The 239759-nt window shown below is 47.4% G+C and overlaps 1 protein-coding gene across 2 annotated transcripts; it reads left to right on the forward strand.

The window, feature by feature from the left end:
- The first annotated feature begins 14537 nt into the window (after window positions 1-14537).
- Window positions 14538-172912, forward strand: LOC138511200 (cyclic AMP-responsive element-binding protein 3-like protein 3). 2 transcript variants are annotated; one of them, XM_069626726.1, is made up of 10 exons: window positions 14538-14730; window positions 48979-49116; window positions 66062-66389; window positions 66504-66595; window positions 84969-85061; window positions 85346-85452; window positions 99439-99507; window positions 131452-131536; window positions 131689-131773; window positions 171361-172912. In XM_069626726.1, exons 2-10 carry the CDS (start codon window positions 48979-48981, stop codon window positions 171753-171755), a joined length of 1392 nt encoding a protein of 463 aa, XP_069482827.1. In that variant the 5' UTR covers window positions 14538-14730; the 3' UTR covers window positions 171756-172912. The 2 variants fall into 2 exon arrangements, with proteins under 2 accessions (XP_069482827.1, XP_069482828.1); XM_069626727.1 differs by lacking the exon at window positions 171361-172912 and adding an exon at window positions 146648-146769 and having other exon boundaries at window positions 14592-14730.
- Window positions 172913-239759: the final 66847 nt, after the last annotated feature.

Below are 239759 nucleotides of genomic sequence, written 5' to 3' on the forward strand. Positions count from 1 at the left end.
CAGGCAATCACGGTTTCTGGAGCTGAATCTGTACTCATTAGCAGATAAGGTTAAGATTGGTGTTGGGGTGTGGCAGACCCAGACTGAAGGAGGATAGGCTTTGTGATGGTTGTGAGTGTAGTTTTGGTATCTGCTTGTGGTTAGCAGGTGTTGCCTTCGTGTAAACAGATAGTGCTCGGGTGTGGCAGGCCTGAGGCCCAGGCGTAGCAGGCCAGGGCAGGAGGTGTCAAGTATTGTTTTGCATGTAAGTTCCCCTGTTGCGCTTTCTTGGTATGTTTAGTGTTTGTTCTTGAGTGGTTGTTTGGCGTGGTTGCTTGCCTGGTTGGTCAGGTGGTTCTTCGGTTTTGAAGAGGGGAAGGTGTGTGGTATCCTGAATGCTCTGATGGTTGTACTGTAATCTGTCCCTGGAATTTGTGAGGTAATGTAGAATGCTAGGGGTCTGGGAGTTCTGGGTTTGGCGATTGGAAGGGACTTCAGGGTAGGAGCTGGAACATGGAAGTATTTTAGAGCCTTCTCTCCTGTTAACTCCTACCTGTGACCTGTAACTAATAAAGTACATTCCTTTTGTACTTAACTTGTCCATGCCTGGTTCCAGCATCATGGCTGTCCTTCTTGTAGTGATCCCAGATGCTGCATTTTCGACCTTCCTTTACCCTTCTTCACATGCACCCATGTTGAAAGAGTTTTATCAAACACAATCTTCTCAAGAGCTTTGTGTGGAGGTGAAGATGGCACCAACCACTTCTTCTTGTGTTGCTTCTCCTCCGATAAAGGTCCATGTGCACATTGGTGCAAATGTTGGTTTTCTGTCCATGAGTGAACGTTGGAACAGTGGTGCATTAATGAGCGCCATTTTTCAAGTAGAATTTCCGCAGACCCATCACAGGTTTTGGAGCTCCACCAAAGATGGTGGCTGAAAGACTGAGGCCACTGTAAAATATTTTCCAAACCCTTTTTTTTACCAGCAGCTGTGATGTTTTTACTCACTGATTTGGCTACGTGCCATACATCAAATTGATGACGAATGTTTGGAAACTACTCTCACATGGCCTTGGTTATCAGGTCTATTTGCATTCCCCTCGATTGAAGATGTTCCAGGGATTTTATGAAACCATGTTCCTCCATGGCCACAGAGGATTTACATTGGGACACCTGCACGATCTCCAAACGCACCATTTTTTTTTGTTTCCATGTCTTGAAAGTGGTATGTGCAGTCATTTGCTGAAAATCCGGGGCTGTCACACAGTCCGCCGCCAGTTAGCCTGAACCGTTTGCCAGAGAATGTCCTTTCAATTGACATTTGTTCAATTTTCCAGGCTTGACTAATAGCGGTGAATAGGAATTCTCTTTGATATTTGTAGTACTGCGTTTTAGCAAGGAACTGAACTCCCACAAATTGACAGAAACTTATCGGTTGAGCGGACCATGAAAATGTATCATGGAGGTGGACACAGGAGGCTTGGATTTTCAGGTTAGTGCCTTGTAATACACGAGTTACATTCACCAATGGCTCCCCGCATATTTTACCCCTCACTGGATGGACACATTTCAGCATCATTATAATCTCTACCAGGCAGCTGTCGAATACAATGTATTTCTGCTCCTTTATTAGCCAATCGTCCTGCATGATTGTGGTTTGTGATTCAACTGTGGTGGACAAGTCAGGCAAACTAGACAAACTATAGTCGAGATCTTTGGCAAGTTCCTCGGTCAATTGCGTAGAAGCTTCAGTCTCTGTTAGTTCCGCTTGTGTTATTTGCACACAAATAGGGGAAACCATCAAAAGTTAATTGTTTATTGGGTGGACTTTTTTTTTCAGGTGTAGATTGTGTCAAGTGGTCTGCGAGGAATTCCAATGGATCTTCATTATATTCAGTTTGATCTTGTAGAGTTCTCAGATTGTAGCAATGGTCCAAGAGCACTTTGCTGGCTTTGCTGGTCATATTGCATTCAGTTTCAGGCCATTGGGCATAAGCATCACGAGTCTGCTTATTGAATGGACCACGCTGCGCCTCAAATAGTAGTTGCTCCATGGTGAAATGTGTTTGGCAAGCGACATCTTTGGTTTCATTTGTTATCTGTGTATACTTCTTTTCCTTCTGAGCCTCTGGGAGATGGGTTGTAAAACATGTTCAATGTATAGCACACATACAGAAGATAGCACTTTAAATACAAAAACATGTTATGAAGAAAACACCAGCCCAAAACACTTCTAGAAAACTAAATTGTTTGATAGTTACCCTTGTTTTCTTGATTTACTGTGAAATGGTGGTCTTCTCTGTAACTACTGCACCAGCAAGCTGATCCACCACCTCTGATCCATGTGCCTCCTCATCTAATTCCACACCATGTGTACATTCCTTGAATAGAATATTCATTAAAAAAAACAAAATTCAATTGTATTGGAAATTAAAATCTTTCATCGCACACATCGTTACACACATAACCTCACAAACAGTGCACGTCATTTAGTCAAAATATGCATTTTGAATTTCACCTGATTGATGGAAAGTGCAAAACATACTGATTGTAATGTTGCCCTCAAACATTTTGCAATGTATTCTGCATTAGGGAGGAGATGTAACGTTAGAACTGAAATGAGAAAAGTTTGAAACACTGAACGTTTATATGCATGTTCTCTGTCTAATAGTATGCTATGTAGGATTTACTTTCTTTCATTCAAGGGAACTGTCAGTACACATACCTCATACTTTGTACCAGCTTCAAGGGATGATGTAATTGTAGTCAAAGTACCAGCATCTCCCTGTAACACAGTACTTGTTTTAGTACGGATGAAAACAGTGAAATGGAACAGAGACAATGGGATGCAGACAATGGTACATATAAAGAGAAACCCATAAATGACACCTAGTGTAAACAACGGACAGGATACAAAAACTTTTTCATATTAATGGAAATTCCAAGCATGATACATTCTCGTAAAGGAAAAGTGAAATAAAATTACCTGATAAGTGTTTGAAGTTGTAGTTGACTTGTGAAAATAAATGGATGTCGAATCTTGCTCCTTCATTTTCAGTGCATTGTCATGAAGTGGTAAAAGGGAAAATATGTAGGTAAAATGCAACTGTCGAGAATATAAACTTGTGCAAGTTTGTAGGGCTCACCGTTGGTATACTGGATGTGTCAGTGGTTTTGACACTTGCGAGGGTCTGTGCTCCCGTCAGTATGCTTTCCTAAAAAAATGATCATGTCAAGCAACCGATTACGAAAACATTATGCTTCTTGTGAAGGGCACTATGGCATTGGTTTCCATGGTCATAATTACTTCATTTGAGGCTCCATAAATAAGGGACAGACGTGTAGTAAAATGTGGTATAGTTAAAATGTAATACAATCTGGTAAATATGCAAACTTTAGTAAGACACATTTACACCGAAAGCACCAATCCGTTCATGGAGTTATCTGTTCAGTACCCCACCACCTACAGCTAATTCATCACCCGGGAGTCACCTGAGGCAGCATGTGCATCAATAGAGTTGGAATTACATTTGGAAGCAATTTATGAAACATCTGGGTCAACCCTTTTTTGTGCTCGTCGATTGGTCCTACATATCCTGGCTAAAGTGCAGGCTGCAGATGCAGAATCGATTGGCCCTCAAGTCTCCAAAGACAGCCTGGGCTCTCCTTTCAATCTCGTCCAACGCAAAACCACAATGTCGAACCCATATTCTTATTAAATTAATATCCTTCGGGAATGTATGCAGGATTGTGCCCTGACTTTTGACATGGCTCCTAGAACTGCAAACCAAAACCATACAAGCAGGCATTCTTGAAAAGTCGATAAGATCTGTATAAAAAAAGTATAAACAATGACAAACATTTTTTACTGTATGCATGATATTGATGGAATTATATCACAGTTTTCTATTCCACATTTGTTTTGTTCAAAGAAGCAAAACCTGTGTAGAGTAGTCGAATACTACATACATACAGAATTGACATACATACAGAATTGATTGCTATGATGCATCAAAAAGAAACATGCTTATAGACACGGTCCGAGAAAGATGCGATTTTATTACAATTGACAATGATAAGATGTACTATATATCGAGATCAGAACACTTGAAACATTAGACAATGGTAAAGTCATTGAAATAAATGAACATTACACTACTGGGTACATTCGGTCGAAATAAATAGAAATTATGAGATCAGAAAGAGATGGATATAGTGAAGTTAAAAGGTGACCTGCCCTTACCATGACTAACAAACAATTAGATTCATTCAGCAAGCAGGGGTGTTAGTAGCATGAGAACAGGTAGCACGATCAAGAGTTGACTTCCAGTGCTCACAGATGTTCACAGGTAGCACGATCAAGAGTTGACTTCCAGTGCTCACAGATGTTCACAGGTAGCACGATCAAGAGTTGACTTCCAGTGCTCAGCGATGTTCTGCGGATACATTTCAAGGGGTTTATAAAGGATTAGAAAAGTGGGTGTGTATGTGAATGTGTGACATGTTTCTGATGCGGTCTGCTTCAGGGGAGCCTAGAGATACGGGGTCTTGGGAGGCCGTGTATATAATGGCCCCTGTGCAGAAGATACCTTTGAAGCGTACATGGTGTTTGACTCTCTGATCTCGGGACCAGGTCCCTCCCCTGCCAGTCGCGCACACCTGCACTGCCTACCTTGCAACCCCCGCACTTGGGGACTGTTTCTGTATCCCTACAGTCCCACTACCAGCACTTGACACCTGATTTCTGTACTTCACTTTGCACTTGCCACCTGCTGGCCGTTACCTTTACTTATTGTTATTATTCTATTCCCATGTACTGTACTCTCCCTTCCCCCATCCCATGCACTTGCGCGATCTGAATGACACTGGCCTAGTAGGCGCGCTGTCACTCCTCCCTTCATTCCCCCTTCCTTGCCTCGTCGCACTTTGAAACACTTTTGTATAGGCGCGTTATAAATGCCATATGATATGAAATCATATCATACCTTGGCCGTTCCCACCATGCCACCCCTTGGGAGGGCAGGGCCACAGGTGCAATCTGCCATTGATAGTGGAGGAGGGGATGGATGGGCAACAGGCATGCAGACAAGGCCTGGAACACTGCTGAAGGGAACACACTTATGTGGATTGCAGAGGCGCGGTCTGCAAGACGGGAGCCTGGAGACACGGGGTCTGGGGAGAGCATGTGTACAATGGCTCCTGTGTGAAATAGATACCTTTGAAGTGTGCATGCTGTTTGGCACCTTGACCGTTCCCACCCTGCCAGCCCCCTTGGGAGGGCAGGGCCACAGGTGCGAACTGCCATTGATAGTGGAGGGGGGGAAGGATGGGCAAGAGGCATGCAGCCAAGGCCCGGAACACTGCTGAAGGGAGACACACCTATGTGGATTGCACGGGTGCGGTCTGCAAGAGGGGAGCCTGGAGACACAGAGTTTGGCTCCTTGGCCGTCTATAATGGAGGGGGGATGGATTGTTGCAGAGGAGGTGAGCGTAAAAGGGCACCAACCATTGTTGCATGTCACTCATAGACAACTGAGTGTGTCCCTGATTCACAGAAAAATTGAAACAACTATTCGTAAAAGATCATTTGTATTTTATTTTGTTGCTGATGTTGATGGCACAAATGTACCACACATTGTATGCGTCGGGTTGCAGCACAGTGTGGGAAAATCCCCTGTACTGGCCGCTGTCACTGGGCAATTTGGTGCGAATGGCTCCAATGACACAATCGGGTATTACTCTGTCGAACGCGGTGTCCAAGCCTCCCATGAAGCCACCATGTAAACGAACGATAGGCCACCAGCCTGTACCACCTGTGGAAGAGAAACATACAAACTGTATTTAAATGAACAAGATAAGTGTACACACCTTAGTTGAAAATGCATCCTGTATCCTATGGCATAGTTGCCTGTACAAATATTACTTCATGGATCAATCAACTTGGGCTTTAAAGTGTAGACACATTACACAAGGGAACACCCATGCAATCCATAACGTATGGGGGACAGAAAAATATTGTTTCTTAGTTGAAAATGAAAGACACATAAAATGACCACTATGATTTCCCCAAAGCGCAAGAGATGTTTTGAATTGCCAGACTACATTCATTTGGCAGTGATAGATGAAAGTTACGACAATATAGAAGACAAACAAGAAATGTTATTGGCCTCAGTGGTCAAAGTGACATCACATCTAGAGTATACTTACTCATTACTTATATTGCGAGGGCGAATTGTTGCACGAAGTTCGTGCATAAGCACCATCATAATCCTCAACACGGTCCGTGTGAGGCAGCCTGCCCAGAAGTCATGCAGCTCGGTAACGCATAGCGGCAGTGTCTCTTCTTTTGATATGTAGGCCAAGCATCCAGAGTTTACTCTGCAGCAGCAGTTCTCCTCCTTGGTTGGCATGATCTTGCACCGACTGCCGGTATACCAGGTGGAAACGTCTTCCCTGCGACAAGGCTCTGGCTCAGGATACAGTGATTTGTCTTCCCAACTGTCGTCCGATGCCCCATTGTTTCCGCATCTTTCTCTATCAACTATTTCCGCCTCAAAATACTCTGGCTCGTACTGGTAGGGCTGTATTGTTGCCATTATACGACAAAATTTAAATCAATAGTAATGCTAGTACGAGTATCTGTACGCACAGGCTCCGAGCAATGAAGATAGCTGAACAGAGCAGAAACGAGTCACAGGCTATCCATAAAAAAAAAAAAAACAGTAAAATGATTGAAAAGCAACTGTGATGTTTTCTGTTGAGAATCGGTCTGTTTATACTTATTAAGGAAAGAGGCGTCCTGCCATTTCCATGGAGACACGTCATTACCTGGGGCACAGGGAACGTTGACACGAGAGGTGCATTTGCGTTGTGAAATGGGCCGTACGCGTCTAGTGATGTCAGCTTCCAGGGCGGGTGATATGATTTAGTGCCGCGCGGGCAGTCGAATTTAGGGCGATACAGCAACGGTTAAGATTTGCTCAAGATGACCATGCCCCGCTCGTTGATTTCACATGTGTAAAAGAGAGGAAAACTAAGGTAAGATACATAGGGAATGTTTTTATGATCGATCACAGTTTGCATAAAACCACATGCCCGAACGTTCGGTACAATAGCATTTTTGAGCACACTATTTCTTTAAGCTGTCCAAATGAGTATGTATGGTTTATGATTACAAACATTTTAATGTTGGGGTGAGTGTTGTGAACAATTATGTGAGCACTAAACCATGAATCTGTTATGTATTTTGGGATTCACACATACATTCCTTTTATCGCAGACTTTTTTATCCAATATAGAGATCTCTGATCACTGTTATAGTCCTGAAAGGCTCTGTGATTTAATGCAAAGCATATAGGAACCCTCACTGGTGCTATGTGTCCCTTTCCCACTCTCATCTTGGAATGATAACCTTCCATCAGAATATCATTCATATGGTTAGTCTAGTATTGCCCCTTGCGAAATACAAGTGAGGTGGTACGAACAGAACACCTGCAACACAGGGCCAGTGGTTAGTGGGGCCTCATACCCCGGTAGGCTGGTTACACCGCAGTGTGCCAGCACGGACAGTTTGAAACTGCATTCAGGCAAGGCCTTCCGTAAGAGCAGGTGACAGAAAACCCATTTACTAGGGCAGCAACAGCTGTATTTTCACATTAGAATTCTTCTGTAAAGTACTTGCATTACAATGTAATGAAACCATCTTCATTTATATAGCAATTATTTATTCATATTGAGGAGGGGTTTTGTCGCACGACACGTAGGTGTAGTTTGGGAGTGACAAGTGCCAGTTCGGGGAGGAGGGGGTACATTCTGGTGTTTCGCCCTGGGCAACAAGTTGGCTAGAAACTGCCCTGCCAGCACAATATACCTTCTGTAAATAATCGTTCCAGATTTGCTCATTAATGGGATTGGCCGATTTGTTTTGTCACAGCATGTGGTTACCCAAGCGGTCAAGCAGGAAACAAATGTTTGTGTTGCGATGAAACAAAATGGGAATTTTTTATGAATACAGTGAGCCTGCTTATCGTGATTAAGTTGATAGTTTTTGTAAATATGAAATACATTTCGGCAAAATATTTTCCACAAGAAAACAATTGAATTTTTGTGCATCAATTATTTCAAAATTGAATAGTTAAGTATATATGCAAGTCCCGGGATGAAGACTGCCCATGTTTTTGTGGATTTTTCATTTTTGATAAATTGTTTTAAGGTTTTAATGGTGCCATGTGTGGCGCTGGCCCTTTAAGGGCGCGCACGCGATGGAGTGACGTCTCACTCCGTCGCGTGCCTCTATAAATAAACAGGACGTTCCCGGTGGAGGCAGAGCCAGCGGGGAGCCCGCCCTGCCAACACTGTGTCTGTGTATCTGTGTTCGGGGAGTCGGGGGCTCACGGGGTGGCGGTCACGTGGAGACCGCTAACAGTGGCAACGAGCTGCGGATCATCACCCGGGAAAGGCGGTAACTTTCAGGTGTGCGCGAATGATCGATTGTGAAGCGCATTTCACAAAACATGCCGCGGAGAGGGGAATGATCCGCGCGGTCGGTGGCCATTTTGATCAATAGGCCCTGGGAGGTCACGGCTTCGTTTGAAGCGACGGTGAGCCATCCAGGCATACTTTTTGGATACTCTTGTGGCGGACAGCCACAGGATGCAGTGACTGTATTTTGGAAGTGAATTTTTGGGTGTGGAGCCAGAGAGGGCCTGCTGTTTTGTGTACACCCTGGCCCCACCCTGCTCAATTTTTGGGACCTCTACACTGCCTGGCATCTGCTCTGCAATATTCAGGAACATTGTGACTGTGGGGAAGCTATTGGCCACATCTGGTGCCTGTCTACTACCTAAGAACTACCTGTGAAGGGGTGGTGGTGAGTTGCAGCCCCTATTATTCTCATCACATCAGGGTTGCCTGTGCGCTCACCATCATGAGCCAAGGACAATCTGCAGCAGCTGCCCAACAACAAGCTGCCCCAGTAGTGGCCCAACAGCCGCCGCCAGAATTACCACCAAGACAACTGCTAAAACCACCTGGCGCCCTGCAGCCAATGTCTGAGTTTTATATCTCGGGCATACCATCGAGTCTGGGGCCAAGGTGGAAATTGTGGATGGAAAGATTAGAAATGCACTTTAGAGCCACCATGGAGACTAGTGATGACAGTAAGATGGCCACCCTTCTGTACTGTGCTGGCCCTGCGGTACATGAGGGGTTCCTGTCCCTCCAACCAACAGATGGGTCGTATGCGGCAGCCAAGGATGCTCTCCACAATCATTTTCTACCCATGGCAAATGCTGATTACGAATGATTCCTCATGGGTGTGGCACGCCAAAAGGACGATGAGACACTGGACGTGTTTTATGGGAGAATGCGCAGATTGGCAGTCCCCTGTGCCTGGAATGACCCCGATAACATGATAAGGAATCAACTCATCCAGGGTTGTGTGTCTGGCAAGCTGCGCCGTCAGATCCTGAGGGAGCCGGGCATCACCCTTCCCCGCATCCTGGAATTGGGCAGGTGCCATGAGGTCTCTGAGTTGCAGGTGACCAGAATGGAGGCAGGAGTGCGCCCCAGTAAGGGGGAGGACATCTGTGTATTGGCAGGGGCCGAGGGTCTCGACGCCCAGCAGGCAACCAAGGAATAAGAGGGCAGTCAGTAATCAACTTGTGTCTGAAGTGTGGATTCGACCTCCCACATCCGGCAGAGTGCCCAGCTATAGAAAGTCATGTGGTCACTGTGGAGGTGCTGATCACTACGCCCGGATGTGCAGGGTCGTAACACCAACAGTTGTTCCCAAAGGGCCCGTCCGGGCGGGCTTCTTCCGCCAACAGCGATCATCAAATGTGGCTCAGGTGGACCAGGGGGACGATGGAAACGGTCCAGAAGGCGAAGATGATGAAGAAGAAGAAGAAGAAGAAGAAGAAGAAGAAGAAGAAGAAGAAGAAGAAGAAGAAGAAGAAGAAGAAAACGTATTCTTCGCGTCCAGTGTGGGTGTCCTGAGATCCAACTCCAAGCGACAGCCCGGTGTAATGTCCTGGTGAGTGGGGATTCGGTGCTGATGCTTGTGGACACTGGGGAATCGGTCAACGTAATGGCCGCGGAACATTATGACACCATGCAATCCCCACCTGGCCTGTCCCCACCGAATGCGTGCATCTTCACGTTCAGGAGAGAACAGCCAATCCCTTTGGATGGTGCATTCGTCGCAAATGTGAAGTATGGCGAGGCTAAAATCCGGGCCAGTTTCTACGTCACATCAGTGAGTAATAACACCCTTCTATACTGTGTGGCAGCAGAGGCTCTTGGCATTGTGACCTTTGCGTACTCGGTGTACCTGGACAACATCCAGGTGTTATTAAGCAAACACTCACCTCTGTTTGAGGGCATAGGACAGATGGATGGTGAACCTGTCCGGCTACACATTGACGAGTCCATCCAGCCAGTGGTGCTCAAACATCGACGAGTGCCCTTCCACCTCAGAGACCTGGTGGATCAAGAACTAGATAACCTCGTCAAGCTGGATATATAAATAAATCAATCAATATCATTGAAAAGGTGGAGAGCCCTACACCATGGGTCTCTCCTATTGTGATTGCCCGGAAGCCCAAGCAGCCTGATTTGGTGAGAATCTGCGTGGACACGCGCCTGCCCAACAAGGTGATCAAGCGGGAGAGACACCTAACCCCCACTATTGACAACATCATAACTGAGTTGCAGGGTACGAGGTTCTTTTCCAAACTGGACTTCAGTGCTGGGTACCATCAGGTGGTGCTTCACCCCGAGTCATGCTACATCACCACCTTCACCACTCACTGGGGGCTGTATAGATACAAAAGGCTCAGGTCTGGGGACTCCTCAGCGGCAAAGGTGTTGCAAAACATCATCAGAGGGCCCTGCCCTTGCAGACCTGGAAGGGGTACTTAATATCAGCGATGATATTCTGGTATTTGCGAGGTCGGAGGCGGAACACCTGGCCCATCTAGCAAAGACGTTTGAGCGCCTATGCTCCTTGGGACTCACACTGCACAGAGACAAGGGCACATTTCTCAAGACCACCATAGAATTTTTCGGCTTCGTCTTCAAGGCGGATGGAGTGTCCCTGGATCCGTGCAAGGGGAGAGACATTAACAAGGCCAGGCCACCAGAGAATGTGGCGGAGGTGAGGAGCTTTTTCGGCATGGTTATGTACTGTGGCTGGTTCATCCGGAACCTAGCATCCCGCTCTGAGCCGCTGCGGACACTAACCAGGAAGGACGTAACCTGGCAGTGGGGGCCACTGGAGCAAGCTGCTTTCGATGACATCAAGGGCACCCTCACTGCTGAGGACACTATGGCGTTCTTCGACCCAGCATTACAGACAGAGATAATCATAGATGCCAGTCCCTACGGCCTTGGAGCAGTCCTCACACAAGTAGGGCTGACCAAGAAGTCCGCCCGATAGCATATGTCAGCGAGGCGCTCTCCGAGACTGAGCAGCGTTATTCGCAAATTGAGCGGGAGGCACTGGCAGTGCTGTGGGGCTGCAGACATTTCCAGCTCTATATCCTAGGAGAGGAAGGCCAGTCACGGTGGTCACTGACCATAAGCCCCTACTTCCTATACTGATGGGCTCATCTTCCAAACCTCCGGTGAGGATAGAACGATGGATGCTGGCGCTCCTGGAGTACGGTGTGTCGCTGATCTACCGCCCGGGCAGCAACAACGCTGCTGACTATCTCTCCAGGCACCCGAGAGGGGGTGATCAGCAATCTACGTGCGCAGAGGAGGCAGATGAGCATTTACGGCTAGTGGTCGAAGCAGCCAAGCCAAATTCTGTGCAGGTAGAGGAACTGGAACAGGCCTCACTGGCAGATGAGTGTTTCGGGATACTGAAGGCGGCCATGAAACAGGGAGCCTGGAAGACGGTGATGGAGTCCCTGGCCCGGAGAACACACGAGGCAAAGGTGGCCCTGGAACAGCTCTGGCAGGTTCGTGAGGAACTGGCATTCTCGGACTCAGGACTGTTGTTCAGAGGGGACAGAAATGTAATCCCACAGACCAAAATTCACCAAATCATCGCTCTGACTCACCAGGGACACCAAGGCGCGCCCAAAACGAAGGCTCGCCTCCGGCAGAAAGTATGGTTCCCCGAACTAGAGAGGAGAGTGGAGGAATTCGTGGTCTCCTGTGTGTGGTGTCAGGCAGCCTCAAAGGCGCAGCGTAATCCAACCATCGAGACCATGCATAGAGGAACAAGGCCGTGGGAGGTGGTCCACGCAGACCTTGGGTCCACAACCAGGGGCACCCACTTCCTAGTGGTTGTAGATGAGTGGTCCCGATACCCAGAGGTAGAATTTGTGGAGTCTGTGGCATTTTAAAGAGTGGTAGTAGCATTGGAGAAGATCTTTGCCACCCATGGGCTGCCTAGGGTACTATGCTCTGATAACGGGGCCCCATTCCAGGTCGAGAGTTTCGCTGACCTTATGAAAGAGTATGGCATCCACCACAGGAAGGTCACTCCGTTGTGGCCTCGTGCAAATGGAGAAGCGGAACGGATGATGCGCACGCTGAACAAGGTCTTCCGGATTGCACAAGGAAAAGGCAAGTGCTTACAAAGGGCACTATCTGTGTTCCTGCGAGGGTACAGGGCCAACCCGCACTTATCCACAGGAGTGGCGCCAGCGGAGGCACTGTTCCAGCGTTATCCAAGGGACACTGTACCGGAGGTGGGGGAGCGAAAACCGGCTGTCATCAACAATGAGCAGGTGGAAGAGGAGAGAAGAGCACGGGCAGAGATGGAAAACGCCCTGAGGGGTCTAAGACCACCAAGACTCACCCCCGGCGATAAGTGCTGGTGAGAAACCGTCACCCGCACGGGAAGCTATCCCTCACATATGAGCCGGCTCCATTAGACGTGGTGGCAGTCAAAGGGTCAATGGTGACCGCATCTGATGGAACAGCATCTGTCACCAGGAATGCCAGTTTCTTTAAGAGACTGGGTGAGCCAGGGGCAGAGACTATGGTGGATATGGACCTGGAGGAGGTGCCAGATGAAGGAGGGGGATAGTTGGTCCAGGTGGAGTGCCCGACCCGCGAGGTGCAGGGTGAAGGAACACCGGTCAGAGAGACAGGCAGGAGGTACCCCATGAGGACATGGCGAGGGATACGTGCCCGTCTTACGGATTATGTCATGGACTAAGGGAGGGCTGTTGTGTGATAAAGATTCCGGAGCCTGTCGAGTATAGTGCCACCTGGGGATCCAGGGTGGTTATCATTAAAAGGGGGTTCCAGGGATTTGTTGATATTCTGTGCTGTGATGTTTAATAGTTAGGTCCTCCTTTTCAGTTTGTTGTTATGGAGAAGGAGTAGTGTGGCGCTGGCCCTTTAAGAGCGCGCACGGGACGGAGTGACGTCTCTCTCTGTCGCGTGCCTCTATAAATAAACCACCTGTGGGCCTCATCACGAGTTGGGCGGTAACGCTGGCGGTATTACTGCCGGCGGTATTAGCCATACCGCCAAACCCCCGGCGCTATTAGCGCCGGATCACGGGTTTGGCGGTAATGGAATTCCCCACTGAGCCCATTCGGGAATGCCTATTCCCCATTGGGCTCAATGGGGAATTTTCGCGCCTTTCCGCTGGAGGATTTCCCGCCGCCGGTAATAGCGCGAATTTTCTGCAGATTTCCCCCCAGCTCAGAGCTGGGGCGAAATCCGCCGAAGCCCTGATTTGGCAGACCCTTAAATCCGGCGGTAATAGCGCAACCACCAGATTTAAGGGTTACCGCCAAACTCGTGATGAGGCCCTGTGTATCTGTGTTCGGAGAGTCGGGGGGGGTCACGCGGAGACCACTAACACTATGGGTTTGATTAAATGATAGAACAAACATGTGGTATTGTTTTATGATACTATGCTATGAATTGATTTGAATTTTTCCTGACCTTACACACTCTTTTCGACTAGTTTGAGTCTCCTATTGAATACACTCAAAATATGTACGGTGTGACATTACTCATAGTCTTTGCTCTAATATTTTCCCTGGTGAAGGGGACGCCCATCAGTAAAGTATAGTGACTGCCCATGGTAATGCAGCAGGGCATGCTGGGGCTATGGCGGGCTACACTGCCCGTTAACATCACTACCATGTTCGACCTGAAGGGGCAGTGTTGCTCATTTTGCGTTAGGCCGCCTCAGAATGGGACTGGGGGCTGGGGGAGCGTCCTCGAGTCCTGAAATGTCAATAAAGCTTGCGGGATTTTGAAGGCGAGTCTCGGCTGTCAGTGACGAGTTCTGAAATGTCAATAAAGCTTGCGGGATTTTGAAGGCGAGTCTCGGCTGTCAGTGACGAGTCCTGAAATGTCAATAAAGCTTGCGGGATTTTGAAGGCGAGTCTCGGCTGTCAGTGACAGGCTTGCGTCCCCATTTAGAACATGGGGCTTTCCAATGCTACGAATGATAATCCTGCATTGCTTGATGGGAGACATAGTTCTTTTCGCTTCCGGCTTTTGTCACCGCTTCCGTGGTATCCATGGTGATGGGCGGAGAGAGAACTACTGGGCCCGCTGTGCTTCGCGCGGCTGACGTCATTTGTGTGGTGTTGGAAGCAGGAGAGGCGGAAGAGAGCAACCTAGGACTGGGGATTTCGGGGTTCCTAGGAGTCGGGGTACCAGAGAGGCAGCGAGCAAGAGGAACGGGGATTAGGCCGAAGTCCTGCTAAGGGACAGAGGGTCGCCAGGAGCGGCCACCTCTGGAGCTGAGACACCGGGAGCGGCTGACAGGTGAGACCCGGAAGGTGCGCTGCTGGGGGCAGTGGCGGCCTCAAGGGCCGGGGAGAGATGGGGGCAGCCAGAGCCCTGCAATCAAAGCAAAGGGGGGGGACACGAAAAACAGAGGAGGCGGAAATAAAGGGAGGGCGGAGCCCAGGGTCTGAGGGAAGAGCCCACCTAATAGGGGCGAGGATTACACGTCGGTTGAACCCGAAAACCAGAGAGAAGGTCCCAGAACTTGCAAAAGGGCTTGACCAGGAATGAACCACGACCAGAGGGCAATAGACAATGGCTTGGCCGAGCACTGGGGTAGGGCGTGTTCTGGTCTCTCTGGTTCTCAGACTACAGCAGACCTGGCTAAAGATGCGTGGGGGCCCATTTCAACACAATGGTTGAGTGGGGGGTGGGGGAGTGCTTTGCTGAGAGAGGAAAGCAGTCTGGGGTACCCGTGGTGGGCATGTATTATATCACGTGCCAGCAGGGAGCTGAAACGCTGAATAGCTATGAATCCTTCTTTGTAAGCAAGTGGCTGACGGGGAGGAACTGGTGTTGAAAGGCAACGAGGTGCTAGGAGGTAACACTTCTGTTTTTCCCAATGGAGGTGACGGTGGTGGGACGGGCTCCAGCAAACGGGACGGGCTCCAGCAAACGCAGCTTGTAAGGCGCGTGCTGCAAAGCGCACACTGTAAGCCCCACAATGTAAGCACTATATTGCTGTGTTATTAGACTGCTGACTGGCAACATGTGGCAGTTGATGGGGGCTCTTTGAGGCTCAAGGCCCCTTTAATTTGAAAGGCCTGATGCCGTCCCTCGACTAGAACCATCATGAACCGTGGCGTGCGCAGGATTGGCCTGCACAGGATTTAAACTAGAAGCGAAACAACAATGATCCTGAATCACTGGAGAAACCAGGAGGGCGGTAGCCGAGGCGACTGGGGAGTGTTATCGGTTTTCAGGAAGCTAAACAATCCGGAGCGCTTTTAGGTGTCCAGTGACACTTCTCGTATCCATTGGCGAGGGCAGTTTTTGGTGCCTTGGGCGGGTAGCTCCTGAAGGGGCATCAGGATTCTAAATGATTCATGGGTGAACCCTCACTGATGGTGATTGCCTTCAGTGAAGGGACCAAAATATTTCCTCAAATTGGCATGAGCAATCGATTAAAGGGAAGTGGGGTGCTTCCGCCCTGATAAGTTTAAAAAAAAAAAAAAAACATGTGCTGAAATTATGTAATTTGTAATGCATTTTCTGATTTAAAAAAATGGGGTATAAAAGCTATACAATTTACAATTGGTTCTCTAGGGGGACCAACAAAATATCCAGTACATTTAATGATTCAGGGCCGGTCCTGTCTGCTGAATATGTTCAGAGGAGGGGCCTAAATGTTTCCTCAAATTAGTGTGGGTGCAAGTGCGTATTGAAGGTGCTTAAAATAAAGTTCATTGAGGGAGCGGGGAACTTTAAAAAAAAAAAATAACATGCTGAATTTATGTATTTTACAGCACCATTTTTTAGAAGAATATGGTAAAAAGACATACAATTTACAGTTTGATCACCAGGGTAACACGTGAGAGAATTCAGTAAATGCCATATTACCAAAGGTACATGGCATAGGAGCACTTTATACCATAATCGTGGGGCTGCTGCCAACAACTACCTGTCTATGCCAATGATGGTGTAAATTGCTAGAAGGTGTCTGATGATATCCATGACCTACCTATGCCAGTGATGGTCAATGTAAAGTCCTTGCATGAGGCTACTTCGACCCACGACCTACCTATGCCAGTGATGGTCAGTGTAAAGCCCTTGCATGAGGCTACTTCGACCCACGACCTACCTATACCAGTGATGGTCAGTGTAAAGCCCTTGCATGAGGCTGCTTCAACTCACGGCCTATCGATGCCAGTGATGGTCATTGTAAAGCCCTTGCATGAGGCTGCTTTGACCCACGACCTACCTATGCCAGTGATGGTCATTGTAAAGCCCTTGCATGAGGCTGCTTCTGCAATCTATCGAGGCCAGTGATGGTCAGTGTAAAGCCCTTGCATGAGGCTGCTTCAACTCACGGCCTATCGATGCCAGTGATGGTCATTGTAAAGCCCTTGCATGATGCTGCTTTGACCCACGACCTACCTATGCCAGTGATGGTCAGTGTAAAGCCCTTGCATGAGGCTGCTTTGACCCACGACCTAACTATGCCAGTGATGGTCAGTGTAAATTACTTGCATGAGGCTGCTTCAACCCACGGCCTAACTATGCCAGTGATGGTCACTAAATCACATGCATGAAAAAAACACCCCCACATCCACATCCACAATGCGCATTGAATTCAGCAGACGCATATACACATCACACAAAACACACTGGTGTTACGATTCTGTCATTCCATCACCAGGGGTTGTTTCACTGAAAAAACATAATTTTTTTTTTATTGGGGAGGTGGTGGTCCACGTTTTTTACTTCCTATGCACCACGCCCCCCATATTTATTGATGAGGCAAGAAACGCAGCTGGGAAACACCTTGCCGATGAATGAGCGCTGTACCGTTCTTACCTTTTTAGGCCGGCTTCTGTTCAGGCAGCAAACCCTAGCGAGCACCAGGCGGGAAGAACTCAGATGCGCAGTGCCGGCGCACCCTGGAAGCACTTGCATACCAGCGGCGCACCAGCAACGTGCTAGGTTGTTTGCTAACCACGTATAAGCGGCACACTGTGCTGAGCATGGCACTCGCACTGTCCTCTTCCGCGAGTGCCAAGTTCAACGGGGAGGCTTGGGGGTGAACTGGTCGCCAAGGGGGAGGCGACTATCCTCCTCCGCCCCCCCCCCCCCCCCCCCCCAGCTCCCCTACTCCTCATTTATCATGTTTGTACAGGCCTCGAAATAGAGGAAGACGGGAAAATTCTAAACAAATAGAATCATTTTTGTCTGAAAGAGTGGCAGTCTCCAAGTATGGGGGTTGGCAGGAGCTAAAAGTAGCGACTGGGTATAGGACATCACTCGTGAGCAGATGCTACTGTCATAGAACAAGGAGCTGCTAGTAATATATACACAGCAAATCTCACTTCAACATGAGTTTCAAGCCATGTAACCTTCTCCATTAAGTATAACTATTATAACCCTTACAACGTTCACTGGACGACGCCATTGGACAATTTGCAGTGATACGAGCTGGCATAGTCTGGAAATCTTGTACGACCGCGTCAGCCTCATCTTGTGCCGTTTCTTATTGTGCACCCCACCGTTCTCAGCCTCCCATTCACCCCAGCGTGACTTAGGTCCACAAAGACTGCATACTTACTTCATTGTGATTTTAACAAATCGGCAGTACCACAACACGGTACTGTCTATCCATGGCTACACTTGCTCTGTTACCAAAGCCATCATCAACCGCTCCCATAAAACTGGGGTTCACTTGAGGTTTTTGGTCATCCCTTTCTGCCTTCAGGCATATCTCTTGTTGGAACCTAATAGCTTTTTCATGCTCAGTATAACGTCAGATCCACTTCAAGCATGCTGCCGGATTCCTAGTTACCACAAGCCTGGGCCTTTGGCTTGATTGTCTGGTTTATCCCTAGGGCGGGCTCTATAACGGTTAATTATTTGCTAAATATGAGATCTCCTCTACTAAGAACAAACAAAACAAACCCACCTGCTCTATGGGAGCGGACTCTCTCAGAAGGAACTTTAGTCATGCTTTAACTTCCTGGGCCTTATCGGATGGGAAATATTCCATTGCATATCAGTCTGGTCCCGCCCACGATGACTGTCCAGCACCAAGACGCTCTGTAATTCTCATCTCAACAAGACTACCAACAGTCGCCCTATATGATGTGGCATTTGTAACGTGCCTATACACAAGTGTTTCAAGGCGTGACGAGGCAGGGAGGGGGGAACAAAGGGAAGACAGACAACGATCCTACTAGGCCAGTTGTCATTCAGATCGCGCAAGTGCATGGGTAGAAGGGAAGGGAAAATGCAAGGGGAAAGGGAGAGGGGAAAGTGCAGTACAGGGTTAGTAGAATACAAGATAAATAATAAGGGCCAGCTGGTTGCAAGTGCTGGGAAGGGGGCTGTAGGGATGCAGAGACAGTCCCGCAGTACAGGGGTTGCCAGGGAGGCAGTGCAAGGGGAGAGTGGCTGGGCCAAGGACCGAGATCTGTGAGTGGCCCAGTTGCAGATTCAGTGCAGTTTCAGTAATTTAGCAAGGGAGAGGGGGAGAGAAAGCAGAAGCAAAGAGGAAGGTTTTGAGGTGCTTCTGGAACCGGAGGTGGTTCTCCTCCAGTTTCAGGGAGGCAGGAAGGCTGTTCCAGAGGGAGGCCCCAGCCGTGGAGAGAGATCTACCCCCAACTCGTTGCTTGGAGAAGCGGCTGACCCTGAGGGAGTTGGAAGTGGATGAGCTCGAGAGGGAAGATATTTAGGAAAAGAGAGTTGAAGGTAATTTGGCCCCAGACCCCAGAAGGCCTTGTGGACAATGCAGAGGGTTTTGAACTTAATCCTCGCAGCCACTGGGAGCCAGTGTAGAGATTTCAGTCCTGGAGAGATACGGTCCCTGGGCTTGAGGCCAAGGACAAGTCTCGCAGTCCTGTTCTGGATGAGTTGCGGAGAGTAGAGGCAGGCAGATTTAGATAGAGGCTGTTAGAGTAGTCCAGCCTCGAGAGAACCAGGGCTCTGGAGAAAGCGAGCTTCTGGGGGAAGGAGAGGAAAGGAAGGATACCTCTGAGGAGGTGCAGCTGGTAGTGTGACTTCTTAGAGACGTCAGATATGTGTGGAGAGAAGGAGAGTGTGGAGTCGAAGATTACCCTGGTAGATGGCCACCAGTGATGTAAAGCTGGGTCTCTCTAGGCACAGAGAGCAAATGCCCCACATCTGGTTTCCATTTCATAACTTAGGGCGAAGCCCCAAGTCTTTCAAAAGGAGCCAAAACACGATTTAAGGAGGGCATGCAATAAAGTTTTAACTCCCCGAACCTTAATGGGTAGGACCTTTCTGGCCGTAACAAGAATGCTAGGCAAATCTCTTTTGAGCAAAAGTGTTAACAACACCCCAGACATGTTTGTTTTTGTTTTTTTATTTATAGCGCGTGCCAGACCCGAAGGTATCCGGGTGCGTGTGCAAGAATACTTTAAGCTTACAGGTTACAGTTACACATTCCAAGTAGATACAGGATACATTAACAACAGGCTAATGATTACCCTACACTTTTTTACAAGAGTTGTATACAGAGTTATATACACGGGTATTTGTACAGAGGTGTATACACAGTATACATTGGCAGTCAAAAAGCAAGGTGGAGTAAGTGGGGGAGATGAGCATGTAAGTATGCGTTCAGCTACAGGTTAACAGATGGTTAAGACGTAGGTAGTCCTGGTGTCGGTCAGTTATAGGCCATTTTCTTTGAGCCATTTAATACAGTTAAGTCTGAAGTGTGGATAGGATTGGTCAGACCTTAAAGAGGATGAGGGTGTTCCACAACTGGGCTGCTTTGACAGGGAAGCTGTTGCCTCCGGCAGTGCTCAGTTTAAATGGGGGCAAAACTAGCTGGTTGGTATATGCTTCTCTGGTAGGTCTATTGGAAGTTCTTCTTTTGAACCTTTCGGTTAGGTCTTTGGGGGCTAAATCATTAATACTTTTGAATGTTAGTGATACTGTTTAGAGTTTAATTTTGTCCACTGTAGAGAGCCAATTAAATTGTCTTCTGACATCTGAGATATGCTGTCTTCTTGGGATTCCTAAGGCGCTCTGAGGGCATTGTGTGTTTATTAGACCCTATGCATAATGCGTTACAGTAGTCCAATTTGGATAATTCCAGAGCTCTTGATAGGGTGAGGCAGCTGGTAGCGGACAGGTATGGTTTTGCTGCTCTAATCAACTTACAGGTGTATGCGGTACTAGAGGCCATCGCACTCACCTGCTTTGTTAGAGAGAGGCAAGAGTCGAGGTAAAAACCTAATGTTTTTACCTCTTTTGCCACTTTAATGGTGTTGCCTTCTATAACAAATGATGAATGGTCATTGTTCAGTCTTTTGATATTTTGTGTATTCCCCAGTATGATTTCCGTTTTGTCATCATTCAGGCATAGACCATGACGGGCCATCCATGCCTGGATGATGAGGTATATCTTATTCACTAAGGCCAAATCCTGTTCATAATCCCGCGAAAGTGGGATGAGAATCTGAGTGTCATCTGCATAGTTAGTGTAGGTGACACCCAGAAGGTCCAGATCATCAAACAGGGGCGTCGTGAAGATGTTATACATGGTAGGAGAGACGCAGGAGCCCTGGGGAATGCCACATGTGATAGGTACTGGGTTAGCCGCTGCCGAGGTAGAGAAAACCCTCATAGTTCTGTCACTTTAAGAACGACTTGATCCACGCAATGGCATGTGTGGAGAAGTGGGCCGCAGATTACAGTTGGGTACAGAGCACATCATGATCTACCAAGTCAAATGCCGCTGAGAGATCCAGTAGGAGGAGTAAGGCTGTTTTTCCAAGATCTCTCAGCTCATCGACCTGGGGTTTGAGATCGATGAGCGTGGTTTCGGTACCGTGCTGAGGCCTGAAGCCTGATTGTCTGGTACCTAATAGTTGATGCAGCTCCAAGTATTTTTGGATCTGTAAGTAAGCCACTCTGTCTAGTATTTTTAACAGAAATGGTACCATTGTAATTGGCCTGTAGTTAGTCGGGATGGACGGGTCCAAAGATTGCTATTTAAGGAGGGGAAGGACCCATGATTGTTTGAGGTTGTCTGGTATCGTGCCTGATGCAAAGGACGCATTAATGAGTTTAGAAATAAATGGGGATAGGTCTCTGGCCGCGTCTTTTATCCGTTGGGCTGGGCATATGTCGCCTCGACAGTTGGAAGGTTTGAGCGAGAGTATTATCTTTTCAATCTCTAAAATAGTTACTTTGGTGAAGTTGAATTTTTTGTTCTGGTTTGGTAGAAGTAGGTTGTTTACCTCTTTGGTTGAAGGAGGAATATTTTGTTTCTTTTTCTCAATTTTAGTTTGGAGTGTTGCTATTTTGTCGTTAAGCGCTTTTTGGATAGTGGAGCACCACGTTTTGTTTTTGTCGCAGTTGTCCGGCGCAGGGATGGGGTTTTCCAGTTCCTTTAGTATAATGAATAGCTCTTTGGTTCCAGATTTAGCCTGCAGTATTCTGTTGTTAAAGTTCTCTTTTTTAGCTCTCCTTATTTCATTCTTGTAAATCTTAGAGGCGTTGACGAGAACTGCTTTATTAGTCTCAGATGGAGTTAGTCGCCAGGTGGATTCACATTTGCGTTTTTCAATCCTTAGGGATTTGAAGTGAGGGGTAAACCAGGTGTTTAAGTGTGCTCTGGGCTTACTTTTTCTCACTTTCAAAGGGGCGATAGTATCCAAGGCTATGGCCATGGTTCAGTTGTATTCATTCACTAGAGCTGAGGGGTTTAGTGATTTAGGTAGGGAGTTTAGAGTTGGGAGGATAAGTGGTAGCAGTTTGTCCGTGGTTATTTTTTTTTAAAAAAAAAGTTTTTTTTTCATAACATTTTATTGGGTTTTCACAAATGAGAATTACATTGAGCATAACGACAGAAGATCAGCAATTGCTAAGTATAATAAGGTGATAATGTCTCTCGGTGGGAACAGTGGGGAGTCATATTGGTTGGCTTGGCGAACTTGTCCATGGCCCGATCTGTCCTTGGTGGCTAAGGGGCCTTTGGTGTGCTGGGTTGCTATGGCCGTGGGCCGAGGATCAGTGGAGCGGGTTGATTTGGAGCCATCTGGTTAGTGGAGGTCTTCTGGTGAGAGCCGGATATTTGGCAGCATAGTCCATGAATGGGTCTCGGATGTTAAAGTCTCTATTCAGATAGCCAGATCGGATTGCCGTGAGTTTTTCGGCGACCGCTATGTCCCAGCATTTAGCCCACCAAAGTGCCACTGAGGGTCCTTCTTTGTATTTCCATACCCGGGCCATTGCGATTTTCGCTGCTTGAAGTAGGTGGGTGCATAGTTGGGGGATTTGGCCTGAGAGAGAAACCGCCATCACCTGTGTCGCCCAGCAAGATCATTCCAGGGTCCCAGGGGATGGAGAGTCCCGAGATGTCCTAAATATGTTTAATTACCTCTCTCCAGTACAGTTCAGCCTTCGGGCACGCCCATACCATATGGAACAGTGAGCCTGGTGTCGGGCACCCGCGCCAGCATGATTCGGGAATGTTCGGGTTGGCCCTGTTGATTTGTGCGGGGATTACATAGTACCTATAGCAGAGTTTGTAGCCCCCTTCCCTGTTTGTGATACAAACATTGTGAGCTTTTATGCAGTCTAGTCCAAATTTCCCCCCAATTTTCAACATTGATTTCCTTGCCCAAGTCCTTTTCCCATTCGACCATATATCTCTTTTTATTTAGATGGGTCTGCCCTATCCAGGAGTCGGTAGAGGGTCGAGGTTCTGCCTTTGCTAGTAGGGGTCGTTGGGGATAGTTCCATCGCAGTTAATTCTCTGGATCATTTCTCTCTGGTCACCCTATGGGATAGCCAGTGTCGTATCTGGGCATAGTGGAATCTTTCTCGTTCATTTATCCCAAACTTTGCTTTGCATCTCTCGAATGAAATGGGTGCTCCTGCCTCTAGAAAATCACTGGTTATTTGCAGGCCTCCCTCCGTCCATGGTTGGAAGCTCTGTGGAGACATGCCTGGGGAGAATTCGGGGTTGTTCCAGATGGGGGTTCGAGGGCCTAGGGAACAGCGGATGCCCCATTTCCGGACTGCAGTCTTCCAGCTTGCGGACTGTTGTTCTTGTTGTTAGTAGGGGGCCGGAAGTTGCTTGTATGTTGGGTAGGTGCGGGAGTGCGGAGGGTGGTACTGGGCACCAAGCTTCCTCGAGATGTGTCCATTTCGGTGTGTCTGATTCTTGAACCCCTGATAATGCGTGGGACAGTTGCATCTGGCCAGATCTGGAACCCCCAACCCGCCCTGTGCTATCCCCCTCATTATTCGTTTGCTGATGTGAGGTTCCCCCCGCCCCCTCATACGAATTCTTGGATTTATTTCTGGTTGGTAAAGGGGGAGCCAATATAATTCCTTAGGTTGGGTAGTGCTTTCATTTATGAGGAAGGTTATTAGCGCATGATCTGTCCAGTTTTGTAGGCTGACATCAGTAATAGTTATATTACAGTTGTGGTTGGCTACCCAGTCGAGTGTTCGGCCTTTTTCATGGGTAGGTTGTGAAATTCTTTGGGTGAATCCTAGTTCTGAGATGACAGTGGCGATATTGGTTGCTTGCAAATCTTTATGGTCGTTGAAACCTAAGTTCAGGTCTCCCAGAAGGATGGCTTGTGATGAGTTTTTTTAGGTTATTTGAGAGGATCATAGGTATGTCCTCCTCAAAAGTTCCAATGCGACCTGGTGGCCTATAGATGAGGTGTATACTGATAGAGTGAGAGGATGATGTTGAAGTTTTTTTGGGTTTCATCAGTAGTGTGGTAAGAATCAGTACATCATATGTTCATCTCCCAGAACGGTCCTCTCTGGTGTCCATCCTTCTGAATGAATTATTGTTGTACTATTAAAATGGAAGACCCATGTTGGGAAGCTGAAGGCAGTTGGGAGGTTTTTATTACTATGGCCGGCACACCTGTCACTTATGGAAATGATCTGATAGGGAGAGAACTGTGTAAGAGACAACCGTAATAAATTTCCTGCCAAGAGCAATTTTAGCAATGGGTGTAGTAGAAGTCATCTTTGTCGCGGTTCTTTTTTGCCATCCTTTTACGCACTTTGATTTTAAATATTTTATGTACTCGTCAGTAGCTATGAGTGTTTTCAAGTGCTGATGGATGTCAAAACGACACAATGGTTTGATATACAGAGAACCTCCCAGTGTGTTCATCTAGCGGAGCACTCTTCCCGCACAATCATTCATATAATAGGTTTACTTTAGACATTCATGTTGTAAATATTGTTCCTTTGCGTGACAAGGAAGGGGATACGGCTGCAGTAGTTTGTGCATTGCTTCTCTTCATCAGTGATTCCATGTGTATGCTCTGCTTCCCCACTAGGGGCCGTCGGCGAGCTTGCTCATGCAGGGTTTGTCCTGACCGTCCCCTCAGGTAATTTCCTACTGAAGAGGGTTTGTACGACAGAACTTTCTTATGTGGGATCATTTATGAAACAAATAAAGAGGGTACACAGTGTTCATGTATGGAAGTTAAATTACATTACTAAGTAAACATCAATTGCTTTGATCTTTGTCACAAGCATAAGCAGCCATGGCTTTGTCACGCGTTATCTTTTCTCTTTTTTTTTTCTTCTTCAGATGGGTACTGTGATACATCCGCTCTGAAGTATACAAGGAGGAACCGGTTATCTTTATGCAGACTCATGTACCTTTGACCACGGTTCATACCGTGGTTAATGCATGGTCCAGATTGGTTCTTAGATTGGGCATTATGGTCCCTTATAGTACAGGGTTCCCATTATGGATGTTGCCCCGACACTACACTGGGAAACACATGCTGCATGGGATGGAGATTTAAATGTGGGGCCTCACCAGCAGACTGTATGCACATGTTATGCTTGTGCCCGCATATTGGTAGATTCTGGTCAGATGTAGCGGAAATAATTGCAGATATTCCATCTACACTATTAGTGGGTGTAGGTAAGCCCTCCATTATTACTCAAATGTTTCAATGTAGCTTGTATAGTGGCTAAGGAATGTATATTGAGGTATTGCAAGTCCAAGACTGCCTCCACACACGCTGATTGGTTGAGGGATTTGGTTTGCACTAATGATGGAGAGGAAAGTTGCATCTCTAGCATAATGCCTATATGTAGACCTAAAGACCTCTGGAGCCAGTTCCGGGCCTGTAGGGCCTCCACTAGGGGTTTGTAGGAATATGCTGATGGGAGAGCCTTATGTTATATCCGTTCATGTTAATGGTTTGTACAATGTGCACGCAATGGCATTCAGTGTTCTCTTTGGAATGTACCGCGCCCACATTGTTCTTCCAGGCTTTGTGTGGTGTGATATTGCACATGTTGAGACACATTCATGCAAAGGTTTATGTGGCTACTAAAGGGTACTGTCTTTTAGACTGGAAACGCCAAGGGAAACTATGGCTAGTGAAGGCAAGCGTCCCCAACCAGCACGATCCTCCCCGCAATGAGAGAAAATGAAGGACTCTCCCAAGTTGGGAATAAAGCCAAGACAGAGTGCGGGTGAGCTTAAATGGGAGTTTATCAATCAGAATAGGGCATGCAAAGAACTCTGCAAACTCCGAGAGCGCTCTGTCTGACAATAGCAAAGACAGGTGTATATATTTACAAAACACGTCATCAGAACCTACATACTATAAGGGGCACAAGTTCAATGGGATTGGGTGGTGATGACTAGCTATAGGCGTTGCTGCGATGTGGTTGGCCTTGGCTGGAGGACGTCACTGGTCAGCCTCGTGGGTTGGGCTGGGCCTGGCGGGTCGGCTGAGTTCAACTGGGCGGTGTTGTTGTGCCATTGTGGCCAGTGTCAGAGATGAATGTCTTTTCCTGACTTATTTGCCCTAGGCCATGCAGACCGCAGTCATTCAGTTATTGCAATATTATCTTCTTTAGTAAATCTTTCAGTAGGTTATTCTACAGGTTAATGCAACACAGGAGGAATGCACCTTGTGAGGGGTCTGATGGTCATTCATCAGTGCATGGTTACCAGTGTCCTGTTGACCGGTACCATAGGTCGAGGGGCTAAGTCTCAGGGCATGGGACGGGCGGTACATACCTCTGTCTTGTTAGAAGTCGTTATGAATGGGCTGCTGTATGTTGCCACAGTATTGGGTATCCTAATTGCACAGGGCCATAAGTCTAAGGTGATCCGGTGGGTTGTGGGGTTTACGAGGGGGCGCCTTTGGATTTGTGTATTCAGGCAGAGGTTTACTGCTATGCTGTAAATAATGCAGGTGGCGGGCCGTGGCCTTGGGTACTGCAGAGGGGACTACAAATCTTTGAAGCGGCTCCAGCCTGGTTGGGGGAGGTGGAGCAGCGCGGCGCGGGCCTCTGCTCTCTTGTTTGGCAGTCTTCGCAGGGTGGGAGGGGGAATGGCCTTGCACATATTCACAAAGGTATCTTCCTCGTGTGTTGCTGACTTTAGGTACGAACATTTGAACACTCTATAATACTCATTTGGATCACTCGAAAGCATACATTTCAACTTTGCTAAATGTCTCTCAAATATAGCCAGTCTGAGCACCTTATTTGTACACTATGTTTTAACAACTACAGCATTTAGTTATATGCATATACATTTGCAGTAAGTGAGGTAGTAGTGTGGTTGGTGGAGCACAAAGAAAGAGACCCGCCACTGTGCGTGGCGGTAGTGGCACATAAGGGCTTAGACATACACACATGACGGGTGCAATCACGCGCGTCCTTCACATGAGCCCTCTGTATGATTACACTTGTCTTCCCTTGTACTCTAGCAGCATTAATTCGGTTATGGCGCGGGACCGTGGAGTGTAAGCTTTTCAATGATACATATAACGAATAGTCCCCCCGAACGCTTTTTATTATTTGCACACAACTGCAGGGGTGTGGGTCCTTCATTGCTGGTGTCATGTGAACATGCGTTCTACCATTACAGGTTTCTTCAATAGAAGAAGTTTTGTGAAGAGAATGTGCGTATTACAAGTAGTTTTGGCATTAGTATTTGGGGACTTTTCTGCTTTCATCCGATGACCATTTTACAGTTCTCTCCATCACCCAGGCCTCGCTGGCCGGGTCATGCTGGGAGCAGTGATACACTGCGGAAGGTGAAATGTTACAGTGTTAGTATATTATGCTAGCTCATGTCCGTCTTGTTCGTGCGAACGGGCTCACAGCGGATCTGCCAGGGTGCTGCGGCAACAGGGATAATTGAAACTCTCCGAGGGTGGGGGCCGCGCTACAGTGCGCTGAGCTCACACTATCTTTATTAGACAAAATGGTTTCTGAGGCCTAGCTAAATTCAATACGTGTGGGCAATGTCTTCAGCAGGTGAGCCCTCCACCACCTGGGCCCTGGTGGTATGAGGGGACGCCGGATGAGCCCTGGCCCTCACCTGGGGAAGGGATGTAGGCAAGGGGGGTCTCTTGGACCAACCCTCCCCTACACTAGTGTTGCATCCTGGCAAGGAAAAGCAAGTACGCACAGTGGGGAGGAATGTACCTGAGAAGTTCAGTGGTGACTTGGGTAGTCCCACAATGTCCAGATGGCAGGTTCAGATCATGTGTAGACCTGCAGGATTTAAATAACAATAGTCTTGTTAACAGACACCCATTACCTAAAGTGAGCGGAATGGTTTTCTTCCATAGATTTATCCTCTGCAAACCACAAGGTGGACCTCCATGAATCTTCCAAAGCCCTCGCAACATTCATCACTCCCATGGGGGATTCTCAGTACAAGAGATTACCAAACTTCTGCTGCATCAGTTTTTCAAAAGACCATGGACGAGTTGTTTGAAGGCTTAGAGGCTTTCCGATGCTTCCAGGATGATATCTTGGTGGTGTAGAGAAGGCACAAAGTACCCCCACCTCCACCACTTCGCCCATGTTGCCTATATGTTGGGAACCAGAGTGTGACACGTGCGGTACCAGTGAAAATTACTGATACAGAGGAGAATCCTGGAAGCAAGGTACCCATTGAGAAAGCCATACCTGCATACGAGACCATATGATGGCCATTTGAATGAAATCCCAGAAGCAGAGCAAAATGAATGGAAGAGAAGAATGGTGACATCACTGTCACTCACGAAGCAAGCTGACGTACATAGAAGAGATGCAGAGACAAGAGAGTGAAGATATTCTATAAGGCATCAAGAAAGTATCAAAGATAAGTGACATCTTAAGATCAAGATGAAGAAACTTAAGCTACAGAACTGATGAAGATAGTAAGTCATTTTACACATGTACAGATGCAAAGAAACGCAAGTACTCTTGAGGCTAGTTTTATAGTGAATAAATTGCGGCATGTACCAACATACACACATATTGAAGTGAGTAAAGAATGGATGTTTTCACTACGTATTATAATAGAGCTGAACTAAAAAAGGAAGGCCTCTTTTTCAGTGTGTTGCAGTTAAAAAGCAAATTGAATAACAATTGGAGAGGCAAGGCTGGACGATTTCCCCCCCCCCCCCCAAGAAGCCAAGGCCGTATCAGGATGTGGTAAGCAGACATTGGATACAAATTGTGTGAAAGAATGAAACTCCCGTTCAGAAGACATAGACAAAAACAAGAAAGACGTCGGAGGTCTTTTAGACAATAGTATTTTAAATACACTAGAAACTTGATTTGTTGGTCTTCAGTCACGTGGAAGGATGACGTTTGTCGAACATGACGACCGCACCTATGCGTGAGTGCAGAGCGTGCCTTCACTCCCCTGAATTCTCCATAGCAAAGAACACTCCCAAGGACATGTTGAAAGCCTTAGTTGACAGCAGACCACTGAGGTGATGATAGATGAATATGCCAATTGGTGGGAAGCTATGGTTAAGACTAGCTCACCAGCACCTGGAAGACCAGCTGGCGTGCTACTAACATAGGTGGAAAAGTACTGACGGAGGTTACAGTGCCAACCAATTGTAGGGGGGGGCGTGATTAAGGGTCCTATAGTTTGTGTAACCAATGGGACATTGTGCATTTAGTGACATTCATTGTGACCTGTTTAAGGGGAGTGCTTAGTTGCCCCACCTGATAAGAAACCTATCACTTTTCTTCACTCTTAGACTAGTATGGATCGTATACTGTTCCTGTAGAGCCAATCTCAGTAGCTACTAGGTTTTGTAGTTTGCCACGTAGGATGACGATAGTAAATACGTAGGTTGACATCATCAATGACGATTTCTTTGTTATAAAAGAAAACTTTTTTTTATTAAATGCATTGAGAGACCATGCGCTTTGAAGTCCGTTGTACTCACTGTTTTAGATAATTGATATCTTTTTGACAACTACCTGAGTAGTTTCGATTATTGATATTTGAGTAACTTCTGCATCCCCATCCATCACAAGGGTATTGCTACCTCTTCTGAAAGGGCTGGGGGTCAACCAGTTGCGTGGGGGCAAAGAGTGAACTGGAACATGACGCCAAGGTGATGGAAGTTTTGAGGAGGCTGGAGAAGGCTGGTTTGACAATAAAAAAAAAAATAAAAAAAAAAAGAAAGTGTCAGTTTAAGGTGCAACAAATAAAGTTCTTGGGACACATGTTTACAAACAAGGGTGTTGAGACCCAGCTGGAAATGGTGTATGTTTTCTTGCACATCAGGTCTCCCACGAATACGGATGAGCTAATGTCTTTTCTATGGGTTGTTACATTTTTATTCCAAATTTGACAAGAATTTCTTTTTTGACTTTTAAGGTCGGAGAGCGTTTGTGTGGGGTAGGAGAGAAGAGAATACTTTTAAGCGGCTAAAAGCAGAGTTGGCTAATGCTTCCACTCTTTATATGTTTGATCCTGCTTATGAAACTACAATTACAGTGGATGGCTGTTCTAGGGTATTGGTGCAGTCCTATCTCAGTACAGGTGTGATGTTGAGGTGCCTGTGGCTTTTGCTTCACAGACTTTGTCCCTGGTGGAATCCAGTTATTCTACTATTGAGAGCGAGCTTGGCGTGTTATTGGGCATCTAACAATTTTTAAACATTTGTGTGGGGCATCCCAGGAGTGATCACAAACCATTAGTCCATTTGCTTACCTCTGGTGGATCGGGTTGGCTACTCCTTTTTTTAATTTAATGAATTTAGTTGAATTCAACTTTTTTCAATTTAATACAACAGTTTATCACAAGGTTTACATATAAAACACAATGAATGTATAACATGCAATCATAAAATCCTACAGATCGCACCAAATGGCAAACCATCAATTCTAATACTAATAGTTACATTTGGGTTTTGCATTATTTAACGATTGATAAGGCAATGAACGAGTATGACAATCACTGATTCAAATAATTTAGTAAATTTAAGGCTCGCAGAAAGTTAATTGTAGGCAGTCTTATACTCATACAGTTGGTAGTGGAAATAGCAAGCCATCTATGCTCATGTCTCATCTGGCTAAAGTAGGGCAAATGTTTACTAAAGTGACTTTGTCGTAAGTTCAGGACAGTCAACAATGACATGCTCCAAAGTTTCAATGGTTGTTGCATTATTGCAAAAACGGCATCCTGAAGATTCCCGCAGGATTTCTTTCCTACGGGCTTGAATTTCACGGGTAAGACATAAATTAAAACGCATGCGTAACAATGCATTCCTGACGGCAGGAGAAGGAGATTTGCATAAGTAGAAGGCCATGTCTCTAACGCTTTGGCGAAAAAACAGATGGATCAAAATCTTTATACTTCAAACACAGATCTCTAGTGTCAATCCAATCCATCATGTAGAGTTTTTTCTTGGCTCTATCCGGATCGGTAACAAGGGTTTCAATAGAAATGTCTGCATTTAGTAGTATGGTAAAGATGTTTTTAGACCATGTTTCCGGAAACAGATGAAAGGATGACATCAAGTAACTGGCAACTGTAGCTAAAGTTGATTTATCAAGAACAGATAATAGACATTTTCTGAGCAGGCTGCATAACCGCCAGTTATACATTGCCAAAAGTGAGGTCAAACCCACTTCATATCGAATGATCGGGCCTGGAATGCATTGTGGCAGATTTAGAATAGCACGCCAAAATCTTGCTTCCAAAGCATACAGGAATACCGGATCAATTGCACTGTATGTCTCTAAACCATATAAGATGGTAGGGATGACATTCTGTATCCAGAAGATCAGAGCAGGTTTAATGGAGAATTTCCCAAATTTATGCATAATGAGACGAGTCTGGCGGATTGCTGCGTGAATTTTAACTTCAATTTTCATTAACTGAGAATGAGTGTTTGACGATCCGTCAAATAGGATACCCAGATATGTGTAATTGGGAACCACCTCTAAACTTATGTGCTCTATTTTCCAAATCATTCGATGACTGCGCTTGCCTTTCGGAGTGTAGACTACGATTTGGGTTTTCTTGTCATTTACTACCAGCTCATTAACTCGAAAATATTGACATAATGCTGTTAAACGATTTTGCAGGCCTATGGGAGTTTTCGATATTAGGACTAAATCATCTGCGTACCTTAACGCTTTCACCTCGATGTTGTTCAATTTCGGTGCATCTGCATGTACTTCCTCAAGTGCACTTCTAACATCATTAATGAAAAAATTGAACAACGCTGAGGCGAGTATGCACCCTTGCTTAAGCCCCCGATAAGTGAGGACATCCGATGATAGAAGCCCCTCAAAGTTCAATCGTACCCGGATGGAGGTATTCGAGTGTAGTGCGAAGATGATGTCACTTAAAGTTGACGGACACCCAGCCTCTAACAATTTATCCATCAGTCGGGGTCTAGAAACTGAATCAAAGGCCGAGTGTAGGTCAACAAACACAAAGTACATGGGCTGTTTAACGGACTGTGCCTGATGTTTAATGGCGTGAAGAGTTGTTAAGTTTACTGAAGTACCCAGACCTGCAACGAAGCCTGTCTGCGCTGGATCACGCTGTTTTGCATTGGCGGTCCATTGGTTAAATTCCTTCAACACCAACCGAGAAAAAAAATTTCACGGCGCGTCTAGGAGGGCAATGGGGCGATAGCATTTTGGGTCTTTACGATCACCTTTCTTATAGATGGGAACTATTAGAGAAGTACTCCAAGATTTTGGAATTATCTTGGTGGATAAGATGTGATGAAAAGAATTAAACAAGATAGTAGCCCATTCTTCTGGGTTCTGTTTAAGCATATGATTCGTAAGACCATCCGGCCAGGCCACTCGTGAGGAGGATGACTTACTAATGAAATCCCGCACAGATTCCATCGAACATTCCAGGAACCAAGTATCAGAAGATCTCTGTGTATATTCATATTGAGACATGTTATGATCAGCGTATAGGTGGGTAAAATGTTCTACCCATTGAGTTTCTGCAACACCATTTATTTGGGATTCCAATTGGGAAGAGGTATGGCTACTCCTAGAATTGCCAGGTGGCTGTTGGCCCTAGGGCTTTAACCTTGTGGTTAAGTTTGTTCTGGGACATTGTAATCCGGCAACAGCATGTTTGTCTAGGTCTCCTAGTGAAAGTTTGTTGAAATTGGTGAGGAATGGGTAGCCTAGATTGGAAATGCAGTAAACGATGCATTTTCAAAGGATTTGTGAATGAAGGGCATTGAGGATTACGTTAACTTGATGGATACCATCACTGGGACTGTGCACGGGTGGCGTGTGAGTGGCTGGTTCCACTTTTACAAGATAAGGCAGAGTTCTGCAACTCGCAATGTGGTTTGACGAGTGGAGAGTGGTTAATTCAACCTTTGTCGCTACACAGTGAACTGATCAAGCACACACATGCAGGGTATTTGGGCAAGAGTCTAACCAAGAGGAGGTTAAGGGCAAACCTTTAGTGTCCAAGTATGGATTCTATGGTTGGGAGGGGAAGTGGGTAGTTGTGTTGCATATTCCTCCAGTGACAAGTCTTCAAAGACTCAGAAAATGGAGTCTGGTAGTGTGGAGGTTCCGGAACGGGCGGGGGGGGGGGGAAAGTAACCATTAACCTAATGGGTCATAGAAGTATCCGCAGCCCAGAATATAGATTTGCATTGTCATTGTAGACTATGCCTCAAGATGGTTCAAAGTTGAATTTGCCCCTACCGTTTCCACTAAGTGTGTCATAGATTACATGGAACTCTTTATTTATTTTTTTTGAGAGAGAGAGGGATACCGTAGGATTATTTCGGATAATGGGGTACAGTTAGTTTCTTCTGAAATGTGTAGTTACTTGAATAGCCATCACATAGAGAATCATCAAACGGCACTATCCTAGGGCAAATGCTTTAGTTGAAAGGGTGAACGGTATCGTCAAGGAGACGATTCATTTGGCATTTGCTAATGGCATGGAATGAAAGGGTTATGTACAGGAAACGTTGAAGGCGTATAGTGATACCCCCCCATGTACTAACTGTGTGTGAAGAACGGTCTGCTCCTTTGCATACACTTACTAGTAGTATGGGTTGGGTGCTGTTGGTGATCTAGTACGCATCAAGAAACCCTTAAGGCTTTCAAATGGTTGTGCAGTGTTTTTAATCCTATAAGCGTAGTCGAGGTTGGATGTAAACATATTGTGACGAGTGATGGTAGGTGGTGGAGTATGGACAGGGTTGCCTTATATCGTGGTGTGGACAATATGACATTAGAAATGAGTAAGGGGGTCCATACTACTGAAGGGGTAGTGGTTGTTGAATGGTTCTAGGCCCGCTAGTGGGGCGGCCTATACATTTCTGAGGTTGGCAGTGAAAGAAATCTGGATGATGTGGATGGTGGAGGGGAACTTTAGGATAGGAGTAGGTGGAGATTACAAGGTGTGGACAGGAAAAGAGAGCACCAAAGAGAGTGAGAGCGATTTACAATTATGTTTACTCAAATGGGAGCCGCAAATGTTAAGTCTTTTAGAACAGACAGGGCCATGAGCCCTTTACATGTTTTTTTCCATATGGATTAGTATAACTATACAGGTCCAAGATGGCTGCTAGCATTTCAGCTAGGTAGAGGATTACCTCCAAAATTAGCTACATGACTTTGATCGCGAGTTCACCAAAAGTGTACAATTCGAAGAAGGCTTGCGCTAAACAAATTGATTCACCTTGCCTGAAGAAGTCCCAGCATAGGGGGTGGAACGCATGGCGCAGACAGATGAAAATGCCAATTTTTTAAACCGTATGATGGTCAATATATCAATGATGGGGTTTTTAATATAATTCTTTTTGCACTGAAATAGTTGGAGTGCTTTGTAAGGTTGATTTTGCTAAGAAAGCTGTTTTTTGATAAAGTCTACAGTGGCAATAAGCATAACCCTTTCATGAATTTTGAAATGTTTAGATGTTTTAGCTGGTGTATGATTTACAATTTTATTGCCATGTTTATCATTTGTCAATGAAAGATGGTTGTTCTGTTATTTAGTTTACACCTGCAAAATATACGAAGGGGCATATGTTATTATCCATTCATGTTAATGGTTTGTACACTGTGCGCGCAATAGCTTTGTGTTCTATTTAGAATGTCATTGCGCGCGCACCAACAAAGGTTTACTATTCCGTTGGTTTGCCTGCAGCATGGAGCAGTGCTGGGGTCTTTCTATCGAATAAACCTGTGATGCAGTGATATAATGTACGGATGCCTCTTCATCATTTTATGGGTACAGCACCTTAGTGCTATATGGTGGATCTACGTGTCTGGATTGTATAGGGTTCAGAAAGCACCCTATAAAGTAATATTGCTTGTATGATGCCTACTGAGTACACCATGACTTGGGTATGTATGACCATTCTCTTTATCTTCTGCCCAGTTTAAATAACCTTTTTTAAAAAGTGTTTACAAGGAGTAGCCGAGCCAGCGGCTGTGTTACTCACTATCTGCATGTTCTCTTGATAAAGGTACACTATCCCTGCTGCTTGCAAATGCTTGCTTGGAAATGGTGTGGGCCGGCTTTGGGGTAGAAGGGAAAGGCTGAAAGAGACTGTCCTTCTGTCTGCCAAGCATTTTCTGCTCTCTTCTCCTGTTCTGGTGTCCCCACTTCTGATCAAACTTCATCTGGTCATTTCCTAAAACTCCATCCGCTGAAGTAAGTCTCTCCTCTTCATGACTCCTGTTGGTTGCTATTGTTGGAGTGCATAGTTCTTGTGTCTTGTAGTGTTTTACTGAGTCGTATATGGAGAGGGAACGTCTCTGTGAATTATTATTTTTTTTAAATTCTGTACGTTTTTTCCGGTTTTGCAGATTTCTCGTGACATTGTGAGTTGCATAACTCCTCCCTTATCTTGTAAAAAGGTGAACCAACCCCTCCTCACCAGAACACTACCCATGGATTACCACTGTTCCTTCTTCGCCTGTCCTCCATCCCTATATAGTTCTCGTACCCTCCTCTCTGTGGTCGTCTGTACTTGGAAAGCATGACCTGGTCTTTAGCTGGTGGTTTGATTGTCACTGTGTCACCTGCTTGTATAGGGGGTTGTTGTAACAGACGACACAGAGAGGTGAGTAGGGTCAAGTGGGTTTATTTGGGGACCGCAACCATCACTGGGCAGCAGCTCTTTCCCTCTCAACCACCTCTTCCAACAGTCTTCCTGAACCCCCGGCCGCCGCGTTTAGAGCTTCCAGAAGATGGATCACTCTTGAACCACGTCCACAACATCCCCCTTCCCCCAAATCCCCATATGAGTAAAGTGTAAGGGAGTAAAGAGACGGGAGAGGAGGGGAACAGTAGCTAAAAACAAAACCAATGACGCGTTGAAAACATGTGGCAAAGGATACAACCGAATATAGCAGTGAAAACGTGTGTATTTCAATAGTAAACATAGTGCTCTTTCTGACAAGGGACCACTGTTCTTGACCTTCTAGAATGGGGTATGTCACCGTTGGATGATCCTGGAGCATCATCACCAGAATTATTCTCTAAGAAAGTTCCATGCTCAGTGGGTGTAGACATAGTGGCATTATTAGGAGTAACCACAACAAGTGCATCATTTGAGGCGTGGACCACATCATCCACTGACCACTTCGTGCCATCCTTCAGCTTGACACATTTCCAAGAAGCATCCTCTGTTGTTGATCATAATATTTGGATAACCCTTTCAACACTCTGGGATTCCTGACTTGAACCCGCTCCCCTTTTTGGAATGACGTGCCATGAGTACACTTTATTCTGTCAGTGTTCTTTATACTAGTGTTGGGTTTTTGTTGCGCTCTCTATAGTATTTCCACTATGTCTACTCTCCTCGTGTGTATTTTCTCAGCCGAGAACGGGTTCAGTCTATTGTTTGGCTCTCTTCCTCTCATCATTACAAAAGGTTCCACCCCAGTGGCATAATTGGGAGTTGTTCTGTAGACATTGAGCATCTCTTTCAGTGCTTCTTTCCATGGTGAACTATTTCCTAACGCCAGTTGTATGGTATTCTTGATAACTCCATTCATCCTTTCCACAAGGCCATTCTCCATGGGACAATAGTGACGTGCGTTTGTGGTTGATGCATCTTTCTTTGAAAAATACCTGCATTTCTTCACCACTGTACACCATTGTTTGTTACCATCTCCTCAGGGTCCCCCTCTCTGTTGAACACTAATTCCAGGAATTCAATAACTTTCTTTGTGGTAATCCATTTGAATGTATATTCTATCAAGCATTAAAGATCTTGTAATTCCCCAGAGTTACAAACGGGCCGGTAATGCCCATTGCCAGTTTGCGCCATACAGTTTCAGGTATTCTCACAGATATGAGTGTAACTGTGTGTCCTTTCTTTGGTTTATCACTGTTGGCACACACTTGGCATGCTTTTACAATTCCTCAGCCTCTCTTAGCATGCTAGGCCACCAGTATCTCTCTCTCAGGCATCGCTTGGTAAGTTTCTCTCTCCAAATGCCCTTCATGAGCAAGATGTAATACTCTCTCACACAGGCACTCTGGTGGGATCAAGCATTCTCCCCTGAGTAAACATCCACCACTTTCACCTATTCCATCACACACTGCGCATAGCCCTGAAATCCTTCCTTTTTATTCTCCCATTCTAAGCTAAAACAGAACTGGATGACTTTCCGATCCATGACCATGAGGAACTTAAGTTCCTTGAATCTAAACCTTGGGGGAGAGTAATTCGATATGCATGACTTCACTGGCCGCCCTTTTAAAATAAATAAATAAATAAATCTATTAGCACAGCCAGAGCAATAGCTGTTGCAATGTGTGTTTGCTCAGTGCAGTAGGACCTTAACTTACTGAACTAATGGCACATGATGCCAGGCCAGGCTGAATCGATACATTTCTGCTCCTGCTGCCCGAGTGGTTGCTAAGCTGTGTGCTCCTGGCTCCACTGTTTTGCAAGTCACTGAACGTTTTATTACATTTGTTTACATATGAACAAAAGGAAAAATAAAATGCTCACTTTCAGTTCAGGCCCTCAGCTCACCCTCGTAACGGCCCTGTGGTCTTGCAAATTGGAAATCGGGAAAATCACCATAGAAGATTTGACCTGTAGCGCGGAGCAGCATGACTGTGTGAAAACGTTTAAAATCTGTGTGCTGCCTTTCAAATAAATAATGCCTGAAACAAAATAACTTTGTTCTAGTTTGACCATGAAATCCAGGTCTGGCGGAGTCTATGAACTGGAGTCTCCGGTATGCTTATAGAGCCAGTCAGTCAGCTCATCGTTACCAGCTATGCATGGGGAACACAAAGGTTCAAGCACTGTGCAGCTGTCAACACAATTTGGGAAAAGTCGGCTGATCTTTGACCCGACTCTACTGAACACAGAGAAAGAGCGGTCACAGCAGCAAAGCTGCATTTACTAATGTGGTCTCACTTTCCCTATGCTCTTGTATGCCAAACAAGGCCTCCTTGGTAGACGGCACATCTGACAGTGCAAGACCAAGATTGCGCAGCACTTGCTTACTGCAGCCTTTCCAAATCAGATTGAAAAGCATACTTAACGGTATAAACGGTATACCGGTATAGCCAACATGACGGTTATTATTGTTCAATTAAGTTGTTGACAGTATCTTTAACGGTATACCGTTATACCATTACATCCCTAACGTGGGGCATGCATGGTTGGTCTATCTGAAACTTCGTCTTTCTTGCCCTCATCCATTCAAGCAGGCGGCTCTCGTGGTAGAATTCAGTGTTAACCTGTGTGCTGCCGTGGCTCTGAATCCACTATCTTTCCTTCCATTTCTGATGCAGCTGCAAACTCTAAACTTTCTTTAATGAAGCAGTTTGTGTGTTCCACGTTGCTGTTTGCCTGTGAGCTATACGAAGGCATTTTGCTGTGCTTTATGCCATTCTTTTGTATGTAGGCAGTCATCTCCACCGATTACTGCTTTACCCTGTTGTAGGTAATCAGTTTGTGCATGGGTGCATCCCTTTAAAAGATGACTTCTGTTATCTGTCACTATGTCTGATGGTGGCAGTGGTGATATTATTGATAAAATGTAGTCCAATCAGTTGGGTTAGGTAATTCGCAATTTTGTATTTCCCATCTTCCTTCATCTTGTCTGAGGGACCTTCGATCTATAGTCCGGTTTCAACCAAACCTGGTCTGGATATGTACCCGAGTCAGTAGTGTTTTGTTTTGTAGGTCGTTTTTCATTGCAGGGACGCTGCATGATGTTTGAACCTTATTTCCATCTTTGATTCTTTTGCAGGCAACCAACATGTAACCCAAAGTCTCTTAGTCATAGTTGCCCCTTAATGATCTTGGTGTGCTTTATGTATCAGACTATTTCTTAATACCGTAGGTGGCACAAAACATTATTACAAACTGCAATGCCACCTTGTACGACAGCGGTCTGCAACCTTTAGATCTCTAGGACTCCCATGGTCCCTCAGCATTGACCAGAATAGCTAGGGGTGATGCAAGTTCTAGTCCAAACATCTGGCAAGCCAAAGGTTGTGGACCCCTTTTTATATGGTAAATTCATTTGCAAATTCCAGTGTTGCAGATGCACTGGTAGATTTCTCTCTGTAGAAGTGTACAATGTTGTGTGCTTGTGGAGCGCTTGGTGCTTCAGAGTGCATGAGCCTAATCTCTTTGCTTACAGTACCCTCTTCTCCTCTCATCTAAGTCATTGATGGTGTCTACAATACACACCTAATTTAGGAAGTCCTAAATTCATCCAACTCTCAAATTTGCTTTCACAAGCACTTTGTTTACCTAGTGCTCTAACCAGGACTTATTTCATCTTGAATGTAGGTTATTGCTACTTGGATGCTGGTCAGGCCAATCTTAGGGTGGAAGCTTTGTTCCGCCTGAACTCAAAAAATATAAATGAAGGGTTTATAAGCCATGCATTGCCTTGAGTCTCTGCTCTGTAAGTAAGATCTGTAGTTCGCTATCTCTCAGGATTAGTTTGTCTGAACTGGTGAATGTTTTGGAAGCATACGCAACGTTTGGCTCTGTAGACCCCTGTATTTTGGTGGGGGTTGCAAGCACTCACGTCCTCCATAACGAATGTGCTCATTCAAGAGCTGAAGATGTAAACACATGGTGCACTTAAAATCTCCTGTTTCATATCCAGAAACCGAGATGGCGTTGTCTCCTTCCAGTTACGTTCTTGGCTCCTCTTCAAGAGACATCTCATCAGCTTTGTTTTTTTTTTTTTTTGAGGAACCGAGGATCAATTTGCCTAAATATTCTGTAAACAATACAATGGTTTGTGTTGCTCTTGGTGTATCGATGATTGCATGTACTAGATGATGTATCCACAGTAGTCCAATTTCTCCAGGTTAAAAGGACATTAAACCTTTCTCAATTTGAGGTTTGCATGGTTCATACAGTACTAGGCCCAGTGGCACACAGGCTCTTCAACTGTTCCACCAAACTTTGTCCTGGAAACATACCTCATTTTGTACACTGTTCAGGAGATGGTGCTTCATCCATCAAAATATGGAAGCGGCCGATCAAAGGTGCTTTGTTTAACTGAAACCACCCCATCTGTGTAAAATATGAGGGGTTTGGCGAGTTTTGCTATTTGATTTAATGGTACAGTTTGCATGTTTCCAGCTTTGTAGTTGTATTTATTGAAGCGCTTTTGACCAACAACTGTACCATTTAGGTAGGACTGTACAAACGTTATACAATGAGAGGGGTGAGGATTAAAACATTTGATAGTCGAAAGAAGATGAGGTTTGTTACAAAAGAGATGCAGCAAGGAAATGAGATCTAAAGTTTTTAAGTGCAAGGAGTGAGAGATCGGAAGTGAGAGAAGGGGCACGAGGAGGGGGAGCAGTGAGGAGCAATTGAGATTGTGGCTGCAGAGTGTGTGAAGGAGTGCAAATAGAAATTAAAGAGCAAAGATGGCGAGGAACAAGACCATTGAAGGAAATATTTAAAGACAATGACATGAAAGAGGAACAGAAGATGAGTCAAAGGGAAGAAAGAAAATGGACAAGAGAAGTAATCGACCTGCACGGGCAAAGAAAGACGAACAGCGATGTTATTAATAGAACGCAGTGGTGTAAGATGGGAACTAGGAAGACCGACTAATAGGGCAGCACAATAATCTAAAAAAAAGTGAGACAATTAGGAGTTTAGTAGCACGACAGAGTTGCTAAAGATGAAAGCAGCAGACCATAGCTGTGTTAGAAATGTGAGCAGAAAAGGAGAGAGAACGTTCAACGATTACTGAGACTTTTAGCAGAGGACAATAAGGTAAGAGGAGTAGAGGGAAAGAGAACACGGTGGTCAAGTATTATCTGCAAAGAGGAGCTCAGTTTTAGTAGAATTAAGATGGGTAAAGTGAGGAGCCATCAAGATTGGATAGCATATTGACCTCTGGAAATGTTTGAATGAAGAGAGGAAAGGAGGAAAAGCAAAAGAAGATTTGAGTGTCATCTGCGTAAAAGTGACAGGACAGAGTAAAAGAAGAAATAAATATAATATTGCCAAATACGCCCAAAAAAGAAAAATATGGAGTACAAATATTCCCAACCAAAAAATAGGAAAAAGACCTGTTGAATCCTGTGCCCCTGCTTTCACCCTTACAGCTCCATGGACATGGTTTGGACCAGTAGTGCACGTAGCACCGCAGGAAGAAACTACTATTTAACTGCCTGATTGAAAAAAGTAAGTAAACTTGCGATTTTAAGAGGTAAACATGTATCCTTTAATGTGCATGAATAACTAGGTGCAAAGAAATGAATATGACAGAAACATTTCAGTTTTTCATTAAAAAAAATGTGTCTAATGTGAGGAGCCAGGAATGAGACTCGGACACAAGGGAGTCATGGTTTGGTTCAAAGACCTTTATTAAAATAAGTATGTGGGGAAATGCCTCTGTCATTGCTTTAAAGGGTATTTCCCTACCTAAAACCAAAACTGTCTGTCGATGTCAGAATGTCCATAGCAAAAACCATCCCATGTCCAAAGTACTATTCTGGCCCCCTATATTGGAGGGCTGGAAAAAGATGCTACAAACACAGGGAGGGATTCAGGAGACGAATGTCTTTGGATAGCATGGATGCATGTCTGTCCCGATAGGTCTACCATAGATCTGTATAAGGTAGCCAGATCTATCCTAAACTGTTGCGAGTTGCAGGGTTGCTCGAAGGCAGATTTGGTGAATTATAAATTAGTACACAATGTAATGTTTGCATGAGGGGCTGGAGTGTGTGCTTATGCAATTGCGTATATGCACTCGTGCACACAATTCTTTTGAAAATATTATTCTGTTTCTACATTAAGGCTTGTACTTGAAGTCTGTTATATATATCTGCCCTCAGGCCTTTACACATGTCTTACATATGTGCTTTTCGTCTTTGAACTAACTTTTGTCCATCTGCTTTCCCCATCTATTCATTTTTTAAAGCAAATCTCTGTCCGTTTTCCATCTTGAGTATTGCTCTTTACTTGTACATTTTTATAGCAGCACACACAGCCCATTGGCATTTAGGCGCCAGTTACTAGTAGAGCAAACGGAAGTCATTAGGCGCCGGCCAGGGGGAGGAGATTCTCTTCTTTGCCCATTAGTTATCCGATTTTGAATCCTAGTCCCACACCAGTCTCCTGGTTTTGTTCTTTTACTGCTCGGACGCCCTCACTTTTGTGTCGTTCTCTATATCCGTAAACTTGGCTGTGTTTCGGTTTGTGTACTTCTTTGTTTTGGCTGTTAGTTGAGCAAAATTGAATGGTATGTGTGTTGGTAGACAGCAAGTGTGTAGGAACACATGTCCTCCTACGAAATGTGTATTCCCCTATTATGTACGTTTCTGACATAGTAATTTGCTGGAAAGGGAACTTTGTGTGCCTCAGTTGCAATTGTTTGTCCCAGTTATCTTTTTTAATAGAAAGAGTTCCTGATATTACAGACTTGACCCAACAGCAAATGTTGCTTTTCTTTATTTTAAGTTTATGCCTGTGTTGCTTTAGGTCCTTATGTTATTGTGATCACATGTAGCGATGTAACCTACATTGCTGTCTTTTAGTCAATGCATTGAGGTTATTTTATGTCCGGACCGGAGGAAAGCATTATGCCTCCTCTTCTTTATTGCCACACTTCAGCAGATTTCAATCTTCACACTTGCTTAAATAAAATGTATTTTTTGTGTATTTGTTGTGAAAACAGAAACCACATGAACCCCAGTGTAGTCCCATGTCCGTATCCTATCCCATGAGGCACCTCCTGTCTAGGTCCTTTCCTCTTCTTTTCTGCTCTTTCCAAATATAAGTTACATGTCGGTGTGTCTCCCATAATTAAATGTTATAGATAGGATTTGCAGCGCTTATTAGCGTGTGGGATGCCCCTTTTGTTGGGACATGATATAGTAATGATGTTTTGACTCTATGTGGTGATTAGAATCTTCATTGCGCACTTTAATATTATAGCAGCATGCCGGACTGTGTGCGTCACCAACATATCACCTTGCTCACCTTCTCAGGCAAGCGTTTCTCCCTTTGTACGGATGTGCAGCTCCTCGCTCTCTGCAAAGTTGAGCTGCGCGCCCTTGTTTCGCTTTCACAGGCAAGCATTTCTCCCTTTACACGGAAGCGCAGTTCTGCTCTCTGCAAAGTCGAGTTGCGTGCTGTGAAGATATTACAGGTTCGCCGTCTGGCATAAGCACAGTTACACGGACGCGCAGCCGGACCCGTGAATATCGAACTCAGGCTAGGGGCCCCGGCTGCGATCCGTTTTAATATTTTGAGATTTGGTGTTTAGTCGCGACACTCGGTGAGCGCCAGGGGCATAGCCTCTCTCCACATGCGTGTACAGAAGGGCCGGCACACAGAGACACGGCACACAGTAGGTGCCTTCCTCTAAACTGCTAGAGAAAGATGCATGGGGGAATGAAGCCTGTTTTTCCAATAATACAACCATATTAGAGCATTGAGAACGTTCTTTCGTATATACTGCACCAAACAGGAAACAGATTGCTGCAGTAGCGCAGGAGGGGACAGCCACACCAACAAGGTCTCTTATTTTCTCACCAAAGGCTGAACATGAGCACCTTTCAGGATCTACAAGTCAGGTACTAGAAGCATATAAACCCAGCAGGAAGAGTGCTACGTCCAAGAATATGCCTACCCCTTTGCTACTCGGCCTGCACTGTATACATACACACATAAATATATAACACTGCCACCGCCACGCAAGTATTGTCAGAAGAAGAATCGGACCTAACTCTTAGTTTCAAAAGAGTCCTGGGATATTCTGCAAAGAAAATCATTTGCCGGAGCCCAAGGAAGAGTTAATGGATATGTTTTGACTCAGAGTCAGCAGTGCATCCAAGAACAAACGACACTCCGTCAGTCACCCATGGTGACCTCATATATGGTCCCAAAGGCTACGCAAGCTCATTGAAAAGGATGTGAGACTACGAATGCGCTGAGAATGTCCCAAGCCAGAGTTACCTGGGAAGGTAGAGGAGACTCAAGATATGGACCCAAAGATGACCCCATTCATCTCCAAAGCCTCCAGAGACTTGAGAAAGGGCATGGACCAAGCCTGCAAAGGCTGCCAGGAGAAAGTCCTGGACTTGGCCGGTCTAATAGCTATGATTATGGACTTGGCGGAGAGGACCAGGGACACCAGAGAGCTGGTAGACCCGGACGTTCTAGCCAACTGGGCACAAAGAGCCGTATGCCTCCTAGTTGATGAGACAGACGCACGCACAAGAGTAGCTAGACCGACCAGCAGGTCTGTGGTTACTTTAGCAACTATTGCTACACAGTGCCGCCTCCAAAGACATGGTTTCCTCTAGACAAGCCTGGTCACAATGCTTTCCAGTGGCAGCAGACTCTTCTTCATTTCTTCAACCTTCTTTGCTGGCTCTCCAGGCTCTTGCAGTATCTGTGAACTCTTAATTCACTGGAACTAACCCTGAAATTCAAAGGCCACAAAGCAGTTTCCCTCCAGTCACCCGAGACCTCTGAAGGGACAAACTGCAGTTGCAAAGTCCCCACAGGCCTTTGTTGCCCTTTTGTTACCGTTGATTGCATTGTATTGATGATGCTGTTGTCACAATGGTTCTGTGTCTAATGCTCGAATACTTGGTCGTCTGTTCTTTTGCTCAACCCCCTACGATGTTCCCTAGCCCCATGTTGGGGTGTTCAGGAAGGTCCCAAGGAGAAAGGGTACATGTTGCATGTGCCATATTTGTGACTGGGAGAGGGCGAAGTTGGCGTGATGTTGCAATTTCATATGTATCCAGCATAGTTAAGGGGAATAGGCTGTGTTACTTTAAAGTATTACTTTGTTTTTAACTTGATACATTTGCACGCAGCAAAACAAAGTGTCAATCGCCAATGAAAAATAAATACAATCTGGATATGGTATGTCACGAGGCGCCTGGATGGTGGGCAACAAGGAGCTTCACAATGCGAGAAAGGAGATTTGTTATGACGAAACCACTGTAAAAATAATTTGCAAATCTAAAATGCAGTGTGCTCTTTTCACACATTGGTTAAACTCTGCAGTCAGGTTTGCGAGGTAAAAGTGACTGGGAAAAACTGGATTTGCAGTGTTTGGAGGCCTAAGGAAAGGTAATGATTAGCTGTGACATTAAGCAGATAGACAGCCAACAGATCGGACCAAGGTTGTTCTGGCTTGGCAGTGTGGCAGAAGGAAGATGCAATCTTTTAAGTGCACAGGAGCTTGTTATTTATCGTTCAGGGGCATTAAGCCATTTTCTTTTCGATCAGCAATAAACCTGAAGGACACCTGAGACAAGAGTGGCCGATACTTTTGAGTTTCGATTGTTTTCTCAGGATCTAACAAGAGGCCATGGGTGTTGAATTGGGTGGCGTTTAGATTGGACGCCAGCAAGTCTGGGTTGGTGAGATGGTTATCACCAGTTCAAAGGGAACCTGTTCGAAGTACTCTTGCAAACCATGTGAAATTACATCCAGGGTTAGGAGGTTTCAGGCCAGCTGGGACTTCTAATAAATTATGTATGTGAATGTGTAACTATGTGATGTCATGGCATCCCACGGACAAATTCTAAAAGGGCTGTGCTATACACATGAGATGCAGATGGTAGTTAAGATAACTGTGACCAATGAGAAAGGGGGAATTGGAGAAAGATTGGATTTCTTTTGTACGTGTTTTGACCAGTCGTGTGGAGGTGGTTTGTAATGGAGGACATGGCAGTGTTTTAACTGTTGCAAAAATGTGTATGATGTGTTAACTTGTGTGGTTCAGGGACAACCAATTTAGTTTGACTCTATAGAATCATCTAGCCCCTCCCGGCTAATTGTACAATAGACTTGCTTCTTAAGTGTTGGGCCTGCTTTGGGTTAAGGTGATTAGAGGCCCATCCATTACAAACCCCTGTTTGATTTAATTGGGACCACCAAACCTTTGCCCTTCTGCCTGGCAATGTTCCATTCCTTCCCTCAGTTATCTCATTTTCATGGGGGTGCCCCCTGTGCACCCTCCTTCCCAGAAAACGCCTTCTCCCGCTACTTCACTTTTCTTTTACCTTCTCCATGGCCCATATTCCTTTCCACCACCACCACCTCACACTTCTATCCCCACCTCACTGTGTTCTCTTTTATAAGTCAGACTTAACTACTCAGTCTCACATTGTGTGCCCTCCCGCCCTGCTACTCCTTTCCTTTTCCCTTCAACCCAGTATTGCACCACCCTGTGCCACCTTGAACTCAACCCCCATTTTACACCTGATCTAGCCCTCCTCCTTTCCCCCGTTGTTGACCCCACCCCGCCTTAACCCTGCAAGTCTCGGGAGATTCATCTGGACAATGTGTTGCTAGGTTTGGACTGATGGAAGGGATTTGTCGGCTTTGGTTGTCGGTATTATGCTGTCATTTATTTGTTGGTGATGCTGTCCTGTCACTGTCTGTCCTCACCTGTACCCCAGGGAGCCAAGTTCCTTACTGGGCATGCATCTGAGTCTGTGACATCATCACTCCTTCATTTTATTATTATAAGATGACGGACTGGTTCCACATATATAAAAACAGGTGGTCAATGATTCCATGTCACACATAATCCACTAAATTCTTGTCTTATACACTCGTAGTTTCTCAAAAAATTATAATTGCATTATTCATATATCTAAAGTTAAAAAATGTAATGTACACATTTCCACAGACAACACATGGACATTTCAATATAGCTGTAGGTCTATTCAAATTTCCAGACACAAAAAACCTTGGTTTTAAACCTAAGACCCAAACCAACCGAGACCCAACATATGTAAAGAAAGACCCTTAAAATCTTGCTAGTCCTTGTCCCCTAAAACATGCCCTTTATTTGAAGCATCATCATTGCTTATTGGGAAGTCGACGCAGTGTGTTTCGGCCATCTATAGATCATTAACTGTTGCTCCTGTAATTCGCGGCCTTCATCAGGATGTAACCAATTGTATAAACAATCAAATGTATTTCTGTGTCTTGTGGTAGTAGTCGGACCACTACTGGGCTCTAGAGTGGCCCACTTGTCCAGTTCAGCGATGTGCCTCATACGCCAGTGCCTGCAGTTGCAGGAAGCTCTCTCCAAATGAATGGTAGTCCCTGGATTTTCCGGGAAGCCTTAGTTGAACAGTGATGCTCCCAAACTGCGTCTCACAGGGGTAGAGGAAAGCCTTCCAACCCAGGCGGTCCATTGTGGCCTTGATTAATTCTATATCCGTAACCACCAGCCAAAAGCCTGACACTGGTTCCACAGCAAGCAGTTGGCTGTTCTCCTTTTGTTTTGGCCAGTTAGGAACAATACAGACCAGCCGTTCCACAAAGAGGGTATCGGCTGAGAAGTACAGGAAGTGGACACACACGCCACGCATTCACCCATGGACCCCCACACAGGCACACCGCACGATGCCACAAATACAATCACACACCGCTCAGACCCGGTCATTTTAATAAACACACTGTAGTCTCCTGAACTTTCTCTGACAAACTGCTGCACTTCAATGTATAGGCATGTCTGACATTGGCTTGGCCTGATGGTTGGTTTTGTTATCTATCCATCTTCTGGATTGCCTGCTGTGAGGGAGTCCCCTCTTCTCTGCCCTCCTATTTGCCCATCTGCAAATTAACCCTTTGGCTACCTGTAGGACTAAAATGTACGTTCTAATTCTTTATTTTGCCATAGGCACCTTTGCAGTCCAGTGCAATCTTTGTGCATCACAGTGGCTGTAATGAAAATGTTCAGGCTAGCAGCAACACGCATGCTGGCAATGTGTGGGTTAAGGGCTCAGCCCATCTGTATCGCCTTCAGCAGGGGGCAAAGTTGCAAGCTCTTAGCCAGCTGCCTCAATTTTATACATACACAGAGCACACCATTTCTTACCCACTTGCGAGTGCACACTTTGCACCCTGACCTTCAGGGAGTGGTCCTTCTTTCCATTGCATCTTGTATGCATTTTTTACAGTTGGGTATTATCCTGCAACCTCTACTAAAATTAAGTTAATTTTCGAAGTCACCCCTGTGCAGAAAGATGCTACTTGTAGACCTCCACACCATGAAATAAGTGTTTAAACCGTGTTTTGCATGTGCTCCATCACTATTGAGCATTTGCCTTCAGCAGTCGCTTTGTTTCTTTCTATAGAATCAATGATTGAGCATGCATTTTCTCTATTTATTAAAAAGAAATGTTGGCTAGTTTTTAGAGTGACAGAATGTGAAGACCCCTGGGTCGGTCATGGTCGCCATTGTGTAGGTCAGCATCTTGGAAAGGTTTGCCATTTATTTGGGTGCAATGCAATTGTGACCTGCTTGGCACTGTAAGGGGTCTAGAATGGATGTGGTTCTTATTGACTTCAGGCAAAGAGCCCCTTATATTGAGTTCTCCAGGCATGAGTCCCCATGATACTACAAGATGATGCTGCCTTTTTCTGGGTGGAAAGATGCTTCAACATCTCAAATGTTGTGTTTTCAACCATTTGAGCACTATATAGGGCTGGCAAGATGGATTCATTATGGTGAGAGTGCAAGACCTGTTCAGAGGACCCTGTGCAATCTTTAATTGGGCATGTCCCACTATGGGGCAACATTACACTACTGCTGTTACGGTCTTGTTTTCTTTACTGAAGTTATATTGCCCTGTGAATTCTGTTATTTTTGCCTTTTGAGGGGCCATGTACCCCATTTACTTCAGATTCCATTCTCCTTTTAAGCAATCCTCGAAGACCTGGCGGTACACAACCCACTGTATAGCTCTTGATTACAGACGATTTCTCAAATTTTCCACCCTGCTTATTTTGTCTGATTTCTTTTTTTTTCCCTTTCCAGATGCATTGCTCTGAAGAGATGGCTGAGTTCGGGGACCAGGAACTCCTGGATTTCCTTCTTGGGGACAAGTTTTCCACAGCCGAGATCTTGGACAATGAGGGGAAAGTGACCGGGGACTGGACCTTACCAGAACCTGATGTGAGATTTATTTTTAAATAGGTTTTCTTTTTCTCTTTGATATCAGATTTCTCAGCAACCACTTTTGTGGGTTTTGGGTTCTCCTTGGAAGGCAAATGGTTTATTTCTTAGCTGACATCCTTCAATTAAAAATGCCTATATGCCAGAAAATAAATTAACATTTGATTTCAAAAGACTTCAGACCACCATTTGATATGGTCTTAATGCTTTGAATTGCGTGACTGAGATATATAATGTAATGTTTTAGATCTTATGGGGTATGTACTTCCTGATGAATTGAATAGATTTTTAGTTGTGTCTTTTAGAAACTAAGTGAATTAGATGTAGAATTGTGGTATATTGCTCTTTGTAATTGTTCGTAATGGTTTTTTTGTCTCTTCTGTGTGAGAAGTTTGTCTTAAACTGTAACACACAATGCATAGATAACAATTACATGTTTGCAATGCAGCAGGATTGCATCCTTGTAGTTCACTGGTAATTTGATGCACTGCTAATTTGATGCACTATTACATTTCCTTTGTATTTATTGATTTATCAGGAGCTTTCGCCAAAGAACCTTACAAAGTCAGTACAAATTACATCAATGGTTTGACATGAATAATTAGCATAAAAAACAAGAGAGAAAAACTAAGACAAATTAGAAAGTAGATGGTTTTTGAGTTGAGTGCTGAAAAAGTGAGTAGGTGGGGATGGATCTGATTTGGAGAGGAAGAGAATTCCGAGCTTGGGGACTAGGAGCAAGAACGAGTGAAAATGGGATTGAGCACAAGGTGGTTTAGGAACAGTTTGTAAAAAAAGTGATTGAGATCAAAGGGACCTACAAAGTAATAAGAGAGTAGAGATAAGGAGGAACAAGTCCATGAAACCATTTAAAAGTAATACAGAGGGAGACCACCAGGGGTTGGGCGGGTACGATGGCAGCATAGTCCACAAACTCCCCCCAAAACCCCCCCTCTTCCTCCCCTAGTATTTATGGCAATCGATCAGCTTGGTGAAAGATGGGAATATCTCTTGGGAACGTGCCCTGAACCATGAGGGCACAGTTGTTGGAGTAGCGAGAGGCCCGATCTTCATCATTGACAAGCACCATGTGAAGGGTGGCAAGGCTACTTCAGCAATGGGTGTAACCGGACTCTGTGATGGACCTAGCTGAATGCTGAAGGAATCGGAGGCTGCAATTTCGGCTAACAGGTGGTGTCCCCTCTTGGTGGCCAGAGCGCCCGCTGAGTAGATACTCAGAGCTACCAGTGAGAAGAGCGAGACCCGCTGAGTGGCTGTCTCTGAAGCGGGCGGGGCTGGTGAGCGAAAAGGGGCCCTCAGCGGTGGTGAGAGCGTGGCGGGGTGTGGCCCACCCGAAAAGCAACAAATCGTGCTTGAAGAGGGGAATCTTTGGGCTGGCTATAGGTGGGGGTCCACGCTGCGAACTGAGTGAGGTCAACTGGGTGGCTGCCTGGACACATCACTGAATTACACAGATGTCAGAGGGGATGGTAGGGGCATAATACAGGATTATGGAGCCACCCACCTAGAAGGAGCTTAAGGGTCCTACAAAATTAGACATTATGAATACCCTCCAGGAGATTAAACCGCTGAGGACTGATCTCCAGACCTCACTCGCTGCCCTCCAATTGAAGGTGGGCAAAATGGAAGATAAGTTGGAGGCCCTTGAAAATAATCATCAGTCGGCAGTTATTGTGGAAATGTGCCTGGAATCACTGCTCAAAGACCTGGAGAGTAGTGAGAAAGATCTTGCCCCCAGGAAGGATGACATGGAAGACTGGTAGAGGCACATAAGGACCTTGGGCCTTCCGCACGAAGACTGTGAGACCAGAGCTACCTTGTGCGCAAGATGAAGAAAATTCTACGACTCATTTCTGGCATCCTGGATGACAAGCCGCTCATCTTTGAGTGCACAGGGTGCTGGGGCAGTATTGTATGCAGTACCGTTTGGGTGCACTACAACAGCCCTGACCTCCTGGCAATAGGAACCCAACCTTTGGTGTAAATCTGTACTACACAGGTTGGTAGCGTGATGAGCAGCCAGGCTTATCTCAAGAGGGGACAATGTGAGCAGTAGGGGAGTTGCACAGAGATTCACAGAGGCAAGTTTTCAAATAAACACTTACACACAAGGTTTCTTGAATAAACATGTATTAATTTAACAGTCAGTTTCAGTAAGCAACACTTACACACAAGGTTTCTTGAATAAACATTTATTAATTTAACAGTCAGTTTCAGTAAGCCTTCTTCAGAAGGGGCAATATAAGTAGTTTCTGTAAATCAGAAAATAACCATTTGGGATGGCACACAGATAATTCCTACACCATTAGGTGACTTAAATAGCTGGGACACTGTGGACAATAATATATCACTGTTGCATTTAGAGCAATATTTAGGAATATATCAAAGAAAAAGGTTATTAGAATAAAACAAGAGATCTCACAAATATTATAAAGCAGGTTAAGTACTTTTGGTAACCCCCAATGCAAAGTAAATTAACCTCTTCCGGGAAGGAAGAGCAAAAACAAAGTCAGAGGGAAGAAGTCATTCAGGGAACCATGCCGGCCAAAGTCAATTGGACAAAAGTCTAGGTGAGCTGAAGCAATTCTTGCAGGTAGGTAAAAGTCTTGCACAATGTTTTAGAAGTCTTTGCAGAAAAGAAAACATGAAAGTAGGGCCACAAGCTGATCAGACTTGGGAGGTAAAGAAGCTGATAACTCTACAGAAGCAACCATGACAGGTCTCCACTATGAAAAAGTGAGGCAACACAACAAGGGGCATGTTCTCTTTAACTGTACAGTACCATTGGTTAGAAGAAATGGTTCCAGCTGGGTTCTGTTCCTGTGCTGCTCTGCAGATCCTGTGTTCCTGGGCCTCCGTGGCATGGACGTCTTTAGAACTCCTGCACTGCATCGAGACGGTCCGCGACAGTAAAGGACCAACTTCTATTCAGTGGCACTTCGCGGTTTCAGCTACTCACGTCTCAGCAAATAGTACCACTGCAGACTCTTGGCTGTTGCGATGGGCTTTCCTTGCATCTGTGGTCCAGCAATCTGTTTGAGGTGGCTCAGGCTCGGTCAGTCCTGCTTCCTGAGAGTCTGGAGGATCTTCCTGGAGCTCTTGGCCAACTTAAAAGCACACCATCTGGTCTTCCACTCACTGGCTCTTCAGTTCCAGCAGCAACTGCAGTGGAAATACAACCAGCTTCGAGAGGATTTTCAGGTTGCTTACTTTGGAGTTGATTGGTCCCACCAACTCAAGCAGAGAATTCATCCCTGCAGGGCTTCTCTAGTCAAGACGAGTTCAGAGCTTCAGAGCTTCAGCACAGCAGCAGGGCTTCACCGGGCAAACAAACGGTCCAGGAGTTGCAGCAGGTGTCTCTTCCAAGTTCTTCTTCGGATTCCTTCGTTCAGTGGTCGACTCTGCCTTCCAAGCCAAAAAGCCTCGCCTTTTATGCAGGTTTCTCCTATCCATTACAGGCTAGCTGCCAGTCAAACAGCAGGGTGGCTGTCCTTGCCGGACAGCCAGCAGGCCATTCACCTTTGGGTCATTCCTGTAACCACCGGGATTAAGCACAGGGAGTTTCGGGCACCTCCCTCACTTGCTGTCCCCGCCAGACATTCTGGAGCCAGAGTTGGGCTTCACTTGTGAATCCCGCCAAAGACAAAATGAACAAAGGGACCAAACATGGTTTGGCGCGCAGAGTAAATCTCAAGACAAACCTTTCCACAAAGAAAAGGTGAAAAAAGACCGGCCATTTTGAGAAAAATTGTACCCTTGGGTGCTTTACTGCAGCTACGAACGCATCCCGCAGTAAAAGCACACCACAGTAGTTCAAAGTAAACCACTGCCGCCTGCCATTCCTCGAGGAAAGGGTAACATAAAAATGCCACATGAGAAACTAGACAAAAGGGGATACTAAGTAACCCCTCCAGCACCCTATTGTAAGATAGTGTGTGCTGGGTCTAAAAAGTTACAATGTAAGTAAAGTAAATTTCACTTCACTGCTCTTGGAAACGGTAGCTTATCCAAGAGAAGGTATTCAAAACTTTTGGGAAATTTGAAAGACTTTCCTGTGCCACTGCACTGAAGGTGCTGTGTGGCACAATGTAAAAGATGATGCCTATGGAGTTTGCCAGACTCCTCAACGAAAAGAAAACCCAGTGCTCAAGTCATAGCAAAAATACATGAGAGAGTGGGGGGAAAAAGGGTCTCGCGCTCTCCAGGTAAAAAATGAAAGTCCTAAAATCCAGCAACGGGGCTGGGAGTCTCTAAGATAGAGAGGAAGTAGCACATTTCTCAGAATTCTCCCTAACACATGGCCAGGGAACGGGCCCAGGTCTATCCTGGCAAAGTGTTATTACCACAGGGGCAAAATGGATATATTGGAATATGGGGGAGCCAAGATTATGATTTGTTTAAGATCTGTCAGGGGTCACAATAGCCAGGTGTAAGGCATGTAAACTATTGACACTGGTCGGCTGAAAGACATCCAATATAGGTGGGGCTTCCCCTTCTCCCCCAACTGCGAGATTCCTACAGGATTACTGAGGTGGAACGCTCATTCGAACTGGCCACCATGCTCAAAGACGTGGAAAAATGAGAACAGTTTCTGAAGGCCTTTTGTGGGAAGCGAACCAGTATTAAAGCTGACTGGCACTTGCAAGTTTAGAAAAATGGCGGATGTCCGCCGTGGCCCCGTTGCAAGGCGGGGGCTCCACCTTTTAGGAGGGGGAAGTGATGTCTTATGGATCATGATGCAGTGGTGCATTGGATACAAGGGGACTGTAATCTAATGGGATTTGTTCTAGGCAGCACATTGAGTGAGTGTGTGAGAGTTGCCAAGGGGAGGGAGGAGACTGGAGTCCACAGCCTTGGTGGCCTGCAAGTATTCAGCCATCTCCATAGGGGGAGTTACGCCGATTTACCCTGTCAACCCTGTTTTGTTTCTGGTTTGGCTGCTGTTTCGATATTGTGTGGTAGGAGGGGGTTCGAGCTGCAGTGTGTCTGAGTTGACGTGCAATTGAGCTGTGGTGGAGTGGAGATTCTGTTGGGAGTGGTGGCTAAGAGAGATGTGGAGGGGTGACTCTTGATGGTCAAGGGTACCTTGGGGGGGGTTGCAAGTAACTGTGGCTGCTTTCCATGCCCACAACAGTAAGTGTGAGAGGGCTTTTACCTTAGTGGGATACTTGGGTGGAGGGTACTAGACTTCTTGGAGGGGACTTCAACATGGTGAGAAACCTGAGGCTAGATTGGAGGTCGAGCACGGGCAGGCATATGAGGCGAATTGGGGTGGATGAGCAGATGTTCGAGAGATGCCTGCAGGACTTGCCTGGAGGGTAGTCCATCCCGACCCAGCTGGTACACATTCTTCTCCAATCCCCACCGGTCCTTTATTTGGATTGATTATTTATTTGTGGGAGAGGAAAGGGAGCACCTGATGAGGGAACTGCAAGTAGGATGGTTGCATCACAACATGCTTCTGACGATGCTCGAATGAAGAAAAGAATTAAAGGGTATTGTTAGGTGCCACTGTAATTATATGATATTATATGGTTGGGTCGTCTTGCACATGATTTGAAACTCCCGGGTTCGTTGCGTGCTGAAGGAGAAGACTGCAAGACCTTATTCAGTTTCCTTTATATTTGGTAAGCTGCATGGCGTGATGTCCCCACCTCCAGTGGGAACTGTCAAGTCAATCTGTACTCCTCCTAGGGGCCATCTCGTCTCCGTGCTTGGGTCCGGAAAATTCCTAGGGCTCTTAAGCATCTTCTTGGTCCTAGTATCTTTAACTTCACAGGTGTTGCAGATGTTCATGGTTCTATCCTGACCACGGGAGATTGTGTTAGCAGAGGGGGTCTAAGGAATGCAAGTGTGTGTGTAGGGTGTGGGTGGATGGTGTGTATACTGCATACTTCCGAGATGTTCTCCCTTGTCCCCAGAGGGGAGGACTCTTTCCATCAGATCCTCCTGCCGAGTGCCACTCCCACAGGGACTACCGGGTAGCGGCCTTGCCGCCCTGGCCTCACAGGAAGGGGCTCCCCCTCGGGGAGATGTGATGGCATCTCGGGATTCATCACAATAGGAAGAACATCTGGGTCCATGCCCTATTCAAACTTGGGGGTGGCTGTCCAATGGCAACAGCCAGTCTTAACTTGTTTCAGCCAGACACACTGCAGGCCGAGAGGCAGGGGAGCTTCGGTAGACCTCCCCCACTTCCTGTCCTGGCAGACACTGAGGGAACCTTTGTGGGCTTTGCATGTGAAGTCTGGCGAAGACAGAGTGGTGTAGGAATGCCCCCTAGACACTCACACCAAGAGAAATACAAGCCGCTAGTGAAAAAGGCTCAATACACCTCGTACAAGTAGGTTTATTTCCACAAAAAAAGATGCGTCAACGAAGTACTCTGTAGCTGCTGAACCTTCTGCCAGAATCTGCATGAGCAGAACTTTATGAAGCTACAGGTCGTCATCAGTGACGTCATTACATACAGTAAGAACCTGCGCAGCTGGTTGTTAAGACCCTATACATGGGCGGCCTGCTCCAAAGGGGATGCCGGGCCATTGATTCCAGCCCTTTCCATCCGCCCATCTTCCTTCACGTGGGTGATCCTTCATCAGGGGGAAGCTGGGAAATTGGCACATATTCCCAAACTAAGCAATACATCTTTTATCTCTGTAACGAGGCACCTGGTATGAGCATACGGGGGCCCAGGGGGAATGCTGAGGTCACACTAGCTGCACACTTCACTCTCTCCCAACAAGGCACTTCTCCAAGGTCACCCGCCCTTGCTTTGAGCTATAATTTCATCCCTCCCTGCACACCGTAGCACAAATCACGTGATCCAGAAGGGAAGGCAAGGGAACCTTGCTTTCTGATCTTCCTTGATCGATTAGGGGGGAGGGGGGGCCCCTAATAGTTTTGGTACCTTGGAATTTAGGGGTCTTAAGGCTAGAACATTTGGGTGCTATAACTTACAATTGGGACTAGTGGGGTTCGGAGGCTCGTGCCCTCCTTCTCGTGGGATTGTGTTTTGTAGAGACATGCAGCCCTCCTCCCGTTGCCTTGCAAGACTCACTCTTCTTAGGGCACTAAGGTTGGCAGCATTATTGGACAATGAAGGGTTTTTTCTCATTGGTATGTGGTATGCAACCTATTCTCTTGCTAATGTTCGCGGCCTAGGCCTGGTGTTCTGACTGCTACGCTACGTTTAAGCTTTGTTCCACAATATGGCTACTAATATCTAAGATGGCTGCTATTCGCATGTGTTGAGCCTACAAAGCATGCAATAATGTTATCGCACAGAAGCCTTAAGGGCATCATCCTCCTCCCCCCCCACCCCCCACCCCCTGGTCTCTTACAGTGCCTGCGGCAGCCTTTGCCTCATCCTGAAGCGCCTGGGGGTGCGGGGAAGAAAATGTTCCCTTCCCAACATGGGCAAAGGGAGCCTCCCCCACCTAGCGTGGTAAAAAAGGGATGAGGAAGGACAAGCCATCTTGTTCAGGGCTTAAATAAAATGTTCAGGTATATGGTGGGCCTTATGTACTTAATCAAAGCTATAATCGCAGCCTCTGATAAAAGGTACAGAAAACATTGTGTAAAAGGTACACTGCCGCCAGCCTGAACCAATGGGCTTGTCACAGTGTTAAGGATTTTAGAGGCGTCACACTCCAGACCAGGTCTCTTTATACTGACCAGGGATGCAGCGCACAATCAAAATGCTTTTAAATTTATGAATTTGGATTCAGCTTTGAGAAGGCAGCCAACCCGTCTCACACCCACCTTGACGTACACCCCGTGTCGCAATGGACCATGAACCAGGCCGGTGTGTAATGATAGAATATTTATTTTATTTAATTTTGATTAACAATCAAACACATTCAATATAGGCCAGCAATCACCAGTGTGATACTTACACAGAAAAATGATAGAATACACTTAGTTTAACCTTCTACTATAAGATATACAATGCACAAATGAATGAAAGCAAAATCACTTTGAGTAGTGCTTGTAAATGGCACCACAATTAAGCATTCCCCTGCAACCCTCCTTCAAATGCCTGTTAACCAGATTTTGTGAGGGTGGAGAGGAGTAGCAAGGAGTCAGGTATACTGCGGGTTAATTGCCCTTGAATAATGAGCAAAATGGCACATGGAATTCCTGAACAGTTGTTTTACATGTGTGGTTGAATGAATAAGGCAAACATCTGTATGGCTGTATCAAAGAAGCAAGAAAACTCGCAGGCTACAAGGCAATGGACTAAACAACGGACATAAAGTGTAGAAAATCAACTATCGAAGGAAAAACCGTGCACCAAAATTGCACATGGTAGGATTGCAATTTCTTGACTTTTACAGGTTTAAAATAGCAAAACGGCTTGGAAAATGAGCTAAACAGACACAATGGGTAATCAGTTTTAATGCTAAGGTACGAAGGCACATAACTGGTATGATATGAAAGTGAAAGGGTGCTTTTTTGATGGGTTACAGTATGGGATTCTTTAAGGGAAAGGAAAAATTGGTTTTTAAAAAGGGAAACACTTTGACAGGCAACTTAGTTTTGTTAAAAAAAAAGGATTGATTCTACTGCAACTAAATTATTAATGTTTGTTTATTTATTTGGTAATGCGCACCAAACCCTTGGGTAGCCGGCCGCAGAAATACAATGTGCAACAAGAAGTCTTAAGCTTGGTTACAGTGCTTAGCACAGGTACATACAACAGATATGCAGGCATACAGAAGTACAAGGCATAGCTAGTGTGTCAGGGGACACTAACATGTTTAACTGTAGAGAACATATATACAAAACATATTTTTATGGCTAGATTGTTAAAGAAAGACATGGTACGCAAGGCGGTTACTTGCAAGGTCAACTATCCATGCCACGTTCAGCTCTATATGGGATTTCATTTTTTCCAAATAGTACGAAGGACTTGTATAGCTGACTGAAATGATTGGGAAAGAATGGCGCTAACACATGGAAATTATCACAGATTTTCCTAACGACAGGACACAGAGGATTCTGACAATTTTAAGGATTTTTGCTAGGGTATTTATAGGATTTCTAAGGGATTGGACATACTACCAGGTAACAAATCAAGGGATGCAGTTTTTGGTTACTGGGGAATGGAAATATTTACAACAAGCACTTGAATTAAATAGTTTGGACAGCCAGCCGGGCCTCGGGACACGGGACAAAGATCTGGTCACTTGGGCAACAGCGGTTCTTTCCTCTAGGGACACAGCGGGGCAACCAGAGTCTGGTCTCAGACAGCGGGGCTCATCAGCTGGGCAAAGCAGGTAGCTGGACAAAGCAGGATAATCCCAAAAGGGTTCATCAGCCTTCTCTCCCTTTTCCCTAAATTATTGGGATTTTTGTAAGGGTTTAATTCTGGATTAGAGGTTCAGCCGGGTAAGAGGTTCTGGCCTTGCTCTGGTGTCTGGAATCTTGCAGGGTGAAAGTTGGATGTCTGGATCTCTGGATGTTGAGTTGGATTTTTGAATCTTGGATTTTTTGAATGTCCTGACTGTCTGTATGTCTCCACCTTATAAAGACTGGATGACATCGGAGGATTTTTTTATTATGTGGCTAGAACTAAGCTAGACATACCTCTAAATCGGGTAGGTCAGCCTGTACTTGTCGCTGCCTCCCTGTAAGCAGATTGGACTGAAGGAAGAGACTCCGTTTTAGTGTGTGTTTTTTACAATGTGCTTTTTTCTACCAAAGTTACTTTTGACAAAATCAGTTATGACACAAAATGCTTATTTTTTATCAATGTCACCCTTATAAAAAAGCAGATGGGCAAATACCATATTTCACAAGGAACCTTTCTGTCCACACGCCAAGTTTGTGCGCTGCTGTTTAGTCATTCTGGCAATCTTTCGCCATTTCCATGGAAAACATTTCAACTAAAATTCTACAATTACCTACATATATACATAGTATCATTAATTTTCAAGACTGTACCATGTTCGCTTTCCCCAGAAATTACATTTTACTGGCGTTTGCGCCACAAAAACCTACAATGTCTTATTTTAATGGCACAAAAATGACATTTAAAACGGTCAGAATTTCATATTACTGTTTCTTTAGATTGCGTAAATAAATGTCTTCATAGAAAAGTGTTTTGAATCAAGTGGGCTGGCTTTGTTCCCAAAAGTGGGCAGTCTTTTCAATCCCCCAGCCACATGTCCTTCACTGGTCATCCTGACACATGGGGTTGCTATGACTCCCTTTTGATCCTAGGCAGTTTAGGCTGGGGAGAGGTGTCAGGGGATTTCACACCTCTGTGCCAGGGCAGACCGTTGTCTTAATGCTGCAGCAATTCCGCTTTGTCTGACGAAGTCGCCACATCCCACACCTCCGGGCCATTCATGTTGTAAAAAAACCTCCTTTCCTATGGGGCTGTTACATTTAGAAGTGCCTGCCTTGCAAGAACAGGTTTGGCAGCAATTTCAGGGCCTAGCCATGATGTTGAAGTTCTTTTTGTGGGGAAAAATACAGTACAATTTACTTATATTTTTGGCAGCCTTTCTTCCCAACATATGTAGTTTTGTTTCAGGGTATGTCACAGTATTATTTCTATTAAGCTGGTACAATTTCCACTCACTGCTTTGCAGAGCAGTACAACACAGGTTCATTTTTACATTCCCTGGTCATTTTTAAATGCAATTTTTTTTCCTTGCATCTTTATTCTAAACATTTCCATAGCTCTGGTCAATTCCTAACACACAGGAATCTGTTTTAAAAACAAGGTTTCTTTGAAACTGACATAAGCAAAAGGGAGGGAGATCGAAAGGGGGAGAGAGAGCTTCTTGTGAGGAATTTTACCAGTTTCACTTTGTAAGAGTAAACGCTTGCCGTATGGCCTGGAGGTAATTTGGTGAGAAACCAAGTGAGAAGGATGGTAAGAGCAACCACAGGCCCCAGAGACGTTCCCCTATGAGAATAGCTAGAATGGGTGGACCGGGAGGCCAAAAGGGTATCATTAAACAAGTGAAGAAACTTGTTCCAGTGAAAATGTTGAAACACAAACTATAAAGTTGATCAGAACCATAACAAAATTAGAGGAAACGTGCCAGTTAAACCTGAGGTAGAGACTATTAATCATTGGATGAAACTACCCTGGGAACAGGTGCCAAAATCCCAACTCTCAAGAGTTCTCAAACAGGATAGTGGAAGCAACAGAGTCTGAAATATGAACAATAGAAGTGGCTGTACGAATAAAGAACCAAAATAATACCAACCTAAGGGGGGTGCATTGTCATGAAGGAAAACCCCCACCACGAGAGGTTATCACCCATGGTCGTACCTGGCCAAAATATGTGGATTTAAGGATCAAACAAACGTCACGAAAGAACCCTTGGAAATGAATCCCAATATGAAGAGGGAAAACCAAAGTCCTTATCCAAGAATTGCAAGCCCTGGTACAGAAAGTGGCTAAAGACTATTTGAAAATATCCCAATAGAGTGCTGAAATAAAGCATAACCCTGCTTCACTAGGAGAAGGGAGTCCTTCTCCTGGCCTTAGTCTGTTTTGAATAGTGTTAAGGTCCTGTAGAATGCGTTTTTGGACAGCAGACTGTTTTGATGTGGACATTTCTGGATGACTGACAAGCACCTTATTTATTGAGATGGGTAGGGCAGAACCCTTTGCTATAGGGAGAGATGGGCCACCTCCTTATATAGTCAATCTTGTTGGAAATGTCTTCAGAGTGTGCATCCTTTGCATGTATGGCAAGAGACAAGATATTCAGGAATGACCGATGCAAGTAAGGCCACTGTGCCTTGTCTTAAACACAATGATCTTTCAAAGTCTAGTTTACAGGTCTTAACAAGAAAGAGGTGCCCAATCGCAAATGAAATGTGCAGATTTATTAACATCGTTTCCGTGTAAGAAAGATGCTCCACCCCAAGGAAGGGTCGTTGATTCACCAATTGCCCATTGACGAATCTAGCAATGTTGTTACTGCTTCACTGGAGGGAGACTTCCCTCAAGTGGCCAGGGAAAGATAGAAGCTACTCGAATTTGACCCTGGGGGTGGCTATCTGTGGCAGGACCATATGGGGAAGACAACCCTCATGGAGGCAGAGTAGACTTTCTAGGTGAAGGCAGGCATGTTACTGTTTCTCTAGCCTCTGGTAGCACCCACCTGCCTCCCTATTCCTGTATGTCATACGGTAGTGTGGCTGTAGAACCTCCAGTCATGACCAATCACCAACTGTATTTACATTCCCTTTTGCTTGATAACACTGCGACTAGGAAGAGGACATTTAAAAACACCACTCCTAGAGATGAGGCGAGACTCGCTTCTCCCAACGTCGGTCGGGACACCGAAGGAGAGCCAGCAGAGACATTGCTGGAGGTGCCGTCTGGGGGTAGTCTGGAAGCGGAAGATTTATTGTGCTTGTGCCACGGACAGCAGGAGCTTTTGGGTGAACAAGGCAAAGAAGGAACCAGAGAGCAGACGGGACGCCCTCCCAGCCAGCAAGCAAGCCGCAGTGAGGCGCGAAGGACACTGAAACAGTCGATGGAAACCGGTGAACTCTGAGAGCGAGGTTGGTACACTGGGGCGCTTCATGGCAGATGCTGTGTACTGTTGATGAACATGGTAAGCCCCAACAAGGGAGCTGGGTCAGTAGGGCGATTGAGCAAAGAGACTAAGACTAATGAAAAGGGGTCGCTGAATTAAGAAATTCCTGGCAGGAGAGTAAACCAGATAGACAGCGAGTCTGGGACCTGCACCCAATCAAGACTGTTAAACTTGGAAAAGCAGTTTCCCAAATCTAAAGTCGCCCTCCCCTTTTTGCTGTGGAAAAATCAAGAAAGCTCACGGAAAGACCCCTTGAGCCTGTGAACTGTGAAACTGTGAAGTCTGTAAACTCTGGAAAAGCTAAGAGCCCCGGGCCAGGGACATTCTCCTTGAGCCTGTGAATTGTGGAACTGAAAATATCAAGGGCAGGGTTCTAGCCCTTAAGATTATGGAATGGTTTAACCCAAAAGGAGATGCAGAGAAAAATCGTATATATCTTTTGTTGATCGACTGTAAACCGTAGGAAACCTCTGAAGAGTCATCCCCCTTGAGATCGTGGAGTATGCTAATGTGAAAGTGAATAACATTGAAACCATAGAGAAATCCAGGGGAATGGAAGAACCCCTTTAACTGGTACAACTTTGTTGGCTACTTTTACACTTTGGGAATGAGCTGCAGGTGATCAGCTCAAAGACTGTTTCCCCTTCACGTTATATTGTGTTTAGTGTTAGGATTTTGGCTACAGGACGGAGAACTTGTTGTTTTTGACATTCTGACACAGGCGGTACTTAGTTTTGTTGAGGCAAGGAACCCCCTCCAAGAGTTGGGGATAGGTGGGATTTCCCCAGCCCTCTTTGATTTTATCAATAAATCTCTTTAACGATCACTGTAATGCCCCGCCACTGGGTGCATCACTGTAATGCCCCGCCACTGGGCCCATCGCTGTAATGCCACACCACTGGGTGCATCACTGTAATGCCCCGCCACTGGGCCCATCGCTGTAATGCCACACTACTGCGTGCATCGCTGTAATGCCCCGCCACTGGGCCCATCGCTGTAATGCCCCGCCACTGGGCCCATCGCTAATGCCACGCCACTATGTGCACCGCTGTAATGCCACTGGGCCCATCTCTGTAATGCCACGCCACTGGGTGCATCGCTGTAATGCCACTGAGCCCATTGCTGTAATGCCACACCACTGGGTGCATCACTGTAATGCCCCGCCGCTGGGCCCATCGCTGTAATGCCCCTCCGCTGGGCCCATCGCTGTAATGCCCCTCCGCTGGGCCCATCGCTGTAATGCCCCGCCGCTGGGCCCATCGCTGTAATGCCCCGCCGCTGGGCCCATCGCTGTAATGCCCCGCCGCTGGGCCCATCGCTGTAATGCCCCGCCGCTGGGCCCATCGCTGTAATGCCCCGCCGCTGGGCCCATCGCTGTAATGCCACTGGGCCCATCGCTGTAATGCCACTGGGCCCATCGCTGTAATTCCATGCCACTGTGTGCATCGATGTAATGCCACTGGGCCCATTGCTGTAAAGCCACGCCACTGGGCGCATCACTGTAACACCACTGGGCGCATCGCTGTAATACCACACCACTGGGCGGATCGCTGTAATACCACGCCACTGGGCCCATCGCTGTAATACCACGCCACTGGGCGCATCGCTGTAATACCACGCCACTGGGCGCATCGCTGTAATGCCCCGCCACTGGGCCCATTGCTGCCCCGCCACTGGGCCCATCGCTGTAATGCCCCGCCACTGGGCCCATCACTAATGCCACGCCACTGGGTGCACCGCTGTAATGCCATTGGGCCCATCTCTGTAATGCCATGCCACTGGGTGCATCACTGTAATGCCCCGCCACTGGGCCCATCGCTGTAATGCTATGGCACTGGGTGCATCATTGTAATGCCACGGAGCCCATCGCTGTAATTCCACGCCACGGTGTGCATCGATGTAATGCCACTGGGCTCATTGCTGTAAAGCCACGCCACTGGGCGCATCGCTGTAATACCATTGGGTGCATCACTGTAATGCCACACCACTGGGTGCATCGCTGTAATGCCACGCCACTGGGGGCATCACTGTAATGCCACTGGGCCCATTGCTGTAATGCCACGCCACTGAGCCCATTGCTGTAATGCCACCCCACTGGGTGCATCTCTGTAATGCCACACCACTGGGCCTATCTCTGTAATACCACACCACTGGGCCCATCGCTGTAATGCCACTGGGCCCATCGCTGTAATGCCACTGGGCCCATCGCTGTAATGCCATGCCACTGAGCCCATCGCTGTAATGCCACGCCACTGGGTGCATCGCTGTAATGCCACTGGGCCCATTGCTGTAATGACACGCCACTGAGCCCATTGTTGTAATGCCACACAACTGGGTGCATCGCTGTAATTCCACACCACTGGGCCCATCTCTGTAATACCATGCCACTTGGCGCACCGCTGTAATGCCACTGGGTGCATCGCTATAATGCCACTGGGCTCATCGCTGTAATGCCACGCCACTGGGTGCATCACTGTAATGCCACTGGGCCCATCGCTGTAATGCCATGCCACTGGGCCCATCGCTGTAATGCCACGCCACTGGACCCATCGCTGTAATGCCATGCCACTGAGTGCATCGCTGTAATGCCATGCCACTGGGCCCATCGCTGTAATGCCATGCCACTGAGCCCATCGCTGTAATGCCACGCCACTGGGTGCATCGCTGTAATGCCACTGGGCCCATTGCTGTAATGCCACGCCACTGGGCCCATTGCTGTAATGCCACGCCACTGAGCCCACCGCTGTAATTCCACACCACTGGGTGCACCGCTGTAATGCCACGCCACTGGGTGCATCGCTATAATGCCACTGGGCCCATCGCTGTAATGCCACGCCACTGGGTGCATCACTGTAATGCCACTGGGCCCATCGCTGTAATGCCATGCCACTGGGCCCATCGCTGTAATGCCACGCCACTGGGCCCATCGCTGTAATTCCACACCACTGGGTGCATCGCTGTAATTCCACACCACTGGGTGCATCGCTGTAATTCCACACCACTGGGTGCATCACTGTAATGCCACTGGGCCCATCGCTGTAATGCCATGCCACTGGGTGCATCGCTGTAATGCCATGCCACTGGGTGCATCACTGTAATGCCACTGGGCCCATCGCTGTAATGCCATGCCACTGAGCCCATCGCTGTAATGCCACGCCACTGGGTGCATCGCTGTAATGCCACTGGGCCCATTGCTGTAATGCCATGCCACTGGGCCCATTGCTGTAATGCCACGCCACTGAGCCCATCGCTGTAATTCCACACCACTGGGTGCATCGCTGTAATTCCACACCACTGGGCCCATCTCTGTAATACCACGCCACTGGGTGCATCGCTGTAATGCCACTGGGCCCATTGCTGTAATGCCACGCCACTGGGCCCATCGCTGTAATGCCACTGGGCCCATCGCTGTAATGCCACGCCACTGGGTGCATCGCTGTAACGCCACTGGGTGCATCGCTGTAATGCCACGCCACTGGGTGCATCGCTGTAATGCCACACCACTGGGCCCATTGCTGTAATGCCACGCCACTGGGCCCATTGCTGTAATGCCACTGGGCCCATTGCTGTAATGCCACTGGGCCCATCGCTGTAATGCCACGCCACTGGGCCCATTGCTGTAATGCCACTGGGCCCATCGCTGTAATGCCACGCCACTGGGCCCATCACTGTAATGCCACTGGGCCCATCGCTGTAATGCTACGCCACTGGGTGACTCACTGTAATGCCACACCACTGGGCCCATCACTATAATGCCACTGGGTGCATCAAATGCCACTGGGTGCATCACTGTAACGCCACTGGGCGCATTGTTGTAATGCCACGCCACTGGGTGCATCACTATAATGCCACTGGGCCCGAGTCTTCCTCTTGATTCTTCACGGCTCGATGACCACATGGGAATGCTTTCTGCGAACCCTGCTTATTTTGTAAATTGACATCCCTGCCTTGTGGGTGAGCATCTTTTTTTTACACAAACAAGTCTGCAGCTAGTCTTCTTAATGTATTGGCATCTCTCGCCTTTACATTTGGATTGAAAAAAAATAATTTAATAATTTTAGAATTTGAACAATGTTTAGTTATTTATTCATCTCCAAAGTTTTCATAGTATTTTTATTCTTTTATTGAAAACGCTGAAGTAATATTTATGTCTGAAGCAAAAAGGCGACACCTTGGAACTGTGTTTTATAATTGATATCACTGTGCTACAATGCTTCATGGTGGAATCTCAGTGCGGTACATATGGTGGGCTCATCCCGTTAGTCTGTGATATTGTGCCTCTGTCTCTGCTTAGAATAGAGGCAATGCAGAAATCTGATGATGACTAACCTTTTTCTTGGCGTTTGTTGCAGAGTTTGGATCAGAATGATATGGAGGATTTCCTCAGCTCTATCTTGGGGCCGTTTGAAGATGACATTGGTTCCCTGCAAAGACATTCGCCACATGGAAGCGACAGCGGCATCTCTGATGACAACCAACCGTTCTCCAGCCCTTGCTCCTGGGATGTCTCGCCCTCTTCTAGTCCCAGGATCAGCAATACCCTAGAAAGCTCTAGAAACTCTGACATCATACAGTTTGATCATACCTATTCCCTACAGCACGACCTGCAGGTGGCCGGAGAGACCGTTCTTGAGAGCATCCGATCGGAGACATCCGAGGGAGATGTTTTCATCGACCTTGGTAAGGGTATTTCAGAAGTGGTTTAGTGGGCAGTAGTTGTTTGTTGTGCTTGTAGTTGAGTAACTGGATCCCTGGCTGGCATATTCTTAGTTTTTCTCGTCATCCTTTCAACAGAACCCTGGGTGTCGGATGTTGCAGAAGAGATGGACTCCAGCTCCCCTGGTACAGTTTGCTCAGATGACTTCACTCCCATGTATCCAAATCAGGTATGCACTAAACATGATAATGCAAATCTATGGCTGTGCTGTAGAGATGCAGCGTTCAGAGCGCAGTGTCATTCTCCCACTCAGCAATAGCCACGTTACCATGCTCCAGCTCGGTTTCTGGTTTAGGTCGATTTTTTTTTTTGCCACAAACGAATGGTCGTAATGACCAAAAGTTCTAAAAATGCTACCACCAAAGGTTCGAACACCAAAAGTTCGTACCTTTGGTGGTAGCAATGTAGGGAAGTATAATTTTCTTTTTAAAACTGCGGGGTGTCCCCCGCAACACCCCGCTCACTATACTGTGTGTTATAGTGAGCGGGTTGTTCCGAGGGACACCCACGCAGCACACCTGTAAAAAGAAAAAATTAAAATAAATGTAAAAAATAGGGCTGCAGGGGGGTTGTCTCGCAACACCCCGCTCACTATACTTCAGAGTATAGTGAGCGGGGTGTTGCGGGGGACCCCCCCCTGCAGCCCCCATAGTACGTGTGTTCGCATGAGAACTCCGGTTTCTCAGGTCTTTTTATAATAATTGGTTATTTATAACCTGCTTAATACCGAGAGGTTTCTAAGCACTGACCCGGGGATTGAACCTGTGTTACTCTGCATCGTCATGCTTCCAAGACAAGCATGTAGCCGCTGAGCTATCCTCCCAAGAATCTGAAGCTGCATGATGCTTCTCTGCCTGTCACCAATAAAAGAGCTATGGTTGGGTCAGTTATGAATACGTTATACCCACTGACCATCGTTTGACTCGCGTCTGCCGCTGGAAGCTTTGTAGGTCTGAGCCTTTGGGCGTGGGTGAAAGAATGTGCATGTCTGGATTGTGTCCTATGTGGATTACGTAATATGCCGCATGTGAAGCAATTTGATTTGGTCCTGGGGCTGTATTCTTGTTGCTGCATCTTAAATGTGCCAGTGTAACTGCCGATATCATTCATATATGTTAATAGTACGTTGACCTGGTAAGCATGTTTCTAGCTGGTTTGGCTATTGATCTCCTTAAGTGCTGTAAATTATTGCGTGCCAGCAATGGGTGGGGGTACGCAATTAAGATGCCCATGTTGGAGAACTACTATTAATTAAGCATTCTACACAGAGGAGGGTGGCTTTACATCCGGTTGATGCCCTTTCACTAGGGCCGTAACATGGCCCTGCACAGTCCCTGGCTGGTAATGCCCCAACCCCTGATGTATATAGAGCTTAAAACTTGAATGTCATTAGCACCCTGGATATGTTTGTGTGTGTGTGTTTTTATTTTTTTTAGGGAACAAAGATGAGCATAGGAGTCCCTTTTCTATTACCCAGGCTGCTGATGCAGACTGGTGGGCAGGCATGTAAGGACTCAGATGGAAAAGTAAGTGGTGGCTGGGGTTGGCGGTAAGGAGAGTGTCTGCTGGGGTGTTTGGGCATTGGGGTTGGTGAAGGAAAATAAAAATATCTTGCTGTGGCCTGCATGGTACGCGGGAGTTACCATAGACTGAAGGATGTGGGTGCTAATGGTTTGCAACTTGTCCATCTCCATCATCAGATCTTAAGCACTGCTCACTGTTTTCAGTCTTAACTGATTTTCACACATAAATGCAGACTGAAATCAATCTGCTTTCTGTCTATCTATTTGTAAAAAAAAAAAAAAAAAAAAAAAGTTTTTTTTTTTTGCTCGGTTTGTCATGCTGTCATTCAAGCACTGCACGCCAATGACCTTGCAGCATGGACAGTGTAAATGTTGTGTGAAAAATAGTTTTGAAGTTCTTCTAATTGCTGCAAACATAATTTTTTTATTTCATTGTTTTGATCAGAACAAAGAGTTCGATCTTTCAACAAATACATTAAAAAGACAAAAGTAACACTAAAACTAATAGTCATAACATATTGTATACACTTTGAACAACAATTAGAACAAAAATTAAAAGAACAAAGGAAGATCTTAGCATGTTGGCTGTGATACATATCCCATCATTAGATGGCTATTCTACTATCTAGCCAATATAAGTATACACGTTAGTGGCTATAACATGCTAATCACTTTCATACTATATACTCACACTGCTATAGCAGGAGTCTTTAGATTCAAGCTATTCAAAAATCCTAGTATTGCGTATCTTACACAGCTCCTATTCGTATGGAATAATTCAAACCACAAAGATTCTTCAGTCATGTACCTATTATCTAAAAAATGCCTTTTCAAATAAAAAAATTCTCTTCGTCAATAGCTTGGTACATGAAACAAATGTTTCAAAGTCACCGGGGACTGGTTACAAAATCGACATTTTAAAAATTGTGCAGGTATTTGACGCCATTTTATCATTATTTCCTTGGTTGGCCAAATGTTCAATCTAAAGCACAGATATTCAGTTCGTTGTTTTGGAGAAGGGAATCACTGTAGGTATGCTTCCACTTGACCATGCGATTTTAAACAAAAAGGATTCATTTGAAATTTCTGAAGTTGCATACATTTAGCTCGCGTCTTGATCCAGTCACACCTCCATAGTTTTTGTTTAGCTTTGTCTGGGTTTTGAATCAGCATGTTTTCTGTTATTCCGGCGCCTTGGAGGGATTTGGAAACACGGGTGCACCAACTTTTGACAAAAGCCTCCTTGCCCTGTAGTACTTGCTTAGCAATTATTTTTAACAGCCCATTCTCATTCTCTTTTATAATACATTTCCTGTACAGTTGACAGAGCTTCCATTTATACATGCCATACAAATAAATTAAACCCAATTCATGCCGAACTATGGCCCTTGATTCAGATGTTGGAAGTTTTAAAGCTTTGTTCCAGTAGTATCCTTCATAGTGTTGCCAATATTCATATGTTTGGCACTTTCTGGTTTCCACACCATATAACATGATTGGTACACATTTTTGTTTGTAGTATATTACTAACGGGGATATAGAAAATTTGCAATATTTGGCGCTTATTATAGAAATAGCAGTTTGTTGTTTGGTTAGCATGGAGTCCTCATAAGGCTGATCATTGGATCTATTATGAACACCCACCCCCAAATATTTGTAGGCCTTACCTGCTGATAGGGTGGTGTTTTGTAATTGCCACTGGTATGGTTTGTGATTTAACTTTACTAAACTGCATTGTTTCTGATTTGTTAATACTAATGCAGTTTGCTTTTGCATAATTGTCCAGGGCTAATAATAGGTTTCGAAGACCAGCTGGTGTTTTAGATATGAGGATCATGTCAACTGCGTATAAAAGCCAATTTATTGCAAAACCTTGTAATTTCGGGGGATCAGTTATCAGATTTTGAAAGCACTGGCCAATATCAGCTAAAAAGTAATTCAACAATGCGGAGGCTAGCAAACAGCCTTGTTTCAGGCCTCTAGATGTTTCAATGGCCTTGGACAACCATCCATCATTCCTCGGACGTACTTGTATAGATGTATTCGTATGTGAGGCTATAATCCACTTCAGTATAAACCATGGACATTTCTGATCACATTTTTTAAAGAGCAATTCCCTAGGTACTAAATCAAAAGCTGAATGAAAATCAATAAAAGCAAGATATAAAGCTTGACTGGACTCTCTATGATGTGATATTATAGCAGTTAGTGTTATCAAGTTTATTGCAGTTCCTAAGCCAGGTATAAATCCTGTTTGATACGGATCACGCAATTTTCTTGTTTCTAGCCAGATGTTAAATTAATTCAGTGCCAAACGGGCAAATAACTTGCACGGGCAGTCCAAAAGGGCTATAGGCCTGTATGATGCTGGATTACTTCGTGAACCCTTTTTGAAAATCGAAAGTATTATTGATGTTTTCCATGAGTAAGGTACAAGGCCTGTTTTCATCACATTTTTAAATATGATTTTTAATATTTTTCCGCCCACAGATTTGGAATCTTTTTCAGCATGGAATTGGGCAGTCCCTCTGGGCCAGTTGCCCTGGAGTTGCTCAAATTACCTATATAGTGCTGAATGTCTGTTGTATCGAAATCCATGTCGCTGTGATGCATAGCGTCATTAATTTCAATATTAAGGCCACCGAAGGGTGTTCGAAAAAGCATCACCATAATAGCTTTGCCATATTTCTTCAGCAAGTGGATTAGTTTGAACTGCTGATTGAGGCTGATAAACTGGGCCATTCAATAACGCCCATATGCCCCCCGTTGATTTAAGCATAAGTTGTTTCAGCATAGATTCACCATTATGTTGGTATTGAATGGCATGTCTACCTCTTTGCCAATTTGTATAGGCAGATTTGTTTTTTTTAATCTGATTAAAACTCATCCCTGCCTTTCTAGCATCCCGTATATTTTTTCTTAGTTCTCGGTTTTTGTCTTTTACTTCAATATCAAATGCATGTATGTGCTTTATTATTGATCTGCAAATTCGTCACCATCTTGGCCTTAAAGACTTGCATACAATCAACATAATTCATAGGACTGTGAATATTGTTGGATTGTGATGAAGTATACAACATTTCACCATGTCTGAGCAATTTTCCAGTATTCCATGCTACTCGGGTTTGGGCGTTGTTAACAGTTAATTCAGACATATAGTGATTGATCATGATCTCTTTATGGAATGCAGGCCACTCTCACACAATTGATTGTGATCACTCTTAGATGATTTTTTTTATGTTCAATGATCTTACTTTATCTAGGAACTGATGGTTCATATATATATATATATCCAGAATTGCACTCTGGCCTTTTCCATGCCATGTCATATTCGGTGGATCGTCGCCATGGATTGAGCCATTTAACCTAATGAAATGACGTTCCTTCATGGATTGAACCCATTTGTATTCCTCCATGGTTTTAATAGAGGATGTCTTGGGCATCAAGTGCATGTTTAAATCACCAATAATTCAGGTATGCATAATGGATTGATCTAATATTATACTATCCAAGATGAAATATAGTTCTTTAAAGAAAGCATCTACAGAGATGTTTTCTGCCCCAGTAGATAACAAAGGCCATCGTATAGCCCCCTCGTTGGACTTTTATAGCTTGAAAACATGGAGTTAGGGTGGGTAAATTAACTATTTTGAACTGTTTATCCTTTTTGAATGCCATGAGCAACCCCACCATCGGGCGCCCAAGAGGAGCTTCTATGGCGGGTATTGTATGAATATAATGGGAGTGGTGGAGAGCCAGGTTTCCTGGAATACTATAATGTCATAATTATAGAGCTCTTTGATTTTGGTATTGATAAAATGACTATGTCCCCTTGTATTCCAGGAAATAATCTTGATCATATCTCCTAACTGGGGCTGTTATGAATTAATCTCCTGGTTCGTCCACCTGCCATTTCCACTATCTTGGGTAGCCTGACCTCCTTGATTTTTATTAGCACCATATATGTGAAGGCTTTGCGGAAGGGGGGGGCTTTACCCATAAATAAATTGAGGGGCATCTCTTGGGTGATAACAAACCCTAAGTTATAAAACTCGGTACGCGCTGCCCATAAAGTATTCCAGATGAGCCCAGACTGTATATAAAGTCTTACATCCCCCGATCCTTCCAGTTTCGTAAATTCCACTAAGCTAATATCGGAAGAACTCAGGTTGGCCAGCATAGGTACATCCCTACAAATATTCAGGACACTTGTTCGGTTTAAATCGTATTGCGGAAAAGGATGGGGCCAGCATGATATAATTAAGCAGTAATGATGTTTATATGTGGCCCATCGCTTATCCATAAATTTTTGAGCCCGTCCTTGATTGATACATGTCATTCTTACCCAATTGGGGCACTTCAGATTGCAGTTCTCGATTCCTACCCCCTAAATCACCCCGATTTTTATTAGCACCATATATGTGAAGGCTTTGCGGAAGGGGGGGGCTTTACCCATAAATAAATTGAGGGGCATCTCTTGGGTGATAACAAACCCTAAGTTATAAAACTCGGTACGCGCTGCCCATAAAGTATTCCAGATGAGCCCAGACTGTATATAAAGTCTTACATCCCCCGATCCTTCCAGTTTCGTAAATTCCACTAAGCTAATATCGGAAGAACTCAGGTTGGCCAGCATAGGTACATCCCTACAAATATTCAGGACACTTGTTCGGTTTAAATCGTATTGCGGAAAAGGATGGGGAAAAGGATGGGGCCAGCATGATATAATTAAGCAGTAATGATGTTTATATGTGGCCCATCGCTTATCCATAAATTTTTGAGCCCGTCCTTGATTGATACATGTCATTCTTACCCAATTGGGGCACTTCAGATTGCAGTTCTCGATTCCTACCCCCTAAATCACCCCGATCTTGGGTTACACCCGGCCCTCTTAAGAGTCGAGTAACTTCCAGGAAGTTAAGAGGCAGTGATTGTTTACCACAGTTCTCTTGTGTTGTGGGCTGATTTGAACTTTGCCTCTCACTGTTGTATGAGGCTCATATTTCTTCTCGTAAATCATTGATGGTGTTATAAAGAGCTTGTAATATCACCGGCTGTGAATTATGCAGCATGGTATTCTTCGCCAAAGTTTCTTTTAGAGCCTCTTGGGTGGTCAAGCTCTCTAATTGGACCTTGCACACATTTTTAGATGTAGGTCCCAGGTCTACATCTAGCTTAGGTAATGTTATTAGTTTTTTCTCTGCATGAGTCAAAGCTGAATCAGATTGACCAGCCATCGATTCAGCTATCGCATCATCCAGATGTTGGTAACTCTTTGGGTGGTCTTTAAGCCGATTTGAAACCGCTATGGCCTTCATCAATCTTTTTTTTTTCTTGCCTCATTTGCTGCAAGTGTAGATTTTTTTTTTTGATCCCTGGAGCCTGGGGCGCAACACTTCTTTTCCTAACATGGGAACATCGGAGGTGTGTTTAGCAGTTAGCCAATTTGTATTATCAAGAGCTACAAAAATCACTGGAGTCATCGATATCTCCTGGGTACTAGCTCCAGATGGTATAGAGCATGCCAGTGGTACCTCATGTCCTATGGTTTCAGATTTGTTGCCATTGCTCAAGTGAGTCGTGCCTTTATTTGGCGAGTCATTTTGGGCTTCCGGTAGAGGCAAGGACTTTTTATCTGCAATCAACACCTGTCACCCTAGCATCGCCCTTCACTGCAGCTTTGATTTCTAAGTGGCTTTGAACCATGTCTGTACTTAAATTATTTACCAAGTTAGCTGACTCAGGGACCTTATTTATAGGCTTGTTTGCATACTGCTTATTCATTAAAGACGTTTGATCATGCAATTTTGTCATAATTTGTTGAAGCATGGTTGTATGGTTTGTTTATTTTTTCATCCAAAGCTTCATACAATTTAGCCATTGAAAAAAGGGCAGTGTTCATAGCTCCCAGGGTGTTATTCAAGGCCGGAGCTTCGGGGAATGAGAATCTAGTCCCTGTGGTTGTTTGTTGATTTCTAATGAAAAACAGTTGCTTCTCGATGGGAGCCTCAAAATGCGTTCGCCTCGGGGTGGGAGCAATGAAAGATAATGATCTACAGGAGCCACTCCTGTCTGACTTGTCAAACATGATGGAAGACTTTGAGAGATCATGTTCTTTTGTAAACGGAGACGTTGTGTTCATATTAATTACAACCTGATCCTTACTATTTTCACCTATTACAGTCTTTGTCAAATTGTATTAAGTCCCCCTTATTGGAACAGATATATTTTACCTCATGAGGTATTACGTTCTGTTCAATAGAACTATTCATGAAGTCCATGATCTCAGCATTGATTTCCCCAATTATAGTTAACCTTGTATATTCTTTTCTCAGATCATGCTGAGCTTGAACCGAACATATTCACGGCTTAACATGTGATAAATTACCCTCTTGAGTTTTGACTAGGTTAATTTTGGTAGCGCATAACTCACAAGGTACTTGGGTTGAGCATCTATCCCTGTTACACCCCGACCTTCGCCGCATCACACTCCCCGGTGTCTGCCCCGTGCCTCTTCAGTCTCCCGCGTTAACAAGGACAGTTGGGGAGCTCTATGTAAGGCCAGAAAGAGGGACAAGAAAGTGGTTGCTCTTCATAAGGGGCTACGGCGCAGTCATGCACCTTTTTTCTCACGGTGCAGCTGCCATGGAGAATAGCTGCAACAAACTACATTTCCCAGAAAACCTGCCATGGGTTGTAGTTCCCAGCATTAATACCGGAGCCTCGTTTTCGATTATGTCCCGCCTCCTTGTTGTATTTAAACCACAGCGGTTTTCAGAACGCCGCTTCTGTTTATAGGTACAACCGGCATTTTCTGAAGTGCTTCTTCTGTACCTTAATTCCGGAAGTCTCCGGTTTTCTCTGTGTACCGACCTTGCCTGCACACGGACTCCTACATCTTGATTCTACTTTGATATTGTTTGCTGTCCGCCCGTGTACCGATCTTGCCCGCTCCTGAACTCCTGGATTGTGATTTTGTTGTGTTTGCTGACCGACCGTGTACCAGACCTTTTGCCTGCTCCTGGACCCCTGGTTTAAGACTTTGCTACTGCTACTTCCTGTATGAATACCATCTCTCACTTGGCCACGGACTCTTGAATCAGTGTTTGCGTTCTTCTGGGGAATTATACTGGTAAGAATAATTCTTCATTTGGTATCCTGTCCTCATCGAACTGTTACTTCATCTTTGGATAACATTGCTTCATTTCTAAAGTGCATTTTGGAACGCTTTGCTGTGGTGCACCATCCCGAAACCAGTGCGACCCTCGTTCCGTCCGGGGATAGCTACCCTACTAACCGTCCTTTTTTTTGTTTTATACTTTCGTTGTTGCCCAGGATTCTTTTCACTACTCTTACCTCCACCAATGGTAAAGTATAATTCCTTGATTACCATCATTGGGCAGTCTTCACATTTATCTAGTATCTAAAGTCTCTCCTGCTTTATAGATTGTTCCAGGTCCCTTTTTGCTTAAGGGGAACTCACTCAGGTACTCTATTAAGGGTAATAGTCTTGGGGAAAGCCAGGGTTGAATCCGATAGAATATTCATCTCTTGTCTTTTCTTTACAGCTGGGTCCGTGGCGGTGTGTTCTCCCCGCTCTTTTGATTGATCGGTCCCCTTGTCTGTATAGTTCAGCAGGTGGTCATATCAGTTTAAAGAGTTCCCCTCACAGAGAGGAGACTCGGGTGGAGGCTCCAACCCAAGCTCTTCAAGCAAATTCCCAGCACAAGAGGACCGGTCTGTTTTTACACACCCTCCCTACCGATGAGTAACAATCCCCTGTCTGACGCACATTTTCAAGTGTTCTATCTGTTACTTTTATTTATTTATAGTGCACACCTAACCCGGGGCTAGCAGGGCGCAAAGGCATCAAGAGGTTTGTGAAGCTTGTTACATACAGAGAATGAAGTCCAGCTGAGGTTACATTGCTGGATCATCAAAAACACAGAACACCGGTGAGGCATGAATTTACAAGAAGATAAGTATACAAGATGAAGGTTATATCAAGAATTATAACTACACAGGTCAATTGACCACCAGAGTGATCAGATTTACAGCCATAGTAGTGTGGCGCAGCAGGCATTATATATCATGTTTCTTGAGCCACTGAATGGTCTTAGATCTGAATTGGCAATAAGGGAGGTCTTCCCTGCAGGGAGGTGGTAGGGAATTCCAAAATTGTGCTGCTTTAACGGGAAAGCTATTCCATCCAGCCATAGTGCCTTAAATCTAGGCACAAGGTGGAGATTGGAGTTAACCATTCTGGTGGGTTGGGAGAAAGGTAGTCTAGTGAATTTAGTTATAAGGCATTGAGGGGCAGCTTGGTGTAGGCATTTGTGGGTCAGAGAGACCGATTTAAGGAAAATGTTTGTCTTTGGTGGATAGCCAGTTGATGGATCTTCTGGTCTCGGAGATATGGGCTTTCTTAGGGCTACTAAGGGCTGCTCTTGCGTTATTCTGTAATATTTTAATTTTGTTCGTAATGTATTTGTTGCACCCTACATATAGCGCACTGCAATAGTCCAGTTTGGACAGGATTAGAGCCCTGGCTAGGGTGATGCAGTTAGAAGGTGAGAGGAATGGTTTGGTTGCTCTGATAAGTTTGCAGGTATAGGATGTGGCTGATGCCATAGCGTTGACTTGCTTTTTGAAGGTGAGAGTGGAATCCAGGTAGAAGCCAAGGGTTTTGACCTCCTTGGCTACAGTGATAATGTTATTATCGATTACAAAAGAGGAGTAGATTGGGTCTAGTTTGGTGATATTTTGGGAGGACCCTAGAATAAGGAGTTCTGTTTTGTCATCATTCAGGCATAGACCATGCAGGGCCATCCATGCCTGGATGATGAGGTAAATTTTGTTAACGAAGGCCAAATCCTTGTCATAATCCCCCGTCAGCGGGATGAGGATCTGGGTATCATCGGAGTAGTTAGTGTAGGTGATACCCAGATCATCATGATCATCAAAAAGGGGATTAGTGAAAATGTTGTATAAGGTCGGGGAGATGCACGATCCCTGGGGCACGCTACAGGTAATGGGCGAAGGGTCGGCTGCTGCTAGAGTGGAGAATACTCTCATCGTGCGGTTATTTAGGAAGGATTGGATCCAACCGGTTGCCTCTTGAGAGAAGTGGGCTGCTTTTTGAAGGTGGTTACATAAGATCTCCTGGTCGACCAGGTCGAAAGCGGATGAGAGGTCAAGTAGTAGTAGTGCAGTTTTACCCTTGTCTCTCAGCTCATCTATCTGTACCTTGAGATCTATGAGTGCGGTTTCAGTACCATGTTGAGGCCTGAAGCCTGATTGACGGACTCCAAGGAGGTGGAAGTGTTCAAGGTAATGTTGGATTTGTTGATAAGCTATTTTGTCGAGGATTTTAAGTAGGAATGCTACTGCAGTGATGGGGCGATAGTTTGTAGGGGTGTCGGGGTCTAAGTTAGGTTTTTTGAGAAGGGGGAGGACCAAGGATTGTTTCAGATTGTTAGGTACGGTGCCTGAAGTGAATGACGCGTTTATTAGTTTGGTAATAAACGGTGCGAGATCACGAGCTGCATCCTTTATCAGTTTGCACGGTATAGGTCCCTGTGGCAATTCGAGGGCTTGAGGGTGAAAATGATATTTTCAACCTCTTTAGTAGTTACTTTGTGGAAGTTGAAATGGGGATTGGGCGCAGGAGTGTGCGACCCAGTGGGGTGTGTCATTTTAGGGATCAGGCTACTGGGCGTGGTGGACGCGAGAAGGGAATCTTTTTTAATACTTATCTTGGTCTTGAGGGAGGTGATTTTGTTGGCTAAGGCGTTCTGTTTACCCGTGCACCAATTCTTATCCTTGAGGCATGCGTCCGGTACTTGGGTGGGTGATTCTACCTCTTTTAGTATTGTAAAGAGCTCTCTAGTGTTAGATTTAGCTTGTGAAATTCGAGTGCTGTAGGACATTTGTTTGGCCAAAATGATTTCTTTTTTGTATTGAAAGGCTAGTATACTCAGATTTTTCTTGTTGATCTCTGAGGGATGTGATCTCCAGGTTTTTTCACAGTGTCGTTTTTCCCTGTCTGAGGGCTTTGAGGCGAGGGGAGAACCAGGTGTTAATGTGTTTTCGGGGTTTGCTCTTTCTTAACTTCAATCCTCGATGGCAATTAAATGTTCTTTACACTTGTACTAGATTCGCATGTAATATTTACCGGTTGGTTGGACATTGGTTCCGAATCAGACATGTTTTTTACTGGAGTTTGCTGGACATGGTGCACCACAGGGTTCACCATGTCATTTGTTCTAGTTGACTCTAGTGAGCAGAAAGCTCGAATGTCACTTGTAAGGGAAATCGACCGTTGACTGGTCGCCATTTTCTTTTCCTTACACTTCTGTGCAAGGGTATTCTTTCTTAGTTGCAAGTTTGTGGCATACCAGTTTTTAAAGTAAACATGTTACAAATCCAATAAAAAAAAAAAAATGATTTCCAAGGGAAAGTTTCAAAACTTGGATTTTGCTCGTAGTAAATAGTTTACTATTACCAGACATGCGGCCCCGGCCCACGCTGTCCCGTTAGACAGCAAGACAGCCACACACTTGCAGCCACGCACTTCAGCAGACGCGCGGGTAGAATGTTTTTGAAGGCGTTTGGTCGCGGCAGGGGGCAGATCCAAGATCTGGGTAAAACAAAACGCAAGAGGAAGAGTATTAAAAGTACTGCCTCAAAGTCATCAGCGTTCGTCAATGCAGGTGCCGGCAGGAAGTCCATGCCAGAGATTCTTCTTACCATATGGTCCAGTCAGCACAAACGCAGCGCGGCTATGGCCGTTCGCAGCAAAGAAAAATCCACAAGAAGGCAGACAACGTTCCTCCACAGCAAGACAGCCACACACTTGTAGCCACGCACTTCAGCACACGCGCACATATGTTATGTCAGTAGCGATCACAGGAGCAGCCATTTGCTTTTCTAATGCTAATGAAGGTGACACTGATGTGTTTTTAACTAACGCATTTTTTCATGCAAATAAAAGCAGAAAATAACTGGTTGTAAAAGTATTATTTTGATAAATAAAATGTGGGTACATTCAGATAAAAAGGCTAAAAACAAATATGGATAAATACAGATGGAAATTGCAGAAAAAAAGTACCATAAAACCAGGTGCCTTATTCAGAAGGTAGCATTAACCCCCAGACAATGTTAGGAGTGTAGTGAAGAAAAAAAGTGCATGTCTTCATGAAACCGAGTCAGGTTTGGTTAAAACGACTGAGCTGCCCCGCTCTTGGTGACGTGTTTTCTCTTTGATCATAAACTATTAACTGACCAGGTGACAAAATGTGGGTTTGGTATTGCATTTTCTTTCCCAAGGTAACTTGGTTTTTATTAGCATCATTATTTCTTGTCCGATGTACTCTTACATGCAAGTTGTTAGGTTAGATTTTCATTTATATGCTAAATCCCCTTCACATGTGAGACCAACAGCACATTTTGATAGACTTTGTTCCAGAGTGAGTGGCAACCTTTTTCCCCACTCACCCTTTCGTTTACACTTTTATGGGTGTCATTTTTCGGACTCTCCACAGTTTATTGTGAGTATCTACGTTTTATTATTGCAACACAGAGCACTTTCTGTGCAGTGTTGCTGGGTTGCCATTTGGGCTTCCCTTTTTTTTTTCTCTTGGTTTACCTTGCAGAACTTACCTTGCAGAACACATATTCTCAAAGGTAGAGAGGGCTTTTCATCCCCTTTAAATTTTATATTGAGACCAGCACACCCCACCTTATGTGGAGTGCTGGTGTGTGGGGGGTTACTCTGTATCTCCTTTCTCACTGCTCCAGTAACATTTATGTTACCGTGACAAGCTTACTATTATGGATGCTGGCAGTGGACATTGTCTTTTTTTAAATTTTTTATCGCAGGTTGTCAAACCATCTGCGCTAATGCACAGAAGGGTCACCATTCTGCTAGAATGGTGGCTTCCTTCTTTTTTTGTTTTTTTTTTTGTGGCCATTTGTAGTGTGCTTGTACTTTTCTGGTCCTTCTTTTGCCGTCCTGGATGGTGGGTGTCTTTGTTGAACTTTTGTCTTCTGCAGGAACCCTTTGTGTAGCCCAGAGGCTCCAGCGTGTCTGTGAAGTCAGGAGTGAGGGAGGAGTCTGAAACTCTGCTGATCTTTGTCTTCTCGTGTGCCTGAGAGAATCCAGTCCGATGAAGGGAAGACTGTTGTAGCTACCTCCAGCGACCTAAGATGCCTGCTGTGTAATTGCTGCCTGTGAGGACTCCTTCTTTGAAGCGACAGATCAGTCCTGTAGATGACTCCAGCCTATAGATTTTTGGGACCCATAAGTATTGAGATGACCTGAATTTTGACCCATCCTACGGCGAGCTGTGACTTTCTTGGGTTTTAAACCGTAAATACCCTGGAACCTGAAGCCTGGGTACTGTGCAACGTCTTCTGAAGAACAGCTTGTGCTGAAGCTTTGGTGGGCTCCTGCTGGACCTCCAGAGACATGATTGCACTCCTTGAAGTCCCCTCACCAGAGTGCTGGACCGAAATGGCAAGGTGAATCTGTTCTTTAGAATGATACTATTATCATTCATAAACTGAATTTTTATAAAAACCAACACTATACTAATGGTATGCAAACCAAAGAATAAACCTTATTTAGAAAAGCAGTATGCAGTTCAAGGTGAGTAAAATCTATTGATACACGTTTGTAATGGCAGAATGCTATTCATGGGGAATAACACTACGTTAGTAGACGTTTAGAATAATAGTGTGTCATTCAAGGTTAGCATGTCCTATTGCTAATATGCTATGTTAGTTATTCTGTTTCAGGAATACTGTATAGCCCTACTAAAGAAGCTGAAGCCAAATTTGGACCTCTCAGTTCAAGGTAAATTTAGGTCCTTTCCCCAGCCCTCTCCTTGACGTTGTGTGTCGGAGGGCATGCCATCATACGCCTTCATTATTTAGCTGCCTCTCGACCAATGCTGGTGAATTTTCTCTCCAAATGTGTGAACTAGCTTAGCGAGCTCCACCAGCGTGGAAACCCTCTTTTTATTCCTCCCTCCTCCACAAGAATAATTTTTAAAAAGGGTTAATTGAACCGCTCAATATTCAGGTGAAACTAGGTTTGAATTGCAATTTACAAACTATTCTGTAGGGAAACGCGTGTAATATCCCAGATCACCTTTCCACCTGATTGGTCACGTCATTCTAATTCACCCAGATTCTCACATTTTATCTACCATTGCCCTAATAGGTCAAGCTATTTTGAGACGTCTAGTTCAGTATTCGCCCTTATCCCATCACTTTTACTTTTGTCTGTAGAGATTTTAATCCACGAAAGTCTGAGCAGAAAGATACTTTACTTGCCTGTTGTACTATAACTGCAGCTTTTGATGTTTCATAGAGTAACATCCTTGAGAGGGCTAGAGGATGGGCTTCACCTCTAAAAGCAACCTCTCCATTCATGTTTTTTGTGGACTGTCTGGCAGCATAAATTGACTCTGGTTAAAGACCTGCTTGCTGATGACATTGATGGTTGCCTATTTACATTTTCAGTGGATGTCAATCCAGGCAACGACATGCTTTTTTCTTTTCTTTTTTAAATTGCATGGTCCAGATGAATGAGATGATATCTTCTAGCTGCAAACTCGTTGGCATCTGGAGACGGACTGGCTCACAACACCTCAATTGCAGTCACACATTTCATATCCATTTAAAATGGCTGCGTACAATGAGGGGTCAGAAATGAGGCACAGTCCTTTGTTATTAAAATAAAAGGGGTAGGATGAAGGCCTTTCTGTCCCTATCCGAAAGAGAGTTTCTCTACTTAGTGTTCGGAAGGGGAGCAGCCCTGTGCCACCTTCCTGAGCGATTTAGAGTGAGGCGAGATGAACCTTCTCCCCCAGGGGAGAGGGGGGACGTTGAAAGGACCACCTCCCAATATAAAGGACCCCGCCTCAATATAATCAACCCACATAGTGACGTGCAGGGCGCAAGCAACATTGCTATTTTGCATAGATGTTAGTAATCATAGGTAAAAGACGAGGCATGTGCAGCAAATGCGGTATTGCATGCACTACGCAGTCTCCAGTCATGCCCAAGCTCCCATGAGGACAGCCCACACCCCCAACCGCCACAAAGCCTATTCATTTGTCGTGCATTGAAACACTTGTGTATAGGCGCGTTATACATGCCACATCATATCATATGTCATTGTTCTAACAGTGTTACAAAAATGTGATTTTTACTCGAGGAATGTACCCTATAAGGCTGTGATCAGACGGGTGGTGCCTGGTGTGCATGTTATCTCACACTGGCAAAAGCATGACCCGGCCCATCCCCAGGCGACCACGAGTTATATCCCATATAACTGACTAAACCTTAAGATCCTTGAATTCCATGGCACCAGTGGCCCTTTCACCACCAACCCCAAGGTAACAAGCCCCAAAGTGTTCAATGAGGACCGACGGTGCACGTCATTGAGTGGCAATCATATGCTTTGTAGTGCGAGGTGCTGGGAGAGATGCATTCTAGTTCAAAATGGGCATGGAGACCTTGGAGCCGGATGGCGCGGAAGAGAGTGAGTGAAATGTGTGTGACGGTTAGAGTACCCCAGAACCTCATTTGTGCCCGCCCTAAGGCCTGCCAGGTGTACACTACAGTGATAAAGTAGCAATGTGTCAGGAGTGTAGTTTATTTGTTCTTTGACCTTCGACGTGAGAAGATGGTCATTGCAGCACCCCTGAGATGGAGGACGGACTGGGCTGGAACCAATTACCTGCAATCTCTTATGGAGCAGGTGGATCATGTATAGGCGCACACCAACCAGCCACGTGGGTTTCTACTGTACATGTTGCGTCATCAATGACAATGTTTTTCTTTATAAGATTCTGCTTGTACTATTTTTCGGCAGAATGTTTTTGGCAGCAGTTATTTGCTGTTGCTCTCATCTGTGTATGAGATTAAAACTTGTTATCCTTACAAGATCGACTTGGGCCTTTCTTCCCTAGCGGGTTCTATTCTCTCTCGTGTGTCCATTCACGGACTCGCCTTCACTAGGAAACTAAAAAACTAAAGATCAAGCTGTGTCTTGCCGTCAAAATTATTCTAATTAACCTTGTGTCCAAAAGGTACCGGACCCTCTTTCTGTTTTGATTGAATAGAAAAAAAGTGTACAAAATATGAAAATCCAACAAATAGTCTCTGCTTCTAGGGTCTGGTTCCCTTCCCCTGGATTAATTCAGGTAGGATGGGGAGTCTCCTTCTCTCGGTCAATGAGCCTTTATGAATAAATGTGATGTCTTTCTTTACTAAGTCTTTCTTCAGGATAGAATGTCTCTTGCTTAATGAGTCTTTCTTCTGGACGGCAAACAGGGTAATTCCTCTTCTTTCAGATTCCATGGTGTACTCTTTTGACGGATATCTCTTCCCAAAAGGATTGTCTGCCTGATGGTTCCTTACACCAGGACTTCTTCGAACGTTCATTTTCCTTCTTGGTATAACAAGTTATTCCTCTTCACTGCTAACACCTCGGTAGCATGTGGCAATACTTGTTCCAATCTTCTCCAAACTGACCTCTCATGTAAGGAGACTTGTATAAACTTTGCCTTTCAACTTCCCCCTTAATGTTCATCATCTGCGCATAACATTTACTTCAGCTTTCCCCATATGGTGCTCTTTCCCATGATCATTTGTAGAAGTTTCCTCTTCAATTTACTTGCTCGATATTCAAAAGATACCTTTTTTTTTTTTCCACATGCCTGTTCAAGTGACCTGGGGAACCAGCACTTTTGGGCAGACTCACTGGTGTTGATTGGCGTCTTTACAAAGTGGCACGCTAGTGCGGTGAAGCGACAACTCCTGGAGCGCCTCCCCATCTTTGCTGACCCTCATTTGGTTCCAGTGTCTGCTCTGTATTTGTGTGTCATTGAAAGTGAAGGTTTTTCACCAGACAGCACTTTCACCGGCCCTGCCTTTGCTGTTGGACTCCTAGCGGTCCCTCTGCAGCATCTGCGGCACTTCTCCCGGTCTCGCGGATATTCGGGTAGGTGGGCTTCCAAGCAGAGGCTGGTAGGCGCCAGCTATGTCCCGCACAGTTCACCTCCTCACTTGTGCTTATGTTGCCTGTGCCGCTTCCTGCTCTGTTTGCCCTGCAGCTAGTTACTCCCAGATGTTTAGCCGGTTTAAATGTCCCCCATAGCTGAGTTCTCCCATGACAACTAGTACGCACGTTTGGATCAATATTTCTTTCATTCCTCATTAACTCCTTCATCTTCCTCGTCTCGGTACTTGAGGCTTTATGGGAGATGAAGTTCATAGGAGTTTTATGCTCTTTAAGGTTGCATGGTTTAAAAAGACCATTGGAAATGGGAGATAATGTGTTTCATGTACATATGAGGTGTGAATGATATCCTGCTTAGGGTGATGAACAAAAAGGGGTGTCAAGGCTTCATAGTTACAGCAATCTGTATAATGACAATATGCCATTGGGAACTGTGGAATTATAGAGTCCTCTTCACATAAAAGTAAAGAGTACCAAGTCTCTCCTAATGGAGTCGCCTCATCTCCCTGACGGCCGTCTCCTCCCATGTGATCCTCCCTCATAATACCACCCCAGAGTCGGGTAGCGGCTGCCTTCCCCTGGCCACATGGGAGGAGACTTTAGGCTGGGGATCAGTGATGTCTCGATAGGATTCATCATAGTGCAGGGATGAGTAATAGGGAATTTGGGAAATGCTAAAGAATGTGACCCCTCCTACATCAATGATCTATTAGAGGGGCTGATAGGTGCTCCGTAAGGAGTTGGCCATGTCTATTTTATATGTGTGACCTATGCGACTTGCAGGCTGGTCCCATGTTGGAGCTCCAGTTGTGAGCTAATCCCGCCGTCATATCAATGTTACTAAAGGGCAAAATCAAAATATTAAAGGTAGGTAATCGCCGTATTCTGCTGTTGTTACCCCTTCACTGATTAACTCTGTGCTCTATCTCTTTGATCTGTCTTGGCCCTCCTTTGAATGAACTCTCCTCTCCGATTCCTTCTCCTAGCTGGACTTCCAGGAGTTGATCCTTACTGAAGAGGAGAAACGGCTGTTAGGAAAGGAGGGAGTCACTCTACCCTCACATCTTCCGCTGACTAAGGTGAGGATGATCAATGAAGCACCCCTACGTAGGTTGGATGCCAATTACATTTTTGTTCTATTGCCTCAACATATTTTCCGAGCTGTATTTCAAGTAACTTGGCTACATTTTATATATAGAGGAATGACCACCATCCGTTTTACTAAAATTCATTGAATACATTTTATTCCTGGAAATCTTAATTATGCATTAGTGTGAAGACTATAACGGAAGACCAATGGTGCAGCGGCCCCGAAATCTCTTCATTCAATGGTCAATTGTAACCCAAATGTGTGTGTTTTCAGTCAGAAGAACGTGTTCTGAAGAAAGTCAGACGAAAGATTCGGAACAAGCAGTCTGCCCAGGAAAGCCGGCGCAAGAAGAAGGACTATGTGGGTGGACTGGAAAACAGGTAATGGCCTTATGGACACTGGCCTCCCATGTATCATATCGCACCACTCCTATCACTAACTAAATACTGTATGTTTGTTGAATAGCGGTCTCCCTTGCATATACCCACTATTAATCGGGACTGTCAATCTGTTAGCTAAGTAGGCAATCGCATTTTACTGACCCAAACATGCCCACACCTCAATCTACAGTTGTTAAAGGAAGGTGCCTCAGACGCCTGCTCTTCATCCCTTGAACCACTTCTCACAGCTATACCATAATCTAGCACCTTCAGAGGGCGTCTGTGTGCCTGTTCCATTATCTACGTCCTCTAGGTTTACCTCCACACAAGGCAGCAAAGGCTGACTATGTGTAGTAAGTCAGTTGTTGAGCAACCGCTGTTGAGGGCGGTTCAACTGCTAACTGTAGAGTTTTGGTCAAAGCACCCAACCAAAATACCAAGCTAAACCTCTTACAGGTTGGTACTGTGGAAGAACACTCAGGCTTAAGTCTTTCGAAGGGGTAGGTAGCTGTAACCAAAAATGTGATGGGTGGAAGGTTTTGTATTATCTGAACCACTGGCCTGATTTGCATATGGTCTTTCTCCTTTTGTAATGGCTTGGTAGGCGAAGAACAATGGTCTGGAGGGTTTTCCCAGAGCAATGCCAGAGGTTAGGATTCATTCCAAATCTTCTCGCCATCACCTCTTTTGTTTTGCATCGGGATAGCAGGCTGACGCAAAGGTACAATTGGTCCACACACCTATCCAAAGAAAAATACAGTACACTGACCTACTGAAAAATATGTACATTTTATTCTGTTACACATATGACATTTTTTTGATCTGTCCAAGTAAGTACTCCACCCAAAATACACAGTATATTGTGAAAAACTTAATGGTCTTCCCCTTCCTACTCCCTGGGGATCTTCCAAACAGATGGCCAGGGGAGGGCCATCGCTTTAGGAACCTGACCCTGAGGGAAAACTAGCGAGGGGGTGAGGGGGGGTAATCAACTGGATGGAGGGTTCCTTGGGATTGGGTAGGGATTACCTGACGGTGAGACATGGTATTCCCCCGGCCCCTTTTCAGATGACACCCCCCTTCCCAACATCCCCTCAGCTCAAATAACGTACTGTCAGCCAGACTCTATCATTTTTGTCAACACCTTCATTCTACCAACCAGACTGAACAATTGTATCCAAGGGAACTCTACTCTTTTTATGAAAGTGCCGATAACTAGGACGGGTGAAAATCATTACTGCCACCTGAAGTCTATTAAGGCTTGTGAAGAGTATAAAAGGAGAGACTGTACCAGAGGCAATGAGCGAGTTAGAGCTGCAACGGGATGCAGAGACCAAGCCAGCAGGCTAGTGAAAAGGCCTGTACATCCAGAGAGGCACTGGTGGGGAACAGTGTCGAGATGCAGAGAGACCGAGGTTTGAAGGGGCTATAGAGAGCGTAGCGAGGGAGACGCATGTCCAAGGACCTGGAAGAGGATGGTGTGAAAGGCTGGCCTCTGAAACCTGACTCTGTGAAGTTGCTTGTGTCAGCAGGTGTGTGGCCACCCAGAGGTGTCAGAGCATTGGAGGGGGAGCCAGGAGTCCCTGACCTCCACACTGAAGAACCGAAGGCAGCTACTCTGATCACAACTGGTGAGTTCAAAGCCAGAGGGAACCCGGTTGATGACAGATGCAAGCGCAAAAGATAATATGCAGCAAAGCGGGATCAGCATAGGATGAGAGACGCGCAGAAGATTGTCCGTTTGAACTGTAAATTGAATGAGCGCCAGAGGAAACAAAGTAGCAAGGCGAAAGCGTGTACACTGCCACGTTGTGAAAAGGATACACGTAAAATTGAGAAAGATGTCTCCGAAGTACAGGGCTCGAAGTGGAGTGAAGCACGCAAGGGGAGCTGCGCGAGCTGCAACCTCGAATTAATAAAGGAACTTTGTGACTAAAGGGTGCCTGGAGGTATCAGAGTGGTCATGCATAGAGGAAAGTAATATGCACATTCGAACGTCTCTGATAGCTTTTCAGTCTGAGTACCTGGGGCACGATCCTATGAGAACTAAAGGTGTTGGAATGGTTGCACATAGAGGAAAGTAATATATATACATTCGAAAGTTTCTGACTCGGAGTGTTGGGGAAGGGAACCCCTGTCAAAGTATAAAGTTAGAAAGTTTTCATAAGAACTGTACAAAATTGCGGTCTGGGACCAAACTAACATTGGAATTGTTTTGTGAACTTAAAGAGGGCTGTACATCTGGGAAAGAGGAAAACCGGCGAAGCCCAAAAGAACTGTGTACAACAAGAGAACATTTGCTGAACTTTTGTGAATCCCGAGTGAGTTAAACTTGGGGAAGGGAGCTGAGGGACAGCTCCTGCTTGAGTGCCTAAAAATTGAAGAACTGCGGTGTGGCTGCAGTGCTATCCTGAAATTATTTTCCTTTAACCTTTTTTTTAGGCTGTCCATACCCTTACACGGTTTCTATTTAAAAGTGAGGGCAAGTTTAGGCTAGACGCAGACATTTCCTTTATTTTGACTGACAGACTGTGGACTAGTTTTCTTTTCATGGTCTAGTTTACTCCCATGGTCTAGATTACTCGCATGTAGCATAGGGAAAGTTAGGACCATCCCCTTTCTTTGAAATGAATGTTTTCAAACTGTATCCAAGTCTCTTTGCACCATGCCTTTCTCACGATATGTATAAACACTGTAAACACTTTGAGGGCTCTCCTCACCCCTATATGTTAATGTGTGTCCTCTATCAAAAATGGGAGAGTGGGTCATGAGATATTCTAACATGCAGTTCTAAATCTGTAGTGCCTGCACAAGAACATATTGTCCAAAAGACACATCCCACTCTTGTTGTATTTTGTAGGTCCAATAGCTGGAGGTACGTACACAACAAATACACATATGGGGTGGGAAGGAAAGGGAACCAGACTACGGCATGAATTAGTTTTCAAAAATTGATTAGCAGAGTTTGCTAATTTTCTTGATTTAAAAACAAACTGATTTGATTATCAATAGTGTGCTAATATCTTTAATGTCACCAGAAGTTATTTGTACCCAAGACATATATTGGGCAACTACAGAGCATTTATGTGTGCCGTGAAGTAAGGCAGTGAGATCATTGTCTGGCAAATGTAAAGGTTAGCTGCATGAATGGACACAGATAATATGTATTATGTGATGAAAAGACACTCTAAACAGTTTTCATTGTAGGGCTCTGTGCAGCTGGCTGTTGCACAGGGCAGTGTCCCGTAGATTGCATGCATGACCCTTCGTTTGCTGTGTAAGGAGAAGTTCAGAAGTTTCATAAATAAAGTTCACAATGTTAAAGGAAAGTCATAGCCTGAGACCAAGTATGTGGTATTGTGGTGCAGCAGGCATGCTCATTGTAAACGTCCACTGCCTATTACTGATATCCAGTGTTTTCAAGATACTGTTAAATCCCACTTTCGGGGGGGAGGGCAGGGCCACAAACTGTCCTCAAGCCAGTGAGGCTCAAGCACCGCATTCCAGCCTTGTGCACCCATGAAAGCAGTATTTATCACTAACAGCACTTGGAGCCACCAACAGGGTACTGATACTGACCGATATGTCTGCTGTTGGAAATTACTATTTCCAGGAGCTGGAGGTGAGCTAGGAGGTGCATAGGTGAGGGGGCGGGTGAGGTCAAGGAGTCGCACTCAAGTGGAAACTGCCTCCCAGGACAAGGTGAAGGCTGAGCAGAGGCTCTGCGGCTGAGCATGAAATGCGGATGGCTGCTTGCAGATTCACCTTGCGTTCTCCCCTCTCAATCCGCCAGCTCTCTCCCGCAGGTGCTAATATATAATGCAATCATAATCCTATAGCAAAGCGAGCTCTGGAGACTAACTACAGTGTATGGTATTTCAACGGGTCTGTAGATGTACAGACCGGATGAAACTATTGATCACTACTTTGCATAAACATATAGTTAGCTTTGTGTATTGATCATGTAGGTATGGAAAAAGTAATTAACTAAGCAGAGTGGATGTATTAGGAAATATTTCTCTTTTGGCAACTTTCCCTCCGTAGTTTCTATGAACCCCCAATCTTTTTGCTTTTTTAAAATCTGTTCTAACTTTTTGAGGGGAAGTAAAGCCTTCTCCTGCCATTTTGTCCATTTGCTATGGGGAAACTGATCAGACTATCTGTACTCGGAAACTGTTTCCCTTTTTGTCTTTTACTTTTGTGTAACCTTATAACATTGCAAACAGCATCTTACAATGTAGTGCCCTGGGGGTGCTTTTGTATCACCCTAGTCTTTTACACTTTGGATTTTTGTTTTCTTTTTTGTGTCTAAAGACAAGCTGGTGGCAGCAATGATAATTTTATCATTTGTTTTTTTTCTAGTGTGCATCTTTTCCGTTTAGCGCGTATGGCTACTAAATGAGGGTAGTGCCTTTTTACAATTGCCACGCCACAAGAATTTTGCTTGTTCTTTGGTCATATTATTGTTTGGCCTTTTTCCTGCCTTATCAGTTCAGGAAATCTCATATAAGGTCATACACTTGCTGCACCATTTGTGGTCTAGTGATACCTTTGTTTGGCCTAGGAAGGTGTTTGGCTTGTCTGGTCCCATTCCACATTCCTGGAGTCAGTGAGTCTAGTTGTTGGACTTGAGTGAAACCAATAGTTGTCCCTGATTGGACAACTCGTGGCTGTTTGAATGGAGCAGATCCATGACATTGATGGACTTGGACTTGCTTCCAGGCTGGATTTTGACTACGAAGAGGACTCCTGAAGCCATTTCTTCAGATCAGCATTGGAGCCAAGAATCCCTTGAAGACAATCAGGCCACTGAAGATCTGAAGAAGACTACTGAAGAGTCCCAGCATCCCTTCCTGCGTCTGGTCATGTTGGACTACCTGATATGCGAAGGCCCTGTGCAGTGTTTCAACCCCTGGACTGGTTGGACCAACCGATCTCAACGTGTGCTCCAGCCATTCTAAGCCTTTGGAAGCATCCCTGGACCACCTGGTGGGACTGTCCATCTCTCCAGTCGGCTGCCTTGGTAGATCTGTTGATCCACTTTCGCAGCTGGAAATTAGGTGGCCGCCAGCTTGTGGTATTCCTGCTGAATTTCAACCTCCCAGTATCACCTGAAACAAGCTGGTGATATCACCTGCACGTTTCATTTTGTTTTTGTTTTTATGGCCTAGATTAAACACTGCATTTTTAGTTTGGGTTGTTAAGACACGCCTGGTTAAAGAACTCTGGTTTTAAACCCAATACTCATGCCTCTTATCAACAAACCAGTTGAGGACTCCAACCTTTTTGGAAAGGCTGTTGATGACGCCCTGGAGACTCTGGAAAAAAAAGAACACGAATTGCTAAAGTCGCTCAGCCAGATCACTGCTAAGCCCTTCCCCCAGTGTGGAGGCTCTAACTCATGCCGGTCCTTTCCTGTGCAATCTTTTTCCCGCTCTCCCCATGGACAATACGGCTCAGGGAGTAACCGTTGGTCCTCCAGCCAAGGCTCTTCTAGTTACAACCAATATTAACAAAGAGGCCGGAACTCTACTCCTGGATGCTCTGCCGCTTGCACCTCAAAGTGACTCGCCGGATTAGGTCCCCTCCCATGCTTCCCCAGTTGGGGGTCTCTTGTCAACATTCGTCCACGCCTGGGAGGAGAACACATCAGACCAGTGGATGTTAAAGACTATCACCCACCGACAAAGCAGATGCCTGTCGCCAGAACACCTGTGCATCCTGCTGGAAGAAGTTCTGGTCCTGCTGGAAAAGTGCGCCATAGAAGTCGTCCCCATTCTCCAGGTATTTATTCAGTGTACTTCGTTGTACCCAAAAAAGATCTCACCATGCGCCCTGTTTTAGACCTGCGCCCAGCCAACAAGTATGTCAAACCTCAAAAATTAAGGATGACAACACTGCAGGAGGTAATCCTACTGCTGCAGCAGGGGAATTACATGGCCACATTGAACATGAAAGGTGCACACTTTTATATTTCAATGTTGCCAGCGCACAGAAAGTACGTCAGGTTCATGATGGAGGACACCCACTGTCAGTTCAAGGTTCTCCCCTTCAGCATTGCCTCAGCCCCAAGGGTATTCACGAAGGTGCTGGCAGTAGTAGCTGCTCACCTTCCGCAGATGGACCATCCCAGTCTATCCTTACCGCAACGACTGGCTCATAACAGGGGATTCGTACGGAACATGCCCCAAAAATACCCGGAAGACTTTAGATCTTCTATTCAACCTAGGTTTCTCTATCAAATGAGAAAAAATCCATTCTAAACCCCAATCAAGTCAAACAGTTTCTGGGGCTCTAATTCGGACCAAAGGCGGCCTTATCTTTCCCTCCAACGAGAGGGTTCAGAATAAGCTGTTCCAGATCCCTCACTATGTAGCCAGTCACCAGGTGACTGTACGCAAAGCCATGCGATTGTTGGGGCTGATGGCTTCCTGTGTCTACCTAGTAATGGTGTCAGGCCGCGGCCAGTAGGACAATCTAGTGGTTGTCTCGACAGCCCTCGTTCAGTCTCTGCAGTGGTGGTCAAGGGAAAACCTTCTGCAGGGGAAAACCTTCACCACCTCCCACAGTAGAAGCCACACCCCACACAGACTCATCTCTGACTCGGTAGGAGGCTCACCTCCTTCAACAGACGGTGCATGGTTCACAGTGGTAGCATGGAATCACACCAACCTATTGGAACTGCTAGCAGTGCTCAAGCCCCTGAAGGCCTTCCGGGGGGGAAACCGTTCTAGTCCTCACGGACAGTGCTGTGGCCATGTGTTACTTACACAAGGGGGCACTCACTCTCTAGGGCTTTCCAAACTGTCCCAGAACATATAGAAGTGGGCTCTCAAACAGAAAATGTTCCTCCTTTCACAAAATGTTCCAGGGGAACTCGATCCTCTGGCGGACATACTCAGCAGATACTCTTTTGACCCTCCCCCCCCCCCCCACCAGCCGAGCATGAGTGGCAGCTACAGGAGGACATTGTACACAGCGTCTTCGCAGAATGGGGCTTACCAGAGAGAGACTTATTGGCCACTCTACAGAATGCCCAATGCCCAGATTACGCCTCCAGGTACCCACAGAAACGCTCCAAGGGGAACAGTCTTTGGTTAACGTGGTCCGTGAAATTTGTCTAAGCTCACCCCCAATTCCCCTGCTCAAAAGAATAGTGCACAAGATGCACCAAGAGCCAGTCATGATGATTCTCGTGGGCCCGCCAGCCTTGGTTCTCCCATCTCATGGCAATGTCTGTATCCCCTCCCTGGAAGCTGCCGTGCCCGTACAAGATGCTATCTCAATACCAGGGGGAAACATTACATCCATGCCCTCAAACTCTCAGCTTGGCTCCTGAGGTCATAGAGTTCGGGCACCTCCAGCTACCTCAAAGATTCATGGGCATACTCGGAGAAGCACGGAAACCTAACACCAGGCATTGCTACTCCAGCAAATGGAAGCGCTTTGTCATCTGATGTAATGATAATTGCATCAATCCTATTGAATGCTCACCTAAAGTTATCGTCCTCTACCTAACTCACCTTTTAGATACAGGACTGGTTTTCAATTCTCTTAGTCCCCTTAGCCGCGATTTTGCATACACCACGTCCCAGAGAAAGGTTTCATGGTGGACAATTCCTGTAATTAAGGCCTTTATGGAAGGGGTAAAGAGACTTCATCCCCCCCATTTCCAACCGAGCTCCCGGGTGGGACCTGAATGTTTTTACCAGACTAATGGGACCTTCCTTTGAACCCATGCACAAGGCTAACCTTAAAGCACTCACCTACAAGACCTCCTTCCTGGTGGCGATCACCTCTATGTGAGTTAGTGAACCGCAGGCCCTTTCAGTTCAGGACCCATTCGTCATGATGCACAAAGATCTTTAGTTTTGCGCACACACCCTCGTTTTGCGCCTAAATTAATCTCGAAGTTCCAGGTAAATACGTCCATAGAACTACCTATCTTTTTCCAGAACCCCACTAACTTGGCGGAAAGAAGCCTCCACACACTGGATGTAAGGAGAGTGGTTATATACTATTTGAAAGAGACAAAACCACTAAGAAAAACAAACCAGTTCTTCGTTTCAGTGGCAGCTGGCAGAGAAGGGGACCCTGTCTCTAAATCAGCTATCTCCAAGTGGATCGTAAACTGCATCACACTGTGTTTCTCGCTTGCCAAGAGAGATATACACTTCACGCCTATAGCACACGTGACTCGGGGCACAGGGGCTACCATAGCATTCATTGCAAATGTTCCTCTTGATTCCATTTGCAAAGCAGCAACCTGGCGTGCTGTACACACCTTTACACAACACTACTGCCTAGATACACACTCTAGGTCTGATTCTCAGGAATGTACCAGTGGTGTATCCATGTCGACCGTGTCCTAGTTATTGAAGTCACCTGAGGGTGCAGGAAGTGTCTGTGCCATCCCAAAAGGTTATCTACTGCTTTATTGAAACTGCAAGTGTGTATTTTGAAGTATATTTTTAAGAGTTACATATTTGCTCCCTTCTAAAGAAGGCTTATTTTAAAACTGACTGTTAAATTAATAAATAATTGTTTAATCAAAAAACCTTGAGTAAAAGTGTTATTTGGGTATTTGTCACTGTGAAACTCTGTTAACCTACAGCTCACATTGACTCTTCTTGAGATAAGCCTGGCTGCTCAGTCACCCTACCAATTTGTGTAGTACAGACTTATGCCAAAGGTTGGGTTAGCTATTGCCAAGAGGACAAGGCTGGTGCAGTCTCCCACAGGGTTACTGCATCCAATCCTGCCTAACACTTCACTATTGGGTTCCTGGACACTGCCTCCCTTCTCCTGGTATTTTGTTCTCGGTGTCTCTGCAGGGCCAGTGGAATGACTTCCTTCCCGGGCCTGTTCTGATTGGCCTCATGATACACAATCGTCCATGGCTTCATGGGGCAAAACACCAGGAGGTATTGATGCCTTCTGCGGATGTCTCTTGGTTTATTTTTACTTATTTATTGGAAATTTGTATGGTGCCTATACACAAGTGTTTCAAGGCGCCACAAGACGAAAGGGGGATGGAGAGGCAGAGGAGAAAACAAATGGTCCTACTAGGCCTTGTGATATTCGGACCATGCAAGTGCAGTGACACTACGTGCAGGGGGATGCGGCAGGTTGGGGTGGAAGGGCTGGGATAAGGGAAGTGGGGAGGGGAGAAGTGCTGAAATGCTGGGGCCCAGGGGCTGGGCAAGTGCTGAGGGGAGACCAGGAGGGCGAGTGCCAGGGGAAGCAGGGGTAAGGGTCAGCTAGTGCTAGGACGGAGGGTCGGGGGGCAGATTCAGGCTAGCTAGCGAAGGGTGCCAGAGGGCAAGTGCTGGTTAAGGGGTGCTGGGGTAGATTGGACGAGGAGGGCTTGGCCCCTGTAAGGCATATAGGGGACCATGCAACGGTCGTAGCAGCAGGAGGGACATTAGCAAGGGAGAGCGAACGAGGAAGAGAAAAGGAAAGTTGTGAGACGTTTCCGGAACATAAGAAGATCTGGCTCAAGTCTGAGGGGGGCAGAAAGGCCGTTCCAGAGGGAGGCTCCTACCAAAGAAAGAGAACTACCCTCTCCCCCCCAGCCCTCATTCTTTACTTGGAGAAATGTCTGATCTGCAGAGAGTTGGAGCTAGAGGACCGCAGGACTCTAGCTGGGAGGTATTTGGGTGATAAAGTCGGATGTAGCGGGGGCCCCGGGCCCCAGAAAGCCTTGTGGATGATGCAAAGGGTCTTGAATTTGATCCTTGCAGTCACTGGGAGCCAGTGGAGAGATTCTCTGGCTGTAGAGATGCAGCCCCTGGGCTTGATAAGTCTTGCAGCCCTATTCTGGATTAGTTGAAGAGGGCGAAGGGAGGAAAGAAGCAGATTGAGGAGTCTAGCCTAGAGGGAACCGGAGCTCTGAAGACATTAAGCTTCTGGGGAAAAGGTGAGTAAAGGGAGTATGTCTGAGGAGGTGGAGCTGAAAGCTGGACGACTTGTCAAGGTCCGTGATGTGAGGGGAAAAGGAGAAGGAGTCGAAGATGACCCCCAAGGTTTTGCCTCACAAGAGTGGGAAGGGAGAAGGCCCAGGGAGGGCGGCTAGAGAGTGGGAGTGAAACAGGGAGCAGGCGTCCCAATGAGGAGGATTCTGGTCTTACTGGCATGAAGGCAGAGATCATTAACAGAGCACCATGCCTGAATAGCAGCCAGGCAGTCTGGTATGAGAGAGGAAGAAGAGGAGGTGGTAGAGGATAGAAGTTTAAAGGAGAGCTGTGCGTCATCGGCATAACACGACTGTGGAGAGCAGGTGGAGATCACATGGGCCAGGGGGGCAAGGTAGATATTGAAAGGCCACAGCGATAGAGTAGAGCCCTGAGGGACACAGCAGGTAGAGAGTGAGGTGGCGGAGAGGAAAGGGCCCAGTTGCACTTGGGAAGGTCGGCTAGAAAGAAAGATGGTCAGCCAGGCCAGTACCTGGTCCGTGATGTTTAGGGTATCATAGAGACGATTTATGAGGATGACATTTTATTTTATTGGCCATTTGTAAGGGGAATATACATCAAGAAATTGTGTTTCAAAGTGCCCACAGGGCAGAGGGAAGGGACAGCAAGAGAATGGATTATGATAAGTGATGAGCAAAACACAATAGTGGTCCTATTAGGCCTTGGGAACATTCGGATCGTGCAAGTGCAGAGAGAGGGAATGGAACAGGTGAGGGGTTAAGTGCTAGAGGTTCCACAGAAGGGGGGGGGGGGTCGGGCGAGCATGCCAGTGAGGCAGAGGAAAGATGGAGAAGGATTGGAGCAGAGCAGAGTGAGAGTTGGGCAGGTGTTCTGGAGAGCAGCTTCCGTGCCACTGGATGCTCTGACGCCAGACTGGTGGTTGTTGTGAGGATATGTTTGGTGGGGTAGTTGGGGGGGATGACTAACTTCTCCAGGAGTTTGCCCAGGAAAGGGGTGATGGAGATAGGGTGCTAGTTTTCTGGGGAGAAAGGATCTGCAGATGGCTTGTTTAGGAGAGGGTGCACAAGGCAGTGCTTGCAGGGTTGTGGGAATGATCCAGGGGCAAAGGAATGGTTACAGAAGTAAGCCTAGGCAGTGGCGAGAGATTTTGTCCTTGATAGTTCTGGAAGAGAAGATGTTCATAGACCGGACTACTCTAGAGACTTCATCCAGTGCAATGGGAGAGATGGAAGAGAGAAAAGGGGAGGGCGAGAGGGGGGCCAAGGGATACAAGAGCGGAGCGGAGCGGAGTGGCTGTGGGGAGGGGAGTAGAGGAGAGAGCAGATAGGATATCCTGAGTTTTGGTGGAGAAGTGGGGGGCCAGTGCAGTGCAGAGGACCTGGTAGGGAAGAAGAGGAGACTGCAGTAGGATTGGCAAGTTCTTTACAGATTTTGAAAAGTTTGGCTGTGTTATTGGTGGCCCCAGAAATGTGGGCTTGGACATGAGCCCTCTTCTTAGAGCAGATGGAGAGTCAATATTGCCTTTGGAGCAAGTGGCAGGCCAGTTAGTCAGAGGATGTGCTCGAGGCATGCCACTCCCGCTCAGTAACTGTACTTGCGTTTCAGAGCGGCCAAGTCAGAGTCAAACCAAGAGGTTCACTTGGAGGCAGGCTTCATGCGGATCCTCATGACTGGTTCACAAAGGCTTGGCGGAATGACTCTCTTCCACCAAGCCCTTCTCAGACTTTAGTATGCAGTTCACATTGCCAGCGGGAGTGCCTCCTTTCTCCTGACTTGATGTGCACTTGACAAGTTCACATGAGATCCCAATTTTATGGCTGTGGGTCCCAGACCTGTGTATTTCTCTTGTCCTTTAGCGGTAGCTCTGGTTCACTATCCTGCCAGGTACTGCGAGTATCAAGATTACTTGGTTGGTTCTTCATAAAAGGGTGAGGGTTCCTGACCCGTATTCGCACACGTGTCAACCATTTTGAAGGCCTACCAACTGCCCTGTCAACCTGGGTACCTGAGAGGGGCTTTCCTGGGTTCTTTGGTCGGTCGCATGCTCTTCTGTGTCCTTTCGGACCTCTCGCAGCCCCTGCTAGGGTTTGGTTTGTTGTAGGCTGCGCGTCTCCTGTTGACCACACGTTAAAGCTGCTTCTCGGGTCTGAACGCCTGCTTCTCCGCGGCTCTGGTCGGTCTCTCCACGGCAGACCTGATGGGAACAGCTCCGCCAAGAGGGCAGCATCCCCAGCAACAACCTTCTCTGTTCTCTGCTCTGCTTACCATCTCACGGTTCCTCCAGGGAGTTCTTGGTGTCCCTCTTGAGTTTTGAATGGCCCTGCCCAATCAGGTTTCGGGAAAGACTAGACTGTTCATCCATCTTCTCATGAGTGCTCTCTATGCTTCTGCACTTCTTCCTCATTGCAGAACTGATCTTGAGTTCTTCCATTGAGTCAATTGGTCTCTCTCTCATCTCAGTACTTAAGGGATGCATGTCTCTTGAGGAATCCAAAATCTTCCTCGTCCCTGTACTGCCTATAGTGGTGATATGGCAAAAACATATAAGAACACTAGGGAAAGTGTTGGTGTAGGAAGGTATGTTCGAGTTAGGTGGGTGGGCTATGGGAATCCGTGTTCTCCCCAGTTCGTCCCTAATCCATAGGGAGCTCTCCATGAGATCCACCCGCTGAGTACCACCACTGTATTTCGTTTGGTTGTGGAGTCTGCCAAACTCCATAGGCATCATCTTTTACATTGTGTCACACAGCACCTTCAGTGCAGTGACACAGGGAAGTCTTTCAGATTTACCAAAGGTTTAAAAACCTTCTCTGGGATAAACGACTGTTTTCCAGAGCAGTAAAGTGAAATTGACTTTACTTATATTTGTAACTTTCTAGACCCAGCACACACTATCTTACAATAGGATGCTAGAGGGGTTACTTAGTATCCTCTTTGTATAGCTTTTCATGTAACATTTTTATGTTACCCTTTCTTCGATGAAGGGTTGGAAGTGGTTTACTTTTTACTTTTACTATTATGAGATTTTACCACGGGCTGCATTTGCAGCCACGTTAACGCACCCCGGGGTGCCATTTTTCGCCATTTATTTGTGGGAAGGTCCTTATTGAGATTTACTCTGCGAGCCAAACCAGGTTTGGTACCTTTGTTAATTTTGCCTTTGACGGGATTCACGAGTGAAGCCTGCCTCTGGCTCCAATGTGTCTGGCGGGGGCAGGAAGAAAGGGAGGTGCCCGAACTCCCTGTGCTTAGTCTCCTAGGAGACAGGAAGGCATTCTTATGTGATTGGCCGGCTGGCTGTCCGGCAAGGAAAGCCACCCTGCTGGGTGACTGACAGCTAGGCTGGAATGAATGGGAGCAAGCTGCTTTTTGGCTTGGAAGCCAGAGTCGACCACTGGAGAAAGGAATCCAAAGAAGAACTTGAAGAGGACAGCTGTGTTAAGGCGGTTTTTGGCCGATAGGTGCGGTTTTACTGCATTAATGATTTTCGTTGAGTGCTGCTGATGATGAGATGGCACTGACTGTTGCCATTCCCACATTCTACATGCCCAACACACATAACCTGACATTGCGGAGCTAGCTGTGTGCTTTTAATGGGATGCCAGTGTTATTAATAAGTAGTCTTCTGAAAGCTAATGGTTTGATTGTACACATAAACCAGCTCCTGGTGTAACACAAATGTTTTAACCATGTGTGGCTCAGCTGCTTTATTTAAAAGCAATAGGTGTATCCTTGCATCTGTTCCTTTAAACAAAATTACTGTTAAAAATAAATGGCAAACATTATTTTTGTTTTTCTATAGGCATTTGTCAGGCACTGCCATAATTTGCCATGGTGCAAACACCATTTGCCAACTGTTATCATGTTATGGCAGGGTGCACCATTATGGCAGCGCCTGAAGAATTCCCATCTATACCTACACAAAGTCAGAATTGTTGCCTTTGACAATGCTAGATTTGTGTGTGTTGTGTGTTTTTAAGACTGTCTCTGATCTGCACCCTATATAAACACCAATCAAATCGAACTTCTCTTATTTTTCTATTGTCTGTAGGGTTGCAGCCTGTACAGTACAGAACCAGGAACTACACAAAAAGGTGCAGCAGCTACAGAAGCAGAATATGTAAGTGTGAGGTCCTGGTACCTGAATATACAGTGCTCCCCTATCTCACCATCCCCTACCCCCTAAAGATAGTTACTCTTCCTTTGGGTCTGCTGCCTTTGTTTCTATGGAGATTATTATTCATTAGTCTGCCACACACTTGGCAGTCCTCTAGCCGTCCCTGTGTATGTGGCATTTATTATATATGAAGAGTGAATGATGGAGGGTGGGCCCTGGTATATGGATTTCGCCACCATGGCATTATCAATATATTCATAAATAGAGACTATATTTGACTAATTAAAAATCCTATATGGCTTGCATGTTACTTTTTTTAAAAAAAAAATGTTTATAAAAGTACAATTTTTCTGCTTTAGTATAAATCACCAACCGTAAGAACAAGTAGCCTTTGGGGTAGGAAAGCTGCTCTACGTTGCAATGACTTTGCAGTTCCCTTTATGCTATACGAACAAGGATCCCTGAATTTTGGGTTGATCCATTTTAGCTAGCTTTTCTCTAGCAACAATTAGAATTTAAAAATAATTGTTCCCTTACTTGAAGTTATGCATGTTTCCCACTACTTGGTCTATGGCTAGCGATGGGTACACGTTTAAGGGAAGGATAATCCTGCAGAGTGCGAAATCTGTCTTTCAGATAGCTCTATTTTTGTAGATCAGGCAATTTTGTGCGACAGTCACAGGCTGGAGGATAGCAGCAGAGTGACACTGGGAGCCCTTTACCACCACCTGACCTTTGTTGCAAATGCTGGAGATGGTATATGGGCCTGTCGTCCATCCCAAACTCCTACATGTACTCCATGGGGAAACTATTTTGTCAGCTGAGAAACATCAGAGAGCTGCAGAACACCCGGAATGTTGGAGGGGAAAGGCATGTTTGTGGTAGATCACCCCCCTCGAGCCATACAATAAGAGCAACGAAGGTGGGAGGTTATAATACCTGAGGTGCGCAGGCACCATTTAGCAAGCAGGTGTGCAGACCCTGTTGGCAAGAACATCCGTGGATTCTGCTCAAAGCCATGGCTGCCGCGGCACATAAAAGGATTCTAAGATGTCGGCTATAGAGTAAGCTAGCAGTACTGTGGGGTGGTCTGATGGCCGTAAAAATAATGATGTAGAGGGGCACTCGGGATTTGAAGAATTTCAGGTATCTTATTTGAGTATTTTCCATGTTCATTGATCTTCAGTAATGTTCAGGTGCAACAGATGCTGATCTTGGGCTACAAGATCAATGTGTGCAGTGAAGAAAAGTGAGTCTCGCCTGCACCGGTGGCACTAAAGCTCTGTGCACACTTTATAGCACAAACACAATGCTAAACTTTTTTTTTTTCTAAATTAAATTTAATAAAGTAAAAATATATCCACATGTAAAAATTAAACTTACTCGTTCATTAGTGTAAAATAAAGTACAAATGGTCTTTATCACACTCCTGGGTGTGTCTGATCAATTCCCACTTAGTAGTAATTTCAACATTACATTCAATGTTATAAAATACACATTTACATATCTCACATTTTCTTTGCCAACATAATTTTACAATCAATACAATTTCTTTTCTAATAACAACGCATGGGTTCAAAAGTCCATTTGCATGAGATAAGTACAGATATGTATGTGAATGATTTTCCGAGTATATCCCTGTGTCTCTGTATACCGCGTTTTGGGCTTACTTGCCCTTCATCGGGTATGGACAATTCATAGCTTTCTGAAAATTAATACAGAAAAATATATGCTTTTTTACTATTTGTGAAATTAACTTTTTGTTTCACTACATTAATCTTAAAGCATGAAAGCCCACTGAACTTCAAGTTAGGACAGTCACTCCTGATTGTAGTTAGATAAATTCCAGTTGCCTGGTGTACCAATATTCTGATGTATCGATAATCCGATCTGTAAATAAGTCAAAGTTGCCTACATGAGTTTAATCATGGAGGATGGGCTAAAACTGGGATCAGTCGCTAAGGTTTAGCGCTGTGTCCCAGTTCTAAGCCCTAATTTTCACTAGTGCACTTGCAATTTGACTATTTCGATCTTGAAGCTCACCTCAGTGAAAGGAGCGCTGAACAATGGGCTAGGAAAATGACCGTGGTCGGTTTGGCATCTACTTCAGAGTAATGATGATGCCAATCCTCGGTTGTTTCTATAATCTAGGATCCTTGTTTGCAGTGGTTCCTGCAGACAATAAGTACCCATTAGGTCGGTTTTTCAAGTGCCTGGCTTTCTGATGGCCAACCTTGGACAATTTGGGAATCTTTAGGACATACCCAATGACTGAATATGCTCATGCTAGGCACATAACGGGCAGACAATCCTGACCTCCCAGCCCAAACCTGCAGACCTATACAAGGGTGGTGTGGCCTGGGTTGGGGTGTTGTAATTGGACCGTGTGCGGAGTTGCAGACTAATGTGTGGTGATGCAGTGGGTGGGACATGGAGAGGAATGGAGGCCATGGAGAATGTGAGAGGAGTGCAGAAGTTCTACAAATAAAGGATGTTTTTTTCAAAATCTCATACATGCACACATGACAGAATATGGAGAAAGAGGAGAGTGGGACAGGCAGAGGGGGGAGAGCAGAACGGGCAGAGGGTGTTCGCGAGAATGATGGATACAGACACCAGGGGTGCAGTGGTGGGCTGAAAAGACAAACTGTTGGTTACCAGCCCCTGCCCAAAGGGAGACCAGCTTGATTGAGGCAGAAATCGAGTTTTGAGATTATGGCTCCCTAATAATCGGGGTCCCCAAAACATGTTGCAGGTATCCATGGTTTTTCAACCTTTCTGTTGTGATCAGAAGGACTAATGCGGTAGTCCCTGCATCAAGGCAACCCTTTCTCTGGTCTGCTGTCCTTTGTGGCCCATATGGTTACTAGCGCAGGGCTGCTTATTATCCTGCCGTTCTGGTCACAGGGTGATTATTTCCGTTCGCAGTTGAGTAGGATGATGGCAGCTATGATTTATGTTTGGCCACACCATACCTGTGACCTTTTTAACCTCCTAAGTAACCCAATGGACATGTATGGTAGCCATTGGGGTGATGCCTTTTTAAGCCCTGCTCCAAACCATTTTAGTGTGTGGCATTTCTTTGTGTTTGTGGACAACAAGGTTTGGCCACAGTGGCAATTTTGCTGACCTGTGCTACATTGAAAGTATGGAGCACCTTAAACCAGTCTGGCATTTTACATCCCATCCAAGTCTACATCCAGGATGGGAGTGTCTGCGTGTTTGGTGGTTTTTAAGGTCAGCCTGAGTGATCAGCTGCCAAAGCCTATGTGTCCCTGCATGGAGTGCGATTGGCGGGTTGGTTTAGGACTGTCTGTGGGTCAATGTAATACAAGGGTGAGTCGCTCCCACATGGTCCTTCCTGCCCTTGTGGGAGACAACTGTTGAAGATGGGCTACTGTAGAGTATCCTGGTGTGGCCACACAGAGTGGACCCTGGCTCCTTTGTCCTTGCTACCTGCCCCTTGTTGATGGAATCACATCTTGGTGTGATTCTGGAAATACATCGGAGGGACAGGGCCTCCGTATCCTTGTCCTTTATGCCTTCATCATGTATGTTCTGTCTTGTATTCCGCGCAGGGGTTCATGTGGGACTGCTGGCTGTGCGGCACTTCCTCTTTTTGGTCTTGGTGAACAGACCCTTGGGGATACCCTAATGGCACAGATGGGTAGGGGTACAACCCTGTACTCCTATTGTATGTTTCTGGGCACCTGTGTGTGACCTACAGAGCAGGGTATGGGCTGGTGGCAGCTCCATGCTGAATTGACAGGTGTTCTGAGTATCCTCCATTTTTGGATACCCATGCCCTGCCATTGGAATCGGTTGATTCCTGATGGGAGACAAGATGGCCTCTGTGGCCTCTTGCTTTCTATCGCCTTTTACCTTGTTTTCCCGACGTCCCGGGTAGCCCCGACTCTGTCCCTTCCCCTGACTGACTGTTGGGTGGAAGTTCCATATATGGTATTGTGGGGGAAGTCCAGACCAGACTGGCTGCAGCCGTCCCAATGACTGTATGTTGTGGGTACGCCCGTGGGGTGGGATCTGGGTGAATGGAGTGTGACAAATACGCATTTCATGTTGTGTGTGTCTAGTATCTGGTGTTTGACGCAATGACTGAGACAGCCCTGCCCGAAACTATTATGAATGCAGTGTGGAGTGCTGAATGGCTGGGTGTCATGAGCACTGCTCCCGAGAAGCCAAGTCAAGCCCAGCATCCCCGGAAGCAGGCTCACGACCCTCGTCCCCGGCTCCAGCAAACCCCTATTGGGGCCCTTTGGACCATGTCCTGGCGCCTCTGGCGCCAGGCTCATTAGGAACCTCAGCCGGGCTCATAATTCTTGCTTGGGTGGACCTACCTGTAGCAGACCATGCTGCATACTCACCTTTGCAAATGCTGGCAGGAAGAAGTCCCCAGCCTTCTGCTGGGAGGAACTATTCCCTAAACTGGGACTACTCTCTTACCTGGGTGGGGCTGGTGCCACTCCTTGGCTCTGGAACACAGGAACTCTTTTACCTGGGCGAGGCTGAGGAAGAAGACACCCAATCACTCCAACACTATTTAAACCACACCCGATTGGGAAAACGTGCTTCGCGTTATTCTGCATCTGCAGCAGGACGCTCACCGAGTCAGCTCCAGCATTCCAGTGACATCTCCAGCTTCAGCTCAGCAACCTGTGGAAGAAAGACACGAGAACTATACTTACCATCCAGGAATCCAGACACCGGCAGAACCTGCAAGCAAAAGAAACATAAGGTTAGCAAGTTGCAACACGTTCGCAGCCGCGCTCGCTTACCTGATCCATCTGTGCTTTCACGGATTCTTTGCGGCCTTCTCTTCAGCAGCCTAACGGCACCTGTAAAGACAAAGAACATTGTTAAGTAGGAATCTGGTGAAGGCGGCCGCATTTACTTTTCTTACCTGCTTTAGTGCGCGTATTACGATCTCTTCAACCGCAGCAGCCCGGCACCTGAAAACAAGAAAAGACATTATTTAAGTGCCATTAAAGACTGCAAGAAAGCCTAACACTTATGTGTTTCCCCACGTGCATCTGCGACTGGGAAAACGCCCGCAAGGTCCCGACACCTGCAAATAAGAAAAGAACATTGTTAAAGGGGGTATAATAAGGTCACAGATCATTATACTCACGTACTTCGCACGTGCAACGGACAACGCCCGCAACATCTCAAGACCTGAAAACAAGGGACATTATTGAGGTGTCATTGAAATTCCCATACCTACGTACAACCGCACGTGTCGCGCTCTCAGTGACCACGCCCTCAGCATCCAGGCACCTGAAAAAGACAATGCGAAGACTTCATTAAAGGTGCCCATCTCTTCAAGACTATAAACTCTTTATACCTAATGGCATCCGCTCGTGCAGTAACGGCGGCATCACCTTTTGGCATCTCAGCACCTGTGCCACTTCTAAGGCCACAAAAGACTTTGAGGACCTCCAGTGACGTAACTGGAACCCACGCACCCCTGCATAAGTCGCAGGATGGAGAGCCCAGCATTTATACGCCTAAGGTGAGAGCTCACCAGGACATTGGACTTTCGGAGAGTTGGCGATTAGTGAGGAGGAAGTCCAGCCAAACGGTCATTAACCCTTTTTTCTTCCGCCTGCAGAAACCTTACCCTGCAAGCCAGACGGTCAATAAGAGGAAGCCCAGTCCAGCGAGTCATCCGAGCTCTACGCTTCTCAATTGAAGAGACTATAACAGTTCAGCCGGGACCAGCGCCTCCGTGGGAATCAGGTGAGCGTTACACTGGGCACTTGTCTGAATCCACATTCAGTGTTTTGAGTGTATGGATGGAGAAGAATAGCCTGAATGAACTGTGAGCCTGATTGGCTGCCTGCCTGCATGAATGCCCTTCTGGGTGATTGGTTGCCTGAGTGTGACCCAGCGGAGTGAATGGGAGACCAAACAGTATATCTGGGGACCTCTCACTGATGGAAATCGTTCAGAAGCTGAAGTTGAAACTTGATGCTTAACCTTGAACCTCACCTGGACGAGAAAATTTGCTGCAGCATTCCTTCACCAACTGAAAGCTGACGTGTCTTCAAGAACTGATCCAAGAGGGGACCTGGCTAGGAGACCTCACTCCGAGCTACGAGGCACAGTCGTGCGTCAGCTGATCTTTGCCAAAGCTCCCTGGAAGTCAGACCCTCAAAAGGCTGCCGACCGTAGAAGGGGACTGCCGCAGAATCCGAAGTGAAGCACCCGGACATCAAGTCAATCGTCGTTGACCAGGGTTTGCAGGTTTGCTACAACTGCTGGAAGCCCGTCTAAGTGTGTTGCCCAGATGCGGGGACAACTTGACGTCTTGCTGCTCAATGACCGGAGCTGCCACGCTCCACCATTGCCTACGACATTTGATTCAAGGACTCCCTTGCTCATCATCGTCGACCACTTTGTCGTGCTGGAGAAAGTCAAGGTCGTCGACGACTGAGGAGAATCCGCCGGTGGGTTTCCCGCCACCCGAAGACGCTGACTAAGAGCAGAGAGCCAGCTGTGGTCACATCTGTTAGGGAGAATTCTCTGTTTAGGCTAATTTCCCAAACCTAGTGAGTCCCCCAGCAGCTTTGCTGGATTTTTGGGGTTTAATTTTTCTCCTGCTAAGAGTGACTTTTTTTTTTCTCCCACTCTTAGGCATGATTTGAGAATGTCCTTCGACTATGTAATTTGTTTTATGGGCTATGGGGTCTTTTACTCCACTCCATAGGGCTTCATGTGTTTTTGGTATGTTGGTATGTGTGTTACACTGCACCCTCAGTGCAGTAACACAGGGGTGTCATAGTGACCCCCAAACATAGACTCCATACCCTGGGACTGACTGTCTCCCAGGGCATGTAAAGTCACCATTGGCTTTACTAGTCTCAAATTGTGAACAGAACCAGTACAAACCATCATATTGTGGAAGTACTGGTAGGGGTAATTCGATTGCCCCTGGGTCTGTTTTTCAAGGGGGCACTGTCCAGTCCCCCTTTGTCGAGTTTCTGGCTGGTGGCAGTGGATACCACGTAAAATATTCCACTGGAATATTTCCTATGGGACTTTCCCATTCATTTTAAACGCACCACTTTTTGGTGCAATGTTAAAGATACCGCCGAGTTATTTATTCAATATTTATTCCCCGGTTGGGTCTTTTTGCCAGGACTCAGTTTTAAAATGGCGTTTGTGTTCACCTCTGAAACTCTAACCCAAGTCGAGCCCTTTGTTCCACTTTTTGGCGGGCTTCTCCACAGAAGCCCTCCAAATGGTGCCACTCAGTCTGGGGCCAACAGGATGTGTGGGAGGGTGTTTAGGCACCCTGGACTGAGTTGCTTTGGCAACTCAAGTCGCACTCTTGTGTGATTGGCCCAGTGGTGAGCCCCCCGGCTCACCACTTGGCATGTTTGAGTGACAGCTAGGCTGATGAATGGGGGTTTTGCTGCATAAAAGCAGGGCTTTGGGGACTGGAACTTCAGAAGTTGCCACAGGACCTAAAGAATCTGAAGAGGGGAGAAGCTGAGCCATCTCCAACGACGACACCACCGGTGGAGCCCTGCTGTACGAACTCGCCACTTCCCCGACAACAGAGGATCTTCTTCCAGGAGAGTCTTCTTCCCCTTGAGCTGGTGGGACCAACCAGTTCGCCTTTTTCACCTTCCTGTATCGTCTTGTGGTCGAATTGCCCGTGCCAAGCACCCCGGCGGCCGGATAGCCAGGCTTCACCACTACCGCGAATAAAAGGGTTGTACCTTTTTAACCGGGAAACTCCGCGGCTGGTTTCTTCCCTGGCAGTGCAATGACCTCCAGCTTTCCTCCACGTCGAGATCCTCTCTTCCCCTGGACGAAGCCCCGACTTGCACCCGCTGCCAGGAACAACTGCCCCCGCTGGAGCTTTCTCACCATTTCAGGTACTGTGTCCCGCCTGGTCTTCCTTGCAACAGACTGTCCAAGGTGTCCCGCAAATCCTTGACTCTCTATCCTGGGGTGACCTCGGACCTACTAACATTACCTTTCTGACTTGATCCAACCTCTTTTGACTTTTCTGCAAAGACTTTTGAGTGCATTTCCACTGTGTGATCTTGGGCACATTCCGCCTTGCTCTCCAAGAGTGGGCCTGCCTATGAACTTTTTGCTCTACAGTAGACCCTGCCTTTCTTGACTTGCTGTGGTTTCTTAAAAGTGTTGGTACTGTGTTGTTTTCCTATTCTGCCTTTTCTCTCCCTTTTTAAACAAATTATTGGAGTGCCATCTACGGTTACACGCTCACCTCTGTTTTGCTAAATAAGTGGTGTCTTAACCTAGACTTGTCGAATAATTAACTAGGGAGGTGTATATACATAGTGACTGTGTTTGAACTTGCTTGACATATTAGTGCCAGTGTATTTTTACAAGTTTGTTTTTAAATAAATAATGATATACTTTTATACCAAAGCTCTGGTCAGTGTTTGCTTGTGCTACTGTATTTTTAGCCCTATTGTGTATACTCTATATACTGCCTAACTCTTCTTGAGAGAAGTCTGACTGCTCAGCCACAGCTACCAGGTAAATCTGGGTGGTGCAGACTGCTACCAGTTGGGTTTACTGCTTACTCCTGTAGTCTTAAACTTTTTGCAGTGGTCCCTAAGGGAACTGCACAGGTTTCTGCTTAACAATCCCGATCGCCGACGACTCGACACCCTTGCTGGGCCAAAGTTCTTCATTGACTCTTTGCGGCCCCAAACTATCGTCGTCGAGGTATACCGTACGCCTCCTCTTCACAGGACGTTCACGAGCCTTTGTCCGCGAGCACCGCGAGAATCGAAGCTGCTTCCCCGACATCGTTCACCTTTGTATCACAGAATCTCGACGACCCGTAGCTCCTGCCTTTTTAAAGGTAGTTCACTGAAGGGCCCATCGACGACTCATCGAAGAACTCTACGAAACCAGGTACATTGGGGTCATAGAACCTTTAGAAGGAATCCAGACTATATTACGCATATTTGGTCTGGGCTTGTCAATATGCTTTATTTTCAGATTGCCCAGGTGGGGGCGGGGGGGAATCCTCACACAACGGTCTCTAGGTAGATGGGAGACTGTTCTGGCATTGCCGGATTTAACTTGCATTCTTTCTATTATCCATCTTTGATTCATCTTACAATCTGATTCAGATGTTATTTGGAGCTGTTAGCCCTGGACGCATTTGAAAGGAATTGATAGTTAAAAGGTCTCTTGGGTCCTGGACTGGTGGGGTTTTAAGGTCCCCTCTATGGTTGATTTCTGTTGTCTGGAGTGGGCTTTGCGCTTCTTCTGGCCTGCTGCTTGTTGGAACTGTTCATGGGAGTCCCCTCTTTCTGGTTGCTCCTCCTGCTGACTTATCTCATTTATCCACATAACCGCAGAAGACCAATCGGAATAGACTCCATGTTTTCCCATGGGAGAAATGTTAGACCTTCTTAAATTCTTTGGAATTGACTGATTAAGTTACTTACCCGAAGAGACCCCTGGGTATTTTAAAACGTATACTTTCATTTTAGAATGTACTAGTGCTTTATTATGGCATTCGCACCCAGTTCCAGGAGCTGCAACAGGGGTGAGGGGTTGTAACGGCCTGGCAGCCTGAAAGGAGTGCGCCGGGTCGTTACCCCATTCCAGACCTTGGAAAGGGGTGCGAACGCCATTAGCGCTCCAGGATTACAAAGTGGTAAACCAGAGTGCTGAAACAAAACCAATTTCATTCATTGTACGCCTGCAACCAGTTCAGTGAGTGAAAATCCTTTGCTAAAATGGCCACCATGGTTCCCCCTTACATTACCAAAGCAGCCTGGAACAGTGAGTGGCAGGGAAGCTGTGGTGTTGGGCGCTGCCGCAACAATCGGGTAAGTAGGGGAGTGGGTTAGGAGTGTAGATCTTTAAAAAAGAAAACTGGAGGGTCTGGGCAAGATGGCAGCTCTTAGCGGGGGAAGCAGTCTGTGGGTTCCCTGGAACGCGGGCTGAGATCAGAGATTTCAGCCCACAGAACCTGATTGGCAACGCACCCCGGGTGCTAATCTAGATCTAATTGGCAGCAAATGGTTCCAGGATGGAGATGCCAGCTGTTGGCATCCTCCGACCTGGCAGTGATGAACTCTCCTCAACTCCTGAATCAGCCCGTAGCCAAGCGGAAGATCCTGGGGAACCCCTGGGAGTCTTCCAGAAATCTGCATTGGACTTCTAGCAGTAAAAGAACACTAAATGAGTCATGTCCATGACCAGGTAAGGGTTAAAAATGGCAACATCGGTGGTATTTGTGCCAACAAAATGTCAGCATGTGGTAGAACTACTATCTCCACATTACAGTAACCAGCAAACAAGATAGACAGTTGGGGGCAGGGTAAAACCTAAATATAAATAACACTGTGAAAGGGGGTTGACCACAGGTCAGCCAGCCAATCGCCAAAAGTGTCAGGGGGTGGGGGGGCTGTAAAGGCCAGATGACCAACCCACACTGTTTGGTTACTGGGACTGCCACTCAGCCCTAAGCCACCCGCACAGGAAGTGAGTGGGCTAGTGCAGGAACCTATACCAGCTTAGATGTCCTAGATATCCGGAGGATTCAAACTGTACTCACTTGATAATAAAGTATGTTCTAACCTTTCTATTTTTACTTAACCCTTCCTTTCTGAAACTGTCTGAAAAGAATATTGGTGTTCTATATAAATGCAATGCTATCCTTGTTATTGAAGTCACTTCAGGGTGTAGGAGAAATGTATTGGCATATTCAAAGAGTATTCTCAAACTTTACTGATTCTGAAAAGTTATTCCAAAGTTTGCTTGCACTATTACAAACAATTGCCTTTTTAAAGAATGCTTAACTAAAACTTGTGTAAATCTATTTGTTAGGCAGAGTTTGTATGCAGTAGCCTTTGGGGACGCTACACACAACTATGACTACAGGTGTAAGCAAAACCAACCTTGTGTATAAGTCTGTACTACAGTTTTTGTTAGCAGAGCTGAGCAGCCAGGCTTATCTCAAGAGGGAATGTGAGCTGTAAGGATGTTACACAGAGGTCTACAATCGCAAGTATTCAAATAAACTCTTACACCCAAGGCTTCATGGTTAAACACTTATTCATTTTTTCAACAGTCAGTTATAAAACATTCACTAGAAGGAGGCAATCTATATTGCACAAAAATATACTTAGTACTTTACACTGTACGTTTCTGAGGCATTTAAACTACTTTGAAGGAGGAGCAAAAAGGCATAGGTTAACAAAAAGAATATAGTTACTCTTTAGACCGTGCAAATAGTTTGAGTTCATCAGAGAAGCTGATTCAATGCAATAGGTTAGGCCAAAGTCAATGGGCTAAAATCTTGTATAGGATAAAGCAGTTCTGGTAGTTAAACAGAAAAGTCTTTGCCAAAGTTCTCAGAAGTAGTTTGTAAAAGAAAGATTCATATGTTGGGTCTCAAGCTGACTAGGCCTGCAAGTTGCTAAAGTTCCAAGCCCTTTCGCAGTGAGAGGTAAGTTCTCTCGGTCGGGTTTTCACACTACCTTACAATGAAGAGAAAGATGCAGCTGAAGACGTCTGTTCCTGAGCCTCAGTCGTGGGGACAAGAGGTAGGACGTCGGGGGACTCCTGCACTGCACTGGGACTGGTCAAAGCTGGCACTTAGCAAATCTTCAATTTCGGTAGCTGTAGTCAAGCACACAAACTGGTGTCCCTCTCCCTGGTTATTCGGTTTCCTGCAGCACTCCGAGGAAAATACAACCAGCTCAGAGAATGGTATCCAGGTGGCTTACGAGTTTATTGGTCCCACCAACTTAAAGAGAGAAGTCGCCCTTGCAGGGCTTCTCTGTTGAGATGAGCTTGGCGATTCGGACCTGCAGCAGAGCTTCACTGGGCAAACAAACGGTGCTGGAGTTGCAGCAGCCGTCCCCTTCAAGCTCGTCTTTGGTTCTTTCGTTCCAGTGGTCGACTCTGCCTTCCAAGGCAAGAGACTTGCCTTTTATCCAGTTTCCTCCTATTCATTCCAGCCTAGCTGCCACTCACCCAGCAGGGTGGCTGTCCTTGCCGGACAGTCACCCAGCCAACCGCGCCAGAGTGCATTTGGGCCTCCTAGGAGACTAACCACAGGGAGTTTCGGGCACCTCCTCACTTCCTGCCCACCCCAGACACTTGGGTGCCAGAGGCGGTCTTCAGTCCTGAAGCCCGCCAAAGGAGATGAAATAAAGGGAACAAACTTGGTTTGGCGCGCAGAGACACTCTAGAAGGACCTTTCCAAAACGAAATGGCGAAAAAAGAAGACCGTGTTTAAACAAAGAGGGCTCAGGCGAAATCTTGAAAAACATGGCTCCCGCGATTTAACGCTACCGGTGTTCGCGGTTGGGGAAAAAACATGGTAGTTTGTTGTGAAACCACTGCTACCAGCTATTTTTATGGAAAAGGGTAGAATTGGGGCGTGGCTGAGGGATACGCCACGTGGACGTGCCTGCTGTGAGCTCCATATGCAGGCGCCTGAATTTTCGTTTCATATATGCCCTAATACTGTAATTTTTGGCTGATTTGTGCCCGATGACGATGCGACCCAAAGCGGCACCCTTGTAGAGCGAGCTGGGACACCTGAAGCCCGTGGGAGTCAGTATTTCTGTCTGAGATCCTCCCGGGGACGAGCAGCGAAAATGGCGCCCACCGAGAGTTTCGTACCGCGCCAGTTGGAGGTCCCCCACCGCGTGATGACTGCGTGAGCAGCCTGCTGTACCCTGCGGTGCAGCGGACCGCGCCGCCTGCGGAGAAGAGGGAGAGCTGGCATTTCGAGGCTCCCCGCGGGTCTGTCAGACCTCGCCGGAGGGTAGGGGAGACTCAGAGGAGAGGGGCAGCGGCCTGTGGGAGCTCTAGGGGCTCCGGGCGCGTGGCTTGGCGGAATCCCTAGGGGCTTGACTCCTACTGCTGGTGCACTCGCTCCCTCCCCCCTGTACTCCCGAAGACCTTCCAGCGCTGGATGCCGGAGCAGAGCACCTGTTACCGCGCTCCAGGGAAACGATGTCATGACGGGTCCGGGGCGCCGGAGCACATCCCCTGAGCCTGCTGTGCAGCTGACTCCGGCGGCAGCCTCGCGTGTGTCGTGACGGCCTGGGCGGAGTGGAGACCCCCGCCTGCACGTGGAGCCCGGCTCGCCTGCCGGGGGTTGTGATGGCCCCTCAGCCACTGAGGAACAACTGGCCAAACCTGGTGCAAGGTGAGAGGACTGGCCTGAAGGGAGGAATTGTACAACGCTCAAGGGGATTGACTGTGGGTGGAAGAGGGAGTGGGGGGACTGAGAGAGGGAAAAGATCGGGAGTGATAACGCCTCAAGCCTTGGCACAGTCCCGGGAGAGACAGGTTTTGGTTGAGAGACAATCTACTGAGACCTGTGCCTCGGGTAGGGGGCCCCATCCTTGGTCCCGACGGGAAGAAGCTCGCCTCCCCACTCCTGATGCCCTCTGCCACAATTGAGGGGACAGCCAACCGGTGTACACCCCGGCAATGCCTAAAACAGTGGCTAAGCGGAGAACACCGGGCATTCAAGCTTTTCTGGCACCGCAGACGGCACCCTCGCCCTCCTCACGTACCAGTGTAGCCGAAATACATTCACCTCCACCCTTTGGTCAAGATCTGAATATGGCCCTCTCAAGTGAGGATTTCGAAGCAATGTTTAGATCCTTCAAGCAAGACATCACAGTAGAGATCAAATCGGAAATCAAAACCTCCAAAGACTCTTTGGCCCGTTCGCTAGCAGACCTGACAACACACCTTACAGGCCTGGAAACTAGGATTAACGAACTGGAAAATGTGGAATGTGAGCACACACGACGTTGAGGTGCTGACCAAAAGAATGAGGTCCATTGAGGATCATCTGGAGGAGGTCTGGGCAAAACAAGTGTACCTTGAAAATGGGTCAATAAGAAACAATGTTATTCTTCGGGGTGTTCCCCGGCATGTTTCTGATCAGGAGTTGCCTGACTACGTGGAGGCGCTGTTTAGATCCATCTTGAATATCCCTTCATCAGAGGAACTGCTGTTAGACAGAACTCGCCGGGTTTATTCCGCAACTCAACTTAAAAGAAACCTCCTCCCGGACGTCCTCACTCATGTGCACTTTTTTCAACAGAAGGAAAAGATTATGGCGGTCCGCCAGGGGTTCCTCCTCAGTGCAATTCCGAGGCGCGACACTCCAGCTCTTTCAGGATCTCTCTCTCCATACACACTTGCTAACAGAAGATGGCTGCGCAACGTAACGGCTTGGCTGAGATCTAAGCAGGTCTGTGATCGCTGGGGGATATCCCTGTAAATTACTTTTTGATTTCCAGAATCAACATCACGTGATCTCATCGGAGGAGGCGGCCAGTGCCTTGATGGCGGGACAGCCGGATCCGGCTCCACAGTCTCCTGCTCTCAGGCCTCGACTGAACTAACTTTTGCCCATCTCGCCAAGAGATAAGCGGAGGAAGCTCCGTGGCTGGCGCCGTTTGGAGCCAGCTCCTCAGTGGGAAGGGGGAGACATTGAGAGCGTGGAGGTTCAGATCCCTGTTGAGATTTCCACAGAGACAGAGGGAGTTGGCCTGGCAAATGGTTGACCCGAATGCTCAGTCGATGCGAGCTCCTGGATTTGGCAAACAGAGGGGGTTCACCCCTCACCTTTTGGAGGCTAGCCCGGGACTCCTCATGTGGGGGACCCCCCCTCTTGGGCTGATCACACTTGGGAGCTCTGTTTGGTAGTTTTAGCTCCTGGTTCGGTTCGTTTGCAACTCTCCGCCTGCATTCCCGGAATGCCTGATGTTTAAGTGCGGGCAGATTAGGGCGATTAAAATTCAGTTCAATTTGCTGTTTCGGGCGCCTGTGCGGATTGCGCCCAACATGTTTATTAATTGGGGAAAATTAACTCGGGTCCTCAATAGGTCCAGATACTTAGGATGGTTACCTACTCTAATTTATTTTTATTTATCTGTGCTGTATTTCTTTCTTGTTTTTTCATCTGTTTTCTTTTCCCGTATGGTCCTAATAAACCGGTTCCATGACCTTATTCATCGTATGTCACATATGTCCTGCCCCGCGTTAGTAGAGGTGCTGGCAGATTGTGTGGTCTCCCCAAGCTGTATTATAAGCCACAAAGAGATGTAATGGGTGCGACCGATTGCTCTAGCATGGGGCGGGGGGACTGGGTTGAACTAGGGATGGCGCCGCCACACGTCACGTGTATCGCAATGAACGTGCAAGGTTTAAATTCTCCCTTAACACGCAAAGCGCTTTTTCATAGATTGGCTACTTTGCAGGCGACGCTTCTTTTTCTGCAAGAGACCCACTTATGTCCTGCGGATGAACCACGTCTTAATAATAAACTCTATCCCACAAAATGTTTTGCTTCCAGTGGGCTCAAAAAACTAGGTGTCGCCAACCTGGTTCGCAAAGGTACTCGCTTTAGGACTCTGGAGGTGGTCCAAGACGAAGAGGGGAGGTTCCTGTTGGTTGTGGGGCTGTTGGATGGGCGCAAAGTCACACTAGTCTCAGTATATGGTCCAAATGTTAAACAAGATATATTTTTTGCAAAGCTATCCAAAGCCCTTTTTGACCTTGCGGATAGGGAAATCATCCTGGGGGGAGATTTTAACGCTGTCATAAATCCTCTTATAGATAAAACTCTACCCCCACCTTTGGCAGATAAGAACAACTTTAGAGCACTTACTACTTTACTGTGTGAACACTCCCTTATTGAGATCTGGCACTATTGTCATCGAAATGAGCGGGATTACACTTGCTTTTCAGCAGTACATGGGGGTTTTTCTAGGTTGGATATGTTTCTGGTTACCGATTCCCTGGTCCCACTGGTGGGGGCAGTGGAGATTCTGCCAGAGGCTCTCTGACCATGCACCTGTGAGACTCATGTTTTCATCCTTCCACGAGACCCCGCCTCAGAAGCCCCCCCTGGAGGCTGAACGATTTTTTACTTGAAGACCCATTAGTCCGCACACACATAAGGGAAACCTTAGACTCCTACTTCCGTGAGAACAAAACGGGAGACGTGAACTTGGGGACACTGGGATGCAGCCAAGGCAGTAATCAGGGGTCATCTGATTGACCAGGCAGTCCAGAGAGGAAGGGCCAGGAAGGTACTGCAAACACATTTAGAAGAGGAAGCTCGCAGGCTCGATCAGATACATAAAACAAAAGGTTCTCGACGGTCCCTGAGGGACATGCGAGTAGCGAAGAGGGCGCTAGAAGCACATGGGTAAGGCGGCTTACTCGATGCTGCTCACCAAACAATATTTTTACTCGAAGGGGAATAACGCGAACAAACTCATTGCTGCCAAATTAAAAAAGCAGAACCGACCAAACAGAATAGACTGGGAAGTGTATCTATTTAGAGGAAGGCAAACTCCAAATTGTTGAGCAATTCTTTGTGGAACAAACCGCCCCCCACCTAGGAGATCCACAGATCTCTAAAGACCTCTTGGCTGGAGCAAATCTCCCACAAATCTCTAAAGCCCTGCGAGAGTCATTGGAAACCCCGATAACCACACAGGAAGTGGAACTGGCTATTAAGACCCTCCCCAGGCCCAGATGGCTTTACCAACAAATTCTATAAAGTATTCTCGCCCGAGCTTATACCTCACCTCACGGAAATATTTAATCATTTATGGGAAACGGGTTCAGTCACTCGTTCCATGGCAGCCTCCTCCACTACTCTAATCTTAAAACCTGGGAAGGACCCGACAGATTGTACCTCATACCGCCCTATAGCTCTACTTAATACAGATGCAAAACTGTTTAGCAAAATTATAGCCCAGCGCTTAGGTGAGGTGCTCCCAGCTATCATAGATAAAGACCAGACCGGATTTATCCTTGGGCGCTCGGCACACAATAATATTCGTAGGGCGGTAGATCTGGTTGCCCTCGCCTCCACTATCCCGGGCCCGTTGTCCCTTTTATCCCGAGATGCGCATAGGGCATTTGATAGCATGGCCTGGGATTCTTTGATTTTAGTGCTGAAGAGTTTTGGATTTGGCCAGAAATTTTCCAAATTAATCCTTTCGAACTTTCAGATTCCCTCAACACAAATTAGAATGAATTCACTTTGGTGGGCCCAAATTCCGCTGGGCAAGGGGACTAGGCAGGGGTGTCCCCTTTCTCCGTTAGTCTTTGCCCTTGCTATTGAACCCTTAGCTCAGCATATCCCTCTACATCCGAAGATTAAGGGCTTTACAGTCAGAATCAATGTCACAAAGTCGCCTTATACGCAGACGACATCCTCTGTATTTTGAAAGAAGGTCGAACCTCACCCCCCTCTCCCCCCCGTCCCCCCTCCCTCCAATGGTCCTCCTTGCTCAATTCGGGAAGATTTCGGGATTCACAATAAACATGGCCAAATCAATGTGGTTAAATTTATCTGAAACTCCTGAGAGCTCTGCGGAGTCTCTGCTCCCTCCAGTGGACGAACACCTCCATTAGGTATCTCGGAATTCAGCTAACTCCGGCCTTCGTGGGTCTGCTGAAGGCCAATGCCCCTACATTATTAAAAGAAGCCAAAGAATCCCTAGGGAGATGGTCACTTCAGGAAATATCTTGGCTGGGGCAAATAAGCGCTATCAAAATGGTTTTACTCCCCAGGCTTCTATATACATTCCAGGCACTTCCCATAATGATCCCTGTTCGAGATCTCTTAGGACTTCAGAGGGAAATATGTTGCTTTGTTTGGAAGCGCAAAACTCCCCGTATCCAACGCAAGCTCTTGACACGCGGCAGCTTGACGGGAGGGCTGGGGTCTCCCTTCAATTGTTATATACTACCGTGCTTCCCAATTAGCCGCCATTCTGAGATGGTCTCACCAAAAAGAACCCCCTAGATGGCAGGACATCGAACAACACTGCACGAAAATGCCCCTAAGTCATCTGCCCTTTCTCCCTCAGGAAACGCGTATACACAGAGGATCCCTTCTCCCTTCCACAAAAACCACACTCCGTGCATGGGATAGATCCTGTTCTCAAAGAGGTTTCACGCCGGGACTAGGCCCAGTGTCTCCGGTATTGCAAAACCCTGTTTTTGCCCCTGGGCTTCAACCTAATTCTTTTCTTCTATGGTCGAGAGAGAAACCTCTGAGACTAAGTGACCTTTATGAGAACAAATCCCCTCCCCCACCCCCCCCCTAACCTTCGACCAGTGCAAAGCAAAATTCAATCTTCCAGAGACCGAAAGGTTTAGGTACATCCAGCTCTGTCACTGGATAACTAATCCAGGTGTACAAAAGGCAGCCACTAGATCCCCCACAGGATTAGAGCTGACGATGATGGAAGGTCAACTCACCCGAAGGGTGGCTACATGCACCTCCTGTTAGAGGAGGACGCTGGAGAGGAGAAAATGCCCTATATGTTGGCCTGGGAAAGAGACCTAGGAAGGGAAATCGATCAGGAGTCTTGGCAAAGGATATGGGGAAGAGCCCACAAAGTCTCTAGATGTACTACGGTGAGGGAGTGTGCGCTCAAAATTTGTTTTCGCTGGTACTTTTCCCTGCAGAAACTCCATGCTATTAATCCTGATTATCCAGATACCTGCTGGCACGGATGTAAGGCAAGGGGGGACCTAGGCCATCTGTGGTGGTATTGCCCAACCATCCAGTTTTTCTGGCTGGAGGTTAGATCTAAGATCAAAGAAATTTGTGGAACTCTTCTCCCCATGGATCCGCTGATAATGGTACTGGGAGCTACCCCAGATGACGGTACATACCCACAGTCCAGTCCCAGAGCGGAATTGATAACTCATCTGCTTATGGCAGCCCGGCTCACTCGTGCCAGATTCTGGATAGACATTGAAGGCCCCCATATCGCATACTGGTGGGTTAAGATATGGGACTTGCTGGGCTTGGAAAAGTTAACAGCCACATTGGAAAGAAAGACGGCTAAGTTCTCAAGAATCTGGGGACCTTTCCTAGAACATTTTGCCGAGAGGGAGCATATGTTTTTTCAACCTCGCCTGATCAAATACCTTCTGTGTCCTTAATGGACTTCTAACATGGACATTGTGGATTACCCAGGAGGGTCCCTGAATTAAGATGGGGTTATCAGAGCCTGAGGCAGTTTTTAGTTGGTGGATAATATGGACCGTTTATTTTTTTCCCTTCTCTTTTCCGCTCTCTGTTTTAAAAGTGTTCAGCTTGTGTTAAATCTCTCTCATAAGATGCCAGTTATTAATGAATTAGATGGTTTGATGAATTTATACTGATGAAAATGAAATGTCGCTGGGTTGATTTCTTGTAATTGTTCCTAATATTCTTCCACATGTATGTATTGGATGATTTCATGACTGTACGATATTTCAAGAAAAAATATTTTGTCCAAAAAAAAGAAAAGGGTAGCATTTGACTGCTACATGAGTATCTAGACACGGGATACTAGGTACCCCTCCAGCACTCTATTGTAAGATACGGTGTGCTGGGTCTAGGAATTTGAAAAGACTAGTAAAGTCAATTTCACTCTACTTTCTCTCGGAAACAGTAGTTTATCCCAGAGAACGTATTTAAAGGAATGGTTTGGTCAGAAATTGTTATTGTGTTTTTAAGCCTAAATCGGTCAATCGTAGAAAAATTTCCTGTGGACCTTACCCGAGTTTTCGTCTACTAAACGCACGCGAAAACAGGCAGCAGGGCGCCGCCATTTTGTGATAATCTTATCACTTGCCCCATCGCCCTGGGTGACTTGCTTTTGCGGCACTAAATCATATCCCCTGAGCCTGACCTCAACAAAGCATTCATATTCCCTGCCTCTCTCTGTGACGTTACTGGGCTGCGTAGCCAAACGCGCCCAGTCGTCTTCTACGACTTCACGAACCCGGAAACCAACACAGATCATCTCACAACACAGCGCGCCACAATTCGGAATATGAAACTGTACTTTACCAAATGTACAATCTTGCTGTTTTATTTTAAAGTACATTTATTTGACATTAAATGTTTAGAGAATATTCAGAAATCGGCATATTAAATCGGAATCGAAATTTTTTTCTTTGCGCTCGATCCGCAAATCCGCTACAGTTTATCGTGAGTCACGCGCTGTTCCTTTATGGTACACAGGGTGTTGATTTTCATTAAAAGAAGCACTTTGGTCGCACGGTGAATCGCAAGGCTGTTCCATCAACTAGGCACTAGGCCACCGTAAAGGTTGATATGTTGCTTCTAGCTGCTAGTACTGCGTAAGGGCATATGGGCCCTTGGCGATCGTCCCAAAAAAATTGTCAAGGTAGTGCAGTTGTTTACAATAAGCTGCAGCTGGCGATTGAAGAATCTGTCGGCCGGGGTCTGGAATAGGTGGCAGTCGCAATACGGTAGGATGTACCTGTTTTGAAAACATGAAATTTGTCTCACCAGCCGATCTTTCTTACTATTATTCATTTTATTTATTAGGGCCGAGGTGAAACTATTTGCTTTGCAGGATAGTGCAATGGAGTATGTTTGGCTCTAAAAGCAATGCGAATTCTGACAAAAGAAATAGATGATAACACACAATGTAATGATTTATTAGCGTTGAACCACTGAGAAACGACTGTCTACATGCGTGTCGAATGGGGACAGGCATGACCATGTGCCCGGTAGAAAGACGATCCCACGAATGTTTTACTCGCCCCTCATTGTAATATGCCACACAGAACGAACAAGTACAACTTAACCTGGCTTTAACGGTACGCTATTGGTATTATATTCCGGTATAAAATCATCTAAAGAGTTACTTACATTATATTTGCCATTTCCATTGTCTCCACATAATGCAGTCCGTAAATCCCACTCGGTTTGTGCCAACGATTTTTCATATACTGAACTAACATGAAACTCGGTCTAGTTTCAGAATTTTCAACCTTATCGTCTTAAGTTATTGCACCCCTCCTTCAAATGAAGTCCTTTGGGCATGGTCCCTGTCTCTCAAGGTCAAAAAACAATAGAACCTTATACTGCCAGTGCGAGTCGTGGACCTCTCTAGCCTGCGAGCAAAAAATCAAAGCTGCTGACCTTCACTCTGCATGAGCATACATTCTTACTTTGCAACATCCCGTGTAAAGCCATCTGTGAGAACTTGAATTTTGGACTCCATCTTAGTACTAGGCCTCACTGTGCTAATGTGAACTGGCTTCTCTCCCATCTGCAACGCCTCGCTTGGCGCGTTCCAAGGCCCCCAAGTTTGTCCTCGTTGTCTGCAAGCTTTGCAGCCCGTGAGAACCATAACTATGGAGACATTGACTTTTTGGGGGAAGGTGAGAAAAAGTATAAAGTACCTGAGGAGTTGAGCTGACAGTGAGATTTATTGTTTGTTTTGTTATTTGCAATGCGCAAGCCTCCCCTCAGGTAACGGTGCGCAGCATTTACATGAGATTGCGAAGCTTATTTACAACAACAAAAATATATACATACACATAATGACAAGGTCAGCGATATGAGGTGACTAGAGAGAGAAGTCAAAGATGACACCCAGGTTGTTCGCCACTCAGGATGGTGAAGGGAGTGGTTAGGGTTAGGACAGATTATAATCATTTATACCGGGATTTGTACTTCTCAACGAGCTCTGCTTTGGTTGCACAGTAGCAATGCTTGGTGGCAATGCATCTGTGCTGTGCACTGAATCGCTCAAAATTCCATGTGTGTGCATCTCTAGTACATTTACAATAAGGCCTTTAACAAAGTCGAATTCCATTCGCTCATATACTGGTTTGACCACCCATTTTTTACTTTTTTTTTGTAAAGGCCGTAGTGTAGCGAAGCATCCCTACATTTCCCATAGTCCTAGATTGTTCACAGCACACATTCTCGTTATGTGCCAAGACCGATAGTAGAGTCCTATGTTTCATGCCCTGTATGCCGAAATGCAATCGCTTTGGCCTGTACTTTAGGCACATATTGTGGAACACCTCCAAACCTCCTGTGTGACAGAATTCTGTCAGTCCTGTCAAATCTCTTGATAGAGTTTTATCAAACACAATCTTCTCAGTGGCTTTGTGTGCAGGTGAAGATGGAATCAACAACTTCTTCTTCCGTGCCTCCTCTGGGGACAAAGGGCCATGTTCACATTGGTGGAAATGTTGGTTTTCTGTCCAGCGGTGAACGTTGGTACAGTGGTGCATCAGTGACTGCCATTTTTCAAGTAGAATTTCCACTGACCCTTGACAAGTTTTGGAGCTCCACCAAAGATGGTTGCTGATAGATTGGGACCACTGTGAAATACTTTCCAAACCTTTTTTTTCCCTGCAGCCGAGATTTTCTTATTGATTGATTTAGCAAGATGCCATACGTCAAATTGATGTTTAATATGTGGGAACTTCTCTCTCATTGTCTTGGCTATTGAAATGTGTCTGTCAGTGGCTATGAGGTCGATGTGCATTCCCCTCGATAGTAGATATTCCAATGATTTTATAAATCCTAGTTTCTCCATGGCCACTGAGGATTTACATTGGGACACCTGCACGACCACCAAACTCACAATTTTCTTACTATCCATGTCCTGAAAGTGGTAGGTGCAGTACTTGGCTGAATATCCAGGGCTTTCGCACTGTCCATCGCCAGCTAGCCTGAACCGTTTGCCTTTGAATGTACTTTCTATAGACAATTGTTCAATTTTCCAAACATCACTAATGGCCGGAAATAGATAATCATGTTGGAATTTGTAGTTCTGCATTTTAGAAATGGAGTCCCATAAACTGAAAGAAAGACTCTCACTTTTTAGTGGGTCCAGTTTTAGAAAGTTAGTCAGCTACACACAGCAGATTGCCTGCTGACAGTTTGCCCAGCATCGGTTGGGCAGACCATGAGAACGTATGATGTAATGTACAGGTGGCATGTATTTTGACGTTTCTGCCTTGTGTTTGACGAGTCACATTCATCAATGGCTTCCCACATACTTGCCCTCTAACTGAATGCCCACATTTCAGCATAATTATAATATCCATCAAACAACTGTCGAATACTATGTATTTGCCCTCTTTCATTAGACTGTCATCCTGCATCACAGTTGTTTCGGACTGTACCGTTGTGGACCTATCACCCAAATTGAAACTAATATCGGTGATGATATGTTCTGGTGCGTCGGTGAATAGTGCTGCTGGTTCATTCTGTCATTTCAACATCTGTTACTTGAACATTGATGGGAGCACACAACAATGTCGACAGCTTTTTGGGTGGCATTTTTTTGGCGGGTTAGATTGTGTGAATTGACATGAGACTACTTCAGCGCTATCTTGAATACATTCAGTATCGTCTTCTTGTGGTGGTGCAGTCGCACTGTAGCAATGGTCCAATAAAACTTTGCTGGATTCTCCGGACACATTCAATTCATGTTCTGGCCATTGGACAAATGCATCTCGAGTCTGAACATGCCACGCCTCAATTACTAGTTCCTCCATAGTGTAAATGGTTTGGCAAGCAACATCTCTCATTTGTTTCCCTGTCTGCGTATGTATAGTTCGTATACCCACGGGCAACTAGAGGACAGATTGGAAAAGGGATGTTCAGTTTAAACCCAAGATACAGTATTGTACAATTGACAGAAAAAAAACATAATATAGTCCCCAGCACAAAACAATTTCTAAAAATATGAACTGTTTGTACCTAACCTTATTTTTGTTTCTTCTCTTTGCAACTTTCTTCACTCAAACTTCAACATCTGCACGCTGTCGCTCCGATTCGTATCCGCATGTCTCCCCTTCCTCTTGCGCTGCAACGACTATCATTTCTGGATCCGCATAGACAGAACGGAATGACGCTTCATCGACTCCCTGAAACATAGTACTTTCATTACTATGGATCACAATATTGAAAACATTAAAACACACTTGAGGACGACCGCACAGGTACATCTCAATAGCTAAACACGAATGAAACATTGTGTAGAACAATCAAACGACAAGTATTCGAGCTCTGATGATCTAGTTCGATGGAACTGTCAGTATCCATACCTCCTGGCTCCGCATAGACTGCCATGAATGATTTTATTGGAGAGGACGCTTCAGCAACTCCCTGAAACACAGTACTTGCGTTAGTATTGTTTTCAATATTGAAAACATAACACACACTTGGGGTCGACGACACAGGTACATATCAATGGCTAACCACAAATGAAACATTGTGTAGAACAATCAAATGACAAGTATACAAGATCTGATGATCTCGTTCGATGGAACTGTCGGTATCCATACCTCGTGCTGATGAAGAACATCTAGGGATGTTGTTAATGTGGTGGATGCTTCAGCAACTCCCTGAAACACAGTACTTGCGTTAGTATGGTTTTCAATATTGTAAACATAAAGCACACTTGGGGTCGACGGCACAGGTACATATAAATAGATATCCACAAATGATGCATTGTCTAAAAGAATCAATGGATATCTAAATATGATCCGATTTTTCTCGACTTATTTCTCCGATTTATTTACATCTGCATCAACTACAAGGGATGTTGTGATTGTAGAGGAAGCTCCGTTGTCTCCCTGAAACACAGTACTTGCATTAATAAGGAAGAAAGTATTGCAAATGGAATCCCGTTATATGATCTTGCTTGATGGAACGGTCAGTATTCGTACCTCGTTCTGCTGAAGAATATCTAGGGATGTTGTAAATGTAGTGCGCACTTCCGAAAGCTGTTGCACCAAATCGTATATGCATGCTCCCGCTTCAACTTCGTCTGGAATTACTTGTCGGGCTCCGCATCAAGTGCAGGGGTTTGACGCTCCATCTACTGCCTGATACATAGTACTTGCATTAGTAAGGATTACAATATTGAAAACATAACACACACTTGGGGTCGACGACACAGGTACATATCAATGGCTAACCACGAATGAAACATTGTGTAGAACAATCAAACGACAAGTATACAAGATCTGATGATCTCGTTCGATGGAACTGTCAGTATCCACACCTCGTGCTGCTGACGAACATCTAGGGATGTTGTCAATGTGGTGGACGCTTCTGCATCTCCCTGAAAGAAAGTGCTTTCATTAGTATGGATAACAATAATTATAACTGAAAACAAACACTAGGGGACGACAACTAAGGTGTATGTCAATTGGAAAGCACTAACCAAACATTTGGTTACAATAATTACATGATACATAAAAACTATTACTTGACATGCATAAAACAAGACTGTGGCGGAATAGCTAAGTAAGATTACCTGATACGCGCTAGAAGTGGTTAACTGCTGGCACGACACGGATGGAGAATCTTGTTGCTTCATATTCAGTGGATAGTCAAGAATTTGTAAAGGTAAATTATTGTTTGATAGTGAAATGCCAATATTAAAAATTGCCATGTAAGGCGAAAGAATACTTGAGAATAATGCTATTGAAAATGCGCAATATAGCACAGTTCCCTGTGCCCATAAATAGATTTCCTTTGAGGGTTATAAAATCGAAAAATAATGTATTGCTAAATGTCATTATTCAAAAAGCTATACACTCATATCAATATCGAAAGTATTACAAGGGGCACAACACCTAAAATATCAATTAATCCATTCGGCTGCCTACGCACTACCGCAAGGCCTACAGCTAAAGCCGGTCACTTGACTCACCAGTGGCGGAATGTGGACGAATAGATTGGGAATAGCGTTTGCGAGCAATTTTCGTGTCATTCGCCGTTTATTCTTCTTTGTTACCCAGGATGTAACGTACATGTTTGAGGGAAAGTGCCGGCTGCAGATGCGGTATCGATCACCCCTCTTGTCCTCAAAGACTTTTTGGACTCTACTTTCAAGCTCTGACGGTGCATATCGGACCCATTCTCTTATCCGATCTACAGTCTTAGGGAATACATACATTGTAGTGCCTTCAGATTTATAATGGGTCTTCGAAGGGCAACCGCTAATCGAACACGCAGGCATTGTTGAAAATTCTGAAAAGTAAATATCAACATTATTATAAATTCTTGATGAATAAAAATGTGATAAAGTAAATGAACCATACAATGTTCAATGCAAGGTTTGTTTTGGTCGCCGGAACTATACCAGTTCATCATGTGCGGATTAGTATTTGCATAACTTTCACAAATTAATAAATTATGTGACTAAACTCTGAACATGTGACTCGTCCCTTGGATGTACTGTCTTGCACGAAAAGGAAACCTGCTTATATTATAGACAGGACCCGCAACTGATGCAATTCAATGACAATTGACACAGATGATCATAAATAGATCTATTGATAGCATAACAATTGAAACTCAAGTCAATAGCAATGAGACCAATGAACATTGCACTATTGAGTACTCTACTCGCAAATAGATAGACATTTAAAAATGAATGAAATATGACTCTAATACATGGCCTTACTTTGACCAACAAACAGTTAAGATTCAGCAAGCTGCGTAGTTTGTGACAGGAGAACAGGTAGATGGCCACAGGTAGCACACTGACGAGTTTGCTCGAAGTGGTCACAGAAGTTCACAGATAGCACGACGACGACGAGATTAGCATCGATCCCAGTGGTTCTCGGGTAGCACGTTCAGGAGTTGACTTGCAAAGCACAAAGATGTTCTATAGAGACATATCAAGTGGTTTATAAAGTATTAGAAACAGGGGTGTGTTTGTGAATGAATGACGTGTATTTGTCATGGTATTATGTGGTTTCCAGGGGGGCGGCCAGTTTGAGGCAGGATCCTGGCCGGAGACACAGGGTCTGAGGAGGACATGTGAGCAATGACCCCTGGGCGTGGGATACCTTTTGAAGTGTACATGCTGTTTGGCACCTTGGCCGTTTGCGCCCCTGACAGCATACCCTGGCAGCGGACATCCACTGGCGCAAACTGCCTTTGATAGAGGGGGGTGGGATGGATGGTCCGGGGGCGTGCAGACAAGGCACCGGAAAACACTGCTGAACGGAGACAGACTTGATTCATTTAAAAAATCAAAACAACCGTTGTTAAAATATATGTTGTGTTTTATTTTGTTTCTTATTTTGATGGCACAAAAATACTAAACTTTGCACATTGTACAGGTCGGGTTGCAGCACAGCGAGGGAAAATCCCCTGTACTGGCCGCTGTCACTGGGGAAAGTTTGTCTTTTGGCACCAACGACACAGGCGGGTATTACTCTTCGAATGTGGTGTCCAAGCCTCCCGTGAAGCCACCATGTAAAAGAACGATAGGCCACCAGCCTGTACCACCTGTGAAAAAGACTGTACAAACTGTTTTTAAATGAGTTTGCAAGGGGTGAGGAGCTTGGTGTCGGGACAGCAAGGTCCCCTGCCAATTTGTTGTCTATGTTCAAGGTTTAGCCTGCAGCCTAGCACATGGTTTTGTCAGGGAACCAGACTCCAAGGTTCCCAGGAAGTTGAGGAGAAATGGGTGGGTTGACAAAACCTTGTTGGTTGGTGGCTCTGGCAAGAGGGTTGGTACCCCAGTATTGTCACTAGTTATTTATTTTTGTGCAAGAATATTTGTTTCAAGTGCATCCGAGTTGTTTCCAGTTGACTGGAAACGACTCGGACGCACATGGACCTCCTGCCCAGATCTGCTATCCAGCATCTACCCAGCACCCTACTCAGGGCTGACCTCTTCTTGCTCTAACGGGCCCCCACCCCAACTTCAATGCCTTGAGAAAGACTTCAGTTGAAACGCGCGTCGGCTGTTTCTTCTGTGTTTACGGTTCACCAACCTGGTACATTGTGCCCCAGGTGTTATGCTGCACTTGAAACAATAAATATTCTTGCACAAACAAAACTCTGGACTGAATTGTGAAATAACTAGTGACAATACTGGGGTACCAACCCTCTTGCCAGCGCCACCAACCAACAAGGTTTTGTCAACCCACCTGTTTTTAAATGACCAAGATAAGTTTATTAAACCTTTGTTGTCAATGACACTTCTTGTAACTAATGGCATTCTGCTCAGACACTGCACACCATTGAACGACTTCCATGCGTTACAATGATATGTAGATATAATTTTGAATGTAGGAGACAACCATGAAATGGTAGTGGCATCACAACCAGAGTATACTTACTCGTTACTCGGATTACGAGGACGAACAGTTGCGCGAAGTTCGTGCATAAGCACCATCATTATCCTCAACACGGACCGTGTGAGGCAGGCTGCCCTGAAGTCTGGCAGCTCGGTGATGGATTGCGGCCGTGGCTCGCCTTCCGAAATGTAGGCCACCCATCCAGAGTTTTCACAGCAGCAGCAGTTCTCGTCCTCGGTTGGCATTAGCTCGCACCGATTGCATGTACACCAGGTGGAAACACCGTCCATGCGACTAGGTCCAGGGTCTTCATCCGTTGATTCGTCCTGCCAACTGCCGTCCGGAGCCCCATCGTTTTCGCATGTTTCTCTTTCCAGTAGTTCCTCCTCGGTATACGCGGGCTCGTACATGTAGAGCATTATTGTAGCCATTGTGTGGTAAACAAACTAAAATAATTTGTAGCAATGGTACAGGTATCTGTTCACAGGGGCTACAAGCGGCGAAGGTCGCTGACCAGAGCACAGAAACGAGTCACAGAATACTCAAAGTAACGGAGAGAATGGAATCGAAAATCTGCTGCTGTGTGTTGTCAAACGGTCTGTTTATACTTTTTCAGTAAAGAGGGGTTCTGCCATTTCCATGGCGACACGTCATTAGCTGAAGCGCAGCGATTGTTGACACGAGACGTGCTTTGGCGTTGGGGAAATGGGCGGTACGCGTCTGCTGATGACAGGCTCAGTGGCGGGGATATGATTTAGCAACGCAAAAGCAGGTCACCCAGGGCAATGAGGCAAGTGATCAGATTATCACAAAATGGCAGCGTCCTGCTGCCTGTTTTCGCGTGTGTTTAGTAGACGAAAACTTTGGTAAGGTCCGTAGGAAATTTTTCTACGATCGACCGACTGGGGCTTAAAAACACATGGCCGACCCGTAGGGACAATAAAAATTTCTGACCAAACCATTCCTTTAAACCTTGGGAAAGCCTGAAAGTCTTCCCTGTGCCATTGCACAGAGGGTGAGTTGTGGCACACATGAAAAGATGCCTATGGATTTGTCTAGAACTCCATAATCAAAGAACACAAGAGTAAAACACACATCAAAATACATGAGAGAGTGGGGAAAAAGGGTCACACTCTCTCCAGGTAAAAAAATTAAGTCCTCAAAATCCAGCAAAGTTGCTGGGCGTCTCTAAGGTGAAGGGAATTAGCACATTTGTGAGAATTCTCCCTAACAATATTTGTAACTGAAACTTTGAGAGTGTAACTGTACTTATATTGACTGATTTCATCTGTACAGCTCTACAGCTCACATTTACCCCTCTTGAGATAGGCCTAGCTGCTCAGTCACACCACCAACTTGTCTAGTACAGACCGATACCAAAAGGTGGGTTACCTAATACCAAGCAGAGAAGTCTTGTGTAGTCCCACACAGTGTGACTGCACCCATTCGTACCTAACACATGTTCGTGTCTCAACACGTTCTAGGGGAACACCATTCTCTAGCAGACTCTCTAAACGGAGACCCTCTACGCGAAGAACACGAGTAGCAACTCAATAGAGGAATTTTAGATGATAGCTTTTCCCTCTGGGGTTATCCTCCTTTAGACTTGTTCACCACAAGCCAAAACGCACAATGCCCAGACTTTGCATCCAGGTTTCCACAACCCAGATCCAAGGGGTGCGCCCTATGGATGTGCTGGTCAGGGAAATGTGCTTATGCGTTTCCACTGACACCACTCCTCAGCAGAATAGTGCACAAAATGCACCAGGAACAAGCAACTCTAATCCTGGTTGCTCCAATGTGGGTGAGACAACCTTGTTATGTTAACAGATTTATATCTCGCCAAAGCCCAAAGCCATCCAGGTGCCCTTAACGGAGAAAGTGAGCCGACAGGTTCCCAGTGTTACTCAAAGTGGTCTCCAACAATTTCCTGAACACCAGGTGGTTTTTTTTTCCCTATGCAGAAGTTCTGGTAAGGCGTTCCGGGATAGTGCTGGCAGTACGTGGGAGGCACGGCCGGTTCCACTGGCTCTTTTTATGCAATCAACTTCTAGGCGACGGGCCTTGGCAGATCGAAGGTTTCTTTTTGGACGCTAGACGTTCAACCTATCCTTAAGTTATGTCTGGGCATTATGGAAGACACATCTATGACAGATGGTCAACAACTTGTACTGGATCCTTGCTGAAACAAGCAGCCAGTGCAGATCTCTCCGTGCCGCAGTGGTAGGTTCAACCTTGGTTTCTGCATCTGCTCAAACTGGCAATGTGCAACCCAAGAAAGCTCCTGTGCCCCTTCAACATGCTCACCCACACCCAACACGGGGGGATACCGTTGCACCCCCATCTACAATCTATGAACTTGGCAGATTGGCTCCTGAAGTCAAAGAGTTTGGTCCACCAGACACTGTTACTTCAACAAATGGAAAAGATTTGTAATCTAGTGCCAGTCAAAAAAATGTAATCCCTATTGAATGTACTCCCATTACACATTCATCACTACATGCTCCACTTAGTAGACTCTGGCCTAGTATTCAACTCCATCAAGGTTCACCTAGCAGCTTTATCTGCCTACGCCACTTCACAAAACAAGGTGTCCTGGTGGAAAGTTCCTGTTAAGGCTTTCATACAGGGAGTAAAAAGACTTTACCCCCCCCCCCCCCGGCCCACATTTCCAACCTGCCTTCAGGGTGGGATCTCATAGGGCCTAAGCACAAATCCAGCCTTAAAGACCTTACATATAAAATGCTTTTCTAGTGGCTCACCTCCATAAGAAGAGTCTGTGAACTGAAAGCTTTGTCAGTGCAAGACCCTTTCTTTGTTATCCACAAAGACAATTTGGTACTAAGAACACACCCTAGGTTTTCACCTAAGTTCATATCTAAGTTCCATGTCAACCAGTTCATTGAACTACCAGCTTTATTTCAATACACTTCAAGTTTGGCTGAGAAAAAAACTCCATACACTAGATGTAAGGAGGGCGGTCCTTTACTATGTAAACAATACAAGCCCACTACGAAAAACCGACCAACTGTTTGTCTGCATGGCACCTGACAGGGAAGGTGATCACGTCTCAACGAACGCCATCTCCAGATGGATAGTGAAATGCATACAACTATGCTACTCTCTATCAAACTAGACTCTGACTTTCACACCAAGAGCTTACTCTAGCAGGGGTACAGGAGCTACTCTAGCATTCATTGCAAATGTCCCGCTGGACACCATTTCCAAAGCAGCTACATGGAGCTCCATACATACTTTTACTCGGCATTACTGCATTGACACATACTCTAAAGCAGATGCACAGGTGGGACAAGCGGTGCTAAAACATCTATTTGCTGATGTAACTCTTCACAACCCACCACATTTTTCTGATGCTGCTCGCTAATCTATGCATAGCATGTGATTTAAGTAGATCCACAAGCCTCGGAAGGGATACACTACTCACCGTAAGTGTATTTTTGATGCTTGTATCTGCTTAGCTAGATGATGTTAGAAACAAAACAATCTGAGGGACCTTGACGCGTGAAGGACCATGGGTACAGTAGACGTCGCACTAGGGATAGTATTACTGGCACGCATTGTCGTCGTCCCTTTTAGAGTTTCGAAAACAAAAACTGTAGTGCTCGGTTGCTACCACTAGATGTCTGCCTATGCATAGCATGTGAATCTAAGCAGATACAAGCATCAGTATAAGATTACGGTGTGGGTTGTTTTTTTAACTGGCATTTACTGTATGTATATATTTGAGTGTGACTTTTTCAAAGTGTTTATTTTTCAGTATAACAGTGGTGCGCTTTTTGTGGGCTAACTGCACTACTACCAGTTCTCCTCCTCCTAGAGTTAAGCTTGACTGCTGTGCCATTTCTTCCAATTTAGACAAGTTGGTTGGAATTACTGTTTATCCTTCATGCTAGAAGGTTTACCAGCCATCACCAGAGGGTTGGGTGCAAAGCTCCCTACCACCTGTTAAGCTAACAGTGAGAAGGCTTTGCTTCCCTTTCCTAACCTGCCTGCCTTATCTACCTTGTTTAGATCTCTTCTACAGCAGCTGCGTAATCTCCAGTCCCTGGTGAAGCAAACTACCACTAAAAATACTGCGTCCAGCACTTGTGTAATGGTGAGTCTTTCATGTCTTGCAGATTCCTTCAGTAGCCCACCCACCCCACCCCACTCTAGAAAATCCTCCAGCCTTTGTTTAGTGAACAGTTGAATGTTTTGGTAGATGGCGGTGTGCTGCCACTCATGCCTGTCTTCTGTCTCTCTCCTCAGATGTTACTGCTCTCGTTCTGTCTGATCCTGTTTCCAAGTTTTTACCCGTTTGGGGCACGGGGACGTCGGCAAGAGCTCAGAGGAGGTAAGTTATGTGCTGTACTGGTCAAGGAAATGGGTTTGGAAACGAGGGTTGAGAATGGAGGCATGATAAAACTGTCACTGGTAAGGCATGATATGATATATATATGGCATTTCAAGGCTAGACGAGGCAAGGGAGGGGGAACAGAGGGAGGATAGAGACAATGTTCTTACTAGCCCAAGTGACCTTGAGATCGTGCAAGTGTGGGTGAGAGGGGAGGGGGAAAAGTGCAAGGGGACAAGGGATAGGGGTGGGGGGGTGCAGTACATGGGATCAAAACAATGACAAGTGTGGCTGGCAGGTGCCAGGGGAAGTGCAGAAATCAGGTAGGTAGTGGACTTTAGGGTTATAGATACAGAACCAAGTGCAAGGGTTGCCAGGTGGCAGTGCGGGTGTGCAACTGGGCGGACAGGGATCTGGGCCTGAGATCAGAAGGTAGCCAGGTGACCACTCCAGTTTCAGCCAGGATTCATCCGAGGAGAGGAAGAGAAGGCAGAAGAAAAGAGGAAGGTCTTGAGGTGCTTCCAGAACCGGAGATGGTTCTCTTCATTTCAGAGAGGCAGGGAGGTTGTCCCAGATATTACCAGTCAGAGAATCAAGGAACATGTATGCCTATATCCTAGAATGTTTAGCAATTTGTATTGCTTCTTAGCTGGGAACATGTAGGGAAAATTTGGAGAAATTGCAAGAGACATTGAATGTGCCAGGTAACTAGTGCCCGCAGGTGATCTGTATTAATACGAAACAAACCTGGAAACTGTACTCTTCTAAAATGGACCTCAATAGCAGAGAAAATACTTTAACAATTTGCATGCATTGTGAGGTAAATGGTAAATCGGCTCACACTAGTCAAAGGTTTAAAGTGGAGTATGTCACAGGCCCAGGCAAGGACTGCAGTACAGAAGAAAAAAAACCACATCATTATTGAGGTGGTGGATTCATTGTCAAGGGGTCCTTCCACAGGGGGATCAGCACATTCCAGGTGTGAGGCTGACAATCTCAACTGTACCCCTGGTGAGAGGCCCATAAACTCCTAGCTCTTTTGTGACTGGTTTAGCGATCCCTTTCCCAGATAAGGCCCCTGATGTGTGGAGTTATCTGGGACGTGACTCTACGAGGTACCCCCTGAAGTGCCTCAAGTCTGTCTAGGTTATGGTGTTCCCTGTGTGAGTAACTTTACACGGTTAAGTATGTGTGCTCTCACTGGTTAATGGTAGATTCTATATGAAATATCTTGGGATTCTGCTTACTGTATCCCAACGGGTGTTTTGAGGAGGCAACAGTGTTAAAATCGAAGTAAAGTGTGGCAGTTTCTTAACATATTGTTGGATGCCAAGTAGAGGTGAACAAAATGTGTCTTGTTAAGGCTCTTCAGGAATTCTTATTCCCTCTGCTAAAAGAGTAGGGCTTTTGACTTTTAAGTGCCTGTGGGTTATTTCAGCCTTTGTGGTATTCAGGAATTGTCCTCCAAGTCCCGTGGTGCAAAATGACACATTCTAAGTTTCAAGGCTCTTTGGTATCTTTGGCTTTATGTTGCAGCTTGCAATGTCTCACAGGACCATACAACATGCATATAGTTTAACAAACACTAGTGGACTTTTTGTAAGCCACACATACCTTGGGGAAACTCAAATACTCCCCAATTCGCAACATGAAGTATGTGGGCCAGTATTATCCTATGGAGCTAAGTAAAGGATTTTCACATGAGCCCGTTGACCCCATTCAGGCTCAAAGAAGACCAAAAGATAGATCGGAGGACACACCAGAGGCAGTCTATCATTCAAGCCCCAGGAAGGAGATTGCCGAGGTGAGTATTGTTGGCAGCAGGGAAGGACGTGGCTCGGTTCTGTGTGGGCCAGCTCCCTGCAGCACACACTTATTGAGGTTAGTCGAAGTACCCCTAAGAGCTCTTCCAGGTAAAGAAATGCAGCCAAAGATGCTTCATTGGCGAGCCAGCAGGGTGGAGCCTTGGAGATGGTCATGAATTGATATCCAGTGAGGAAGGCCCACAGCATCTCAAAAAAGGAGGAACACAACCAGATGCCCAGCAGACAACCTTAACCACAGAGGAGCACAACTGGCTGCCCAGCTGAGCCCCGAACCACAGAGGAGCACAACTGTGGATGCCCAACTGATGTCAGAGGGTCCCTCTGAAAATGTGCAGTCAACGGAATAGCGACTGACAGCAAATCCAGATCCAGTAATGGGGTCCTTTTGGCTCCAAGGTCGTAGTTTAGAAAATGTGCAGCAGGGCACACCACTGGGGGCGTCCATGCCAGGAGGATAGTACCAGGACCACACTAAACAACTTAATAGTTGACTAAAGGGTCCACACCCCTCACAATAATTCTCATCTTTCTGACAAAGGGAGACTGAGGGGCTCCTTGACATTAGCACCCACCTTGGAGTCTTAAGAGTCCCAAGTGGCCACATACCAATGAATCATGTCCCTTGTGAGATCTGGATCGATTCTCTGGGTAAATGCTGCAAAACGTGGTGAGGTCTGTCAAAAGCGAGACAAAATTGAGCTAATTTCCTTACAGTGAACCCTTCATCGCCACAGTAATTGGGTAGCGACCTAAAGTTTGAGAGGATGCACCCTTGTGTTTGGAAAGTGAATAAGTCTCTCCATGTATGCTTGAAAAGAAACTGCTGGAAAGTCAAGAAACTGAGAAGAAATTGCGCCGAAGAGGACTGTGAGGAAGCTGTGCTGCTGCATCTTGCCAAGACCCGCCTGATGGCGAAGCTGTGCCAGTGTCTGCTGACGCCAGACCTCCGTGACCAGAGGAAATGAAAGAAATGCTCCTCCCTTGCTCTTACCCTTGTAACCATAACACAAAGAAGTAGGACTGGTAAGTCGGCACCGTAAGCCTTAGGGTTATTGTCCAGATCTTACTTCCTCATACAGGAACCCTCCCGCAAAGAGTACATCTGCACTGTGCCCCAACTTCAGCATTTTGCCATCTTGAGAGCATCACCTTCTCCAGTCATGCCGCAGCCTGTAGAACCTTGTTGCTAGCGCCACAGCTGCTGCCCATCTGGTGACTATTACTGTTGACCTTTCACTTTGGTACTTTGCAAAGTGTTAATCAACTTTCTGGACCAGTGGTGCTTGCCAAAACACTGATGCACAGGATCTTGCACTACATTTAAAATGTGTGACCATAGAACACATCGTAGGTTAAGCCCACAGGCCTTACCACGCTCAATCAGAAGCACACCCTTCGCTCTCATTCATTCCTATGAGAGTCTGATTCCCAGCTGAGGGGGTGCACATACCCTGAATAACTGGAACGCAAACACTGCAGTTGACATTGAACATGGCTGTTCACCCTAACCTAGGTTCTTGCCCATTGGACCTTGAAAGGATCCTTCTTCCTAAAGTTTACTTACCTTACCTAATTGCTATTGTGTGTTTTGAGTACCACTGAAACTCTTGTTATGCAGAATACTATTTTTGGGGGTTCTACAGTCAATTTTATTGGAGTCTTAAGTGTTTTGCTTTTTTCACCTATTTCGTTTTGAGGATCTCTGACCTCTGTGTGGTCAGAGAGACTTGTCCTGAAGTCCTCCTGCCACTACAATCCTTTATTAGTGCATCATCAATATGGGTGTTCATGAAGCTCCTAGCACGGGGGTGCTTTTTTTAAGGGTTGTTTTAAGACTTCTTTTTTGGGGGGGTACTTTCCTTAGTTTGAAACCCAGAGGCTGGCATAAATTGGCCATTGTGCACTCAAGGTCCAGCTCTGCACTCTCTATACTGGTCTGGACCAGTTTAGGCCTGTTCCTAGCCCGGCTAGCACAAATCCTGTGTGCGCGTGTACCTGGGTGTTTCGCAGTTTCTAGAGCCAGTCTAATGCCGACTGCCAACACCCTTGTGTGAGTGCCCCTGCTTTACATTGTAGGGTTGACATGACTACTTGCCTCTGGGTCCTGGCTAGGTGATTATTCAACATACTTCTGGTCCAGTATCGAGTTTCTTTGGAGGCGAGCCTCAATCTCATTTCTTTGAGACTCTTATTTGGGGGCCTCCAGCTCTGCTGCATTTTTGTGTCTCTCCTGGTTCTGCCTTTTGGCCTCTGGATCTTATAATTCGAGTCTCCTCTGTTCCAACCTGAGGTTTCTTGCTGTCTACTTAGCTTGTATTGTTTATTTATAAAGTGATTTATACACAACACAAAACGAGTGCTTCAAAGCGCTCCAAGACGGGAGGGGTACATGGTATACAATCATTCATAGGGACTTGGAAATTTTAGAATCATATACAGTAATACTAAGCATACTAGGCCTGTTGACATTTCTGCTGATTCAACTTCGTAACAGGTAGTTGGGGGAGCAAGGAGGGTGGGTGGAGAGGGGCGGCAGTACAGGCATGACAAACTGACAATAATGCAAATGCGTGACAAGAAGTGATAGGAGGGGATATGAGCAGGTTATTTCTCATTTATAATGTGCCACTAACCCAAGTGATACAGGTACAAAGTGCTTGGGAGGGGGCAAGGGAGACCAAGGAACCAACGGACGACTGGGTAAGGTGCATACAGAGTGTGTAAGTGCCATACAGGAAGGGCAAGGGATGGGCGAAAAGAAGTGCACATGGTCCAGGGGGCCGGCTTAAGTGCAGAGGGTTATCTCTTAGGGAAGTGCGTAGTGCTGCAAGTAGTGCGGGCCAGAAGGCAAGTGTCGGGACTGGTATGGGTGCCTGGGACCTGTAAGGTTTTGAGGCGAGCCAGGCAACCAGTCAGCTAGCTGAGCAGCAGGAAGTGGTTGCAGGTAGAAGCAGAGGTTAGCAGGGGCGAGGTAGAGAGACGACAGAAGATAAGAGCAAGGTCTTGAGGAGTTTCTGGAATTTCAGGAGATCCGGCTCGAGACTGAGAGAGGTAGGGAGACTGTTCCAGAGGGTGGCCCCTGCAGAGGATAAGGATCTTTAAGGGCTCACTCTGAGTTGGAGGAGGACGATGAGCAGCGTTCTCTAGAGGTAGTGTATTTGGAAAGAGTGAGTTTTAAGTTGTACGGGCCCCCGGCCCCTGAAAGCCTTGTGAACTATGAAGAGGGTCTTGTTCTTGATCCTTGTAGCCACAGAGAGCCAGTAGAGGGATTTCAGTGCCGTAGAGATGCGGTCCTTGGGCTTGAGTTCTGTTCTGGATGAGTTGTAAAGGGCTGAGTGTAGACGCAGGGAGATTGAGAAAGAGACTGTTACAAGTAGTCCAGTCTGGAGAGAACCAGAGCTCTAGAGACAGTGAAAGTGGATGTGCCATTGACGCCTATGAAACCTTCAACCTGCCCTGGAGCTCTCCTAAATTGTTTCTGGGGGGGTACATACCACTAGGCATTTTTCCTGTACCCTGTGTGAAACCTGAAGGTGTCTCACTCGATAGTCCCCAGGGATCTGTCATCCAGGTGGCCAGGACATGGACATTGCTTTCGGATCCAGTTCCTGCAGTGGACTAGTGCGGGAGGATCGCCTGGATGAGGGGTCTTCAGAGAGTGGAAGTGGGACACCGAAGGGTGCGATGGGGTATCCTCTTTCCTGTAATGTCTTTCCCCCATCCTACCAGGTAGGATACCTAGGAACACGACCCCATTCCACCCCCCAGCACCCGCTCCTGCCACACCCTTCCTGACACGAACAACCTGCTCACGGGCAGTTCAACATGAGCGACAACGGACGAATACCAGAGCTGTATACCTGACCTGTCCCAACACCACGGTCAGGCAAGGTCAGGAAATTACGGATTGTTACACACACCTGACTTCCATCACACTTCCCCACATGAATAAAAGGTGGAGCAGGAAAGCACACTCTGAGCGAGGCGAGACGCACAATGAAACTGTTTCAATATGGCATTTTAATACAAGGAGAAAGACGGCGAGACCAGAGAGGGTTGCAAGGAGGGAAATACCCTTGACCTTTAAGGACAGTTATTTTTGTGAGCCTTGGGAATTGAGAAACCTAAGGTGAGGAATTAAGGCTGATCAAACCTGTTCAGTGTGTGTGAGGTACCCGGTGCTCTCCCGCATCGATCACCAATGCAGGGAGGAGCGATTGCCGCTGTCGTACTGTCTCCTACAACAAAGGAGCATCCGAAAAGACAGCACAGCCGGTGAGCCAGAACTTGTCTATTGAACCAAGGTTGCAAGCAGCATAATTGTATAAAGTGAACAGTGTAGGGAGCAATACACATAATTGGAAACCAAAAGGAGTAGCCAAACTTTAAATTGTACTTTGGGAGACCAAGAAGAGATACCATAGATACCATACACAGTGTTGTCCGGCACTACATGGGTGCTCATTCAGTTATGTATCCAACAAATGTTAAGTGTGAGAAAAAGGAATAAGATCGAAGTGGTCATGCAGCGGGTCAAGCCAAACCCCATGCACATTTGGAAGTCTTTAATAGTTTAATGTACATCACAATTGGTCCGAGCACCCAAATTGAACACGGAAAAGAAAAGGAACATTTGCGTGTTATTATTCTTTTGTACACCAGGCTGTTCTTTGCTAATTTCCTTCAACCTTAGAGACCCCCATCTCTTTTGCTGGACTTTAGGGCTCTTTAATTATAACCCTGGAGTGAGTGAGACCTTTTGCCCACCCTCTCATGCGTTTTTTCCTGATTAGGATTATATGTACTCTTGCGTCCCGTCCCCTTTCCTGCATACTCTGAGCGTCCCTCGCGAGGTACGGGAGACACAACATTTTTCACCAGATAAAATCTTCTTCCCCTTTAAATTTAGAAGCAGACGGGCGCACGGACCTGGGAGCATGTGCTCGCCTGACTCCGCCCAGCGGCGCCACTCCTCAGTCCCCTTTTCCGCTTCAACAGGAACGGGCCAAATTCACCAGCACTCCTGGGTTTGGCTTTGGCCATGTAATTCCACACGTGGATACTTCTTCTCTTCTTTTTGTCTTTTTATCATTCAGGTACTCTGTCCTCGAGCGTCACGCTCCTCCCCGGCACATGTCGACTTCTACAGGGTTCAGCAGGTGTCCATCCTGCGACGGGGTCTTTACAACTTTAGACCCCCACGCCCTCTGCCTACCTTGCCTTGGCCCTGACCATGGCTGGCAAGCTAGCACCGCGTGCAGCGTGCTTTCCTCTGTCTCTGAAGACAGAGTAGCCAGGTGGAGGGAGCTCTTCCAGAGATCGCCTCCTGAGGACCGGAAGGACAATCATCGATCTAGGCCCAAGGTAGGGCCACTCTTCTCCAGCGCACCCCGTAAGGAAGACCCCTTCCAAGGACTCACCTGCGTGGGAGGAACCGCTTATGTTCTCATACCAGCACAAGTACTGAGGCTAAGTCAGCTACCGCCTGGTAGGCCGAGGGGTCCGTGGATCCATCGGTGACAGTGCTGAGGGACCGGAAGTTTCTTTTACTGGGTTTTCACAGAGGGGCCCCGCCCTAGCACCGACATGTCCGAGGGGGTGCCTATACGCAGTACTACCGGCAGATTCGCGGAGGGTGAAACACCTATCAGGTCTTGGCCTGAAATACTGGGGTTACTCCCAAGGGGCAACGCCCTAGTACCGGTATGTCTGAGGGGGTGCCTTCATGCAGCACTACAGGGCAATACGCCTTCCAGGTCACCGGCTGAGGTGCGGGATAGACCTCTTTGTTCCAACACCAAGCGTCTTTGACGGGGCTGGTTTCAGCGAGCCAGGCAACATGACTTCGGCACATGGCACGCAGCTCGTCAAAATGGCCACCGCGCCAGATACGAAGGCGCTCATCCGATTACCCCCTCTCGCGAAGCGGGTGGAGGAAAGGGTCACAAGGCGGGGATGGTGTCAGCGAGGTGCATGGTCTACAGTCTATCCATCGGCAGCGCAGGGCAGGTTTCCCCTGCACCCCATGTAGAGTGTGCCCCGGCCCCAGCTGCCCTTGGCCACCTGCCACCTCTTCAGCCCCCGTATACAGGTTCTTCGAAAGGTTCCTAGGGCTGATGCAAACTCCCCAGATGGGGGCCATCCTCCAGGATGCCATCTGGGACATGCTCCCTCAGGTCACCCCACCGGCACCCACATCCGTTCCTCCTATGGCTCTGGTTCCACAGGCCAAAGCGCAGACGCTGCTGCCCCAGCCGGCTCCTCTGATTTCCGGCTTCCCTGCCTCCCACAGTACAGGCGGTTCCCCACCAGACTCCGCAGCAGCACTGGCTCCGGTCTCTACTCCGCAGCCCACAGTGCCCATCACTCCCCTTCCCCGAGCCTGGCAGGCACGGACAAGGAGGACCCTGACACGCCATCTTCAACCAGGACCTTCCACGAACGCCTTGCATGTTTGGCAGAGTATTTGGGCCTCCCTCAGCCCAAGGTAGAGAAGCCTGAGGATGGGGTCTTAGCAGAAGTCCTTACCCTAAGACCCCCTACCAAAACGGCGATCCCGATGCAGAAAGACGTAGATGCCCTGGCCTAGATGGGGTGGTTCAAGCCACACTTGGCCCAGCCTGTCAATCAGCGCGACGCTAAGTACAGGCAGATGGAGGGGGACACACTCTTGCTTTCAACACATCCTCAGCCGCACTCTTCTGTGATAGCTGCGGTGTCACTCTATTCCAAGCCTCAGTCCTCCTCGGCCACCTTGTCCTAGGCAAGAAGGAGAAGATCTTGGATGCCTACGGGAAGAAGGTGTACTCAAACGCCTCCTTGCACCTGCGGCAGGCCAACGCAGATGCCATATTGGCAGCCGCTAACCAAGGCCTCTGGCGGGAAATTGCCAACTTTCTCCCTCAACTCCCGGCACATAGCCAAGCGCGCTTCAAGGCGGGACTAGAAGAATCCAGGCTGGTAGCGCAGGACATTATGGGGTCCACCGTGGCCCACATCTATACCTCTGATCGGGCTATTTGCATTGCCACGGACATGAGAAGGATAGCTCTGGGATACTAAGTTTTAATCTTGATGTCCAGGAACGCATATTGGACCTTCCCTTCAAGGACAGGGACCTCTTCCACTCCACCACGGATGAGGGATAAGATAAGAAAGAACAGCTCGCAAACCACAAAGTCTATCCTTACAAGGGCCTCACCCAGTCGCAGCAATGCTCCGACAAGGGGAAGGCATTAGGTGGGTTCTGAGGCTTCCAAGAACGGAGGTCCAGACAACCGGACTGTTCTGAGTCAGCATCTGAGGAAACAACAAAATGGAGGAGGGGGCAAGGGTTTTTTCCAATCGCCCTCCTCCGCAACAGCCGCAGAGGGGAAAAAGGCCTGACACGCCCCTTTGGTTCCATGTGTCTACGGGAGGGGCGGGGTAGGCTTGCATTTCATGTGTCATTTTGCCGTCAGAATGTTTCGGACCCTTGGACTCTCTCTGTAGTCTCCACGGGGTACTGCCTACCGGTACCTTTCTCTCCTCCCTCCACCCTTCCTCTCCCACAGATTGGGACAGCAACTCTGCTGGTGGAGATCTGGTCGCTTGTAGAGAGCCAAGCCGTGGAAGTAGTCCCAACCTCCCAGAGAGGCTTGGGCTTTTATTGCAGAATTTTTGCCATACAGAAGAAGAACCAGGCTAGTGGGAGAGTTGTGTTGGACCTGTCCACCCTCAATCCCTCCCTCTTTCTGCAGAAATTCAAGAGGTTACGCCAGCTCTTATTGAGGAAACATTGGACAGGGGAGACTGGATGTGCTCCTTGGATCGGAAGGACGCTTACCTGCACGTCCCGATTTGGCAGCTGCATTGTTCATTACTGCGCTTCAGGATCGTGGACTTCCATTTCCAATACAAGATGCAACCATTCGGCCTCAACTTGGCTCCCAGGGTATTTACTAGGTTGAAGAATGCAGTGGCATCCCTCCTCAGGGCCCAGGGCCACCACGTCTACCCATACCTGGACGACTGGCTCGTCCGGGCCACCTCTCCGGAAGCGGTTCAGCATACTGCCTCCGCAGTGATGAACACACTCCACGACCTGGGGGTTCACTATCAATCTCAAGAAGTCTCAGCTGTGGCCCACGCAGAGCCTGACCTCCTTGGGCCTCATCTGGTGCTAGAAGCAAGGCTACTAGGAGCCAATATAAGAGTAAATGGTAAAGCAACATCTGGCAGGCCTCCACAGTCTTTACTCACACCTATAAAGAAGCCACACCTGGTGTGGGTCCTTAATGTTGTGTTGGGCGCCTCGGCGCACAAACCTTTTGAGCCTATGGCGTCCGCAGACATCAGGCTGGTCACCATAAAGACAGCTCTGCTTGTGGGCCTCTCCTCAACTCGCAGAGTCAGCGAGATCCAGGCTCTGGTGGCATCAGAACTCTACACCACTTTTCACAGGGACAAGGTCGCCCTGCGGAAGCACCTCGCTTTCCTAACCAAGGTGACCACCTTCCATCTCAACGAGGAAATAGCGGATGTCTTGTTTGTCACTTTGGGTGTGTGAAGGCCCGGTTATCCAAGGCCTCCATAGCAAGGGGATGATTGTGGCCATCAAAGAGGCCTATGAGGGGCAGCACAAACCAGTTCTAGCTAACTTGTTCCTCCATACGTCCCACCATCCTCCCTCCTAATAATACTGGTGTCATTATGAAATGCCTATCATTGTCGACGCGTCAATGGCGACTGAGGAGTGTCTCCGGTGGGCAGAGTCAGACGAGCGCATGCTCCAAGGGCCACGAGCCTCTAAATTTAAAAGGGAAGATTTTATTTGGGTGAAAAAGGTTCCGTCTCCGTCCCTTGCGAGGGACGCCCATACAGTATGGAGGAAAGGGGACTCGATAGTCACTACGGTAACTTCATTTTCCTTTGTTTTTGCCAAACTCCATAGGCATCTACTTTGTGTATGGTGACACATAGCACCGAAGTCCTTTAGATTTCTCATAAGGTTTAAATACATTTTTCTTTTGTGAACTACTGTTCCCAAGATTAGTAAAGTGAAATTTACTTTACTTACCTTTTCTCTTTGTAGGTCGAACACACACAATCTTATGTGCAGTTCTGGGGTGTTACTTAGTAGCTCCTTTCCCTACCTGCTCGTAACATTTTGTATGTTACCCTCTCTACTTTAAATAGTCGGTGGCAGTGGTTTAATTTTCCTACCATTGTGCTTTTCTACCGCATGCTGAATCCTCAGCTGCAGTACAGCACCCATTGGTGACTATTTTGTCAAAAGGACCGTGGTCTTCTTTTTTCTGTTTTTGAGGTCTTTATTGGGTTTTACTCTGCGCGCCAAGCCAGGTTTGAGCCCTTTGTTCATGTTGCCTTTGGCCAGCTTCAGTCCTGAAACCCGCCTCTGGCTCCAGTGTATCTGGAAAGGCAAGAAGTGAGGGATGTTCCCGAAACTCCCCTGTCCTTTGTCTTTAGAAATGCCTGAATGCACCCAGTCCTGATTGGCTGGCTGGCTGGCTGGCTGTCCTTTCAAGACAGCCACCCTGCTGTGTGATTGATAGTCTAGGCTGTGAATGAATGGCAGAAACCTGCTTAAAAGGTGTGGGTTTTGGGACTAGAGGCAGAGTCAACCACTGGGAAGAACACTGCGAACAAAGCTTGCTGCTCCCTCCTGGACCTTTCAATTCCCGGTGAAGCCCTGCTGCTAAGCTGAAACTCCTTTTCCTGATCGACAAGAGAATCCGGATGCAACAACTTCTTCCCTTGGGTTAGTGGGACCAACTAAACCAGAGACGACCTCCACTGGACCATCTTCCATGACTGGCTGTACTACTTTGCTGCTGCAGGAACCGAGTGCCAGGGGTCGAGATATCCGTAGTCATGTGCAACGTCTGCAATCCGGCCCTAAGCTCCAGGGGTCTCCTAAAGACCCTCCACGAGCAGGATGACCAGAGCTAGTCCCCTCACCTGAGTGCAGGACTCAAGGAGTGAAGGAAGCCCAATCAGTATCCAAGATCCACAGTGGTGCTGTTAACCACATGCTGAAACCGCAAGGTGCTGCTGATCTGAAAAGAACCTGTAGCTGCCGCCGACCTCCAAATTGCTGCCGTTGGAGTCCTCAATACGTTCTCCCTACGACTGAGGCTCAGGAACCCAGGATCCTCATCGCTGCAACAGGACAGAAGACAACTGGACCCCTCTTCTTCAAACCAGAGGTACTATTCAGTTGAGACTTGCAGTGGCTTCTGTTACACTTGTGGAGAGCAGAGCTGAAATCAATTCTAACAGCTTGTGACCCTACAGTGATTTTCTACAAAAACTCTCTAACTTTGTGCAAGACATTTATTAACTACGAAGAGCCTCGGCTCCATAGACTGTGCTCCAATTGACTTTGGCTGTCCTGACTCCCTGCAGACTCTTCTAGTCCATTGACTTAGATATTTTCTGTTTCTCAGAGGTGATAACTTGATTTTAGACTGTTATTGCTGGGAAAGGTTTTGTCTAGACTTCATTGGAAGACTTAAGTATACTCGCATGCCCTGAGAACCTCTTTAACCTTTTCTCCTTCGTTTAACCCTTGTTAGGCAAGATTGTATGCAGTAACCTTTGGTTGCACTACAACAACCCTGACTACAGGTAATGGGAAACCCAACCTTTGGTATAAGCTTGTACTACACAGTTTGGTAGCGTGTTGAGCAACCAGGTTTATCTCAAGAGCGGACAATGTGAACTGCAGGGGAGTTACACAGAGATTCACAGTGACACGTATTCAAATAAACTCTTACACACAAGGTTTTTTGCATAAACATTTTTCGGATGTTTGTTAACCTGCTTAGAATCACATGCTGTGCACAGTCCGATATAACATTTATTCATTATATCAGAGTAAGCCTTCTTCAGAAGGGAGTAATATAACAGTAACACAAATATACTTCACAAAATACGCACTCTTAAAATTTCTAAATAAGTACCCTTTTGGGATGGCCCACAGACACAACCTACACCCTCGGGTGACTTCAATAGCTAGGCTGCTCGGGTCATTAATATATAATTGTTGCATTTAGAGTGAGTCAAAGGAAAAGGTTATTAGAACATAGAATAGACCACAAATATTCTTAAGCAGTCAAATACTTTCAGATCCCCCCAATCAGTCATTCAGTGGAACGGGTTAAGCCAAAGTCAATCGGCAAAAGTGTATATGAGCTGAATCACTTCTTTGCAGTTAAGAAAAGTCTTTGCACAATGTTTTAGAAGTCTTTTGAAGAAAAAGAATCGTCAATGTAGGGCCACACGCTGTTAGACTTGTGAGTAGTAGAAGATGCAAGCAACTACAGCAAGAGGTAAATTCTCGCAGACTTTGACAGTACCTTTTGTATTGAAGAAAAAGTGCAGCAGATGACTTCTGTTCCTGAGCAGCTCTGCAGATCTCACTGTTCCTGGGCCTCAGTCGGGAGGACAAGAGGGAGGACTTCTAGGGACTCCTGCACTGCAATGGGACAGTCACCGCTGGCAATCTTCAAACAAGTGGCTGTTCGGTGTTTCAGCTCCTTGCGTCTACCGCAAATAGCAACAATGTGGTTCATGGCTGTCGAGATGGGCTTTCCTTGCTTCTGGGGTGCTATGGTGAGGGGGCTCAGGCTCGGTCAGTCCTGCTTCATGGGAGTCTGGAGGATCTTCCTGGAGCTCTTGGCGAACTTAAAAGCAACGCACACAATATGGCGTTCCTCTCCCTGGCGTTTAGGTTTCCAGCAGCAACTCTGTGGAAAGTCAACCAGCTCTGAGAGAATGTCCAGGTGGCATACTTTGGAGTTGATTGGTCCCACCAACTCAAAGGGAGAAGTCGTCCTTGCAGGGGCTTCTCTGTTGATACTGAATTTGGAGTTTCAGCACAGCAGCAGGGCTTCACCGGGCAAACCAATGGTCCAGGAGTTGCAGCAGGCATCCTCTTCAAGTTCTTCTTCGGTTCCTTCGTCCAGTGGTCAACTGTGCCTTCCAAGCCAAAAGCCTTGACTTCTATTCAGTTCTCTCCCATTCATTCCAGCCTAGCTGTCAGTGATCCAGCAAGGTGGCTGTCCTTGCCAGACAGTCAGCCGGCCAATCACTACAGAGTGCATTTGGGCCTCCTAGGAGACTAAGCACAAGGAGTTTCGGGCACCTCCCTCACTTCGTGCCCACTCAGACACCCTGGAGCCAGACGCAGGATTTTCTCGTGAATTCCGCCAAAGGCAAAGCAAACAAAGGGACCAAACCTGGTGTGGTGCGCAGAGTAAATCTCAATAAGGACCTTTCCACAAAGAATGCAGCCTGCGGTAAATGCACACCACAATAGTTAAAAAAGGTAAACCACTGCCACCAGCCATTCAGTGAGGAAAAGAAGCTAGACAAAGGGGATTCTAGGTAACCCCTCCATCACCCTATTGTAAAATGGAGATGGTCAATTTCTCTTCACTGCTCTGGGAAACAGTAGTTTATCCCAGAGAAGGTATTTAAACCTTGGGGAATCTGAAAGACTTCCCTGTGCCACTGCACTGAAGGTGCTGTGTGACACAATGTAAAAGCTGATGCCTACGGAGTTTGTCAGGCTCCATAACCAAAAGAAACACAAAGTTCAGAAATCACATTAAAATACACGAGAGAGTGAGGAAAAAAGTTTGATCGCTCTCTCCAGGTAACAAAATCAAGTCCTCAAAATCCAGCAAAGTTGCTGGGGATCTCTAAGGTGGAGGGAATTGGCACATTTCTGAGAATTCTCCTTAACAACCCTTCCTTTATGCAACCTCAGAATCCGCAAAGTATAACTAGTGATATATAAATGCCATTACTGTCATGAATGAAGTCCCCTCTTTGTGTAGGACGTGTGTATAAAGCATCTCTAAAGAGTATCTACTAAACTTATGCCGATTCTGGGAAAGTATTCAAAAGTATATTTGATCCATACATTTCTCCTTTTCAGAGATTGCTTATTTAAAAACTGATGATAAATAACCATTAATAACTAAAACATTGATTGTAAGTGTTACTTAGCTACTTGTATTTGCGAATTTCATTGCTACAGGTCACGTTGACCCTTCTTGAGATGAGCCTGTCTGCTCAGTCACGCTACCAACTTGTGTAGTACAGACCTATACCAAAAGGTGGATTTCCTAATACCAAGAGGACAAGTGTTGTGTAGTCTCAGTGTTTACTGCATCAATTCTTGCCTAACACAGGCCCTCTGAGTCGAGAGACTTGCAGTAAGTAAAGAGACTTGGATGCTGAAGACCCTGAACTGTGAAAACCGAACTGTATCCTCGTGCTGCAGAAGCCACAGTGTGCTTTGCTTGAGGGACCCGCCTTTCCCCGTGCTGAAAACGTGGGGAAAGGAGGCCCACGGCCCGAACATCCTGACTTATTATTTTTGTGAGCACTTCTTTTTTTGTGAGCATAACCCCACATCATATGTAAATTAGTAGTAAGGATTGGCAATAGTTTGTTTTAGTATAGGCCCTTTTTAGTTTGACAAGACTCCACTATGGCTGTATTATTGTTATTATTTGATGGTCGTAGCTTGCTCCCATCTGTAGATGTAGGATTAGATGGGCATTTTTCAAACCCTTATTGAAGTTCAATAAACACCTTTTGAACTTTGGTTACTTGTGTCTGTCTTTGATATTGATATTTTATTTCTATTGCGCTCGTACACAAGTGTTTCAGAGCGCGACAAGGCAAGGGAGGGGAACTGGGGAGAACAAAACAGCGATCTTACTAGGCCCAGTGACATTGAGAACGGGCAAGTGCATGGGAGAGGGGGAGGGGAAAAGTGCATGGAAGGGGGGAGAAGTGGAAAGTGCGAAGCAGAGGAGAAACTGATAAATAATAATAGATAAATAATAAAGGCAACAAACAGTGGTAGTGCAGCCAGCAATTTGCAAGTGCTAGGTTTAAGGCAGCAGACATGGTAGGTCTGATAAGTGCAGGAAGAAAAAGGGGGGGCTGTATGGGTAGATACAGACCCCAGTGCAAGGGGTGGCACGGAGGCAGTGCAGGAGGGTGGCAGGGCGAACAGGTACATGGGCCCGGAGGACAGAGGGTGGCCAGGTGCACGGTGCCAAGAGAACACATCAGCAGGGGAGAGGGGGAGCGAAGGCAGAAGAGGAAGGTCTCGGGGGTGCTTGCGGAACCGGAGATGGTTCTCCTCAAGCTTTAGAGTGGCAGGGAGGCTGTTTGAAAAACGACTGACCCTGAGGGAGTTGGAGGTAGAGGAGCGAAGAGCTCGAGAGGGGAGGTATTTGTTGAGGGATAGATGAAGGTATTTTGGACCCAGGCCCCAGAAGGCCTTGTGGACAATGCAGAGGGTTTTGAATTTAATCCTTGCATCCACTGGGAGCCAATGGAGAGATATCAGAGCTGGAGCGATACGATCCCAGGGCTTGAGGCCAAGGACAAGTCTTGCAGTCCTGTTCTGGATTAGTTGCAGAGGGCGGAGTAGAGGCAGGTAGATTTAGAAAGAGGCTGTTACAATAGTCCAACCTAGAGCAAACCAGCGCTTGGGATAACATGAGCTTCTGGGGGAAGGAGAGGAAAGGCAGAGTACCTCTGAGGAGGTGCATTAGGAAGTTTGACTTTTTAGAGACCTCAGAGATGTGGGCAGAGAAGGAAATGGTTGAGTCAAAGATGACCCTGAGGTTCTTAGCCTTGCAGGTGGGGGTAGGAGGAGGGCCAAGGGAAGCCGGCCAGAGAGTGAGGGGAAAAGATAGTAAAGGTGTGCCGATGAGGATAATCTCAGTCTTGCTGGAATTCAGACAAAGATCATTGGCAGCACACCAATCTTGAATGGTAGTTAGGCAATCGGAGATGAGAGAGGGAGAGGAGGTGGCAGAGGGCAGCCTAAAAATGAGTTGTGTCGTCAGCATATCACTGGAAATCTGAGCAAAAAATGGCACTGCAGTGGCCGAGAGTTGCCAGGTATTGGTTCAAAAGCCAGGGCGAGAGGTTAGACCCCTGGGGAACACCACAGGTAGAGAGGAAGATAGATGATAGGAAGGACCCAAGTTGGACCTGGGAGGGTCGATCAGAGAGGAAAGAGGTCAGCCAGGCCCGAGTCTGATGGGTGATACCCAGGTTTTCACGGAGACGGTTGACCAGGATGATATGGTTGACCGTGTCGAAGGCAGAAGAGAGATCGAGGAAGATGAGCATAGAGGAAACGTTTGAGTCAAGGTTGGAGAGCAGATCTTCACGGATTTTCAGTTTCCGTGCTTCTGGCAGCTCTGAAGCCAGACTGGTGGTCATGGAGACAGCCAACAGAATTGGAATGAAGGTTAAGCTGAGAGATGGCCAGCTTTTCCAGGGGTTTGCCCAGAAAGGGAGTAATGGAAATTGGGCAATAGCTGGACAAGAAGGATCAGCTGTGGGTTTCTTGAGAAGAGAATGCACAAGGGAGTGCTTCAGAGGGCAGGGGAAGGATCCTGAGGCAAATGAGTGGTTGCAAAAATCAGCAAGGGCCGGAGCGAGGGTGTCAATGTGGTCTTACTATTGATACCATGCCCACAAGGAGTACTGTGACCTCTGGATCAGGAAATCGAATTTTAGTACTTTCCTCTGATTTTAATGCATTTGTAAAGCTATGCTTTGCATTTCTCCAATGGTGAATATATTTTAATAGACTTGTTTTGTGACTTTGTAAATATTTTTTGTATTGCTTAGGTATCTGTTGCTAAAATTATTTCGTAAGACGTGGAAGCCTTTGGCACTGGTTTCGTTTGAAAATGTTTCCTGCCCTCTGGCCGATTTATCTTGCATGCACTTTTATTAATACTGTGTCCAAGATTTTTGGGGTAGGCCTTATGTATTTTTAGACTGTTTGGTATGCATTCTTGCCATCGAAAAAGTTTCAAACAAAACTTTTTTATATCGGAACTAGTGCAACGAAATAATATGCATCGAATGCATATTTGTGTGGGGTAAAGGGTTAATTTTGTTTGTGGTGGATTGTTAAGGGTATAAAAAAAACAGGGGCATTGAGGGGGTCTCGACTCCCACCCCTACCCCGTCCAAATATATGCATATTTTTTCATTGGATAACTTTCGATGCATTTTAATTTCGTTGGAAAGTCTTCGATGTAAAGACATGTAACCCTACTGTTCCTGTTGACTAAACTATCTATTTCCTTTATTCTCGCATCCTTTGCCGTTAAGATGGATTCCTAAAATCAGTCTTGGTGGGAGGATTTTGGGAGGACACCCTATTATGGTGAAAAGGGAAGAGACAAGGCTAGGCCAAACCAAATAAAGGTAAGGTAGCTGAGCAGTCCAGGGTTAGTCTCAGGAAGGGTATGAGAGAGGTCTAGGGCTACCCTGAATCCACACAGAGCCGCACCAGTAATTCCAGTTACATAGTAAATATAAAAATACAATTCTTTATTAGTTCTTCAGTTTTACACACTAAGCAATATAAATAAGTTAAGTATTGTCCCTCAAATCCTTATAAAACTTATATATACACGTTAACCATTAAAACTAGAATTGCGTATGAATCCATTACCAGTGCAATAAAGGAGTGTGTCCGATGCAGTGAAAATAGGCAGAACTCTCTAGAATCAACACAAATAGCTTCCCTAATTCTTAAGAAGTCCAACCCTAAAATGGTTTGGGACATTGACCCCCAAAAGTCACAAGTTACAAAGCATCTACTTCTTTAGATAGGTTCTTCTAGAATAGGAGTGCTAGTAGTTACGATTAATGTAGGTTTCTCAAAGTTAGGTAAAAATTCTAGTTAAATTCAGGTGCGGATTAGGGTCAGGACTGTATCCCCTAGGTACCCTAGTGGTAGTCAGGGGATAAAGCAATAGCTCTAGCAAAAGTAGACTTTCCTTTCAGCTCGGCGTTCTCCGGATACCACGGTTGTAGGTTCCAGACTTGGTTCCAGTCTTGGTTTTTGCTCTTGTTCCTTCCAGGAGGGTGGACTAGACTTCTAGACAGAAGAGCTACTTTGTTTCACAGAATTCAGTTTTGGTTGACTGTGGTGCACTGGTATCAATTAAAGACGGCTTTCAGTTGAAGACCCAAACGAAGACCAGAGAAGACCTCTGGGAGAGACGGCCACAGGACTCATCGGGGGCACGAAGATCACCAGATCCAATGAAGATCACCAGATCCAATGAAGATCACCACGGTCAGGCGGCAACGGCCAATCATACAGCAGCGCACTCGGGAGCACCGCAGCACAGCTTCCCTTAAAATGAGACTGCTGCAAATGCAGGAGCAGACGACTTGTCGCACAAGCCGAAGATCTGCAGTTTCAAGGCTCTGCTCTGAATGACTGTTGCAACTAGGTTGCCCAGAAGAGAGCCGGTCAGTCAACCAGTTGGTCTAGGGACACTTTCGAAGGCCCAGCAGGCACGGATATTCAAGCAGGGGACAAAACTGGTAGTTGCCTCCGCGCCAGGGGGTTGAAGAACCAATGAAGAGCTTCTTGAAATCAGGACAAAGAAGCAGGGTTTCACTGGGAAAACACTGGAGTCGATCCTGGTTGGCTGCAGAGGTCTTCTTCAGATCGTTAGCGGGCTGTCCTTCGTAGAAGTCTTGGTTCTAACAGTGATCTAATGAACGGCTGCAGGCGCTGCCCTTTTATCCAAAATTGAGGGTGGGATCAAGCCCAAGCTTACCAAGGATAAGGCTCTGCACCATTCAAACAGCTAGTGGTTGTTCAATCCTGGACAACCACTGGTCATCAAATTTGCACAGCAACAGACATTCTGACAGAAGAGTTTGTGGACTGGGACTGCACCATCTCAGCACCTTCCTCTGGATCACGCACACAGCGCCCCTTAGCCTATGAACGCCACAGCTTTCGCTAGGAAAGTGATTTCCATATAAGTAATTCCCTGACCTGCGAAGTCGGAAAGAAAGCCAAAGAATATTATGGCCAAAGAACAAGTGAAAAATATTGTGGCAAGGCTATCTTAGAGTGAGCTAGCCACCTTTTTTAGTAGCCATTTGTGGTAAATGCAAAAGTGTATGAGTAAAATAACACAAAAACAGTAATATCACTGCTGCCATCGGCTTGTCCTGGGCACATATGAAAAGTAAACAAAAAGCCATTATATAAAAATATATCAAGGGGGCTTAGAGGATGTCCAAGGATGGCTCGAAGCTCTATAAAAAGGGTGCATGGTGACTGTAATAAAAAAAAGTGATGCTTGTGGACCTGCTTAGAATCACATGCTGTGCATATAGTCCGACATCTAGTGGAAATCGGGGAGTATTGAATCTTTCTTTTGAAGATCGAAACGGACATCGATATGGGGGTGACTGTATCACTTTGCCTAAGGTGACGTGTAGTGTACCCAAAATCCCTCACTAGTCCAGGTCCCTCAGATTGTTTTTTTCTGCCTTCCTAGTTGATCGCTTATGCAGAGCTTGTAAGAGTTTTATATTGCTAAATTCGTTTCCATGGCCTACGGTTGTCTCAGTTTCGACATTTCTTCTCGACTGCTTCGTGGGTTTCCTGCCGACGACCTCTGCAGTGTACACAAACGCACAACGCCTAAGGCCTCTTCAACGGAGTTGTCGAAGCGCTTGATGCCCACAGCACCGCTGAAAATTTCGACTGCACCCACCGTACCTTGCGGTTCGACGTCCTCCACGCAACCACATGTGCGACTGGACATCCTTCTGGTACAGGCGGTCACCCTAAAAAGTCCTGTTGTCGACTCGCCATCCAAGGGCACACGCTCGCTGATGGATCCGGTGGAGTCACCGACCACGACTGCGCCTTCAGGTGCGTCGAGACCCTCTATACAGCCGTCTGTAGTTTCGCGAAAGCCTATTGGTGATGGTTTCGGCTCCATGGAGTATAAGGGCAACCCCTCATCGAGAGGAATATTCTGAAGCCCCTCAGCCTCTCTCTAAGGTCTTATCAGGGAAATCTAGGCAGTTCTACCCTCTTCCTGACCATTCATCTTCCTCTCTGTGGACTAGGGAAAGGTTTGAGCAATATATGGACAAAATGTCCCAGTTCATTGACTTTTCAGACCGATATATTATACCCAAGTGACCTAGGGAAGTGGACTCTTGCCCCATCCCCTCCAAATTGCAGTAACTCCCCACGGGGACACCAAGAAGATACCTTGCATGCCCCAGCGGACCAAACCCAGGAGGATTTTTATGAAGAGCTTAACCCCTTTGATAAAGACCCAACTGATCAGGACCCAGACTGGGATCAGGCAGAGGACCAGGGTCCTTGGCTTTTACCAACACATACTGCTGACCCGGACGTCATCTGTCTGGATCACCCTCCTACTCCCCCACAAAGAGTAGTAACCTGTTGACCACCAGATGCTGTTCAACTTCATTTTAAAAAGAGCAGCCGACCATTTTAAGATTGCAACGCACAAAGCCGCTCCAGTCTCAGACTTTGTGGAGGATATCCTCAAGAAAAAGGTCTATCCAAGCCATTCCTTTACTGAATTCTATAAAGAACCGCCTGGCTCTTTCTTTGCTGTCCCCATCTCTCACGTGGCAGTTAACCCCCGGGTTGAGAAACAATTTCGCCCATAACCCCCTGACCCCCCTCTACATCAGGGTTCATGCCACACCAGATACCTTGGTCGTTACGACCACTCGGTAATATGGTGGGAGTACCTCTGTCCTCAGCAGAATCCCCTCTGGACAAAGACTGCAAGAAGCTTTACGCCCTTTGTAAACGGGTCATCACCCCTACTTCACAACGTTTGCAAATAACACCACACTCGGTACAGTGATGTCCAGTGGGGCCTAGTGCAGGATGATCTTCAGGTGTGCTCTGAAACATCCTGATCGGGCCTGCTGGTGGTCATGGCTGAAGGCAGACAAGTAATCCAAAACATACTGAAGGACACATTGGACTCTGCTGAAACCACTGGATGCACCCTCGCTCAGGGTACCCTGCTTAAAATACATGCCTGGTTAAAAAACCCAAGGCTTCTCGAATTAACAAGCCAGTGGAGGATTCCAACCTTTTTGAGAAAGACGGTTGACGACACCCTAGAGACGGCAAAGAAAGAACACAAGACTATATTGGCCAGATCACGGCTAAACCCTTTCACCAGCGTGGAGGCTGGAACGTACGCCAGTCCTTTTTGTAGCCAATCCTTCTCCCGCTCACCCCAGGCCCAATACAGCTCAGGAAATCACTCCTGGTCCTCCGGTCAAGGCTCCTCTGGTAATTTCTAATACCAGCAAAGATGCTCTCGTAGGGGCAAGGGTAGAGGCAAAAACTACTACCAGAGGCTCCCCGGCTTCCACCGCGAAGTGACTCTCCGGTTCAGGTCCCCTCCCACGCTTCCCCCAGTTGGGGGGTTGACTGTCTCCATTCATCCACACCCGCGAGGGGGATCACTTCAGATCCGTGGGTACTAAAGACTGTTGCCCACGGGTATTGTATCGAGTTTCTACGAGCACCTCGCTACCGCCCACCGAGAAGCAGACGCCTGCCACTAGAACACCTGTCCATCCGGCTGGAAGAAGTTCAAAAATACAAAATACAAATTTGGCATTTATATAGGGCTACGAACCCTCAGGTATCTGAGCGCTGCTTATCCCACGGTGTGTGGTGCGCATTTATCGACCTCGGAAGGATGAAGGGCTGAGTTTGGCCCTGCCGGATTTCGAACCTGCGTTAGCAAGCTCTGCACGGATGTCAAAGCGAGCGCTCTACTCGCTGTGCCACTGGAACTGCTGGAAAAGGGCACCATCAAAGTCGTCCCCCCTTCTCCAGTTAAACGAGGGTATTTATTCAGTGTACTTCCTTGTACCCAAAAAGGATCTTACCTTGCGCCCAGTTAAAGACCTGTGCCCTGCGAACAAGTATGTCAAACCTCAAAAGTTCAGGATGACGACACTTCTGGAGGCAATCTCACTGCTGCAGCAGGGGGATTACATGGCAACACTGCATATGAAAGATGCATACTTTCATATTTCATTGTTGCCGGCACACAGAAAATACCTAAGGTTCATGATAGAGGCACTATCAGTTCAAAGTACTCCCCTTCGGCATTGCCTCAGCACCAAGGGTGTTTACGAAGGTACTGGCAGTGGCGGCACCGCACCTACGCAGAGAATCCGTTCCGGTTTACCCTTACCTCGACGACTGGCTCATAACAGGGGATTCCTACGGAACATGCTTATTGAACATTCAAAAGACAATTGACCTCTTATTCAGCCTGGCATTCTCCATCAACGAGAAGAAATCCTGCCTAGACCCCAGTCAAGTCAAACAGTCACTGGGGGCTCTAATTCGAACAGAAGACGGCCTTGTCTTCCCCTCCAACGAGAGGGTTCAAAATATGCTGTTTCAGATCCCTCAATATGTAGCCGGTCGAGAGGTGACAGTACGCAAAGCCATGCTCCTGTTAGGAATGATGGCGTCCTGCATTTACTTAGATCCTCGCGCGTGTCTGCGCATGCATCCTATGCAAGAGTGGCTCAACAGCCGGTGGTGTCAGGCCAGCGGACAACGGGAAGATCTGGTGGTTGTCTCGCCAGACCTCCTCCTCTCTCTCTCTGCAGTGGTGGTCGAGGGGAAAAACCCCTTGAAGGGAAAGGCCTTCACCACCCCCGCAGTAGAATCCACTCTCACGACGGACACATCTCTCACAGGGTGAGGGGGGGGCTCACTTGCTTCAGCAGATGGCGCACGACCTGTGGTCCCCAGAAGTAGCATCCAACCACATAAATCTGTTGGTGCTGTTAGCCGTATTCAAAGCACTGAAAGCCTTTCAGACACAGTTACAGGGGAAGACAGTCCTGATTCTCACAGACAGCACCACGGCCATGTACTACTTGAACAAGTAAGAGGGCACACACTCTCCAGGGCTATCCAAGCTGTCCCAGAACATTTGGAAATGGGCTCTCAAACACAGGATGTTCCTGTTTTCTCAGCACATTCCAGGGGAACTCAATCTTCTAGCGGACGTGCTCAGCAGAGACTTCCCACTGCATGTAGAGCACGAATGGCGACTACACGAAGACATTGTTTCCAACGTTTTCGCTCTATGGGGTTTCCCAGAGATCTACTTGTTTTTACAACTCTTGAGAAAGCTCAATGCCAAGATTATGCCTCCAGGTACCCCCAGAACCTGTCCAAGGGGAACGGTCTCTGGATAACATGGTCAGGGAAATTTGTTTATGCTCCCCCCCGCCCCCCACACCGTCCGACTCCCCTTCTCAACATGATTGTGCACAAGATGCACCAGGAACCAGTCACCATGATATTGGTGGCCCCCATGTGGGCCCGCCAACCCTGGTTCTCTCATCTGATTGAGATGTCCCTCTTCTCTCCTATGAAACTGCCCTGTCCGTACAACATGTTATCTCGGGACATGGGAGAAACACTGCACCCATGCCCTCAAACTGCACTTAGCGGCCTGGCTCCTGAGCTCATAGAGTTCGGACACCTTCAATTCCTTCAGAGATGTATGGACATACTCAGGGAAGCAAGAAAACCAAACACCCGATACTGCTATTTCAGTAAATGGAAGCACTATGTTATGTGGTGAAATTCGAAGGGTGTCAATCCTATTGACTGCTCTCCTACTCCAATTGTATTGTACCTGACTCGCCTACTAGACTCAGGCCCAGTTTTTAATTCCCTGAAGGTTCACTTAGCTGCTCTCTCAGCCTACACTATGTCATAACAGAAAGTGATGTGGTGGAAAATACCAGTTATTAAGGCTTTCATGGGAGGGGTTAAAAGGATTCATTCCCCCCCATTGCTACCCCGGCTCCCGGATGGGACCTAAAAGTGGTATTGACTAGACTTATGGGGGTCTCCTTTTGAGCCTATGCATAAGGCAAGTCTCAAAGATCTTACCTATAAGACAGCCTTCCTAGTGGCTATCACTTCTATAAGGAGAGTTAGTGAACTACAGGCCCTTTCAGTTCTAGACCCTTTCATTACAGTACACAGAGATAAGGTGGTTCTGCGTCCTCACCCTCGATTTGCGCCTACATTTATTTCCAAGTTCCATGTGAACCAATCAATAGAACTGCCTACTTTCTTCCAGAACCCCATTAACGTGGCCGAAAGAAGCCTACACACATTAGATGTGCGCAGGGCAGTCATGTTTTACCTGGAAAGAACTAGACCACTGAGAAAAACAAACCAATTTTTTGTTTCAGTGGCAGCTGTTAGAGAAGGGGTTCCTGTCTCTAAATCAGCCATCTCAAGGTTGATTTGTAAACTGCATCACACCCTGTTTCCCTCTTGCTAAGAGAGAACTGCCCTTCAAGCCTAGAGCACATTCTACTCGAGGCACTGGGGCTTCCATAGCTTTCATTGCAAATGTTCCCCTAGAGTCTATTTGCAAAGCGGCAGCCTGGAGTTCTGTACACACCTTTACAAAATACAATTGCCTAGACACTCCTAAATCTGATTCTCTGGTGGGACAAGCAGTATTAAAACATCTTTTCTCTACTGTTCCTTCTCGCAACCCACCTCCAACTCTGGGTACTGCTTGCTAGTCTATGCACAGCATGTGATTCTAAGCAGATCAAAAAGCATCAGAAGGCAAGCATTACTCACCGTAATAGCATTTCTGATGATTGTATCTGCTTAGATTCACATGCGCTCACCTTTCCTGCCCGCTCGGGTGGAAGGAACATAGACGTCTTACTACTTTCACTCTCTTCTGTACTCGCGATAGTGATAGGCTCCCTCATGGCAGAAAAAATACAATCGGAGGCACCTCTACGCGTGAGGGATTTGGGTACACTACACGTCACGTTAGGGATAGTGTAACAGGCATGCCCATGTCGACGTCCCCTTCCGATTTTCGAAAGACAATATGCAATACTCTTTGGTTACCACTGGATGTCGGACTATATGCACAGCATGTGAATTTAAGCAGATACAATAATCAGAAATGCTATTACGGTGAGTAATGCATGTCCTATATTTGTGCAGATTTTCATTGTAGTGTATTTTCTATAGAATTGGGTGTACCTTTTATATAGAGCTGCCACCCTTACATGAGAGTTAAGCTTAGTCTCTTTGCCCTCGTTACTTACCTTTAATAGAGGATTTGCTTTCTTGCCATGTATGTTTGCCCACATTAAGGCCAGTAGTTGTAGATTCTTTCACAGACAGTTGTACAAAAATTGCCTTGCATTTGCCAATACAGAAAGTAGTACTCTACGTACTGTCACCCTCCTGGATGCCTCGCCATGCAAAATCACTCTTTAAATTCTTGCTGGTCCTCTATAAATCCAACCAGGGTCTTGCCCCCACTACATCATTGAATGCACCTCAGTGTACTCTACCTCTCGAGCTCTTTTCCTTGACTCTTCACTACCCATCAGTCCCACCCTCCTTCCACTTTCGCTCATTTTCTCTACTTGGCCACACTCCAATGGAACGCTCCACCGGCCCACAAAGCCATCTATTAATTAAACTCTTCATACCGATGCTCAAACGCCACCTACTGCCAATGGAAGAAGCCCCTCCAAGCCAAAGTAACCACCCATCCACCCCTCTTGCCTTTGCTCTTCTACTCTGTGTAAATCCTAAAAACTGGCCCCACACTCTCAATGTTAAAGAACCTGTCCCAGATTTCGGTTCCTATTCTTATCCCTTCATGGACCAGTGTATGACCTTCAATAAGGCACTTTCGCCTAGGACTGCCTGTTTTCTGTTATTGCCTTTGGAAACCATATCTGTTCGAAATGACACCCTTTTAGTAAATAAATAAAAGCAAATAATTCCTAACCCTCAGTACATGGTAACAAGAATGATCGAAATTCGCACCATACATTAAATATAGCACCTAGAATGAAACCCACCCCTGAGTCCCACCAGAAGTTAGGTTTACATTACACTGATAATACCAAAACCTGAAATGTTTTTAGACTTCCTGAAAATAGATGAGCAACAATTATACATTTTACAAAAGTGTTTTCAGTAGAGCGCAGTGTGATTCTTTAACAAACATTAAAACTGACGAGTAAATGCTAAAGTGTTAGTCCTTTGATCTACAGCTCCAAGGACCCAAGGGTGATACAGTGGCCAGGGGGATGGTACAAAATGTCTGTGCACACAGAAGTACTTTTCCAGTCACTTTTGGAGAGTTTTGGCTAAGTTCCAATGTTTTCCATAGGAATCTATGTGACCAAGTGTGTAGGCACTGCTGCAGGTATGGGGAAAAGTCAGGTAAGTTTGATTTCTAACCCACAGGTGTGAAGTCAGCAACCGACACCAGGGTATGCCGGAGTAGACACTCGAGGAGGTTCGGGAAAGAGACTCGGGATCCCCAGAAAGAACGAAGGCACGAAAGAATCTGACCAATTCAGGTGAATGGCAGAAACCCATGACTACAGACCAGAAACCCATGTCCAAGCAAGGAAAATTTGTTTTGGGTCGCTGAGGCAGTTGTTAGTCCGGTGTTCAAGTCTCTGGCTGAGTCTGCAACTGAAAGTGCAACAGAATATTTCAACTCAATGGGTTGTTTCACTATCCCTAAGCCATTGTTTCAAGAACCACCGTGAGTACTTCTTCAGCGACCTGGGTTGGTGGGTTATGTATCCAATGGTCAAAGGTTTCTGCAGGCCGCCTTCAACCATGTTTTGGCCTTCACTTGCATTGGAACGAATGTTACTGTGCTCCCTTTCTGCAGACACTCAAGTCTAAGGACATGTCTTGCTAGTATGTTGCACTTGAGGTTCTTTTGTATCTTTGAATTTCTCAGGCCAAGTTGCATGGTGATCTTTGGTGGCCCCTTTTTCTCTTCTTCTGGTTGCTGTATTTATTGTATGGTGTGCATTTGTATAATTTATGTTACTACCTACTAGAGGGTTTGGAACTGCTGTGACTGTTTTCTGTGTGGCATTTTGGGTACAGAATGTGTCATGATCTCTGCTTCCAAAAGGTCAGGGTTTTCCCAACTCCCTTGGAAGCAGATCCATAACCCAGGTTCCGAGTGCCAACCAGTCCCAATTGGGACCTTTTGGACCCAGTCCTGGCGCCAGTGGCACCAGGCTCATAAATATGCCCAGTCCCAGCGCTGAAAGACATAATGCTTGGGTGGACTTACCTGCAGCAGACCATGCTGCTTACTTGCCTGCCAGTTGAGTCTCTGATCCTCTTCTGTTTGGAACTACTTTTCCTGTTGGGTGGGGCAGGAGCCACTCCCTAGATTCAGAACACTGGAACCCTTCTGGAAAGCAGGAACTCTTTTCTTACCTAGGCGTGGCTGTGGAAGGAGACACCTAAGCACTACAGGAGGCTATTTAAACCACACCCGATGGATGAATCTTGCTTTGCGTTATTCTGCATCCTCTGCAGCAGAACGCTCATCGTGTCTTCTGCATCTGATCCTGGGCCTAAGGAAAAAGGCTTACCATTCTGAATCCAGTCTTCAGCAACACCTATAAAGACAAGAAAGAACAGGTTAGCATTACGGTCTTCAGTGACAGCTCTTCACTTACCTGGTCCATCGGCTGTCACCAACGCCTCGCGCTGCATTCCGGCATCTGAAAGACAAAGGCTTACCTACTCTTCGTGCGCTCCGGAGGTCTTCACACTGCATTCCGGCATCTGAAAGACAAAAGCTTACCAACTCTTCGCACGCACCGGAGGCCTTCGGCGCTGCATCCCGCATCTAAAAGACAAAACAAGGTGCGTTGGACATTGGGGAACTTTAATACTCATGTGCCATTACTCCTTTCCACATCTAACCCAGTGGGTATTCCGGCACCCTGCAGCCGCCCCGAACTTGTACCTGCAAAATAAAAAGACAGTTAGAACGCATCGTGAAGCAGGCAACAAGCGCTTACTTGCGTGCTTCCAGGCGCTTCTATTCATCACACGGGCTCCATCTTCAACTCACTTCAGTCCGCCATCCGCCATCGCCGGAACCCTGCAAAACAAGAGACATCATTACTAAAGACTTTAAAGACATTAGAATTACTCGAAACTTACCGTTCGTGCAGTAAACGACGGACAGCAGTCCTCTGAAGTCAAGAGGCCTGCTCCCCTTATCCAGTGAAGAAACTGGTTACAGCACCCTGCCTCGAGGCAGATGGAGAGCACGGCGTTCACTTACCTAAGGTGAGAGCGTTAACCTTTGGGGTTCTACAGGAGAAGAGAAAGGGAAGAAGAGAGAGACATTCAATAACCCAGTTCATTAATCCCACATTTTCTATCTGCAGACATCTTACCCTTCGAGCCAGACCTACAGTGCACAGAGGTCCAGCCCAAAGAGCCAGCCGTGTGTTACACATCACCTTTGAAGATACGGTATACGCCCAGTCAAGACCGGCGCCTCTACGGGAATCAGGTGAGTGTTACAATATGGCTATGTGAATGATTCACAGTATCTATATCCCTGGTATCCCCACCTAGCCTTTTCACTATTGGACATTTTCACCACCAGTAAAAGCAGTATTCGTGTGGCAGGTAGAGGGTCAAATAGGGGGGTTGGCAGTTAAGGGAAGGTGATGATGTGGGAAGACTCTGGGATGCTCCCTCACCCACAGAATAAGCTTTGTTAAAAAGTATTGAATTGGCAGGTGTGGTGGGCTGTCCCAGATCCTAATTCTACTCTATCTAGGCCTCCTGTTTCATCCCATCCATTAGCTGGTATTGTGCCCACAACCAGCTAGTGGTGGACAACTCCTGTAGTTTAGTGGTTTGGGTCTTAGCTGATGATTACTGCATTTATTCATGCACTTCATTATTACTATGTGTTTATTTTTAACCCAAAATACATGACTGGAGATTGTGTGATATTATAGTATTGTTTTAGTATACAGGTGTACTGTATTCTTTGGTAGTAATTAGGGGGACTAAGTGTACTCTTCACTACCAGCTTTTCTCCCTCACTTGAATGAAGCCTGACTTCTCTGCCATGTCTTCTACGATAGAGGGGTCTGCTCTTTCCGTTTTGTTGGAATTTGATTTACTTCCGGTTAGATGGTTTCCGTTAGGGAGATTATCCTTAAACCCTATAGTCTGGCTCTTCACGAATAGCTTCCTGACGTAGACACGGCTAGTGATTCCCTTCCGCTCACCATGCTCTCCAAGTGGTTTGTATGTTTGTTTCTGATGCTTGTTAATCTGCTTAGATTCACATGCTGTGCATAGTCCGACATCCAGTGGTCACTGCGGAGTATTGCGTTTTGTTTTTCGTAGTCGAAAAGGGGGCGTGACAAGGCGTGTCTGTAACACTATCCCTATATTGATGTGCAGTGTACCAACAATCCCTCATGCGTCGAGGTCCCTCAGATTGTTTTTTTCCCACCCAGATATTGGTCGCCTTAATGCAGAGCTCGTTAGAGAGAAATTGCAAAACATTTATTTGACCCTTGGTCGTTATTCTTTAAAGATTACATCAGATCCCTCCTTCGACGGCGAAGTGGTTTTCACCGCCGATTAAGAATTTCGACGGCAGTGACTTAGACGGAGGCGATCCTTCGGCGCTGCCGAACACGTGGGCCGGCCTCGCCGGCCTATACAGTAGGGAGAGTGGGGGTTGTGGGAACTTTCTGTTTCTTTCGAAGAATGCCTTTCTCTTTCACCCCCCTTTCCTTTGGGGTCGTTATCACAAACTGTAGCCTCAGCTATGAAGAGGACTCCTTTTAGATTTTGCCCGTGCTGCAAGGGCAAATTCACATGGAAGGATAAGCACAAGCAGTGTAACCGTTGGTTACCCCTCGACCACAACGAGGACGGCTGTGCGGCCTGTAAACTTCTTCGTCCAAAGAGTTTAAAGGATTGCAGGGTATAGAGGTGGGCAGCCTACGCTATGTCTAGAGTTGATTCTTCACCCGCTGCCGAGTGTGACGAAGACAGTGATAACCCTACCTCTCTAGGGAGCGTACCCGCTCCTCAACGTCTGTCCCCGGCCCGACAAGTTCGGCTCACGCCCTACTTATGGGGAAGAGCACCCTGGCGACACTGACGTACACAAAAAACATAAACATAAACACAAACACACAACACATGGCACTTCTTCATCAAAGACGAAGAAAGCCCTAGCGACCTCCGCCTACTGTAAGGGTCGCAAGCCCTCCCTGCCGACGCGACTAGCGACTGGGCCACCCTCAGATAAGGGCGCTACCACCAAAACGCCAGACGACGTGCCTCGTAAGAGTGCACCCGTCGGCGAGAAGGACTCGGCACCGCCAAGCATGGTGCCAGACGAACCCTCGACAGAGAAATTAATTGTCGAGAGCTTGGCTCGTATAGTTTCCACTGATGGTCAGAGACGGACGGCGAGGGATACACTGAGCCCCGCTCACAAGACCAGGAAGACGCAGAGAATGCCGGAAGGAAGGCAGGGACCGCCCCCTCCATCGAAGGAAGGACCTAGCCTACGAGAAGGGTTCTCCGAAGACGAAGGGAGTTTATCCTCGACATTCTGGGACAGATCTAGACGGCTACAGGCGGAGGAGCTCCCCTTTACGCCTCCAGACCGTTCTGGGTTACCACATTGGACCTTTGAAAGATTACAATCATGTATGGACAAGCTGGATAGATTCATGTCCACTCCTGTAACACCCAAGAGGTCAAGAGAAGTACTTCATGAGGACCCCAGGGCCAAATACCCTACACTATTTAACCCCCTTCAAGAGGAGGTTAACACATATGACCTCACTGAAGAAGAATATCACTTCCAAGAGGATGAGGAGTTCCTAAATAGTGAAGCCCAACAAAACCTATAAGAAGAAGGTTTTGAGGAAAACCCAGACATGGGTGGGGGGGGGGGGCTTCGTAGAAGACCAAGATGAAGGTGGCTCACAGCCTTAGCAGCCCCCAGCAGCGTCAACAGACCCTGACGTCCTGAACCTGTCCTCTCCTCAAACCACACCAGTCAGAAACCCGTCACCTATAGATGACCAACCCACTTTCAACGCTCTACTACGGAAAGCAGCAGCGCATTTTGAAATTGAGACTGGGAAAATTACTCCCGAAATAGATTTTGTAGAAAAAATCATTAAAGAGAAACCACCTACTAGCCAGACCATTCCCCTCCTCCCCTCCTCGCCTCAGTCAAGAGACGACTCATCCCATCGCTATCAACACCTGCGTTGGTTAGAGGGATCAACCCAAGAATTGAAAAACTGTCCTCTCCATCGGACTCATAATACATTGAGGGTCACTCAATACCAGATTCCTTAGTAACTACCACAAGGAAAAGGGCAGGGTTTCCGCTATCAACTAGCGAAGCACCCCCAGGCAAGGAAGGAAAGAAGCTCTACGCCCTGGGTAAGAGAATTACTGCCTCGGCAGCTTTTTCCACCAGAATTGCCAATAACAATACCTTACTGGCGAGTTATGCTGATGTCCAATGGGGAAAGTTACGCCAAGACCTCGAAGTCCCTGAGCTCTTACGAACTCGCTTGTTAACCACTATAACGGAAGGAACGCTGGTTAACAAAAGCATCCTCAAAAACACACTAGATGCTGTGGAAACGGCTGGCCGTTGTTTAGTCCAGGGGATACTTCTCAAGTGCCATTTCTGGCTCCGGAACTTGGGTTTTAAGTCAGAGACCCAGTCGTCACTCATCAACAAACCAATCGAGGATTCCAACCTCTTTGGGAAAGCGGTGGACGACGCACTGGAGACTGCTAAGAAGGATTTAGATACCCTAAAGACTCTAGACCAGATCTCAAGGCCTCTTAATAAGCGAGGGTCTGGCAACAAACCCTCGCTTATTAAGCGAGGCCAACGTCAACAACAGCAACAGCAGTACTCTGCAGGCAACTGGTCCTCTACTCAAGGAACCAGCAGCCAATACACTCAGACGACAACATCGTGGCACGGGAAGAGGTTTGGGCCCCTCTCCCAGAGGTTCCCCGGCTACCAACACCAAATGACCCGAAAGTTTGGTTTCCCTCCCATGCTTCGCCGGTCCTGGGCCTGTTGACATCTTTTCAGCCAGCATGGGAAGGAATACCAGACCGCTGGGTATTGTCAACTATAGCCCGCGGTTACTGCATAGAATTCAGTCGGTCCCCCACGTACAGACCCCCAAGGGGACGACTTCTATCACCGGAGCACCTCGCCATCCTTCTTCAAGAAGTCGAACTGCTACTAGAAAAAGGAGCAATAGAGGTTGTGCCTCTATCACAGGTAACGGAAGGTATTTATTCAGTGTACTTCCTTGTACCCAAAAAGGACTTGCGCCCTTTATTAGATCTGCGCCCAGCGAACAAATTTGTCAAACCTCAAACATTTCGTATGTTGACCTTACAGGAAGTAATCCCCCTGCTTTCACAGGGAGATTATATGACAACAGTGGACATGAAAGATGCATACTTTCATATTTTATGTTGCCAGCGCACAGAAAATACCTCCGGTTCATGATAGAGGGCAAACACTACCAGTTCAGAGTGCTACCCTTCACCATAGCTTCGGCGCCAAGGGTATTCACAAAAGTACTGGCAGTGGCTGCGGCCCACCTGCGCAGGTTGTCCATCCCAGTATACCCTTACCTCGACGATTGGCTCATAACCGGGGATTCCTAGGAGACCTGCTTCTCAAATACCAAAAAGACTAGACCTTTTGTTCCAACTGGGCTTCTCCATCAACGAGAAGAAGTCCAGTCTAGACCCCAGTAAGATCAAACAATTCCTCTGGGCTCTAATTCGAACAAAGGACGGCCTCGTCTTCCCCTCCAACGAGAGGGTCCAAAATATGCTGTTTCAGATCCCTCAATATGTAGCCGGTCAAGAGGTGACGCTACGCAAAGCAATGCGTTTGCTAGGAATGATGGCGTCATGTATATATTTGGTACCTCACGCGCGTCTGCGCATGCGCCCAATGCAAGATTGGCTCAACAGCCAGTGGTGTCAGGCCAGCGGACAATGGGACGATCTAGTGGTGGTCTAGCAGACCTTGGTTCTCTCGCTGCGGTGGTCGAAGGAAATCCTCGTAATAGGGAAACCATTTGCCACCCCCGCAGTGGAAGCCACTCTAACCACAGACGCATCCCTCACAGGATGGGGGGCTCACCTATCCCATTAGACTGCACACAGAGTTTGGACTCCGAGTGTAGCCTCCAAACACATAAACTTGCTGGAACTACTAGCGGTCTTCAAGGCACTGAAGGCTTTCCAGGCACACCTGCAAGAGACGACAGTGATGTTCCTCACAGACAGCACCACAGCCATGTACTACCTGAACAAGCAAGGGGGCACTCCCTCTCCAGGACTGACCAAGCTGTCCCAGAACATCTGGAAGGTGGCTCTCAAACACATGTTCCTGTTGTCACAACATGTACCAGGGGAACTCAACCTGCTAGCAGACTAACTCGGCAGAGACTTCCCTCTGCCCTCAGAGTACGAATGGCGATTAGAAGAAGACATCGTCTTCGTGTTCACACAATGAGACTTCCCAGAAATAGATCTTTTCGCAACTCTGGAGAACACCCAATGCCAAAATCACACCTCCAGGTGCCCCCAGAACCGCTCCAAGGGGGAACGGTCTCTGGATAACATGGTCAGGGAAATATGTTTACGCTTTTCCCCCCGACTCCCCTTCTCAACAAGATAGTGCACAAGATGCACCAAGAACCAGTCACCATGATACTAGTGGCACCAATGTGGGCCCGGCAACCAAGGTTCGCTCACCTGATGGTGATGTTCCTGGCTCCACCGGTGAAACTACCTTGCCCATACAACATGCTGTCACAGGACAGGGGCAAACTCTGCACCCATGCCCACAGAACCTGAATTTAGAAGCCTGGCTCCTGAGGTAATAGAATTTGGACATTTACAGCTCCCTCAAAGATGCATGGACATTCTTAGGGAGGCAATAAAATCTAACACTCGTTACTGCTATTCTAGCAAGTGGAAAAGATTTGTCATCTGGTGTAGAGGTAAGCGCATCAACCCCGTTGACTGCTCTCCCACACAAATTGTTCTTTACCTGACTCACTTATTAGACTCGGGATTAGTCTTTAATTCTATAAAAGTTAATCTAGCTGCACTTTCCGCATACACCACGTCCCAACATAAGGTGTCATGGTGGAAAGTCCCAGTTATTTAGGCCTTCATGAAGGGAGTAAAGAGGATCCACCCTCCTATATCTAACCCAGCTCCGGGATGGGACCTAAATGTGGTACTTACCAGGCTTATGGGCTCACTCTTTGAACCCATGCTCAAGGCAAGACTTAAGAACCTCACTCGTAAAACTGTTTTCTTAATAGCTATCACCTCCATTAGGAGTTATACGCACGCATCCTAGGTTTGCACCGAAATTCATTTCTAAATTCAATGTCAACCAGTCGATATAACTACCAACGTTCTTTCAAAACCCATCTAATTTAGGAGAAAAAAGCCTGCATACACTTGATGTGCGCAGAGCCGTCATGTTTTATATGGAAAGAACTAGACCACTGAGAGACTAAATGGTTCTTTGTCTCGGTGGCAGCAGGAAGAGAAGGAGATGCAGTTTCAAAATCCACTATATCTAGATGGATTGTCCAATGCATCGCTCTGTTTCTCTCTTGCTAAGAGAGAACTGCCCTTCAAGCCAAGAGCACACTACTTGAGGGCCTCCATAGCATTCATTGCAAATGACCCTCTTGAGTCCATTTGCAAAGCGGCAACCTGAAGTTCTGTACACACCTTTACAAAACACTACTGTCTAGATACCCATTCTATATCTGATTCCCAGGTGGGACAAGCAGTATTAAGACATCTTTTCTCTACTGTTCCTTCTCACAACCCACCTCCAACTCCGGGTACTGCTCGCTAGTCTATGCACAGCATGTGATTCTAGGCAGATTAACAAGCATCAGAAGACATGCATTACTTACCGTAAAAGCATTTTTGATGATTGTATCTGCTTAGATTCACATGCGCCCACCTTCCTCCCCACTCGGATGGAAGGTAAATAGACATCTTATTACTTTCTCTCTTTTCTGTACTCGCGCACGTCTAAGAAGGCTAAAGAATAAATACAAACAGAGGGACCTCGACGCGTGAGGGATTGTGGGTAGATTGTGGGTACACTGCACGTCACTACAGGGTTAGTGTTACAGACACGCCTATGTCGACGCCCCCTTTTCGACTACGAAAAACAAAATGCAATACTCCGCAGTGACCACTGGATGTCGGACTATGCCCAGCATGTGAATTTTAGCAGATACAATCATCAGAAATGCTTTTACGGTAAGTAATGCATGTCTTATTTGTAATGCGTTCCAGACCCAGAGGTATCGGGGCGCAGAGGATACATGAATACTTTCAGTTTAGTGTTACATATTTACATAGAAGGAAAGAAGAGCATTTGAAGGTGTATACATACAATAAGAATAATCAATACATCATTACATAATTTACAAGATTGAGGTTTAACATCTACGAGGCTTTGTAATATCCATTTATAATGCAAGATACGAGTGGTGCAAGAGTGAGTAAAGGCAATAGGACAATAACTGGAGTGCATTAGTAGTCATTTTCTCTAAGCCAGTTAATGATTTTATGTCTGAAGTTCAGATAGGTTTGGTCCGCCCTCATGGAGGCGGGGAGGGAGTTCCATAGCTGCGCAGCTTTGCCGGTCCGATAGCACAGCCAGTAGAGCGCATCCTTCCGAGGTCGATAAATGAGCACCACAAACCGTGGGTAATAATGAGCAGCGCTCAGATACCTGAGGGTTCGTAGCGCTATATACATTTATTATTATTATTCCCTTCGACTTTGGTCAGTTTTACCCTAGGTACCACTAGACAGTTTGCGTTTGCATTCCTGGTGGGACGACTGTAAGATTTTCTATTGATTCTCTTCATAAAATAGCGAGGTACGGCATTGTTAAGGGACTTATGTGTTAGCGAGACGGTTTTGAGCAAGATTTTGTCGATGTTAGAAAGCTATTTGTTCTGTCTTACTTCAGAGAGGTGCTCTTTTCTAGCTATTCTCAGTGCCGCTCTAAGGGCATTTTTCTGGAGAATTTGAATTCTGTTGATGTATTTATGGGCGCCTAGGTATAGGAAATTACAATGGTCCAATTTAGACAAAATTAAAGCTCTAGCCAGAATGGTACAGCTTTTCTTAGCTAGGAATGGTTTACCGGCTCTAATTGTCTTACAAGTCTATGCCGAGGCAGAGGCCATGGAGTTAACCTGTTTGGCAAAGGTGAGGGTAGAGTCTAGGTAAAAACCTAAGGTTTTTACCTTTTTAGCAACTTTAATAGTGTTACGTCCATATTAAAGGAGAGGTATTTGTGGCCAAGTTTATTGAGGTTGAGCTTAGGTCCCAGAATGATTAGCTCAGTTTTGTCATTGTTAGGGAGAATTCTCAAATGTGGCAATTCCTCCCTCCTAGAGCCCTCCAGCTCTTTTGCCAGACTTTGGGACTTGAACTTCGAATGGATTGTTTCCTCCCACGTATTCCTCATCTTGTGATAAATTGTTATCTCCAGCTTTGCTGCTTCGGAAAAAATATTTCTCGGCAGAGGGCGCTGTGCTCGAGGTCGTGGCTGTTTTTCCGATCGCTTCGCTATCGAACGGTGCGCTTCTATTTTCTGTGAAGAAAATGTCGTAATCTTCGACACCTTCGACACCCAGAACTGGGTTTTAAAAAGTGTGCAGATTGTGGATCTAAGATGTCGATCACCGATCCCCACCGGATTTGTCTTTGGTGTCTCCGTTCCAGTGAGCGGGGGTGGGAGGGGGAGAGAGACACACGGGGCATGAGCGGGGGTGGGAGGGGGAGAGAGACACACGGGACATGGGTGGGCGGGAGGGGGAGAGACACACGGAGCATGAGCGGGGGGTGGGTGGAGGGAGAGAGACACACGAGGCATGAGCGGGGGGTGGGCGGGAGGGAGAGAGACACTGGGCATGAGCGGGGGGGTGGGGTGGGGGGGAGGGAGAGAGACACACGAGGCATGAGCCGAGGGTGGGGGGGACAAACAAAAACAGGGGCATGATGCACGGACATGAGTTCCTGCGGCAGATCCCGCTCCTCGGCCCTCCGCTGGCCACCGTGTGCGATGGTGTGAGCGGGGGGCTGGAGGAACAGGGGCACACGGAGCATGAACGGGGGTGGGAGGGGACAGGAAGGACACACGGGGCATGAGCAGGGGTGGGGGGACAGAGGACACACTGGGCATGAGCGGGGGGTGGGGCAGACACGGGGCATGAGCGGGGGTGGGAGGAACAGGAGACAGACACGCTCCTGCTGACCTGCAAAGCCTCTCATGCGGGAAAGAAAGATGGCGGGCGTCTCTAACGCCAGACGCACTGCACGCTTTCACCGCATCCAATGAGAGAGCACGTCAGATGTCCGCGGACATCACGCAAGCTGCTGGCCCAATCACTGTCCTGTTCGCGGAGCGAACACGGAAGTCCGTCCGCGGACCGAACACAGATATCATTAATTTTTTTTGCCCTACTTTTTGGTCATTTAAAAAGAAACTACTGGACGGATTTTCACCAAATTTGCAAAAGCACGCTTTCGGGACCAAGTCGCTGCTCCTGGTCCAAATTTGGTGAAAATCCGTCCAGTGGTTTGGGCTGTAGACGTGAGCAAAAAATGTTTCCCATTCAGTATATGGGGAAAAAAAAGTTTTGGGACCCTCCCCCCTCCTTTAACTTTGCCCCTCCTGGACGAATCCTCACCAAACTTTGCAAAAACATTCAGAGTGACCCAAATACTTTTTGGTGAGGATTCGTCCAGGGAGAGCGAAGTTATAAGCCGCCCAAAAAGTGATCTTCCTATGGAAACACCAACTTAACCATAACTACATGGCCACTACCGTGGCCATGTTATATATATCTCCCTTTACGTTGATGTGTGTAATTATATCAATACAAGAAATTCTTAGAGTGAGACCTAGTCACTTAGTACTGATAGTCTTAGGGGTTGATCAGTTGCCCCATAAGGATGTGGAAAAAGGCACGAAAGTAAAGCAGAAACCAAGCAAAAATGAAGGGTGTCCCATGCACGTCTATGGAAGGAATGCTGCAAAAAGAAAATCTTTCCTAACACTGTTTCGCGTTTTATTTATTATAATTACATTTGCATTTTTTGCAAGAATGTATTTTATTAGGTGAACTAAACCAATAAATGCAATAATAAAGAGGCTCAATGGCTTTATTTTTCCAGACTTTGTTACAAATTCCTGTTAGTAAAAAAGAAAGATTGTTTTCTCCCTGCCTGAAACAAGCCTTGAAACAGGACTTTAATAGAGGTCTCTTACCTTCCAAGCGCAGAGAATAGGATTCTCTGTGGACTGTAAACCTATAATGCAGAGCATGGGAGCCCCATATCTGTACAGAGTTCATAGGCCCTGAATGTGGTTATGTGGCACGCAGTACAAAGACTGTGAACGTAGTGATAGGGCCCAAGGGCGGCTTCTGTCCTTCAGTCTTTGTAACTGGTTTGCGTGAAGAGTGGGGCAGCAGAAGTGGCGCTACTAATGAAGAGTTGAGCAGTTTCTGTAAGCGGGCACCTACCCAACTGACGAGCTTTCATCATCTAGCTGTCCACAATCACCGCTTCGCAATGAAGATGTGCTGTCGTGCTCCCGGGCAACATGCTTGAGATTTGGTTAACTTGTAACATTGCTATCTGGAAGGTGTACCTTTGCTGATGTCCTGTATGAGTAGGATGTGGGAAGTGGGGGCAGGGAAGGCCTCTGTTCTAGTTGGAGGATTATTGTGAAGGAGCACTGTCCACGTGGGATGTTGGTGCCTTTGGGGTATAGTGATTTCTGTTGTTGATGCTTAACAGCTGAGAATGCAGATATGGTTGCCTGTTGATTATCTAAAATTTATATTCTCCTGATCTCTGCTTTGTTTTAGTGCTCTCTCGTCAGCTGCGTGAAATTAGATCTGAGGTCAGCATGCCCCAAGACAGAATCCTGAGTGCTCTAAGTGAAGGAGAGCTGTTCTCAGAAAAAGAACCAGTTGAGCTCAACGTGGCAGAGTTGAACGCTATGTTAACAATGGGCTTGAATGATCCACCAAAAGCAGAGAACGTAGGGAAAGCGGAGTCCGGACCGTCTGCCAACAGTAACTCCTCATCGGACTTCGCTTCTGGTCGACAAGCCGAGCAAGCTCCTGCAAGCCCTACACAAGAGTCCAGCGGAAGGACACAAGACTCTCATAAAATCCCAGTGGTGACCCCGAAGAAGCAGGACTGGCCAGACAGGCCGACCACCGTGGTTATTCAGCCTCGACACTCGGATGAAATGTGAAAAGCAGATGGGATTCTGGGTCCCGTGACTGTATGGTGGCGCCATGTGTACGTTTGCATTTCCTGCATCTCCCCAAGAGGGCATTACTTAGGGCTGCCTTGGCAACAGTACATGGCTGTGAGGCTGTCTTTGCTGTTTCCTTGGCAACCATGGTCTGGGCTAGCAAGGAGCAGAAGTCTTCGATTTGTCACAGACCGATTAGCAGTATCCCTGCTTTTTGTACATTTTAAATACTTGATAATCCCACAGCGGGAATTGCTGAGAGATCCCTTTGGTATCAGAATTGGCAAATAGGCTTACTTATTGGTTTTTGGTGAGTTGCTGATCCTTATTTAAGATCCATCAGTCGAGCAGAATTGATGTATTTTTGGTTTTGCTGCTGGCGGGCGAGGTATGCAACAACTCCAAACTCCTTGCCATCAGTGCTAGAGACCAGGGCTTGAGAGGGAGAGTCAACATGTATCCCACCCACTCAGCGTCACTTCTTCTAGGGCAGGGAAAATCGTTCAGGTCTTTGTGCGGTTGTTCATTACTGTCTTTTCTTTCTACATTGGGCTGCCTGGTCAGCGATGTTGGTAGGCAGTGAAGTATTGGCACTAAAAAGAGGGTGTGCCTAGATCTTAATGGCGTTAGGACATGTCTTGCAAGTAAATGCTTGTACATTAGTGTCCAACCAGGATCTGACTGTACCTTGCCTGCTCCCTGGTGCATCTTACTGTGATGTGTTAGAATATTTTGAAAGTGGTGTTCCTGTTTGTTAAGACTGATAACCTTCGAGGGGCTGGACCTCCCGTGGTGCATGATCATTTTAGCAAATGCGGTGAGCCTTTTAAAATACATTTTGTTCTTAAAATGGTTCCTGAATGCTGCTGGGCAGCCTCTTTACCCTGCGCTCGACGATCACTTCCCTGTTGCCTGCTCACAGCACTTTACCTTCGAGTTTCCACGTCTTCTGATGTTGGCAGACTTTCTGGCATTCTTGCTTTCTTTGTTCTGAAAAAAATGGCATGCCAAACTTTTCACAACCAGTTTTACCAAAACGTCCTTCAAAATGTATTAATAAGGTAGCAAATGGGTCATCTGCCCCATTGTGATCAACACTTCAAAAGAATGGTATGTAATGTTTGAATGGTTTTAATATATTCGACAACTTTAAAGCATTGGACTTCTTATGTGTTCATGAAAACGTGTCTTTCAAGTCCTTGCCACTGTGTTTTTACTCTTATCATTGCTCTGCAAATAACTGTGCACTTTTTGTTACCTTCTCTCAAGCATGGGCTTCTCCTGCTCCTCGACCTTTGTGCAACTTGTTTCTTAATGCATTTTATCAATAAGTGGACTGTAGTTCCATCAGCTCTCCATTCATGGTTTTGTTCTCGCTGTCATTCTATTTTTCTCTTTCTGCACTCTGTTCACCATCATATTCTTGTAGTAAATAATGCCTTCTGTGGGTTTCAATCCCTAACTCTGTCTAGTCCTAGCTCAGGGCAGAGGAGGCCTTACCACGAGATTCCCTCCTCGATTAAAGTAACACTCTTATAATATTAAATTAACAGCATATACACTATTTACATGTAGCATACATTATCTCATTGTTGTATACCCAGTATGGGTGCGTCTACTGTGTTTATCAATATTGTATGATTGGGTAAAGAACCAGCAATGCCCAACTAGTAGGGGTCGTTTAGGATGGGTCGGATTGTTTGAACGCCTCCAGAGGGGACCTGGCAGCTTAGGGATTTCACAGGATGCTATGGTATGCTTTGCTCATAGGTTCCAAAGGTAGGCATCTGAGCAGAGCAGCTTGTGTGTATTGTGGTCCTCCTCCCTGTTGGTGACACCAGAGTGTCTGGTCTCAGAATCACAAAGTTGCCAGTCAGATGTGAAACTAATGAAACAAATGCATCGGTGTAGTGAATGGCAAGGCAGGTAATGACCTCTGTGCCGTGCATCATATAATGGAAATGCGTGATCTTACTCGTAACTATGTGTTCACCATGTCTTGAATTACTACTACTTCAACAGCACATATAGGTGTACAGTTCTACCTTTTAAGTCATGGAATGACACTTGACCACCCAAGCCTGCCAGAAGGGGTATGTCTATGGTAATTAAAGGCTACAATAAGGTGTTGAAACAGTAGATCAGCATCAGCCAGAAAGGCGACAAGTGGGCGGCAGAATCTTATCTGCTGTTGGCCATAATCCTTAGAACAGCTTCGTCGGACACCTGACATGCAAATTAGACTTACTGAAATGCAGAAAACAACTAAACAACCTTGCCATTCACCCACGTTTTGGTATCTTGGCTCACTTTTTAGTGGAATTTTCTGTTCGGGGCACTGGAGGCTCAGGTAACAGGCCTGTTATCCTGTTCAAATTGATTCATGATTTATTTGGAGTACAGTCACCTTTGTAATTGAATGCTAAATTCCACCAACCACACGCCACTCCCAACTACCCACCTTGCTCTCCCCGGATCCTCGTGTCCTTTGTATCCCCCTCCTTCCGTAGCACACTGAAGCAGGACTATGCAATAATAATCAATCCATTAGTATTGACACATTTTAGGCTCTAGCACACCAATGCATCGTCACAGACCCCTTCGCTCCTAGATGCCCTTATTAACATACCCTGTTTTAGTAGAGCGAACATTCTCCACACTGGGGTATCTGGGCATTATAGACTGATGGAAAAAACAAGGGGGGTCCTGGGAGTCTCTCTGCCAGATATTAGTCCCGGTTTCGAGAGCCTTACCCAGAGTCTTTAGCTCACTTTCTTTCACAGAGGAGAAACATACAAAACATATCAGTCTTTGTCCTGCCTTGGGGCAGTCCCGCTTCGAAATGCAAGGCAATTCTCCTCTGAACAAGCGTACCAACAGAAACCTCAGACACGTGTTTCGGGCTGGTTAGACCTCATTGGTAGGGTGCAACTGTGCCTCTCAAAGAATAGTGAGCAAGGGATCCACGTCTGGATTCCCCTAGTAACTTAGGGTCAGACTCAGTTACTTAAATTATACAAAAAACAAGGGGGGCTCTGGGAGTCTCTGCCGGATATTAGTCCCAGTTTCGAGAGCATTACCAATATTCTTTAGCTCACTATCTTTCACAGAGGAGAAATATCCAAAACCTATCTTTCTTTGTCCTGCCGTGGGGCAGTCCAGCACCGAAACCGAGAGTACAAACGGCAACCTTGTTGTTATAGACTGATAACATATATATTGTCACCCCTGTCCGTTTTTTCATTTTACCTCCCTCTGAGGGATGATCGTCTGAGCAGACCTGGGATTTCAACCGGGGACCATAAGGTCAAACGCTGAACCTTGCAGTTCACTGAGCCACGGATCTGCCTTATTAAGTGCAAGCGGCGCAAGGATGATGGGGAATGTGCGACACAGTTTTCCCATAGACCAAACTCGATCCGGCAGACCTTCTTTCGAATCTTAAGCCTACGCCACCATTCTTGAAATATGTGGGTGTGGATTCATTGTTCCCCACATTACACCCTCTGGCTGAACTGAGCACTGAATGAAAATGTGGGCAGAGAATATCAATAGTACAACATAGAATTGCATTACTCATTTTAACCAAAGAAAACGTGCTTTGTAGCAGAATGAAGCCAATGATGCTTTTTTATGATTTCTTTCGTATTGGAAAGCAATCATTAATTTCCGCTAAAGGACTGTATTATTGAAGTGCGCCTTTGATCTATAAAAGGAAATGTTTAAAATGTTAACTAGCCTTTCCATTACTTGATCAAACGGAAGTTCCTACCAATCTCGGTTTTGGGAAGAAGTATCTAATGTCTTAGTGACAAAGTATCAGCGATAATTCACAAGATGGCACTTACTTGATGTTTCTGCAGTGTTTGACAGTCAGACTTTCCTTTCTGATCCTACATATCCCCTGGGATCAGGATTGGAGCTTATTCTTTGGAGTGGTTGCCTTCATTTCTGGACCATCGCTAGCAAGCAGTATCTGTTCTGGTTTTCACACCCGCCCATGTGTGGGTCACACAGACCATGTCCCATCCCTTAGTGTTTTTTAATGCATCCAGTTGTTTGGGCTTCCTTTTTACATCTGTGCAGATCATGCTCTGGCCCTCATCAAGCTGGAGGGATGATGAGGGTGACCACCACCACCGCTCACGCCTCGGCACCCAGGCATGCCATGATCAGCAATTTGTTTAGTTTGTGTGAGCTGAAAATTAAAAGCTGAGAAGGCACAGGTCCCCAGACTAGCCCCCTGTGCCTTTTGTCTTCTGCTTGGAATTCTGGCCAAGGTTTTGGCTTCCCTTTCTGTAATTTTAACAAAATATCTGACTGCAGTGGAAAGTTGCCTCACCCTTTTTTTAAAAGAAAATGTTTATTTCCTTCTGTGAGTTCTCTGTAAAGTCTATGGATATGCCCTCATTATTGCCTTGAGGTCAGCAGTGGTGTACTTGTGTTTTAGATTGTGAATGCCCTCTACCTGGGATTGCCAAAATACCTACTACAAGGTTGCAGTTGGTTCAGAACGCAGCAGTCCACCTGATGATGCATGCAGCCAAGAAAGAGCATGTTTTCTCATCTCCGACCTCTATAGTGCCGGCCAGTAGTGCTGAGAATGGGATTGAAGGGTATATTCTTGTTTCAGAAATCCCTCCATGAGCGGGGTCCCCCATTCTGGAGTATGAACATTGGAATCCACTAACTAGGGCACTACAATAAATCGTTAGCTGATTTGTGTACCAGGCGTTCGTTCGTTCTTCTTTGGAAGATTCATATTTTTTATCTGGTATGCAACCTGGTCGAGTGCTGGTGTCTGCTGTGGAAACGCTTGGTGGACCACGGTGGTGTCCAATAGCTGATTGTTGGCTCTGTCCGCTGCTTTCGACACCATCGACCATTTCACCCTAAGCAACAGGTTATCCTTACCTGGTTCCATTCTTTTCTGTTGGATCCATCTCAGTCTGTTTTACTTTCGCATTTTGTTTTACCCCCATTTTCTATCTCCTGTGGGATCCCGCAAGGATCTGTGCTTTCTCCTCTTCATTATCTATATTCAGCCTTTAGTTAAGCTTATTCACTCTTTTGTTTTTCATGTTATTCTTAAACGGATGACACCCAGATCCTGGTTAGTTTAGACCTTATAATTCAGGCTACTGCTGTGCATTGCCCTGCCTGTCTATACTCTGTCAATACCTGGATGAGCAACAACTGGCTTCGCCTCAATGGTGACAAATATGAGGTCCTTCTGGTTGGCCCTCCACGGAGCGCCTCTCTCTCTCTGGACCACAGATTTTTGGACTTCTACTCTTTGCCCTCTTCCTAAGACCAGTGCATGTTGTAAAACATCTTGGAATTAAGTTGTCCTCTTGTTTGTTTCTGGAGCCACAGGTGATCTGTCAGTTGATTTACTTTAAGCTTAAAATTCTGCTTAAGTACCCCCTTTTTTGACAGAAAATCTTCGCTCTCTGGTGGTATCCTCTATTGTTTCTGGGCCCTCTCTGTATTTGGCTCAACCGACATATCCTTCACTTTTTTTGTTAATCCTATGTAACACTTCAGCAAGAGCTGCTACGGGTACACATTACCGGGCCTCCATTTCTCCCATTCTTGTTTCTCTACACTGGCTCCCCGCTTGGAAGCGCGTTAAATTAAAGTGCTGTGTATTGTGCATCATGCTTTTTATGGCACTGGTCCAGAGTACTTGCAACAAAGGTTTCGGACCCATCTTCGATCTCAGCCCTTGGGCTGTGCTTCTTCACTTTGTATTGAGGTTACTTTTTTTCCAGCACTCTAGGACTGGAATTCTATTACTTTTGATATCTGCGCTACCCACGACCATCTCATTTCGCCATGCTCTGACAACCTTCTTATTCTAGGTTCTTGTGTTCTTTTTTCCCAGTTTTTGTTCGCTATGATGCCCGTGCAGGTGTAGGTGTGCGTTATAAAAGTGCTTAACATAACGGTCCCAAGACAGGTGTTTCAATGCCATGGGTAATGTTGGTCCCCGCCATTCGCTGGACTTGTCCCTAAAGTGCCCGTCTGCTCCTGTCACTTACTGCTCTGGTGAGCTCCTGCTCTTTGTAATTAGGGTGTTTGTAGATGTTATAAATTTTTTTTTTTTTTTTTTTTTTTTTTTTGGGTATTGCTGGCCATGCACTATACTTCTACTGGGTATTTCCTTTTGTGTATTATGCTTTTAATATATAGATGTATATTTGTATTATATCAGAGACATGTATATGAAGGCGGTTGGTTAATCTGTGGTTTGGCCTGGTGTTCGGTTCCATCCCGCCTGCTATTCGTCTTTAATTTTCGTGTGTTGGTTACGCTGCCTTGCAGCTGTTCACAGTGCTTGCTCCCTCTGATGACCCACACTGATAATATGGGCTGGATCATCCACTTCACACTTTTGAAACCAGCTCCCCTGATTTGTTGGGAATACGTGAGAACATAGATCCTCCTCCTCTTCCTGTCCCCTTTTTGGAATTGGGAAGTGGAGGCAGCAGTACATTTGATTTTAACAGAGGGAAGGGCAGAGGGCAGTTCAAATGATTTTATCAGGAAGACTTGTAATTTTCATAAAATAAAATGTAGAGCCACTGGGTCTCATTTGTGTCTCCTTCTTTGCATTACTGATCTGTCCATCTGCTGCTCCCTGGACTGAACATTTTCTAATCGCTATCCTAAAGGATTGTACCTGGCCAACCAATGTTCTTGGAGCAAGTTGAAAGATATTAGCCAGCCATAGAAAAGTCACTCACCTCCTCCTCCATTGTGTACATACACACAGCTGTTGAGATGGATTTCTGGCATCTGGCCTGGGGAACAGATTTTAGGCAGCCACCCTAGTTCTAGTGAACTGGGTAACTCTTGGGGTGTGGGGGTTAGCCAAAACCCAATCAAGGTAGCATTGTGGATCAGTCAAGGCTATTCCCCGTAGAGTGCAAGTGTAGTCAGGGGTCCACAATGAGTCTACACTGCGAAGCACACAATAAAATTTTACACATCAAAATAATACCACATAACAGAACAGTATGATATATATAATAAAAAGAACAAAAGAAAACACACATAGCTTAAAACCTAAATATATTCAGATCCACTCCAAACAGTCTATACAAATGAGCAGTACATTTCAATTGGTTCCGTTCAGCTTATGTCCCTCTTATGTTCATCATCGGTTTAGGATCAACCACTTCGATTAATTCTGTGTAAAAGCCCATTATGATAACCACTTTAATTAATTCTAAGTGAAAGCCTGTTCTAATGCACAATCCAAGGGGCAATATATTCAAAATCACTCGATCAATACAACATCTTGTTCTTGACCCTTCTTGATCCCTCAAAAGACAACACATCTCAAGACCAAGAAGTACAGGAGTGCAAGAGTAGTTCTAGAGGTGTGAGAAACCACGTAACATAATCCAATGTCTAGCTTATACACCAATTCCGTGGTAGCTCCGACCGCCCTGTTCAGACAGTTCATAAAGTTGGTAATTCACTCCATGCATTTCCTAACTATATTCCATATCCTAAACAGTGACATATATAAACATAGGTTTTTGGTGTTAATGCATTGATTCCAAAATGAAAGGTCTTTAAGTGTCTCCAAATGGTGGACAAATCTGCCAAGATGCTTGATGTAAACTACTCCCATAGTGGGGCATTCAGTCAAAACATGCTTTGCAGTTTCTCTCTGCCCCTTATTGAAGCACATATGGCAGGTACGCTCTTCTATCGAAATACCTCGCTCCACACCAACTACTGAAAGGACAGGAAAATGATTAATTCTCAACAACAGAGTAAATCTCCTCAATGTAGGGTATGGGCAGAGTTTCAAGTAGCATTGGGATCGCTTAAATGAATGTAATACCGTTGAAATGAATGCATAGCTGTTTAGGTGGTCCAAATAAGTGACATTTTCTTGCCAATCCCAAAGATTGGTGCGTCTACCCAATGAGGCTTTCATACCAAGGTAATCATCTCCCGATTTGGGTTCCCACCCGATCTCTTGGAACAAGATCTTCATACTCTTGCTCATGCACAGATTAATTTTGAGTTTTACGTTCTTAGTCGCCGATGCTATTCAGAAGAGGCATTAAGCATTTTAACGTAAAGTTGTGCTCTATTCTTTAATACCAGGGATCTTAATGAGAGTATACCAAGTTCAAGGCGAATTATTGCCATTGGCACGCAAGCAGGAAGCCCCAGTAGCTTCCTCCAGAACCTTCCCTCAATTACCTGTAACCATTTCAGATCGTTCATGGTTAATGCTTCCAGCCCATAGATCACAGTAGGGGCCAAGCATCGGATGTATAACTATCGAGCTCCCCGTATAGAATAAGCCCTTCTTTTATTGAAGAGCAGTAAGGTGCGCTGCCCTCCTCACACATACTTGAATGCAGGTATTGTACCCTCCATCAGCATCAAATTCCCCCTAGGGTCTGCGGAACAATTGGGGAGATTGCGCTTAGGTAAAAATGAGCACCAAGTCTGCATCAACAGGATTAATAAGGGAATGTTTATTACCCTTGGCTTCACCCAATAGAGACCAGATACTGCGGCTGTTGCTACTACACAGTGTTAACACTGTGTGTTGCCACAAAGTATCTGTGCACAAACGTCTCCATTGTTTGAGCCACAAGCTGTACTTGTTCTTTAATTTCTTGGACATCAGGGAGAGAGTCGCAAGTGACTGCCACCTTCTTAGCTTTCCTAATGTCTCCCCTTAATTTGCAGTTCGCATCCCTGATTGTTTTATCAAAGACCTTTCTCGGCTGAGATTCTCTAATGGTCAAGTTTGTCTTGGATGTAGCGTGGGAAGCAGCAAAAGAAGTCTGCCCCCTCTCAATTTCTATAGGTGACTTAACCTCAAAGATATTAAAGGTGACCGTGGCCAGCTGAAGTGTCGCTCTAGCAGCTTTTTCGATGTTTTTCTGACCAGACTATTCGATTAGCTGCGTAATTCACCTTTATATCACCCAAAGATTTAATATAAGGTTTGCATCCCGGCCCTCCAACGCTGAGGATCAATGCTTCGTGGTCGCTACAAGAATTATGGCTAAATTTGTACCTCCTTTCCCGCCGGGAGAACTGGCTTACTCATGTTACTTTTCCCCTGGTTAATAGAATTGATTGCCAAAGAGGGGTCCTCCTTCTCAAGGTCCACGTCAATGTCCATATTAATTGAAAGCAACGCTTCATGATGCTTATCGAGCAATTGTGCGGTCGCCAAGAATTTACAGTGCATTACAGACCCGTTAGGTGTGAGGCCTGTAGGGGAGGGTAGGTCAATAGGACCCCCCCCCCCCTCCCACTGCATGTCCCACCCTGGTGAAGACTCATGACTCGTTGGCAGCCCATAGGCCCCCGGGCCCAGACGGCAGGGCAGCTGCAGATCGACACGTGAGGCTGCACCACCATGTTAGTTGGCAGAGCACAGACCCCATCTTGTATTAAGCCATCCCCATCTTGCTAGAAATGTGCAGATCTAACCCAGGCAGAGCAAACCTGCACACTGAAAGCTGCAGAGAAAGCTTCCCCCACCTCCCACTGCATGGCAGATCCGCTGAGGACTCGTTCTCACGAGCCACAAGACACGAGCAAACAACAAAATAAAACACTGTAGCTGTTGACCTTCTGCAGTACATCATTGCCCCAGCCATGAACGGGAACATTAGGAAGTAACTGAGACCAGCCCAAACCCTGCAGGCCCTGACCCTACACCAAGCCCCCAACGCTAGACGGCGTGGCACCTCACACCCATACCTACCCCGAAAACTCTTGCAATGTGTAGAAACCATATATGTAATGTATGTCCTGTTGACTAACATTCGCTGCTAATGTGAAGGAGAATGGGTAAAGAGAAAATCTGCAACCGATATTGTTTATAATGTAGAGATGTACAAAGACTGGCTAGCTGATAACAATGTGTAATAACATGTGTTGCCCTCTTTATACACACACCTGCCTAACACTACCTCATGTTCGTATTTGTCAACTGTAGATGTGAATTGTTGTGCTAGCGGGTATGGTCCCCAGCTAGTATTCCTTTTAATGCAAATGCATATGAGTCCTTTTTAGAAAGCCCATGTGTTATTCGCCCCTCACCCACGGGACAGTATACCGCCTTGTGCAACATGCCGCGCACAGAGCTGCAAGGCCATTTCCCCCTCCTCCTGCTCAGGCCCTCTAGAGATAGCTGGTGTTCAAACAGCACAGCTTCGCCTCCCCTCCCGTCCCTGCTGGACCCATTTCAAGCATCTGCCTCCCCCACGTCAGAGGCCGCCACAGCCTGACTCCATGACTTACGAGCTACCTGGTCCTAAATCCCACCGTCTCTCAGGCACCAGTCACATGCCCCCCACAGGCCAGTAGTACCTCCATCGACCCCAAGTTAATGACCCTAAAAAGGGGGGCGCCCACACGTGTACCAACAGATCGTAATACCATCCCTCACCTAAACTGCCTAGACAGGGTGGTCAAGCGACCGCTCCCATGCCCCTGACTATGCACATGAGACCGGATTGTTTGAACCGAACGTATCCTCCAAACTGATGAATTGAGACATTCCAGATTGCATATCAATGTTCCTGTCCACATACTGATCTAAGGTCACCGCTTACAAGAGTTGCGAACCAACGGAAAGCATAACGTGTGGCGAATGAGTGGTAATGTGTGGCCAAAAGGGCAAAGGTTAGTTTTGTTATCAATCGTCGTTACAAGGCATGTCCGGCCCGGCACTCCACCCCGATGAGCCCAGCTGACCTCCCACCCCACGTGGCGCAGAACCAATGTCCGCCAATCCTGGAGGAGCAACTGTATACACTGTATACCACCAATACCCAATCCCTAAAACTATGTGCCCCCTATAGCTTGTGTCATGCGTGACGTAGTTCTGTAATAAGTAGGACTGTCTTCGCGATTGTCAGACAGAGCGCTCTCGGAGATTGCAGAGTCCTTTGCATGCCCTATATTGATCTATATAAAGCTCTTTTGATCTCACCCGCACTTGGTCCTGGCCTCATTCCCCTTCTGGGGTGTGTCCTTTATTGCCTCTCACTAAGGGGGGTGCGATTCTGGGGACGCTTGCATTCAGTGGTGACCCCATAGACGTGATATATTTTTTAACTGTAAACTGTCCCCTTGGCACGAGACGGCCCCGGTCGAAGTGGAGACACACGGCGCGCCCGCTCAACAGAGCCGCCCACCTGCGGCAACTGGTACGAAGAGACGTGTGCACGCAGTTAGGGCGAGGGTACGGGTCCCGTTTGAAAAAACCCTTAGTACCGCTCACCGGAGCCGAGTGGGGCCATTGAGTGCGAGGCCACGCCGCTTGGACGGACCAAATCCGGAGAGTCTGGAATCAAGATGGGCACGTGAGTATTAAGTGCGAGTGATACTAAAAGGGGAACAAATTTGGAGGACAAGGGGAAACGAGTTGGGGACATAAAGGGAACTTTTTTACTTCTAATACTTTCTCTTTCTTTGCATATGGCCATTAGGATACAAAAGTGAAAAAAGGCAAAAGAGGACGGGAACCTAACTCTGCGAGGGGATAGAAGGCAGCGCCGCGTAGTGCTATCTCGACTAGTGCTGGGAATAAGTAAAACAGTGAAAACATAAATTAAGGGTGTCTGAGTGAAGAGACACGGAAAATATGTTAGGACTAGCTTTTCTTCCTCTTATTCTTCTCATCCGGGGTAAAATAAGGTCTCTAAAAAATGTATATATATATATATACATACACACACAAACAAAGCTGTGTGAGGGTTGGAGGGGGTCGCCGTAGAAGGCGAAGGGCAAGGCAGGGAGGGTAAATGCTATATGTATATGCTGAGGTATGATGAATGTTGTGTGTTGTGCACATCGTATGTTTGTGATTTTCTGTAATCAAGTGACTCTATATAATAGCACTGGTTTAAGTACTTTTCTAGGGGGTCCGGTCAATGTAAGTGTGACTTGGTAAGATTTGACAAACCAGTATCGTTTGTTGAGTAAAAGTGTGAATTGTTTATTAGAACCTGAAAGTGGTTGAAGTCCCATGGACGCAGTGACCCACGCATAGTGACTGAAAAGACTGATACAAGAGAACAGATTAACACCGGTCTAGGCATGGGAGCAGAGACGCCCTTAGCGCACATCTGTAAAAGTTTGCCAGGACATGCAGAAAGAATAACTAACTACCATGACCAGTGGGTAAGGGAACTGAAGGGGGAGGGTTTCCCCCAGGTTTGGCCACAAGGAGGATCCTTTGATAAGTGTTCTGGACATGGTAGCCACCTGCATATTCCTAAAATACAAAGGAAAACAATTTCATAACAGGAGAGAGATACTAGATCTATGGCGATTATTCGAGGAAATACCTCCAACAAAGAAAATAGACACCACACTTGATCAACCTGACCTCACGGCTACCCCATCAGCGCGAGCAGAGGGTAGCAAGGAGGATGAAGGAAAAGAGGGAGTCATAGAGGTGACTCGATTGTACCCACTTCTGAACAAAACCCCCACCCGCTGAAGGATACAGTGATCCCACATACGTGCCCACTAGCACCCCCGCACCCCCCCCACAGCAAGGCCAACTGCAACACCGCCATACGGATGCCCCCGATCAAATGGGCAGGTGAGTACCCCCTCAGTAAACATATGTAAATTGACAGAAGACTTAGACGCCAGGCTCTCGATAGCCAGAGAAGAGTTGTCAAGGATACAAAGCCTATGTGAACAAGGTCAGCCCAGTACAACCAGGTCAGCAGATTGTCCCGGTCCCACCCCTTAGATAAGTCAAATGAGGAACGGTGGAAGAAAGGGGAGATACTATTCAGAATACAAGAGGAGCCCACCCAGATAGTAGAACTAGGAGCAAACAATATAGGAGGAAGTGTAGAAGGTGGAGAAGTGGAAGGTGAAGGGAGAGCAGAGCTGTGGTGTGACCTGGAAGAAGACGAGCAGGAAGCTGGGAGATTGGGAATGGTGGCAGGAGGTAGTTTAGTGGAATTAGGGGAAATGCCACTGGGGAGGACAATGGAACAGGCGTGGACAGGGAGGTTAAGAAACGGGACGGGACGGGAAGGAGAGCCATGGTGGGGGAAAAAAGGAACAAAGGTGAGTATTGGGAAAGGAAGTAAGGCACAATTACAACTCCCACTATTGCATCGGGGGGGCGGGAAGACCAAATTATATACCCTGGGCACAGATGGATAAGGCAAACCTACTAAAATCTCTGCCCCCGCTATCAGGTGGAGCTAGCAAGTGGCTATACGCCTTTGAGAAACACACTGCAGGGGTGCCCCTGGTCATAGGAGATGTTAAAAGTTTACTTGTGTCAGCAGTAGGGGACCAATCAGACAGGGTATGGGCAAAAGCAGGTTTCCCGGGAATAACACTGGATAGTGACAGACATGACGGCGCTGCCTTCAATACAGTGCGCGCGCGCGCGTTTGGGATGCATTGAGGGAAACATTTCCAGACGCGCCAGATTTACAGTCAGTAATGCAATGCACTAAGAATGATGGGGAAGAAGTTATGGATTACATTTTTTGAGTACAGGAGATGTGGAGAGCTGAAATGGGTACACCATATGACCAGTCAACATCGTTATTTTACTTCATAATAAAGAGAGGGCTCCCAAAAGAAGTGCAAAAAGTGCTTGACAAAATAGCAGGGATTGAAGCGAAAGGATGGCCAGAGATACAGAGCATAATAGTGCACCATTGCAAAAGAATCGAGGAATGAGAGAAGGAGGTGGCACAAAAAAGGCTGGCAGACGAGGCCAAGTTAGTACAAACGAAACTGGTGAAGGTCGCTGCAGCTGTAGCAGCACTCCCACACGACAGAGACACGGTGGAGAAGGGGGGGGCTGGTAGCGATACAGGGGAGGATGGCTGCAAATTGGGCAGACAACGGGCAGAGACAGTGGAATGGACAGGAGGAATACGGAGGACAACAGTGGCAAGTGTGGCACCCCAGCAACAGAAGAGGTGGGTACAGGGGGCAAAGAGGAGGTGGACAGGGATATGGAGGTAATGGCGGAAATGGGGGACCCGGACCCAGAGGGGGGGTGGGGCTGGTGGGGGTGGGGGTGGGTGGGGGTGGCCATTGGGGGCAAGGAAACTGTTGGAATTATGGGAGGTGGGGACATTTCTCGCACGAGTTTAGAAGCAGGCCTAACCTGAGTTACCAAGGTGACCAATATTATGTGCACCCTCATACGGGTTGCCCCGAGATGGGTGAAGAGAACAGCAAGACCAAAGGGGGCAAGAGCAATCCAGGGAAAGACCACACAACGTTCAACAACATCCACAAAGCAGTGAGCACCTACCCTACACTCAAAACAACCCCTTCACTACAACATCCAACGGCGCGCCTGCCCCATATGGAGGAGTAGCAGTAGTTTCAGGTAACGTTTTCAGCCAAGGATGAACAACTAGGCATCCAGCATAGGACAGCCCAAAGAGAGCACTTGCGTGTCCAATCCTATCGACAACCTTCAATGCAAGTGAGGAACCATTGATCGGAGCAGAGATAGGAAATAAACAATTCATCTTTATGGTAGATTCGGGAGCCGAAAAATCGTGCATACGTGAAGGCGGTTTCCGCTATCTAATCGTAAATTGGAGACGCAGGGGTTCTCTGGGGGGGTGGTCGAAGTTCCTTACACAGAAGATTTGGACGTGACTGTGGGGGGAAAAACAGTAAGGGCACCCCTATTGTATTATGAGCAATCCCCCCGTCAACCTGCTGGGAAGGGATCTCCTCCGCAAACTGAACATGACTATCTTGTTTACAAAAAGAGGAGGGATTGTGTGCTCAACCCCAAGGATGTGTTCTATGCGTGTGATGCTGGTGATATATTCAAGAGCGACGTGCACAGAGGGGCGCGGCATACCCGTGAACCCGGATATGTTCATTCAGGGGTTAAAAACATTAGCACGGGTGGTCCAAGAGTTGAAAAAACTAGAATGGAGAGTACCAGAAGAATTTGTCTTCCGCCCAATAGCTCGCCCTGAGATAATGCCAGGAAGAGTGATGTCATTGGACATGCATGCAGTACAAATCACAACCAAAAGAATAGCTGTAATTGCAATGGACATACATGGCTGTGAGTGGCGTACAGTATTATGCATAAACGCCGACATTGCACTCCAAGATTTGTCAGACGAGAAGCTTTTCACAGATTCGAAGAGTGATGGAGAAATAATCATGGAAATAGCCATCTCTTGTGAAATATTGATACAGCAGAGGCAGGTGCCAGTGTAGTTAATGGCAGTAGTGGGCGCCCCACCTTCGTTCTTTAATGATGACATGCAGTCGGTGCCCTGGCAGTTGTGGACAACTGGTCCCCACGACGTAGGGCTACTACGCGGGATCACACCTGTAAAGATCAATATCAAGCCTGGAGCAATTCTGCCCTGGGTCAAACAATACCCCTTGTCCCGGGAAGCAGAAGAGGGAATAAAAGAAACAATAAATCCTCTATCGCACAGGGGATAATGGTACCCGCCCACTAAACGACGTCATCCAGAAAGAGTTCCCTTTGGTCCCGAACCCGGCATCCATTCTATGCAGCATCCCAAAAGACGCATCTCACTTCACCGTGGTGGATTTGAAAAACGCATTCTTCTCAATACCACTCGCAGAAGAGTGCCGATACCCGACAGCATTCACCCTAGGCGGGAGGAGGTACGAACACTACAGATTGCCCCAGGGTTATTGCGAAAGACCCAGCATATTCAACAGAATATTGCACGAAGATCTTGGAAACATGACTGCCGACAGCACAATAATACAGTACGTGGACGATTTGTTGATTTGCAGCAAAAACAAGGGCGAGTGTATAAAAGACTCCATTGCCCTTTTGATATTACTAGCCCAAAAGGGGTACAAGGTGGACAAAGAAAAGTTGCAATATTGTCAACGCGAGGTGCTGTACCTAGGGCAATTGATCTCAAAAGATGGCGAGAAAATAATCCCAGACAGAGTAGCAGCTATCTCGGCTGTTGGGAGACCAAAGACAGTGAAAGACATGCAAAAATTCCTAGGGATGTGCAACTATTGTCGTGCCTGGATATTAGACTATGCTGCATACACACGCCCATTGCTCCAGGCACTCAAAGAAGCACAAAAGGAAAGTACAGAAATACAGTGGGACTCGGAGTCGTGCGATGCATTCACATCACTCAAAGAACTCATTTCAAGCGCACCAGTGCTCGCGAACCCAGATTATGAACGCGAGTTCTACCTGTTCTCGCACTGCAAGGGGGCACTCATGACAGCAGTCTTAACGCAGAAAATATCACTATGTCACAAGCCTCTGGCATACTACAGCGGGACATTGGACGCAGTAATGCTGGGACATTTCGCGTGCGAACAGGCTCTCGCACCTTCCGCGTTCGCCATTTGAGAAGAGTGCCACCATAGTAATGGGGTGCTCACTAACACTGTATGTAGAACACTCATTGTTCGCCATACTTGAGCGATCAAAAAGCACATTAACCACACAGAGAGCCACCGCATATGAGGTAATACTGTCAAGCGCCAATATACATGTGGTAAAATGCAAGGTGGTTAACCCCGCAAGATTCATCTCGGAACTATGCACTGTGGAGGATGTACAGGCACATGATTGTGCAACATATCTGGGCGAGGACAATGGTACAACTGTAGTGAGCGAGAACGCACTGGCGGAGGGAGAGGTATTTTTTCATAGATGGGTCAGCTTCCATAAATTGAGAAACTGGAGGAAAACGTGGGGGTGGCGGTCGTGCGAATGGAATAAGGTGAGTACGAGGTCCTAATACAGCAGCGACTGCCGGCTCATTTCTCAGCACAGGCAGCAGAACTGGTAGCATTAATTGAAGCACTACGTGCAGCAAGGGGGTGCGCAGTAACAATTTACACAGATTCAGCCTACATGGCCACAACAGTACACGGAGGGCTTGCCAGGTGGGGAAGAAGGGGGTTCAACGGGGCAGATGGTTCACCCGTACAACATGCATAACTACTAAAGGAACTCATAGAAGCGTTGAAAGAACCCACCATGGTAGCAGTAGTGAAATGCCAGGCCCACACCAATAATACTGATTTTGTCTCTCTGGGAAACGCGGCAGCAGACACGGCTGCCAGAGAGGCATCATATTTAACAAAGGAAAACACAGGTGAGTACTTGGTGCGGAGAGAATCGGAGGACGATGTTCCAGACGGGTACAATGCCATGCCAGTGTCTCAAATATTGGAGCTACAGGAAGGGGCAGCTAAGGATGAAAGAGTTGTGGACAAAAAGAGGGTGCAGCCAGTCCGCCACTGATTTATTATGGCGGCAAGACAACACAGGTAAAGTAGTGATGCCAACTAAGTTATTAGAAATAGCATTCCAGCAGCTACACTTTCCAGCGCACAATGCAAGACAACACATCGCGGCCGAGATACAAGAACACTGGTTCATTCCAGGGTTACAGGAACAACTCTCTAAGCTAGCAATGGAATGTACAACGTGCCAGATATACAACTCCGGCATGACTTTAAGAACACTGAGGGGAATGATACCCAAGCCGGTAGGACCTTTCAGAGAGCTGCATATAGATTATGCAGATATGGGTGATAGATGCAACGGAGCGAGGTACATGATAGTGGTAGTTTGCCCCTTTTCATGGTGGGTAGAGGCAGGTCCCTGTGCCCGCCCAGATGCTAAGTGCGCTGCGAAGTTTCTAGTGCGGGAAGTATTCCCCCGCTGGGGAATTTGCGATGTAATTCACTCTGACAACGGCACACATTTTGTGAACGATCTCTTTAAAGAAGTAACATTATTGCTAGGAATAAAACACAAATTATGCTCAATTTATCACCCGCAAAGTAACGATGTGGTAGAAAAGATTAAAGGATTACTAAAAGGGAGACTCTCAAAATTGTGTTTCACCCTTAAGAAAAATTGGGTGCACTGTCTCCCCTTGGCCCTGTTTGAGCTGAGGAATCAGCCAAGCAAGGACCACCATTTGTCGCACCATGAGATTGTGACAGGGAGACGAATGCACACAGCACACTCACCTCTCCGGAGACATTCAGATGCACACAGAAGTGCTACTGTACTAGGAGAGGAATTCAACGACTACCTAACAAAACTCACTAAGGCAGCACGGATGATAGCCAGACAACTTGCCCCACCATTCATAAGTGACGGGGGAAAATGAAACACACACTCCAGAGAAAGAAAGCCCAACGGGTCAGCTGGAACCAGGTGAAATGGTATATGTTAGGAGCTTCGTACGTAGGTGGAATGCTCCAAGATTTCATGGCCCATACGAGGTGGTGTTTTGCACACCCACAGCAGTGAAAGTGAAGGGCTTGAGATATTGGATACATTTGACAGACTTCCGAAAAGCCTGACAGCGTGGGACCAGTAGAAAGTGCAGAGAGCCCTGACAGGGAAAATGTGCAAGAATAAGACCGTAATTGTGAAAAAAAAGAAAAACAAATTACACACCTGAGCATGCAAGGTTTATTAAAATGACCACTGTATTATAACAATGTTTATGACAAGATGCAAAACAGTATTACATGAAAATGACCTCTCTCTAACTCTCTCATATATCACTCCAAGGTGGAAATACAAGAATGATTGCAACTATATGCTTAATGTGCCGCCTGCAACAATTAGCAATAGGGACGCTATGAGTAGAAATGTTTTTGATTTACGAACATACTCATACGAATGCGGGTTGACTGTCTGTGCTATTATATTTTTCACACATGTTTGGCTTAACAATATATTGGATAATAGCATTTATATGCATTGAGATAAATGAGGGGGGAGGTAATGGAACCAGCATGGAAAATGTAAGCAAACAGTTTAAGGAGGGTAACTATTTAATATGGGATGGCTTTCAGCTGGTATGGGGGTATGGCCCACATCCAGACCAGGCAAAACGTCAGAACGATACTAACAACAAGTCGACCACTCCTCTGAAGCCCCAACGCAATGCTATACAGTTTAGTGTACATGAACTAAATGACCGGCATCCATCTGTTATATCATGGTTATATGACACCACTGCTACCCTGCCCACAACGACAAACGGTCCTCCCAGAGAAAATGACTACACCACAGAGAGATTGAAAGAGAATATTAAAATGGCTGACAAGTTTATGAGACTGTACGAGGAGTGGGAGAAGGGTTGGCCGGGGAGAGGGAGTCCCTGTTGCACACAGCCAGGCACGTGAAAACATCTCCTTAAAAACGGGAGGAGGAGGGAGGCGGGTAGGAAGAGATATGACGAATACTATGGCCTGGGACTAGATACGATAGAAGATCCCAGGCACCGACACCAGTCGAATAAATGGTATGCAGACATGAGCTCCACAGCTAAACGAACAACTAATGAAAGCTGCTACGTGGGCTCCCTGATCCCCCATGCCTCAGGCACACCTAAAGTTTTAATGCCACAAGAATTGCCTCTTGCAGATACCCAGTGTCTCCTCCATCTCACTCTGTGCAGAATTAAGAACACCTTCCAGGCACACACGGTATCTTTTGAAATGCTGCAGAACGGGAAAACGTGCTACTCAAGAGCCAAAGGAGTGGTATGTTTAAAAGAACCGTTCTTAGTAATAAAAGGAACATTATTTTTGGAAAACAAATGGAAAGATGATCTGGTAACGTGCAAGGCTGAAGCACTGCGAGGGTTGTCGACCGAAAAACTACAATGGATTGCAAGGACATGTGCCGCAGTCTGGTCAGAACATGTGGCAAAATTGACCTGGGTGAGCGCTATAGAAAAAGCATTGAAACTACAGAAAGAATTCTCAAACGAACTTTGCTTCCTGGGAGAAGGGAAAATCGACATGGGAAGAAACACGAACTGCAGCAAAAACCTAATGATCCCAGATATGAAGAAAGGAACAGCAGCCCTAATGGACACTTACTGGGTCTGTGGCAAACGGGCGTACATGCACCTCCCACCATCATGGAGGGGCACGTGTTCCCTGGCGACACTGCACTCAGCTCTAATGGTAATACCGGAGAGCCACCTCGGAGAAGGGGGCCGGACGACGACACAAGCTGCAACCAACGCCTCACCCACTGAAGAGCCGCCACTGTACGCCCTATCAGAAGGAAACGCTGACGGAATAGTATCCAGAAAACAGAGGTCATCAAACTATATCTCAAAGGCCCCCTCAGAACATTTGGCACAGATCCCAGACAGGTACAGGTTATTCAGCTCAGCGGAAAGCTTCTTCGCCTCCCTCATTCCAAACATTCAGGCCCGGGCAAATGCAAAGTGGCTACAGATTACGTGGTGGGAGCTGATTCAATTGGCCAACAACACTGAAGAAGGGTTCAACGTGATCAAGGTGGAGCTAAGGGCGCTGAGACTAATGACAATGCAAAACAGATATGTCCTAGACCTGTTGACGGCGATGGATGGAGGTGTTTGCCGAAAAGTCGGAAGTGCCTGTTGCACTTTTGCACCTTCTGAAGATGCTGATAATGGGACACTATCGCACGTCATCGCTGCAGTACACAACCTAGGGAAACAAATGAAGAAAGAAGGTGGCACAGACCCAAGCACGTGGTTCGATGACCTTTTTTCATGGGTACCTTCCTGGATGGGGCCCACAGTGAAACTACTAATGCCCCTCATCGTATTTTTACTTGTGATTTTTTGTGTGGTGTGCCAGTTGGGTCTTCGATGCTGCGCAAATGTAGTCCCAAATGGAACAATGATGATGGTGACAATGGGCAACGCCAGAGGAGGGGCACGGGCGCAACAGGAAGCACATGTACAAACTGGTGAGACTTCAGAGTCCAAGTATAGAATGGTACCTATATATTATGACGGGGATACAGTGGACAGGTTATATCATACCACAATAAAGGAGCCCCGTGAATTTGAGTGGTACACGGAGGTATGGGTGGACCTGGAGGGAGATGGGGGATGTATATATATGACCTGCACACCAGATGAGTATTCTAGAAGGGGGAGAGCCTCCGAGGGGTTTGCAGAGCTTGGATGCCAATAAAGGGAATGCCAGCCTGGGAAGAAGCAGTGTTAGCTGAGGAGGAGCGTGAACGACTGGGGGAGCTAAGATATTCGTTACTTAAGTAACGAAAGGGGGGGAATGTAGGGGAGGGTAGGTCAATAGGACCCCTCCCTCCCACTGCATGTCCCACCCTGGTGAAGACTCATGACTCGTCGGCAGCCCACCGGCCCCCAGGCCCAGGCGGCAGGGCAGCTGCAGATCGACACGTGAGGCTGCACCACCATGTTATGTGGCAGAGCACAGACGCCATCTTGTATTAAGCCATCCCCATCTTGCTGGAAATGTGCAGATCTAACCCAGGCAGAGCAAACATGCACACTGAAAGCTGCAGAGTGACCCTCACTCGGCCGCGCTCAGAGGCCCACACTTCCCCCCCCACCTCCCACTGCATGGCAGATCCGCTGAGGACTCGTTCTCACGAGCCACCAGACACGAGCAAACGACAAAATAAAACACTGTAGTCGTTGACCTTCCGCAGTACATCATTGCCCCAGCCATGAACGGGAACATTAGGAAGTAACTGAGACCAGCCCAAACCCTGCAGGCCCTGACCCTGCACCAAGCCCCCAACGCTAGACGGCATGGCGCCTCACACCCATACCTACCCCGAAAATTCTTGCAATGTGTAGAAACCATATATGTAATTTATGTCCTGTTGACTAACGTTTGCTGCTAATGTGAAGGAGAATGGGTAAAGAGTAAATCTGCAACCGATATTGTTTATAATGTAGAGATGTACAAAGACTGGCTAGCTGATAACAATGTGTAATAACATGTGTTGCCCTCTTTATACACACACCTGCCTAACACTACCTCATGTTCGTATGTCAACTGTAGATGTAAATTGTTGTGCTAGAGGTTATGGTCCCCAGCTAGTATTCCTTTTAATGCAAATGCATATGAGTCCTTTTTAGAAAGCCCATGTGTTGTTATGCGCCCCTCACCCACGGGACAGTATACCGCCTTGTGCAAGATGCCGTGCACAGAGCTGCAAGGCCATTTTCCCCTCTTCCTGCTCAGGCCCTCTAGAGATAGATGGTGTTCAAACAGCACAGCTTCGCCTCCCCTTCCGACCCTGCTGGACCCATTTCAAGCATCCGCCTCCCCCACGTCAGAGGCCGCCACAGCCTGACTCCATGACTTACGAGCTACCTGGTCCTAAATCCCACCGTCTCTCAGGCACCAGTCACATGCCCCCCACAGGCCAGTAGTACCTCCATCGACCCAAAGTTAATAACCCTAAAAAGGGGGGTGCCCACATGTGTACCAACAGATGGTAATACCATCCCTCACCTAAACTGCCCAGACAGGGTGGTCAAGCAACCCCTCCCATGCCCCTGACTATGCACATGAGACCGGATTATTTGAACCTAAGGTATCCTCCAAATTGATGAATTGAGACATTCCAGATCGCATATCAATGTTCCTGTCCACAAACTGATCTAAGGTCACCGCTTACAAGAGTTGCGAACCAACGGAAAGCATAACGTGTGACGAATGAGCGGGAATGTGTGGCCAAAAGGGCAAATGTTAGTTTCTCCAGCATGGGGTCTGGCATGGATTCGCATGCTCATGCATATTCCTCGTCGTCAGGCCGGGAATCCTCGGTATAGAAAAAAATCAGTATCGGTTTCGTTTCTGATCAGTCCTTCTTAGTAGTAACCAATCACTGGTCTCTGGGTCATACTGCCCCCAGCCAATGACTGGCCTCTCCCTAAGCCCTGCCTCTGGCAGCCATCCTCAGATGTTTACCGCACGTTCAAGTTTTGAGAGTCCTCGTGCTGTAGCTCTCGAGCTTTTGCTGCGTTTTCACGCTTTTCAGGAGATTTTTCTCATTTTTCGTTTAAATAGAGCCTCAAACTCCACCGTTTCTACATCCGATCAATGGGGATCCGTTTTGGAGTTTTCTACGCCCCTCAAGGGTGAAGATTTCGTCAAGTTACGCTTTTGGAGGATTCCAGAAGTTCCGAGGCCTACCCCGGACATGGCCCAGGAGAAAGGAAGCTCGACGCCCGGGAAACTGTTCAGGACCTGCCCTGGATGCCAGCTTCAGAATGTTTTCAAGGAGGACGAGCATTCGTTATGCCTCTGTCTCCATGAGGACAAGACACACACGGAGAAGGGCTGTGCGTTTTGTGGGAACATGTCGGAGCGGACCATGAAGGATCGCCACCTCCGTCTCGCCAACTGGCTGGAAGGGAAGAGCCTGTCGGGCGAGAAGAAGAAAAAGAAGTCCGAGCGGTCTTCTAAGTCCTATGAGGGCGCCCCGGCGACGGGGGCCCAACAAAAGGCCAAGCACCACGAGTCCGCGGGCACCGGAGCGCCGAACGGTCGGGCTCTTTGGCTGCCAGGCAGGGCGCATCCTCCCCGGCGCCATCAACCATGAGCCAACGTTCTGGCTCGGGTAAGAGGAAGTCCGAGAAACCCGACGAAGCTTCTGGAGAGGCCCCGGTCGATCTTGAAGATTCCGGCAGAGGGGGAGCGAGGCTCGGACCCTCCCCCCAAGGTGAAGGCCCCAGGCGTACAGAAGGTGACGATGGCCTTAATTCACCCTGCTAAGACCTCAATTGAGGATGTCGCAGCGGCCCTGGCTCAGCCTGTGGAGGCTACGCCAGTGGAGGCGACCTCAGGACCCAGAGTCTCCCTGCCACCGCGGAGGGAGTCATCTTTCAGGCCCATTGAGAAGACCCCCACAAATTCCTCGTTGGAAAAGGTGGGGGAGGGGCAGGTGGCCATTGTGGATACGGACACGACCTCTGAAGAAGAGCTCATCGAAGTCGTGGAAGAGGCCCAGCCCATCGGGAGGGATCCCGACGAGGGCGACGACGAGAGCGACGGTGTCGCCGACTAGGTTCCTCAAGAGCCCTTGCACCCGTCGTTTCCGGCGCCGTAAAACTCTTCGGCGGCCATTTTGTCAGTGATTCAGTCCTTATGCTCGGAAATGAGGTGTCATGATGCCTACCTCCAAGGAGCCAGGTCCGACCCAGCAACCCCAGAGGCAGGCATCATTTCCCCCAGGGGAGTGCCAGCGGGCCCAAGCTGGGGCCCTTTGGACTCAGTCCTGGCGCCTTAGGCGCCAGGCTCATGTTGGACCTCTGTCCTGGCGCCTTAGGCGCCAGGCTCATAAAGCTAGACATGTGTTCAAGTGTTTTAATGTGCACTTACGTGATGCAAACCATGCTGCCACATCCAGGCCCTCTTGAGGCCTGAATAGGAACTACTTTACCTGTGGGACTACTTTCCACCCGGGTGTGGTCGGGGAAGGATACATACCTGATTGGAGGAAGGATACACACTTGGAACTTCTTCCAAAGCTATTTAAACCACACCCGATCAGCAACTCGCGCTTTGCGTTGTTCTGCTCCTCGCAGCTGGACGCTCACCGTGTCAGCTCCTGCATCTGGACTCCAGCCACGCCTGTCAGCATCCTGGGTCACCTGCAAAGGGAGGCAAGAGACCTACCAGCTAATCTGCACCACGGAGACATCACCGACGATCCTGAAAGGGAAGACATCATTTTTAAAAGTATTTCGTTACGATCGCTGCAGCGCTGCATTTCACTCACCTTTCCTGGGTTCCTCCATCTTCAGCAGCGATCATCCGGATACACAGCCACTTCCCAGAGCCTAGAGAAAAAGACAAGAATAAGAGGTGAGAGAAGGAAGGGAATAGGAAAAGCTCAGTTTCCTTCTAAGACTTACCTGTTGGGTCATTCCCATTTCATTTCGGGTCTTGCTGCTTCCAAGCAGGACCCTGGCCCCTATGGGGAAAAGACATCAACATCAGCGCTTTTTTGCAAGAAGTCTCCAAAGGAATCTTCATTCATCACCTGAAAAAAGACAATGAACATTATTATTTAAAGCTTGAACTTTTGAACTTGCAACAGAACTTTTACAGCGCCTTACCAGTATAATAAAGTTTACCTGAACTCCCATCCATCCTCAATCCAGTGAAGTAACTGGGTACAACGCGCCCCTGCGTCAGAAGCAGGATGGAGAGCTCGTCCTTTCAGACCCTAAGGTGAGACTTCACTGGGAATCGTGGAAGGGTATTGTGGAGGGTTGGAAGAGAGTGGGAGGCTTGAGCATAACTCAGTCAGTAGGTAATACTCCCTTTTCACGCACAGGGGAATATTCCTGCGAGCCGGAGAAGCCAGAGTAGAGGGCCCTTCCTGTCCATCTTCAGAGTCCTGCGCTTCACCATTGAAGAAGCATCAGCACTCGAAGCCAGACCTGCGCCTCCGTGGGAATCAGGTGAGCGTTACAGAACGCGAAGCCTACCCACAGTTTCCCACCCGGGCGCTATGGAGACTTCCGAGACTGACCAGCTGGCCCAGCTTTTGGGGGAATTACGGGCAGAGGTGCACTCAGCCCGCCAGGAGACTAACGCTCTCAAAAGAGAACTGATCTTATCTAAGGAAAGAACTTATGACCTAGCCAAAAGGTTATTACAGGCCCAGGCAGGGCACACTCCTTTACCTAATTCCGGAGACATTGGCACATCAATGGATTTGAGTAACCCGGTACAAATTAATCTACCTGGACACATGACTTTGGCCCCGCCTGAACGTTTTGCGGGGGATCCCAAGAAATATGCCGTCTTTATGAACCAATGTCGTTTACACTTTCTATGCAGACCCGGAGCCTTCCCTAACAACCAGACCAAGGTAGCCTTTATACTATCTTACCTCAGTGGCAGTGCTGCAGATTGGTCTATTCCATTGGTAAATCAAGATGATCCCATTCTCCAGAATTTTCAGGGCTTCCAGGCCAGCATGGAAAGATTGTTCGCTCGACACTCTCAAGGACAGGCCCTTGATAACGAACTGCTATCCTTACGACAAGGTAATCAGGATCTTCTGTCCTACATAGCCACCTTTAACAGACTGGTTGTGGAAACTGGATGGCCAGAAAGCAAAAGGATCACATTGTTTCATCGAGGCCTGCGCGGAGAGCTTAAGGATGTTCTAGCTCAGATAGTAAACCCACCCCAGGTCTGCGCAGACTACATTGACTTGGTGGTTCAACTTGACACAGACTTCAAAACAGAAAAGCAGATCGGTTGAAGTATGAAAACCGACCACCGATCAAAACCCACGCTACCTCCAAGAGTACCGACGTATCTGAACCTATGCAAATCGGTGGTGTTAAAGGACCATTAACGCAGAAAGAACGAGAGAGAAGGCGGCAAATGCAACTTTGTCTGTATTGCGGGACTTCCGGTTACTTTCTTCGAAATTGTCCAGTTAAACCACTTAAGAAGGTGGTTGGAGCTACTGATGATGAATTAGAGACACCTGATTCGGGAAACGACCTAGCCTGGCAAGCGTAGGGGTCCGCTTGCCGAGATTGAAAACTAGCTCTTTGACCTCGCATTTCGTCATGCCAATGGTGCTCGTGGACCCAAAACAGCCTCAGCAGTTGCATGCTATAAAAGCATACATCTACAGTGGAGCTATTGGAAATTACATAGACCGTGAATTGGCTTCCAGGATTAAGCTTCCTCTCCGCCCGAAAGTAACCCAAGATGTCATTACTACAGTAGATGGAACCGAAATAGCCTCAGGGCCAGTAACGCATTCCACTGTTGAAGTGACACTGGTGGGTCAGGATGGACATCGGGAAGCAATCGTGTTTGATGTGATCAAGGCCCCACAATTTCAAGTAATTCTTGGAATTCCTTGGTTAGAAACACATAATCCCAGAATTGACTGGCGAGCAAAGAAGATAAGTTTTCCTGATTGTGAACCAACTTGTTATCCATGAAATCCAGCTATTGGTCTAGCCACAGCAACTTCCACCCCTGTACATCTACCGTCAGAATACCAAGAATTCCAAGACGTTTTTCAGAAAGAACAGGCTAACCTGTTACCTCCCCATCGGTCTTATGATTGCCAGATCGATCTGGTACCCAATGCTCAACTACCTTGTAGTAGGATTTATGCTCTTACGGAACCTGAGAATCTGCATTTGCGTCAGTATTTAGATCAGTACCTAGCCAATGGTTTTATTCGCCCGTCCAAGTCTCCTGTCTCTTCAGCTCTGTTCTTCGTGCCAAAAAAAGAAGGCGACCTTAGAACGTGTATAGACTATCGCGCCCTAAATCAAATAACGATTAAGAATCGTTATCCTCTGCCCTTGATCCCTGAGCTTATCGACCAGGTGAAAGACGCTTGTGTGTACACCAAGTTAGATCTCCGAGGAGCTTATCACCTGGTGCGCATAAAAGAAGGCGACGAATGGAAGACTGCATTCCGCACCAAATTTGGGCTCTTGGAATATCAGGTGATGCCCTTCGGTTTGTGCAATGCACCTGCCGCCTTTCAGTACTTTATTAATGATGTTCTTCCGGAACTTATCGATGTCTGCGTCATTGTTTATATTGACGACATCCTGGTGTACTCTTCTTCAGAATCTGATCACAGAAAACATGTTAGGGCAGTTCTTGAGAAACTGCGCCAGCACAGACTATTTGCAAAACTCGAAAAATCTGTTTTTCATACCACAGAGGTTGAGTTTCTCGGATTCATCCTGACACCTCAAGGAGTCCGAATGGACTCGCGAAAGGTGGACGCCATCCTCAAATGGCCATCTCCAAGCTCGGTGAAGGGAGTTCAGAGCATGCTCGGCTTTGCCAATTTCTATCGAAGATTTATCCCGGAATTTTCCCGAACAGTCCAACCCATCACCGCTCTCCTAAAGAAAAACAAACGCTTCGAATGGACTCTTGAGGCCGAACAAGCCTTCCAGGACCTGAAAACCAAATTCACCTCTGCACCTGTATTGAAGCACCCGCACCCAGATCTCCCGTACATAGTGGAAACCGATGCTTCCAGTTCGGCCATGGGAGCTGTCCTGTCGCAAAGAGACCAAAAAACTAACCAACTACACCCTGTCACGAAGTCCAGAATCCAAGGCGCAGGAGCGACGTAGTACCAACCACCCCCACTTTGGTCGTGGAGCCCGCAAGTCAGGGCTTACACGGGTTTCCTGGACCAGAGCGGGGAAGGAGGGTTAGGGTCTCGATGGTTGGATAGGTAGGGGGAGTTAGGTAAACCGGATTGAGGGTGAGGTAGAGGTTATGGGTGGGTTCGGAGTATTTAGGGAGGATTGGTTGCTGCGCACTTTTGTTCTGGTGTCCTCAGCCCTTACTAACTACTTATACATAAGCACCATTTTGCACATAAGAACATTCTTATACTGCCTAACCCTAAGTCATCAGATCGGTACAGGAGTTAGCATGCAACTTAGTGTAACGCTCACCTGATTCTCGCAGAGGCGCCGGTCTTGACTGGGCGACTACCGTATCTTCAAAGGTGATGTGCAGCACCCGGTTGGCTCTTTGGGCTGGACCTCTGTGCCCTGCATGCCTGACGTGCAGAGTAAGATGTCTGCAGATAGAAAATACGGGGTTAATGAACTGGGGTTATTGGGGTGTCCCTATCTCTTTCCTCTTCTCCTCTCCTGTAGACCCCCACAGGTTAACTCTCTCACCTTAGGTAAGTGAATGCCGAGCTCTCCATCTGCCTCGGGGCAGGGTGCTGTAACCAGTTCCTTCACTGGATAGGTAGCGCAGGCCTCTTGACTTCAGAGGACTGCTGTCCGTCGTTTACTGCACGAACGGTAAGTTTCGAGTAACTCAAATGTCTTTAAAGTCTTTAATAATGATGTCTCTTGTTTTGCAGGGTTCCGGCGATGGCGGATGACGGGCTGAAGTGAGTTGAAGATGGAGCCCGTGTGATGAATAGAAGCGCCTGGAAGCACGTAAGTAAGCGCTTGTTGCCTGCTTCACGATGCGTTCTAACTGTCTTTTTATTTTGCAGGTACAAGTTCGGAGCGGCTGCAGGGTGCCGGGATACCCACTGGGTTAGATGTGGAAAGGAGTAATGGCACGTGAGTATTAAAGTTCCCCAATGTCTTTAAACGCACCTTGATTTGTCTTTCAGATGCGGGATGCAGCGCCGACGGCCTCCGGAGCGTGCGAAGAGCTGGTAAGCTTTTGTCTTTCAGATGCCGGAATGCAGTGTGAAGACCTTCGGAGCGCACGAAGAGTAGGTAAGCCTTTGCCTTTCAGATGCCGGAATGCTAACCTGTTCTTTCTTGTCTTTATAGGTGTTGCTGAAGACTGGATTCAGGATGGTAAGCCTTTTTCCTTAGGCCCAGGACCGGATGCAGAAGACACGATGAGCGTTCTGCTGCAGAGGGTGCAGAATAACGCAAAGCAAGATTCATCCACCGGGTGTGGTTTAAATAGCCTCCTGTAGTGCTTAGGTATCTCCTTCCACAGCCACGCCTAAGTAAGAAAATAGTTCCTGGTAAGAAAAGAGTTCCTGCCTTCCAGAAGAGTTCCAGTGTTCTGAATCTAGGGAGTGGCTCCAGCCCCACCCAACAGGAAAAGTAGTTCCAAGCAGAAGAGGATCAGAGGCTCAACTGGCAGGCAAGTAAGCAGCATGGTCTGCTGCAGGTAAGTCCACCCAAGCATTATGAGCCCGGCGCTTCCAGCGCTGGGACTGGGCATGTTTATGAGCCTGGTGCCACTGGCGCCAGGACTGGGTCCAAAAGGTCCCAATTGGGACTGGTTGGCACTCGGAACCTGGGTTATGGATCTGCTTCCAAGGGAGTTGGGAAAACCCTGACCTTTTGGAAGCAGAGATCATGACACTTAGCTCTGGTTCTCTGTCTTGTCCATGAAGAGCGGTCGCGTCCTTGGCACGTCTGAAGGGTTGTTCTCAAAAGGTCCAAGCTAAAAGAAAGTAACAAGCATTAAAACATGCCCATTATCATTGTCTGCATTCACCTCATGCAACTTCCACTCACACAGACACACACTAAAATGGCCTCTCAAGACCTGTATAGTGCTTTCGCACTATGCTACGCAGGCGATCTTCTTGCAGACCCCTGCAAACGTGATAAAATGCACAAACGGTCTTCCTGCAGACCCTCGTGCTGTAAATCTGTGGTTGGTATTTCTAGTGCTGTGTTTTTTGCCTCACGGGTTTCTATGGTCTCCGAGAGGCGGAAACATCCCAAATGACAAATCGCCCGTGCACAGGTTAATTTAACCCAAAAGAATGCCGCCGGCGCATTTAGCGGCAAAGCTAGGCCACTTAGCTTTTTTGTAGCGGTGCAGGGGCTCTGGGTGAGCAAGCGATCCCCCCTGCACTTCCCCCTCGATCCCCTTGGGCTCCTAGCAAGGAGGAGTACTTATCTCGTGTGGGCGAGGGGCCGGGCTGCTGCTCGGGTGGGGCTGGGCCCCTCGCGTGTAGTTTTGCTGGAGCTCCGGTCCAAACGTCTTGTCGGCTTGAAGTCTCAAGCGCAAGCCCCGTGCTCGGGGCTCTGCGCATGCGCGATGGGGCGGCCGCTCCCTTCCTGGTCCCCGATTGGTCCAAAACGTCTCTGGGCATGCTGGGGATTGTAGTCGTTTGGCGCCGGCTGCTGGGAAATGCAGTTTTTAACCTCTTTCTCCTGCACATGGGGCAAAGCAGCCTTTTGTATTGTTGCAGCTTTGTTTGTCTCTCCCCACCAGTGCCCACAACAGTACCCACAACACCCCTGCGGCCAGCCTGTCCTAGTCTCTGCCTACCTGAGTCCCTGACACACCCAGTGGCCTTTTGGTCCAGAAAATTTTCTCCTCCTGAAATCAACTACGCAATTACCGATAAAGAGTTACTGGCCATCAAATCTGCTTTCAAGGCTTGGCGTCACTACCTTCTCGGGGCAAGACACACCATCACCGTAATTACGGACCACAGAAACTTACAGTATTTAAAGGCGGCCAAAGCTCAATCTTCACGACAACTCTGATGGGCTCTATTGTTTGCAGAATTTGATTTTGTAATTACCTATCGCCCTGGCTGCAAGAATGGAAAAGCAGACGCCTTATCCCGGATTGGCGTGGAAGAACCTAATTCGAGCTTAGAACCTGTGCCCATCATACCTGAGCAAAGAATCTTAGGCTTAACTTCATTGCAATCTATTGAGGATATCCAAACGCAAGTAAAACAACTTCTAGACTCTTCAACCTTACTGGAATGGAGTCAAAAGGGTCCTCATTACACCGTTAAGGATGACTTACCCTACTTCCAGGAGCGGTTGTTTCTGCCAAGTAAAGAATTGCAAGAACTTGTTATTGCCCATCATCATGAATCTTTAATGGAAGGACACCCTGGTATCGCTAAAACGGAGGAAAAAATCAAACGCCACTTCTGGTGGCCTTCTTGGAGAAAAGACATAAAGTCTTTTGTACTGTCTTGTGGAATGTGCGCCCAAAACAAGGCTCAAAAGAAAAGGCCAGCTGGCCTACTTCAACCCTTGGATATTCCACCGCCACCATGGCACACCCTGTCAATGGACTTTATAACAGATCTGCCTCCTTGTGCTGGTTACAACACAATCCTTGTAATTGTGGACCTATTCTCCAAAATGGCCCACTTTATCCCTTTAAAGGGTTTGCCTTCAGCTTCCACCTTGGCCAAGGAATTCCTGGAGAATATAGTTCGCATACATGGTTTCCCTTCCATATTAGTCTCGGATCGTGGAAGTCAATTTCTCCAGCATTGGATCTTTCATGGATTCACATGCTTAGAATATTCCCCGTCGTCAGACTGGGAACCCTCGGTACACATATATAGTCGTTTCCTATAGGAAAAAACTTCCGACACTTGTGTGTCCTATCCACATCCACGTCCTCTCCGGGGCCGTCCACGCATGCTCCGTAGGACGTGATGGTATAAAAGCCCCACCCCCGCGGGACCCGTCAGATTTCAACCGTCTCCAAAGATAGTGGGATCTCCTCGCGTAGTCTCTACTTTCTAGGCTATCGTTGAAATTACTCGCACGAGCTTCTGTGAGGTTATTGGTTTTATCAGAATGTCGGGAAAACCTCTCTTTCGCCCGTGTGCTACGTGCGGATTGAAGAAGGTTTACGAGGGGGACGGCCATCTCGATTGTATTTATTGCCTCCACCCTCACCATTCGGCAGACCAGTGTGAAATATGTAAAGGTTTTTCCCAGAAAACCCTGAAAGATCGGAGCTGGCAGCTGGTATCGTGGTTAAATGACGGGGCGGGAGCATACCCTCAGTCGGAGGTTGGCTCCGTGCGCAGCGTGGCCTCGACGAAAACATCGGGAGCCCCTCGCCGCTCAACCTCGTCGGAACCACCGGCGAAGAAGACTCGACCGGCGGAAAAAGAAGTTCCACGAAGCCACTCTTCCAAGGACTCTTCTAAAGAATCTTCATAAAAGACATCATCATCATCTTCGTTGAAAAAACAAGGAAGGCCAAAATCCTCCTCGGGCGATCCTCATAGATCTGCCACGAGTAGAGAATCGGATAAACGCAGGGAGAGCGCTGTTAAGGCGGGACCGCCTAAGCCGCCTGCAGGCCCACCGTCGACGACGACGAACCAGTCGGTGTCCTCACTGCCGCTGACGCAGTTGGTTTCCCCCGTCATCAACCCAATGACGACGACGGCGACGATGTCCTCGTCGACCGAAGTTCTGGCCTGGAGACCAGAAGTTTTTGATCTGGGTTTGCCGGACACATTGCTACAGGAACAGGCAGTGTCGATTTCCTCGAAAGAAGATGACGGTTTCAGGATTGCGGGCCCGGAGGCGCCATCAGGAGCAACCTGCTCTCAGGTCTTTACCCAACTTCCAAGCTCTCAATCGGCCCTGTCCATGGAGGTCCTGTCCTCTTTACACTCGCTGCTGAAATCGCTGGATGAAAGGCTTCCACCTGTACCGTCGACCCCCCCCCCCGTCGACGAGCCCTGCCCGTCACACCGTCCAACCAGAACGATAGGAGTTCCGGTGACTCCAGTAGTCCAGGAGGAGGGTGAGCTTTCAGACTCTTTATCTGACCGTGGGTCAGCATCGGATATCTCCCTGTCTCCATCTAGGGATCCATCCTGGGTTTCGGATGTGGAACTGGAAACACCAAAGAGCCACACTCACCCGTCACCACCGGACGATATTGGCGCTTTTCATTCAATGATGGAAAAGGCGTGCAAGGAGTTTGGCCTGGTCCAGCAGGAAGAGAAAAAGGACTGCTTTCTTTTCGACCATATGGGTAAGAATAGACGTTCAATATTCTCGATACCCATTTTAGATCATGTCTGGAAAGAAGGTGTTCAAACCATGCGTCACCCGTTTTCTGAACCGGCCGTCAAAGGCCGCATTGAAAAGAAATTTAAAGTGCCAGACTCTTCCCCGAAGTGTCTCTCGGCCCCACCTACACCTGATTCGGTGGTGTCGGCAGCGGCGACGAGGAAAGCGAAGGCCCAACAGAAATGCTCTACCCCTCCGGATAATGAGGCAAGACGCCAGGACGTGTTTGGTAAGAAGGTTCTTTCCGTGGGTGCTGCAACTGTGAAAGCAGCCAACTCTCTGGCTATTGTGGCCAGGTACGACAGGGAGATGTGGCACAGGCTTGCCCCTATTCTGGACCACCTCCCGGAGGAACATGGAAGAACGGCGATGTCTCTGGTACGAGAAGGCAAAGAGGCGTCGAACCATGCTATTAACATAGCGGTGGACCTGGCAGATTCGGCCTTTAAGCAGATAATCAACGGAGTTGTTCTAAGACGCCAGGCTTGGCTTAAGTGCACCAACTTCAGGCCCGAGGTGCAGTATAAAGTATTGGACATGCCCTTCGAAGGTGATCTTCTTTTCAGAGAAAAGGTGGACGAGGCCTTGAAGGGGATGAAGGAGGACTCGGATACGGCACGTTCGTTCTCTTCAGAGTGGTAAACACTTTCGTTCCTTTCGTCCCTTTAGAGGAGCATCTGGCAACTCAAGATGTTCTGCAACCAGGGATAGATCCTTTGGCAGATCGGCATACCCTTCCCAAGGATATAGGCGCGCCTCTCAAAACTCAAGCCGGCGCAGAAACTTCCAGTCATCCAAGAGACGACCGACTTATTCGTCGTCGACGAACAAACAGAAAGACCAGCAATGACGGGAAGCGCAGCGTTCTGGGAGGAAGAGTGTCAAGCTGCGTCAAAGAATGGGAAAACATCACAATAGATCAGTGGGTTTTGGACACAGTGAGGTACGGACATTCTCTACTATTCAAATGCAAACCTCCAAAATGTCCACCGATACATTTACCCCAACCACATCTGAACATTTTGCTGCAGGAAGTAGCACTTATGTTACAAAAAGGTGCCATAGAGTTAGTCCCTGCATCGCAGAAAGGCCAAGGGGTATACACAGTGTTTTGTGGTAAAAAAGCTGAACGGAAAATGGCGTCCCATTCTCGACCTGCGCGACCTCAACAAGACCTTACAGAGTCGGAAATTCAAAATGCTTACACTGCAAGAAGTGATCAGGTCTGTCCAAGTGGGGGATTTTTTGGCGTCTCTAGATCTACAGGACGCATACTTCCACATTCCTATGTGTCAAAAACACAGGAAGTTTCTGAGGTTCATGGTAGATCAGACACACTACCAATTCGCAGTGCTCCCGTTTGGTCTCAAATCCTCCCCAAGAACGTTCACAAAATGTTTGGCACCCGTGGCAGCCTGGCTGCGAAAGAAAGGGCATCATGTATACCCGTACCTCGACGACTGGCTTGTGAGGGGATCCTCCTCTGCGTCGACCAACGACAGCGTACAGGCCACCTTACAGCTTCTAAACGACTGGGGTTCGCAGTGAACTTCGAAAAGTCCTCTCTAAGGCCTTCAAGGAACTTAAAGTTCTTGGGAGCTCAATTCGAAACCCAGTCGGGAATAGTGAAACCTTCCCTAGACAGAATGTCAAAGATCAATCAACTGACGAGTCAACTTCACTTACATGGCACACTTTCAGTGAGTAAGTATGTGGCGATCCTAGGTTCCATGGCTTCTTGCATCCACTTAGTAGCCAACTGTCGATTGTTCATGAGGCCTCTACAGGAGTTCCTGGCGGACAGATGGAAGCAGGCCACGGGCCGGTGGTCAGACAGGATAGCCATCGACGACGAGGGTATCATCCGAGCCCTTCAGTGGTGGAAAAGCGTTCACAACCTGGACAGAGGGGTTCCTCTACAAGAACCAGAATTTCAGAATACCATCATCACGGACGCATCCCTGACGGGCTGGGGAGCACACATGGACAACCACCAAACACAGGGCAGATGGTCTCCGACCGAATCACGCCTGCATATCAATGTGTTGGAACTGAGGGCAGTGAGATGGGCCTTGAAATCATTCCTCCCACATATCAAGGGGTCGAGAGTAAAAGTGCTGACAGACAACACGACAGCCATGTTCTACTTCATAAAACAAGGCGGCACGAGATCCAGGACCCTTTCTGTGGAGGCTCAAAAGGTATGGCATTGGGCTTTGAAACCCTACATATCTATAGTGGCTCACCATCTTCCAGGAGTGAAGAACGTACAAGCGGATTCCCTGAGCAGGAGCATGGCTCAAATACACGAGTGGGAGATGGACACCATTCAGCTGCAAAACATCTTCGAAAGGTGGGGTCACCCCTCAGTCGATCTCTTCGCAACGAAGGAAAACAGGAAATGCGAGCAGTTCGCGAGCAGATGGCCTCAGAAAGGATCCCTAGGGGAAGCGTTCTCATTTCCGTGGACAGACAAGTTCCTGTACGCCTTCCCTCCGTTCCCCCTTATACGGAGGACAATACAGTAGATTCGCAGATACAAATGCGGGTCATTCTAGTGGCACCGTATTGGCCGAGACAACCGCGGTTTTCCGACCTCCTACATCTGTCGTTGGAACAGCCGATAGCTTTCCAGAAAGTGCCGAATCTCCTGTCCAGGGACAAGGGACTGGTGTGGCATCACAATCCGGACAGCCTCAACCTGACGGCCTGGCTCCTGACTTTTCAGAATTTGGCAATTTGAAAGTCTCGTCGGATTGCAGGAGAATTCTGCAGGCGGCTAGGGCTCCTTCGACTAACAAGTCATACATATACAAGTGGCGAAGGTTCTGTATGTGGTGTCAAACGCAGCACGAAATACGGCCTTTTGAAGTAACTCCAGAACAAATTTTACCGTATCTTCTTCACCTAGCAGAGAGTGGGCTATCCTCGTCATCCATCAAGGTGCACCTGGCGGCCATTTCAAGGTTCACGAGGAGGAGACAGTCCTCACCGTTATTCAGCGACAGACTGGTGAAAAATTTCATGAGGGGTCTCTTTAGAACTTTTCCCCCTACGAAGCGGTTCCCACCATCGTGGAGTCTAAATGTGGTGTTGGCGACCTTAATGAAGCCCCCTTTCGAGCCAATGTCCTCTTCATCCATGCAGTTCCTATCGTGGAAGCTGGCTTTCTTAATTGCCATTACGTCAGCTAGAAGAATGTCGGAATTACAGGCATTAGTCATAGACCCTCCATATATGAGATTCTTTAAGGACAAGGTGATACTATCAACTAATCCTACTTTCATCCCGAAAGTGCCGACGGTCTATCACAAACACTCGACCATTGTCCTCCCTACTTTCTTTGCGACCCCGTCGTCGACGGCGGAAAAGGCTCTTCATACTCTTGATGTGAAAAGGGCGTTAAAGTTTTATCTGCAAAGAACGCAAGAACTCAGAACTACCAGACAGCTGTTCATCGCATATGGTCCGTCGACGAGAGGAAGGGCAATTTCCAAGCAAGGACTGGCTCGATGGGTTTCGCCAGCGATTGCTTTTAGTCACTCCAAGGCCGGGAGGCCCCTAAAGGGCACCCTAGAGCCCATTCCACGAGATCGACAGCCTCCTCCGCGGCGCTATGGGCAGGAATTCCTCTGACAGACATCTGCCAGGCGGCGGCATGGTCAGTCCCACACACGTTCACACGCCATTACTGCCTGGAAAGGCAGCATGCGGATGAAGTACAGATGGGAAGGGCAGTGCTGCGCCATCTTTTTCAATGAGGTAAGCCAAAGATGGTGAAGCTGTTGTCTCTTACCTTGCCTATGTTTGTTTTTCCTTGATGTGTCGATTTTAAGTATATATATGGATATATATATATATAATTATGTATTATGAATATGTTTATATCAGAAAATATGTTGCTGCCTACGTACATATAGATATATATATTTGGACTGGAAGTGGTTTTGTGATGTATGTTGCATTGCATTCTCACCTCCTTCTTTTAGGATACTGCTATACAATCTATTCTAAGCATGTGAATCCATGAAAGATCCAATGCTGGAGAAGGGAGTAGTTTCTTACCTGTAACTCCATTTCTCCAGCGTTGGTATCTTTCATGGATTCACATGCGCCCACCAGCCTCCCCGAAATGCAATGTGCAACATATGTGCATAAACAGGTTTCCCCTTTCTACTTTGGAGGGGCCGAAATCTGACGGGTCCCGCGGGGGCGGGGCTTTTATACCATCACGTCCTACGGGGCATGCGTGGACGGCCCTGGAGAGGACGTGGATGTGGATAGGACACACAAGTGTCGGAAGTTTTTTCCCTATACGAAACGACTATATATGTGTACCGAGGGTTCCCAGTCTGACGACGGGGAATATTCTAAGCATGTGAATCCATGAAAGATACCAACGCTGGAGAAATGGAGTTACAGGTAAGAAACTACTCCCTTATCTCCCATTTTTGGAAGAAGTGTTGCCAACTAGCACAAATAGATGTGCGGTTATCCACCAGCCACCACCCCCAGACCGACGGACAAACCGAGAGAACCAATCAGACTCTCGAGCAATATCTTCGGTGCATGTTACACCAATCCGAGTTAAATTGGAAAGACATCCTTTGGATCGCAGAATATGCATACAACAATTCAGTGCATTCTGGAACCGGACAAACTCCTTTTTATACTTTGTATGGTCACCATCCTCGGACCTCTGACCTAGATCCACCTCTGACCCTGGAAATGCCCGCAGTAAATCATCTGCATTCCACAATAACCCGAGCCTTCAAAGAAGCTGCAACTCATTTACAGCAAGCCAAGAAAAAGTATAAAGAAAACGCTGATTTGCACCGAAGTAAGACTCCTCCTTACCAAGTAGGAGACCAGGTATGGCTAGCAACGAAACATTTACCCCTCAAGGGCCCGCGAACCTTCAATCCCAGATTCATAGGACCTTATCCCATCAAGGCTATAATCAATCCCGTGGCATTTAAACTGGATTTACCGTCCAACATGCGTATTCATCCAGTTTTTCATGCATCACTTTTGAAGCCAGTGCAACCAGGGACCCGACTGTCCAAGCCTCCAGACCCAGTTCAAATTGAAGGGGAATTAGAATTCGAAGTTAAAGACATTTTAGACTCCAAGGTGGTAAAGTCGAAACTCTTCTATCTTGTTGACTGGAAGGGATATGGACCTCAGGAGAGATCGTGGGAGCCTAGTAAACATGTCCACGCACCTCGATTAGTACAAAGGTTTCCCCGGAGATTTCCGAACAAGCCCAAACCCCCGGAGGGAAGAACCTTGGGAGGGGCCTTGAGGGGGGGTACTGTCATGATGCCTACCTCCAAAGAGCCAGGTCCGACCCAGCAACCCCAGAGGCAGGTATCATTTCCCCCAGGGGAGTGCCAGCGGGCCCAAGCTGGGGCCCTTTGGACTCAGTCCTGGCGCCTTAGGCGCCAGGCTCATGTTGGACCTCTCTCCTGGCGCCTTAGGCGCCAGGCTCATAAAGCTAGACATGTGTTCAAGTGTTTTAATGTGCACTTACCTGATGCAAACCATGCTGCCACATCCAGGCCCTCTTGAGGCCTGAATAGGAACTACTTTACCTGTGGGACTACTTTCCACCCGGGTGTGGTCGGGGAAGGATACATACCTGATTGGAGGAAGGATACACACTTGGAACTTCTTCCAAAGCTATTTAAACCACACCCGATCAGCAACTCACGCTTCGCGTTGTTCTGCTCCTCGCAGCTGGACGCTCACTGTGTCAGCTCCTGCATCTGGACTTCAGCCACGCCTGTCAGCATCCTGGGTCACCTGCAAAGGGAGACAAGAGACCTACCAGCTAATCTGCACCACGGAGACATCACCGACGATCCTGAAAGGGAAGACATCATTTTTAAAAGCATTTCGTTACGATCGCTGCAGCGCTGCATTTCACTCACCTTTCCTGGGTTCCTCCATCTTCAGCAGCGATCATCCGGATACACAGCCACTTCCCAGAGCCTAGAGAAAAAGACAAGAATAAGAGGTGAGAGAAGGAAGGGAATAGGAAAAGCTCAGTTTCCTTCTAAGACTTACCTGTTGGGTCATTCCCATTTCATTTCGGGTCTTGCTGCTTCCAAGCAGGACCCCGGCCCCTATGGGGAAAAAAGACAAAGACATTAGATGAGCGAATGCAAAAACATTACCTGAGCGCTCATCTAGGACTTACCAGATCTTTACTGGAACTGCACGTTTCACTTCGGGTCAGTGCCATATCTCCGGCATTCCAAACCCCGGCCCCTATGGGGAAAAGAGATCAACATCAGCGCTTTGTTGCAAGAAGTCTCCAAAGGAATCTTCATTCATCACCTGAAAAAAGACAATGAACATTATTATTTAAAGCTTGAACTTTTGAACTTGCAACAGAACTTTTACAGCGCCTTACCAGTATAATAAAGTTTACCTGAACTCCCATCCAACCTCAATCCAGTGAAGTAACTGGGTTCAACGCGCCCCTGCGTCAGAAGCAGGATGGAGAGCTCGTCCTTTCAGACCCTAAGGTGAGACTTCACGGGGAATCGTGGAAGGGTATTGTGGAGGGTTGGAAGAGAGTGGGAGGCTTGAGCATAACTCAGTCAGTAGGTAATACTCCCTTTTCACGCACAGGGGAATATTCCTGCGAGCCGGAGAAGCCAGAGTAGAGGGCCCTTCCTGTCCATCTTCAGAGTCCTGCGCTTCACCATTGAAGAAGCATCAGCACTCGAAGCCAGACCTGCGCCTCCGTGGGATTCAGGTGAGCGTTACATGAGGACAAGGTTGCCCCTCCCCCCGACGGAGGTACCTGAGCCAGACCCGACTGGGGAACCGGAGCCAGGACCTTCGGAAAGTCCACTGCATAAGAGGAGGAGGACGCATCCTACGCCATATCTCCCACCTCTGCGGTCTGCTCTGACTTCCCCCCCGGTCTACTACCCACGGGGATGATACAGGCACGGACACGGCTACGACAGGTACAGATGACGGAGGCGACGACGGGACGTGTCCCCCGTCGCCCCCTGCCTGGGCGTCCCCGCCCGACGAGATTGGATCCTTTCATGCCATGATTTCCAGTGCATCCAAGCTCTTCCAGCTCTGCCCAGAAGAGAAGAAGGAAGGGTTCTTTTACCAACGGCGCGAGGCTAAAAGGAAGACAGTCCTCGCCGTACCACTTCTTGATGACATCTGGGATGAGGGGCTCGCCCAATAACCCTGCCACGGCACCGGCAAAGAGGGACCGGTACGAGAAGAAGTACTGGGTCCCCGACGCTGCCCCCTTGTGCCTTTGGGCGCAACCTACCCCGGATTCGGTCGTTTCGGCGGCGGCAAAGAAGAAAGCTGGGGGGGCATCGGCCTCGACATCAACTTCCCCGCCGGAAGGCGAGGGCAGGAAGCTGGACACGATAGGACGACGGGTCATCTCATCCGCAGCGATGACAATCAAGGCGGCCAACGCCCTGGCTATCGTAGCCCGCTACGACAGGGAGTTGTGGTTCAAAATCGCCCCGCTGTTGGACTTCCTTCCGGACGCCAAAAGGGCTGAGGCCCTTGAAATCCTACAGGAAGGTGAGATTGCTTCGGACCGCGCCCTCACGGTGGCAACGGACATCGCCGACACCGGTTTCCGTCAGTTGGGCAATGACGACGAGGATGGCTCAAGGTGACGGATTTCTGCCAGGACGTACAAACCAAGGTTTTGGACATGCCCTTTGATGGGAACAACCTGTTTGGGAAGGCGTTTGATGAGTCCCTTCAGGCCATCAAGACAGACACGGAGACTGCCTGGGCACTGGGAGTGCTCCAACAACGACGGCCGTCCTTTCGGAGCTCCGGAGGCAGACAAGGTGCCTCCAAGGGATCCGGCAGTGGCTCCTCCACGTACCTCCAAGCGGCAAGATCGTCCCAGGAAAGCCTACAGGGGACGCGGCAAGTCAGGTGGTGCCCGTCGTCGTCGACAGGGAGGTCAAGGAGGCCTTCAAACAAGATTGAACCGACCGTGGGGTCGGGCCCCCGCCGAAGCACCCTGGTGGGAGGCCCGCTGGCGAGGTTCGTCAGCGTGTGGGAGTCCATCTCCACCAACCGTTGGGTGCTGGATGCCCTCAAGTTTCAGAAGAAGTGCCCTCGCGGTCCCCCCATGGCCAGGAAGGAAAATCACGTCCCTTAACTACTGTTGGAAGTAAGGGCGATGCTCAAGAAGGGTGCCATCGAGCTCGTCCCAAAGAGGCTTTGGGGCTCCGGAGTTTACTCGAGGTACTTCCTCGTAAAAAAGAAGACAGGAGGATGGCACCCCATCCTGGACCTGCGACGACTGAACAAGTACATCAAGGCACAGAAGTTCCGGATGGTCACCCTCCAGCACGTGCTGGGACAGCTGGAGGAGGGTGATTTCCTGTCGTCGTTGGGACTTGGAGGATGCGTACTTCCACACCGAAAGTTCCTCAGGTTCGTGGTCCAAGGGCGGCACTACCAGTTCAAGTCCCTCCCGTTCGGATTGAAGTCCGCACCCAGGGTGTTCACCAAGTGCCTAGCACCGGTGACGGCGCAGCTGTGCGTACAGGGGTTCCACGTCTTCCCCTACCTGGACGACTGGCTCATCCGGGCAAGGACAAGGGAGCTCGCCGTGGAGCACACTGCGAAGACCATCCATCTGCTCACAGACCTGGGATTCTCCATCAACTTTCCAAAATCCCACCTGGTTCCGTCGCAAGTCGCCCTGTTTCTGGGAGCCAAGCTCGACACAGTGGTGCGGCTGGCCTCGCCGTCGGAGGAAAGGACCGGGACCATTCTGGGCAAGGTGCAGCATCTGCTGGCCATGGACATGGCCAGGGTAAGATCTATCAAGTCCCTCCTCCGGATGATGTCCTCCTGCATTTATCTGGTGCACCTTTGCAGGCTTCGGATGCACCCCTTACAAGAGTTCCTCGACGCCCGCTGGGTCCAGTCGAGGGGCAGCTTCAAGGACAGGATCCCTCTCAATGAGACGTTCCTTCAGGCGATCTGGTGGTGGGGTACGCGCTATCACCTGTCGGCGGACACGGACTTTCAGACCACAGCTCACCAGGTTACTGTGACAACGGACGCCTCCCTGGAAGGTTGGGGAGCGCACTCCGGAGATCTTCATGCGAGAGGCCTTTGGCTCCCGGAGGAGAAGTCACTCCACATCAACATCTTGGAGCTCCGCGCAGTGTTCTGGTCCCTCAGGTCTTTTCTTCCGTCCCTCAAGGGCAAGGTGGTGAGGATCTTCACCAACAACACCACCACGATGTTCTACATCCGGAAGCAGGGCGGAACCAGATCCCCTGCCCTATTCAAGGAAGCCCAGGATCTGTGGCATTGGGCCGTCGCCCCAGGGATGTTTCTGGTGCCTCTTCATCTGACAGGAATAAAAAACACGATTGCCGACTCACTCAGCAGAGAGCTGCGCTCGTGCCACTAGTGGGAACTATGCCAGGATCAAGTGGATCGACTCTTCCGACGATGGGGGGAACCCCAAATCGATCTCTTCGCGACGGTGATGAATTCCAAGTGCCGGAGGTTCGCCAGCAGGTTCCCCCAGCCGAGGAGCATGGCCGATGCTTTCTCGTTCCCCTGGGACGGCCTATTTCTTTATGCTTTCCCTCCGCTGCCGTTGCTGCTCCGGCTCATCAACCAGCTCAAGAGGTCCCAGTGCAGGATGATCCTCGTCGCGTGGCCGAGACAGATCTGGTTCCCGGACCTTCTGGACTTGTCAACATCCACACCAGTCAAGCTGCCGACGGACGCAGATCTTCTCTCCAGAGAAGGAGGTGCCATTCTTCACCACAACCCGGAGTCGCTGAACTTGCAGGCCTGGCTCCTGCAGCACTAGAGTTTGGAGGGTACGACATCCCGGCCGACTGCAGATAGGTTCTTGCAAAGGCCAGGGCGTCCTCAACTCTCAAGTGCTACGGACATAAATGGAAGAGGTTCTCTGTCTGGTGCCGTGCACAGAAGATTAACCCTCTGTGGATTACGGCCCCTCAAGTATTGCCGTACCTACTGTCATTTGCCAAGGCTGGACTAGCTCACACTTCCATCAAGATACATCTGGCCGCCATCTCACGATAACACCATAACTACGGGACGGGCATCCTTGTGGTCTCATCGACTGGTGAAGGAATTTCTGAAAGGATTGTTCCGATCATTCCCGCCGGTGAAGGCCCCTGCCCCGGCATGGGAGCTCAACGTGGTGCTGACCAGGCTCATGGGGCCCCCATTTGAGCCTATGCTTTCGGCACTGTTTAAGGTTTCTGTCGTGGAAGACAGCGTTTCAAGTGGCCATCACCTCCGCACGACGAGTGGGAGAGATCCAGGCCCTATCTTGCAAGCCGCCATACTTGACGTTTCACGACACGAGGGTGGTGCTGAGGACGCACCCCTCCTTCATGCCCAAGGTGCCGTCGGACGTCCATCTCAACGAACCCTTGGTGTTCCCAGTTTTCTTCCCGTCTTCTTCGTCGCCGGCTGAAAGGACTCTGCACTCGCTGGACGTAGCTAGAGCGCTGAAGATCTACGTGGACCGCACGAAGAGTTTTCGGAAGACATCACAGCTGTTTGTGAACTTTGGGACTGTGAATCAAGGGAAGGCTCTCTCGAAGACTTCCATTTCCAGATGGCTCTCCGGCTGCATCATGCACTGTCACCGGTTGGCAAACCGACCGCTGCCTGGCCTTCTGAGAGCCCATTCGACCAGAGCGATCGCTGCTACCACAGCTTTCCTGTCTGGTGTGCCCCTGCTGGACATCTGCAGGGCTGCGACGTGGAGGTCGACGCACACCTTCACAAGATTCTACTGCGTCGATCGGGACTCCAGGGAGGAGTCCAGGGTCGGCCAAGCAGTGCTGCGCAACCTGTTCGCTTAAGGTGAGCCTGGTGAGGAGGTAAGAGATGCTTAATGTTGAGTTGTTGTATTGCTTAATGTTGAGCCTGTTGCCACCTCCCGTGGTTGTGCATGTGTGTACTGCTATGTATTCTCTTATTCATGAGCATGTGAATCCATGCCAGACCCCATGCTGGAGAAGGAGCAATTACTTACCTGTAACTGTTGTTCTCCAGCATGGGTCTGGCATGGATTCACATGCGAACCCTCCTGCCTACCCCTCTGCGGCTCTTCACTTGGTCATACTGCCACTTCACGTGCTACCAAATCTGAGGATGGCTGCCAGAGGCGGGTTTTAGGGAGAGGGCAGTCATTGGCTGGGGGGCAGTATGACCCAGAGACCAGTGATTGGTTACTACTACGAAAGACAGATCAGAAACTAAACAGATACTGATTTTTTTCTATACCGAGGATTCCCGGCCTGACGACGGGGAATATTCATGAGCATGTGAATCCATGCCAGACCCATGCTGGAGAACAACAGTTACAGGTAAGTAACTTGTTCCTTAGTTATCTATCGTCGTTACAAGGCTTGTCCGGCCCGGCACTCCACCCCGATGAGCCCAGCTGACCTCCCACCCCACGTGGCGCAGCACCAACGTCCGCCAATCCTGGAGGAGCAACTGTATACAATGTATACCACCTAGCCATCACCACCCAATCCTTAAGACTATGTGCCCCCTATAGCTTGTGTCATGCGTGACGTAGTTCTGTAATCAGTAGGACTGTCTTTGTGATTGTCAGACAGAGCGCTCTCAGAGTTTGCAGAGTCCTTTGCATGCCCTATATTGATCTATATAAAGCTCTTTTGATCTCACCCGCACTTGGTCCTGGCCTCATTCCCCTTCTGGGGTGTGTCCTTTATTCCCTCTCACTAAGGGGGGTGCATTTCTGGGGACGCTTACATTCAGGCCTTATGAAAAGGTTAAAAAAAAAGTCAGTCATCGGATAACAAGACCCATAGCTGTGGTGTTTAAATGAAGTTTTGTGAGGAATGTAGTTCTGGATAGCCACTTCCGGCGGCATTTCTGTTTGAGATGCTTTATAATACGGATTCTAGTCTCTGGTAAACCAATGATAAGTGGTGTTTCACCCATAGGGGACTCTGCTTGTACTGGAACCACAGATAACGAGCGCTCTCCCTTTTTATTCAGTGTAGAATAAGTTGCCCCAAGTTGGGCTCTAGGGATAGATCAGACTCGTGTTTAGTACAGGCAATAGAAATCTCTCCCGACTTTTCAGGTAAGTCTACCAGTCCCTTTGCTTGCATGTTTCTTTGCACACACAGCTCTTTCCTGCGTTTTGTGGACTGCTTCACAGTTGGTAGGACGTCAGGAAGAGATGATGCCTCTTCACAAGGTAAATTACGGTGTGCTGCACATTTGGCCATACAGCGCTGCTTTCTTGAGAAAAAAGCAGTAGCGTCCTCGGCGTTAGTTCCAATTGCTTCAGGGCTACTAGCTATCAGGGGTAAAGGGTGAATCGCCTCAGGATTTGAATTCACCTCTGGGTCCATTCCCCTTCCCAGCTCCTGGAAAACCGGAATTGCGGGCGATACATTCTCATGGCTGCAACTGCATAATTTAAGCAATATCTTCATGGCAAATTGTAATGAAGCAATAGATGATTATAACTCTGCAAAGGATGAAGAGCTAGGGATAGAGTATTCCATCGGAGCTGACTCCTCTATTTGAACTACTCCCTCTTAGTCCACCACTAAGTTGGGGGAAGCAGACCACCATCCAGAAGCTGCCTGCAAACCAGAGTTTTCATCTGATCTAAGCACTTGAGCACAGACAACCATGCCCCCCCCTATAACCATAGTGTCCTGGGGGGCGGGGATTGTACCACCGGGGGTCACAGATCGCTGAATAGTAAGACAAAGGTCCAACAACAAATTATTGTCTATGTTCTACTTCGTTGAGCCTCGTGAAATGCCCCCTTTGTTAGTGCTTTCCTCCTCTTGTATCGAAATATCTTCCCCCGGAGCTCTATTCGCCAGAAAGAAGGCCGGTATGGTTCCTTTAAAAAATTGGTGAAGTTGCCGTTGTACGCTTATGGCTCTGCAGTTCTCAGTACCTGGTATTCCGACTGCTGAGGCAGAAAGGCGGGGCAGTCACTGTAGAGCAGAGTAGAGTAGTCCAGTCCCCCTCGCACGAGAACATGAAAATATTCTCCATCCGCACTTGCTCGGACTGGATGTTTTGTACTGTTCAGCTCGTAGCAGCTGATGCTGGCTGCTCCTCCACAGCACAAGGATCAAGGAAAGACTGTAAGAAGACTCTCCCACACACAAAAACACTCCATCCGCCACACACGAAAACACTCCGTCCGCATTCACTAATTAAATTTTGACAGGAATGTCCAAAAATACTATATTCTAGCCTGAAAACACACTAAAAAACTGACACCTGTAGTTAATAATATTGCACAACACTTAACATAGGTTCTTACAAATGCATTCACTAACTTGATCAACAACAGAAGGTAAGTAAGTGATGTCGTAAAGATGGAAGCAAGTCGCAAGAAATCTGCCCTTGCTTCAGGAGTCCAGTCCCTATGAAGAGTGGGGTCGTGTGCCCAAATGTCAATGCTTCTCCTCAACCAAGTTACTGGTAGTTTAAAAATATGTTTCTATCTAAATGTCATGAACAAAAAGCAGTGCCATAAAAGAATTCCTCAGGTTTATTTTTTTTTGTTTAAGATTAATTACATACAAAAACTTTAAAACTGCGATTAAGTTTCGTTCCCACTAGTCAAACGTAGCCAGAAGTCTGGCTCCAACAACCATTTGTCTGAATTAACAAAGGACCTAAACAAAGTTAATTGTAACTTGTGCAATGTAGGACAATGATTTACCAAGTTTTTTAGGGATTGGGGTAGCCAGTTGACCACAAACACATTTCCTGTGTATGAAAATTGGAGAGCGGGGCCAGAATTTCCTTTTAAATCACTAAAACTGCACGCTCCAGTTCGCATTTAGGAATTTGATCAGATAAATTGGCCAGAGGTTTGTTAACCTTTGGAATATGATTGTCATTTTTATAAAGCTTGTTAGTTTCAATTGTGTCCCACCAATCTTTTATGAAAAATCGTTCTCTGAACTCCTATGTGATTGCAAACTCATCGGATTCATCAATATTCTGTGAAATTCTTTCCCTCTTTATCATAAAATCATAAATAGTACTAGCTTTTTGTTTTAGGCTAACATTCTTAATCACAAAACAGCGAGTTCTGAGGCAGGACGAGAAATAGTCTGTAAAAGGTTAGCCTTTCCCATTTCAGCAAACCAATGGATGAAATTTGGCCTAATTTGTAATCAATCAAAATTGGAACATCGTTTGTTAGGGCCAGAGATTTCTTCAACATTTTTCTTTCAAGTTTTAGCAGGAAGGGTCCCGAAGATTGAAGACAAAACTCCTGACCATAGAGAAGTGAAGGTACTATTTTTGTTTTATAATAGAGAATTTACAGTATACTTTATCCTGTTCATTGGAGAGAAAAGCAGTGACTTTCACCTGAAGCCTTTGCAAGATGACTTATTTGCATGGTGCGGAGTCAAGATAGAAACACAAATACCTGAATTGTGTAACTGGGTCGAGTGTTGTTATGCCAAGTATATTTATAAGGCCTTGAGGACCTACCCTGAAATATTATGGTTTTTGTTTTGTTCACATTTAAAGTCAAATCATTGGTTCTGCATCTAAAGTAGTGGCATTAATGCCAATTAAACACCTTGGAATATTCTAAGGAGAACAGGGGGACAAATGTCGTACATTTCCCTAGCACCCACACCCCAACTCTGGTTTTTCCCAGAGGAGTAGGTGGGTCAATTGAGGGTCGCTGGAGGTAAGTTGCCCCCACAGATGGTTCCAGTGAGAAGTGCGTCGGCGCAGCAGGTACAATGATTCTTGTGGTCGGGTCCAGGAGCTGAGTGCAACCCTTGGTGATGGAGAAATGCAGAAAGCACTGATGCAAACCTCTTGAAGATGAGGGAAGGAGAGTTCCTGCGATGGATGCCACGCACAGGCGATGACGAGCATCCTTCCAGTTGTGTTTTAAGAAGACCTGCCAGAGCAGCGTCGCTTGTGACTGGGAGCATGAAATTCAGCAGGAAGGCAAATTACACCACAAGCTGGTAACTACCAAAAGGATGGTGGCAAACTCAGAGCAGCGACAGTTCTTGCGAAGTAGCCCACTGGAGAGCTGGTCAGTCCACGAGTGGTCCAGGAACACTTCTGAAAGCTCAGGATGGCTGGAACCTTGAACGCGGCAAGACCGGTTGGTGCCAGGGGTTGATGTACCACTCTGGGCCCTCTTAGATCAGCTGTCAAGCAGGGCATCACCGCCTCTTCGGGAGTCGTCTTCGGATCTTTAGTCTGCTGATCTTCTACACAGGATACTTGGCTCCAACTCGGATCATTTCTTGAGATCAAGGATTCTGGCTGGAAGCAAGTTCAAGCCCACCAATGGTAAGTATCTACACCATTCAAACAGCATCAATGGTCCAATCGGGGACCACTGTGGGTTTCACTTGTGTCCCACACCCAGACTCTAGGGCTCTGTGGATGTGGAGTGGGACCAGACAGACCCAGCCCCTTCCTGGACCACACACACAAAGGCTACACAAGTCTGTGAAATGGGGTTTTCCCAGGCAAGTGCATGACCTTATGAGATTTCATGGCAAGGCAGGAAGAAAGCTAAACAATATGGCTAAACAGGTGAACATCTCGTGACATGGCCTTTTATTGGTGCACTAGCCACGTTTAGTAATCATACACGAAGAAAAGGGGAATTCCTGTTTGGACCTGAGGACCCAGGACCCGACCGTCCCTGCTCAGACGGCAGGTGGGCATGCACTAACATGTGTTACTGCCTCTGGTCCCCCCGTTATGTTCCCTTGTGCCCCCCTTCTCGCACACAGGTGTTGCCTGTTTTGCTTGATTCTTCTACCCTTCTCCCCCTCACCCCACTCAAGCCTACTTCTGCAGGAGTCTGTCCTGATACATTCTGGTTTCACCATCACCGTCTTGTGGACAATGTTGGATTTGACTTTTATGGACTTCATTCATGATGTCACCCTTTCTCAATTTTCATGGTGAACTTCTTTTGCATCTTGTACTAATGGTGGCCCTGATTCATACTGTTCCCATCCTCATCTTGTATCCTGGCTTGCAACATTATGTGTTACTACTGACTTCTGCAATTGTATTCACTCTCACCTCTTGCTTCTCCACTCTTTTGACTGCTAACTCTGTTTTCTCCTCCTTTCCCTTCTTCCTTTTCCTATCTCCTCCCCTTACTTTCTTCTATGCACCTAATCAGAATTGTCCCTGGACCTAGTATGATAGCAACCTCGTCTGTAACTTCCTCCCTCCCCTTACTGGTTCCCCCCCGGCTCCCCCTCCAGCACTATCTGAAATGTTGTCCGGCCTAATATGATAGTCTCTTGTTTTGTTCCTCCCCTCCCTTTCTGCACCCCTCTCCCTCATCTTTTGCTTTCTCCGGCTCTACCAGAAATGTCGTCAGGCCTAGTACGGTAGTCGCCTGTCTGTTTCCATTTCCTTCCCACTCTCCCCCCCTTCCTTATCTATGTCTTGGCTCTTGCACTATCTGAAATGTCGTCAGGCCAAGTACGATAGTTAATTTTACATCCTTACTGTTCATGGCTTGTAAGAATGTCATTGTTTTTTTCCCTTGTTCCCTCCCTTGCCTTGAAGCGCTTTGAAACACATTGTGTATAGGCGCTATATAAATAAACTATCATATCATACACAGTAAACGTGAATATGCACACTAGAAATAACACAACAATGTTAAAAATATTGCTACCACCTACTTGTCTTCAGCCACATATAAAAGTAACCCAAAATACCAAGTGTAAAAAGCAAGGGTGATACAAAAGTATCCCTATTGCACTGTATTGCAAGATGCTGTGGGCATATGCTAAAAAGCTACCTAAAAGGGAAACCGTTTCCCAGCACTAACAGTTTGAAGGACTGCTCATTTTCCCCATGCTAAACTGCGTAAGGCTTCACTTCTCTGCAAAACGCCAGGTCGGGTTGAAAAACAAAAGCAGAACGTTTGGGAAAGTTGCCAGAAGAGAAATCTTTCCTAACAGCAGCACACCATTTCTTACTTGCCGAGAGTCTAAAATCACTCACCAAACACTAGTGGCAAGTGCACATTTTGCACCCTGGTATGGCTCATATAGTTTGGTCAAGGTGGTTTATAAGAAAGTCAGATGCTTAAAGACCAAACAAAAAATATGTTTCAATGTCACTATTCCTTCTTAGTATGGGCTCATGTGGGCCAAAAGTATTGCTATCCTGTAGAGAAGATGTATGGGTCTATGAGAGATGGACAAAGGGTGGTGTGTGGCTATATTACTGAGTGTCTTGGTGAGCAGCCGTTTTGCAGTCTGTCATTTGATAATACTATTATTGCCAGGGCTCACGTCCTCAAAGTGTGGGGTCTTTGAGATACACAGTGGGAAGTGACATCACAGGAAGTGAAATGATCCTAACATGAAATATGCACATGTCATTCAGTGTGCCTTTAAACAACTGAAGAAAGTTCACAGGATAAGTAAGCATTTGCCTGGAGAACAGACTTTCCTATAACATTGCTGGTGATGTATTAACTAAGAGTCTGTAATAAACCAGGCCTCCTGTTGACATTCTGCTATTTAGATTCATGACAAGAATTCGGAGTGCTCTTGTAGTTAAGTGACTAGCTTCACAGGTAACCTGGGTTTGAATCCCATCCGCAGCACTGTCTGCTTTCTAGTGGGTTTTTTCCCCTTCCAAATCCACACATGGGGGCTGCGTCTGCCCTCTGAAAAAAGTGGGAGGACGCCGTCCACCCACATGGTCCTTCGACTTGTGTCCTGATTATTACCTATTTGGGAAAAGTATTGCCTCGTCAGGAACCTTTCCTCCTGTTTGATGGCATTTAGCCTGTTCTTGATCAGAATTCAGCATGAACTTCCGGTACACCCCCCTCCTCCTGCGTGCTCATGTATTCCCCCCCTCCTCCTGCGTGCTCATGTATTCCCCCCCTCCTCCTGCGTGCTCATGTATTCCCCCCTCCTCCTGCGTGCTCATGTATTCCCCCCTCCTCCTGCGTGCTCATGTATTCCCCCCCTCCTCCTGCATGCTCATGTATTCCCCCCTCCTCCTGCGTGCTCATGTATTCCCCCTCCTCCTGCGTGCTCATGTATTCCCCCCTCCTCCTGCGTGCTCATGTATTCCCCCCTCCTGCGTGCTCATGTATTCCCCCCCTCCTCCTGCGTGCTCATGTATTCCCCCCCTCCTCCTGCGTGCTTATGTATTCCCCCCCTCCTCCTGCGTGCTCATGTATTCCCCCCTCCTCCTGCGTGCTCACGTATTCCCCCCCTCCTGCGTGCTCACGTATTCCCCCCCTCCTCCTGTGTGCTCATGTATTCCCCCACTCCTCCTGTGTGCTCATGTATTCCCCCTCCTCCTGTGTGCTCATGTATTCCCCCCCCCCCCTTGCGTGCTCAGGTATTCCCCCCCCCTTGCGTGCTCACGTATTCCCCCTCCTCCTGCGTGCTCACGTATTCCCCCTCCTCCTGCGTGCTCACGTATTCCCCCTCCTCCTGCGTGCTCAGGTATTCCCCCTCCTCCTGTGTGCTCAGGTATTCCCCCTCCTCCTGTGTGCTCATGTATTCCCCCTCCTCGCTCATGTATTCCCCCTCCTCGCTCATGTATTCCCCCTCTCTCCCTGCATGCTCACGTATTCCCCCCTCCTCCTGCGTGCTCACGTATTCCCCCCTCCTCCTGCGTGCTCACGTATTCCCCCCTCCTCCTGCGTGCTCACGTATTCCCCCCCTCCTCCTGCGTGCTCACGTATTCCCCCTCCTCCTGCGTGCTCACGTATTCCCCCTCCTCCTGCGTGCTCATGTATTCCCCCCCTCCTCCTGCGTGCTCATGTATTCCCCCTCCTCCTGCGTGTTCATGTATTCCCCCTCTCCCCCTGCATGCTCACATATTTCCCCCCTCCTGCGTGCTCATGTATTCCCCCCCCCTCCTGCGTGCTCACGTATTCCCCCCTCCTCCTGCGTGCTCACGTATTCCCCCCCTCCTCCTGCGTGCTCACGTATTCCCCCCCTCCTCCTGCGTGCTCACGTATTCTCCCCCTGTGTGCTCATGTATTCCCCCTCTCCCCCTGTGTGCTCATGTATTCCCCCTCTCCCCATTTGTGCTCATGTATTCCCCCTCCTCCTGCATGCTCATGTATTCCCCCTCCTCCTGTGTGCTCATGTATTCCCCCTCCTCCTGCGTGCTCACGTATTCCCCTGCGTGCTCATGTATTCCCCCTCTCCCCCTGCATGCTCACGTATTCCCCCTCCCCCTGCGTGTTCATGTATTCCCCCCTCCTCCTGCGTGTTCATGTATTCCCCCTCTCCCCCTGTGTGCTCATGTATTCCCCCTCTCCCCCTGCGTGCTCATGTATTCCCCCTCTCCCCATTTGTGCTCATGTATTCCCCCTCCTGCATGCTCACGTATTCCCCCTCCTCCTGCGTGCTCATGTATTCCCTCCTCCTCCTGCGTGCTCATGTATTCACCCTCCTCATGTATTTCCCTCCTCCTGCGTGCTCATGTATTCCCCCTCCTCCTGCGTGCTCATGTATTCCCCCTGCGTGCTCATGTATTCCCCCTCTCCCCCTGCGTGCTCATGTATTCCCCCTCCTCCTGTGTGCTCATGTATTCCCCCTCTCCCCCTGCGTGCTCATGTATTCCCCCTCTTCCTGCATGCTCATGTATTCCCCCTCCTCCTGCGTGCTCATGCATTTCCCCCTCTCCCCCTGCATGCTCATGTATTTCCCCCTCCTCCTGCGTGCTCATGTATTCCCCCTCCTCCTGCGTGCTCATGTATTCCCCCTCCTCCTGCGTGCTCATGTATTCCCCCTCCTCCTGCGTGCTCATGTATTCCCCTTCCCCCTGCGTGCTCATGTATTCCCCTTCCCCCTGCGTGCTCATGTAGTCCCCCTCCCCCTGCGTGCTCATGTAGTCCCCCTCCCCCTGCGTGCTCATGTAGTCCCCCTCCCCCTGCGTGCTCATGTAGTCCCCCTCCTCCTGCGTGCTCATGTATTCCCCCTCCTCCTGCGTGCTCATGTATTCCCCCTCCTCCTGCGTGCTCATGTAGTCCCCCTCCTCCTGCGTGCTCATGTATTCCCCCTCCCCCTGCGTGCTCATGTATTCCCCCTCCCCCTGCGTGCTCATGTATTCCCCCTCCCCCTGCGTGCTCATGTATTCCCCCTCCCCCTGCGTGCTCATGTATTCCCCCTCCCCCTGCGTGCTCATGTATTCCCCCTCCCCCTGCGTGCTCATGTATTCCCCCTCCCCCTGCGTGCTCATGTATTCCCCCTCCCCCTGCGTGCTCATGTATTCCCCCTCCCCCTGCGTGCTCATGTATTCCCCTCCCCCCTGCGTGCTCATGTATTCCCCTCCCCCCTGCGTGCTCATGTAGTCCCCCTCCTCCTGCGTGCTCATGTAGTCCCCCTCCTCCTGCGTGCTCATATCGTCCCCCTCCTCCTGCATGCTCATGTATTCCCCCTCATGTATTCCCCTTCCTCCTGTGTGCTCATGTATTCCCCTTCCCCCTGCGTGCTCATGTATTCCCCTTCCCCCTGCGTGCTCATGTATTCTCCCCTCCTCCTGTGTGCTTATGTATTCTCCCCTCCTCCTGCGTGCTCACGTATTCCCCCTCCCCCTGCGTGCTCACGTATTCCCCCCTCCCCCTGCGTGCTCACGTATTCCCCCCTCCCCCTGCGTGCTCTCGTATTCCCCCTCTCCCCCCGTGTGCTCATGTATTCCCCCTCTCCCCATTTGTGCTCATGTATTCCACCTCCTGCATGCTCATGTATTCCCCCTCCTCCAGCCGTGCTCATGTATTCCCGCCTCCTCCTGCGTGCTCATGTATTCCCCCTCCTCCTGTGTGCTCATGTATTCCCCCTCCTCCTGCGTGCTCACGTATTCCCCTGCGTGCTCATGTATTCCCCCCCTCCTCCTGCGTGCTCACGTATTCCCCCCTCCTCCTGCGTGCTCACGTATTCCCCCCTCCTCCTGCGTGCTCACGTATTCCCCCCTCCTCCTGCGTGCTCACGTATTCCCCCTCTCCCCATTTGTGCTCATGTATTCCCTCCTCCTCCTGCGTGCTCATGTATTCCCTCCTCCTCCTGCGTGCTCATGTATTCCCCCTCCTCCTGCATGCTCATGTATTCACCCTCCTCATGTATTCCCCCTCCTCCTGCGTGCTCATGTATTCCCCCTCCTCCTGCGTGCTCATGTATTCCCCCTCCTCCTGCGTGCTCATGTATTCCCCCTCCCCCTGCGTGCTCATGTATTCCCCCTCTCCCCCTGCGTGCTCATGTATTCCCCCTCTTCCTGCATGCTCATGTATTCCCCCTCTTCCTGCATGCTCATGTATTCCCCCTCCTCCTGCGTGCTCATGTATTCCCCCCTCCCCCTGCGTGCTCATGTATTTCCCCCCTCCCCCTGCGTGCTCATGTATTTCCCCCCTCCTCCTGCATGCTCATGTATTCCCCCTCCTCCTGCGTGCTCATGTATTCCCCCTCCTCCTGCGTGCTCATGTATTCCCCCTCCTCCTGCGTGCCCATGTATTCCCCTTCCCCCTGCGTGCTCATATCTACCCCCTCCTCCTGCGTGCTCATGTAGTCCCCCTCCTCCTGCGTGCTCATGTAATCCCCCTCCTCCTGCGTGCTCATGTATTCCCCTTCCCCCTGCGTGCTCATGTAGTCCCCCTCCTCCTGCGTGCTCATGTAGTTCCCCTCCTCCTGCGTGCTCATGTAGTTCCCCTCCTCCTGCGTGCTCATGTATTCCCCCTCCTCCTGCGTGCTCATGTATTCCCCCTCCTCCTGCGTGCTCATGTATTCCCCCTCCTCCTGCGTGCTTATGTATTCCCCCTCCTCCTGCGTGCTCATGTATTCCCCCTCATGTATTCCCCTTCCCCCTGCGTGCTCATGTATTCCCCTTCCCCCTGCGTGCTCATGTATTCCCCTTCCCCCTCGTGCTCATGTATTCCCCTTCCCCCTGCGTGCTCATGTATTCCCCTTCCCCCCTGCGTGCTCATGTAGTCCCCCTCCTCCTGCGTGCTCATGTAGTCCCCCTCCTCCTGCGTGCTCATGTAGTCCCCCTCCTCCTGCGTGCTCATGTAGTCCCCCTCCTCCTGCGTGCTCATGTAGTCCCCCCTCCTCCTGCGTGCTCATGTAGTCCCCCCTCCTCCTGCGTGCTCATGTAGTCCCCCCTCCTCCTGCGTGCTCATATCTTCCCTCTCCTCCTACGTGTTCGTGTTCCCTCCTCCTATGTGTCCAGCATGCTCATGCATTCCCCCTCTCCCCCTGCGTGCTCATGTATTCCCCGTCCCCTGCGTGCTTGTGTATTCCCTCCTCCGTTATGTTATTGAATTCGTATAAGGCGCAACACGCCAGAAGGCCTCAGTGAGCTGCGGGAAAGTGGGCCAGTACAAGGGCCAGGGCCAGGACACCAAGACCAAAAGAGTTCCAGTCTAATCATTGGAATTTAAAAATAATGTCTTCACAACTTTTTTTAAGCCTGCAAGACGGATTGCGACACAGATGCACACAGGTATCGAATTCCAAAGAATAGGGGCCTGAACAGAGAAGCACCAGCCACCAAAGTTTCTCATCTTATTCTGGGGTAAGTTTAAGTTGCTCGCTGGACCTAAGAGTGTTCTTAATCTATTAGCCAGATAGCTCGGTGCTTTGTTGGTAAGGCATTTAAATGACAAAGCCAAGATATTATGAGAAATGCAGTGGTGAATAGGCAGCCAGTGTAATTCTCATCTTTGAGTGACATGATCGCGCAGGACCAGATTCCAGATTGTTCTGACTGCATTATTTTGGACTACCTGTAGGCTGTTGAGTTTTTTTTTTTTATTAAAGTGCCTGTCAAAAGGGTGTTACAATATTCCTGGCGCAGCTAACGAGGCCATATGTTCCAGAGACCAATAAGGCTTGATCGGTCTCAAAAGTTTATTAATGTGTGAACATAAGGATAAGACCAGAGTCTAGAGTAGTACCAAGAGTTTTGCCATGGGAACTGACTGCAATTGGACAGTTTGAGATAAGAAAGTGGGAGTACCGCGCTTCAAGTTGAGGTGAGCCTACAATCATAAATTCTGTTTTAATGTTGTTCAGTGCCCACGAATTATGAGTCATCCAGTGCTGGATCATATCATAGAGACGCTGTTCAAACGAAAAAGATCGGCACCATAATCTCCATCAAGTTCCAGGATAAGCTGGGTGTCGTCTGCATAATTAGTGTAGACCACACCAGCCCCATCAAGCATGTCAAACAGCAGGCGGGTAGACATGTTATATAAAATAGGCGAGAGACATGCACCCTGTGGTACCCCGCATGAGAGGCTCTCCGGAGGGTCCTTAAAGTTGTCAATAGCCACCCGTGCTCTTCTGGGGCCAAGGAATGATGCAATCCAAGAGATCGTAGCTTCAGAACACCCGACCTGGTGTCTCGTTCTGTCCAAAAGGAGGGAATGATCCACCAGGTCAAAAGCAGCCGGCAGGGCTAGAAAAACCTGTAGAACAAGCTTGCCCTTCTCTGCTATTTGCGGCAAGTTTGCACGCAGGTCAATCAGGGCCGTCTCCGTGCCATGCATGGCGCGGAATCCAGATTGACAAGCACTTAGAAGGCTGTGTCTTGCAACATGTTCTTGGAGTGGCGAATATGCAATATTGTCCAATAGCTTCAATAAAAATGGGATGATAGTTACCAACATTCCCAGGATCTAAAATCTGAAGTAGGCCTTTTTTTAATCTGTGTTATCCACACATTTTTCAAGCTGGAGGGAACAGATGTTCTAAAGGATGGACTAACAAGTATAGACAGAAGGGGCAGAAGCAAGTGAATAGAATATTGAATAAGACTTGAAGGACAAATATCTGAGACACATGATGAAGGTTTGAGTTCTAAGACCATTTTTTTTATGTCCTCCGATGGCACAATAACATCAAGAGTGTTAACAGTGCGGGTTGTGTTATTTCGACTGATGGAGCGTCGATTCTTCTGCCTATGATGTTAATGTGATGGCTTTTTATTTTGGTAAACCCAATTGTAATTCCGTGCACCAGAAATCGCTAGCTTGAATCAAGTTGTTGCTCTCTTTTTTTTTAAGAACTTTAAAGAGTTCTCTTTCAGGCATTAGCGATTCTAATTTCGAAGTGAGATCTCTTATTCGAGAGCAACGCTTTTTTATAGTGGAGGGCTCCAGCTTTGTATTGGACATATGTATCAGGACATGGGTCTTTCCTCCATGTTCTTTCCCGAGATATTTTCTGTTTCCTAGTATCGTGTAATTCTGTGGTAAATGTAACCTCATTAGAGATTAACATTTTCTTTTTCTTTTTTATCAAGCTAAGAGGGGCACGCGTATTAACAGCCTATGAAGTGATGTCAATATATTGTTGTACTAGTAGATTAGTGTAATGCGCCAAAGTACATGAACTCAACTGCTTTCATAAATGCCTGAAATGCGGACTGTGACATGCCACTTACGTTCCTCGACATGTATTCCAGAGCAGGTGGGGGTAGGAGGGAAGATTAAGGGTTAGGACCCAACCGAGAATGTGCCCTTTTTCATGGGTAGCAGTGCTAATGGTTTGAGCAAAACCAATGGAATCGAGCACAGTCATCCATGAAGACGACCTGTTGTCAGAATCATCCTTATCCCACAGGTTAAGATCACACAGGATTTAGGGTATGTGGGGTTGTTTTGAAGGCGTTATTAATGAGCTCAGTTATTTGTTCTTCAAAGGCAGCGGTGCAGGGCGACAGGCGATAAATATTTAAGATGTTGATGGTAGTATTAGTATTGATGCCAATTTTTAACAGGAGAGAGTGTCTTCTAATGTATTTGTTGTATTTATTTATATGCTTCTATAGCGCCGGAAGCCCGCAGCCATCAGCGCGCTGGGACACACAAAAATACAGAGTTATTTGGTCACCCTGATCTCTGACTCCGGTAGGTGTCAAGAAGGACTATTTGAATAGATGGGTTTTCAGGAGTTTTCGATATTGGTGGTGATTTTCTTGGCTTCTCAGTGCAATCGGAAGGGCATTCCATATCTGAGCCGCCTTTACTGCGAATGATCAGCCCAAACCGGATTTGCGCCTGTGTTTCTGTTCAACTAATAGGTTCTTACCAACTGAACGAAGATGTCTCTTTGGTGTATAAAATTCTATGTTTTTCTTCATGAAGGTGAGGATGAGATGTGGGCTTTAAAAGCATCTTCATGAATAATGGCAACACTCTCACCCCTGCCCTGGATTCTGTTGTCTCTATAAATGCTGAAACCATTGGGTGTTGGTAGAGTTGCGGAATGGTTTGTTACCATGGAAAGCCACGTTTCCGTTACACTCATAGTATCCGAGTCATGTTCCATGATGAGATCTGCAACTTCGGAAGCATGTTAAACTATGGATCAAGTATGCTTATGTATTTCCTCCTTCTGCCTGCCTGCTTGTGTCCTTCCTCCTGCATTCCTGTGTCCATCCCTCGTCGTCCTGCAATCCTGTCCTTCCCTCCTCCTCCTCCTGCGTGCTTTTGTCGTTCCCTCCTCCTGCGTGCTTTTGTCGTTCCCTCCTCCTGCGTGCTTTTGTCGTTCCCTCCTCCTGCGTGCTTGTGTCGTTCCCTCCTCCTGCGTGCTTGTGTCGTTCCCTCCTCCTGCGTGCTTGTGTCGTTCCCTCCTCCTGCGTGCTTGTGTCGTTCCCTCCTCCTGCGTGCTTGTGTCGTTCCCTCCTCCTGCGTGCTTGTCGTTCCCTCCTCCTGCGTGCATGTGTCGTTCCCTCCTCCTGCGTGCTTGTGTCGTTCCCTCCTCCTGCGTGCTTGTCGTTCCCTCCTCCTGCGTGCTTGTGTCGTTCCCTCCTCCTGCGTGCTTGTGTCGTTCCCTCCTCCTGCGTGCTTGTGTCGTTCCCTCCTCCTCCTGCGTGCTTGTGTCATTCCCTCCTCCTCCTGCGTGCTTGTGTCGTTCCCTCCTCCTCCTCCGTGCGTGTCGTTCCCTCCTCCTCCTCCGTGCTTGTCGTTCCCTCCTCCTCCTCCGTGCTTGTCGTTCCCTCCTCCTCCTCCGTGCTTGTCGTTCCCGCCTCCTCCTCCGTGCTTGTCGTTCCCTCCTCCTCCTCCGTGCTTGTCGTTCCCTCCTCCTCCTCCGTGCTTGTCGTTCCCTCCTCCTCCTCCGTGCTTGTCGTTCCCTCCTCCTCCGTGCTTGTCGTTCCCTCCTCCTCCTCCGTGCTTGTGTCCTTCCCTCCTCCTCCTCCGTGCTTGTGTCCTTCCCTCCTCCTGCGTGCTAGTGTCCTCCCCTCCTCCTGCGTGCTAGTGTCCTCCCCTCCTCCTGCGTGCTAGTGTCCTCCCCTCCTCCTGCTTGCTAGTGTCCTTCCCTCCTCCTCTGGGAAATGGGGCAGTAGTTTTATAGGTTGGCATGTAGGGAAGGTGGGTAATGGGGCAGTCGTTTCCTAGTTTGACATGTAGGGAAGATGGTTAATGGGGCAGTGGTTTTATAGGTTGGCATGTAGGGAAGGTGGGTAATGGGGCTGTAGTTTCCTAGTTTGACATGTAGGGAAGATGGTTAATGGGGCAGAAGTTTCCTAGTTTGACATGTAGGGAAGGTGGTTAATGGGGCATAAGTTTCCTAGTTTGTCATGTAGGGAAGATGGTTAATGGGGCAGAAGTTTCCTAGTTTGACATGTAGGGAAGATGGTTAATGGGGCAGAGGTTTCCTAGTTTGACATGTAGGGAAGATGGTTAATGGGGCAGAAGTTTCCTAGGTTGACATGTAGGGAAGATGGATAATGGGGCAGTTGTTTTATAGGTTGGCATGTAGGGAAGGTGGGTAATGGGGCAGTAGTTTCATAGGTTGGAATGTAGGGAAGATGGTTAATGGGGCAGAACTTTCCTAGTTTGACATGTAGGGAAGATGGTTAATGGGGCAGAAGTTTCCTAGTTTGACATATAGGGAAGATGGTTAATGGGGCAGAAGTTTCCTAGGTTGACATGTAGGGAAGGTGGGTAATGGGGCAGTAGTTTCCTAGTTTGACATGTAGGGAAGATGGATAATGGGGCAGTAGTTTCCTAGTTTGACATGTAGGGAAGATGGTTAATGGGGCAGAAGTTTCCTAGTTTGACATGTAGGGAAGATGGTTAATGGGGCAGAAGATTCCTAGTTTGACATGTAGGGAAGATGGTTAATGGGGCAGAAGTTTCCTAGTTTGACATGTAGGGAAGATGGTTAATGGGGCAGAAGTTTCCTAGGTTGAAATGTAGGGAAGATGGTTAATGGGGCAGTGGTTTTATAGGTTGACATGGTGGGTTTCTTTATGAAGTGGGGTACGGTGAATTTTCAATCCATTGGGAAGATGCCTGTGTGGGTGAGTATCTGATAAGGTTGAGAGAAGTGGATGTTCTTCATGTGATGTTCATCCGGATGCTTGTTCGGATGGCTTTGTATCCGTTTCCTACTCTGGGAACTGACAGGGGCAGGTGTGGTGTTTTATGGATATGAAGGGGAGTTTACTCTTGTGGAGGCTTCTGCTCGTGATGTGTTAGCGAGATGAGGGTCATAGATGCTGAACAGAGGTTTCTCGGTTTGTTGAGATCTAACTTGGCATTTTCTACAGGTCCTTGCTTGTTTGTGGATGGCTGGTATGTTACTGATGACTTCTTCTGCGTACCAGAGTATGTAAGATATCTGACTGTAACATGTGTGAGATACATGCAGGGCCCAGGTTTCCTGCTAATGAAAGGGTTATGCAAGTCCCATATGGATTTTTGTTCTCTGTTGGTGCTTAGTGATCATTTCCCAGCAACAAGCCCCATCTGTTCAAAGGGATAGGTGGCGCGCCCCAGCCAATGGGACTGACCTGACCAGATTTAGCAATGTGTTAAGATCACACGAAGAGAGAGAGGGGGATACAGACATGGTGTGCAGAAAGAAGTCTTACCTGAATGTGTATGCGACTGATGGTACAGTCCAATGCAATGTCAGTGACACTGGGCACCCTCATTATGGGGTGCCTGCACCCCATCTATCTCTGCCAGTGGAGGAAGGGGTCCCATCCCATGTTATTGACTATATTAAGCTTTTCATGGGATCACAGGAGACCCATCCATGAGATTGGCAGACAGAGTTTAGTTCTGCCTAAGTCTCTGGAGGGACTTTGGATCCACAGACTAAAGACTGGACGCCCATTTTCGAGTTTCGAAAAACAAACTGTAATACTCTGCAGCTTCCACTAGATGTCGGCCTATGCACAGCATGTGAATCTAAGCAGATGCAAGCATCAGAAATATGATTACGGGGAGTAATGCATCCCATACTATTACAGACACTATCAAAGAGAACCATGTCCTGTGTGGCCGGCTACTCAGCCTTTCAAGAAGCACGTGGAAGCTCTGCATTCAGCCAAGGTCACACGTGATCTATCCTATTCCATGTGTTATTGCTATAGCCTGCCTCAGTGCCTAGATGTATCTGGTGATGTCATGGTCTGATGTCATGGAGAGACTGTTCTCCGAGTGCTTGGAGTATTGGTCTGTTGTCATTTGACTGTGGGAGTTCCAGACCAGGCTGTTGGAAGCATGGAGCCTGGGTGGTGGGAGCCAGTGGGCCCTATTCAAGCTCCTGTCCTACTCTGTTCCTAACCGATGTTACCTGAAGACCTGAATAAAAGAACTTGTGCTTAACCTTACTTGCTGCCTCCAGATACGTTCTTTTTAACAGTTATGTTATGAGACTGCTAAAGCAATGGATGCGCCAGATGTAGTAGGGAGGGGAACTCCAGGCTGTATAGTAACTGGAGCTACCCCACAGCCTATTGAGAGGAAGGCACCTTCAAGGAAGCAGCAGAGCAATGGTTTGGCCCACCTTAGCCAGAGAATGTAGCTGTCACTCAATTAATGAAGAGGATTTTAAGAGTGAACGAGATTCAATCTCAGGAGTGTAAGTCGGACAATTGAGTCTCTTGTGTGGGCCAGATTGTGCCTCTGACAAAAGAGAAATGGATTGCCGTCGGGCTTTGCCCTTACCCCCCCTGCCTGTGTAGAGAAGGGATGGGCAGTTAACAGCTGGCTGTGATTGGGGTAGAGCGATGCCAACACCTGGGAGGTAAGTGACAGATTGAAGAAAGGTTGACAAAGACACTAGTCAATTGCTGGCCATCCTCGAAATGCCTGAGGCCTACCTAAACTTTCCCTCCAGCCATGAGGGCAAGAAGCAGGAAAGGTAGTGTGAGGCTAGAAGAACAGTAGGGGCACCAGGTGTGGCATGGGCATCCTAAGTGAGCCAAGCACGCGGCGCGGGATCCTTATGCCTTGTTTACCATGTAGACCCCCTCTCTTCCAGTCAGTGGGCAATTGAAAGGCACATAGGACAACAAAGGGTGCTTAGTCTGTTTCATGGCATAAGACATGTAGCCAGAACCATGACCATAGGCTCCTCTTGAGAAGCCTGAAAGAACACTCAGGAGCCAAAAGCAAGAAAGGGGGTCCATGCCATGGTCATTCTGCTCTAGGGTTGAACATGTAGACCTTTCTGCTCAGGTTAGCAGTCTTTCGAGAATGGCGGACGGGAGTTGCAGTTGGGTGCTGGCCTAGCCGCACTCCTTTTTGCAGCGCACCCATCTGTTTAATATATGGAAGCGAGATGGAATGCTAATTCTTCCATGCTATTTTACCCAGGTACATACAATAAAAGAGCAGCTAAAGACATAATAGTTCCCTTACTGACCTACTCCTAGTTACCCCTGCCCTCGTGCCAGTGACCCCTGCCCTCGTACCAGCCGCTTATCCTGTCTTACTGATCTACTCCTAGTGACCCCTGCCCTGTACCAGCCGCTTATCATGTCTTACTGGCCTACTCCTAGTGACCCCTGCCCTGTACCAGCCGCTTATCATGTCTTACTGGCCTACTCCTAGGGACCCCTGCCCTCGTACCAGCCGCTTATCCTGTCTTACTGGCCTACTCCTAGTGACCCCCTTCCCTGTACCAGCCGCTTATCCTGTCTTACTGGCCTACTCCTAGCGACTCCTGCCCTGTACCAGCCGCTTATCCTGTCTTACTGGCCTACTCCTAGGGACCCCTGCCCTCGTACCAGCCGCTTATCCTGTCTTACTGACCTACTGCTTGTGACCCCTGCCCTCGTACCAGCGGCTTATCCTGTCTTACTGGCCTACTCCTAGTGACCCCTGCCCTCGTACCAGCGGCTTATCCTGTCTTACTGGCCTACTCCTAGTGACCCCTGCCCTCGTACCAGCGGCTTATCCTGTCTTACTGACCTACTCCTAGTGACCCCTGCCCTCGTACCGGCCGCTTATCATGTCTTACTGGCCTACTCCAAGTGACCCCCTGCCCTTGTACTGGCCGTTTATGTCTTACTGACCTACTCCTAGTGACCCTTGCCCTCGTACCAGCCGCTTATCATGTCTTACTGACCTACTCCTTGTGACCCCTGCCCTCGTACCAGCCGCTTATCATGTCTTACTGGCCTACTCCTTGTGACCCCTGCCCTCGTCCAGCGGCTTATCCTGTCTTACTGGCCTACTCCTAGTGACCCCTGCCCTCGTACCAGCCGCTTATCCTGTCTTACTGGCCTACTCCTTGTGACCCCTGCCCTCGTACCAGCGGCTTATCCTGTCTTACTGACCTACTCCTAGTGACCCCTGCCCTGAACCAGCCGCTTATCCTGTCTTACTGACCTACTCCTAGTGACCCCTGCCCTGAACCAGCCGCTTATCCTTTCTTACTGACCTACTCCTAGTGATCCCTGCCCTCTACCAGCCGCTTATCATGTCTTACTGACCTACTCCTTGTGACCTCTGCCCTCGTACCAGCCGCTTATCCTGTCTTACTGACCGACTCCTTGTGACCCCTGCCCTCGTACCAGCCGCTTGTCATGTCTTACTGACCTACTGCTTGTGACCCCTGCCCTCGTACCAGCGGCTTATCCTGTCTTACTGGCCTACTCCTAGGGACCCCTGCCCTCGTACCAGCCGCTTATCCTGTCTTACTGGCCTACTCCTAGTGACCCCTGCCCTCGTACCAGCCGCTTATCCTGTCTTACTGGCCTACTCCTAGTGACCCCTGCCCTCGTACCAGCCGCTTATCCTGTCTTACTGGCCTACTCCTAGGGACCCCTGCCCTCGTACCAGCCGCTTATCATGTCTTACTGGCCTACTCCTAGGGATCCCTGCCCTGTACCAGCCAGTTATCCTTTCTTACTGACCGACTCCTTGTGACCCCTGCCCTGTACCAGCCGCTTATCCTGTCTTACTGCCTACTCCTAGGGACCCCTGCCCTCGTACCAGCCGCTTATCCTGTCTTACTGGCCTACTCCTAGGTACCCCTGCCCTCGTACCGCCCACTTATCATGTCTTACTGGCCTACTCCAAGTGACCCCTGCCCTTGTACTGGCCGTTTATGTCTTACTGGCCTACTCCTAGTGACCCCTGCCCTCGTACCAGCCGCTTATCATGTCTTACTGACCTACTCCTTGTGACCCCTGCCCTCGTACCAGCCGCTTATCCTGTCTTACTGGCCTACTCCTTTTAACCCCTGCCCTCGTACCAGCGGCTTATCCTGTCTTACTGGCCTACTCCTTGTGACCCCTGCCCTCGTACCAGCGGCTTATCCTGTCTTACTGGCCTACTCCTAGTGACCCCTGCCCTGAACCAGCCGCTTATCCTGTCTTACTGACCTACTCCTAAGCGGCTGGTTCAGGGCAGGGGTCACTAGCCTAGTGACCCCTGCCCTGAACCAGCCGCTTATCCTTTCTTACTGACCTACTCCTAGTGACCCCTGCCCTGAACCAGCCGCTTAGCCTTTCTTACTGACCGACTCCTTGTGACCCCTGCCCTCGTACCAGCCGCTTGTCATGTCTTACTGACCTACTGCTTGTGACCCCTGCCCTCGTACCAGCGGCTTATCCTGTCTTACTGGCCTACTCCTAGTGACCCCTGCCCTCGTACCAGCGGCTTATCCTGTCTTACTGGCCTACTCCTAGTGACCCCTGCCCTCGTACCAGCCGCTTATCCTGTCTTACTGACCTACTGCTTGTGACCCCTGCCCTCGTACCAGCGGCTTATCCTGTCTTACTGGCCTACTCCTAGTGACCCCTGCCCTCGTACCAGCCGCTTATCCTGTCTTACTGACCTACTGCTTGTGACCCCTGCCCTCGTACCAGCCGCTTATCCTGTCTTACTGGCCTACTCCTAGTGACCCCTGCCCTCGTACCAGCCGCTTATCCTGTCTTACTGGCCTACTCCTAGTGACCCCTGCCCTTGTACCAGCCGCTTATCCTGTCTTACTGGCCTACTCCTAGTGACCCCTGCCCTCGTACCAGCGGCTTATCCTGTCTTACTGGCCCACTCCTAGTGACCCCTGCCCTCGTACCAGCCGCTTATCCTGTCTTACTGACCCACTGCTTGTGACCCCTGCCCTCGTACCAGCGGCTTATCCTGTCTTACTGGCCTACTCCTAGTGACCCCTGCCCTCGTACCAGCCGCTTATCCTGTCTTACTGACCTACTGCTTGTGACCCCTGCCCTCGTACCAGCGGCTTATCCTGTCTTACTGGCCTACTCCTAGTGACCCCTGCCCTCGTACCAGCCGCTTATCCTGTCTTACTGGCCTACTCCTAGTGACCCCTGCCCTCGTACCAGCCGCTTATCCTGTCTTACTGGCCTACTCCTAGTGACCCCTGCCCTCGTACCAGCCGCTTATCCTGTCTTACTGGCCTACTCCTAGGGACCCCTGCCCTGAACCAGCCGCTTATCATGTCTTACTGACCTACTCCTAGGGACCCCTGCCCTCGTACCAGCCGCTTATCCTGTCTTACTGGCCTACTCCTAGGGATCCCTGCCCTGTACCAGCCGCTTATCCTGTTTTACTGCCCTACTCCTAGTGACCCCTGCCCTCGTACCAGCCGCTTATCATGTCTTACTGACCTACTCCTAGGGATCCCTGCCCTCGTACCAGCCGCTTATCCTGTCTTACTGGCCTACTCCTAGTGACCCCTGCCCTCGTACCAGCCGCTTATCCTGTCTTACTGGCCTACTCCAAGTGACCCCTGCCCTCGTACCAGCCGCTTATCCTGTCTTACTGGCCTACTCCTAGTGACCCCTGCCCTCGTACCAGCCGCTTATCCTGTCTTACTGGCCTACTCCTAGTGACCCCTGCCCTCGTACCAGCCGCTTATCCTGTCTTACTGGCCTACTCCTAGTGCCCCCTGCCCTCGTACCAGCCGCTTATCCTGTCTTACTGGCCTACTCCTAGGGACCCCTGCCCTGAACCAGCCGCTTATCCTGTCTTACTGGCCTACTCCTAGGGACCCCTGCCCTGAACCAGCCGCTTATCCTGTCTTACTGGCCTACTCCTAGGGATCCCTGCCCTGTACCAGCCGCTTATCATGTCTTACTGACCTACTCCTAGGGACCCCTGCCCTCGTACCAGCCGCTTATCCTGTCTTACTGGCCTACTCCTAGGGACCCCTGCCCTCGTACCAGCCGCTTGTCATGTCTTACTGGCCTACTCCTAGGGATCCCTGCCCTGTACCAGCCGCTTATCATGTCTTACTGATCTACTCCTAGGGATCCCTGCCCTCGTACCAGCCGCTTATCCTGTTTTACTGGCCTACTCCTAGGGACCCCTGCCCTCGTACCAGCCGCTTATCCTGTCTTACTGGCCTACTCCTAGGGATCCCTGCCCTGTACCAGCCGCTTATCATGTCTTACTGACCTACTCCTAGGGACCCCTGCCCTTGTACCAGCCGCTTATCCTGTCTTACTGGCCTACTCCTAGGGACCCCTGCCCTCGTACCAGCCGCTTGTCATGTCTTACTGGCCTACTCCTAGGGATCCCTACCCTGTACCAGCCGCTTATCATGTCTTACTGATCTACTCCTAGGGACCCCTGCCCTCGTACCAGCCGCTTATCCTGTCTTACTGGCCTACTCCTAGGGACCCCTGCCCTCGTACCAGCCGCTTATCCTGTTTTACTGGCCTACTCCTAGGGATCCCTGCCCTGTACCAGCCGCTTATCCTGTCTTACTGGCCTACTCCTAGGGATCCCTGCCCTGTACCAGCCGCTTATCCTGTCTTACTGGCCTACTCCTAGGGACCCCTGCCCTGTACCAGCCACTTATCCTGTTTTACTGGCCTACTCCTAGGGACCCCTGCCCTCGTACCAGCCGCTTAGCCTGTCTTACTGGCCTACTCCTAGGGACCCCTGCCCTGAACCAGCCGCTTATCCTGTCTTACTGGCCTACTCCTAGGGATCCCTGCCCTGTACCAGCCGCTTATCCTGTCTTACTGGCCTACTCCTAGTGTCTCCTGCCCTGTACCAGCCGCTTATCCTGTCTTACTGGCCTACTCCTAGGGATCCCTGCCCTGTACCAGCCGCTTATCCTGTCTTACTGGCCTACTCCAAGTGACCCCTGCCCTCGTACCAGCGGCTTATCCTGTCTTACTGGCCTACTCCTAGGGATCCCTGCCCTCGTACCAGCCGCTTATCCTGTCTTACTGGCCTACTCCTAGGGACCCCTGCCCTGAACCAGCCGCTTATCCTGTCTTACTGGCCTACTCCTAGTGACCCCTGCCCTCGTACCAGCGGCTTATCCTGTCTTACTGGCCTACTCCAAGTGACCCCTGCCCTCGTACCAGCGGCTTATCCTGTCTTACTGGCCTACTTCTAGGGATCCCTGCCCTCGTACCAGCCGCTTATCCTGTCTTACTGGCCTACTCCAAGTAACCCCTGCCCTCGTACCAGCGGCTTATCCTGTCTTACTGGCCTACTCCTAGGGATCCCTGCCCTCGTACCAGCCGCTTATCCTGTCTTACTGACCTACTCCTAGTGACCCCTTCCCTGTACCAGCCGCTTATCCTGTCTTACTGA

Source organism: Ambystoma mexicanum, chromosome 6p, assembly GCF_040938575.1.
Source record: "Ambystoma mexicanum isolate Mex_15411 chromosome 6p, UKY_AmexF1_1, whole genome shotgun sequence".
Classification (NCBI taxonomy): domain Eukaryota; kingdom Metazoa; phylum Chordata; class Amphibia; order Caudata; family Ambystomatidae; genus Ambystoma; species Ambystoma mexicanum.

Coding starts and splice junctions, on each gene's coding strand:
- LOC138511200 (XM_069626726.1), top strand. CDS start 48,979: ATGCATTGCTCTGAAGAGATGGCTGAGTTCGGGGACCAGGAACTCCTG. Junction 85,062..85,345: donor CACATCTTCCGCTGACTAAG/GTGAGGATGATC, acceptor GTGTGTTTTCAG/TCAGAAGAACGTGTTCTGAA. Junction 131,537..131,688: donor CGTCCAGCACTTGTGTAATG/GTGAGTCTTTCA, acceptor CTCTCTCCTCAG/ATGTTACTGCTCTCGTTCTG.